The sequence below is a fragment of the Amyelois transitella genome, chromosome 10 (assembly GCF_032362555.1).
Source record: "Amyelois transitella isolate CPQ chromosome 10, ilAmyTran1.1, whole genome shotgun sequence".
Classification (NCBI taxonomy): domain Eukaryota; kingdom Metazoa; phylum Arthropoda; class Insecta; order Lepidoptera; family Pyralidae; genus Amyelois; species Amyelois transitella.
In genome coordinates this window covers 29,635-249,003 of record NC_083513.1, presented here as the reverse complement: position 1 = coordinate 249,003, position 219,369 = coordinate 29,635, and the positions used below count along the sequence as shown (strand labels likewise).

General features: G+C 38.9%; 17 protein-coding genes, 1 long non-coding RNA gene and 1 other non-coding gene across 21 annotated transcripts; 10 read left to right on the top strand and 9 right to left on the bottom strand.

Annotated features, from left to right (window-relative positions):
* Positions 1-24,929: 24,929 nt before the first annotated feature.
* Positions 24,930-49,535, top strand: LOC106134796 (pro-resilin). The gene is made up of 4 exons (XM_013334933.2): positions 24,930-24,992; positions 26,193-26,232; positions 47,026-47,095; positions 47,550-49,535. The coding sequence occupies exons 2-4, from the start codon at positions 26,212-26,214 to the stop codon at positions 48,716-48,718; spliced, it is 1,260 nt and encodes a 419-aa protein (XP_013190387.1). The 5' UTR covers positions 24,930-24,992; positions 26,193-26,211; the 3' UTR covers positions 48,719-49,535.
* Positions 49,536-52,694: 3,159 nt separating this feature from the next.
* LOC106134808 (high-affinity choline transporter 1) lies at positions 52,695-85,607 on the bottom strand. The gene is made up of 10 exons (XM_060946201.1): positions 85,522-85,607; positions 84,410-84,600; positions 80,414-80,521; positions 79,821-79,976; positions 71,588-71,886; positions 71,149-71,278; positions 70,430-70,628; positions 69,300-69,434; positions 60,080-60,352; positions 52,695-53,785 (listed from the first exon to the last, which is right to left on the bottom strand). The coding sequence occupies exons 2-10, from the start codon at positions 84,573-84,575 to the stop codon at positions 53,470-53,472; spliced, it is 1,782 nt and encodes a 593-aa protein (XP_060802184.1). The 5' UTR covers positions 84,576-84,600; positions 85,522-85,607; the 3' UTR covers positions 52,695-53,469.
* Positions 85,608-88,959: 3,352 nt separating this feature from the next.
* Positions 88,960-97,473, top strand: LOC106134809 (uncharacterized). Its single transcript, XM_013334949.1, has 14 exons — positions 88,960-89,053; positions 89,805-89,928; positions 90,573-90,719; positions 91,283-91,458; positions 91,932-92,126; positions 92,543-92,758; positions 93,478-93,658; positions 94,383-94,596; positions 94,940-95,084; positions 95,470-95,595; positions 96,003-96,151; positions 96,467-96,707; positions 97,015-97,161; positions 97,405-97,473. Exons 1-14 carry the CDS (start codon positions 89,042-89,044, stop codon positions 97,471-97,473), a joined length of 2,142 nt encoding a protein of 713 aa, XP_013190403.1. The 5' UTR covers positions 88,960-89,041.
* An 85-nt stretch (positions 97,474-97,558) lies between these two features.
* Positions 97,559-98,289, bottom strand: LOC106134790 (uncharacterized). Its single transcript, XM_013334926.2, has 2 exons — positions 98,202-98,289; positions 97,559-97,929 (listed from the first exon to the last, which is right to left on the bottom strand). The coding sequence occupies exons 1-2, from the start codon at positions 98,282-98,284 to the stop codon at positions 97,680-97,682; spliced, it is 333 nt and encodes a 110-aa protein (XP_013190380.1). The 5' UTR covers positions 98,285-98,289; the 3' UTR covers positions 97,559-97,679.
* Positions 98,290-100,112: 1,823 nt separating this feature from the next.
* Positions 100,113-105,895, bottom strand: LOC106134824 (RNA-binding protein squid). 2 transcript variants are annotated; one of them, XM_013334965.2, is made up of 8 exons: positions 105,670-105,895; positions 104,619-104,659; positions 104,161-104,435; positions 103,840-103,971; positions 103,465-103,732; positions 102,086-102,148; positions 100,995-101,105; positions 100,113-100,782 (listed from the first exon to the last, which is right to left on the bottom strand). In XM_013334965.2, exons 1-7 carry the CDS (start codon positions 105,795-105,797, stop codon positions 101,032-101,034), a joined length of 981 nt encoding a protein of 326 aa, XP_013190419.1. In that variant the 5' UTR covers positions 105,798-105,895; the 3' UTR covers positions 100,113-100,782; positions 100,995-101,031. The 2 variants fall into 2 exon arrangements, with proteins under 2 accessions (XP_013190419.1, XP_013190420.1); XM_013334966.2 differs by lacking the exon at positions 102,086-102,148 and having other exon boundaries at positions 105,670-105,893.
* LOC132902216 (small nucleolar RNA snR61/Z1/Z11) lies at positions 104,505-104,576 on the bottom strand. Its single transcript, XR_009657056.1, has one exon. It is a non-coding gene; the product is annotated as a small nucleolar RNA snR61/Z1/Z11 (small nucleolar RNA).
* A 2,727-nt stretch (positions 105,896-108,622) lies between the features above and the next one.
* On the top strand, positions 108,623-126,508 carry LOC106134791 (ras GTPase-activating protein-binding protein 2). Its single transcript, XM_060946009.1, has 11 exons — positions 108,623-108,860; positions 112,243-112,381; positions 114,892-115,033; positions 115,464-115,622; positions 116,013-116,168; positions 116,853-117,021; positions 117,489-117,575; positions 118,162-118,278; positions 118,958-119,082; positions 119,478-119,627; positions 120,073-126,508. Exons 2-11 carry the CDS (start codon positions 112,284-112,286, stop codon positions 120,214-120,216), a joined length of 1,347 nt encoding a protein of 448 aa, XP_060801992.1. The 5' UTR covers positions 108,623-108,860; positions 112,243-112,283; the 3' UTR covers positions 120,217-126,508.
* A 609-nt stretch (positions 126,509-127,117) lies between these two features.
* LOC106134801 (SPARC) lies at positions 127,118-139,862 on the top strand. The gene is made up of 9 exons (XM_013334939.2): positions 127,118-127,228; positions 136,249-136,325; positions 136,944-137,108; positions 137,244-137,328; positions 137,523-137,638; positions 138,000-138,146; positions 138,727-138,929; positions 139,151-139,298; positions 139,619-139,862. The coding sequence occupies exons 2-9, from the start codon at positions 136,266-136,268 to the stop codon at positions 139,667-139,669; spliced, it is 975 nt and encodes a 324-aa protein (XP_013190393.2). The 5' UTR covers positions 127,118-127,228; positions 136,249-136,265; the 3' UTR covers positions 139,670-139,862.
* On the top strand, positions 133,250-134,744 carry LOC132902195 (uncharacterized). The gene is made up of 2 exons (XR_009657041.1): positions 133,250-133,863; positions 134,244-134,744. It is a non-coding gene; the product is annotated as an uncharacterized LOC132902195 (long non-coding RNA).
* Positions 139,863-142,228: 2,366 nt separating the features above from the next.
* On the top strand, positions 142,229-145,252 carry LOC106134827 (histone H2A.V). The gene is made up of 5 exons (XM_013334968.2): positions 142,229-142,364; positions 142,508-142,585; positions 142,770-142,883; positions 143,260-143,459; positions 144,740-145,252. Exons 1-4 carry the CDS (start codon positions 142,362-142,364, stop codon positions 143,452-143,454), a joined length of 390 nt encoding a protein of 129 aa, XP_013190422.1. The 5' UTR covers positions 142,229-142,361; the 3' UTR covers positions 143,455-143,459; positions 144,740-145,252.
* Positions 145,253-146,451: 1,199 nt separating this feature from the next.
* On the top strand, positions 146,452-158,712 carry LOC106134814 (splicing factor 1). Of its 2 annotated transcripts, none has more exons than XM_060946140.1 (14): positions 146,452-146,829; positions 147,017-147,127; positions 148,828-148,960; positions 149,597-149,786; positions 150,041-150,187; positions 151,541-151,616; positions 152,906-153,058; positions 153,612-153,718; positions 154,231-154,397; positions 154,782-154,974; positions 155,466-155,557; positions 156,313-156,603; positions 156,688-156,754; positions 157,134-158,712. In XM_060946140.1, the coding sequence occupies exons 1-14, from the start codon at positions 146,627-146,629 to the stop codon at positions 157,229-157,231; spliced, it is 2,028 nt and encodes a 675-aa protein (XP_060802123.1). In that variant the 5' UTR covers positions 146,452-146,626; the 3' UTR covers positions 157,232-158,712. The 2 variants fall into 2 exon arrangements, with proteins under 2 accessions (XP_060802123.1, XP_013190411.2); XM_013334957.2 differs by having other exon boundaries at positions 149,582-149,786.
* LOC106134819 (MOB kinase activator-like 1) lies at positions 158,708-163,956 on the bottom strand. The gene is made up of 5 exons (XM_013334960.2): positions 163,691-163,956; positions 163,290-163,456; positions 162,026-162,253; positions 161,564-161,727; positions 158,708-160,933 (listed from the first exon to the last, which is right to left on the bottom strand). Exons 1-5 carry the CDS (start codon positions 163,702-163,704, stop codon positions 160,853-160,855), a joined length of 654 nt encoding a protein of 217 aa, XP_013190414.1. The 5' UTR covers positions 163,705-163,956; the 3' UTR covers positions 158,708-160,852.
* Positions 163,957-164,313: 357 nt separating this feature from the next.
* On the top strand, positions 164,314-165,574 carry LOC106134800 (cytochrome c oxidase subunit NDUFA4). Its single transcript, XM_013334937.2, has 3 exons — positions 164,314-164,490; positions 164,607-164,753; positions 165,430-165,574. Exons 1-3 carry the CDS (start codon positions 164,449-164,451, stop codon positions 165,484-165,486), a joined length of 246 nt encoding a protein of 81 aa, XP_013190391.1. The 5' UTR covers positions 164,314-164,448; the 3' UTR covers positions 165,487-165,574.
* Positions 165,575-165,858: 284 nt separating this feature from the next.
* On the bottom strand, positions 165,859-176,435 carry LOC106134830 (programmed cell death 6-interacting protein). The gene is made up of 13 exons (XM_060946139.1): positions 176,159-176,435; positions 175,662-175,780; positions 175,076-175,203; positions 174,642-174,795; positions 173,926-174,098; positions 173,407-173,718; positions 173,052-173,264; positions 172,490-172,729; positions 171,825-172,304; positions 171,483-171,614; positions 170,060-170,195; positions 168,321-168,448; positions 165,859-167,994 (listed from the first exon to the last, which is right to left on the bottom strand). Exons 1-13 carry the CDS (start codon positions 176,356-176,358, stop codon positions 167,920-167,922), a joined length of 2,490 nt encoding a protein of 829 aa, XP_060802122.1. The 5' UTR covers positions 176,359-176,435; the 3' UTR covers positions 165,859-167,919.
* A 3,159-nt stretch (positions 176,436-179,594) lies between these two features.
* On the top strand, positions 179,595-184,308 carry LOC106134792 (trinucleotide repeat-containing gene 18 protein). The gene is made up of 10 exons (XM_060946210.1): positions 179,595-179,614; positions 179,881-179,958; positions 180,973-181,098; positions 181,200-181,584; positions 181,700-181,898; positions 182,216-182,334; positions 183,000-183,183; positions 183,662-183,769; positions 183,869-183,924; positions 184,246-184,308. The coding sequence occupies exons 1-10, from the start codon at positions 179,595-179,597 to the stop codon at positions 184,306-184,308; spliced, it is 1,338 nt and encodes a 445-aa protein (XP_060802193.1).
* Positions 184,309-185,851: 1,543 nt separating this feature from the next.
* Positions 185,852-198,409, bottom strand: LOC106134823 (unconventional myosin-Ia). The gene is made up of 18 exons (XM_060946078.1): positions 198,275-198,409; positions 196,238-196,442; positions 195,516-195,631; positions 195,221-195,449; positions 194,735-194,798; positions 194,614-194,627; positions 194,062-194,146; positions 193,336-193,584; positions 192,871-193,067; positions 192,536-192,696; positions 192,235-192,447; positions 190,164-190,478; positions 189,877-190,096; positions 189,611-189,760; positions 189,366-189,540; positions 189,162-189,286; positions 188,876-189,019; positions 185,852-188,797 (listed from the first exon to the last, which is right to left on the bottom strand). Exons 2-18 carry the CDS (start codon positions 196,391-196,393, stop codon positions 188,303-188,305), a joined length of 3,108 nt encoding a protein of 1,035 aa, XP_060802061.1. The 5' UTR covers positions 196,394-196,442; positions 198,275-198,409; the 3' UTR covers positions 185,852-188,302.
* Positions 198,410-200,725: 2,316 nt separating this feature from the next.
* On the bottom strand, positions 200,726-203,957 carry LOC106134799 (ATP synthase mitochondrial F1 complex assembly factor 1). The gene is made up of 4 exons (XM_013334936.2): positions 203,549-203,957; positions 202,389-202,710; positions 202,083-202,178; positions 200,726-201,184 (listed from the first exon to the last, which is right to left on the bottom strand). The coding sequence occupies exons 1-4, from the start codon at positions 203,800-203,802 to the stop codon at positions 201,020-201,022; spliced, it is 837 nt and encodes a 278-aa protein (XP_013190390.2). The 5' UTR covers positions 203,803-203,957; the 3' UTR covers positions 200,726-201,019.
* A 785-nt stretch (positions 203,958-204,742) lies between these two features.
* LOC106134794 (cyclin-dependent kinase 2) lies at positions 204,743-207,435 on the top strand. The gene is made up of 3 exons (XM_013334931.2): positions 204,743-204,991; positions 206,010-206,205; positions 206,759-207,435. The coding sequence occupies exons 1-3, from the start codon at positions 204,858-204,860 to the stop codon at positions 207,356-207,358; spliced, it is 930 nt and encodes a 309-aa protein (XP_013190385.2). The 5' UTR covers positions 204,743-204,857; the 3' UTR covers positions 207,359-207,435.
* A 433-nt stretch (positions 207,436-207,868) lies between these two features.
* LOC106134831 (WD40 repeat-containing protein SMU1) lies at positions 207,869-211,202 on the bottom strand. The gene is made up of 5 exons (XM_013334973.2): positions 211,009-211,202; positions 210,572-210,638; positions 209,957-210,100; positions 209,090-209,393; positions 207,869-208,966 (listed from the first exon to the last, which is right to left on the bottom strand). Exons 1-5 carry the CDS (start codon positions 211,032-211,034, stop codon positions 207,957-207,959), a joined length of 1,551 nt encoding a protein of 516 aa, XP_013190427.2. The 5' UTR covers positions 211,035-211,202; the 3' UTR covers positions 207,869-207,956.
* Between the last annotated feature and the right edge of the window lie 8,167 nt (positions 211,203-219,369).

Genomic DNA, 219,369 nt, shown 5'->3' with positions numbered 1-219,369 from the left:
TCGTAGCAAAACAATGTAAATCACATTTCGTTAGATGTTCTACTGAAAATATTGTAGATACATAATCACGTCTTTATCCGTCACGGGGTGGCAGAGCCTGAAAAAAGGTCATGATAATCAATAATAATAAGTAATAGCTGATTGATGGAATTGAGATTCAGATGTGCCGTGTGGTTCCCGGCACCAATACAAAAAAGAATAGGACCACTCCATCTCTTTCCCATGAATGTCGGAAAAGACGACTAAGGGATAGGCTTACAAACTTGCCTTGATTCTTTTTCAGGCGATGGGCTAGCAACCTATCACTATTTGAATCTCAATTCTATCATTAAGCCAAGTAACTGAACGTGGCCATTCAGTCTTTTCAAAACTGTTGGCTCTGTCTACCCCGCAAGGGATATAGACGTGACCATATGTATGTGTATGTATGAGATTCAGATAGTGACAGTTGGATAGGCATAAGATAAGAATCTCTAAAGTTTTAATCATGTTTTTGTCCATTACTAAACAAGCATAGAAGTTCTATACTTTATAAGTAAAGCGTATGCAATCGATTCTAAGAATAGAGCTTCTAATATCCATTCGAAAAAATCACGATAGTCGCAAACGATTATACAATGTCAGAATCATGGTAGCTGTCATTTCTGAAACATGTTATATCGTCATTTATTTCAATTGATTTCTTGGCTCGTAAAGAAGAAACAATTATTCAAATGTGATGTTAATTTTGTTTTATTTGTACCGTTTTGAGTCTCCGAAGGTGGCAAAGGTTCAATATTAGGTAATAAATGTACCCGCAATTTGAAAACTTCATTCTTCATAAATTGATACGTGGATTGTGGTTGTATTAAAGCGTCGAATTGCTGATTTTTTTTACAAATCGTATAAAGTAATAATAAATGCTTTATTTTTGTGTTCAAAATAAAAACATATTTGACAAAATAAACAAAATACACGGCTTTGAATTACTTATAATAATGGTTTCATTTTTAAAGAACTATAAAGAAATACGAATTTATCCACAAATTACTTGTTACAATCTTTTACGGTAATTTCTTCTACGTACAAAATTATTCGGGCATTATTAAAACATTACAACAACCAAATTTTCATGTTTAAAAACTCAAACTTAAATACTAGTTTAAACAATAGCTCATTTAGCTATACTAAATGTTAAACACAAACCATTTCCACCGCATTCTTGCAACGGACAATCTAATTATGAGATAGAATACAATAACAGCCGCGTTGTCGAGCGATCCCGCGCTTAATTCATTATGTCGCCTTACACGAACGTAGTAGCAATAAGCTTAGTTGACAATTGTTGCTGGTAATTTTTGCACGGAGTATGGCGATGTATATTAAACCACCAAGTCCGGTAAATACATAGGTACATAAAATCACGCCTCTTTCCTGGAGGGGTAGCCAGAGACTACATCTTTCCACTTGCCACGATCTCTGCGTACTTCCTACGGTTTCGGGTACTCTTGACCTGACCCTTTGCCAGGACGTCCTTAATTTGATCAAGATACGTTCGTCTAGGCCTTCCCACTCCGACCTAATAATAATATGGGAATAATGCAATATTTTCTTTAAGACTGTATTTTTTTTAGTATTTATTTTATGCAATAAAATTATACCAACATGTTCATGTCTTTTGTTATTTTTTAACAAAATAATAAAAAAAAAAAATGGTTCTTTATTTGACCTGTATGTATGTATGTTTGTTAGCGATTATATCGCGTTTAGCTGAATCAATTTTAATGCGGTTATCAGGAAAGTGTTGTTATTACACTTAGGAGGTTTGAGAAATTGAACCGACTTCTACAAAGGAGGGTATCGATATGAGGCGGTTCTCGTTTTACAAAAAATCTTAAAAGCATCGATTAGTATTCAAAATATTTTTCTAAACTTCGCAAATAGTCGTTGATTTGGGAATCTAACCTGTGCCTTTCTGCGCCCCACGCATTTTAACCGGGCACCTTACCGATTCGAACACCGACGCTATTACACTATTCACTATCCCAACACTAAATCGTAGTAAAGAGAGCATAGCTCCTAATTTGGCGCGGTGTGTGCGCAGGCGCGGCGTGATCGATCGCCCGCCCGGCCCAGCCGACAGTGCGCGGGCTCTTTTCACACAGATGATAGCTTTTTTTGGGTCACACTTCTGAATATATTAAAGGAAAATGTGTCCTATCTATCAGCGCGTAGGCTTAAAAACGGACTATGCTGAAAACTTTAAGCTAAAATGACGTAAAAATGTATAGAAATTAACATAGGAGCGAAAGTCTCTACCTACCCCATCTGGTAAACAGGCGAGATGGTTTGTATGTATGAACCACAAGAGCGAAGAACCGGGAATGAAAAAGCTAAAGACGATAAATTCAGAAAGATTATCTCTCATCTTTGCGTGTCCCAGTTTCAAGTTCCATCGCAAAACTTGGAGGCCTAGGGGTACCTTACGACTTTACTCCCATAGATGATAACATACATATAAAAACGTCTATATCCCTTGCAGGGTAGACAGAGCCAACAGTATTGAAAATACTGATAGGCCTAATTCAGCTGTTTGCATTTACGATAGAATTGAGATTCAAATAGTGACAGGTTGCTAGCCCATCGCCTGAAAGAAGAATTGCAAGCCAATCCCTTAGTCGCCTTTTACAACATCCACGGAAAAGAAATGGAGTGGTCCTATTCTTTTTTCTATTGGTGCCGATAACCACACGGCACATTATCACATACAACCAAAAACCTCTTTGTTAATTTATAACTCTTTTGTTTGTAGCTCAGGACTCGCTGATTTATAGTCTTCAAGTAATCATCAACAAATCATTTTCCCACATGATTGCAGAATGGGCCTTCGCTGTCGAAACGGGATAATTAGATGAACCGATTTCGATCAATTCATCATAACCTCGACTGTCAGATATTATCTTTATCTGGTGCGTGTAAATTGATTGCTGATCGCCATTTTGATCATGGACGTCAAATTAATAGACTAGTGTTCGAAACAGCGTTCATTAATTGTGAGAGTTCTTCTGTTTTTTTTTCTGAAAGTAAACAAAATTTAGAAATCCTGTGTTTATCCCCGGGTTTTTTAAACTTGAAAGGAATATGGGATAGGTTCATAAACTTAGGATTCTTCTTTAAGGCGATGGGCTAGCAACCTGTCACTATTTGAATCTCAATTCTATCATTAAGCCAAACAGCTGAACGTGGCCTATCAGTCTTTTCAAAACTGTTGGTTCTGTGCACCCCGCAAGGGATATAGACGTGATAATATGTATGCACTTCAGTCTCAACATCTCATACAAGTTTTTATCTTTTATAAAAGCTTTTTGTGAAACACCTTAACGCTTATCTATTCGCTATTAGCTCTATATCAGAATTAATGTTAATCGTGGTGATTACTGCACGATTTGAATCAAATTTTAAGTGTTGAGACCTTCTGTAGTGTGTGGAGAGTGGCGCTGTGCCAAGTCTTTGGTACCTGCCGCTGCCAAAAACCTCATCGATTGACTCCGTTTACCGCTTGCACATTATAAAGGTGCCAAGAAACTATAATAAATCTCACGCCTTGCAGGATAGACAGAGGAATTCAAGTTCTATGTTTGGAAAAGAATAGATTTATTTTCAAAATTTTATACAATGTACTGTTATTATATACACTTCTTGACGTCACATAACTTAAATTTAATAGTGAGGATTGGTCCTTTACTTTTTCTATTGGTGCCGGGAACCGCAAGGCACATAATTGTAAATTGATCTTAATTAGTAAGATGTATTGCTTCATAATTCTTTAAGTAAGTATATTACATACAACTGACACGTTTTGGCAATAAAGCTATAATTAGAGTATCATTCAATGTTACCTTCAAAACATCCATTTACAATAAGATCGTAAATCATTAATTTGAGAAATAAGTTGTTTTAATCTTAATTATCTTTTGTTAAAGTGCAGTGTGGTTCCCGGCACCAATACAAAAAAGAATAGGACCACTCCATCTCTTTCCCATGGATGTCGTAAAAGGCGACTGAGGGATAGGCTTACAAACTTGGGATTCTTTTGAGGCAATGGGCGAGCAACCTATCACTATTTGAATCTCAATTCTACCATTCAGCCAAATAGCTGACGTGAAACGTGGCCATTCAGTCTTTTCAAGCATGTTGGCTCTGTCTACCCCGCAAGGGATATAGACGTATATGTATGTATCTTTAGTTAAAATGTTTCGTCAGGTATTAAGACTAAGGAGTCCACTCCCATAACTCAGGGGGGCATGAAGTGGAAGCCGCATTGATACATTATTTACATACTCTACACTTACTCACTTATACTTCACGTCATTATCCAACGACACTTGAGTGTCGTGTGGTTCCTAGCGCCAATAGAAAAAAGTATTGGAACACTCCATCTCTAAAAATGATCAGTCTATATCTTGAGGCCAAATTTATATGTCACTAGCCAATAATAGTCACTACCACTCCATAACTTTCAAATGGATGCCGTAAAAGGCGACTTAGGGATAGGCTTATAAACGTGAGATTCCTATTGTAGGCGATAAGCTAGCGACCTGTCACTATTTGAGTCTCAATTTCATCATGAAGCTATACAGCTGAACCTGGCCTATTACTCATTTCAAGACTGCTGGCTCTGTCAACCCCGCAAGGGATTTAAACGTGATAATATGTATATGTGTACTTAAGAACAAGTATAACATGTACCATATTTTTTCATCACATACCCTCTAATAAATAAATAAATAAATAAATATATACGGGACAAATTACACAGATTGAGCTAGCCTCGAAGTAAGTTCGACACTTGTGTTACGAGATACTAACTCAACGATACTATATTTTATATATAAATACTTATATAGATAAACATCCAAGACCCAGGCCAATCAGAAAAAGTTCTTTTCTCATCATGCCCTGGCCGGGATTCGAACCCGGGACCCCCGGTGTCACAGGCAAGCGTACTACCGCTGCGCCACAGAGGCCGTCTAATCTAATTTAATTAGTGTGAAAAATAACATGGAATACTCGTTCACACATCGATTACATGCAATTATGAAGCTTCCGTGGTATGTGTGTATGTCACCTTACAATATCCACTATATACGGAAGTTAATGATTTTATTTATAAAGTACCAAATTTTACGCGGGGTTTCGCTCCCGTGAGAATATTCCTAATAATAAGGTTTTGATTCTTTTGAAGGTTTTGTCTGTGTCTAGGAATCAAAAGAAATATTTTTTTCTTTAGGATATTAGTATCGCTGGAAAAACAAAACATGTTAAATTGATTTATATGAACTTATAAATAGAGCAAAAAGCCATTTTTTTTTTCAGATTGTCTATATTTATAGCAATTATGAAAGAATTCCAATTGCAGGGTTACCTCCGATGCCAAGAATAATCGGAGAAAAATAATATCTTCACCATTTAGACACTGTAAATATGTGGAACTAACAAACGTTTATTCCTATCGTGACGTCTTAATTTAACATGCACTAGTTTTCCCACTAACTCATTAAGGCGAGGTCAGTCAAGTTGAGAGCCACTGACTTGACTCTCTTGCAGAGTAAACATGACACAGAGCCAACCTTTTAAATAAATTATAGATTTATCATCTATACTTATATTATAAATCTGAAGAGTTTGTTTGTTTGAACGCGCTAATCTCAGGAACTACTGGTTCGAATTGAAAAATTCTTTTTGTGTTGTATAGACCATTTATCGAGGATGTCTTTAGGCTATATAACATCACGCTGCAACTGTAAGGAGCAAAGAAATAATGGAATATGTGAAAAAAAACGGGGAAAATTATTCATCCTTGAGGGCTTCAATGATGCCCAAAATAACTATTCCACGCGGACGAAGTCGCGGGCACAGCTAGTTGGTAAATAATTTCTTGGTTAGTGTTTTATTATGATCATTAATTACTGTCAACATTTTCTCTGTCCCATCTTTAAGTGGTCCCAGTCCTAGTTCTACTCAGCTGTTCTGCACCAGGGCTCAAGTTAGGCCATATCCAAGTGGCAAAAACGGAATCCTTTTTTTTTGTTATGTGCATGTATCACTGTCATTTTATTCGCGTACAATTTGTATTTTAAAACGTTTACATATAATCACCGGACGTCAATTTACAAATATACGTCACCCAATTCCCTCGGACTTTCGAACTAAATAAAGTCATTGATCGAATGAATTACGTAATACCTATTAAAATCTCCGTAAATTGTAGCTTTGACGCCACACATACCTCCTCTGCACCATTTTCGTGCCAAAACTAGGTTATCGGCGAATCAGCACTTTAGGTCGTTTGCCAAGAACATGGGAAGGTCAGATGACGACTTTTGACCCATGAAGACACTAATTGACCCTGCGTGACTGTGACAGTATGTCTTAATGCTGTGTTTGAGAATATGGGATAGGTTGCCTAGAATTACGAAAATTGTCATTGTGCCGTGTGGTTCCCGGCACCAATACAAAAATGAATAGGACCACTCCATCTCTTTCCCATGGATGTCGTTAAAGGCGACTAAGACTAGGCTTACAAACATGGGATTTAGGCGATGGGCTAGCAACCTGTCACTATTGAATCTCAATTCTATCGTTAAGCCAAATAGCTGAACGTGGCTATTCAGTCTTTTCAAGACTGTTGGCTCTGTCTACCCCGCAAGGGACATAGACGTGACCATATGTATGTATGTATGTCATTTACAGAAAAGTTAATAAAATTTAATATGTTTCTCAACGTTACTTACTTCATCTGGTATTTGGGAATGTACCTATGTTCCTCCAGTTCCGTTTTTCTATATTACAGAACTTAGATGGGAATCGCTTTCTGTAATTCTCCACTCCAGAGAATGGTGGACGCCAGGACCTACGCCAGGAGGATAATAATACATACATACGTATAGTCACGTCTATATCCCTTGAGGGGTAAACATAGCCAACAGTCCTGAAAAGCCACACTCAGCTGTAGATATTGAGAGTCAAATAGTGACACGTTGCCAGCCCGTCGCCTACAAGAAAAATCCCAAGTTAATAAGCCTATACCTTATTTCCTTTTACGATATCCATTCACTTCTTAAGTGCCGGAAACCACACGGCAAGCAATAATATAATTAAAAAACAAGAGAGGAAGACTTTAAATCGCAACAGTTGCAGAATACAGACATACATACGAGTAAGTCACGCCTCTTTCCCGGGGGGGTAGTCAGAGACCACATCTTTCCACTCGCCACGACACCTGCACATTTCTTTCTTAGTTGCAGGTTGCAACTAAGAATACGCAAAGCATTTTGCAATCTCATGTGTACATGTATTTATAAGACTGCAATTAAACTAATTTTAACTTTAATTTCATACCTAGAGTATAAAAACTAATTTATGCTAAATCTAGAAACACACATTATAAAAATAAATTACATTTGAAATAGTTTGTAATGATCATTGTGAATTATTTATGCTCTGTAATCCATCAAAAGTAATGTTATTCAGTATTTTATGTCTCAATAATGTGTATAACCTCCATTCACACCTCTAGCTATTGTAATAAGGAAATATTTCGTCATTTTGTTTGCAAATGTTTTAATTCAGAAATAATAATATCACGTATTTATCTCTTACGGGGTTGAAAGAGCCAAAGTCTTGCAAAGACTGAAAGGATAGATTCAAATAGTGACAGGTTGCTTGCATATCGATCAAAAAATAGTGCCAAGTGTGCATATGTACATACATATAGTCACGTCTATATCCCTTGCGGAGTAGACAGGGCCAACAGCATTGAAAGGACTGAAACGCTATGTTCAGCTGTTTGGCTTTATGATATAATTGAGATTCAAATAGTGACAGGTTGCTAGCCCATCGCCTAAAAGATGTAACCCAAGGTATGTATGTACGATTATGTATGTAATTTGAAAAAAGAAGTAGCTTACACGACCTCATTGAATGCAATCAAGAAATTGATACAACATCAATCACTCAGTCCTTCATATAACCGTAATTACAGACGAACTCACCGAGCCATTGACCTAAATAACTGAGTTTCTCTAATAGGAACCACCCACGTACAAACAAACAGAAATACATACAAATGACGGAATTACGCACTTAACGCGCGGTAAAACCTTTGCCGAAACTCATAAAATCGCGTAACGCCGGGTGCGTAAGTTATCTAGCACAAAATAAAGACGTTTACAGATGTGACGCAATGTACATACATACATACATACATAAAATCACGCCCCTTTCTCGGAGGGGTAGGCAGAGACTACCTCTTTCCTTTTGCCACGATCTCTGCATACTTCCTTCGCTTCATCCACATTCATAACTCAATGTAGCATAAGTTAATTGTCAATAGAATATACAAATAGTATTTTATTAAGGACAAAGCATCATATTTATTTTTCTCAACCGACACTATACTATATATATAGAAAGATAGTAATAACAAAAATAACGTATCCTCAACTTATGCTAAGGTGATGAAAAAAGACGACCTTGACGCATCCTCTTCCAGGCTAGCACAAGACCATTTCATGAAGAAAAAAATTTGGTGCAGGGTAGTAAGAGTATATTTAAAAAAAATGTTACCTACTAATAATAGACGTACTTACACAAATGTATTTCCTTAAGTAAACTAACATAAATATAAATACAATAAATCAAAATAACCTGTCAAATATCAGTTTAAGCAAAAGTTGAGTTGCACTATTTGAATTTGTTCGGAATGTGTTTAATTATGTGCCGTGTGGTTCCCGGCACCAATAGAAAATAGAAAAGGGTCACTTCATCTCTTTCCCATGGATAAAGGCAGCTAAGGAATAGGCTTATAAACTTGCGATTCTTCTTTTAGACTTTGGGCTAGCAAGCTGTCACTATTTGAATCTCAATTGTATTATTAAGCCAAACAGCCGAATAGGCCACGTTCGACTTTCAGTCTTTTGATTACTGTTGGCTCTGTCTTACCCGCAAGGGATATAAACGTCGTTATATGTATATATATGTTGTTAATTTTATATTTATAACGTACGTAGAGGATTTAGCTATGTATAAATATAAACTGAATCCTATTACATACATATGTATACGTATAACTAATACACTTCTATGCGTTTTCTTCTTTGTATCAGTTACGTATAATTTATGGCAAAATGATGAAATGATTGACATAAGATTTCGCTCTGTACACTCAATTTTATACATGGACGAGAGAGCCAACATATATGTAGGTACAATGGTCTTCTTTTTGTAGAAATACATACATACAGCCATAAACATAACGTTTTTATCCCTTACGGGGTAGACACAACCAAACATGGCTCTCATTAACTTATTTAATCGTCTTCAACATTTCAAAAAAATTTTGATATTTAATGAAAGTTGACGGCTAGAAGTATCAGATTATTTTCAATCTTCTTCTCTGTAGAAATTTCCAGAAAAAGTAGCTTATGCTATTCCTAAAGTTTTTTTCAATTTGTGTACCAAACTTCATCAAATTCAATTCGGAAGTTTTTAGAGTTCATTTGTTACAAACAAATACATATTTTCTCTTTATTATTAGTAGGGGTATGTGGATAACACGATTCAAAAGTCATTTAATTGTTTACTGCCTGCTCTTTATTCATTATTTATTGTTGGAGTGATATTTTGTCGCAATAACTGGTAAATGCACTGTAATTACATTATTGTTTAACATAATTGCCATAAATTGTAGTATTCACAGATAATTTATGAGTTTTCTCATGAAATAAATATTGAACAATTTAATTATGAGACCAATTTATTTTATACATTTCCTGTATTATTTACACAAAAATTTATCAATTAAAAAAATATATTTTTTTTGGATATTATATTGTATATGAGTGGCCACGTTCAGCTGTTTATCTTTGATGATGATAGAATTGAGATTCAAATAGTGACAGGTTGCTAGCCCATCGCCTAAAAGAAGAATACCAAGTTTATAAGCCCATCCCTTAGTCGCCTTTTACGACATCCTTGAGAAAGAGACGCAGTGGTCCTATTCATTTTTTCTTTGATGCCGGGAACCACACGGCACTATATGTATGTATGTATGAACCATTAACATAATTGGTCACTTTCTGGGTGCTTCTTATACTAAATTAATGTTTGTTTTAAGATAATCTGTGTTAGCGTTCACTAAATATGTATGTCAGCTACAGGCATCTCAAACAAGTGCGAGATTTCCTTTGCTCAGCGTCTGTTTGTCTGTGCGGCCGCTACTCGTAACCGTTGTTAGTTTATCTATTACAAAACACAATTACATCAACCGAAACGTAGGTGCTTTTTGTTTGTTTGTTATAACTTTATTGCACAGATATTTAAACAGTTACATGAAATATGCCGTGTGGTTCCCGGCACCATTACAAAAAAGAATAGGACCACTCCATCTCTTTCCCACGGATGTCGTAAAAGGCGACTAAGGGATAGGCTTATAAACTGGGGATTCCTCTTTTAGGCGATAGGCTAGCAACCTGTCACTTTTTGAATCTCAATTCTATCACTAAGCCAAACAGCTGAGCGTGGCCTATCAGTCTTTTCAAGACTGGTGGCTCTGTCTACCCCGCTAGGGATATAGACGTGACCATATGTATGTATGTATTTTTAAACAGTTACATGAAATAGTATATAGAAAAGAAATAAATCACTTATTATTTGATGGCAAAGATCGCGCTTAACTAACTACACTAACTACTAACATAAATATTTTCCTTTTTTTCTCTCGTGACTATTCATCATACATACATATTATCACGTCTGTATCCCTTGCGGTGTAGACAGAACCAACAGTCTGGAAAAGACTGAATTGCCACTGGTACAATGGCAGGTTGCTAACAGATCGCCTACAAGACGAATCCTAAGTCCCCTTTTACGACATCTACGAGTAAGAGATGGAGTGGTCCTATTCTACTGAAATGTCGGGAACCACAAAGCGTGCATAAAACAGTTGAAGAGGTCCCTTTTATTTTTTCACATACATATGTATATATCCTATGGGCTTGATATATATATGTCAAGCCCTTATTTCTTACTAGAGGCTGCCCGCGACTTGGTCCGCGTGGAATCATTCCCGCGGTAACTCCACGATAAAATGCCTATATGTTATTCTGGGTCTTCAGCTACCTACATACCAAATTTCATCGTAATCGGTTCAGTAGTATTTGCGTCAAAGAGTAACAAACATCCATACTGACATATTCACAAACTTTCGCATTTATAATATTAGTAGGATAGGATAGACAGAGCCAATAGAAAGTGGAGGACATTCATTTTCTTTCAGGTAATATAGGTTGGATTATATAAAAATATTGATATAATCCCATATTTATCCCATAGGCGTTCCCTTGATTACATTTACGATATGGGCAGAATGAAAAGCAAATGGCTGGAGAAAAGAAGGCATGATTATATCAATTGCATATCTATGAGTTTAATTATGTTTTTCGTAGGCTTATAAACTTCTTTTAGGCGATGGGCTAGCAACATGTCACTATTTGAATCTCAATTCCACCATGAAGCCGTACAGCTGAAAGTCACCTTTCAGTCTTTTTAAAACTTACCTCTGTTAACTCCGTAAAGGATAAAGACGTGAATAAATGTATTTATATTAAGTTTCAGTTCAAACGCGACTAATAAATGTTTTATAGCGGTAATATGCATTTAGTTTGCAAACAATTTTACTCGATCTCGCTATGACGTTATAAAAGTTAAACCGCCCAAGCTGTAACAGTAAAATTATATTCATCAGGCCTTTGACCTGTAGTTTTACGATCATATTTCATGAGAAATTGTATAAAAAATTTAATAGAACATTTCTAGGAAAATTGTTTGTAGTGCTGTCTATTTTCCTTGACGGTAAGTATCTTTTTACATTAAATACACTAATGTTAATTTAAGAAAAAAATTACTAGTGGAATTTTTTGCTTATATTATACAGTTTTGTCGTCTTTCTTAATGAATAAGTTTCGAAATGTGTTAACTAAGTTCTAAGCTAAGCTCACATAGACGCAAGGATGGCTCAGAATTGTCCAATTTGTTTTTGTCAAGTGGTGTGGAGTGGTAGAACAGGGAAGGCCTACACCAAGTAAATGATCCTCTAGACCTTATCGGTCTAGAAGAGAGAAGAAGAGGAAGTTACTTATTTGTTTATCTATAACAATGTTAAGTCCAAAAAGAAGTTCATAAAAACAAGATAAAGTTTAAAAATTGTACCTACATATTACCAGCAATTATACTAATTAGGATTCAAAGTAATTATGAGCAGCAAAATGCCATCAAAACTTAAAAATAATCAGGACACTGGCATATAAAATTTGTAAAAACCAATGTTGTTTAAAAGTTCAATACGTTAACTTATTAACGGATCTGTAAAAGAACACGCGTACAATCAACTCATAAAATTATCATTTAATGTAAGTCGTTACATTCCGCACGGACTACTTTTATATACTTTATTGATATGGCGCATATTTTTCCTATTTTTGTATAAAAAAAACAACAGGCCCTTTATGATGTCCATCAATTTAATCATCGCATATTTTTAATTACGATCATTTTTTGGTAATATGCTATACTGTAGCATAGCTGATGAACGCGCATTAAATGTTTAAAAGTAACTTAGGGATTTTTAATTATATGTATGCACTTAGACTTAAGCATATATTAATTTTCTCATCCCTCATGGCCTGAGAGAAGGGAACCTTACCTTACTTTAATTTATATTACAAAAGGCCTATATCAGCCCCATTTTATTATACATAATATATATAAAACAATACAAGTCTTCACTCTATATGTAAATATGCGTAAGTACTAAAATTGTTAATAATATAGCATGATTGTCACATGCGTATTCAGGACTTAAATGAGTAAGTTATAGACACGTGTGTTAATTTAGTTGCAAAATTCCCACTAGACACAAGTTCCGGGCTAATAGTAAATAAATGACAAACCCCTTTAAAGTTAGTGAGGTGGGTGGTTGAGGGATCGTGGGATATATCCGTAGAAATCGTAATAAAATAAGACAGTAGACATCCCATATGGTACAGTGAGCTACATAGAAAATTATACCACCTTCGTTACATTTACGATAAGAAGTATCATTTTCGATATACATAGATGTATTGTGTACATAGTGGGCCAATTTACATACTTTGTTTAGTTGTAATGATCACGTCTTTATCCCTTGAGGGGTAGACAGAACCAACAATCTTAAAAAGGCTGGTAGGACCCAAGCATGAAAGATGAGATTCAAATACCTAGTGACAGGTTTCTAGTCCATCGCCTACAAGAGAAAACTTTAAGCCTATCCCTTAGTTTTAGTAGTAATGTAAAATATATATTTTTTAAACCATGTATGAAAGCTTCGTGTATTATTTTAATTACGTATTAATTTTCAGTGCGGTGTGGTTCCCGGTAGTGCCGTGTGGTTTCCAGCATCAGTACAAAAAATAATAGGACCACTCCATCTCTTTCCTATGGATGTCGTAAAAGGCGACTAAGGGATAGACTTACAAACTTGGGATTCTTTTATTAGGCGATGGGCTTGCAACCTGTCTCTATTTGAATCTCAATTCTATCATTAAGCCAAATAGCTGAGCGTGGCCTATCAGTCTTTTCAAAACTGTTGGCTCTGTCTACCCTACAAGGGATATAGACGTGACCATATGTATGAATGTATTAATTTTCAGTCCTTTTAACGTTCATATCAAAAATGCAATGAATGTATAAAACAATATAACTATGGCAAGAAGAAATTATACTGGACCCATGAAATTTAAGAGCAATTTGTTCCTTATAAGTGAACTATAGACGAGATGACGTTGCAAGGTCAGTTAATTTTGGAACGCATTCTTAAGGTGAGTCTTCACCTATGAGGCTTTCGATTTAGAGAAACGTTCGATTTTCAAAAGTTTGTAAAACGAACTATTAAATAGGTTTAACTAGACAAACAAATACAGTCGTTTCAGTAGACGGTTACCTGTAAATATCATTACATACATACATATAATCACGTCTATATCCCTTGCGGGGTAGACAGCGCCAACAGTCCTGAAAAGACTGAAGGCCACGTTCAACTGTATAGCTTTATGATGGAATTGAGATTCAAATAGTGAAGGAGAATCCTAAGTTTATAAGCCTAGCCACTTAGTCGCCTTTTACAAGATCCATGGGAAAGAGATGGAGTGGTCATATTCTTTTTTCTATTGGTGCCGGGAACCACACGGTAAATATCATTAATATGGAATATCAAAAATTCAAATTCAAAATGTTTATTAATTATTATGGGACTTTTCACTTAATAATGAAACTTAAACGTCATAGTTTCCGTTTACTACATCCATGAGAAAGATATATAGTAGTTCTATTCTAAAGTGCCGAAATCCACACGACACATATATAACATATATAATATTAATTAATGATTTGAAAAACCTCAACTCATGATTAAGTTTAACTTTTTAGTTAAATTTCTGAAAACTAAAATTGTGATGTTCATTGTATTGTAGACACCAGTGTATCTTGACTTAACCTTAACTATTATTATCATTACATACTCAAAAATCAATAAGGCAATCGACCAGGTTATTATCGATCATTATACTGAGCTGTCAGCGCGATAATTGTCCATATTAACTCAAAAGGTGGACCAAGTAATCGATATTGAAAATTATTTTATATGAACTAGCTTTTTCAATTCTAAAGGTTTCCTGTTTCTGTGTCAAATATATTCCAAATTCGTTGTAATATTTTTGCTAATCTCTTTATAAGTGTAGTATGTATAGAATACTATATTTATTTATTTATTTATTTATTTACTAATTTATGTACACAGAATTTCTGTGTATTTTTTGTACTGAATAAAACATTTTTCATTTTTTTTTTTTTTTTCAGAAAACATCGAGACTGATAAACACAAGAAACAAAATTACAAAGGTTCTGCTTATTTCAAAAGAAATCTCTTCCAGCAGACCCGAGACAGGAGATGTGATGGAAAGGGTGACAGGCGTGTACTCCACTCACACAACTAATAATAGACATACATAAACAAATACATAAATAAAATATAATAAAATAAATATATAAATACAAAAAAAAATAAACTTACATAAAGTAAATACAATATATACCAAATTAGCAAGGCTTGGAGAGGTAATAAATTTTAATTAATTTTTTAAATTGGGACAGTGATTTAGAGTCACGTATCTCAGGAGGCAGTGAGTTCCACAATCTAACAGCATGGACAGAGAAGGAATTGGAGAAAGTGGCCGTACGATGCGTAGGGAATTTAAGCATGGTCCTACGATGAGACCTGCATGGAGTATCGACAGGACAAACAAAGGAGAAGCGGTTGCGCAGATATGAGGGGTATGCAGGATTATAGAGAGTATTGTAAAGAAGGCAAAGTATTCTCATATTTCTACGCAAACGAATGGGCAGCCAGTTTAGTTGCCTGCGAAACTCCGAGACGTGATCGTACTTCTTGAGGCCAAAAATGAATCGGATACACAAATTCTGTAGACGTTCCAGTTTATCAAGGAGTTCCTCGGTAGCATCCAAAAAGCAATATATTTTTATACATATTCATACAGTAATCTTTACTAATATTATAAAGCTAAAGAGTTTGTTTGTTTGAACGCGCTAATCTCAGAAACTACTAGTTCGAATTGAAAAATTCTTTTTGTGTTTAATAGAACATTTATCGAGGAAGGCTTAAGGCTATATAATATTACGCTGCAACTATAAGAAGCGAAGAAATAATGTAGAATGTGAAAAAAACGGGGAAAATTATTCATCCTTGAGGGCTTCAGTGATGCATAAATAACTATTCCACGCGGACGAAGGCGCGGGCCCAGCTAGTAGTATGTATGTATAGAATATTATACTTATATGCAATACATTTGATTCAATTTTTTTTACTTTAAATTGAGATTGAGTTTATTAATTGACCAAAATGATTAATTGAAATTTATTTACTTAGGTATTATACATTTAGAATGATATTTTTCATTATTTATATTTCGTATAAATCAAATTATTATAACAATGTATTCTCTCGTCCACATTTCTATTCTAAGGTTTGATAATTGTGAAGTTGACGTTTATTGATGGAAATGTTGCAGTGCAGTTTGTTACCGCTCCTTCTGCACCGACGCTTTGAAAGCGGCAGTAAACTTAGTTTTAAGTAATTTATTCGATATCAACCAATGATGTGAAACCAAAAGATATGACAATTACTGAGTGATGTAGAAATGTTCCATAATAGTTTAAAAAATATATATATTTGAATTTGGAATGAAATGCCAAATGTGTATGTACGCGTATGAGTGCTTTTATGACACGAAAGACCTGTTCAGTTCAGACCAATGCCTGAGTGTCTTGGCAAAATAAAAGTTTTCCTTCTACCACATTAGGCCCATTGAGTGCACCATGGATAGACCCTGTGTAACTTACCCCCTAATTGTGCTAAAATTTACAAAAATCCAATGATTAATCATAATCTTCCACCAAAACATTGTTTTCCGAGACAAGAGGCGGTTGAAAGCGTTGTAATTGATGCCGGTGATTAGCGGAGCTTTTGTTAAGCTTTCGCGACTGTACCTCCGGAAGAGGAAACGGTGGTTACTTTACCTTTTTTTGATTCTAAGAATTTCATAAACTCACGGGTTTCGATAGAAAATTTCATTCATTTCATTTCACATGATCACGTCTATACCCCTTGCGGGGTAGACAGAGCCGGCAGTCGGGCAGCCAGTCTTGAAAGACTGATAGGCCACGTTCAGATAATAGGATTAATGATATAATTGAGATTCAAATTGTGACAGATTGCCATTGCCATCGCCTGAAAGATGATTAATAAGCCTATCGTTTAGTCGCTTTTTACGATATCCGCGGGAAAGAGACCAAAGATTGAATTATTTTAGCGCATGGTCTAATGAATACATGGCAAATTTAATTTAACCGTGCTAATAAATATATATGTCACTGGAATATAACACAAACAGCAAGTTTATTAATTTCCTAGGAAATTTATGATATACCTAATACTTATACAAATAACTGACATAATACAAATTAGGGCCAATTCACACTTACATTCACAATTAGTTAACGACTTAAAACTTTGGAAATCCCCAAAGGAAATAGTAGTTTTATAATAAAGCCAGCGTAGCTCCTCAGTGTTCTCGTGATTGCTGGCTCTGTCTACCCCATCAAATTACACAGATTGAGTTAGCCTCGAAGTAAGTTCGAGACTTGTGTTACGAGATACTAACTCAACGATTCTATATTTCATAATAAATACTTAAATAGATAAACATCCAAAACCGAAGCCAATCAGAAAAAGTTATTTTCTCATCATGCCATGGCCGGGATTCGAACCCGGGACTTCCGGTGTCACAGACAAGCGTACCACCGCTGCGCCACATAGGCCGTCAATAAAGACGTATTAATATATATACTTACATCCGTGTGGTTCACGGCACCAATACAAAAAAGAATAGGACCACTCCATCTCTTTCCCATGGATGTCGTCAAAGTCGACTAAGGGATATGCTTACCAATTTGGGATTCTTTTTTAGGCGATGGGTTAGCAACCTGTCACTATTTGAATCTCAATTCTATCATTAAGCTAAATAGCTGAACGTGGCCAGTCGTCAGTTGCTTTCCATTATTTTCAAGACTTGGGGCTCTGTCTACCCCTCAAGGGATACAAACGTGATTATCTGAACGAATTTGTGTAGTTTGCAACAGAGGAGAATTTATAGCATCACCTTACATGCAAATGTCGTAGGAGGCAACTAGAGGATTACCAAATTTCGTCCATAAAATTATTGTAAAATCTTTGGCCATACAGTAATGGTTCCTAAAAACAGCATGTATGTCATTTCAGATGCTAACAAAGGTTGTAATATTTTGCCATCGGTACTTACATGAAGCCCACCCGAACTATAAAATTGCTCTATACATATATTTTTAAGCCATGTCCAAAAAAATAAGTTTTGCGTAGGTAATGCGTGTGTTTTAAACGACTCAACACATTTTGTTATGATTTCATTAAATCATGTAACGTTTTATATAGTTTTTTTAAATTTTCCTGAATTTTATAATTAATAAAGTAATACGAGTTAATCTCAACACACAGAATCCACATGTGACACAATTAAACATACGTTAATTACCTTTCATCACGTAATGAAACCTTTCGTAATTATAAAGTGTTTGAGATTATACAAGTAATTACATTCTCGTTAGAAAAATATTTCGAGTGGATATAATTCATATGTGTTTGCAAAAGAAAATGATATTAACATAAGCCTGAATAAACAGAAATGTGAGAATTTTATAGTTATCCTAAAACTTAAAAAAAAATGGCTTTTATACTTAATTAGATCATACATGGACCAAAAATCTGTCGTGTGGTTCCCGAGTGCCGTGTGGTTCCCTAGTGCCGTGTGGTTCCCGACACTCTTAAAAAAGAATAGGACCACTCGATCTCTTTCCCATGGATGTCATAAAAGGCGACTTAGGGATAGGCTGATAAACTTGGGAAACTTCTTTTAGGCGATGGGCTAGCAACCTGTCACTATTTGAATCTCAATTCTATCATCAAGCCCAAAAACTGAACGTGGCCTATTAGCCTCTTCAAAACTGTTGGCTCTGTCTACCCCGTAAAGGATATAGATATGGTTACCTATTCTCTTTTCTATTATTGCCGGTGTCAGACGGCACTATCTTCCAATCAAAACATATCTTTTTAACGGACGAATAAATGAAACTAAACATATTTAGATTTATTAAATCCATACTACGTTGACCATACATACATACATACATATTGTCACGTCTATATCTCTTGCGGGGTAGACAGAGTCAACAGTCTTCAAAAGACTGAATGGCCACGTTCAGCTATTTGGCTTAATGATAGAATTGAGATTCAAATAGTGACAGGTTGCTAGCCCATCGCCTAAAAAAAAGAATCCCAATTTTGTAAGCCTATCCCTTAGTCGCCTTTTACGACATCCACGGGAAAGAGATGGAGTGGTCCTATTCTTTTTTCATTGGTGCCGGGAACCACACGGCACCGTTGACTACCTATTTTAAAATACGTTGACCATCTATTTTAAAATTCATTTAAACCATTTGAATCATTAACTGTATTGTTAAACATCATTTAGTTCCTAATCGTCAAAGCCGGAAGATTGTATGATATTGTGTGTATTTGTGACCCGCTGACCTTTCCCTTTCGTCACACGTGTGGCCCTTATTGTCGTGACATAACATTTGCTAAACGAAGTGCAGTGATTATTAAATAAACTAGCTGTGCCCGCGACTTCGTCCGCGTGGAATAGTTATTTTGGGCATCATTGAAGCCCTCATGGAGGAATAACTTTTTTTTCACATTTTGTCATTATTTCTTCGCTCCTAATAGTTGCAGCGTGATGATAAATAGCCTAAAGCCTTCCTCGATAAATGGTTAATTAAACACAAAAAGAATTTTGCAATTCGAACCAGTAGTTCCTGAGATTAGCGCGTTCAAACAAACAAACAAAATCTAGAGCTTTATAATATCAGTATAGATGTGCCATAATATTTGAACACGAAATATAAACTAATGCATTAAAAATCTATTGACGGCCTCTGTGGTACAGCGGTAGTATGCTTGTCTGTGACACCGGAGGTGCCCGGGTTCGAATCCAGATCAGGGGATATTGTGAAAGGAATTTTCTAATTGGCCTGGGTGTTGGATGTTTATTATATATACATATAATAAATATATACATATTATATATACATAAAATAAACATCCAACATGTGTAAACAACAATGTATATTATAGTAGGTAAGTATTTAGTATAAAATATAGTATTGCTGAGTTAGTATCTCGTAACACAAGTTTCAATCTTTCTCCGAAGCTAACTCAATCTGTGTAATTTGTCCCGTATACATATACATATTTATTTATTTATTACTATTGTTATTTTCAGTCTTGTGTCGTCATGGAATAAAACTAATTTGTAAAGACCCCACAGAATCCGAAGAAACAATGTATTTGTACACACATATAATCACGTCTTTATCCCTTACGGGGTAGACAGAGCCAACAGTCTCACAAAATAATGAACAGCGACGTTCAGCAGCATGGCTTTAACATGGAATTGATATTCAAATAGTGACAGGTTAAATTGCTAGCCCATCGCCTAAAAGAATTATTACAAGTTAATCAGCCTTTAGTCGCTTTTACGACTTTTACTAGCTTCTACAAGGTCTTATAATTTGAACCTGGGTCACGGCTTTTGTTGTAGTTTTACAAATCCTAGATCATTTACTAAAACAATGATGATATATGACGATACTTAAAGAATTTTATCAAAGCGATTCAATATTTTCACAAATATCTGTTACAAGTTAAGAAAAGTTAAGCAAGTATTGAGATATCGTAACTTAGACTCGTGCATACTTAATGTTTATATATTTAACCTTTATTATACAATATTTCTGTATGGCACGAAAGGCGGACTTAATCTTAAGAGCATTGTCTAATAGTTAACCAATGCTCGAAGTGGGTGTAAAAATATACCTATTTGCAATATTTTTAAATACCTTAATTACATACCCGTAGTTTAAATTAACAGATCAATGGTTTTGCAAACTCAATATGATTAAATTTATCCGAGTGGGCGTTAAAGAATCTGTTTGTTATTAAAACCTTAAACAATTTACACGACCCATACATTCTATACTAGTTACGAGGCACTAATGTAAGAATAGAAGTTTCATATTTTCAAGAAGAGCGCACACTTAAAACTGAAAACTTCGAGCAGTTTAAAGTAAATAAAATATTAATTCATTCATATAATCACGTCTTTATCCCTTGCGGGGTGGACAGAGCCAGCAGTCTCGAAAGTCTGATAGGCCACGTTCAGCTGTTAGGTTTAATGAAATAAAATAATACTGCTTAATATTAATTATTTTAAGTATATCAAAACTTTATACGTACATGTTGTCACGTCTTTATCCCTTGCGGGGTAGATAGAGCCAGAAACAGTCTTAAGAAGACTGAAAAGCAACGTTCAGCTGTATAGCTTCATGTTGGAATTGAGATTAAAACAGAGTCAGTTTACCGGCCCATCGCCTACAAGAGTAATCCCAAGTTTATAAGCCTATCCCTTTATCGCCTTTTACGACATCTACGGGTTAGTAATAAAGTGGTTCTCTTCTAAAGTGCCGTAAACCACACAACACAATATGATCAAAACTAGCCAAAACTTATGTCTTATCTTATTATTACCAGAAAAAGTACAAATATTTCAATCACGAATTTAAATTCAATAAAACTGTAGGTACTTATGTACATTTTATGAATAGCATAGATTTCTATCGGATGGCGCACTCTATAATATGTATGTAATGTGATCTTCACGTTTCAAGGTCAATCACAATGATGTTTATACAGCGGCCAGTACAGAGTCACCTTGTGGCGTGGGCGGCACGAAAATTGCTCATTTAATATAATTGACCACAACCTTCATACTTAATAATAAATATGTATCTTCTACTAACTTACTATTATCATGTATAATTTTTGAAGAGAATTATGAATGTGGATGAAGCGAAGGAAGTATGCAGAGATCGTGGCAAGTGGAAAGATGTAGTCTCTGCCTACCCCTTCGGGACAGAGGCGTGATTTTATGTATGTATGTATATGTATATATGTTATTTTTCAAGGCGGGATGGAGTCAGTTATACATCTTTAAAAAAATTTAAAATATCGAAATAAATCTAACAGTACCTTTATTATTTAAATCTGGTTGTAAGATGCCGACTGCCGTGTGGTTTCAGATACTTTAGAGTAAAACCACTCATATTTATACCCACGGATGTTGTAAGAGGTAACTAAGGGATAAGCTTATAAACTTTGGATTCCTCTTGGGCTGGCAACCGGTCACTATTTGGATCACAATTACATCATTAAGCCATACAGCCATACATTATATTTGTACGCCACTTTGGCAAAATACAGAGCACCTTAATTGTATTGACATCTTTGTATTTACCTGTATTTACAAATAAATTATTTTGATTTGATTTGATTTTGATTTGACAGCTGAACGTTGCCTTTCAGTCTTTACAAGGCTGTTGGATCTGTCTATCCCGCAAAGGATATAGACATGACTATATAAATGTATGTATGTATGTATGTGCCGTGTGGTTCCCGGCACCAGTACAAAAGAGAATAGGACCACTCCATCTCTTTACCATGGATGTCGTAAAAGGCGACTAATGGATAGGCTTACAAACTTGGGATTATTTTTTAGGCGATGGGCGAGTAACCTGTCACTATTTGAATCTCAGTTCTATCATTAAGCCAAGTAGCTGAGCGTGGCCTTTCAGTCTTTTCAAGACTGTTGGCTCTGTCTAGCCCGCAAGACATGACTATATTAATGTATGTATGTAAGAAATCGCATATCATTTAGCGTGCAACAATGCGTCAAATTCGCATATTGCTACACATAATTTGCATTACCTAGTTATTAGGAAACGGATGAGATGGTGATCCAACTAATGTACGTTGTTAAGACAGTCACCTTTCTCATTTGAACCGTGACGTCTAAACAGGCCTTGTGTAAGATATATGTGGATTGTTTGTGGAAGACGTTCTGATGTTTGTTTTTTTAATACTTTTTTGAAAGAGATTTATAGCTCGATATGCTTTGGTATAGGAGCACTCTAACTCTTTCCCGTGAATTTCGTCAAAGGTGACTAAAGGATAGTTAAATAAACTTTTGAACTAAGCCAATAATCTCGAAAAGACTGAAAGGCGGTTCAGCTATTTGGCTTGATGATGGAATTGAGATTCAAATAGTGACAGGTTGCTAGCCCATCGCATAAAAGAAGAATCCAAAGTTTATAAGCCTACCCCTTAGTCGCCTTTTACGACATCCATGGGAGAGAGAGATGGAGTGGTCCTATTATTTTTTCTAAGTTAAAGTTTTACCAAAATGGATAATAGTTTATAGTTTTAATCAATTATTATCGAAGTAAATGCAAACATATGTCTGTTTATCTGTTCTTTATTATAATATTTTGCAACATCAGTCCATTGTGACGCGTTGATGTCTTTTATATCGTCGGCGCGTGCGCATCGCGTTCACCAAGTCGTACATGGAAACCAAGGGCTTACTAAATGGCACTTATCACTAAATTGGATTAAACCACAGAGCGCGGAACGTGAGAAGCCAGCTAGGCCATATTTGCTTTGTTCATAAAACAACAAGATCATTTTTTTTCAATAATCCTACTAATATTGTAAATGCGAAAGTTTGTATGTCAGGATGTCAGTATGGATGTTGGCTCTGTCTACCCCGCAAGGGATATAGACATGATTATATGTATGTTTAACTTAGTAACGAAATGTTATTAACATTTGTTCAACATATTTAGGATTTGTTCGTTAAAGAAATAAAATATACTTAACTAATATCTTTTTAATATGAGTGTCGGAGTATGCAAAACGATATAGAGAATAATTTTATATGAACATATAATTATCATCACATCTGTAAGAGCGTAGGTGTTCGAATCGGTAAGGTGCCCGGCAAAAAAGGCACAGATTGGAATCCCATCTCAGTGCGGTACCAATGAATGTTTTCGAAGTTATTTACATACTTTAGTTTGAATACTAACCGATCCTCTGGGGTGAGGGAAAACATCGTGAGGAAACCCGCACATTCAGGCAACTGGATGTGTAACCATGATCGATCCAATACAGGTTGAGTTCCCCTGCAAAGGTAGCGGAGGTCAGACGGGAGTCGCTTCGTTTAAAAACCTGACTGATCCAGGATCCATGGTCAAAAACATACCCCGGGGTCCTCTCCAGATTGGTGAAAATACACCCGGGACTAAATCCAGACGGAAGAATACAATCTCGTCTGTATCTCTTACGGGGTAGACAGAACCAACACTATAATTTTAATTTTATAATGTTGTTCAATGACTCACAATTCCATCACTAAGCCAACTAACTAAACTTGACCCAATAATATTTTCGAGACTGTGAGCTCTGTCTACCCCGTAAAATCATGTATGTATGATACATGCCAAAATTTTGCTAGGGTCAAGAGTCGTTTTATTACACACGTCCATTCTTAAAATAACATTTTGCACGTAAAAGTAATGTACGAGTAAGTTCAAGCCATGATAACGACATTGTGTTCTGAGAAGCTCTGAGATCTTATCTCGGTAAGAACAATTCTGGCAAAATAAAAGTGTCGGGGAATAACATCAGAGATGATTTTATTTTTGCACTGTTTAATAAAGTTTGGCGATACTATGACGCGAACTTTTTAATGTTTTATTTTTCTCAGGATATTTTCCCGTATTGTAAGATTCCTGATAACATATCAAAACAATATAATAACTCATATAACACAGAAAAGTTATTGGTACCTGACCGCGGCTTTATTTGAACCTGTGTCACCTTGTGTCACGTTTTTTTATTCAGGCATCTTAACCGTTACACCACTGACGCTCTTGATACACTTACGTTTTAGCAATCATAACTAGTTAACGGGACTGAATTCCTTAAAACTGAAACTCATTGTCAGCCCATAATATTTGTAACCCTATATTGCAAAGGTGCCACAAGTGATCTATGTTCCTGAATTCATAATATTAAATAATGTGCATTAATTTCAGACCTAATCACTTAAATGCTGACTTAAGCACAAAGCCCCAATTTCACAATAACCAAAAATCTATTCAAACCACAACAAAGATTTTAGAAAATACAATAAAAAATTAGAGTAAAATACGAAGATGCGCTTGATGGGCGAGAGGGGGCGTTGATATATATCACGATGCGCGCGCGCCGCGGCCAGTGCTCGCAAGAACCGCGCGCGTCGCCGATACACACTCCCGCGCACGCGCACACGCACCCTGTGGATTTACTCTCGGTGAGTAGGGAGTGAGTGACGTGTAAGGTGGAAATGAGAATGTTGGTGAATTGTGGTTGTCTTTTGATATTGGATTTGTTTGCAATTCTGGAATTGAAGGGGTTCATTCCTGGAAAAAATATTTTTTTTTTCTTTTCATGCAAGTTTTTTGGAAATTATTTTGCTAGTCGTAAAATTAAAGATAAACATTTTTTTAATATCAACTTAAGAGTTTATATAAAATACCACCCAAAATACTTAAAGTTTATCCTTAAAATTGGTCATTTATAAATTTGTTTCTGGCATTATTTGAGAAAAGTGTCGTTTACTAAATGTAAACCTTCTACTTAGTAAATAATTAATAAGAAATACAAAAAACATAAGCAAAGCAAATTATATCATAACTATGCGACTTCGTCCGCGTGGAATAGTTATTTTGGGCATCATTCAAGGATGAATAATTTTCACCGATTTTATTCACATTCTCCATTATTTCTTCGCTCTTAGTTGCAGCGTGATGTTATATATAGCCTAAAGCCTTCCTCGACAAATAGTCTATTCAACACAAAATTTTTTTTTAATTGAACCAGTATTTTAAACAAACTCTTCAGCTTTATACGAGTAATATTACCTAGTATAGATCAGGTTTCTTATCTCTTAGGGCTACGAGTATTCTCCATTTATACTGCCCTAGTTGTACAATACGTGGTATTGATAATAATGGAGTTGATTTAACATGAAATAACATACAATGCTGCAACAAACAAATAAAAAAAAACTTTTTAATTTTACAACAAAGTAATGTTTCGTGATGATAACCTCATTATTATAATAAGTCCGTGCTATAATAACACAGCATCGTGACCTGCCACCTGTAAATCCTTATCATTAGCCTAAACCACAATAACAGCATTCCCTTAATTACAGTATTATTCTCTTTATGTACTGAAATTAAAGGACATAATCTTGAAATGCCTTATAAATATAAATAAATAAATTAGCAAATATTTAAAATAATTATACAAAAAGTAAAGTAAATACCTAACATTGTGAAATCAATCATTTTTTATTACTCTTTTCCCGCGGCTATAATACATTTATATACAAAAGTAGAGAAAATTAATTATATATAGGCACAAAGAGTCGTGATTTTATGCTCATTTGTATGTAATTTCTTGTCATTTTAAGAAACAAATTAAAAATAATATTATTTGTTAACAGAAGCTGCGAGCCCGCCGCCATGACACGAGTCAACGCTTTTGTGAGTATATTTTGACAAATAATTCTTTCTTTTTAGGTATATATATTAATTTATTTATTTTTATATTTTTAAAACTAGTTTCTGAGCCCTCGGTATAAATAAAATATATACGTATAAACGAAACAAGGGAGAAAATATTCTAAATAAAACTTCGCAACTAACATTCCCTGCGGTATTCAAACTCACAACTTCTAACTTCTGCCTTTTCTAGAATTACCTGCCCATTTTCCATACATTATTTCTCTAATTACGTAGATAAGGTTATTGTCCATTAACAATATAATATTATATAGTGACAATGTTCACATTAATATTCATAAATTCTAATTTGAATATATCACATGATAATCTGATACTAAAGCCTCAATAATTTATATGATCGATTTAGTTATGCCTATAACTATTTCATTTTACAAAATGTCTTACTCTGTTCTTGAGGTTACCATTGTGACTTACGATTAAAACACATTACATCCCATGAATATTTAAATATGATTCAATAAAAAAATTTGGCCTAATTGTGGTATTTCTTTTTTGTACTTATAGGTATAGCTCTTAGCGCTTAACTGAACTCGATTCAATTTTGTTTTAACGATTCCACTATTTAAAAAAAATGCCAGAAAATATTGTATGATGATAGTGAAAAGAGTGAAATTGTTTAATCTTTTCAAAAAACGTGATGCAATATCTGCGTATCTCACTTCAAAAATAATACCTATGTATACCTACGTATGTATATGTGGCAAAATTTGAAACATGCTGAACTCGTAACTTTGAACTATCTTATTTCAAAAGCTCTTATTTTATATACATACATTAAATCACGCCTCTTTCCCGGAGGGGTAGGTAGGTATCTCTCTTATTTTAGCTTCGTTTAAGTTTTATTTTCCGACGTATTTCACGCGGCACAGCCACAAAACTCCAATTTAATCAGAGCTGGCGAAATGAAGTTTGCATAAAACTTTAATTAAGAATGTGCTCGTGTTTTCCAGCACATCTAGATTTATGAGGTCGGAGACTTCATCGAGTTTTGCGAAGAGACCGCTCACTGATTTATTTCAAGTAGTTTTTAATTAAAATGAATGAGGGAATCGTGAACGAAGATTTATATTATATTTTTATGTTTTTAAAATTTCGTCTCTCGAATGCAGACTACTTCTAAAAATATTCAATTTGAAAATGTTTACTATATTTGCTTATGTGGGATTTCCAGTAATAAGTACTTAAATGAGTCCCGAGTTTATGAGTATATTCGTAACATACAAATCTTTTCTCCTGATAATATTATGTAGTATGAATAGAGTAGTAATAAATTTTCCAGCTTCCGACGTGTGGTTGCGATTGCGCAACACCAAAACTGACGAGTGCGGTGCGCCGGCGCACTGTGCTGCTAACATTACGATCTTCGCATTTTATTGAGGTCTTAGCAGTAGAAGTCACATGTAATTTAAGATCTGGGTAGGTATTTCAAGAGAACAAGCCTGAATTACGTCTGAAAGTTTAAGTCTCTTTTATATCAATAATGTCGGTCCTGCAGTTCTTGTGTTTATTCGTGACAAACAAACATACATCAAATTACTTGGTAATTATTATTGTTATTCTTTTCTTCGTCGTACTTTTTTTAAAACAAACCATATTAGTAAATAAAATAAATGAAGGAAAAATATTAAATCTCCTTTGTCGGCTCTGCCGGAAGAAATTTCTTTTTAGAAATAAGCAGAACCTATGTACTTTTGTTTCTTATGCTTATCATTCTCGATGTTGCCTGTGTACATGAATTGGTAAATAAATAAAGAAATATCAATTTGAAATTTTTTTTTGATGATAGAATTGAGTTTCAAACAGTGACTCGTTGCTAGCACATCGCCTAAAAGAAGAATCCCAAGTTTATATGCCTACCCCTTAGTCGCCTCTTACGACATCCATTTATAAGCCTTTCTCTTAACCGCCTAGGAAAGAGATGGAGTGGTCCTATTCTTTTTTATATTCTTGTTGCAATGAAATAATTCTGTGACGACTCTTTTAACTTAACGCTATGTTATATTTTGTGTTTATACAAATTAATGTACTCGTATTTTAGTCAAACAGCCGATTATGTCAATGCGGGTCAAATCTATAACAGTACCTATGTGACAATGCCTGATGTGTTATTTGAAAGGAAAAAAGTTTTTCTGTTTTGCATAATCACGTCTTCCATCCCTTCCGGGGTAGACAGAGACAACAGATTTGAAAGGACCGAAAGACCATTTTCAACTGTATGGCTTTATAAAGCAATTGAGATTCAAATAGTGCTAGCCCATCTTTTACAAGAAGAATCCCTAGTTTATACGCCTATTTCTTAGCATTTTATATTTTAATAGAAATATACATTAAAATTTTACTCTACTTAATATAATAAATTTAATATATTAAGGAGGGCACGAGCGAAGGTTGTCTGCCGTCTCGTAGCCAGAATAGACCAGAATTTAAATTCAGCCCGACTTCACGCCAATTTGTAACGAAATTATTCAAGTCTTATTGTTATTTCCATAATAATAATTGGGTTAATGCATTTAGTAGTATTGGCTTCGACTATTGCTAGCTAATAAGCTAATGGCATACTAGATGGCAAGCGATTACAGAGGTAACAATATAGGTATTGAATTTATGATGAAGGAACGGACTCTTGGTTAGTGCCGTGTGGTTCACGGCAGTTCAAAATAGGACCTCAATCCCGTTAATGTCGGATAAGGCTAATATACTTGACTTTTAGGCAGTTGGTTAGCAACCTGTCACTATTTAAATCTCAATTCTATCATTAAGCCAAACAGCAGAACGTGGCATATCAGTATTTTCAAGACTTTTAGATCTGTCTACCCCGCAAGGCATATAGACGTGATTATATGTATGTACGTATGTCCTTTTTCAGTGGTAGAGGAATCCCTGGGGTAGGACCCGGGGTCTGAATATAATTTAACATATTGCCGGTTCGGATTTACAGTCATACAAATAATGACATCTTTACCCCTAACAGGGCAGATAGAGACAATAGTCTTGAAAAGAAAGAAAGGTTTAGCTGCTTGGCTTTATGTAGGAATTAGGTTCGGATATAAGTAATAAATTATTAATAATATGAGCTATTGATAATAACTACACGGTATATTGCGTGCATACAGAATACCCCAAATGGGAATATAATGGGAGTTTTTGATGTAGTGATAACAGACCTCGGAAGGTCATGGAATCCATACTCGGTGTAGGTCAAGATCGACGATTATAACCTTTTTTGACGGTTTTGGATAATTATATTTATTATCAAGAATTTAATGTGTTTGTAAATGAATTTGGTTTATATTAACTAATTTTGTGGTAGTTTTCAGAAAAATAAGTAGATAGGTACTATAGTATCGTATCATTGAATTAGTATCTCGTAACACAAGTCTCGAACTTACTTCGAAACTAACACAATCAGTGTAATTTGTCCCGAATAGGTATATTTATTTATTTTATTTTATCTTTGGTTGAAACTACATTGCTAATTGATAAATCTACTAAGAAATTATCTCTTAAAAATTCCAATATTTAACTTTAAGATCTTCTCTTGTCCGGCTTCGTAAGCTGCATTAATCCGTAGAACGTGATTGTGTTCCGTAAAAACGGAACGAAACAAAAAGCTTAAACCCCGGGTCAAGGTCTGAAAGCTTAAATGACATAACCTCATTAATCTAGCGAAAATTAGCACAGACACCGCTTATTAAGCTCGGCTTACGATGCTTAGGTAATACTTTTAAGAAAGCCTTCTGACCTAACGAAGATTGAATTACTTTGACGACTTTAACTAGTTATTAAAGTATTTTGTAAACCCACCTTTGAGGAGATTTTTCATAATATAAGTAATAAAGTCTCAGGGTTCCATTTAAAGTATCAAAAAATTTAAGTAATAATAAATTTAACAGCGAGTATCTATCACCTAAAAATAATGACCCAGGATTGAACACTAGACTCCGGTGTACGAGAAATCAAAAATATTTATGAAATTCTGAAAAATCTGCTGAAGTTTTTTTTTATAATAATAGATTTTAGTGCGTTTGACCTCAATCTGAAGTATAAAAATACTGATTTTAAAATTTCTATAAATTTCCTTAATTCGAGCGTAACCCTGATAAAAGTGTATCTAATTCAATAAATAATACAACAAGTAATTGTATTTTATATTAATTATAACTAAATAAAGAACTTAATGATAACAAACTAAAACGACCTGTAAAAAAAGATGATTTCAAACTAAAATTAAATTAACAAATTGTACAGTCCCTGCAAAGCATTCACACGCGGGACTGTGCCCAGAAGGCTGGCAGCATTGTCATTTTGCAATAATGAAAAATACAAATTAGTAAGTAAAAATTTTCAGATCATGAAACTTGATTCACGAAATGACAAAAGCAGTTTATATTAACCAATTAACCTGTATAATTATATATACATATAGGTGGATATAGGAGGATATACATATATATACATAAATAATTAACCTGTTATATAACTTCAATAATATAATTGCGGAATGACAATATCTTTGCCTCAAAAAACCTGAAATTATCTTAAGCAATTATTGGAGTTCGCATGCCATCAAATTCAATGGGTCGGAAGGAAGGAAATGCAGTTTCCGATGCTGGCGATAATTTCTTCCATGAAATCGACTTTATCGATCTTTTTACTTTGAACTTTCTGTCAATGCAGTCACGTAAGATTATAAATCGAATCCAAAATTTGCATAATATTGATAAGAAAAACTTTAGGAACAATAATATACTTATTTGAAATAAAAAGATAATACGGTATAATTTATACAAGTTCGAGGCCTTCTCTAAATATATCTCGATTAATATTGTTATGTCATTCTCGATCGTGATGTTTTGCATTTTAGTAGGCGATATATATGACTACTATTACCCTACCAAATTGAATATTAATACTTTTTATAATGTTTTACTTTACAACAAATATTTTTAGCCTACCTATTGAGAGCGGTTACAAATTATTTTATGACAGAAAAAATTATAACTTAGTTAAACCCAGATAAACCGAAACAATTAATTAATTTATTCCTTATCTAGTTTCTTTATTTTTTGCCGGTCGACTGAAAGAGATCCCTGCAAGGGATGAGTCCGCCATTGCAAGTGATTTGTTTCTTTTATAACTATGCACTATTTTCTTGTAACTGTGTAAATTTCTATGCAATAAAGATATTACAAACAAACAAACAATTGAAAGAAACATCCCACAAATGTCCCCCTAATATTGAAATCCTTATTTAAAATTGAAAGTTGTTTATGTCTACCTCAGGTATGATGACATCATAGGACGTTTCCATCCTGAAATTCGATAACTCTGACCTCAGGTCATTAGTGTTATTGTCTACATTCACACATATCTATTTAAGCCGCGAAACTTTGAAAGTTACTTTTGTCATCGCCAGTCAGTGCTAATTATGACGAGTGGTCTCAAGATGAGATAATCTTCGTGACGCAACGTGAGAGGGCCGGGGAAAGCGCGAAGAAGGTCAATGTCAATGAAGGTATCCGCGCAGTGCGGCGCGCCGCGTGTGCGCAGTGCGGTGCGCGTGAGTTACGTCACAAGCATCATAAGCAAAATTTATTACCTGTTAGACATCTGATTTTCACTGCGAATAACCCTTATGCAGAAGACAGGGGTAAACGATGTTTTTTGTCATTAATAAATACAGGTTATGCATACGTAATTATGCAAGTTCCTTATTATAGTAACCGGCAAGAATTTGTGACACTACTCGTAATTTCAAATTCCAAGTTAAATAATAATAGTAACTAATAATCGCAACAAGTTAATTCTTATAAATTGATCTACTAATTACTGAATTTACTTAAATTAGTTTAGTTTTAACAATAGGTAGGTAATTCGTTTTCATTTTCTGAAAAACAAAAAATGTTAAATACAAAATCATTAATTTTTTTATTTATATTTTTCTTACTGACCAGTAGGTACGTTTTTCGGCATTTAATACAAAATCACACAAGTATTATTTTATTATCATAGAGTTACTACTTCGTTTAGTCGTCTTGTCTCGTTAAGTGGTCTAAGGTTACGTCACAAGTTTAAATTAAAACCGGTTGCGCGATGCGTACGCGCATCTCGGAATGTGCAATGTTTGTGGATGTGTTCCGCATAGGTTTGTGAAGATGAAATGGGTAGCTTGCCAAGAGCTTGCCAAATAGCGTATGTCTCCGGCAAAGTTTGGTCAAATATTGCTAACACCGAAATTACGAATAAACAAACATATACATATTGCTGACACCAAAATAACGAATCAACAAAAAGGTACGCTTTGTAATTGTTTGTAAACATTACTACGCAATCATTTGGTATGTTCTCTCAATCATTCACGCTTTCTTCCCTGTCCTATTTACATTTTTGTCACTGTTCCCAAAATGGATTTTGATACAGTTTGGGAACAGTGAGTTTCTTGAGTGTCTTTCTTATGCAGTGCCAAGCGCAGGACCGCTAGTTTTATTAATATTTAATATTTTATTAATTATTGCATTTTAAGTTGTGCAAAACCTTTTCTTGTACATATATCTATTAGACATTTAAAGTTTACACGCCAGCCGTCGTCTTCTCGCAATAAACCCAGTTTTCTTAGAATTTATATTATAATGTTTTATTTAGTAGAATGATTGATCACGCGCCACATTGAGGACAACGAATTAGATTTTTTTATATATTTTTGTTTTTCCCAACATTATCACAGCGAATCGCGTGTTAAAAAATTGGGCTAATCGCAATGTGATAAAAGTGATGAAATTGAATGAAGCAAAAGAACTTTGCAGGTGTCTCGATTCAGGTGTACGGACAACCGAATAAAAATATAATTTTAAAGCTACATCTTGTATATAAAATTCTCGTATCACAATGTTTGTTTCCGTACTTCTCCGAAACGGCTTGACCGATTCTTATGAAATTTTGTGAGCATATTGATTGGGTGTGAAAATCCGCCAACATCTATTTTTCATACCCCTTAGTGATAACGGTTGCCCACCCTTAATATTTCTTTTTAACTAGAAATAACTTCAAAATTATTTATATGGCAAAACAACGTTTGCCGGGACAGCTAGTTAATAAATAATTTCTTACATTTTCTCCTTAACAAGTTCCCTGACCTTATCCTCTCTTCAACATGTTCACATGGCAACAAATTTGTATTCTCACACTTTTTATAGCACATTCATACACAATAATAACGTACTTGCTTTCGTCGATCAACGATTTCTCAGCCATTGTTGCGGAGATCTGAGCTTTTCAATTAGTTCTCTCATTGACGTGAATACAAATAGAGTACCTATGCGATTCATATTTTAAGATTATAACTATATTAATATGTATAACTATAGGATCTTTCCGAAACCACCGAGATATAGATGGTTCAGTGTACCTACTTGAGATTCTTGAGAAAATTTATTATTATTCATTTCGTAGCGAAATAACACAAATATCATATTTCCATTATTTAAAGCATAATCAACAAAAATTGATCACGAAATACAAAATTAGATCAACAGCCAAAAAGTACTTTGACTTATTAATAAAATAAAAGTAAATTATGCGGACTGAAAAACGTTGTATTCAAAAGCGTGGCGCAGAGACAGAATGACATATGTCAGTTTGACAGATAACAATCATTATAAGAAAAGTTGCGATCACAAATCCTTAACAGTTTAAACTTAATCAGATACAAGCTCTGTGACCACACAATACAACTAGAAAAATCATCCTAGTTGTGAGCCGGAACAAGGCGTAATCCAATCTCTTTGCATAAGCAATGCTGCAGTGTAGTTTGTTCCGCCGCTTCTTCTACACATGCGCTTTGGAAGTGGTTATAATTAGATTTAAGTGATGTGACATCAATAAGTGATACCTTGTTTCCAATTTTGAAGTCTATTCTATTTTATAAGAATAAACCTACCTAATAACTTGTATTGTCTATTAAGTAGGTGGTCTGTGCGTCTCTCCTTTCGCTCTCCACAGAGGCCATAACAAAGAGTATAGCACTATTGTGGCTCTGTTATGGCATACGTTATGTCACTGTGGTGGGCTAGCTGTAATGACTTATATACTTCACTAGTTGCTGCCGTGAGTCCGCTCCCGCGGGAATTATCTGTTGAATATAATAATTACTAGAGGCCGCCCGCGACTTCGTCCGCATGAAAACCCTATCAATCCCGCGGGACCTCCGGGACAAAGTAGCCTTTATGTTATTCGGGGTCTTCAGCTACTTACATGCCAAATTTCATCGTAATCGGTTCAGTAGTTTTTGCGTGAAAGACTAACAAACATCCATACTGACATCCTGACATACAAACTTTCGCATTTAAGTATAATCTTATTTTTTTTAAATATGGTGCAGTTCTAGCTGATAGGTTGATGATTACATACATACATACATACATATAGTCACGTCTATATCTTGCGGGGTAGACAGAGCCAATAGTCCCGAAAAGACTGAATGGCCACATTCAGCTGCTCTGCTTAATGATGGAATTGAGATTCAAATAGTGACAGGTTGCAAGCCTATCGCCTAAAAAAAAGGATCGCAATTTTATAAGCCTATCCCTTAGTCGCCTTTTACGACATCCATGGGAAAGAGATGGAGTGGTCCTATTCTTTTTCGTATTGGTGCCGGGAACCACACGGCACCAATACAAAACGGTTGATGATTATTTGATATTAATATATAATACAGGTATTATACGCGCATGTTACGTAGGTAACTTAATTTTATCTCGGACGTTTCGAATCATTTGACGATGATAGTATAATGCAACGCGAAGCATGCAACCTCGGCGGTTTCGGTTACTCTTGTCCTGACCTTTTGCATGAACGTCTCCGATTTGATCAAGGTACGTTCGTCTAGACCTTAGTAAGGTCTAACGTCTCTAACAGTCCCATTCACATTCCCTTTGTATTGCTTAGTCAACCTACTTTCATTCATCTTTTCGACATAACCAAACCATCTAAGCATTCCCACAATATCTTATTTCATGACAGCATTCCCTTATCACGCTGTTACTTATCCTGATTGGTTATTTTTCGCTGAAATAAATGTATGCACTTTTTCGCTAAGCATTAGAAGTCTCGCGGACTACTACTTAGGCAGTCTGACTGTCTCACAGTGACACATAAACTCGGCAATAAAAACAGCGGGCCGCATTCACACCGTCATTCGCCAGAAGTTTACATAACACGAGAGTAAGCCTCGCAGATCTGTGTGCTTTATGCTTTATCTTGCATAATAAACTATTTTACAATGACTGAGGATTTAATTTGAAGGTAATTACTTATTAGCTAAATGAGAACTGGAATACGGCATCAGATTTAAAGTAAACTGTTTGCCGTCACTTTGGTTAAAATAACGTCCCTGACTTAACTTTACTCCTTATACCTAATTGAATTTTACAGAAAGAAGTTAGTAGGGATCGTGGCAAGTGAAAAAAACAATTCCTTCAGGAAAGAGACGTGTCTTTATGTTCGTATAATAATATAATAATTAATCCAAAATAATAAATACCATCAAGAGATAAGGTGCCATTGAAAAATATATATATATATAAAAGAAATCCATAAATCTACGCAGCTGAGTGTACCAGCTGAAGACGATTACTTTTACTTTCGTCGTGAGAACGCGCACGTGATGACGTTATGTCATTCGCATTATTCAAATCGTTCAAATCTGAGTTATCGACGTCATGATGATGCTACTGGGCCGCGAGTGACGTATGCTATTGATTCATACATACATATACATATGTCTTGAAAAACTGAAAGGCCACGTTCAGCTGTTTGGCTTAGTGCTAGAATTGAGATTTAAATAGTGACAGGTTGCTAGCCCATCGCCTAAAAGAAGAATACCAAGTTAATAAGCATATCCCTTAATTGATAATTTTATCAATAAACTCAATTTATCGTGAGACTACGCTCCCGAAGGAACTTATGGCTTGCTTTTGAAGAGCAATGTGTATAATATTGCACGCTCCAAACATGTAATAAAATAGTAACTGACCGATGTTTGTACTTAAAAGATTTTGAAAAATCATCAACCGACAGAAGCCAAAAAATGTGATTTTAGAATTTCTTCTGTCTGTATGTTTGTACGTGCAAAACGCGAAAACTGTTGCTCAAATATACAAGATTATTAGATTTACTTTCAGTTTACCATTAAATAGATGTAGTATCAATAAATAATCTTTTTTGTACCAATAACTGAAATCATCTAAAAATTTAGATCTACAAAAGAAAATTAAAAAGAAATAAAATTTTATTTATTACATCCCTAGTTTTCAATTCTGATTGCTAAAGTATAGTGTTTCCAGATAAATATATACTCATCTATTTCTATTGGAAAATCAATGGGTTCTTAGCTTATTATGTGCCAAACAGACTCGAGCCCCCGACTCGCTACCCACCATCTATCTCCTGCACTACTCATCGCATTCTGGTCTGCTTTCCACGATCTTCATATGAATATGTATGTACATGCCTGCCTACGTAATTGTTTTTTCCTGTCGAGGTAACACATGAGAGATTATGCAAGTGTTGTTTATTGCACACTGTAAATTTGGTTATCTACATAAATTTAACGTAATTGTAGACCTAACCTTTTATTTGAGATGTTAAAAGCCTGATATTTTGATATTTCGCTATAGATAATTTCCTTCAAAAAATCGTGGGCACACGAGGGTCTTACTCGGATGTCCGTTACGCGTAAAATACAACAAATTAACATTGACTTCCATTATTAGTCAAATATAAACCAAATGCCACTTTTAAAGATAACTAACTCCAAACTAACTATAGTAAAAATATAACATATATAAATAAACGTAAGAAAAGGAAAGTGGGTCAAACACTAAGTACAAGGAAGAGGACGGCCCGGGGCCCAAGAGGCGTCATCTCGGCTCGGCATTTATTAAAATAACCACACTATCGCAGTATCACATGATCTAGAGGTCACTCCGTCCGTTTCCCTTTTCACAATGACCCCTATAATGACGTCATTGCGCAACTAAGAAAATGGGCGGGAAAATCAGCGCCGCCATTTTATTGGAAAGTGTCATGGCGGCCGCGCGTTTAATAAACTACTTCCTCGCGGCAATTTTCCTACACAAAGCATGTGAATGTGACGAGAAGTATTTCGAAACCCGATGTGCGAAGAATGGGTGTTAAGTTTTAATAGTTTCCGATCCAATTAACTGTACTTATATGATCGGCGCGGGAACCTTAGTTCACATAGACGGGGCACCCAAAATTATTGCAATTTGGTCTTTATGACAGCAACATAAAGAGGATAACTGGATTCCACTTATGGGATGAAGAATGAGGGTCAACATTTGCACAATTTAGTTCATTGTGGACATCGCAGCTCACACGGAGTCCGTGGGACGGCTGATTGTTAAAATGTACAGGACAATTGAAATAGTGGTTGCAAAATGTTTAACCACCTTTTTTATGTTATCATCTTTAATATCTATGGTCCTATTATTCTCACGCGAGTATGAGTAGTTCACGTCTCTATTTATACAGAGTTATTAGTACCAAACGAAAAAGCTTTTACTTATTTGCCCAGACCATCACACATTATGCCGTGTGGTTCCCGGCAAAAAAATATTGAGCAACTCCATCTCTTTCGCATGTATATCGTAAAGGGCCACTAGGGGATAAAATTATAAACTTGAGATTCTTCTTTTGGGCGATAGGCTGGCAATCTTTCCATATTTTAATCTCTATTCTATCACTAAGCCAAACACCTGAATGTGGCCAATCAGTCATTTCAAGGCCGTTGTCTCTACCTACCCCGTAAGGGATATAAACGTGATTATGACGTGAAAATCCCTGTATACATACCTACATACATTCTATGGAATTTAGATTGTGACGATCAAGTGCATAACTTCTAATCTCATCCTTCAAGACTTACTAGACATAAAATAGAATAGAATAGATATATTTTCAAAATTGGATACAAGGTATCACTTATTGACGTCACATAACTTAAATCTAATTATAACTACTACCGTTTCCAAAGCGCATGTGTAGAAGAAGCGGCGGAACAAACTGCAGCATTTTCATCGGACGTCAATTTACAAATATGTATAGATCTCTTAAATCTAAATCGTGGACGAATGCACATTGTCTACATTAAAAAACATTAATTAATGAAATAGTTGACATTATGTAACATGCCCTATTGACAGCTCCTCACCATGGCACACTGCCTACCTTCCGACGAGGAAGCTATCTCTGCGGTTAAGCGTTTTTGCAGCGGCTCGAGATGAGATGGGCTGGCAATCTGACATGTCATGTCTCTTGGCTAACGATATCTGATGTTACGTGGGTGCTATTGCATTTATAATTATTGAGTATTTTCGTTTGAGTGAAAGTAATTTGCGTGTTTTATTTGTTTAATTTAAAGGATCGCTAATTAAATGTCGACGCACCTGTATTCCATATAAGTAAATATAATACTAAGTACCTTTGTTAAGTGTAGCATAGTTTTAAAAACTTGAAATGAAATCATGTTGACTAAGCAAATATACAAGGAGAGTGTGGAGGAAAATGTCGAAGAGGGAAGGCCTAGACGAACGTATCTTAATCAAATTAAAGACGTGATTGTATGTAAGTGTGTATAATAATATCAATACCTAGTTGTTATTGAATTACTATTACTAATTACTACCGCTTGTCAGATTGTAGAATGAAAGAATGAGGTATATTCGATAGTTATTCATACATATGTAGATGTCATCACGTCTACATATATGACAGAGAGAAATAATATTGAAAAGAGTGATAGCCTACGTTCAACTGTTTGGCTTAATGATAGTATTAAGATATCACTTAGTCCTATCCCTCAGTTGCCTATTACGACATATATTAAAAAAGGACATTTAAAAAAAAGTTTGATTTTGTTATATTAGCTCTTGGCAACCAAATTGGACAGATTTTTCAAAGTCATGCCTTCGGACATACATGTATATTTCATGTTCCTATTATTTTTATTAGATTACGCTTGACAAGGGTCAGGCTTACTCCAATATTACTCCATAAATCAATTTCATGATATACACATGTACTTATAGATATATTCAGCTGGCCTTGGCCTTAAGTCTGTCTACCCCGTATGAAATAGAGACGTGATATGTACTTAAATATGGCATGTGTGGATCCAACCGACGGGGTTATATGAAGAAAACTATGAATGTGGGAAAGAGGAACGATTTATCATAACATAAAATATAATCACGTCTATATCCCTTGCGGGGTTGACAGAGTCAGCAGTCACCTAAACACTGAAAGGCCACGTTTAGCTGTTTCGTTTTATGATAGGTGTGATGTGATGTATAAAAAACCGCAGGTGATACAAATTTCTCAAAATACGAGTATATAAAAGAAAGTGAATGACTGACTGACATAAGTGAGTGTACGTGTAGATTCTTTTTGTGATCTAGAGGTGTACTAAGAGAGGATTTTCCGAAACTACCGCGGGAACAGGAATTATAATGTTTGCAATGATGCGGGCGACCTCCATTAGTACATTCATGTAATCACGTCTATATCCCTTGCGGGGTAGACAGAGCCAACAGTCTTGAAAAGACTGATAGGCCACGTTCAGCTATTTGGCTTTAAGATACAATTGAGATTCAAATAGTGACAGGTTTTGATTCTTCAGGTTAAGAATCAAAAGTTTATAAGCACATCCCTCAGTCGCCTTTTACGACATCCTTGGGAAAGATATGGAGTGGCCCTATTCTTTTTTCTATCATCACACACATCTCACACACTCCTCCATTAGTTACATAAAAATAGTAAGTACGAGTAGTATTCTGAGTCAATATAAATAGTACATTTAACGGCGAATACAATTAGTCATCCTAAAAATTGTAAACATACAATCTTAACTAGCCCCCCGACCCGACCTTCGCCGGTTTCACAAACGCCTCGCAATGGCTTATTGCGTGGCTTTGTTTAATTTTCCGTGGATGAGTCTCGGAGCGGAGTGCATAGCGTAATGCTACCTTGGGTATATTTTCGGAAAACTCCGAATGAGGCAATTCATGCATTTATTTGAAGAGAAAAACAATTTGTATTGTTGGTAATCTTGTTCGCTTATCTGTTATCTGGTTTAATTGTAAACGTCCGCTGTTGTAATATGTAATTGTTTAATGAACTTTTATTTAATATATTTTATGAAACCTACAAGTTTGCATAAAGAGAGTTACGAATGTGGATGAAGCGAAATAATTATGCATGAATCGTAGCAAAAGGAAAGATTTTCACTGAGAAAGAGGCGTGAATTTATTTATATATGTAACTAGCTGTTCCCGCGACTTCGTCCGCGTGGAATAGTTATTTTGGGCATCATTGAAGCCCTCAAGGATGAATAATTTTCCACGTTTTTTTTTTTCATATTTTCCGTTATTTCTTCGCTCCTTGATGTTCTATAGCCTAAAGTCTTCCTCGAGAAATGGTCTATTCAACACAAAAAGAATTTTTCAATTTGAACCAGTAGTTCCTGAGATTAGCGCGTTCAAACAAACAAACTCTACAGCTTTATAATATTAGTATAGATATGTGATAACAATTAAAATACTTAGAACTTTTTGTCGTAAATCTTCTACAAAATCATATAGAGTAACAAATTATATAGTACCAGATGTCAACGAGCCGGCGGTAGTTAAGGAGATACGATCAAGCGATTGCACAAACACACCGACACAATGCCGCGGCCGCGTCGGATTTGCGGCGCGTGCGAATTCTATTTACACGTCTCTTGTTGGTCTGGCTGTGACGGATTATCTTAAGAACTATATGAAATGCCGTGTGGTTCCTGGCACCAATGCAAAAAAGAATAGGACCACTCCATCTTTTTCCCATGGATGTCGTAAAAGGCGACTAAGGGATTGGCTTATAAAATTGCGATCCTTTTTTTAGGCGATGGGCTAGCAATCTGTCACTATTTGGATCTCAATTCCATCATTAAGCCAAGCAGCTGAATGTGGCCATTCAGTCTTTTCGGGACTGTTGGCTCTGTCTACCCCGTAAGGGATATAGACGTAACTATATGTAGGTATGTACTGTATGAAAGAAATGTACATAATGTAAGCTTTTATATACTGTATCTACCATCTTTGTGCTTGCAATATCCTTTGTTTTTTTCAGATCTGTAACCTTTCTTTTTTAATCCTTCTAACATTAGCTCCTAGTCGCTCTGCGTTCAAACATGCTGTGAATAGGTTCTTTCGTCGGCAGATCAATAATGGGTCGTCCTCATTAGATATTTTATGTATGTATATGTATTTATAGTGTATTTTATGTATCTTGTATGTATTTATGCATGTTTTTGTAATGTATGTATTTTACAGTATGCATGTGCACTTTATCCCACCACCAACTTCAAGTTTTTCTGTTTGGTCAGCTGGTTGACTGGTAGAGAATGCCAAACGGCATTAAGTCCGCCTTTTGTACATTTTTTTGTGCGATAAAGTTTTACATAAATAAATATTATAAATGCGAAAGTTTGTCAAGATGTGTGGCTGTAGGTACAAGTATGTATATTTGTTGAGCTGTGACGCAAATTCTACTGGTACAAAATATGCAAATATGTAAATAAGTAATATAATACAGATCTAAATGTAAGTTGACTAAGTTAAGACTGATTGAAGTTAAGACTGCTGGCTCTGTCTTCCCCTCAAGGGATATAGACGTGAAAAATCTGATATCTCTAAGTCACTGCATAGACACGAACTAATTAATAGCTATGGCTTTACTTCACCGCTTATAATTATTCATCTTTACAATACACGTTTCTTTCAAATAATTCAGGCTGTGCAAAAAATGTTTTTTATCAACGCGTGCGCATGTTTTGTAGTAAGATGAAATCTACTATTGTACAAAGATTACGCCAATTAACAAATGAGTTAACTTTATATTGTTTATCTTACAATATGCAACAATAGAGTGAAAGTAGTTTAAGTTCAACGCTTCTTAACACAATAAACATACACGTGTATTATTGTGCTCAGTGACATGATAATGGCCATAGATTAATAATTGTATAGAACAGACGCTTCTATCGCCTACCATAGAATGAAATAAACTATCTTCGCTCGCTCGGTGACCACGGATCATTGTAACGTGATTCGAAACGTCCGAGATAAAAAATTAGGTTATTTTTTTATTTATAAATAACGTATCATACGTTATTTATAAATTTAAAAAAAACCTAGAAAAACCAAGTTGACTATGAACCTACTATTTTAGTAATGCGTAGTCTTACAAAGTCGTTTATCATACGTCCCAATTATTAATTCAATTTGAAACATACCAAAAAAAAACTTATAGTATTGGTATGCTGTGCAATTGTCTCTTCAAGGTCCAAAGCCATTAAACCTGTGATTCACCAAGGTTTCTGTATCTGTGGTAAGTTCAGTGTTGCCAACTAAACAAAAATTAGCGCTTTTCTGCCTGTTTCATTTGTAAATTTTAAAGTTCATATGAATTTAAAAGCTGAATAGGCGATCAATAGCCGTTTTTATTTTAACTAAAATTACAACTGGTTTGTTATCTCAACATATGAGCTTTTCATTCGATTGCTAAAATTATCAATGTAATGTTATAATAAGTCAGTACCGCGCTTTTTTTAGAACCTGAGCAATGTGGCGCTTTTAAGTATCAATTTAGCGCTTTCTCATCAGTTACAGTTGGCAACAGCGGCAAGCTGCGGTTGCCTCACCGCGCGGAGACGCGGCAATGCGATGCAAATTTATTCCTAAACCGCCGCATCTCTTTGGTGATTACCGCATTGTACGTTCAATTACCTATTCTGAAGAATTATGTGTAGATTTGGGGTAACGACGATGTTAATTACAGATTATGTAGGTTTACTACTGTAGAATGGCTACTATGAGTATTGCTGGCTATGGGCGTTTACAGCTTCAATGATTCATGGGTATGGAATCCAAGAAAAAGTAATTGTAGACAGTTGAGAGACATACATACATATAATCATGTCTATATCCCTTGCGAGGTAGTCAGGGACAACAGTTTTGTAGGCATCTGCTAAATAAGATTTTTTTAAATAAGAAGTTCAGATAAAGCAAATAATTAAGCCGTAAAAGATAGAGAGGAGCGACTTGTCATTCCGGAACTAAAACTATAATTATACATACATCTTTTTATAAATAGACTGCAGTTTTGCAAATAACAAATGTAACAAAACAACTAGGTCGTAACATTAATTAAAATGTCTTTATTTATCCAATGCGCATGTAATACGAGTAATTAATTTAATTTATCGCTCTGTTTCTTTATAACATATGCGATTGTAGGTACAGTCGCATTAATATAAACTCCACACTTTGTCCTTATTAATGCCAGTCAGGGTCTAGGGGTCGGATTTAATTGCCCTTGACTGTACAAAGATTCTCAAAAAAGGTACAGTATGTTGTACACGGTACAAGGGGAACCACCAAATAAGTCAAGTAATTGAGAAAATCAATTTATTTTGATTCTTTTTTATATTGGTGCCGGGAACCACACGTATATAATCAAAATAAGTCAATATCGTTTATTGAGAAAAATTACTCGCAGTCCTTGACAATCTAAAAATACTTACTTAATTATACCGAAGGTGATGTAATAACATATGCTCATTATTATTTATTTAAGGAAAGTACACATTATCGGTTGCCACAAGAGCGTGCTGTAACAAATTGCTACTTGATTGCTGATAATTATGGCTATACCGCGGGGAGACGGAGGGTCTAATTACATTTACATCATTGTACAAGGAAATATAATTCGTTGCTAACTTATTAAAATACTTATGTTGATTTGTATGAGTTATCTAGTTTAGTTGCATCTTAAATATAATAGCTTAATAAAATCAGGGATTTTAAAGGTCAAATCAAGAGTAACCTCAACCTAATGGGCCTCGTCTATTGCCCGAAGGGGTAGGCAGATCCTACATCTTTAATCTTGCTCCGATCCCTATAGGTATAATAAGTACATATTCACTAATCTTTCAAACAAAACTACAGCAAGTAATTATAACTTAAATTTGTACCAATTTTGTGTGCAAATAAGTAAGTTACATTATATTTCAAAGATTGATAACATTAATTTATTAACATCAAGTAAGGAAAACAGCTTGGTTCCGGATTAGTTCATTCAAAGATCCGCGAAAGTTTACAATTTCGTATGAAACGCACGGACGGACCGGCGGACATTTTTATTAGATAATAAAATGGATGGACACGTGGTTTCTCCTTGATAGATTGATCTAGCGCATGTTGTGGGTGCTAAGCTGTTTGCGAGAGGAATGTTTAGCCTTAGGTGACTAGGTCAGGTTGCGCATACGCAGAATTTTTAATTTAATTGTAGGCTATCAGTCTTTTCAAGACTTTTAGGTATGTCTACCCCACAAGGGATATAGATGTCATTATATGTATGTATACATATATATATTCTCAAACAATATTTTGATAAGACTTTTTAGGAAAAAACATAATTAATTTGTTTAAAACAAATTTTATAATTATAGGAGCATCTACAATATAATTACCTAATTATTAATCATTATTTTTCCCTGTTTTCAGTAATAGGAACGGATTTTAAAAATCGGTTTATGTAGTCTATATGTTAAATTTTACAACCATACTACGAATAGTAAACCAAATAAAAAAAATAGAATTGCAAAAAATACTACTACTCCATTTTTGTAGTCAAAAAATGTTAAAAATACAAAATTATTCTTGGAAATTACGCAAGGCCGCCTGAAAATTTAATATTTCATTTCAAATGAAGAACAGCCAGTGATGCAAGTCATTTCTTATGTACGCCTGTTCGTTCTCATCAATATTGAGACATGTTTACGCTGTACCACCATTTCAAGTTCACTGTCTGCCCGGTTGCAACACAAAAGGGGAAATGATGATCCGACGTCGCCTTGACTCGCAGAATCCAACTTTGGGCAAGAATTGCGTCAAAGCACCTAGCACCTAGGATAATAGTGCCGAGACACTTGTTTTACGTACTCGTCTTTAACGCTACCGAAATAAGGACTGAATTCGCGCGGAAATCATTAATGACAGGTTAGAAATGCGTGCGAAGTGTACGATCATTAAGGGGCAATCGCACGCAATGTTGGGAAATTGATTCACGGAGTTGGAGATTTATATCGTTTGGCTACTGGAACTTGCAATAGACAATGCCGTTTAATATTTAAATTTACAACGCGATCTGTTTTGTCGATTATATAGTTTCTCACGTTTTTGTGTTTTTTTAATACGACGTTTTTTGTCTAAAACATAAATAGGTACTTCTATTTAATTATTCAATGTTAGAAAATAATTAATAACTTAATAATTAATATTGTATTGCAATTTCATTCGTCCTAATACTTGGACCACTAGGACTTTTCTCAAATTAATTATATTTCCAAAAAAAAATTTTACTGAGTATTATATTCTCACGACTTTTGTACAAGTTATTGATTAGTTATTAACACTGTTTATGTGGCTAATTGTTTCAATGCTTCTCTCGTGGTTGCCTGGATTTGCATAATGCGATAAGGCCGCCTTTATTACACTAGGTACCTTAACTGAAGTGTAGAATTCATTTATTGTTATAATTTTATGTGCAATAAAGGGTCTATAATCTAATCTATCTTTATCCATGCAATACATACTCCATCCATTACAAGCTTCTTGTAATCTGACCGCTAACTTTGGACTTCTCTTAATTCTTACCTCCCTGATATTACCATAATATAGACATTTATATGAAATTTAAGTAATAAGAAATCGGCTTTAGTCTTTCAGTATTCTGTTCAAGTGTAACACTCTAACAGATGTTGTGGTATAAAATTCAACTTTGTTTTCTCTTGAATAAATTGTAAGTTAAAAGAAAAGTTTTGGATCGTGTTTGTAAACTTGGCACTTACATTAAAACTTAACCATTAAAGGTCAACGCTTCATTTAGAATTAAACAAGCTTTTGTAACTAAAATGAATTGTGACTTAAGTAGTATATAATAATTAATTACTTTCACGAGAGTTTAATTAACTTTAATGGTTTTTATATCTAAAATCATACCTAAATTATCGTAACAATTAATATACATACATACATACATAAAATCACGCCTCTTTCCCGGAGGGGTAGGCAGAGACTACCTCTTTCCACTTGCCACGATCTCTGCATACTTCTTTCGCTTCGTCCACATAATATCAATGGATATTATTATTCCTTCTCCAATTAATATCACTTAAATTATTAAATATTTAGGGATTATATTTTTATTATTGGATTCTCCTCCTAAGCTATGGGCTAGAAACCTTTAACTGTCTCTGAACATCAGTTCTACAATTAACCCATCATTTCCAGTCTTGTATCTATTAGCTCTTCCTACTTCGTCAGGAATGAAGTTGTACATATGTGTGTATATCGGTAGTATGACGGCCTCTGTAGCGCAGCGGTAGTGCGCTTGTCTGTACTCGAATCCCGGCCAGGGCATGATTAGAAACGTACTTTCTCTGATAAGCTTGGGTCTTGGATGTTTATCTATGTAAGTATTTACTCTAAAAAAAAGTATCGTTGAGTTAGTATCTCGTAACACAAGTTTCGAAATTTACTTCGCGGCTAACTCAGTCTGTGTAATTCGTCCCGTATATATAATAACAATAATTTATGTGATTTCTAACGTTCCCTCTCTCTCCTGTTCCAGTTGGTCCCCGCCCTACTCCTGCTGGTCGCCGTGACTGCGTCACCGCCGAAGCGTCACTACAAACGCGACGGTAAGCATTCAAACCCAACCACTGCAGAGAGAGGCCGGAATAACAACTAATAAGGATAAAAACGCCTATATATGGCATACAAACATATGAATGGGTTTCATGCTGAGTGTTTTATCCTACTAATGTTATTAATGCGAAAGTTTGTGAGTATGTCAGGATGTCAGTATGGATGTTTGTTACTCTTTCACGTAAAAACTATTGAACCGATTACGAAGAAATTTAGTATGTAGGTAGCTGAAGATCCAGAATAACATATAGACTACTTTTTATCCCGGAGTCCCAGAGCGGGAAAGATTCGGCCTCTAGTATATAATAAGTATACAACTATATTAAATATGCCAATAAGGTAAAAATATTGCATAATTTCCATAGGTAAATAACTCTTGTTACGGAGACTTTATAATTTATTTTTCTTTTCAAGCATATACCTTACCACCCTTTTATGTATTTTCAGCGCCGCTGAGCTCATCGTATCTCCCACCATCCAGCGGAGGTGGCCGCCCCTCATCATCATACGGCCCACCAAGCCGGCCATCTTCCAGCTACGGTCCACCCAGCAGGCCCTCATCCAGCTACGGACCCCCACCTAGCAGACCTTCCAGCAGCTATGGACCACCACCCTCTTCAAGCTATGGAGCCCCGCCAAGACCATCCTCCAGCTACGGCGCACCACCAAAACCATCCAGCAGTTACGGAGCTCCCGCCAGGCCGCCAGCGACCAGCTACGGAGTACCCACTGGACCGTCCACGTCTTACGGTGCCCCAAAACCTTCGAGCAGCTACGGAGCCCCACCTAGGCCATCTAGCAGCTACGGCGCCCCACCCAAACCTTCAAGCTCATATGGTGCCCCGGCTCCATCCAGCTCTTATGGCGCTCCCGCCCCTTCAAGCTCTTATGGAGCCCCTGCTGCCCCATCTAGCTCTTATGGCGCCCCTGCCCCATCCAGCTCATATGGAGCACCTGCTCCATCTAGCTCTTACGGCGCCCCTGCTCCATCTAGCTCTTATGGAGCACCTGCCCCTTCTAGCTCCTATGGAGCCCCTGCGGCTCCGTCTAGCTCTTATGGAGCCCCAGCCCCATCCAGCTCCTACGGCGCCCCTGCTGCCCCATCAAGCTCTTACGGAGCCCCCGCACCTTCATCATCCTACGGCGCCCCATCTTCCAGTGGCAGCGGGCACGGCAGCAGCGGTTTCAGCGGCAGCGCGTTCAGCAGCAGTGGATTTAGCTCAAGTGGATTCGGAAGCAGTGCACCATCTTCAAGCTACGGTGCCCCTTCAGCTCCTTCCAGCAGTTACGGTGCCCCAGCTCCTTCAAGTTCTTATGGAGCCCCTGCTGCCCCCTCAAGCAGCTATGGAGCACCTAGCTCTGGCGGCTTCTCCTCTGGTGGCGGCCATGGATTCTCATCAAGCGGATCAGGAGGTTTCTCGTCCGGAGGGCACTCTAGTGGCGGATTCTCATCAGGCGGTTCAGGCTACTCATCTGGTGGATTCTCGTCCAGCGGATCAGGTGGCTATTCGTCTGGTGGATCTGGAGGATATTCTGGTGGCAGCAGTCACGGCTCCGGCGGTGTGCCGGCTACCATCAACCAAAGTTATGACTCCAACGGCGGATACGTATACTAGACTAAAGTCTTCGAGACTTTTAGCTTCTTAGTATTGGTGTAGTCAATTGTTTAGTTCTCAGCCCTCTTTAAAGGAGCGTCGATGATACTTCCCTGGTGGACGACACGGTTTGGGGTTTGTACGCATACTTGCCAATGACGTAAAATAAATTTGCTAAACATTTCTAGTAGGAAAATACTCATAGAAATATTTAGGGAAAATTCAGGTAAAAAAATATTATTTGTATGATGTCTTATGGCAAAATTCTATCATGCGTAGTTTATGCGCGTAGGCCTCAAACCGTGCAAAACATCAGATTTCGTTATAGATAAAAAGCGTTACTTATACTTGGAAATAATTTACCAAGTTCAAAATTTTTTAAACTGGCAATGTTTATTCTGGTTGTAGAAAACACCGTCCGCAGCACGGCGTGGTACCATTCGTTTTTCTTTTCTTTATTGGTAGCTATATGGATGATGTTGTACTGCAAGGGCGTGCTCTAATTTTATTAAATGTGATAAAATATTGTTGACATAACCATGATTTCCTTATCATATTAACCAATCAGGACATTCAATACAATCAGCCTACATGAGTTTACTACTGAACAAAACCATTCTATTTTCGGGTTGAAAAGTAAAATTTATAGAGAAATTGCGACATATTTTCCTATAAAATTTTATGTTTACTCTGCAGTGAGCACAGACTACCCTGCGCAGGCGCCACTCTCTGTCTCTCTATTTATTTAGTCACGAATCTGTCTGGATGCGGTGCTATTGCCGAAAAAAAGTATTAAATTTATTTAATTGTAAACAAACTGTACAAAATTAGTTTAAGGTCAAGCGAATAATTAAAATTTGTACATAAATGATAAATTTTGGTTTTATTTTATGCACCGTTTTAATACATAAAAATAGCCACAGTTAATGTCTTTGATAAGGAACCAATAGGTAACCAAACATGTTTGCTGCACTTCTTTCTGCGCAGATCGTAAAATCTGGTAAAAGATCTGAATGAAATAAATAGAAAATAGGTCATGGACTTTGAAACTTTTCACTACTATTGCCAAAAATCAAAACATTGATGAGCATAAAAAAGAAATCAAAGAATAAAATAATTAATATGAAAACCAATCAGAAAATAAATTCAAATAATATAATATCAAAATAAACAAATAGTAAAAATAACCATCTAAAGATTCGATTACCTCATGAGGTATCACTTAATTGAAAATAAAAGTACTAATAGGTATAGTAGAATTAATAAAAAAGGAAATATATAGGGTAAATATTTCACAAATTGGCCCTTACCTCAATCAAGTCGATGATAATCTTGACGATGACTGATGCTAAGGTATATATTTAAATTAAAATGGGAGATATAAACTTGCTGTGGGTCTCAGAACGCTAAAAGAGAAACGCATTCAACATACTATATGTTTTATTTCGTCGCAGGAGCGGCCGCTGAGTTTACAACATTACACATTTTTTTTTCACATTTTCAAAATATTCAACAAGAACTAGGAATAAGTCAATAGTAGGTTTACTACTAGCTAACAGTGTATCGAAGCCCACTTATATACCTGCCCAGACGCATGTCGAGTTATAGACCATTGTGTTCCTTATATGTTCCTGGTTAATTTTTACTTACAATATAAATTATGAAACATTTGGAAAATACATAGAAAATTGTACTTTCGAATGATCATTAAAATAGGGGTTTTAATTTTGCTTTCCCTCTTTCCCCCTCACTTTGTATTGAAAAATGGTAAGAAGTTCCTAAAGTTATTCAAAGATCTTCAAAATGTACGTAAGTAATTCTGATAAAAAGAAAATTTCAGCATGTAAAGTAGGTATATAAGAGAGCTTCGATGAAGAACAACAATGACCTATAGCTACGCTTACATTACTGATATGTTCCGTTTCTCTATTACATACTATGTTATGTATATAAGTCACACAGACATGATATGTATCGTGATTGTAGTCTTAAGGCATTAACAGACAACACGACTTGTGGCACCCAACGTGGAGCCCATAAAAAGATACCATAAAATCATTTTCAGATTCTGAAATAAAGCTGTTTTTTTTTATATTTTTGATTGGTAATAAGGTGATTAAAAAAAAGGAATTACTCGTATCTTCTTTTAATGATAGGTTCTTAATCATTTCTGATAGTAGCATTTGAATTGATATGGTAGTTAGTTAGTTCTTATTATTGTGTTTAACTGTCATCAATGCAATCAATTATCACAGTTTTACTTTAATAATTATCCATGCTTCACTTATTTGACCTTAATTGTGTCCATGTTTAAGGCCGGAGTTTAAAAACTCAAGTCGTGTTGTCTGTCAAAGTTATTATAAGGATGTGAGACGCGCAGCGCCGAAATCTACATCTTTAAATATATCACAATAAATTTAATCGCAACATATTATATAAACATTCAAAGATCGTTTTCAATAGAATATATCTTATATCCAGAGCCCAATACAATATAACATGTCGGCTGATAAAATTTCTCATAAAAGAATTTAGAAGCGATTTCCAATTACATACAATATAAAGATATACGTTTTATTTAATTTAGGTATAATATCTTATATAGAAAAGCGGCAGGATGTGATACACCAATGGGATCATGGGAAACATGGTCAGGTAGACCGACGCATTTAATTAATTAATGGTTGAACACCAATACACAATGAATAGGATAAAATACAGAGTCCATGCGAGTGCTTACGTCGTCATCAGGGTGACACTCCGGCATCAGCGACGACATGGCGATGATTAACTTTATCGCTAATGAGTGCCGCGTTAGATCTCTAGGATGCTTGTGATCTCTAGGATGCTTGTGTGTCAAACACTTAACCGTACCCTCTCTACTAACTAGTATATAATTCACATTTTGATATGTATCGATTGCATTATTACTTAGACATATACAATATAGTATGTTGTGCATATTTCGTCAAACTCTCAAACACCTATAACACAACACTTATACAATGGAGTATGGGAGCGCTTGGCCCGTTTAGGCCGACCGAATATTTCGAGTTCGGACCATTGGATTGGATTACATAATTGTATACATATAATTTTAATATATCATTCTTAAACATGTATGATTATATCTTTATAAATATAATTAAATTTAATCTTTAGTCACGAACAAGAGACGGCTGTTAAAACCAGCCCTGTATTCAAAATTCGTGAGATTTCGTAATAGAAACACATTGTCGACAATGCAGCGAAATAAAAATAACGTTTTAAACTTACTAAACTATTCTAATCACATTTATAACTCTCCTAAATACTCGACAACCAATAAGCGTTATATTCTTATAACTAAATGATAAACTAGTGAATAAAATTATTTAAAAAATGTTCAACTATATAAAAAATAATAATAAATGCGTTTAAGAAACGTTTAAAGCCGCTAACTTGTACTAGTCTACATTGTGCACGACGGTCTCTCAAGTCGACGGGTTACAAAAGTTTCACTCGTCTACAAAGCCTTAATTTCATACACGCCTTGAAAATGCAGCATTGATTATTAAAAGGACTCGTGGAGAATCTACACACAAAGTAGTCATTCATTGTCAGTAGGTAGTCATTTACTGCGGGAAATGTCTATAACGGCTGATATTTGTACCACTATGGTAAAATTGTACTAAGAGTTTTTGGTCTAGAAATGACTGTGTTTACTTTAAGATATTTTAAGTGTAGGTTATAATATGATAGCTTTCAAAGCGATATATGTCATACAACTCTATATTAATTCTTAAACCATTCGCTTGATAATCATTTACTTTCGATAACTTGGTCTCGAGTACTGTAAATTTTTATATATTAATAATATGCCGCGTGTCTTCGTCGCACGACGTATCGGTATACATGAAGCACGTAGTCAACATATCATAATGTGCTTTCGTCTACATTAATTGACTTAAATAAGGAATCTTCTTCATATAAATAATATATATAAAATCTTCTCTAACAATAACTAAGAGTCACACTTTGATATGTATGAGTTGCATTATTTAGCACGATTTAGTACGTAACTATGACTTTCTACAAAATAAATTTACATAAATTCTTTATAATATAGTATTTTAATATAATCTATTGCTTGCATCAAAATAGAGTCCGCTAACGCCCTTTAATTACACATAAAAATACAAAACTGTGTATCGGAAGATATGGCGATATGTATAAAGGTTTGAGCACAATATTCTAAGTCGAAAAATACTGAAGTTCAAACTGTCATTTCGATGTACGAAACGTCGCAGTGCCATGTTTATAAGGCGCAGTTCCAATATTCGTTTAAATCGAATTCGTATTTTACTGCCGAGTATTCATGATATAAAGAACAAAAAAAAACACAGAATGTACAGTAAAACAAAGACGTAAAATGTTTATCCATCCGACCGAATGAATAAAATAATTTGTCTCTCCGTACCACGTCTCCGTTTACCCCTGTTTATTCCTGAGGTCTTTTCTGTCAATCTGCGGGGCCAATAGCTATAAACTATCGCTGTTTCGTTTTTCATTATGACGTGAAACGGGACAGCGATAGTTTTTCGCGCGATAATAACGGCGTCGCGCGCTGGTCGCACACTTAATAAACCAACATTATTGCTTTAAAGACCTACCAAATATTTCTTTCACGATCATTTCTAATTAACTACCGCGAAGCATATAAACATGGCAGTGCTGTAAAATGTAAAATATTTATAAAATACGGGCGTTTAGCGGAGCTCGTACTCGGCTTCTCAGAAAGCTGTTTGTTTACCCCTCGGCTGGACCGGCGGGGGGGCCGAGCTGGCGCCGAAGAGGGGGGTGGGGCCGTCATTTGGGTCGTCCAGGTCGTCGTCGGGTTCCAGGGCCGGGTTGACCCTGCCGGCCTTCTCGTCCGGGCCGACGAGGGTGGACGCGGCGCCGTACAGCCGGCCCGGAACGCCGGACAGGACAGACATCTGCTCCCCTGCCTCGGAGGGCTCGTCGACCCGCCGGATGTCTTCAGGGATGTTCACGACGCAGTTGAAGTAGTCTGACTCGGGACTCAGGTAGCCGTTGTTGAATAAGAACCTGTGGAAGACATGTTTAGTCAAATCTCCTTCAAACATTATGATTGGATGTTACCGTTCGGTTGTGTTGAGTTTGATCCTGGCCAGGGGATGATGAGAAACGAAAAAGTTCGTTTCTTGCATGTTTATCTATATAAGTATTTATTATAAAATATAGTATTTTGAATTAGTTTCTCCTAAATACCATAAGTTTCGAACTTACATCGAGGCTAACTCTATCTGTGTTATTTGATAAATAAAAATAGGTAAAAAAACTTTTTAAGTTAAACGGTTTTATGTTAAACATACATTGCAATGTTTAATATAAATGTACTAAAAACCAAAAAATAATAAAATAGATACAGTCGTGGGAATTATAAACATATGCATAGACTAGACTAAAATAAAACCGTGGGGCACGTCAATTGTCTACAATCGTTGATTAAAATGTTTGTTTTGTAATGTTACACTAAAATTAGGCAGTTGTTCAACCGACAACGATGGACGTGTGATAAGTAGGGCTAGAATGTGGAAACAAGTTAGCAAGCTCGATTAAGCGAGTTTTAGGGTTTCATAATGTAGTACTTTTATCATAAGTTTTGTCGATTAAAGACAAACTACGAGCAGTGAAACGATTCCTCGCTAGCCAGCAAAATAGTAAGTAATTTGCGCACCGTCTGCGGGCCAACTGCCTAACGACGAATTAAACGATTCTTCTATCGCACATTAAGTCTATAATTTGTAGACAATTGACGTGCCCCACGGTTTTATTTTAGTCTAGTCTATGCATATGTTTATAATTCCCACGACTGTATCTATTTTATTATTTTTTGGTTTTTAGTACATTTATATTAAACATTGCAATGTATGTTTAACATAAAACCGTTTAACTTAAAAAGTTTTTTTACCTATTTTTATTTTCTAGTTTTTAGTTTTTATTTCGCATTCTGTTTAATTCACATTTTATCCCACTGCTTAGATTTTAATTTTGAATAGTAAATTGTATTCTACTTGTTGAGACCTTTCATTTGATACCCATGTTGATGGGATTGATAAAACCTAAGTTATCCGCCATTTTGTAGAGGCCGCCATCTTGGATTTCAATTTTTTATAGTATATTGTATTCTGCTTGTTGAGCCCTTTCATTTGATACCCATATTGATGGGATTAATGAAACCTAAATTATCCGCCATTTTGTAACGGCGGCCATCTTGAATTTATAATGATAATGAATAAACATAATTATATTGTCACCAAAATCCAAAGTGTATACAAAATTTCAGATTAATCGGTTGACAGGAAGAGGGTGAAATTTGAATTACTAAATTTGACCCAAGAATAAAACAAACGGGGTGAGCTAAATAAAACCGTTTAAAAATAAAATAAATATATATATATTTATATATATTACAATAAAATAAAATAAATATATATATATATATATATATATATATATTACATTAAATAAAACAGCTAAACGTGGCATTTCAGCCAGTCAAAATGGTAAGCTCTCTCTACCCCGTTAGGGTGAAAGACGTGATTATATGTATGAATTATGTACTGTACGATTTTGCCTCTGAGATTCACATTATGAAGACCAGTGTAAGATTACATAAATATCGATAAAATTTAATCAATCTAATTATCATATCGCATGGCATGTTAAGTATACAATAGTTTAATTGGCGTTTCTAATTAACTAAGTGCGTATTGCCATGGGCCAAGTTGCAATCGGACTTTGATTTTCTTGGCAAAAAAGGGGAAATACAGTCAAAACCTGATATAACGACATTGAAGGGACCGTATAGTTGCCGACGTTATATCCGATTGTCGTTATATGCAATACAGTCATATACACAAGTACAGTAGTTACATATATGTATGTTTTATCATATGTAGTTATTTATCTAGTATAAGTGTAGGTTATGAATGTAAAAGAGTCAGAAAGACATAAAAATATTTATTACGAAATAATTTGAATACAAAATGTACTTAGCCGCTAGTTACGGGTTACAAAATTACACTACATCAGTCAGTCTCAAATATTTTTTGCATTTTACGTTTCATACTCCTCAAGGTATGAGTATCATCAATATCAAACTGTTCATTAAATGCAACAAATTTCGGAATATCATCGTCGTCCTCCGCTTGTGATAGAGAGAGACCTTTGAAACCTGCATGGCGAAAGCAGTTAGCTATAGTGGTCTGTGTGACCTTTTTCCAAGCTTCCGACATCATTAGAATTGCATCCAGAACAGAGAGAGTTTTAATGCTGTTATCAATATCAATATTCTGTATCATTTTGTAACACTTGAAGTTTTCTGTATTGTGTTTTTAAACAATTGGTCTAAAATATGCAAGGTCAAATGGCCGCAAAGTGGGAGTAAGTAATAATATACAAAATATTTCTTCAATGCTTATCAATAAGGTTTAAAATAGTTTGTATTGTTTTGTTTTGAGCGGATCGGTTGGTCGTTATAGCCGATGAATATCGATAAAGTTTCGTCGTTGTAAGCGATATGTCGCTGTATCCGATGTTGTTATAAGCGGTTTGTTTACTGAATAGTTTACTAGGAATTCGGACGGGACCATACAATCTGGCTGTAATAACCGATAGGTCGTTGTAAACGATGTCGTTATAAACAGTTTTGACTGTATTTGTTTTGGAAAGAAAATGCGACAACAAACATTTTAAACATGTTAAACCCTCGAAACTTCTCAATCCGCGTCCGTAAATTACTTGAAAATATATAATACATACATACGGTCACGTCTATATCCCTTGCGGGGTAGACAGAGCCAACAGTCTTGAAAAGACTGAATGGCCACGTTCAGCTATTAAGCTTAATGATAGAATTGAGTTTCAGTTCAAATAGTGACAGGTTGCTAGCCTGCCGCCTAAAAAAAGAATCCCAAGTTTATAAGCCTATCCCTTAGTCGCCTTTTACGATATCCATGAGAAAGTGATGGAATGGTCCTATTCTTTTTTGTATGAAAATGCGACAACAAAAATTTTAAATACTATAACACTCAAAACTTTTCAATCCGCGTCCGTAAATCACTCGACAATAATTATAATTGTCAATTAAATCTGTCATCACCTTCACTTCACCATTCAGTCGGCAATCACCACTGTTACCATTTCACCTGGCGACGGACCCAATTATCTGTCTACCTTTTACCGCATACCTCCACACCATACATTGTGTTTTTAATTAAGTAAACGCTTCTTGATTGAAAGCAGTGACAACATGTGGTCATTATTTCATTTCTACATTAAAATATCTTTATTTATACCGGTTTTTATGTGAAACAAGTAACATTTTATTGAAAGTAAGTAATATGCTGCTCAAGTTCTCTTCAAGAGAAGTGCCGTGTGGTTCCCGGCACCAATAAAAAAAGAATAGGACCACTCCATCTCGTTTCCATGAAAGTTGTAAAATGCGATTACGGGATAGGCTAATAAACATGGGATTCTTCTTTTAGGCGAGGAACTAGCAACCTGTCACTAATTGTATCTCAATTCGAGGAACAATCCTAAGATTATAAGCTTATCCCTAAGTCGCCTTGTACGACATCCATAGGAAAGAGATGGAGTGGTCCTATTCTTTTTCCTATTGGTGCCGGGAACCGCACGGCACAAACAAACTATTATTAATTGATGTATTTATACATTATTTACATGAAGCATTTAGTACGACTAAATTCAAAAGTTGCCATGTGGTTCCCGGCACCTATACAAAAAGAATAGGACCACTCCATCTCTTTCCCATGGATGTCGTAAAAGGCGACAAAGGGATAGGCTTACAAACTTGGGATTCTTCTTTTAGGCGATGGACTAGCAACCTGTCACTATTCGAATCTCAATTATATCATTAAGCCAAATAGCTGAACGTGGCCATTCAGTCTTTTCAAAACTGTTGGCTCTGTCTACCCCGCAAGGGTTATAGATGTGACCATATGTATGTATGTATGTAAATTCAAAGGTAATGGCCGTGTGAAAAATAAATGGTCCTGTAACCTTCTAAAACTAGCCACAGAAGCTAACCATAGTATTTGTTTATCACAAATTGAACCTTCACTCGGAAAATCATGAACGCCATAGCAAAAAGGATAACGTCATATATTCCCGTGCCCACGTCACCCCGACATGGGTCGGCGGGGCTCCGAATAAACATGGAACTTGCATTTTGGCATCTCTATATCAGAACGAGACCTTATCTACATATAAATTTGAGTGGCAGGCGTTATTTTTGTAAATACGCTATTTCTGGATTAATCGGTATTAACGACGATCTCAAAGAAAGACTGGATAACACGCATACATATAGTAACGTCTTTATCCCTTACGGAATAAACAGAGCCAATAGTTTCGATAAGACTGAAACGTCACTTTCAGGTGTATAGCTTAACGATGGAATCGAGATTTTTAATAGACACAGGTTGCTAGCCCACTGTCTACAAGAGGAATCCCAAGGAATTATAAGCATATCCCTTAGTCGCCTTTTACGACATCCATTATGGAGTCGTTCTATTTCAAATTGCCGGGAACAACACGGCATTCTTAATAAAAACTGATTAACACATTATTATAACGAGTTTATTTGTCATGAAGTCTCTGTCACTTCAGGATAGGATTCCTCATAATCACGATCCAAGATGGGTGAGTTTTCTTTGTTAACAATAAGATTACAAATAAGTGCCATATATTTATACAATGATTAATTTACCCCTCCGTCTGACTACCTGACAAATAACTCCTGGATAGACAGATCATAGGAGAGTGATGTGATGATAGATAAGACAAGTGTGCAATGCAAGATCTCTGTTATACATATATCTTTTTGCTCGTTTGAAAGATTGGAGACATTTCTCCTAAAAATTAGCCCCTACAGGTGTAGTAACCAAGAAATTATTCTTCTTCCAAGGAAGGAGGGTTCTTCAGCAAGAGATCTAGACGTGATTATATGTATGTGTAGCGGGTGTGATGATTTGGCTCCAAGGCCAGCAAAGGATAGATCTTCGGCCAGGAATGGTCATGCTTGGAGAACCGCGGCTTATTGTATTTATGCTACAATCCGTGGAATCATTGCTTGCGCGATTTAGACTCTTCGCTGCTATTAGTTGAGCGCGTCACATTCTTCACTATGATTGGCAGATGGCGTCGTGTGATATTAGTTATGTCACCACATATGTATGTATGCTTCTTCCAAAAAATCATATTGTAAATCAGATTCCTAACTAGGTACACGCGCTGACTAAACAATAAAGTAGCTAGTTGCTATAATATGTAAAGGTATAAGAAATTTGTTCGGAGCCGGCGTAAGTTCACCCTACCTCGCCTATTACACCCGGAGGCGACTGGGGAGGAATCACTAATGTACCTGACAAATGTGCCAGAGAAAGTAACGGAAATTGCCCCTTATTTTCAAGCAAGTATCTGAAATCCTTTGTGAAAATTTTGCTACATTTCCTTTACAGTCAGGATTATATTTTAAAATTGAACCTTAGTTTAAGGATAAATTGTATGTGAGACAAAATAAACTATGTTGAATTAATGGTACTTTGGGCCACTTGGAACAAACAACCTTTGTGGCCTGTTTTTTATTAGCCAACTGTACCTATTGAATTATTACATTAATAAGAACGTCTTAACTTATCGTTATAAATAAATAAATAAATACGGGACAAATATCACAGATTGAGTTAGCCTCGAAGTAAGTTCGAAACTTGTGTTACGAGATACTCACTCAACGATACTATATTTTATAATAAATACTTATATAGATAAACATCCAAGACCCAGGTCAATCAGAAAAAGTTCTTTTCACATTATGCCCTGGCCGGGATTCGAACCCGGGACCTCCGGGGTCACAGACAAGCGTACTACCGCTGAGCCACAGAGGCCGTCAAATCGTTATATGGAAATCTCAAGAAATATTTCTTACGTCGCATCAGATGATAAGTTGCTACCGTGCAATTAGTGGCCCATAATGTTGTTAAATAAATAACTAATTTAATTCATTTTATAATTAATTGGTGAGGATACAATTATAAATGATAGTCTCACTAAATGCAAAATGATACGCTGCACTGGTTTATTTACTAAAAGCGCAATAGCTGAAGAAATCGCCTGGGAAATTTTATAATTTTGCAAATTAATTTATTTCAACTGGTTCAATAAATTTCAATGTAATAATGTAAAAAAACTTTTTCTTTATTTAGTAGTGAGTGCTAATAAATATCTAAAGCTTTGACCACACCTTCGATTATGCAAAAGCTACTAAAATTATATAATTCACGAAAAAATACTCACACGGAAAGCCAGGAGATGAAGGCCAGAGTGAACAGCGACAACACCATAGCCATGGTCCTGAAGGGGAACATCTGCGTCTCCGTCTCCGGGTCCCACCCTGGGTAGTGGATCAGCGGGGGGAGCCCCAGCAGCTTCTCCCCACCAGACAGCCGCACCACCAGGGCGACGATGTAGGCGGCGAGGGAGCCGTACGTGTTGCAGTGCCGCTTGAAGTGGACCACCATGAGGAGTTGGGGGAAGAGGATCACGTACACTAAGTCCGAGCACATCGACCTGGGGAATAAGGGTTCATGTATTCACTGAAACTAAATGATGCTACAGTGTTTATTTACGCAAGATAACGACAAGATAATCCTTTTCATTTGATGCCTTTGTCTTTAAAAATGAAGTATGATAATAAAAAATAAATTTTCTAATTATAAAGTAAATAACTAAATTTTTATTACAAAGAAAACCCAGGCTCTGGGGATGGTAGTACGCAAGGTGAGAGAGTTAACGTATTAAACAAAATGTTTAAAATACTTAATGAAAATTTTGTTTATTTAAATTTTTGTTTATTTGTTTAGACCAGTTATAACTCCCACACACAACTTAATACGGTTTCTTCTACTGCTTGGCGTTACGAGTATTCCTGATAACAAACCCAACTTCTGTGGTGAGTAGGCCGGGGCACACCTTTTTAACCATGATCCTGAAGTGGGCGATTCAGGTTTTCACACTAAGCGTCAGGTCTTAAAAAGACTGATACGCCACGTTCAGCTGTTTGGCTGAATGATAGAATTGAGATTCAAAAGTGACAGGTTGCTAGCCCATCGCCTAAAAGAAGTCGCTTTAAACGACATCCATGGAAAAGAAATGGAGTAGTCCTATTCTTTTTATTATTGGTACCGGGAACCACACGGCACTTAAAATAGAATAGAATAGATTTATTTGCAAAATTGGATACAAGGTATCACTTATTGACATCACATCGCTTAAATCTAATTATATCTACTACCGCTTCCAAAACGCATGTGTAGAAATTAATTAAATTAACTTCATCAAGTACAATTGAGAAATATCGTCTCGTTGTCGTCATATTATCTCATTCTGAAACTAGCTATTAATAACATGAAATTATACACTTACTAATGTTGTGTTTCGAAATAAATCCTTAGCGAAGGAAACGCAAGAATGAATACAAGACGGTCTCCAATCTAAACGCAGAGATAAAATTGACATCTATAAATCCTCAAGATTATTATAGTCTGAAATCGTAGATTTTAACTAACTTGCGGATTCTCGCAAAATACGCTAGGGTTGTCACCTGTTGTATAAATTGAATTTTAAACACCTATCTTAAGTTAAGTCGAGCCGTGTGGTTTCCGCCACCAACATAAAAAAGAATAGGACTGCTCCATCTTCACATTAAGTCAGTAAATAGTGTCAGGTTGCTAGCCCATCGCCTAAAAAGAATCCCAAATTTGTAAGCCTATCCCTTAGTCGCCTTTTACGACATCCATGGGAAGGAGATGGAGTGGTCCTATTCTTTTTTGTATTAGTGCCGGGATCCATACGGCGCTTTAAAAAATAATACTTTGATATTTCATTCAACAGAAATGTTTTCGTAATTTACATAATGGTAGGAAAGTTGATTCTTTGTATTTGATGACCAAACAGTCGGCATTAATAAACATGAAGTTCAACAAACAAAGGGAATAATAAATTTGAGTTTTTTCTGTTATGAATGAATATTATACTTATAATAGGTTTTCATTTCAAAGAAGATATAATTTTGGTTAGGAAATTACAAAGCGTCAGTGGTCGAATGGGTAAGGTACCCTAGGTAAGGCTTAAAATGCGTAATGCGCAGATAAACACAGGTTCGAATTCCACCTATTTCATCACATCATTCCCATACTACTGAACCGATTACGATGAAATTTGATACGTAGGTTGCTGAAGACCTAGAATAACACATAAGCTACTTTTTATACCTAAGTTCTTTCGGGATACGTTATGATAGGTTTTCCACGAAGTCGCGGGCGGCCTGTATTAAAAGAAAAATTAAAACTTAATCACAAAAAATTAAATAAACACCCCTAATTTTCAGTTACAACATCACTATGATTGCACATGCAGCGGTCACCTCTTCACTCAAGGATCCGCTTTATATTCCAACAATACTGACATAAATAAGACAAAATACACTGGATAAAATTTTCTACACAAATCGACTGATAGTTTTTGCCCCCTATAATAAGGTCTCGGGTTAAGTAAACTGGAAACGATCGCCATGTTTAATTTTGTATAAATAGCAAAAAAAAAATTGCATTTGCAATAAAGTAATAAGTCTTTTTTTGCAATAAAATATGTGTACTTGTTAACTTGCATGTAATCGTCAGTCTTTTTTTTTGTATTTAAATGTTTTTTACTTTTTTAGTTAAACTTTGAGGTTAAGGAATTGTATTGTTCTTTAAAGCAATATCGAAAATACTTCCTATATTGTTAAATGCTGCAGTGCAATTTGTAACCGCTTCTTCTGCACTGACGCTTTGACATTGGCACTTAACTTGTTTTAAGTAACTTATTGGACGTCAAGTAATGCTGTTAAACCAAAAGATATGGATTTTCCTTCATATTATGGTTGACTGGAAGAAATCCCACTCGGAATAAGTACGCCATTGTACATATTCTTCTAAATCCAATGACTGTTTTGTAAATCGTCACATTTCTTTTTATGTGCAATAAAGAGTTTACAAACAATTATTAAATTATTTTCAAGATGTCCAGTACAATGAATACAAATTTACAAATTGAATTTGGGCTTTTCACTTTTTCCTTTTCCATGAACATCAACGCGTTCAGCGCTAAAATGGTGAAACGATGGGGTCATATATGAAGTCCAGAGAACAATATATGTCAATGTATTCGGTTATAATGACCGATCGGTTACCACGACAGGATTGCGCCACGGACCACCACAACGCGATCATCTAATTCTGATAAATAGCCTCTTAATACCCTATTAGACCGTAAATGATAAACCTCGGTCAAATGCCAATTCACGATTTAGATTGGAGTATGAATTTTATGTGGTGTTAAAACTTGCGTACTATTCGTGACAGAAGGTTTTATTATTTTTATTATAAGTCTAGCTTTAATTTCGTACCGTTAAAAAAGGTGGCCTGCAGATAACTTTTTTTTTTAATTTTTTAAGAAGTATTAATAATGATAATAATTACATTTTATTCGCCCTTAAACTAAAAGAGAATCATAATAGTTCTTGAACTTTGAACTTTTGAATGTTTTTACAAGATATATAGGACATAGACAATATAGCCCTAAAGAAAAATGTTGAGGCTTAAATAGTAACTAAAACAACATACATACTTACAACATATAATCCCACCTATAGCCCTTGTGGGGTAGATAGAGCCAATAGTCTTGAAAAGACTGAAAAACCACGATCGGCTGTTTGGTTTAATGATAGAATTAAGATTCAAATAATGACAGGTTTATAGGTTAGTTATCTCATAAAAAAAAGAATTCCAAGTTTATAGCATATGCCTTAGTCGTCTTACACGACATCCATGGAAAAGAAATGGAGCGGTCATATACTTCCTCTATCGGTGCCAGGAACCACGCGCCACTAAATGAAGCAAATGTGGTGGAATATCACCTTAACCATGTAAATCGAATGCAAAGAATATAATAAGTTATTCCATAGATTCGAATTCCAAATAGCTTTCCATGCAAGCTGCAAGTCAAGGAGATCAAAAGCTCCCCTCTCCCCGCCCACACCCCCGCCCACGTATAAATGAAATAGTGCGGTTCAAAGAGGAAATAGCGAAGGAATTCATTCATTCATTCATATAATCACGTCTATATCCCTTGCGGGGTAGACAGAGCTAGCAGTCTTGAAAGACTGATAAGCCACGTTCAGCTGTTAACGATAGAATTGAAATTCAAATAGTGACAAGTTGCTAGCCCGTCGTCTAAAAGAAGAATCCCAAGTTTATAAGCCTATCCCTTAGTCGCTTTTTACGACATCCATGGGAAATAGATGGAATTGTCCTATTTGATTATATATGGGTGCCGGGAACCGGGAATTAATCGAAAAAGGAGGAATGCAGCCAATTATTGTAATACAAAGCGGGATTAGTGACTAATTGAAAGATTAAAGAAACCTCGCTTTTGTCACGTCTGGATTATAAAACTGTTAGAGGAAATCTGTTGTGCCGTGTGGTTCCCGGCACCAATAGAAAAAAGAATAGGACCACTCCATCTCTTGCCCCGTGGATGTCGTAAAAGTAGACTAATGGATAGGCTTATAAATTTTGGATTCTTCTTTTAGGCGACAGGCAACCTATCACTATTTGAATCTTAATTCTATCAATAAGCCAAACAGCTGAACGTGGCCTATCAGTTTTTTTTAATACTGTTGGCTCTGTCTACCCCGCAAGGGATACAGACGTGATTATATGTCTGTTCGATATGCGTTTTCCCAATAACCTTTACATCCCTGCTATATTCTACTAAACAAATAGTATTCCGATATACTTTGTTTGAAAAATAAAGAAAATCAAGAAAGAGCCAATATAAAATAAAATAAATAGAAAACTGTAAACAATTCAGTTGGAATTGTACGAACAACAAGCACTAAACGATAAAACGGTGTTCTTACTGCGAACCTTTTGTATATAGTGTCCATTTTACACAAAACAAGTTTTGTACATAGCTACATACATATAATCACGTCTATACCCTTTGCGGGATAGACAGAGCCAACGTCTTGAAAAGACTGAAAGGAGGCTTACAAACTTGGGATTCTTTTTTAGGCGATGGGCTAGCAAACTTTTACATACATACATATGGTCACGTCTATATCCTTTGCGGGATAGACAGAGCCAACAGTCCTGAAACGACAGATAGGCATGGTCAGCTGTTTGGCTAAATGAAGGAATTGAGATTTATATAACGACAGGTTGCTAGCCCATCGCCTAAAAGAAGAATGCCAAGTTTATAAACCAATCCCTTAGTCGCCTTTACGACGTCCATGAGAAAGAGATGGAGTAGTCCTATTCTTTTTTCTATTGGTGCCGGGAACCATACGGCACAGTTTTATTTACATTAGGGAAAATTATGTATGTCTTAACCGTGAATAATGTATAATGATGTATGAAGATGATACTAAACATAGCGCATTATCGCGTGCGTGAATTACAGAGGTACATTATATATGTAGGTAATGGTCTTAATACTGTTATTAAAGATATACATGTATAAGGAATCTATGAGCGATAATGACGTTCATTTGATTTCGCAATATTTATAACATTCCGTCTCATATCAATCAAAGTTTATTCGTTGCGTCTACCAGTGCCGTGTGGTACCCGGTAAACAATAAAAAAAGAATAGGACCACTCCTTCTCTTTCCCATGGATGTCGTAAAAGGCGACTACGGGATAGACTTATAAACTTGGGATTCTTCTTTTAGGCGACGCGACGGGCTAGCAACCTGTCATTATATGAATCATAATTAGAATTCTATCATTAGGCCAAGTAACTGAACGTCTATCAGTCTTTTCAAGACTGTTAGCTCTGTCTAACCCGCAAGGGATAAAAATAAAGACAGGTTGCTAGCTCATCGCCTAAAAAAAGAATCCCAATTATATAAGTACATCCCTTAGTCGCCTATTACAACATCCAAGGTAAAGAGATAACGTGGTGCTATTCTTTTTTATTGGTGCCGGGAACCACACGGCACATGATTATTAATTGAGTTAATAAATTCAGATTAACTTTTTATAGAAACCGCATAGCTATCCCTCGCTTTTGACTTTGTTTTCCTTGAATTCGGTTTCACTGAAAGCTATCGTTTCACGAAAAGATCGATATTAACCGAGTGCTCTTGCTGGCTAATATATTATTTACCCGTTTCTTAGTAGGTATTACCATGTTATTGCTTTTCAGTGGAAAGACATATTGTTCCTAGTACCACGTCAAGGTTAAGGAGACGAACCTTCCTTGATTCTAGGATATTAGCATGAGCAGTTCCAGGTACTTTTAAATCATTTATTGAATGAATAAATGTCTGTCATGTGGTTTCGGGCACTTTAGAATAGAACCATTTTATGGGAGAAGAAGCATTGTGTTAATTGATGGTAGGAATGCTAGAATATTAGTATAAGGGCCACCTGCAAATCTTTACTCTGGGTGAAATTTATTATGTAGTACTATTCAAAACTTAGTGCGAAATTAAAAATATTAAAATAAATGAAGGTAAGCAAAGAAAACTCCACCGCGGGTAGGACAGCTTTTGGTATTGCAAAACTGAATGTAATTTAGCAATGATATTAATCGATATTAATAAAAAGAAGAATATAACTTTAAATAGAAGTAGAAGTGCAGTGCGTGAGATTATCGCTAAGGGGTAAGTTGCGCAAAATATACTCGAGACATAAATCAACAATTTGGTTATTGATCAAGTTAGGTAATTATTATTTGACTGTTTTAGCCTTTCGTAACGCGCTTAATATTGGAATCTAATATTCCTTTTCAAAGCCTTAGACGATTACTAGCTGTAGTGAGTGTGGTTTTAAAAGGGTTCCGTATCTTAAAGAAAAGCTCTCCTGGCGCTCCAATTTAGATTAAAATTTAGATAAAGCTTTTGCTTTTGTTTATTATTATTAAACCTTGTACTTGGATCCATAATTATAATTAATCCAGGAAGCCCTGTAACAAGTTTTATACACAATTTACAGGTTACCTGGAAGAGACCGATTTTAATGGTATTAGTGATAAGGTCGCCGTTTGCTGCTATGTTTTTAGTTGCTGATTGAGAATTTTCTGTAATTTATTATGGTGGCATAAAGAGTTATTGTATTGTATTGTATGTAACTACTACTGATATAAACCAGCAAAAATAATATATTCCAAACTGCTAAGATATTCTAGTGCCTGTGACTGAGTCAACGCACAAACGAAGGTTGGTGCATCAGATTGATAGCAACACCATTCTAATTTAAACAAGCCCATTTGATGGGCGATTTGCAAGCTATGATGGACGTCGTAGCTCATTACAGCCAGGAGTTGGTTTCGCAACACACTGCGCGCGCGCACCGTTAGACCTGACGCTTGTTAGATTGAAAGTAGCGAGATGTTTTTGCCGTAAACATTACATTAGAAAGTCCATGAAGTTATCCATTACTCTCTATTTAAAAAAGACATCATAAAAATTATAATTTAGATGCTATGGAAAGCGTGAAGGAAAGTAAGAGTAGAAAAGTAATGATTAGTGAGATGGCAAATGACAGAAAAAAGTAACTTAGGTCCCGCGCTGACCCCACTGAAAGATGAGGAAACGGTAACGATAAAGAAGAAGATGCTTTGAAAAGATTTGCTTAAGGCTACTGCCTACTTGTGGGGCTCAAGTTGGAAGATCCTTCCTGAGAAAGATGTTCTCTGTCGTTAATAAATAATTTTAAAACATTCACCATATGGGGAGACCTGTCTTTGCATCAAGAGTAGGCCACACTACACCGCCACCTAACGAGTGAAAATGCCGTGTACGAAAAACCTTTTTTTGATTCACACCGCCCGCACGCCGCTCCGCTCGCTCGCTCCCTCGCTCACGCTTTGGCCTTTGCTCTTTATATTCGTGCGTACTGATACTTGTGACGTATCGTGACCGCGGCTCGTCCCGGACTGCTCTATTTGTCTTAACTGCGCACGCGCACATTATTTAGATTTAATATCTGCACGGGGTTGGGCAATGGGAAGCTATTTCTCTATAGTTGCTGCACGCATTGTGTTGAAATTACGACTAAAGATTGTACCTACTCGTATAATAATTGTTTCACAAAATACTTATGGTTACTTAATACCTACATTCAGAACATACCTATATATGGTAAAGCAATAACAAAGCTACTGCAAGGACTTTAAAAACTTATACCTATAGGTAGAGAGCCTATGGAATTGTCATCAATTAGAAACAGTTATGTTTTCGGGAAAATGAAAAAGTTATTTCCGTAGAAATTTTGCTTTCTAAAAGACTAAAATCTCAATAAATTTTCAACTAACTTAACTATCTTAATTAGGCCTTATACAGTAAAATCAACAGCTGCAAAAGTAACCAGGAATACCTTTATGACAAAACAGAGAAATGTTATCTTAGAAAAAAAATAGAACGATTCCCAAATGGAGCCAAGATATCCCGACAAGAAACATGAAATTACGGTTGAAAAAACCATTTCATAAAGTCAGTAGCGCACAAAAATACACGAATGAATTTAAATAACCGCAAAATGATGTGTGAAAGGTGAATATTTTCCATAATAACGACATTCGCGAGGAATGTGAGCCACGAGTCACGCTACTCCCGACTTGTGTATTATGAGTAACATTATTATTACAATTATTTTACTGTGCGACTTCCGGAAGAGTAGAAAAGGCTACTCTATTGACTTACGTAGGTGTTGTAAGATCCTAAATGACATGGGTATTACGTAAAATCTCTTCCCCGGGGGGAGTACAGACTGCGCGTGCCCTCTCCAAGACCCTGCATAGTTCTTAAAAGAAATGGTAGTCATAGGAATAAGGCCTAGGAATATGTAGAATTAACCATGAAAACTACAATTTCTACAATATATTCATTCATGTTTTTCCCAGTATCAAAAATTTGAAAGATAGGTTTTTAAATTTTATAGTTTATTTACGTTTAGTTTATATACGTAAACTCTTAATTTAAACAAGCAACCTGAAAAGCTTTCATTTAATCCTAAATATGGCATGATCTACCAATTTGGTGCAGCAAGTTTTGGAAGAAAGCCAAGACTTTGACAAATAACAGCAAACTTTTAACGGCAAGTTATAAAATTTAAACGAAACGAAAAAGCTAATTTCATTCATGATTTAATTTGTTTATTGTAAGAGTGTACTGCAACTAACGTCCCGGGGATATATGTACCTTGTCGACTAGATTATAAATGATTTTCTTATAGTACTATCGTAGCTCTCAGACACCTGCAATACGATGAGAACAGCATTCGTGTTATAGCACATAACATTACGTCACAACTTTCAGTTGAAAATTGTTATCAGGTGTTACGAAAAGACTTGCAATAGCTGATCACAAGAAGACAAAAGAAAGATATGAAACGGAACAATACGACGCTATTTATCACATATTCTCTCAGTTACATCTGCGAAGCTTGATAAAAGATAGTAGACTCACCAAAGGCCGTAGATGGAGGGGATGGTGAGCGCCATGACGGTGGACAGCACCCCCACCACCAGGATGGACCCGCGCATCACCCAGATGATCTCCATCTCAGACGCGTTCTGTCTGAAGATCAGCTTGTACACATTCCTGTTAGAACACACCAAAATAACTAAGATATACAGAAGTCTAACATTCAGCTGTATGGCTTTAATAATTGAGGAATTGGATTTTAATAGCGACAGATTGCTAGTAGATAGGCGACAATAAAATCCTAAGTTTATTAGTCATTATCCCTTAGTCGCAACATAAGTAACGTATATACTTAGATATTTGTTTTTCTACGCTATAAATCAATCTGAATTATTATTCTTAAAACTAATAATATTGCTCGCCGCAGAAAAGAACGAATAACCATAATAAACGTTATGAAAGTTGTAAAACTCATAATGATGAATGAGAAAATTAATAAAGAAGGAAGAATATTAAATTCATATTTAATAACCTCTGTACTTCCATCTATGAAAGGAAAATTAATAATGAAGCTCATTAATAAAGCTACTCCTTTTTCTGCCATACCATTAAAGTCTTATTTAAAGCTACCTCTTTGATAGAAAAAGGAAATGGCCATTCATTTTACTTAGCCAAACATCATTAATTGGTGTTGCTTTAAGAAAAAGGAAATGGTCTAATTAAGTCTTTACCTGACAAGCATAGAGAAAGCGCTGAGCTTACTGGAGTCAGCTAAAGACATCACGGCAGCCGACACGGCTCTATTAGAAATAACGCCTAAGAAAGTCACTAAAATTGTTATTGTTGCAAAATAAAAAGAAAATAATCTTAGTCTTTACCTGGCAAACATAGATGAAGCAATAAGCACACTTGAGTCTGCTGAAGACATAACGGCAGCCGACACGGCTCTATTAGAAATAACGCCTAAGAAAGGCACTTTAATTGTTATTGCTACAAAATAAAAAGAAATTAATCTTAGTCTTTACCTGGCAAACATAGATGAAGCAATAAGCACACTTGAGTCTGCTGAAGACATGACGGCAGCTGACACGGCTCTATTAGAAATAACGCCTAAGAAAGTCACTAAAATTGTTATTGTTGCAAAATAAAAAGAAAATAATCTTAGTCTTTACCTGGCAAACATAGATGAAGCACTAAGCACACTAGAGTCTGCTGAAGACATGACGGCAGCCGACACGGCTCCGAGACCGAAGAACGACACGATGTCTGGCGTGAGGTGCTGCAGCACCAGCGGCAGGATCATGGAAGTCTGATCGGAGGTCAGCTCCCCGTTTGGAGTCAGGGGCCCTTCGAATGCTGTCTCGTTCCAGGCTGATGGACAGAATCTAATGAGAATCTAGCAAATTCATTTGCAGACATTTTGTGAAATTATTTTGTTACAATTAAAGGTTAAGATTAGGCATTAAATAACAATGCTTTATGAAATATGTCTTATTATTTTGGTGGACCTAAGTTTAGTTAGTGCAACATTCCGAGAAATTTTACTTCCCTTGACTGCAGCAAAATTGAGCACAATCAAGAAAATCTTTACAAACAATAACTAAACTAAGATAATTGTTTTGCTATCCTGAAGATAAAATAGACAATCGTCTGAATACACTAAGATATTTGGAGTTACGAACATACAATTCATCACGATACGATAGAGACGAGAACTTAAAAGCCTCTCAATAGATAACCGTGTTGAAGAAACTTCAGAGATTACATACATATGGTCACCTCTATATCCCTTGCGGGGTAGACAGAGTAACAGTCTTGAAAAGACTGAATGGCCACGTTCAGCTATTTGGCTTAATGATAGAATTGAGAGATTACAAGTTAATAATATTACCAGTGGCTTTGGCGATGGCTCCGATGAGGACGGGCGGGATGGCCATGAATATGCAGCCGATGGCGGCCACGTACGACAGGATCTGCGCGCGACCAGCCGTCTTGCTGCTCAGCACGCGTTGGAAGTATACCTGTTCCAAATGAGAAATATTGCACAATCTTCTGGAACTGAATTATCTTGTTTTAGTCAAGTTGTAACATAACATTTACAAAGAGCAATATGGGTAGGTTGATGGCTTGTGGTCAGATTGCAAATACCTTAGTTATATAAAATAATAGAATTAATCGTTACTCACGAATTATGAGTTCCTCTGTCCGTTTTATATTTCGATAGATTCAGAATCTTTTAAAAGTCAAACTCAACTCTACGTTTAAATATTGCTTTCGGAGCTTTTGGACGTCTAAATACAATTAAACCAGTAAGATTATATCTTCCTCACCTGCCAAGGAATCCCTCCAAACACGAGCAGCAGCCCATAATCGGCGTAAAACCAATATGACCCCGGATCCACCTCGCCTATCCAGTCCACCTCCATGGAGCCCAGGGGTTTGACATGGGGGTTGGCCCAGGCGAAGGGGATGCACATCCAGAGGCCGATGAAGATGCAGAACAGCTGGATGACGTCGGTATACGCCACGGAGTACAGGCCGCCGAAGAGCGTGTAGAAGACGGCGACGCACGCGCTGAAGATGACGGATGTCCGGTGGTCCATGTCGATGATCACGGCTAGGGTCGCGCCTGCAGACAATACACTTTAGTAAGTAATGTTCATTACTTTAAATACTAACCAATTCTCTTACGGTGAGGTAAAACATCGTGAGGACAACTTCCCATTCAGGCAATACGGGTTAGGTTCCGATGCAAAGGTTGCGGAGGTCAGACGAGAGTCGATTCGAGTAACCTGACTCACCCAATCCAGGGCTGGCCCATTTTACGAATGGGACAGCGATAGTTTTTCGCGCGATAATAGCGACGTCGCGCGTGCTATACTACGGAGGTAGGAAGAAAAAGCTCTTTAAAAGAGTAGTAATACTATCCGTAACGATTACTCCCAAGATTCTAAGTGTTTTTGTTTGAAACATTAACTTCCTATTTCTGAGTAACTTTACCCGTACGTCCCGGGTAAGTTTCAGCGAACATAGCTTTTCCATTATAGTACAACTGCTATTCTACGTAGGTAAACATAATTTGCTCTTGCAAATTGGTAATCTTGTTTTATGTCTTCCCTATCGGATAATATTACCGGAGTTATAAAGTTTATACCACAAATTATCTATTAACTATAAATGTTATTATCTATACTAATCTATACTAATATTATAAAGCTGAAGAGTTTGTTTGTTTGTTTGAACGCGCTAATCGCAAGAACTATTGGTTCAAATTGAAAAAAAGGGATGGAGTGGTCCTCTTCTTTCGTGCCTGGAACCACACGGCACATTCGTTATTTTGATTTATATAAAAATTTTACATACATACTCGTATAACACTCTTATTTTGAATAGTATCGCGGCATTACATACAAACGCGGCCTCTCCTCTCCCCGAGGCTAGGCACACTAGAACAAAGAAAACTCTATATAGGCGACCTAGATCCCGGTCTAGAAGCTACCCTAGTAAATGCAACCCTCTTTTTTACCTCAGTTAATAAATATCTGTCCGTAATAGCAAATATGTCAGACCCAATGGTTGACTGTTAGATAATGCTTCCAGCATTAAGTCCGCCAATTGTGCTATACATTTGTATTCTGTGCAATGAAGTTTAAATAAATAAAATCTAAAATTGAGTAACGAATCAAGGTTTAAAATACACCCGCTTCATTTTCAGACGGCGTTGGTAATGTAACTATTGAATACGTTTGCAAAAAGCTGTGTCAATTATGATTACAATAACTTTATTATTAAAACACAGTGATTTAATTGAAATATCTTTAATACGAATTGTAGGTAGGTACGAAACATTAATTAAAAACAATTCCAATATTATATGGTGATGAATGAGTCACATTTCCAATCAGTTAGTCGCTGGAATCAGATAACTTTGTCTCGCATCGAATGGAATGGACAGACAGACTTGCAGATTGATGGATGTGATCAATATGACCTGAAATAATGGACGAATGGGGTTTCCTGTCTGATCTCAATAATTAATGATTTTCAGCATTGCATGTTACATATAAATACAAATACACAATTATCACGTTATTATACTTTACGGGGCAGACAAAGCGAAAAATTATAATACAAAACTCGAAGGCTAGGCTTATCTGAATGGAATATTGAGAGAAAATGACAGTTAGCTAGTTCATAGCCTAAAATAAGATTCTCAAGTTCAGAATATTGATTTGATACGACACATAATCTAACATTAGTGAAAATCGATTAGTTAAATAATATCCAGCCATAGATCACTGGTTAACTATTTACGGCTCGGAAATTTAAAATGAGTAACAACCGTATATACTACGAGCTAATTAGCTAATGAACTATGAAGCCTTAATGAGGACACGTATTTTATTTCTATTAAACTAAGAGTGGGTTGCACAACATAATTATAACGATAACCAGACCCTGGCAATCCGGCAAATCTCCGGTTAAACGAAATTTGTGTTGCACTATAATAATTCATAAAATGGTCATCATTATAGGTAGGTAGGTATTAGGTATTTAGTAAAGTTAATTTAGAAACTTAAAGTATAATCACAACTAAGGTATGATTCACACTACACTTGACTAAGTTTATCCACACTAATCAAGTGAGTTTGTTTGTGACATTTTCACAGTTAAACCACTGAACGGATCTGGATGATATTTTGCATACATAGAGTGTGGAGTAAGGAAGGACATAGTGTTATTGTTATTCTTGACGTTTCATCCCGGTAAAAAGTAAAAAGGTAAAAGGTATTTACTTTCCTGTATAAAAGGACTAGCTTCAATCAATATCTTTCATTCGAATACTATTTCTTCTTTGAACCCGAGAACACGAAAGAAAGACGTTTCCGAGAAATATCTTTGAAACGAAAGACTTATTGAAAAACTCATTTATAGAGCAGATGAAGTCTGAAAAGATCTTCGAATCGAGTTTCAGATCATTTGATATAAGATAAAAAACGACGCTTATTAATTAAGAACGAAACTTCGCAATTATGACGTAATAATATCTGGATTATTTGCGCTTAACACTACTAGTTCACCCAAAATGTATTCACAAAACATATTACACTTTATTGTATACTTATCATTGATAGTCCTACATAAGAAAAACAGAAACCTATAGGTCTCTAGCTACCCTTATATGTTTAATTATCCCTCTTTTTTGGCGGGGAACAATCGCATGAACTGTTTCAATACTACACTATTTACTACATAAATGATTACGAAAATAGGCAGAAACTCCATCTTTCAGTTTCGTCCATACTTCTTTCGCTTACATTCATCACGTGAATGTTTGGATTAATCCTTACTTAGTAAAACACATTACCTGAGTGAAGGTGACAGAGTTTATTTTGCTTTGAGGGGACGCGCCATAGTCTGTTAACGCCGGGATTTTATCAGCGTCCATTAAAGTAATGACAAGGTCTCAATCCCGGGCCCTTTCTATACGCAGACAAATCTTTTGGTGCGTCTGCGACTAATGAATAGGTATGCTACTTCACAGATAGGTAATAGGTACAATAAAACCGAATTTCGTCTGAGGTTTTTCTCGCCTTAGGGTACGTTCATTAGGAGACGCTTTGTACCTATATACATTTTCCTACTTATAAATACTACAGGTATTAATTGCGCACTTAAAGTTATCTTTATGTTATCTCAGGCATTTTAAATCATGTTACAATGATCATCATGATATAATGTTATATTAATAGCATTATAATTCATTTTTTACATTTTAATTAATTCTTTTATAATATCCGTTGATTTTATCAATTACACGAAAAAATTTTTTTCCACATTTCCTTCAAGTAAATCGACTCGGTGTGAACCTAGGGTGAAAAAAGCAATAGGTAGAAAAGTTACAAAATCAAAAGTAAATAATGACAAAACATTTATTTCACAGCATATTAATATTTTATTTTGAAAATGGCTCTCAAAGTAATCGTTACAGAAAATATCTTTTAAAAAATCTTCCTCCCACTTAAACGGAGGCTTTTATTGGATCGTAGGCTTGTGAAGATTAAATTTGACAGGTAGGATTTTCTAAAAGTCTGGCGTTAGAGCGAAGCCTCGGCTAAAAGCTAATATATCAATTCGTAGAGCCTCTACGAAACGCCTACGACCTGCCTACGACAAAGCTAACATATAGAGTAACAAAAGATTTGCTACGCTACGCCCACTCCTGTTGTTACTATGTAATGTCATTACTTAGGGATTTTACTTATTTCTAGTAAACTAGACATAACTATTAATTAAAGACTTCTAAAGAACATCCCACTGAAGACAAGGACTCTTATGTATCTACAGATATTTTTCTCAGGTTAGAAAGAAATCACTTCGTGTAAAAACTTAACTGATCATGGTCAAACTCCTCTCCAGTAAGGTAGGGGTATTACGAACACATCTCCGCACGGAGCTGGTAAGAATAGTAATGAGCCAGTGCGAGGCACACAACCCTCTTCCAGTGCCGTACCGCCAAATAATAAGTCTCGTCCTATTAGTGCTCGTTTACAAGCGAAATCAACGAAAAAATAACGATGTTTTCGTGCACTTCCATTTTTCCTTTTATTTCAAATAATATATATCTACCTTGTTTTTGTTTTAATAGTTTTTGTTTATTTTTAGGGTAGATAATTTGTAGCTTTATTTAGTTCAATCAGTTTATGACATGATCCTTCAATGACAATTAATGTCATTGACATCTGTCATTCTTTTTTTTTTTTTTTAAGTTCGTGAATCTTTTTAATTGTTAAATAGCATATAGAGCCCACATATATGGTAGGCTAACTCTTATTGTTTAAAATTAATGTCTGGCAAGAAAATTGTACCACTATTGTTATATTTTAGGAATTTTAATTAGTTTTATATACCTTAAATTTATTTTTATTATTTAGGATATTTTATTTATTTATTGTTACACTCTATGGCTGATGTATTCGGTAACAGTTCTGGAGATGATTATTTTTCTCTTTCCTCTTCCTCGGACAGCCTCCTCAGTGCTGACGATTTTGAGCGATCTTTAGGCGATAATTTGAACGCTACTTTTTCTTCTTTCTCCAAGAACTTTAATGTTGTACACATAAATGCACAAAGCATACCTGAACATTACTCCGACTTATTGTCGTTATTTTCTAATTCTTCCGTTCACGCAATTCTCATTTCGGAAAGCTTTCTGAAACCTTCTCTTCCTTCAACTATGTATCCCCTTCCGGGATTTAAACTATTTAGAAATGTTCGAATTTACGAAACCGTCACTAATGGTGTCACTAAAATGGTAAGATGTGGTGGAGTCGCTATTTATTTACGAGGTGATATACCATGCCAAATTTTATCTCAATCTCCTTCTGCATATGAAAACCCTGAACACCTTTTTCTAGAAATTTCCCTTTCTCATACTAAAATTCTTCTTGGTGTATATTATTGCCCTTCTCTTCATATAAATTACTTTTCCTCTTTTCAGCTTCTTTTGTCGGATTATCGTAGTCGTTTCGAACACATTATTATAATGGGGGATTTTAATACTTGTCTTATTAAAAATGATTCAAGATCAAGATCTCTTCTTTCTCTTCTTCATTCTTTAAATTTACACTGCCTTCCTCTTAGCGCTACACATTTTCCACATAATGGTCCGCCTTCTTTTCTTGATCTTATTATCACTTCTTCCCCGGATCTTGTGTCAGTTCATGGCCAATTTAATGCAGTGTGTTTTTCTGCTCATGACCTTCTTTATGCGTCTTTTAAGTTGCGTTCTCCTAAGCGTAGACACAAAGTTATTTTCCGTCGTGATTTCACGGCAATTAATGAACAGTTATTTTTAACTGATTTTAATAATGCGGACTGGAGCACTGTTTTAATGGCTCCAGACGTAGATTCAAAGGTCTCTAAATTCAACGAAATCTTATTATCACTTTTCGATAAACATGCTCCTCTTCATCCTGTTCGCATTAAACATAACCCTGCTCCTTGGCTCACACCCGAGATCAGGAAGTGCATGGCCAGAAGAGATAAAGCTAAACTAAAATTACGTCAGTGCCCATCTGCTGAGAACCATTCTGCTTATGTTTTTCTTCGTAATTTTTGCAATAAAAAATGTAGGGATGCTAAGCGCAAATATATTCATTCTAATGTGGAAAACTGTCCCCCTGGTAAATTGTGGAAGTTTTTGAAGGGTTTGGGTTTTGGAAAGCAAGGGCCTGAGGAGAGTTTTGATATGGACGTAAATGAATTAAATAGGCACTTTTGTTCTTCTTCTAAGAATTGTTCGTCATTTACGAAACAGGCAACGCTTGCTAGTCTGGCTGTTCAACCTTCTTGTGATCTCCCCTCTTTCTGTATAAATGAGATTACCATTGACGATGCAATAAAATTAATTAAGTCCATTAATTCAAGGGCAGTAGGTGATGACGCTATATCCCTTGATATGATTAAACCGATAGCGGAATTGATTGCCCCTTATATTGTAAACATCTTAAACTGTTCCATTTCGTCGGGCATCTTTCCCACTAATTGGAAACTCGCTCACATAATTCCTCTTCCTAAAAGAAATTCGCCTTCAAGTCCTTCTCATTTGCGTCCTATTTCAATTCTGTCTGTGCTGTCAAAAATCTTGGAATATCATGTCCATCAACAATTAAGTGCACACTTATCTCGCTATAATATTTTAAGTTCTTTTCAATCAGGTTTTAAATGTGGCCATAGTACTACGACAGCTCTTGTAAAAATTACGGATGACATCCGTTTTAATATTGATAATAAAAAGCTTACCGTACTTGTTCTTCTTGATTTCAAAAGTGCTTTTAATACTGTCGATTTCGATATTTTGGTTGAAATTTTACGTACTTTAAATTTTTCCTCAAATGCCCTCTGTTGGTTTTCATCTTACCTTACTGGTCGTAAACAACGTATAAAATTGAATGATTGCTTCTCAGATTGGTGTGATCTAGTAGCTGGTGTTCCGCAGGGTGGCATTCTTTCTCCGGTTCTTTTCTCAATATTCGTTGATGGTATTACTGCATCTCTTTCCTCTAATTTTCATCTTTATGCCGATGACTTACAGATCTATGCGTCTGCTAGTTTGGATGATATTAATGATGCTTTTAGTACCATTAATTCGGATTTGGAGAGGATTGCAGATTGGTCAAGCCGTTTTGGTCTTTTAGTTAATGCTGCCAAGTCACAGGCCATTGTTATTGGTAGTCCGCATTATATTTCGAAATTGGAAAATGTGATGGTTCCTAGCCTAGTTCTGAATAACAATATTATTCCTTTATCTCCCAAAGTGACTAATCTGGGTATCATCATTGACCAGACTCTCTCGTGGATTCCCTATATTAATGAAATCAGCCGTAAGATGTATGTGTCGTTACACTCACTTCGCCGAATGCAAAAATTTTTACCCGTCGTCACTAAAGTTGTGCTTGTTCAGTCGCTTCTCTTTCCTCTTCTAGATTATTCCGATGTTGCTTGTTTGAACATTACTGAGGAATTGCTTGACAAGTTAGAGCGTTTACAAAACCAGGGCATTCGCTTTGTTTTCGGTCTTCGTAAGTTCGATCATGTTTCAGAGTTTCGTCGCCAATTGAATTGGCTCCCAATTCGCCTTAGACGTAATGTTCACACACTATCTCTCTTGTTTAATGTCCTTTTTAATCCTTCTTTCCCCCACTATCTTCATGATAATTTCTCATTCCGTGAGACGGATAGTCGTTTGCGGTCTCATAACGATCCCAAATTACTTATTCCTCCTTATTCCTCTCGAACTTATGGTTTATCTTTTAGTGTACGTTCTGCTCAGCTTTGGAATGATCTTCCCCAAGATACGAGATCTGCCCCTAACCTAAGTTCTTTTAAAACACTAATCAAAAGACTGTATTCTGATGCATGTAACATTTGAGTGTACTTATATTTATGTATGTTTATATATATTTTATTTATGTATGTTTATCATTAATTAGTTTGTAATTTATTGATTATTGTAACGCATCCTCAATGCTTTTAACTGCGCTGCCTCTTTGACTTTGATTTTCCTTTTTATTTTGGTTGACTGGAAGAAATCCCGATTGGGATAAGTCCGCCATTGTACATATTCTTTTATATTTAATGACTGTTCTGATTTTGTTATATTTATTTTTATGTGCAATAAAGAGTTTACAAACAAACAAACAATAGTTACCCCTCCCACATTACCCCCAAATGATACTTCCAGTCCAGGATTTCAGCTCAGTGATACTATGTTTCATCAGCTGCTTGCCATCTATGCCCGCCGCCCATAACACTTCTCCACACAGACTCCGTAAAAACAGTAGACCTTCCATTTTCTCCACCAATTAATTCTCCAGGTCTGGCCTCAAGGCTGGCAATATCAGGTCTATTATACGTCTCCAAAATAATCCTACGTCCTACAGGAAACTACACCAGCAGCTACTTACCCAGGGCCACCAAATTGCCCGACGTCCAAAACACTTTTCCCTACAGAACTATAAGAACTTCTTGTCTAGGGGCTACTTATCATCATCTACTCACCCAGGGCCGCCAATATCCCCGCTGCCCAGAACACTTCTCCGCACAGGGCTGGTAAGAAGAGCAGGCCCCCCATGCGGCTGCCGAAGGAGTCCTGCAGAGGGTCCAGCATGGTCACGTAACCCTGTCTGCGCATGGGGTTCGCGAAGAATATACCACCTGGAAAATTACTCTTGTTAATATATTATGTGCTGGTTACCGGCGCTTATGAATAGAACCACTACATTACTTTCCCATTGATGTCGTAAAGGCTCTCTCACTTATCTTGACGGCCTCTGTGGCGCAGCAGTAGTGCGCTTGTCTGTGACACCGCAGGTCCCGGTTTCCCGGTTAGAGCATGATGAAAAAAGAACTTTTTCTGATTGGCCTGGGTCTTGGATGTTTATCTCGTAACACAAGTCTCGAACTTACTTCGAGGCTAGCTCAATCAGTGTAATTTGTCCCGTATATATCTATTTATTTATCTTTGAACATTATTACACATTCAATTGCCATTTAGTACAAGTTTTACTCCCTCATCATCAGGGTATCAATAAGCATTCAAGTCATAATGAACTTATAAGGATGTAGATAAAAGCCAATGCGACAGGACTTACCAAAGACAAGCGACAACGCGTATCCGAACGGCGCCTGGCACCAGACCAGGCCCTGGGTGTAGATGGCCTCCGCCGTGCCGTTGATGTAGCCGCCGCCCACCCATGTTGCTGCAATGAAAGCTCATGTTTAACAAAAAATAACATTCATACGTATGTAGCGGGAGCGATGATTCAGCTCGCCGCCACCAAAGGGAAGATCTTCCGCCGGGCTAGGTGTTATGCCTGGGGGACCGAGGCTCCAACGATGTTGTGTCGGAGGTTGTATATATAGCTCCAATCCGTGAAATCTTTGCTTGCGCGATTTAGGTTTTTCGCTGTTTATGACTGATAGCGTCGCGTAATTTTATTTTTTATTCTTGTGACTTGTGGCGTATAGATTTCGCCACACGTAGGTTCATATGGTCACGTCTATATCCCTTGCGAGGTAGACAGAGACAACAGTCTTGAAAAGACTGATGGGCCACTTTTAACTTTTTGGATTTAAAATAGAATTGAGATACAAATAGCTACAGGTTGCTAGCCCATCGCCTAAAAAAAGAATCCAAGTTTGTAAGCCTATGCCTATGTCGTCTTTAACGATATCCATGGGAAAGAGATGGAGTGGACCTATTCTTTTTTGTATTGGTGCCGGGAACCACACGACACAGCACTAAAAAATATAAGAACCACACGGCACGGCACAATAATATAAAGAGAAATCATTGGAAAAAAATATTAGGTAAATTATTTATACAATTACTAGCTGTAACTAAGGGGTATGAAAAATAGATGTTGGCCGATTTTCAGACTTACTCAATATGATCACAAAATTTCATGAGAATCGGTCAAGCCGTTTCGGAGGAGTACGGGAACACACATTGTGGCACGACAATTTTTTCATATAAGATTATATTTATTCGTAATGATCGCGCCTCTTTCCTCGTTTCTCTTTTCATAGACTTCATTTTTCATCATACTTGCATCATCAAAGTTCATCAAATTCTCCTTTTAACGTCGTTGGTTTAGTCTTGACCTGACCATTCACCAGAAAACCTCGATTTCAATAAAACAAGAGAATATAAGAGAGTAACAAGAAATCTCATGGTACCTACTGATGATACAAGGCTTTACAAAAACTATTACATAAAATAACAAAAACAATCAATTAATCATTTAGTCCGATAAATATTTACCTTAAAACAGGTCATTAAAATCAGTTTACCAAGGAAATGCTCATCAAATATTGACGACAGTCGCAAACAAGTCGGTTAATCGACCCAAAAAAACTCCGCCCAGTCAAATTCAAGGGTGTCCAATTAGATTGTCCTACTTTTTACGTGCAAGAACCCTCGTTTGCCGACCAGCCACACGTTACCCAGATGGCTTTATGTGAGTCACAGTGATAGATGAACTCATCAAAAATTGTGCCAACATTATGGCTTGTACCAGTGACACTACTACAAAAGTGCCACTTGACACAAACAATACAGTCACTTTCGGACCTTTTACTGTGTAGTGCTGGGCTCCCGTGTCATTCCCTCGCTTCAAAGTTCCAGATCTATCTATACTAAAATTATATTTTAATTATTTCTGTCTAACAAATGGCAGCCATGCGGGCTTTATGTTTTTTTTTTTAATTTGTGAACAATAAGGTTATGATGGAAAATCTCTGCTGAGCGTGTTCAGCGTATCACTGTGCTAGGATGTGTAAAGGCATTCACATTGTTTGGCTAAGTATTTTTTATGTATTCTATACTGATGTGATTTAGATAATATTTTTTTCTTTCTTACTAACTTATTAATGCAACCATGATTAACAAGTTAATATAGTCGTAATAATTTACGCAGTCAATATCTTCTGTTTTTTCTCTGTGTTTTTATCTCTGTGTTTTTAATAATTAATTATATATATAATAATAAAATTTTGTATTATTACAATAACATAACACAATGTTTAACATTATTTCTTGAGAATAAGTTGAAAGTTTTGAGAAGGTATAATAAAGTCCCTAACGTCTTTACCCTCATAACGAAAGGTCAACATGTTTTGTACATTTTGGGAGGTTCCCTTGTGACGACCTCTCAGAGCAGAGTGGAAGCTTAATTATTTATACCTTATTATCTTCTATGTAAAATATATAACTTAAACTGCATACATGAATGGTATTACCTGTGTAACCAACATTAAGTTGTAACGCACAACTGACACTATAGATTTTATTTAGCATTTAAGCATACAAACGCATAGTGCTAAAGACTTATTTTTTTGATATACTAAATGGAGTTTTATTTATAAATTATATCGATCACTGACGTCAATTCGAAGAGCCAACATAATTAAATTCAAAAAAACATGCTGTAATTTAAGAACTGTACGATTTCAATGGATATAAATAAGAACATTAGTTACGTCTTCAAAGTTTTCACGTCCCTTAATCATTAATTATCATTCTAACGTAAAAATAATAACATTCACACGACCACATCATTTCATTTAACTAATGTATAAACCCGTGGCAGAGTTAATGAAGTGAGGGAGGCCAGTGAGGCGGAGTGAGGGTAAGATCGCCCCGAGCCCTGCGTCAACTGTGATCTATTCATTTTGTTCAGTATAATTATGTGCGCAGAAGTTTTCACCAAATACTTATACTTTTATTTTATTAAGTACCATCAAATATAATATTACAAAATAGTTTTGATAAAAGATGTCTTATGATGGGTAGGTTAGTTATGTGATTTCTCTACTTTAGCTAAATTATTGTCAAAATCCAAAGTATGCTTTTATTGGTCTTCATTTCAATCATACATATATATAGACATATATATAATATATAATATATCATATACATTTTTAGGCGACGGGCAAGCAACCTGTCACTATTTGAATCTCAATTCTACCATTGAGCCAAACAGCTGAATGTGGCGAATCTAATGGTCTACTGGACGGGAACCACACCTCACTTAGTATAATAACTAACTAAACAATAATCAAATTTAAATATGGCTACGCCCAATTATACCCTGCTAATTATGCAACAAGCGTGCATGTTTCCATTTAAACGTTGATATAAGGTTGATATATAATGCAATGGTCAGAACAGATGGAAATAACCTTAGTCTGCGAGCGTTTGGAGGCTAGTCGTACAAAAATAACCGAAGCTGGAGCTAATCGATACGTCAAGAAGCAACCCCGGCCATTGATCAAATAAAACGCTTACACGCTAGAAAATATAACCTTTTTACGGCCAGGGCATGATGAGAAGCAAAGTTTATGTAATCCGCCTGGGTTTTGGGTGTTTATCTATATAAGTATTTATTATAAAATATATAATCGTTGAGTTAGTATCTTGTAACAGAAGTTTCGAACTTACTTCGAGGCTAACTCAATCTATGTAATTTGTCATGTATATATTTATCTCTTTATTTTAACGCGAGTGAGTAATAGTAGTCAAGCAGAAAACTGTGATTAATCATCTTTTTTTGCAATGAGTTTGTAAATTAAATCGAATCTTCAAGCTGGTTAAAAAGCATGAGGTTTAAAACCACTTAAAGCCCATGTCAAATGGTACACACCTCCTCCCAAATTTTGATATGAGCTACATGCACAACATAAATTATTTGGCGCGATTTATCCTCTAAGTCATTCCCTGGCATCTTCTATCACGGTTTTATGGTACTGTCAAATGAACACGCAGTTACCTGTCAAAGTGAAAATATGATCAAATTAATGGAGCGACCAGCCAGCATGACCTGCTACTCTTTCTTCTTACCTCTCAGATGTCTATCACAATCAGTACTCAATCGTCTCCCCTGGGTATCAATTACCGTGGGTTGTAGAAAAGTCCTCCCAGATGTAGGATCATCATACAGTTTTCAGATCATATACAATCACCATGAACACGCAGTTACCTGTCAGAAATCGAGCGTCCACTGAACATGACCTCCTCCACGGAGTCATTCCCTAGAAACTTCTTCTTTTCCCCCAGATATTGACTGTTTTTATCAACACGCTGTTACCTGTCATAGTGAAGATGCCCACAAACAGCCCGATGGAGCGTCCAGCCAGCATGACCTCCTCCTCGGAGTCATTCCCTGGCGGCTTCTTCCTCCCGGCCCAGATGCCCACGGCCAGGATCAGCACGTAGAACAGCACGATGGACACCACGCCGCCCCAGTTGATCATCTTGGTGGATACTGCGAGCAGTCTCCTGGGTAATAAAAAACATGGGTTTAGCAGAGACATCGTAATATTACAAACAAATATATGTATATAAAAAAAAATACGTGCCGTGTGTGCCCTTTGGAATAGGATCTCTCCATATCTTTCCTATGGATGTCGTAAAAGGCGATAAATGTAAAAGCTAATAAACTTGGGATTCTTCTTGTAGGCGATGCGCTAGCAACCTGACACTACTGTATCTCAATTCCATCATTAAGCCATACAGAACATCGAACGTGGCCTTTTAGTCTTATCAAAAAGGTTGACTCTGTGTACCCCGAAAGGGATCTAGACGTGCTAATACATAAGTATGAGTATGTAAATATCATATCTTCATCATCCAATCGGTAGACCGAGCCAATAGCTCGAAGCTGCAAAGCTGTTTTGTATAATTGATTTAAATGATGACAGGAAATCAGGAAGGCTCTGTCTAACCCGTAAGGGATAAAGATCGATGGCCTAAAAAAGGAATCCTAAATTTATATTAGGTATAGGCCTCGGAATCGAATTTCTAAGATTTTCAGTTTGCACGACTTGTTCATAATAAAAATAACTCTACCTATTGCACTGAAGTGTTAAGGAAATTTATTAAAATGTTCTTATAAAGATTGAAAACCCATGAAAAAATGTAGCACATTCGGTATGTATTCAAATATAATGAAATTTCGGTACAATGTGTATTTAATTAAGGCTTATTTTTCTTCTTGAATACCAATAGTGCAGTTGACAAAGAGAAAATTAAACTTTACACTGATAATGTTCTCCTCTAAAAGTTAGTAAATTGTACAATATCCTTTCAGAAAAGCATGATCGTATATGCGATTACATTTACGAATCTGATACAACACTGGCCATCTTTATTAATTTCTGTTTTAAAACAAAAGCTCTCATCAAATCATTACGGACTCACTTGTTAAAAAATTGTCAGTCTCGTGCGCCCGACGCCCGCTCCTCACCGGCACTCAAAGGATTCCCTCCATATCTCATTCACAATTCACCACTCTCCCATACAAACTAGAAGCACTTGAGTCACTGTGCACAATTAACAAATGTTATTACAAATTACAAACTAGCGAGGAGCCGCGGATTTACATGACACAGCTGTCGCCCCATCGGAGGGAGGTCTTTTGTGATGGACTATTCCTTGTCCTAAAGCTTAGTCCGCACATGAGCGCGCGTACGCTTAACCCTCGACATGAAAACGGGGTTCTTGGGCGCGTTACGTAATACCGCCTGATCTCCCGGGTTCACGTGTCCAGGTGGTACAGGTCGTGGTGGATTTTGCGGCGCAAGTGTATGTCGGATCGATTCCTTTGACGTCATTGGTGGAGCGCGCGGGCAAGGCGCATGCCCGCCCGCCTCCCGCCGCTGCCTACCAAAGGTCAGCCGAATTCGGGATGTTTCGCATACATTTCTCCTTCATTATTAGATTTTTTCATAACGACTTGTTGTGAAGCGGTTATGTATAGCACGTTGAGGATGGTGGTAGGCGGTCTCTGGCACCACGCCGACTCTCCATTGACAAATTGATTGATGAGTGGTCTTCGTAATGGCTGGCCGAACGGTCATAATGCATGCTGTTTGAAGTCAGGCATTTTAGATAATGAATTTAATAAATTGGCTATTGATTTCTACAAACTTTGAATTTGTACATGTAATGTACATTTGTCATGTTTTTCTTTAGATAATTAAGTAAAAATGGATTAGATTGCATTTAAGCTAAGAGTTGACAATCTGTTGTCTGAATTTCAAATGATCTCAACGAGCAAAACGTAGCCTCGAGTCTTGTAACAATAGGCATGACGACTTATTTTTGTTTCGGTATTTATTCATGTAGTTTCAAAACAACCAAACAGTGGTGAAATAATCGCATCAATTAACAAAAAAGCTGCCTGAGATAGAAAGTACTTAGTACATAACACATTAATCGGGCGAGTCCAAGACGCCTCTTACAAAACCTGTGTTTAAAACGCTACGCACACCTGAGTATTACCATTACCATACCATTACCATTCATATAATCACGTCTTTATCCCTTGCGGGGTAGACAGAGCTAGCTGTCTTGGAAGGCTGATAGGCCACGTTCGCTATTACCTGAGTATGCCGTTCGCGTTTATGGATGTGATATCTTTGTAAAAGGAAGTATTTCTTTATTTTTTTTAATGGCATAGGAATTATAAAATCTTAAATTTTTTTAATGGACTTTCCTATTGTAATTTGAATGAACATAAAACATTTATGGCGTCAAAATTGAAACTAAAAATTTATGAAATATCAAATATATTTCATGAATGTTTTTCAATTTGAATTAGGTTTATTCTATTACGTTATTTACGAATTTTTGAAGACCTTGTCATCATCCGTATTGTCTCTGTCCATCCCGTAAGGGATATTAAATGGGACTATCCTAATAAAACATGTCATCTCAAGATTTCATTTTACGATCGCTTATTAAAATTACCTTAACGTATTCTTAAAGTGTTCGATCGATCTAATTATAAGTCTAATTACTATCTTAGAAAATCAGTTATCATCATCAGAAAATAATTTCAATCACCAATATGGGTTCACTAGCTGTGCCCGTGACTTCGTCCGCGTGAAATAGTTATTTTGGGCATCATTGAAGCCCTCAAGGGTGAGTAATTTTCCCCGTTTTTTTTTTCACATTTTCCATTATTTCTTCGCTCCTAAAAGTTGCAGCGTGATGTTATATAGCCTAAAGCCTTCCTCGATAAATGGTCTATTCAACACAAAAAGAATTTTTCAATTCGAACGAGTAGTTCCTGAGATAAGCGCGTTCAAACAAACAAACAAACTCTTCAGCTTTATAATATTAGTATAGATTTAGCCCGAACATGCCTACCACTAACGTTAAAATCACAAAACACAGTAAAATCTTAAATTTAAAACTCCTCCTTGTTTGAAGTCGGTTAAAAATTAATTCGATTAATAAATAACATTCTTTTTATTCATAGAACTTAAATAATATGCGACCATCTCTGTAAAAATCTTACAAGAAAGTTTTGCACTCGTCGAACATAGATGGCGCTGTTTCGAGTTAAAACGCGATATGGTTTTGCTCTCGCGTTTCCATTTATAGTTCGCATCGTTTCGTTCTCGACACAAACAAACAAACTTTCGCAAACGTTTAATTTACTAGCTTTACCCGCGGTTTCGTACCGTGTATTTTTGTAAGGTCATCAACTTCGGTTGCATGGCCATATTAACTAAACCGATTAACACACAATTATCACGTCTGAGTATATCCCTTCCAGGGTAGGCCCCATTCAGCTGTTGGGCTTAATGATGTAAATGAGATTCAAATAGTGACAGGTTGCTAGCCCGTGCCCCGTCGCCTAAAAGAAGAATCCCGAGTTCCTAACCCTTAGTTGCCTTATACGACATCCATCGGAAATGTCACTATTTACATCTCAGCTCTATCATTAACCCATACAGCTGAACGTTGGCTCTGTCTACCCCGCAAGGGATATAGACGTGACTATCTGTACTTATTTAAGTAAGTATATTGTTTGTTTTTTAAAACGAAATATAACAAATTATTATTTTTTTGTTTGGAATTACCTATTTGTATTTCAGCGGGCACCGAGTCCAAAAATTGATGAAGGTAGGTTACGACTGGGTACCACGTAGGCATTGTTAATTTAATTTACAATTATTTTTAGTGTTTTTTGAAGTCTGTTTAATTTTTTTATATACAGTAAAAACTTCATAAGTACAAATTCTCGTATATCCCGAGACCCAGTGGAATACGAAAAGTTCGTGATCCACCATAATGACCTGACAGGGGACTGATCCTGAGACCTGTGGTTAAGACTCAGTACTAGCTACAATGAATCCAAAGAAGATTTTGATATTACATATGTATAATCACGACTTTATCTCTCTCTCTCTAATCTCGAAAAGGCTGAAAGGTCACGTTCAGCTGTACGTCTTCTTGATGGAATTGAGATTGAAATATTGACATGTTGCTAGCCCATCGCCTTTAAGTTATTCTTAATTTTAATAATATGAGTGCCGTGTGATTCCCGGCACCAATATAAAAAAGAAAAGGAACACTCCATCTCATTTCCCGTGGATGTCGTAAGAGGCGACTTAGGGATAGGCTAAACTTGGGATTCTTATTTTAGGCGATGGGCTAGCAACCTGTCAGTCTCTTCATGACTGTTGGCCCTGTCTACCCCGCAAGGGATATAGACGTGACTTTTTGTATGTATGTATGAGTTGTTCAAAAAGTTTTGAACAGGATTTTGAAGTCGATACCAAACTGATTTTCGTTACAATGACAACCGCAAACATGTCAGTCTCATTTTAAATCCTCTAAATTTTGCGCAATTCTGGTAGCAATTCAACGAAATTCAAGTATCTTTAGTTTCCGTTTCGACCGAAATTAACAAGTTAGCCTTAGCAAAATGCACGACACAGTAAGAAATAATTTTTAAATGTTCATTTCATTAGTTGGTGGCCAACCAACATATGATTCTACTAACATTTGCCTGTAACTCCTCTCGGTTTTGTAGTAGTTTTTAGTTTATAGTGTAGGTATTCTAAGCTCATTTTCAGGAACATTGATTTTATTTAATAGCTACCTTATTTATCCCATAATATCAAAAGAGTTGACGATAGGAAGACGGCCGGTCGTAAAAACAGAAAGAAAAAAGTAAATAAACGGAAGAAGTGTAAAAAAGGTCTCCGGGCTCCGTAGAACACGCCAAGGTCTGGATATCTAGATAAAATAGACATCTATCTAGAGTCTAGTTCCCTTAATCACGAACGATTACCAGGCATATCCCTGATCTTTTCTCTCTTTCTAGCATTTGTTTTTAACCTCATCTGAGTTGCCTACTCAACATTGATGAAGAACGTATGGTACTCTTGTGCACTTTATTATAATTACTGTGCCCGTCTGTGAGTTTAAAGAAATTCTGTCGGCCTTAAGTTACACAGATAATGTCATTTATCCCTTACGGGGTAGACAGAGCCTACTGACTCAGAATGACATTATATACATACATACATAAAATCACGCCTCTTTCCCGGAGGGGTAGGCAGAGACTTCCTCTTTCCACGATCTCTGCACCTTTCCGTCGCTTCATCCACATTCATAACTCTCTTCATGCAAGCTCGGCAGTTTCACACTATAAATAGATATAATTTAACAGTAATCTTGTCCAGATAATCCGTCTGGCGGACGTGTGGAAGACTTGCAACAAAATCCGCGCGGCGGCCTTCCGCGTGGGGCTCAACTTGTGGGACTGGTACCGGCCGCTGGACCCCGAGGGGAACTCCCTCATCTCTGGTCAGTTCTCCAACTTTCACTCTCTGAAGACGTAGCTAGGTCCAGTGCAACACTATTGCAATGTGTGACAAGGACATAATTTTTTTCAAAATATAAAAATCTCATCCCTGATCATCGTCGCGATTTCGCTTGTCTATCGGTGTTTTATAGGATCCATTTTGGAGAGTGTGCAAAGGTACTCTTTAAAGTAATAGAACCTTTGCCATTCCTCCATCGGACTACGAATTTTACCCTTTTTTCCATTGAAATACCAAATAAGTATTCAACAGTAGGATAAATGGGTATCTCTTGGATAGACAGGTATCATCTTCGTCTCCATCATCACTTACCATTGGGTGAGATGGAAGAAAAGTGACGAATCCAATTGTAGCGGGAGCGATGATTCGGCTCGACCGCCACCAAAGGAAGATCTTCCGCCAGGCTGGTGTGATGCCTGGGGAACCGCGGCTCCGACGATGTTGTGTCGGAGGTTGTATATATAGCTCCAATCCGTGAAATCTTTGCTTGCGCGATTTAGGTTTTTCGCTGTTTATTTGTCTGATAGCGTCGCGTGATTCAATTTTTTATTTTTGTGACTTGTGGCGTATGGATTTCGCCACACAATATTGAATAAAATAAAAAGTAAAGAAAATAATTTGTTTCAGAATCAAAATTCGTGTCAGTGCTAGCCGGTCCCCTGAGGGCCGTGATCGGCTTATCTGATGCTGAGGTGGCGCAGCTGGCCGACTACTTCCGAGCCCAGGATGGCCGCGTGCTGTACCACCAGCTCTGCCAACTGGTTCATGGAGAAGGTGACCCTCAGTTGTAACAGACGGCCTTACTCGGTGTTGCCACATGTTTCGATCAAATAAATGTTTATATGACTACAAAAATGAATTTCTTCTACCTCTATTGAAGGATCACAATTGGTACTCAGATTCCTACACTCTATCTCTCTCTCATCTCTGCTTGTTCCCGTTTGCACCTTCCACAGAAGTGGTACTCAGATTCCTACATCAATATCAAGAATGACGATGAATTTTATATTTTTAAAAAAATCTGTTATTCGGTATCGGATATGCGTAATGTTAATCGGCTTTGTCCTCAAACTCTACTTCCTTACTGATTTTATAAAAGCAAAATAACTGACTGTCTGTTACGCAGTATTTGGTACAGAGATTAAGTTTGAAAAGAGGAAGAACATAGGCTTTACTTTTTATTGCGAAGGAAGAAACCTATTAAGTTGTTAACGGGGCTGTAAGCTCTGTATACACCGTATAGACGTGATATACTTAAAGAAATTAAAGTAAATAAATAAATAATAAATAAATAAAACGTATCAAACTGTTTCATGGCTCATCTCCTCCGCTCTCAGATACGGGCGGTCGCGACAAGACCTCAGCCGACTGCATCCTGGAGGCGTGCCCGCCGCCGCCCGAGCCGGCCTGCCACAAGCTGGACCAGTGGCAGATGAGGAGGCTCTGCTGCCTGCTGGCCACCATCGCCGCCAGGGAACTGCCGCTCAAACCCTACTTCCAGGACTATGAGTTGGTTAGCAAAAAGATGATTCTGATTTACAACATTAGATGAATAGTTACGTGGGGACGTGAGGGCAAAAAATAGGCCTACGCGGTAAAATATACTAGCTAAAGAATTTGTTTGTTTGAACGCGCTTATCTCAGGAATTACCGGTTCGAATTGAAAAAATATTTTTGAGTTGAATAGACCATTTATCGAGGAAGGCTTTAGGCTATATAACATCACGCTGTAACTATGTATAAGGAGCAAAGAAATAATGGAATATGTGAAAAAAAACGGGGAAAATTATTCATCCTTAAGGGCTTCAATAATGCCCAAAATAACTATTATACGCAGACGAGGTCGCGGGCACAGCTAGTTAATTCATACATTTGCCTTTAATATTTCAAGTATAAAACCCTAAGTGAAAAAGAACCTTAGGTATAACTTAAATAATAAATTTTGTTAAATAAAACATTACACCTACATCCCATGCGCACCCGCAGGTTGCTAAAAACGACGGTCGGATCACCTTCGCGCACTTCGCCCGCATCCTGAACTACATCGGTATCCTGGTGTCGCCCGAGGACTTCAACCTGCTCGTGAGGAAGTTCATCAAGGACTCCTACACACTGGACTGTGTGGAGTTCCTAAAGGCTGTCGAAGCCGTGAAGAAGGAAGGCATCCGGGGCTTGGGACCGGTAAGATATTTGTACGAGTACTTGAAAATTTAAATTTAATAACTTGGATAATCTTTTCATTTCTAGAGTGATACTGTGCGTCATATAATTAATTGTCATTTGGAGAAGGGGCTTTAGAAGATAAGAATGAAAAAGTAAGTGTGACGGTAGCGGTAACACAGTCTTAATTGGCGGATGTTGAGTTCTACCTGATATGTACCTATTAATATGTATAAGGAATCCGCCTGTGACCACGATCCTGAAATGGGTTAATCAGGTTCTTACATGAAGTTAAGAAGACCCTTTTCTGACAGTCTGCTGGAGTTTGCTTTTCCGCCGATTCTTGTATACTTGCGCTTTAGAAGCGGTGGTAGATTTAATTATTCTTGTATTCTATTTTTAAAATAAACCTATTTCAATCCAAAATGTTCATTCAGGAGTACGAAAACCCAGCGGCGGTGATAGACACAAGCCTGCCAAAGCTGGTGCGTCCGGAGGTGGACGCGGGGCTGTCCACCGCGCCGCTGGGCCAGACGGACGTGTTCCACCCGGTGCTGAAGCAGCCGAAGCCGACCCGCCAGCTGGTGGAACTGATGCTGCGAGTGCAACAGTTCGTGCTGCAGAGGAGGATTAGAGTTTCAGAGTTCTTTAGGGTAGGATGTTAAATATTTTGTAGCGTCGTTTGGTTCCACCAATAGAAAAAGAATAGGACCACTCCATCTCTCTCCAATGAATGTCGTAAAAGGCGACTGAGGCGTAGGCTTATAAACTTGGGATTCTTCTTTTAGGCGATGGGCTAGCAATCTGTCTCTATTTGAATATCAATGCTATCTTGAAGCCAAATAGCTGAACGTGGCCTATCAGTCTTTTCAAGACTGTTGGCTCTGTCTACTCCGCAAGGGATATAGAGAGACGTGATTATATGTATATATGTATGTCTGTTGTGTCTTATTGAGAAAATAATATTAGACATACCAGATGTTCTTTAAGATGGGTATTATTAAATAGATGTTTAAGTAGGTACACACGGCTTAGAATTTATCTCACCTCCAAAAACCAACCAAGGCGAAGTGGCACCGATATCTTCTGAGCCCACGTACGTTGTATTTTTTCTTTGTTGATCTGTATCCAGTGCTTTGAAATTTCTCTTTCAAAGTATTTAGACACTACTTAATACATTAAGACATTACTTGAGCTACTGAGTGTTAACTTGAAAATGGGTATTTTTCTCGTTTCCAAACATTCTCATTGATGTGTGACCAGAAACGTTTAGATTGAGTTTCCGTTCACATTATTTATGTGACACATCCATTGTTGACTCCGATCTCTTATTAAAAAATATCTTTAAGAAGAATTGTATAATTTTCTTTAGGATTTCGACCCCCTAAACTGCGGCCGCATCGCACCGCAGCAGTTTCGCCGCGCCATGGATGCTATGGGACTGGGCGCCATCTTGGACCAGAATGAGATGCTCTGCATCATGAGGCACTACCTCGACCCCAACGACTCAGAGCGTGTCTGCTGGCGGACTTTCGAAGATGACTGCGATCAGGGTAAATACATTTTGCAGTAGTAAATTAAATTTATAGTGAAGCGTTATCAACACACCTTTCGCCCACATAGAAATAATCTTTTGACACATCCTAAGAACTATTTGTATCATGAAAACCAGTATCATTTATTTAAGCCACAAAGTGTCTCTGCATTCTCATGCGACATACTTTCTTTTTGATTATCGCCATATTTGACTTTCGGCATAGCAGGCGCTTTAATCTAGACATGATTGGCCACTTGGCTTAAGAGAACATTCTAGACCGTTTCTTCCCCAGCGGTTTTCGGTTCTTGGAGCAGTTTGGTTGACGCAATGCGACTGCAGCTTTCTGCTCCCTACGATGAAGTCCACCTCGAGGATTTATATGATTCTGATACTAATTCAGCTGAGGATAATAATCCTGATCTCAATGCTGAAAGAAATCGGAATAAAACCGTCCTAAACTCAAAAATTGACTCAAAAGTTAATGTAGACCTCAGTGAAAATCCAACCATTGGTGTGTATGAATGTTTTTTTTATTACATTTCAAATGAATATTATTCAAACTATAGTGTTAAATCTGTTCGAATGAATTTGGAGGTCCATATTGTTTGTCGAGTGTTCATTTCTCTCGACGTGGCTTCATGAATTCTGCTTTATCTATGTAATACCTTTGTAACAACAGAACCCTTCTGTTCAAACCACAATTTCTTCGCCTTAATATTAACTAACGTAATCTTTTCCAGTGTTCACAATAAAGGAGCTAGAGAAACACCCGGACGCTAAAGCGGGCGCTGCAGCGGCGGCGGTGGCGGAGCTGCCCCCGCTGGGGTCGGCGGAGGAGCGCGGCGGGCCCGGCGAGGCCGCGCTCGACATGGCCCAGGCCGCGCTGTTGAGAGTTCGTGCCGCTTGCATGGAAAGGGCTATTGATCTAAGGCCTGCCTTCGCTGAACACGACCCGTAAGTATGAATCAAGGAGTTCTGGTGGTGACTTTAACAATATACAGTCGGCAGATGAGGACGGCGGCCTGGCGAGGCTGTACTCGACGTGGCCCAGGTTGTTGTGTGTCCATTGTTGTGGATCCCGCCGCTTGCGAGAGAGCCATTGATCTAAGACTAGCTTTTGCTCATCATGAATGTGTCTGCCCCTGACTGTGACCTAAAAAATTCAGGCGGACGGTCTTGAAACCATGTTCCATATGGGTTAGGTGCTTCTAAAGGTTGCAGAAGCTTGTAGCCCAATTAGAATAGCATAATGATGTTATTTAAATTCAGAGATTCATTTTGCTGGTGAATATTGCAGGATGAACAACGGTCACGTGTCGCGCGCTCAAGTGCGACGCGTGCTGGCGAGGCTGGGCGTGCTGCCGACTGCGGCGCAGGTGCGGGCTCTGGAAGAGAGGTACCTGGACGACTGCGGGTTCAGCTACGTGAGACTGCTGGATGAGGTATGGATATAACTTCAAGAAAGACTCGATTTTTTTTTTGTACCTCCAAGGAATTAATTTTCTATATTGGACAGACAAGGTTCGGTTTCTCATGTACTAGGATCAGAGGCCGCCATTGGCGTATAATAGCTGGTTTCCCTCCTAGGTTTCACAGAGTAGCTACACAAAAATCGATGATGGATAACTTTCATGTCCAATTGCAAACTTTAGTTATGGTGGATAGGTGGATAAATAGCCATTGTCTATGAGGCCTTATTCTATATGGGGTTAGGATATGTGGGGGTAGGATACCATGGCATCGTTGCAAGGTCGCCCGAATCAATTTTCTCGGATATTTCTTGTATTAAGACAGGGTGAACTATATGCTTGCTGTTTTGCCTCTCAGATGGAAGAGCGTCCGGTGGAAAGCGCCACAATATCGTCTGCGCCGCCGCCGCCGCGCGCGCCGCCCGCCGGCCCTGACCCGCTGGAGACGGACATCGTGCAGATCCTCGCCAAGATCAAGGGAAAGGTACCAAACACCTCATTACTTCATTGAAAATTTTACGGTAAAGAAAATTTTAAGGTTACAGAATTTAATAAGAACTTAGGAAAACCCTACAACTTTTTGCTATAAATAACTTTATTAAGGGTCGTGTCCCAAATTGTTCGTGGCACATCCTACATGAAGTCATGGACAATTTATGCTCCGTTTGTAGAACTGCTCAAGAAAAGAGTCTGAGGCAAAACATACTTCATTATTACGTTTATGTTCTCGTGTTCTTCGAGTATCTGCCCACAGTCCCTTTCCGCATAACACGATTCAAGCCTTCGGGAGGAAGAGGTCTCACCAGAAAGATGTATTTATACTCGCCAACTTTGTCTTACACAATTACACATACACCTTGATTAATGAATCTATTGTAAAATGTGTTCCAGATGGTTCGAGAAGGATTACGCCCCCGTGACTTCTTGAAGCAGTTCGACCCTCGCAACGAGCTGGTGATCCCCCGAGCCGACTTCTACCGCGGCCTCTCCTCCGCCGGCCTGTCTCTGACGCCGCTAGAAATGGACACGCTCATGGAAGTGTTAGTAGTAAATAATTGAATTTGCAGTTTGATTTTTGAATCAAATTTGGTTTTTGATTCGTCTCCACTACACCTTGCTTAATGAAATACGAGTACCTAACAAGTACTAACAACCCAGTCAAATAGTAATCTCATTCACAAGAAGGCGGTCTTGGCAAGTGTAGACGTCATATACCCTCTATACCTACTGGGCGTAGCCTTTCCATATTTTTATTGTAAATGGAAGCATGCATAAAACATTAAGAAAACGGCGGCTGCGCTGTCACATATCAAAACTACTTCCACTTCAATGTGAATTTTTCTACGTTTTTCCAGTTTTAGCGCGCCCGGACGGCGTCGCTATATTGAATACGAGCGGTTTTCGTCCGTGGTGGGCGAAGCCCTGACCCAGGGTTCCCTGGAACGCGCGCCCCTGGTGGAGCCCGTGCCGCACGTGCCCACCCATGACTCCCCCAGGAACTTCCTCAACTTCGAAGAGAGGAGCCTCGTGTCCGGCGCGCTCGCCAAGCTGTCGAAGTTCCCGGACCAGTTGTCCAATATTTTGGAGGTGTTCAAGGTATGACGTTGAAATCTAATGAGGAGGAGGATGCTAGCTCAAACCTACGGGTCTATAACATCAGTGCTTGATTATTTACAAACTTCTAAAAATCTAAATTTAATTTTGGACCGGTTTTCTCTATTTTGCTGAAGACCACATTAGAAAGTTTCCATAACACTTCATATCGAACTTACTTTGAAACACAATCTGTATGATTAGTCCGTATATATTTGTCAAACTTTTAACTGACTTAAAAAATGAAGAGGAGAGATTTTTCTCAAAAAGCACTTGACGTCTCCTCGTTCGACTTTGTAATGTTTACCAGGACATGGACAAGGAGCGCTGCGGCACGATCCCTCGAGTTTCCGTGGAGCGCGCCCTGTGCCAGCGCGGGCTGCTGCAGCTGGTGTCGGCGCGGGAGCGGGACGTGCTGTACCGCTGCTTCGGCTACCAGCGCGGCTGCGGCGAGGAGGTCGGTGGCGCAAACACACAAAACAGCATACACATGCAACATACACACACGATAGTACTGTCTGACAAGGCGAAGCTTACCTAGATATATCAATCAAAATGCCCCTCTAGTACACTGAGTAATAAACAAAAATTTACATACTTAGTTCATTTAGGGGATCCTGGGCTAGTATTTCCGGCGAAACATTTGGATAGCGGCAACTAGGTTTTTGAATAAAAGATCTTAGTTATTACTCATTTGCAGGTGGACTACCGCTCCTTGTGCAACGCCCTGGACGTGTTGTTCGCGACCGGCAGCGCGCAGCCCTGCTGATGGTCAAACATCATCGCTTTCATGTGTTTGTCTTTTATTGGTCGTTACTATTAAAGTGTAGTCTTTTATTTACTGTTCAGATTTATATACAAAGTTCTTGGGTTTAATTTTGATCTCAGCTTTTCGAAGATAAATACAAACATGGCTTCAAATAACAACGTCATCAAAATTTACTATGAAAGAGGGTTAAACAGCAATTTTGATCGCTAGAACTCCCTAGAACCCTTGGCCGTACAGCCAGCATGGTCCGCGGTGTCGCAGACATGCTCGGTCGGACTGAAGTGAAGGTCCGCTGGGCACTGGCGGCAGACGGGGGGACGGGCCGGAGACACGCAGTAGTAGAAGAGGCGGCAGTCGTCGGGGTGCGGCACCAGCGAGTCCGGGCCCACTGGCCCGCTGCACGACACTGGCGTGATGGAACTGATCAGGCATAAAGGCGGGATATCATCGCGGCCACTGGAAATGGAAATTGCTTTATGATTTTTGGGACGATGTATTTTCGATTAGATAGGTTAGTTTTCAGCTTTTATCTCGAGTGCTGGTAGGAGTCATAAAAATCTGCGTCGACTGCTAGTTGAGCATCGGGCAACCACAGATCTAAAATTCACAGAGCGTAATCTTAGACCTTAGTGCACATTACTAGCTACAACGCCATGCAAAATCAATTAAAAAAAGTTCGATTTCAAAATATAAAATTAAGATTTTTTTCTCACAAACATAAAACTTACGAAATAACGCTTCCATCTGCAACGTAGGATAATAATTGCAGCAGTAAGTACGCAACAGAGCACAAGTATATATAACGCCCCATGTCTGGTAATGTGAAGTGATTTCCAAGATTATTTGCTTTTATAAGAGGTAGGTACCTACATAAGCAGCTATAAGGCCCTTTGCAAACAAAAGGTGGACGTATATCACACACATGGCAGCAACGGATGGACGCCGCCACACACACATCTTTTCCTCTTACAGGTAAGACATAGGCAGCGACAATGGTCACAAAACTTCAAGGCCACACTTCCTTGTTGTACCATGCAAAGAAAAATTTGAATTTGGACTAATGGAATTTAAGATTCTTCAAATTAGTACCTACCTCTTGTATCATACAAACTGAATCTCAAATACGCCATATAGTAGATAGGTCACAAGTAATTAATTAGGCAGGAAGGTACTTTTGAACGTATACCTTTTATTATGCTTAGTGTTAGGCACCGAATACTAAAACATAATAGTGATTCGTATTTAGTGGCAGTTACTAGATGACGATATACATATATAGGATGGTAGGTACCATTGTATATTGGTTTCCCTTGATCGACTTTGACGGCCTCTGTGGCGCAGCGGTAGTGCGCTTGTCTGTGACACCGGAGGTCCCGGGTTCGAATCCCAGCCAGGGCATGATGAGAAAAGAACTTTTTCTGATTGGCTTGGATCTTGAATGTTTATCTATATAAGTACCTATCACTACATAGTATAAAACAAAGTCGCTATTTTAGTCTGTATGCTTAAATCTTTAAAATTACGCAACGGATTTTGATGCGGTTTTTTGTAACAGGTAGAGTGATTCAAGAGGAAGGTTTTTATGTATAATAACATTTATAATTTTGCACCCGTGCGAAGCCGGGGCGGGTCGCTAGTTTAATATAAAATATAGTATCGTTGGGTTAATATCTCGTAACACAAGTTTCGAACTTACTTCGAGGCTAGCTCAATCTGTGTAATTTGTCCCGTATATATTTATTTATTATTACTTTTACAATCAGCTCAGGAAGAGAAGCGGCGAGACGCACTTTTTTCTTCTTCGGTTCCAACCAGACAAACCAGGAGGTGGATTAAATCGTTTTTGCTCTTATTGCTTACTTTGAAAAATATCGGTCTATCCCACACTAGTCCCATTGAGTTGTCCCGTGTGGTGGGACAAGTGATACGATTTTGTCCCAGTAGTCCCATGGGATGGGACTAGTGACACAAACGAAATCGCCTCCGTTGTCCCTCTGGGATTAGTGGGATATACAGAAATATTTTTTACTCCCAAGTACAAGTACCTAGTTTGTAAAGTGCCTAGTCTCCCATCAACCAAGCTTATCTGAAGCACTGTACACTTGAAATTACGATAACCATCGTGCACTTCGTACAAGTGCTTATAGACCTCCCTATTAATAACCTCTATGTAGGTACGAGGTACCTACTAAGAATTCCTTGGAAATGGATTAGGTAGTAGGTACTATTTTTCAAGAAATTCTAGTGAATAGATAGGTAGGGTATGTATGTGTGTACATTTTGCGATTTTTGGCTGTCTACCCCTTAGGGATAAAAACTATTGTATGTATAGTATGATGTAGGTATAGAGTTAAATCATTAGCAGGTACTACATACCTATAGATTTTCAGTCTATCCCAACTTGTCCAATCCTCCACTACAATTCCGCATCTTCTCTATTCCCAACGGATCCAACTAATTCTTCATTTATGAAATGTTTACTGGTAGAGATTAAATCCATTTGATAGTAGGTATCACATTTAAATACTACCTATGTTACATATTGTAAAGTTTTGAATCAAGTAGTGGGTACCTAGTTAGTTATAGTTTGCAGTTTGTGAGGGACTGACAAAACAAAGCGGCGAGTGACAACACATACAAAAACTCGAATATTTATTTACATATTTTATTGCGACATACAATTTGTATATCATCAGCAGTTTGTTCATGTCTGACAACTTAATTCTAGAGTTCAATTTCATCCCTACTCATGGAAGAAACACTTACTTCGTACAAAATACATGATTCAGATTTGTTTGTTAATTATCCAAATAATACAAAACTACAACATTTTGCTTGAGATCCAGAACACTATTGGCGCCAGTCGCTGCCGGCGGTCGCGATCATGGTCCACTCGCTCGCCACTCGCACGCAGTCACTCGCACGCAGCCACTTGCACACAGTCACTCGCACACCAAACACTCGGCGCTCACTCGCCGCGCCGCGCCACGCCACGCCACGCCACACCGACCAGCGATTATCCCCGTACGCGGGTTTAAGCTCTGAATTACTAAAATATTATCTGTTAAGGTCGAATTGTATCTAGTCAATATTTGCAATAATACTCGAATGATTCTATTTATGCATTCTATATTATAATAAATTTAGGAAGCAGAACCCGAGCGCGGCCCCCTCCGTCGACAATATTTTTATCCTTAAAACATTTTCTTAAACAGATTAATTCCTTAAATTAATATTGTGGAATGGAATGACGTGCCCCCGGCGCGGCGAACGAGAGGCGACGGGGCCACTCATGACCGATGACTTAACCTGAAAGCAAAGAATGGCATGGTTATTTTAACTATTATTATAATCTTTAGTCTAGAGGCAAACTTCAGTTTTAGGAAATGATAAAAACTAGACAGGGCTGGTGCTTTTCTTTCTATAGAATGTGTTTCGTCAATTATAACATTGACAAGATAATTCTTTGAAGGGAACAATTTCGTAAAATAAGTCAAGACATGTGAGCATGTGTGACGTACCTTACTATTGGACTGAGATGACTATCGGACAGGTACGTTAGTAGGGCTGGTGCCTCTGGTTGGCGCGGCCGCCGCCGCCGCCGCCGCGCTGCTTGCCGCCCTGGTAGCCCGCTGTAACACCACGACCTTGTAGCGCTTTCATACTACACATACCAAATACACGAGGCGCGGAGAAATATACTACAAAAGGGACGCCTAACATGTGATATAAAGTTTTTGCCTCAGCAGCAGGTCAACTTCCGAGTATTGTACGAGTTGAACTAGGCTCAACGATTAAATTGAAAGTAGAATACTGCATCTGAAAATGTATGTGAACTTCCTAGTTTTTCATGAAAAGTTTGGTGAGGTCTTCACTGAACAGACTGCTGCATGCTTTCATGTGCAAAGAAGCTTCTCCACGCCTTGTGAATTATACTAAATCTACCACGTGTCACAAGGGGCGTTAAACACTACTATTACTAATGATATTGTTAGGAAATCAAGTGAACCGTTTAAATGAAAGCGAGCAGGGTGAGATTGTTATCAGCCTCTATTTATGATGATTATAATAACTTTATCAGTGAAACTCGAGTATAATTGCTTGATGTAGATGCTAAACATGCTTCACTAATATTACAATGACTGGTGCATTCGTAACTATTACCGCATTGACGAAATTCAGTACTTCATTTCTAATTCAAAAATAGACTTTACTTCCAAATTGTACTAGTTTATGAATGCACCTGTAAATCTAATGAAACGCATACTCGACCACGCTTGCCAGTGTATTCGTAATATGGATAATTTTGTCTTTAATTATGACACATCTTAGGTGCGCACTAGAGCCAAATGTGTTAGAACAACTACGTAAGCGGGGTACGATAACATGGACAAACAGTCATACATCACACCGAAATAATGCCGAAGTCAATTCGAACGTGTTGGCGGAAGAAAATATTACATTAAAGTAAAATACATAAAATAAAACCAACCAGACAATTTTTTCAAAATCGAAAGTCTAAAAAGTTAGCAGTTTGAAGGCCGGTTGGGTAAATATTTTCGCTCAAAACGTTCGATAACACATCGGCACTTCGTGAGTGAGGCGGCAGTACCTTTCCCGCGTGGAGTGGTGCGCGCGCCGTACCCGCCTTCGTACCCTCCGTACCCGCCGTAGTCTGCCCCAAACAACACACATTAGTCCGCTGCTAGACAGACTACACCGCGAGGCTCTGTCGCCAGAGGTCTTTCTCTTACGCACTTACTAACATCTCGACCCGCCGTGCGACTGTCCCCTATACTTATGCAAGACTATGAGTCAGAATGAGGCGGATAATAAGTAACTTGAAATAAAATGCGCAAATTGGACCGTTGTATCATGCTGCTGTCGTAATTATGAAACTATATTTACTTCAAATATACGACATGGACAGTCTTAATTTTTTGAATATTGAAAAGTTGCTATTTGCAAAGTTATGAATTTTATAGATACCAGGAAGTTTAAATCTTCCGTCTCTTACGACAAATAATAGTTATCTAGAGATAATATTGCAACCAGAGTAAGATATAAGATGAAATTGTCAGTTAGTGTAAAAAAGATTTAAAATCTTAAGTCTGCACCCATGAGTATGAGAACCTCTCATTATTGATGGAGTAGCGATAGCCAGCGAGAATCATGCAGTGGTTAGTAGTGTCTGGACCCACAAGAGAAGTGAAGCATGGAGTGAAGTAGGGAAGGAAAGGACTTGGGTTATATGGAAACACATTGAGAATTTTTGTAACAGTGCTTTATTCAAAAGCTTTCATCATAGTATCTTTATCACTTTCACAATGTCTCTCCATATTTACCCCATTTCCCAGATGTAGCAGTATGCGAGTGTTGGTGGTAAAATAAAAATACCATAAAAAAAGAACTCGAAACCACAATGCTACATATGTCAAAAGTGGTATTACAAATAAACACTTAAAAACATAAGGCAGGTAACATATGTACAGAATATAGTACCCGGTGAAACAATGACAGAGATAGCTGAATGAGACCGGACTAATTGGCGGGTTAGTGACGAGCAATGCTGCGTCGCGGATTACTACTTAGCGGATATTAGATAGGTCGGTTATATTCAGATATACATTGTCGCCCCCACATTTTTCACTACACATTATCTCGATAGAATATTATATATTTAGAAAAATAAATATTTTCTACACACTAAGTCAATATCTTAAGCTTCGCGTGATGTCGATCTCTTCGAATATAATGTAAGATATACAATATAATAAGGTAAATAGGCATCTCGAGGACGGAACGTCAGCCCCGCTCGCTACACTACGCGCGGCGCGGGGCGCGCGTCCCGGTACGGACGCACGGACGCGCGCCCCGCGCTCTCCTTAACCTACAATTACATCCTAGGGATCAGGTAACATCAGTCGAGGTAATGTGTGGGTGAGCAGGCCGCCGCGGCCCCGAGCTACTAGTTCTGCTTGCCGCGTTTACCGTAATTGGGATAGCTGGCGTAATCGTATCCGCCATAGCCCCCGTAGCCGTCGTAACCGTAGCCCCCGTATCCGTAGCCGTCATAGCCGCCGCCGTAGCCGCCCTGGCCGTAGCCGTAGCCCCCGTAGCCCTGGCTGCCCCAGGCGCCCTGGCCGCCGTAGCCGCCGCGGCCTCCCCGGCCCCCGCGCCCGCCGCGACCCCCGCGCCCTCCGCGCCCGCCCATGCCCCCGGGCCCGTCCGGCTTCGGCGTGGCCCGCTTCACGTCCACCTGGAATCACATATGACATATTCAATACATACTGTAAGATATTATAGCGTACAGTGCTTTTAGCTATAGATACAAATGCAAATAGAATATCTGCACATGATACGCACCTCTTTACCGGCTATTGTCTGCTTGGGAGTTTTGAGAAGTTCATTCACCACCTGCTCTGACTCAAATGTGATGAAGCAGAAGCCTTTTCTTTGATTCTTTGTTTTGTCGAACGGCATTTCAACTTCAACAATCTGGTGAAAAAAAATAGGAAGTTTAAAACTTTGAAAAATATTATTCTAATAGTTCAGGATCAATAAAATTGCATCAGTGGCCCGGTTTCTTCTTCAAAGTTAATCAAGAAAAAATTATCTCACCAATTCCGGATTTGTCATCATATCATACATATATCCAAAAAATTTATAATAGTATACAATACTCACTGTTCCAAAGTTACTGAAGAAGTTCTTTATTTCATCATCTGAGATTTCACTACTCAGACCTCCAACAAATATCTTTCCATGCCTCGCTTTGGCCTTTTTGGGGTCAACTTTCTTATTGTTGATTGTGTGTTCTCCTGCTGCCATCACTTTGTCAATGGAGTCCGGTGCTTTGAATACAATGAAGGCGAATCCTCTGGATCTGCCTGTGTTGGGATCAGTCTTGACATTGACACTCTCGATGTCTCCATATGTGATGAAATGGTCACGGAGTTCCTCTGGAGAAACAAAAACAAAATTGTTGAATCTGCATTGATAATAATAGAAAAATCATTTTATATCACTAAGTCTCAGATATGTGGGTATAAGTTTTCTTCAATATCAATTCAGAAGCAGAACTGAAATAGTCATCATGAAATAACTTATAAGAATTAGGGGAAATATAAATAGTGACAACTTACTATCTGTGGTCTCCCAGCTCAGGCCACCCACAAAGAGCTTTCTGTGAATACAACAGTAACCAGCATTAAAAAGTGACCAAAAACAAAGTATTCTAGTCTCAAAGTTAAACTGACTTAAAAATTACTTTAACATTAACACTATGCAGTACTTGTTTAGTACTTTACAGCTACTTTTTTGTTTAAAAACAAACTCCAAGCACTGCAGCAAAACAAATTGACAACCTGTAAGTTACAAAAGTTACAACTGGAAATTTAAAATTATGGAATAGGACAACCAAAAATGAACATGTTACAGTTTACAGTAAATCGCAAGATTTGAAATTGGCAAGTGTAAACAGGGCCCAAAATTAAGTGGCCGAGGCAATCTAGTCAGTTTGGTCGTTGTTTACTTTAGTGTGAGCCCAGCGGATATATACCATGGCGTCCTCCGGCGGCTGCAGCGGCGGCGGCGCAGGCTCACACCTGCAGAGAGACACAGCGTTAGTAGCGCCCCAAACTGACCCCGCGCCTGTCTCTAGCGCTACCACCGATTTAAAATCTTGCAAATGCCTATGTACATTACCGATAGCAGTATTACGGCCTCAGAGCCGCTCACTGACCGTAACGAAACAACCACAAGTAAACTATGAAAAATAATCGATAAACGGGCCTGAACCGGTGCCGGGTGCCAGAGACGCGCGAATATGACGCCATTTTACTGTCATGCGGCTCGTAGACTTTCTATATTTAGCAAAAAGAATGACCTGAAATTTACTCGAAGCTATAACTATGAAGACTATAATAAAGTTTGTACCGCGAAGAAGACGCTGCAATACTAAAAGGGCACAATTTTGAAAAGATGTCGATGATCGAGACGGATTTAAAAGCCGATAATGATAATGCCGGACCGCCGCCATTATGGCGGGCAAAGATTAACTGTGAAAAAACTTGCAAAGGAGCTAGAAGTTAACATTCATGTTACTTAATTACACAAATCGCCGAAATACTATAGAGAAGCATTTATGATATATCAATTTAAGAACGAAATTGAAAGAATCAAAACCAACTGTACCTATCGTCATCGCGTCCCGGAGCGTCCGCACTGTTATTATCCTGTTGTGAATCTCCTCCACCATTCTCAGCATTTCCATTTAGTTGATTTTCGGTCACGTCTTGGGCAAAATTATCGTTATTGGCCATGATGACTTAAGTTTTAGGCTAAATTAATTTATAAACTAAAAACTAAGGTCTACGTGCGACCTTCAACTCCGAATGCCAAATGAAGAAGGAGGAAAGGAAATGCGTGATGAGTCGGCGCGAAATATTTTAGTAGGTTGGCAACTGCCAAAGAGACGCGTTGTTTTTGCAAACAAAACTATCCCCACTACATTTCAAACCAATCACAGCGTACTATTCGCCCCAGGTCAATGGCACGAAAAAGCAAGAAATGAGAGAGCATGATTATTTCGAATGAGATAAAAAGAGAAAAAGCATGCCCAAAATAATCAATAAACTTATACCAACCTAAAGAAATGAATACCGCCATTTTTCATCAGGAAGCTTACGTTCAGAAACAAGGCACAGATCATTTTTTTTTGTAAATAAAAGCTTAAACAATGAATTTATTGCAAAGGTGAAGAGGGATATATTTATTTAGCTAGCAACAAAAATTTAAGCCTCAATAGGTAATAATAAGTTAAGAAAAAAACTTTTCATGTAGAAAACTACCACGGCCATGAAAAAAACAAGTTTCTTTCACTGTAACTCTGTTACTGTAGGGCTAAGCTGTAAGAGTTTCGTTACTGTAGGGCTTAGTTGGAGGAACCGTTGAATTACAAACTTTTTGCATTATAAATACATATAATTATAGTACCTAATATTGTTATAACATAGTACCTACAAATTTTAAAAGATAAAGACGTCATTATATTTGTGTATGTTCGTTAGGATGTGTGTGTAAGTTTCTTACGCAAAAATTCTTACCAGACTTCAATGAAACTTTTCAGAAATATAGCTGCACATTAGATAAGAATAACATAAGTTAAAATGTCAAGAGATGTCAAGCAGACGAAGTTGCAATCAACAGTTAGTATTATAAATGCGATATGTGTGTGACTTACGTGTACTAGTTACTCTTTTCTTTTGTATTGAATCAGTTTAAAAACCAAGTTTCGACATAAAATTCAATGAATCCCAAGTGAAAGGTTTATTCAATTTTAAAAAGTCTACTCCGATGATAGCACGAAATCAGTTATACGATAAGTACTTTCAATTTCAAGCGGGCGATGTCGATGAAGAAAATGATGCCAACCTCACCAACGACTGACACCAAGAGTTTCACTTCGTCCGTATTTTATCACTACGTTTCGTCTAACATGCCTCTTCCATGCCTCTATAGCCTATCATACGTATGAACTTAACTGACGAAATGAATTAATTAATTTTGACTTATTGTAAGTCCTCGATCGCATACACCTATGTAGTATTTAAGTTTAAGTTCATAAGTGATTTTCTATGTACCTCATGATTCTATGAATTTAGTAGACATATGCATATGTGGATTAATATTTTCGAATCTGTAGTAACCGCACCTCTCGCACTTAATTGGTAACTTAAACTATTATTTCACTACTCGATATTCAGACGTCGAGCCCGGTCTTGCAGTCGAAATTCACAGTCTAACTGTCTAACTGTTATTACATTTTTCGTTTTAATACTACGACAGTCTTAATATCGAATGACGTATGAATGATTAAGTGATCGTTTAAACGCAATAATTTAGTTAACATTATTAAACTATTTCTTCCGTTCATTTATTAAGTAGTACCTGGGTGACCGAGCGGGACATGGACATCAGAAAAACCATAAATAAATAAATAATAAATTTATACGGGACAAATTATCTCTTGGTATTTTTAATATCTTTGGAGCCTTGTGGATCCCGGCATCAATTGAAAAAGAATAGGACCACTTCATCATGGAAGCCGTAAAAGGCCGACTAAAGAAAAGGCTTATAAACTTCGGATTCTTCTTAAAGGCGATTGGCTACCTGTGAGGCAATCTGTTACTATTTAAGTCTCAATCCTATCATTAAGCCAAACATCTGAACGTGGCTTATAAGTGATTTCAAGACTGTTGGTTCTGTCTACGCCGTAAGGGATATAGACGTGTTTATACGTATGTATGTACTTACAAATTACACCGATTAATTTAGCCTAGAAGTAAATTATAAACTTGTTTTATGAGATACCTACTAACTCAAAGATCGGTACTATATTTTATAATAAATACTTATTTTGGTAAACAACCAAAAAATAAGTATCAGTTGCAGGGAATCGAATCTGGGTCCTCCGACATCAAAATCGATTGCTCTTAACACTATATCACCAGTAAGCTCTCGCTTGCGACAAAATTTATATCTATTTATTTAGTGACAAAATTATCCTACCCTAGGACCTATCACACATGATTTCGAGCAAGCGAGTACAATAAAAATTCCCATTCTTGCGAAGTGACGGGAAAGCTAGTTATAAATAATTAAGAAGTCAATAATTCCTTTGCTGATTTGGTCACGCTTTATGGCCTTATTTTCAGCCATGTTTGAATTGTGGTACATAATAAATTTTTTGTGAGGTGGATTGCATTTTGACTAGTGTTTACTGCGCGTGAATTTGTTCTCAACCACGGTACATTATCCTTTGATGGACCAGCCTAGCCCGATTTCTTTCACACAAAACTCTTGTATCCAGCTTAACCAACATGCCTGATTCATACAAAACATTATCTACTAATCATTAAAGTCAAAGTATCTTGATATCATAAAGAAATAGATCATGTACAGTACCGTTTTAAAGCTTGTTTTGACACTCCGGGAAAAAGGCGTGATTTTATGTATGTATAATATGTATGAATGTTTGACACATTTTATTTATGACATTTTGTAACATATTTTTTGTCATAGGTAAAATTAGATAAAATTTGAAACGTAGTGAATTATCCCATCACTCGCACTAAAAATTAAATCTAATCAAAGAATCAAAATGTGACTCATACACAAGTTTTCGTTTCGTTCGTTCGTTCGTAATTGTGACATTTATTTGCAAATGGCATGGCAACATAGAAATAAGAAAATTAAAAAAAGTTTGACACCCGAACGGTGAGGTAGGCTCTTTTCTGTTTTCAACCGTATTTATTGTGAAAATTACACGATTTTCTTGATAATTTGTAGAAGATACGCTACTTTGATGCCTAAATTTTACTGAGGTAAGTGAAAAATAATATATATCATTACATCTGTTTGAAAATGTATTATTATGGCTGTCGGCAGACATATATTTTAAAGGTTAATCCCCTTATTTTTTGATTTATGGATAGACTTTACCATTAGTTCGATGAAAATCATATAAAATTACGTTTTAGACATCATATTTATGAAACAGTTTCATCTTTCCGTATTTAGTATGAAAGTACTCGAATGCTGTATGATTTTCGTCGCCATGCGTGCTTTGACAAGACTCGGCAGAACATATTTTCTTCCCAAGTTACAATTAAGTTACGGCGTGGTATTAAACTTGACAATTCTCTGAATTCATAAAGAATGTTCTGAACAGTAAAATATTGAAGGTAACGTCGCTCACTGTTTACCTGTTTGTTTGTAATGCTGATAATAATCACCAGGTGTCAGCCACTAAATGAAATACAACACGGCAATAGGTCTTGTAATCTAGATGTAATATTTAATATCATTGTCGATATATGTCTGTTAATAAATTAAAACATTTCAAAACCATACTTTACAACCATACATTACCTACAAAATTTCAGCAGACTTAAGAAATTATTAACTTCCTACAACATGGTTGTTTTTTGTATTAATGAAGTATTTCATAAATAAATCACTAATGAATTATTAGTTCTAGTAAAGCATTATAAACAATAAATATCCTCTCCTAACAATCTTGGGTCTGGTCCAGCTGAGATCAGACAATAGTTGCTTTGTCTAAAAATTGGTATGTTCGTCAAATTCCTTAGGTTAGGTAATGGACATTTGACTCTGAAGCACACGACTAACAATGCAAATTAGATGATGAGTCAGCCTGAACCTTTACATTCCAGAAACTTACCTTCTACTGTCTTTGTTCTGAATTTAGATGGAAATGGAAAGCCTTTTTATCGAAATATAACAGTTGAAAGTACATCTGAGATGATAGAGCCAGCCATTTTAAGCAACATTATTTTAATTATCAATTTATTACCATAGAAAAAGAAAAAGGCTCCTCTGGGAAAAACTCGTGATTTTAAGTGTGTACAGAAAAAGAAAACAGAAATGACGAACTTCAGAGGCTGTTGCTTTGTTATTCTTTTACAAATTCAAATATTTTATTTATTATTATGGGATGGAGTGTTCCATATCACTTAATAATTGTTTTTTGGTTTCACAACATTGGTTGACATCAAATAAATTACTTCAACTAAATTTACTGCTGCTTCCAGTGTCAGTGCAGAAGAAGCGGTAACTAACATGACATGTTTTGTTTTCTCAGTTTAATGATGAATTCAACATTTTAGTACATACCTACTTACTTTTCTCAATAATGATGTGAATGATTTTCTATACACATACCCACCTATGAAAATAATGCATCCCTTCCCCTATGTGGTACATAGTAATGAAATAATGTACACCGCTCACACAAATGGTTCATTATTTCACTAATTTGTCTTGCCTGATGCACAATCACTTGCATTATTTTGACTTTGTTTAGTACCAAATATTTCCTTTACAAAATGTACATATTTAAAACTACCAGCTGTTAAATTATCTTTTGCCTCAAATCTGGCAGTCTACAATTTGAGTAATCCCCACACTCAAATTAATTCAATAGTCTCTTTATCTCTGCTGAAGATCTAACTACCATTGTTGATAAAAAGAACATTGGCACTTCCTCTTTTCTTACTTAGGCAACTCATAATCAGCCTTTACCCACATAAACCTTAGTCTTCATTGGTAATAGTAACAGATTCTATAAAGGAAGCCTCCGTGTTTTGTGATTTTAATCTAGTAATTAAGATGTGTCTCCATTTTAATATCACAGGACTCTACACAGCGGATTTTTGAGAGGATTGTGTGGTAATATAAATCCAACATGTAGAAGCCATTTGGAGAAGTTGATGTTATATTGTTTTCCTGCCAATACCTGCTCTCGACCATATCAATGGCTGATTTTTGCCACATTGAAAAGATTGGGAATATACTACGTATTTTTTATTTTCATTCTATTTCAAAGTATTCTCCCTGCCAAACGACGCATTTTTGCATTAGATCTAACCAATTGTTATAATTCCAATCTGAAGTGGACAGTCAAAACAGCCAATTTGTATGCGTCTTCTGGGCCTTGTAACCGTTGACCATGTAACATATTCTTGATTCTTGGGAATGTAAAATAATCTTTGGGGCTGTACGGGGGATGGTCCATCAACTCCACGTTTTCCTAATTTAAAAACGCGCTCGTTTTGCCAGCGGTATGTGAGCTCTCATTATGGTGGTGAAGGATTATGCGTCGGTTCGGATTATTTTTACTTAGTTTTTTTATGACTTCCGGCAAACAAACTATTGTGCACCAACACCAATTTGCAGTAACCGTTCTTTGTTCTTGTAAAGGAATCGTACCCACGTGTCCAGTTTTGAAGAAGCGACCATTTTTTTTTAATACGCTTTACGAGCAAACATCTTTTGTCGGCTTGACCACTTTCGAAGACCCAAACAGCCTGGCGTTTCCGTTCTGGCTTATATAAATAAATCCTTGATTCATCATCAGAGACGATGTGGTACGCTGCATTTGATATGAACGTCTTCACTTGAAACGAAACTCAGAATACCAACGATAAATAGTCGTTTTACTAAGTGCTTCAAGTTCATAAAAAAAAAGAGCTTAGCAAGTCATTGTTCTTCAAAGTAACCTTGACGAAAGTTGTGAAAAATTATCACACGAAAATTTCCCGCGTAAGCTCCATTTTCCTCACCAACATAATTAAGATCAAATGAATATAACTCCTTTGTTTTTTTACAATTTTAAATTTCAATAATGGAATTGTGTTTAAAATCTAATTTATTCCTGGGTGTTCCATTCCCGATTTTATCAGTGTGGCCCTCGTACAATTAACTAACTATAACAATTTATCCAAGTTTGCCAGTCAATCAGTTAAATGATTTTTTATAAATCTTTGTTTCATAATTCATCTTAAATCATTAAAAACATAATTTTGAAAGCTTTTTAATAATTGTTGATAGATAAGACGATATGATCATTAGTTAAGCTGTTATTACTTAATAGTAAGACATTACCTCTATAGTACAACAAGAGAATTTGCATATTCAGTGCGACAGTTAGAGGTGACACGTTGAGTTTAAATATTAGGTAGCTTAACTCACGTAAATACAAAGTTAAGAAAGCAGGTAGGTGCTTTATTGTTGAAAACACAATAGGTAGTAAATTCTTGGCATTTTGAGCCTTAAATGGTCAACAATTTCGCTAAGATAAAGTTGCGGAAATTCGTCAGTCATTTGCCTCCACTAGTTCATCTTGTCAACATAATGTTGAACAGTGAGAACAAACAAGTTTAAATTTAATTTTTACCATTGTAGGTATAGCGGAGGGCAGTATCGGCGCACGTTGAACAACAGCAATGGTAATGGAGGCGTCGCCGTCTCCGCAGAGCGTCGGACGCGAGTTCGTCCGGCAGTACTACACGCTGCTGAACAAAGCGCCTGCCCATCTGCACAGGTATGACGCATTTCGTCTTGACATTCGACCACGTGGTTCTTCTTTTGCCATTTTTATTTTGCATTGTTTTCCCGCCGCAAACTTATGGCCGATTTGTTTTCTGCCTCTGAGCCGTGATACTGTTGATCATGTAACATATCTTTGATTCTTGGGAATGTAAAATAATAAATAATGTGCCGTGTGGTTCCCGGCACCAATACAAAAAAGAATAGGACCACTCCATCTCTTTCCCATGGATGTCGTAAAAGGCGACTAAGGGATAGGCTTACAAACTTGGGATTCTTTTTTTAGGCGATGGGCTAGCAACCTGTCACTATTTGAATCTCAATTCTATCATTAAGCCAAATAGCTGAACATGGCCATTCAGTCTTTTCAAGACTCTGTCTACCCCGCAAGGGATTTGGACGTGACCGTGTGATATGTGTATGTGTGTATATAAAATAATCATTGGAGCTCAGTTCAGGGCTGTACGGTGTATGGTCTCCATCAACTCCGCGTTTTCCTGATTTAAAAACGCGATGGTTTTGCCAGCGGTATGTGTACCTACTCGCATTATCGTGGTGAAGGGTAATGCGAAGGTTCAGATTAATATTTTTACTAAGATCTTTTATGACTAACCGTCAAACAAACTATTGTGTTCCAATCTGCAGTTACCGTTCTTTGTTCCTGTAAAGGAATCACAGCCGCGTGTCCAGTTTTTAATACAAAAAAAATAGGTAAAAAAACTTTTTAAGTTAAACGGTTTTATGTTAAACATACATTGCAATGTTTAATATAAATGTACTAAAAACCAAAAAATAATAAAATAGATACAGTCGTGGGAATTATAAACATATGCATAGACTAGACTAAAATAAAACCGTGGGGCACGTCAATTGTCTACAAATTATAGACTTAATGTGCGATAGAAGAATCGTTTAATTCGTCGTTAGGCAGTTGGCCCGCAGACGGTGCGCAAATTACTTACTATTTTGCTGGCTAGCGAGGAATCGTTTCACTGCTCGTAGTTTGTCTTTAATCGACAAAACTTATGATAAAAGTACTACTCGCTCAACATTATGAAACCCTAAAACTCGCTTAATCGAGCTTGCTAACTTGTTTCCACATTCTAGCCCTACTTATCACACGTCCATCGTTGTCGGTTGAACAACTGCCTAATTTTAGTGTAACATTACAAAACAAACATTTTAATCAACGATTGTAGACAATTGACGTGCCCCACGGTTTTATTTTAGTCTAGTCTATGCATATGTTTATAATTCCCACGACTGTATCTATTTTATTATTTTTTGGTTTTTAGTACATTTATATTAAACATTGCAATGTATGTTTAACATAAAACCGTTTAACTTAAAAAGTTTTTTTACCTATTTTTATTTTCTAGTTTTTAGTTTTTATTTCGCATTCTGTTTAATTCACATTTTATCCCACTGCTTAGATTTTAATTTTGAATAGTAAATTGTATTCTACTTGTTGAGACCTTTCATTTGATACCCATGTTGATGGGATTGATAAAACCTAAGTTATCCGCCATTTTGTAGAGGCCGCCATCTTGGATTTCAATTTTTTATAGTATATTGTATTCTGCTTGTTGAGCCCTTTCATTTGATACCCATATTGATGGGATTAATGAAACCTAAATTATCCGCAATTTTGTAACGGCGGCCATCTTGAATTTATAATGATAATGAATAAACATAATTATATTGTCACCAAAATCCAAAGTGTATACAAAATTTCAGATTAATCGGTTGACAGGAAGAGGGTGAAATTTGAATTACTAAATTTGACCCAAGAATAAAACAAACGGGGTGAGCTAAATAAAACCGTTTAAAAAGCGACCTTTTTTTTCATACGCTACGCGAGCGAACAACTTTTTTCAGCTTGACCACACCTTCGAAGACCAAAACAGTCGATTGGTGTTTCCTTTCCGGCTCATATGAATAAAGCCATGATTCATCATCAGAGACGATGTTGTACACTGCATTTGAGCTCCATTCTATGAACCATCGTAGAGTTGTAGGCCGACACCAACTAACACCAGCCGACTTTTATTCCGATGTAGCACCCAGCGGGAAACTAACTTTTTGACACCCAGTTCTTCGTGTAAAATAGTTGAATGGCCGCCATACTAATGCTGATAGAAGCGCGATTTAGTTGTTTGTCACATGTCTTTCTTCCATTATTAGTTTGCGAGCAGCATCGACATTGTTTTGTGTTACTGCTGTTTTTGGCAGACCAGTCCAGTAGAAGGAAAAGAATGTTCCCGAGTAAGCTCTATTTTCCCCACCGACAAATGAAATTATTATTTTTCACTTTTATTTTAATTTCAAAAATTTATTGTGTTTCGAATATATTTACATTTCGTACACCAAAGACAGATTTTAGTCTTATTTATTCCTGATATTTTCAGTGTGGCCCTCTTATTTAACGTCATAAATTCGACACGCGAAGTTAGCGAACAAGAGGCAATATAATATCCAAGTTTAACCCCACGCTGTTGTGAGCAGGTTCTACAACAACTACTCGTCGTTCGTGCACGGCGGGCTGGACGCGCCCAACCGCGAGACGCTGCCCGTGGTCGGCCAGAAGCAGATCCACAACCGCATCCAGCAGCTGAACTTCCGCGACTGCCATGCTAAGATCAGCCAGGTCGGTATGACTTAGGATTTTTTAAGGGGAAAGATGTTTTCGGGTTATAAAAATATGCAGTGACCGTTTAACGACGCTGTGGGTTTTGAGATTACTATTTGAATCTCACTTTTATCATTAATCCAAACAGTTGAACGTGGCCTATCAGTCTTGTCTGTTGGCTCTGTCTAGCCCGCAATGCGTATAGACGTTATTATTTGTATGTATGTATTAATGTATCTGTTATTCTATTAATGTATACCAGCCCCCATAACATGGCACACGCGAAGCCGTTTTCATCGCACGAAAAACTATCGCTGTTTCGGTTTTTATTATAACGTTAAACGGGACAGCTATATTTTTTCACGGCGTCGCGCGTGCTACGCTACCGGTGCAAGTAACTCTTTATTGGTTGCAAATAAGTAGTATTATATTCGGAATGTGGTGTCAGGTGGACGCGCAGGCGACGCTGGGCAACGGCGTGGTGGTGCAGGTGACGGGCGAGCTCAGCAACGGCGGCGCGCCCATGCGCAGGTTCACGCAGACCTTCGTGCTGGCCGCGCAGACGCCCAAGAAGTACTACGTGCACAATGATATCTTCCGTTACCAGGTATTCTAATCTTCTTTTTTTTTAAATTCAGTAGTGGGTAAGGCATTTGTCTGCAATCTCACCTGATGGTATGTGACGATGAAGATGAAGTTACATGCTATATTTTACTTTTGAATACTTTATTTTACTTTTGAATTTTCACGAACAGTACTTATTTGGGAATATAGACGCAGACAGTTTATTCCACACCTCAAATTAATAAGGTGCTATTGGCGTTTAGGTTAACTTTTTGGTATTTCAAAGACAAAAGGGTAAAATTTCCGTCTGCATAGATAACCCGTGAAGAGTTAACAAACAAAGCAACCAAAATGAAACATTCATAATATTATTTGGGATTCATTGAGATCACATACGAAAGTTGTATATTTTAATTGTGGACGATTGTCGCAGGACATAGTGTTCTCCGACGAGGAGGGCTCGGGGTCGGGGCGCTCGGAGGGCGAGGAGGAGGAGGGCGCGGCGAGCTGCTTCCCGCCGCCGCTGCCCGCCTTCCCGCCGCACGGCTTCCCCGCGCCGCCCGCGCCGCCTGCGCAGCCCGCGCAGCTGGTCAGTAAAATGCACTTATCGCGACTTATGTCTTACACTAGACATGTCATCATTTCACCCGTAGGACATCTATTGCTGAATATATAACAGTTCTCCCCCAATGACTTCCAACTCGCTCTATTGGAGATGACCTGCATCCACATCCATCGATTCACCGTGGACTTCACCAGATCATCGGTCCATCTCGCGGGAGCCCGTCCTACTGGTATGAGGTCTCAAAAGACATGTCAGACATTTTGGTATCGGCCATCAACCCTTCGTGAGATGAGGCCTGCCCATTCAGTTTGCTGACATAGCTTAGCTCATAGTCATGAAATTTATCAAAGGCTTAATTTAGGTGGGTGGCTAAGTAATGGAATTCAGAATCAGATTGTGGCATGTTGCTAGCTGCTAGCCCGTCGCTTAAAAGAATCTTTAAGTTGAACAGTCCAACAACCAATTATTTTAATTTTTTTAAACATTTTTAAGACACTTTTATTTGGGTACTTATTTTAATATAAGTACATATTGTTATTTTGTAATAAATTTAAAGAAGTAAAGTATAACTAATAGAATTGGCTCTAGCTCGCCAACAATTGGAATAATAAAAGTATATGATCACATTATTTGGTTTGTTTATTTTGAACAAGCACTCATCAGATCTACGGAATAAATACCTAAGATTAACAATATCTTTCTCCCCAGCCGGCGACATCCCCGGTGCCAGCGGCGACCCCGGCCCCCGCGGCCGCTGCCCCGGCGGCGCCCCCCGCGGCCCCCGCCGCCGCCGCGCCCGCCGCAGCCCCGGCCGCCCCCGCGCCGCACCTCAACGGACATCCGCATGACGATAACCGGCCGCGGGCCAACACGCAGGGTGAGTCGGCAGTCTCTTCACACTTATGACGTCATACGACGCTAGCCAATAGCAGCGAACGCACAGCCAAAGATTAAGCCAATAGCAGTGGAGATACAGGCAGAGAGTCAGCTAACAGCAGCGAGAATTCGAGCAAGGAATCAGCGAATTGAATGTCGCGCGAACAAAATTTTTGGGGATTTATATTTAATTTTTTCACAAATTACGCAAATACAGAATAAACTCAAGGCTTTTCATTTCTAGAGAGAAAATGAAGCATAAAAATAATTGGTTTTTCCAATACTTTAGATTAGAACTACCCCATCTTTTTTTTCATGGATGTCGTAAGTTTCATACAGTATAGCTTTTACCAAGTAGTAACTTTAACGTAGCCTTTCAGTCTGACTGTTGGCTCTGTCTACCCCGCAAGGGGTACAGACGTGACTATACGTATGCATGCAATAATGTGAACGATTTGTGTGTTGCAGCGAGCAGCATATCGCAGGTGTCCAGCGAGCGCGAGGTAGAGCCCGAGCCGGAGCCCGCGCCGCAGCCCGAGACTCCGCCGCCCGCTGGTAACTACATTAACTTTACACTAATCACAATATCGATGTGAAGAGATTAGTTATAGTATTGAAATAGGTATACAATACCTATGTATGTAAGTATTATTGTGTCTGAAATGATTTATTACGATACATAGGTTTGCTACTATGACGACACAATTGGTCCCACTTTAGGCAATATGCATGTTCTGTGGTTCCTGGCACTAGTATAAAAAAGAATAGGACTACTCCATTTCTTTTCCATGGATGTTACTATTTGAACCAAAATTTTACCACAGCTGAACGCGGTTCTATCAGCCTTTTTAAGACTGTTGGCTCTGTCTACCCTGCAAAAGTTTATTAAAAAAACTGAAATTTTTACATTTAAACTACTATGTATCTTTTAAGTAAGTGCATAATATGTATTGATTTAATTGTAAAGATAGATAGGGAGCTTTTATTGGCCTTGTTTTTTGCCTATTATTAAATTGTTAAACTGAATGTTTACGCTGTTGGTTATTCAATAAAATAAAATAAAAATGAAATACTAAGTCAAGACATGTGGGGGTATATCCGACATGGAACCAACAAATAACAGTATGGTTTGTGCCCGCAGCCCCGGCGGCGCCCGAGCCGAAGACGTACGCCAACCTGCTGAAGTCGGGCGCCGCGCCGCCCGCGCGACCGGACGCACCGCCGCCTGCGCGCGCGCCGCCCCGCCCGCACTACCACGGTGAGCACACAGCTTCGTCCCCACGCGCCCGCCCGCAGCGCGGACACCGACAGGGACACTGTGGCGTTTTAGTAAAACAATTTTAGATGCGTGATGCGTGAGAGACACGATTTAGATGCGTGAATCTGCAGGGTTCCTTGTTTTCCTTAACCTTATCAGCATCTTAGCTTTTATCCGCAATTTCGTCAATTCACGATTAGCATTTAGCACCAACCATAAAAGTGTTTGCTAATCTCACGGAACTATATTTTTTTTACCAGGATGAAAAGTGTGGTGCCCTGTGGTTCCCGGCACCAATACAAAAAAAGAATAGAACCACTCCATTTCTTTCCCATGGATGTCGTAAAAGGCGACTAAGGGATAGGTTCACAAACTTGGGATTATTTTTTAAGCGGCAGGCTAGCAACCTGTCACTATTCGAATCTCAATTCTATCATTAAACCAAATAGCTGAATGTGGCCATTCTTTTCCAGACTGTTGGCTCTGTCTACCCCGCAAGGGATATAGACGTGATCATATGTATGCATGTATGAAAAGTACTCTATGTCGTTCTGCAGCCCATTAATTATGCATATGCTAAATTTAAAGAAGATTGGTTCAGAAGGTGACACGTGAAGATATGACAAACGAACAAAGTTACCTACGCATGTAACAAGCTCACATCACCCTCCCGTTACAGCGGAGACCGCGGCCCCGCAGGCGGTGAGCGGCGCAGGCGCAGGCGGAGCGCCGGGCGCGGGCGCGCGCCGCTACTCCGACTCGCAGCAGCTGTTCCTGGGCAACCTGCCGCACTCCGCCACAGAGGTAATTACTCATTATTTAATGACCCTTCATAACATAAGTAAAATAATCTGTGTAATTTGTCCCATATATACATATGGGGCAAATTACACAGATTCAGTTAAATAGTGATAATTATGTTGTAGGTGTGGATAAGACAGACGTAAAATTTATGATTGTATTTGAAATAGTTGGAGAAATATTTTATAGATTTTTTTAAATTATTACCTAGAATTCTTTGCCGTGGCAGTTATTATATATAGTAAATGAGTTATTTCATTATTTAGTAGAAATTAAGCTTGCACGAAAAAACTTATGAATGTGGAAGAAGCGAAGGAAAGTGATTGTGGCAAGTGGAAAGAGATCGTAGAGGTTCAGAATAAGCAATAACCCGTGGGCGGCGGCCATTGATTGCGCAGGAGGAGCTGCGCGCGGTGTTCTCGCGCTTCGGCGCGGTGGCGGAGCTGCGCGTGCACAGCAAGGCGGCGGCGGGCGCGCCGCGGCACCCCAACTACGGGTTCATCACCTACGAGAGCGCCGCCGCCGCGCGCGACTGCCTCAACGCCGCGGTGCGTGCTGCCCACTCTCTCTCTCTCACACACACACACACCCGCCTTTACGGAAACACTACTTAATTGTGAAATTTTATCTTTATATAGCAAGCTTGAAAATAAAACCAAGTTTGTTTACATAAATTTCGTTAAAATAATATAAATAAATATTTTACAAAAAATATTTATTTCATGCGTACTTTAATAATTACAAAAATACTTACATAAATAATTACACACCACATTCCTTTGACGTACTGACCGTGGGATTTTTACAATTTTTGTCTTAGCACTGCTGCATGTTTACATTTGACAAGATCAAATGCAATTGAATGAAAAGGCAACCCAGTATCGTCGAGTGGGCATTCATTTGGTGTGGATACTTGTCATGGATTGTGTACAATGTGGAGTTGTGAAATACGCAAGCGACATGTATATAATAATCTGTTGGTTCCCCCCACAGCCGCTGTACTTCCCGGCGGACAACCCGGAGGGCGTGAAGCTGAACGTGGAGGAGAAGAAGACGCGCGGGCGCGAACGCGAGCGCGAGCGGCGCCGCCCGCCCTCCTCGCAGCGGCCCTTCGCGCGCGGCGCCTACCGCCGCTAGGGCCGGCACTTCTCGCAGCTGTATCGGAATCCTCCACGCTCCAATCGATTCCCGTCACACGGTACATCTTACTCTGTATAAACTCGTCTTTGCGCGCGCGTTTCTTATATGTAATGACCAACTGAAGTCAAAAGTTTGTGAGCTCTCGTCCAGGTGTTGTTTCAAACTCTCTGTAATTGCAAATTGATTTTCAATTGTTAATTTAAGATATTTCCATTAAACAACCTTTTTTTAGTAATAATGTCGCATCACGTATCATTTTGTTGAACGCGCGTGGTTAACGGGCGCTCATTGTGCACACAGTTTCCACACAACATTTTGAAAGTATGATGAGCGCTCGTCAAAACGAGTGCCCCTACCTTACTTCCGCATCTGCGCAGAACTTCGCATAATAATGTAACGCGTAAAAATAGTCCGCGTGAGATCAGTGGTCTTTTTCATGCTTTTGTTGCATTTCTCTGTAAAAAGTATCGTCTTTAACTTTGCGAATGTAATCCGTGAAATATACAACTAACATGGAAACGATCTCTCAGAACCAGAACGAGAATGTCTGTGGGATCGAGCGAGTTGCGATACGTAATGTTCTAATTTCAGACGTTGAAACTAAATAGCACTACGTAGTAAGTACGAAGGCAAAATTTGTTTATTTACCTCCTAAAAAAGTTGTATCAAATTTATTTACTTTTTTACCTATGCTTAGAATTCTTCTTAAATAATTGCAACTACTCAAAAAATTGACAATTTTTGTTGCGATTCGCTCGCCTTCATAAGGCATTCGTCCGGATTTCATCGTGAGGTCAGTGTAATTGTATAAAAAGCGGGTCCGTCCACAGTATACTCTATTCAAGGCGTGTATCCCTTTAAAACTCTAAAAAGTATTAATAGTTTCGTTTTCTTCTTAGAAATTGCAACATCTGTGGAATGTGGTGACGGACCCGCGACTCCGGGCTAACGCTTCGCTTACCTTTCGTTTAAGTAGTTAGATAGTAAATTAATAATTATTATTTGTCGCCCACTCGACTATCGGAAGCGGTCAGCAGTTGGTCGTAGAGGGTTTTCTCACGAACGTTGAAAATGCATATTATCATAACTCTCTTTCTGTCTTTTTGGCCTCAGAGTAGGAGTGAGAGGCAAGATAAGCAATGTCTTCTTGACGTTTGTGAATAACCCCGCTACAACCGGTGAAAGGTTGCTCTAAATACTGTGGTGGTTAGATCGGGAATTTATTCAAATTATGAAATCCATCCGCCATGTTTGATTAGTTAAAGGGAACGTAAAATGGCGGATTGATCGGTACCACTCGGTTACAAAACTAATGTAATTTACTTGATATTTACCTTTGAAAATGATTATACGGCATGACGTCTGCTATTAAACTCACGAGGTTGTAAAATTCAAATATTGAGAAGAAAGGGTATTAAATATCTAATTGAAAATTTGGCAAATGCATCATCAAACATCCAGCATATTAAAATAAAGTCTAATTGTTATGTCGTGCCAATAGACCTACAAAATCATACTTAGCAATGCCAACATACAACGAATACTATATATAATAGTAATTAGTGGTTTGGATAGACAATAAATGTTCCCGCGCATTAACCCCCAGTGAACAAATTTGATGAATTACTCTGAACAAGCGAAACATGTCACATTTCACCGGTTTTGAGTGAATCACCAGATTTGGAAGCAACCAAGCAAGCTGTCGGCCGCAACCGTCTGATATTGTGTGTACGGTCTGCTCACAAAAGTTCATCCACATATTTTGATAACTTTTTACATATATTGTGAATAAAGTTTTGTAGCAGACTGTACGTGTAGGGCGGTGTAAGGTTACGCCGGTAGTGTAGTCGCTAGGTCGCCGGCCGCGCCCCGCACTCTCTTCAATGTTTTCAAAAAGAAATAATTTTCTTAACCTTACATTATAATTTACAGTGCCCCAGTTGAAAAGTATATCATTCGTGTCGTAGAGACGTTCAAAAGTGGTATTCTTTTCTATGCGTCGCATTGTACGTCCGTCGATGTGTTCGCCGTCGCCTTTGAATCATTTCTTCCATATCCGTTTTCTTGAAATAAGCGTGGCGATAACACAAAAATCAAGATTGATCGGTGTGTTCAGTACTAAATGTATCCAAGAGGAAATAAACTTGAATGTTTCTCGCGAGATGTCGCTAGTGAGAGACGCGGCCGCCGCCGATGTAGGTTCGTCAGTTTTTAAGTTCGTTATTTTTACCAATATACAATGTCGGAATTTATACTTAGGATAAGTCTCGCCGTGAGCTCTAAAACTGATGCTCCGACTTCTAAAAGACGGCTATAGTCAGAGCCTCGTGTTTGGCAGGCGAAAAGTCATTGCCAACAGGGATTTTTTGTGGTTGTTGTGGAACCACATACTATCTGGAAGTTCTCTTTTACAAAATTCATCTTATTATTTTTCGAGCCCCTCTGTATATTTTTTATAACACCAATAAGAAATATAAACTATCTCTTTCTAATTGTCCTAATCAGAAAGAGATGGAACATCTCCAAACATGGTCATTCAGATCTTTATGTTTTAAGAGTTTGGTCTCCAGATTGTATGTTCTTTCGTGGTGGCTGCCAAAAGCAACATCGTTGTAAATCAGTTATCACAAGTGTGTTGTGTTTCAGAGATCACGGCAGACCCCGTAGTTGTATTTGTATCGCCAAATCAGTATCGTTTGGTCAGACAACGTATGAACTTATTCGATGTATATAAACTAGTACCGAGCCCCGACCTCCGGCGCGCTTCTGAAATATAAACTGTAGATTACTTTCCAGATATTTCCAGAATATAACGTATTTTGTATTTATAAATGTAATGTAACGTATGGTTCGCAATAATGTTGATGCGGTTTGCATTTATTTAGACTGTTTATCTGTGGCGAAGTCAGGACTCACGCTAAATCACAAAATTCAGAAGGGAAATATTTAAAATGGTAATATTATTTGAACATTATGTCGTGTCAAAGCAAACAACGTAGTGTTCCCATCGGTACGGAGTATCAAGTTACTTAACTGAACTTTCTCTGCACTTGACCTCTGTAACATTTCCATCTGCAATTTTTCTTAACAGTGGTCAAAAGTCTCAGATCAGGTCTTGATACAAATATAAAGCGTGCGTCCAGGCTCCGCCATTAAGTATTCTGTGACATTGGTTCACAAGCGTTTCACTTTTTATCTAGTTTGTCCAAGGAATTTCGGAACCGCCGAATCGATTTATTATCTTTCTACGTAGACCATAATGTCTCACGGTTAATGGAATACTCTATATTGTAGGAGAAAGATTCGTCTTGCCGGTTTTGAGTGAAACGGGTTTGATAGACGTGTATGTTGACGCTTGAGGAACCAATTCCACAGAGCACTCCAGGATCGGGCTACATGTTTATGGGATCTCTGTGAAAACTCGTGGTTTGTTGCAAAATTTCCCGGTCCCACGTTTGTCCAAAAAGATTCCATAAAACATGAAGCCCGCCCTTTGAAGGATTCGCCACACTCCGGCAACGCCATGTCCACGTACAGTCAAGTACAAAAGTCTATATAATTTTCATAGGAAATGTTCCTAAAGTTATATGAAGACTTCTTTACTTGATGGTGTAGTGGAGTAATATTAATTTGACAGCCGGCGCGCGGCGATAGCTAGTTTCCCATCGTAGTTGTGCTAGGAAAGTGATCGCTTGCTTTAAACTCAAGAATTTAATTTTATGCCTCAACTATATATCTGATTTTTTATGAATAACAATCGCTGAATAATAAACATACAATTATAATTTTCTAAATATGGCCACGTTCCTAGCACAGCTCGAGCGGGAAGCGAGCCAAACGTCTGCCGATGACTCGACGTCAACGACAAATTGGCAGTGACTTTTATATGTATTAGTTTTCCTCGGTATGTTTATACTATCCTTTTTTTCTAACTAGACACATTTATTTACATAAGGATATTTTTAATTCAAAGTTTGAATAATGTATAACGGTGAAAACATACGGTGGGGTATTGTGCGATTACGTCCTATAATGTTAGCTTGATGAAGGATGGAGGAAGCGGACTTACCTATTCATCGCTACATATTTACGCTAATTGGTTTGGTAGGGTAGTTAGAATTCTTTTATAATAATCTTTCTACTCCGCTGAGTCAATTAGACTAGTTTATGTGGCGATGTCAATACGGTGATGGTCTGCGGGGTTGAGACGGGACTGCACCGCGTGTTTTCAACCAGTTTGTGGAAATTTTCGTGTACTTATTTATTGTAAATAACAGTTTGGAATCGAGATTTACTGTGAGGCGATCGTGGGCGCGGGTGGACTGCCACAGTACTCTACTGAGATTGGAAACCAATGTGTGAAGGTTCTATTATCTATCGCATTTTAACACACTTATAAATATTTTGAAATGGTGGTCCTAAATTTACCCCTCAGAATTAATAACAATATACTAAAATAATCCAATTCCCGCAGAACAAATACAGACATTTATTCCATAATATAAATAGATTGACAAAATGACATCGTCAGGAAGCGATTGAAGGTCCTCCGGTCGAGTCTGAAGCTGTTCTCCGACAGTCGTTTGGCCTACGAACGATTTGAGTACATAATTTTGCATCATCAGGAGATTGTGCTACAGAATTTTTCTTCTTTGAACGATTTGTCGCCAGAAAAGCAGAATGGAAAAAATGGAGTCCATTATAAAAAAAAAGATGAATAGTCCTCTCGGCTGAATGAATGAAGACGAAATGATATCGAATCGTTCGTAGGTCACACGGCCGCCATAGAACAGTTCCTCACTCCATTTGTCTCCCTGCAGTGCAGGATCCTTGTTTTAAAACATTTTTTAAAATAAACGTTTGTATGGATGTAAAGTTCCGATGAAATTCGCGAAGTATCAGTAAACATAGTAGAGTATCGGTTGGTTCGGCCGGCCCTCGAACCCACGACCGCCGCAGACCGCCACTGCCTGTCTCCGACTACAGCGACACTGCCAACGCCACGGCGGCGGGACGTCCAATAATTTAGTTTTCTAATGTAATAACCTTTTATGAGGTGGTAGGTATATTGCCAACAAATGTTTTAACTTAGCGTCGTAATTTTGTATTAAGTAAGTACAATTGCTGCAACTGTACCCTTGAAGTTTGTTCCGTAATCAGCCTCCCAGCTAGCATAGTTACTGAAAGAGCCCCTTGCTCTTATTCATACAAGACAGTTAAAGTATGCCGAATGTTAGTAGATTTTTTTGTTGGAGTCTGATCCTGCTGCCTTATAAAAGTTTAAAATTTTCGGAGATTGTATTGTAGAGTGAGTCGTGATTCTAATATAATATATAATAATGTATTTCTTAAGGAACTAATTTTTTTTACTCAGAAAAACAGATTTTGTCCAAAATTTAAATTATTTCTTTCGTATATTATCCATATTTTCCACACTTAGATCGCTCCACTCTCATTATAATCTACCGTGCTCACTAAGGTGTAACTGTAAAACTAAACTAACCCAATGTTTTCCAAGTTAACTAACATTTAATATGTATCTAGATTCAGCACTGACTTACATGTAAGCATGTATATTCATTGTAAAATGGCGACGTCCCGCGACGCCGGCAAGAAGGTTGCCCGCACGCTGCTTACACCGCGTTACTACGGCGCTAGTGTGTCGGCCAAGTCGGGGGGGGGCAGGCCCGCTCCGTACTTGCGATCCACACCAACTCCATGAGCCCAAGGAATAAAAGGGATGATAGACGAACGCTTATTATTTCTATCAACAAAGACAACGAGCGCTTTCCTCATAAGTTTTCGGCACATTCTTAATTATCTACTCAGTTAACGAATCGTGATTGTAACAAGCGTGCCTGTTGCAGATTTGAAATGTAACAGTATGTAATGTGTCCACATTATTTAGTCCCGTCGCACGCATTTTATTCAGTTGTGACAACATCAATGTGGACTGGTCCGAAACTTTTAATTTTAATTTAAACCTCTTGCTATATACATATAATTTGATGCGCACATAATTTACAAAATTAAACCACTAAAGGCATCGTTATTCATCCCTCCAGTTTGGAACTTGTGTTAATTATGTTTTTTTATTGAGAATTTATATGAACATTTAATTTACAAGAAGAATAATGAATTGTGTACAATGGGTGATGGAGTTGGTGCGTTGTCCTGGTAAATTTGAAGTGCAGTGCCGTGCGGCGCCGCGCGGTGTCGGGCGGCGTCGTCGCTCGCGGTCGGCCGCCGCGCGGCGCTCTCTCTAATAGAGATGTACTTTTTGTAACAAGCCGTGTGTTTTATTTATCTCTCTATACAACCTTATGGACTCATCATCATAATATAAAGCTGTACAAATATCGACCAATCAAACTATGCGAATACAGCACGGCTTTTGTGAGAACGCACCCTTATGAATGACCCGTAAGTTGTTCTTGTATCTATTGGTCCATTTCTTTTTCATTCAGAATGTAACAATGAGACTGTTCACAAAGAACACGTTTTGTTCAAAGATCCCAGGGCCCAGGACTATTATTGGGAAATACGAATAGTCTATTTGCTCGTTATTGTAGGGCGGAACAACTTTAGTAAGTGTTCGTCTAATCTAATACCTCGGAAGAAAGCCATAAAATAAATAACATGCAGGAAGTTGACTTGATCCAAATCCTGCTTACAAGATGTCATGAATCTCCACTCAGCTTCATATGTCGGTCCTGTCGTTTAAGATATTTTCCCAAATAACTGAAAAAATACATCAACTTTATTGAAAAACATTGAAAAAATATTTAAATGAGATTAAAAACCAAAGAATTTTAAATTTATCTTCCTGTTAAATTCATTGCAATAGTAGCCGTGCAAAAATTCCGCTGATATTGAAATCATGCGGCCGGTATCCCGGTGACCGCATGTAGTGTACAGGCGGAGTCGGGACGCGAGGCAGTGGCCGCTTCAGTCCGCTGCGCGCTCCCCCACATACGGACGCGGACGCGCACTTATCATTACTGTTTTGGTAAGTTTTACTCATTAATTCTTAAAAAAATATTTATCTGAATTTAAGTATTTAAAGTTTCGCATAAATAAATCATCTGATATTTCTTTATGGCGGTTCATATATTATCTGAAATTAGGTATAAAGTTTTTTTTCTTGAAAGATCCGCGTCGCTATGAAAGGGTTAGTGCATGCTCTAAATGTATGGAATTCTGGATGATAGGAACAGGTTTTGCGAAGTTGACGCGATTGGAACGAGCTTTGAGATTTTAGTCCATTTCTGCAAGCATATATTAAGTTATCTACACTACAGATATGTATGTCTGAACTGTAGTGATGTTGCAAAAGTTGATCCCGCATAGATGGTACATACAATCCCATATTATTATTTTTTTAATTATGTAAATAAAATTGGACTTAGTATTTGTAAGCAGTAAAAATGATTTGAAGCTACTCATAACTTTGCTGAATGGGCGGCTCCTGTTTCACTCCATGTGCATTGTGCAGTCTGTAATATACTGGCCCATAAATATAGGTACAGTTATTTATAATTTTTTTCATGGTCTTACATAATAGGCTATTTGACTGTATTAAAAATATACATTTCTTTTATGTCATCAGTCTTAATATTATTTTTTTGGAGCGATTTGTAATAACGCGAGATAAAAATATTGCATTATTTAAACAAAATCCGTCTCAGAAAATTAGGTTTTTATATGCAGCTGTCACGTGACTAAAAACGAACGTGATTGGCTATTTCTATTATGACGTCAATTATCCATAAACAGACTGTGGATCGTACCGTTCCTTAGTGTTCGCTATTATTTTTCAAGATTTTATAAGTGTTTGATCGCTCAGGATTACTCAGATAACATAGGTATTTAATAATGGAAACCAATTCCGCGAAAGCTGACAGTCGAAACCTACAAAAAGTGGACGCAATAATGATTGGAAGAAGAAATCTGGATTGTCTTCTTCAAAGACAATCCAGATTTCTATGCTGAGGAATGTGAAAACATCAATGTAAGTATATCTTGGTAACCACTGATCTTAGATCATGATCTGAAACCACTTCTTGCGAATATTCAAATCCATCGGCATAGAAAAAAACAGTTTCGTAGGAGATTTTATTGTTGTATTAGTGCATTGAGGCACTGCACAACATTTATAGGAACTCATTTTAATAATTTTCACACATATGACGTGGCACAAGTTAAATAAAACAAGAGAAAATCAAAACTTTTCGAAACACCAACAAGCTTTGTATGATATTTACACGAAATTTACGTCACTGCATGCCATGGCCGCCATATTGCTAAAAGTCGCGTTTTGGCGGCCTATTTGAATATTTCATATTCTTTTTCGATTTTTTAATAAAATAGCTGTAATAAAGGCAGAAAAGTATTTTTGTAGGGCTCCTTAGAAACAAATAAATACCCTAAGATAGTTTTTAGAACTTTGTCAAATAGCCTATTAAATTTTTTGAATAAATAAAAGGTTATAATAGGCTATTTGACTGTATTAAAAATATACATTTCTTTTATGTCATCAGTCTTAATATTATTTTTTTGGAGCGATTTGTAATAACGCGAGATAAAAATATTGCATTATTTAAACAAAATCCGTCTCAGAAAATTAGGTTTTTATATGCAGCTGTCACGTGACTAAAAACGAACGTGATTGGCTATTTCTATTATGACGTCAATTATCCATAAACAGACTCGTACCGTTCCTTAGTGTTCGCTATTATTTTTCAAGATTTTATAAGTGTTTGATCGCTCAGGATTACTCAGATAATATACCTAGGTATTTAATAATGGAAACCAATTCCGCGAAAGCTGACAGTCGAAACCTACCAAAAGTGGACGCAATAATGGTTGGAAGAAAAAATCTGGATTGTCTTCTTCAAAGACAATCCAGATTTCTATGCTGCCGAACTGAGGAATGTGAAAACATCAATGTAAGTATATCTTGGTAACCACTGATCTTAGATCATGATCTGAAACCACATCTTGCGAATATTCAAATCCATCGGCATAGAAAAAAACAGTTTCGTAGGAGATTTTATTGTTGTATTAGTGCATTGAGGCACTGCACAACATTTATAGGAACTCATTTTAATAATTGTCACACATATGACGTGGCACAAGTTAAATGAAACAAGAGAAAATCAAAACTTTTCGAAACACCAACAAGCTTTGTATGATATTTACACGAAATTTACGTCACTGCATGCCATGGCCGCCATATTGCTAAAAGTCGCGTTTTGGCGGCATATTTGAATATTTCATTTTCTTTTTCGATTTTTTAATAAAATAGCTGTAATAAAGGCAGAAAAGTATTTTTGTTGGGCTCCTTATAAACAAATAAATACCCTAAGATAGTTTTTAGAACTTTGTCAAATAGCCTATGGAAACAGCAAAAAATATACATACATATGGTCACGTCTATATCCCTTGCGGGGTAGACAGAGCCAACAGTCTTGAAAAGACTGAATGGCCACGTTCAGCGGCCTAATGATAGAATTGATATTCAAATAGTGACAGGTTGCTAGCCCATCGCCTAAAAAGAATCCCAAGTTTGTAAGCCTATCCCTTAGTCGCCTTTTACGACATACATGGGAAAGAGATGGAATGGTCCTATTCTTTTTTGTATTGGTGCCGGAAACCACAGGGCAAAAAAATATTGTTTATAATAATATGTGACTTCAGCAAAATTCTTTACTTACCTTTTTTTATTATACTTACATAATTTTATAGTCTACCAGGTATAAATTATGTTCATTTTACCAAAGAAACAATCTACGGTGACCTTACCTTTTACACCTCACACCTAACAAAAAATTCATTGCTTGTTGTGTAATCCCGTCTGCGAACCCGAATTAACTCTAGGTTTGTCCCAACTACCCGTAGTTTATTTTTCATGTACTCCTACACCCCGCTATATAATACACAAATGTTTGCTCGTCTTTATTTGTTGTCTGTTTACAACATGAGTGACATCACTGTTATTAACCACCATCTGGTAGAAATGTTGATGTAATAAACATCCTCATTGTATGTATGTAGCGAACAAGATGAACCTAACATTATTTATTTTTAATCGAACAGGAATATACTTTTTGGACAGAAAGAAGACTAGTTGTTCTGTGAATGTGTAATTGTGATCACTTTTGGATTCCTTACTTCATCATTCTGTATTGTTGCATTCTGAACTATTTGCTTCAAGTTTTAAACTTCCTTTCAAGCGGAATGAAATGTTATAAAAAGATGTATTTGGATGGAATAATTGTTAATAAAATTGATTATCAAGCTTCTCCCACATCATTAGAAGATACTTAATTTTATGAACCGGGACCATATCCTAACCTCTTAAATATGGACGCTTTTTATATAAGACCTAATAGCGACCACAAGTCAGCAAAGATAATAATTTACCTAGTTATCATCTCACGTCCCAGTAACCGAATTAAAATTATTTCGCTTGTTTTTTTTTATTTATAAAAATAATCGTTGCGAATATGTGGCTGGTTGTTTTATCTGCGTAGGTCACGCTATCAGCGGATACGATAGCTGCTTCCGTCCCGCGGGATCCAATCAGGAGTTGCGGGAATTCGGCCCACATTGCGACATGCCATCCTTGAAATTCAGAAATAAAGGACCAATGAGAATTGAAATCCATAATGTTATCTTCCCTTGAAAATTTTAACAACTTGGGTCCCTGTCATGGGACAGGGACCCAAGTTGTTAAAATTTTCTTAATCTTGACTTTATAGGCTTCTACTAAAAAATATGTAAAAATTAAATAATTTGTTTAATTTAAAATATTCTTGAGTGCCTATTTTGTTATAGTGTGAGGGTCCTAATCCTAGGCTATCGTCCCTACAACTTGATGGACCCAAATTGCTCATTAGGCTTTTCTATATAAACTGTATATAAAAATCAACAGGAACTAAACCTGAGAAGTCGAATTGAATCGAGTCAAATTGAAGACTGAATCAATTTGACAAAATGTTTGGCTTGCTTTGGTTGACTATATGTATACTTCCGTATTAGTATTAAAATTGATATCGTTTGTAGTTTTCGTATTGTTGACTTTGGCCGTCATGAATTAAACTACCTATCACATAGCATCTACATAATTACTCAAGCTTGAATTTTGTTCCAGTCAAGTCTTAACTCTTATTCTATTACTGAAAAATTGTGGCTAATTAATTTTCGAAGATAATTTATGATCTCTGGAAATCCGATTTAGAGCACGCTTCCTCGCATATATTTCAGTGTTAGTCGTAAAATTAGTCGTATGACGGTATGTCGGTATGAGCAGTCAGCGACACAGATTCAGTTGGGCTACCGAAGGCCGGGGGGTTATCACTATTCTGATACCGTTGTCACAATACAACTCGTCTTCATAAAGAATAACACTACTAGGTACATAGGAGGTGACGTTGCTTGCTATCTTAGAGTATATTTTACTGCTTGCGATAGGAATAAGTAATTAGGTAAGTACTTATGCAGAAGTAACATTAGAGAAAGAAATGAACAAATTAGAAAAGGATCTAGAGAGTATATAATAAAACAGTATATAATGAAACCAAACTGTTGATCATCAATCACCCTCAAAATAAACGAACCGCGCTGCCATGTGAATAAAAAAATAGCATTTGTTCGTCACAATGTTTCCGCGAAAACTTTTCGTGTAGTGTAGAACATGTCTGAATTTGACAATAGCGCACCGCAATATTGTCAGCGTGTAAACAAACAAGCAAGCCATCTCTTTGTCAGGGGTCGTGTTATAACACCCGCGATGCTCGCTCTGTTTTCAGCACAATAAAAACACGTTTTTAGGTCACCTAAATTTTTCAGTTACCTAAAATAATAGTGCCTATAAATGAAATACAGATGTTAGTGTTTTCAGGCTTAGTACTCATAGCAGGGCTTTACACTGAGCTCCTTATTTATAGTCCAGCAGGTCTTCTAAACAAAGCACGCCTTTTTTTATTTATGTCATTGAACGAGTAGATAAGTAGGTATGTGAGAACTTACAGTATCACTATTATCCGATCCGATGACCTTTGATGAGTTCAGTACAAATATAACTTTTGCTCCATTTATAATAATTCATCACTACCTACCTATATAAAACTTTGTATAATTATTTCATATAGTCATTAAGGTAATATTTCGTATTCAACATAATACGAGTTAAATACATCAAGGTTCATAGGTATTTGCGTTATGAAGTTCAGTACCACTTATTTTTTAAGAAGACAATAAAATAACAAAAGAGACTTTTGCAAATGATTTGACAGACAGAACAACTAGTGAGAAGTGAAATTGATAGCATTCAATTTTATCCAATGCGTCCCGCAATTATGAGTCCCGCACTTGTGCACCGATGATGGCATTGCGTGCATGCGCGTGAACTTGCTCGATTGATCGGCGAGGTGTCACTATTTGGGTCAATAGAAACAAATGCAGCAACTCCTTGTCTCAATCCAGACTCATCAGCCGGCTGACGACACTCGGCAACTATTTAAGCAAATAGGTCGATTACTACTTATTGTTGGCACTGATTGACTCCTGACTCTGGCTTGTTTTTGTTTTGAAATTAACGACAGCTTGTTCCTGTAGTCAAAGGCTAATTCATACCCATTGTCCCTTCGTGTAAAGTAATAAGAGAAGTTATTTTCGCATTGGTTGAGTAGTTATCAACTCTGTATGCAGAAATCCTGAAATCACCCAAACGAAAACGTACTCTCTTTGTAAATATATTTTATTCTACTGTTAGAGGTATTTTGTTTTTCTGTAGTTTATTTTGTGCTTGATTATAACTTGCGACGCCTGTTATTTAAACCACAGGATCATAATTATAGGAATCCAGGCATGTTGGAGATCTCATATCAGCACCGAGTAAGCAGAATCCAGTGATGAGGTCACTGCGCATGGCTATCGCATTACATTGACCACGATACTATTGCAAAATGCATTATTACCTACATTCATGACTCATCATTTCCATGATTGAAATTACAAGTACATGGGTAAGGCCGTAAATTTTGCCACTATTTGAAAAAAAAATATGTCCCACATTTTGACTGCATATATAAAAGACTAATGCTAGTAATTTGTTACTAAGGTACTCATAATATATTTTGTAGCTCTTATCTCTACATAATTTAATTTCAAAAGTTCAAACACTTCAATACTTTAACTTCTAGAGTGTGTTCAACTTGGCCAGTCCTCCAAATTTTGCAAAAATCGCGTTGTCTTTTTTATCATCCAAATACTAGAGAACTACAAAACTCGTAGTATATTTATTGAATGTCAAGTTTACAAGAACTTAACCTACAGAACGCAAAACTAAGCAGCCAATTAATAATATGAGATTATTTAAAATAAGTAGATTTAATTTTTTTATCGCAATTTAAATGTTTGTCCCCGTATTTTTGCTTATATGTTACAATTTTGTATGTTACCACAATTTCACCTCTAATTAAGGTAAAACATTTTGGTAATATTTTGTATCGATACTGGCAACACTTAAGTGTCCATGGACAAAAAGAAAAAAAAAAAACCATTTTGTTTACTGTGGTGGGTTTGACAAAAAGTGAGTGCAGGTGTGTGTCGTCATTCGGGATTTATTCGATTTCAAAGGTAAAGAATTGGTTTATTACTCCTATTTTCATGTGAAAGTATTATTTAGTGAATAAGTTATGCAGGAGCCGTGTTTTGTTTTAAATTTAGCTCGAATGATCGAGTTATGGTAAATTATAACCAAAAAAATCTTGCTTCTGCGTTACTTCTAGGTTACTGCTATGTTATCGGTAACATTGATTGTATGTTACGTAACGTTTAAGTGTTGTAAGGATTCGTACATAGACTCGTGCAATAGGCTACGACTCATTTAATTTCATATATTAAATAAGTATTTCCTGTAGTTAATGGCTTAGGAAAACAAAATATTATTATTATTTTAATCATTAAAAGTGCAAGATGAATTTTGAAATCCAATTTATAAAATGTGTTTTTTATAGAAGGAAGCGAGCAGAACGATGAAGAACTTGGCAGCACGGTTAGAGAGAATAATGAAAATGAAGGGAATTATTTAAGTTTCAACATAAAAGATTCGTTATGGTTAGATAATTTGAATGAAAAACGTGGAAGTATTATATTGGATTTGTTGAGATCATAGAATTTAAAAATGACGAAACATATTACAAAATAATTTTTTTTTTAAATGTTAAGATTTCAAATAATTCTGTAAAATTCTTAGTGCAAAGAAAGTTAGATCTTGATTCTGTGACCACAATTTCTATAGTAAAAAAGATAAATTTGATTCAGTTAGAGACAGATTCAAAAGAATATTATCTGCAAAATGATGAAGATACTGTATTTTTTATTTAAATATTTTAAATCATTTGTTAGTTGACATAAGTAAAAGTGGTTACCTAGTTCCTTTTTTGTGATTTTATTGATTAATTAGTACACATTGTGTTTTAAGTACCTATTTAATGAATAGACATTTTAGAAGATTTCATTGTTTTTTATTTGCTTCTTCTTTTTCTTAGTCGTATTCCTCATGGCTGAGAAGTCGTGATCATTATATGGATTTCAATGAAACACACACAACGACTTTCTTGGCAATATTAATAGAGTGGTTTGCCATTGCCTTCTCCATTTCACACACTATCTGATAAATAATCGACTAATGTGACTTCCTCACGATGTTTTCCTTCACCGGAAGCAAGTGGTGGTCATGAAAAGTACTAAACGTAAGTCAGATTAGCATACAAACTCATGTGGCTCGAGTAGGATTCGAACCCGGGACATTTCGATCACCAGGCGGACGTCTTAACCACTAGACCACCACCGCTTCATTTCATTTATATGCTTAGTTCTTACATAAGGTTAATAGATACCCTGGCCCGTACGCCCGTACATACATTTTGTTTTGGAACATTGCATTAACTTCGTTTGTGTTTCTCAGAATACATTTGCTTCTCCAATTCCTATGGAATTGTGCTTGCCATTACAATCGTACGTTAGTATAATTTTCAGTACTTTACGAAAATATTATGAAATTTGAAAAAAAAAAGAGGCAGTACTTCTGAACTCGACCTTACACTCTTTACTCGTTACTTTCGTGTTACTTATACGTTACCATAACATAGATGTATCTATGTTACTCTATGTTACTAAGTGGCAAAATCTACGGCCTTACCCACATACTGTAAAACTTTATTACTGACATTGGTACGGTAATCACGTGTTTATCTCAGGGGTAGACTAGGTAGGTATACATGTTAGCCAACAGTTTCTAAAGGCTGAACGTGGCCTACGTTCAGCTGATTAAGATTAAAAATTTATTACATACCTATTTTATTATAAAAAAATCTCGCCTGTTTTGGCAAAAGGATAGGCAGATACCACATCTTTCTGCTGACTACGATCCCTGCCTGCTTATTTAGGTACTTACTACTTTAATTTCCCCAAAAGTTTATTAATTTTTCCTAAATAGGTAAGTATATCAAACTTTAAATAAACTGTTGTGAAAGAACGGGTGTATAACGGATTTGGTTAAATGTGGTACTACATTACCTACCATCAAAATTATAAGTAGGCTAACACCTTGGTGTTGTTGCGCGGTTTTATGAGCCGCCTGAAATAGCGTGGTTTGGTCCCGGTCCACATCCTCGAAACTCGGTTTACGAGCCCGGGTCAGCAACACAACAACCATCAATTACGTGTAGTTCAGTGAATCAATGCATCAATAGAATTTTACTTAAACAAGTTTCAAAGAAAAATAATATTTAAAAAAATCCGGTGTGTCATTTTGGTTAAGTTTACGTAGAACTTGATTAAAAAAAATTTTGAAAACAATAACCAAACCAATAAAGAATATTTTTTTTTAAATTTTTCCTCGTCGAAGGCCCAAAAGCCCACGTATTTTTGCGTTTTGTTTTTGAACAATTCCGAAACTAAAAAGGAGGAATGTCTCTGTTTCTTTTTTTTAGATTTTCAAATGTTATTTTTTTATAGTTTCCCGTGAAGCCAAGATGAAAGGGCTACTGATGCTGGCGATAGCGCTTGCTATGCTCTGTGCCACCGATGCCGAGGTAAACCAACCGATATTTTCTTGCTTGTTTTTCAATATACAAAAAAATATACCTATGTTACGTAACGGAAATAGTGAATGATATCTCTTTTCATATTATACATGCGAAGTAATTCTTTCTGTCTGTCTGACTGTCTCACCAAACCTAAACCGATTGACTCTGAGGAAAAACATAGACTACTGTTTATTGCCAAAAAACAACCACGCGGGCGTAATCGCGGGCAAAGGGTAAGTTTATTGTTAGTATTTGCATGTCATTTAAGAAAGGGACTTATATTTTGCCTAAATATCATGCCAAATAGATTTTAAATAGAATAGAATAGATTTATTTTCAAAATTGGATACAAGGTATCACTTATTGACGTTACATCTCTTAAATCTAAGTAATTATAACTACTACCGTTTCCAAAGCGCATGTGTAGAAGAAGCGGCGGAACAAACTACACTGCAGCATTTTCATCGGACGTCAATATACAAATATAGATCTCTTAAATCTAAATCATGGACGAATGCACATTGTCTACATTAAAAAATATGAATGAATGTAGAACTAGTTATTTCAATACGAAATACCGTTCGAAATCTGAATACTCAGTATTCTGTGAATGTTGTTAATTAGCGTCACCGGCGTCGCCACCGTCGCCTGCGCACCACCACGACGCTAGCGCCGCCTATTAATGCGGAAGAGGAAAATGAATCGCAGGCCTCCGTCAGCGCTGAAGATGAAGAGGCGGAGCGTATAGAACTGGGCATGGCTGAGCGGATGGACGAGAAGAAATTCCAGGTAACATTGCACTGCCTAATATACCAGAAATAGATGAATGTCCATATGTTCCATATGCCTGGTCATTTCCATTGTGAATAAGATATATTATCATGAGTAGTTAACCGCCATTCGTACATGCGAGGTGTGTTACAGGAGTACGAGAAGGAGCGAGTGACAGCTCTCCTTAACGAGATATCCCGGGACCGCGGAGTCGTCTACAATGAAGCGTACCTCGGAGGTGAGTGGAACAAAATACAGATCTTTGTTGAATATCCTTGGTGTTCAGAGCAGTACCTACCTACAGTTTTTTTTAGCTTCGTCTATGTCGCAGTGACAATCGTCTTTCTCACTTAATCCGAGTACGGCCCTGATTTGTGAAGAAAGATATTTATTGATCTAGTGACAGTTAAATTAATGACGCGTCTTTCATAGATCCTTGCCTGAAGGTGCACTGCAGCGCGGGCCGCGTGTGCGAGATCGACGAGCACGGGGACGCCGTCTGTAACTGCATTAAGGAATGTCCTCACGAGACAGAGTCGCGGCGCAAGGTGAGTCATGGTCATGTCCTTCCTGGGGAGTTGCCGGACGTTCTCTAAGACATTTTGAAGGGGGCCGAGATTTTCATAAGAGTAGAATAGGATATGTCATATCTTCCATTTCAAAAGGAGGGGGGTCCCCGCAAGGGATCGAACAAGCTGGCAGCCGCCCAAATTTCGCCAAATCTTTCATCAAAATCTTCAAAATGGTGCCTTATGGTAACACTTCTAGATGGTGCCTAGCAAAACACGAGCTTTGTCATCCGTTGCCACCATGAAAATCGCGTTTTTCTTTAAAAACAATATCTTAATCATAATCTGATTGATATCATCAAAAAAGTCTAGACTATTTATTTGACCCATTTTCTATCAGGTGTGCACCAACAACAACGAGACATGGCCGTCTGACTGCGAGGTGTACCGCCAGCGCTGCCTGTGTCTCGAGGGCTCGCCGCAGTGCCGCGGGCCGGAGTACCACCACGTGCAGATCGACTACTACGGCCAGTGTCGGGAGATGCCGGTCAGTATCTTACATGTTCTTGAAGCTATTTATTAAATGTTTTTAAGATTCATTATATTAGGACTAGCCGTAAACAAAGTCCAGAAGAATGCGAATTAAAGTTACTACTATTTATACTTGAGCATCGATGGAACGTGTGAATATTTGAAGATTTAAGTTGAAATTTTCTCATATGAACCCTCTGCTTTATCTCTTCTACATTCTCTTATGAAGATGAAATATGGTTATCCTTACACGTTAAATAGCTTGGGTGTACTAGCACTTGTATCAGGTGCAGCAATGTCACAGGTTAGCTTAACTGAGCCCTTAATGCACTTAATGCTTTCCAATTCGCGGCGCTGACCATTGTTTCAAGCTGATGGAGCCCTTTTTGCTAGAACCCTACTTGAAAGAGTCTCAAACTCAAAGTTCCGTTGTAAATGCCCATCAGGCATCATGTTATTAAGACGACTACATCAGCTAATTGAGACTTTAATAATGCGTCGTGTAGGCCATTCACATTGCATTGATTCTTCTCAAAAAAAATATATTTCACGAATGAGGTCTGTAATGAATCTGAATGTAAACAATTTTGAGTCAGGCGTGCAGTGAGAGCGAGATGTCAGACTTCCCGCGGCGCATGCGTGACTGGCTGTTCAACATCATGCGCGACCTGGCCGAGCGCTCCGAGCTGACCGCGCACTACCTCATGATGGAGAGAGAGGCGGAAACCAACCTCACGAGAAGGTGGACCAACGCCGCCGTCTGGAAGTGGTGTGATCTGGACGCGCACGACAACGACCGGTGAGTGTCTGGGAGAAGGATTGCGTACTGAGAGAACGCTATCTCATGATGGAGCAAGAAGAGACAAACCTCACGACGTGGATCAACGCCGACTGGAAACGTGTCATCCGAACGCAGATGATAATGACCTATGAGAATTTATTTGCAAAATGTAAAAATTCATTGGACAAAAGAAATATGATTTGTAAAAATATCGACATAATATTATCATTTACTTACAGCTACGTATCCCGCCACGAGCTGTTCCCCATCCGGGCTCCGCTGATGGCCCTGGAGCATTGCATCGCACCGTTCCTAGACCGCTGTGACGAGGACCACGACCACCGCATCACGCTGCAGGAATGGGGCAAGTGTCTGCAGCTCGACGAGGTAATGTCTCCTTACCTTCCTTAAACCTATCTATACTTCCATAACCATACATTACATATAAACTAACTAGCTATATTGCCACAAATATTATGCTCGCCGATAGATAGCGTTATTATACTTCATTAATTGTAGTTTATGTTAAAAGCCGCTCAGGTAACAGCTTCGAGTAGTAATTATAACACAAACATGCGGTCCACCTTATGATTATAAGTTGTACTCGTAGGCAGGTTTCCTCTTACTTTAGTGTTAAAATTAATTTCGTTATGAATTTATAATATCATTATAAAATATTGTCTACTAATCAATTGGTTTTGATACAGTACGAGTTAGAAGACCGGTGCGACGAGTTCGTGGACGAACCTACTTCGTAAACTGCCTTACGCTGCCCAGTCACTGAACCAGCCACACTGCCACCTAGCAGGGAACAAACAAACTTCAGCTTATTGTTGCGCACTGCGATACAAAAGAAAAGAGTTAATGAAATACTTGTAAATAGCAGCACTGTGATTTCGCTACCAAATAATATTTGTTAACTGAAAGAATTTTTAATAATAAACTAGTGTACATAAATAATTGGTTTTTGATTTCAGTACCACATCCTGTCCATGACTAATATTTTATTTAAAATGTGTCGAAACGTATGAGCCAAAGATTTGTAGCTACTTAAACCATGTTATCTCTCATGGGATCTCATCAGTCGAAGGGCATGGTTTGCTGTTTGTCTGGTGATGGAACCGCAATTCAAACAGACTGCTAGCCATTCCATAAGCCTAGCCCATCGCCTAAAGGCCTATAATCCCTGTGTTCAAAAATGACTTTAACAATCTACACTAGAAGAGAAGCAGCTGGTAAACACTGCCCTTTCTTCGCTACTAGACCAGCAGGTCAGCTCAGTTCTTGAGCCTACGCTCGGATAATGAAGGGATACGGGTAGAGTTCCACCAATTTTCGCCAATCATCTGAACAGGAATATAACAGACTGGAAGTACTTACCTACATAAGAGTAAAAAATCGTCAAAACTACCTTTGCCATGTGGTTCACACGGTGTTTTGGAATGAGACTACCCCATTTCATTCTTGCGGGTATTACAAAGCACTTTCACCTGGTGTAACAACTATGATCCAAGCTGGTTTAGGTTCCTCAACATGATCATGAATGTCATGTGAGAGATCTCTCTCATCGTGTAATTTAATTAGGTACCTGAGTCAGCCATCTCCAGCATCTGGTATGGCAATCGTGAACCGAATGACTAACCTGATAAACATCAGCAGGTCTTTAATTAACGAACGTTGACAAGTCATATGTCTAATTTTCTCTAATGAGAGTGAAAATGACCTGCCTTATCAATAGATCCTGTACTTATCAACATCCGTAAATTACCCACCAGAAATGGTTAGGGTCTTTCAATATCTTCCAATGGTTGGCGGAGGAGGCGAAATACTGCATTCAAAGTGAATGGTTAATTTTAGGCGTTATTACTGAGACAGTTTATTTTCATCAAAACTTTACCAAATCTTTAAATAATAATACCTAAATTCGTTATTTACTCACATCAATTTCTTGTTAACCAATTTCGCTCCGCTTATAACATACCTATTTAATCTCCAAATGAATAGAGCTGTTGGACAGAGTGGATTTTTTGCAGCTAAAATATTTAAAATGAATATTAAACAAAATGGCTATAGGTATTTATAATGGATTTGGGTAGTAATGTAGACAGTGTATATTTCTCTATCTACGGAAACTTTTAAACAAAAACTGTCAAAAATTAGGGTAAATTCTATTCAACATAGGTACAATCACGTCAATCCTTTGCGATGTAAGACATGATTAGACAGAGCCCACTGTCTTGAAATGACTAAAAGGCTACGTTCAGTTGTTTGGATTAGTGATAGAATTGAGATCCTTATAGTAACAGGTTGCTAGCCCATGCCGTGTGGTTCCCGGCACCATTAGAAAAAGAATAGGACCACTCCATCTCTTTCCCACGGATATCGTAAAAGGCGACTAAGGGATAGGCTTATAAACTTGGGATTCTTCTTTTAGGCGATGGGCTAGCAACCTGTCACTATTTGAATCTCAATTCTATCACTAAGCCAAACGTGAGCTGAGCGTGGCCTATCAGTCTTTTCAAGACTGGTGGCTCTGTCTACCCCGCTAGGGATATAGACGTGATCATATGTATGTTGCTAGCCCATCGCCTAAAAAAGAATGCCAAGTTTAAAAACTTATCTCTTAGTCGCCTTTTACCACATGCGATAGAGAGAGAGTGGTCCCATTTATTTCTCCATTGGTGCAGGGAACCACACGGCACTTATTCACCACCATATTCGGCACCATACCTTTTAAATTTTTTTAAAGAAAAAGTTGAGAAACCGCGAGTTCTATTCAGAAAGATTGTCTCACCTGAAAAACCCTGACGTGCTTGGTGCGTATATGCCTGTTCAAATTGTTGGTGTTGCAACACCGATATGGAGAGAACAGTGCAGATCAAGCATCGGTACAATAAGTGGCTCAATATCTCGAAGTATTTCCACACCCAGCTGCGTTTTCTGTTCTCCGCTGAATATTATATCATGTAATGTATTACATTAGATTAAATTAATATATAACTGGTTCTCTTTGTTCCCCGATAAATTAAAACTAAGGGGTTTTCAAGGCAAGAGTGTCCTATTCATTTCTCCATTGGTGCCGGGAACCACACGACTCAATTTATAATAAATTCAATTCAACAAAGAGTCATTTAGGATTTTAAAAAAATTAGGACTTTCACGGTATCGTAGATTTACGCAATGTAGTAGTATGAACAAAACGCACAAAAGTGCAATTCAAATCCGCGTGGCTTGAGGGCACCACTGTGCGAACCGCCATTTCTGATGTTTCTGATTGGTCCAATCTGGCTTGTTTATTTTTATGGTATTTCCGCTCACGTGCGGTTGGCTAACCTGCAAAGCGTTATACGACAGCGGAACTGCCATCTTGTTTCGTTGACGATAGCTTGGCGCCTTTCCTGTATTCGTTTGCTTTCCTTAGTGAAGTGATTGTGAGTTACACGTTTCAAAATGGTGAGTTTTGCAAGATTTTGTGGAAAATCGTTTGTGAAGTGTATATCTGATGATGAAATTGGATGCCCCGTGTTGTGATTACCTTACTGGCGAAGTTTCAACGTTGTACGATAAAAATTAATAGGATTTTTCGTGATTTTTAGGCTGGTGGTAAAGCAGGTAAAGATTCTGGCAAAGCCAAGGCGAAAGCAGTCTCCAGATCGGCGAGAGCAGGTCTTCAGGTACTTTGATATGGTTTCTTTATTTATTTAACGATTTATCGAACTATTTTTGCCAAATTATCATGGCCATAACTATATTTCACAAAATTAAATAATACGCATGACCTTTATTATGGCGGCGGCCAACTTTCGTCAGATAAATAATCAATAACGTTTTAATATTTTTCCTGGAATTGTATTTTAGTTCCCCGTTGGAAGAATCCACAGACATCTCAAAAACAGAACAACGAGTCATGGTCGAGTTGGAGCTACAGCGGCAGTTTATTCAGCAGCTATTCTGGAATATCTTACCGCCGAGGTAAGTTGCGACGCCCGTCAATATGGCGGCTACCGCTATAGCACAGTATAATTACCTTATTACAATTTTTATGAATTTATTTTGTTGTTCCGTGAACTGTTAGCCATTATTTTGTCCGTAGTAATTTATTCTTATAATATTTTGATTCAGATCAATCTTTCCCTTGGGGAAAAGGAATTTCTACAAATGGCGGGAAAAACAAGTTGCAAAAAGAATTTATTTACCAATTTTCTCTAGGTTTCATTTGTTTATTGTTGAGTTTGTTTACTAACCGTTCTCTAGCAGCTTTCCGCTTAGTTTATTGTTTATTTAAAAATACAAAGAATACCTATTAATATACTTACATACTTCTCCATTTAAATAATTATGCTTACAGGTTTTAGAGTTGGCGGGAAACGCATCCAAAGATCTGAAAGTGAAGCGTATTACACCTCGACACTTGCAGCTCGCCATCAGAGGAGATGAGGAGTTGGATAGCTTGATCAAAGCTACCATAGCTGGTGGTGGTGTCATTCCGCACATACATAAATCTCTTATTGGCAAGAAGGGTGGTCCGGGAGCACCAGTCTAATTTAAGTAAGAATATTGCTTTATTATCTTAAATCATGCCAAAGATGTTTTTAATGTTACATAGGTAGATTTCTAGATGTTTTATATAAGTAAGGAGTATCTTAAGTGGGAGGACCAAGTGCTAATACTAACATCATTATATTATTCCCTTAACATGGGTTGATAATAATTAGTGCCCAGCTTCAAAGTTTACTGTAGATGGATAGTGTGATAGTGATAAATGTAAGGAATATGGTTATGGAGCGTTGCATACCCTTATGAGCAGATGGAGCGTTGCATACCCTTATGAGCAGTGAGAAATTGTCCAAAAAAGGTGGGTTGGTTTCCAACACTTATGTATGGGAGTGAAAGTTGGTTCTGGCAGCAAAGCACAAAAGCAGAATAAACACTGGAAATGAAAGCGCTTAGTAATATGATTAGTGTAAAATTGATAGGAAATGTTGTCATGTGAAGATATAGTGACAGGAATAGAAATAAGAATGCTTAGATGGTTTGTTCATGTCGAGAGGATGGAGCATTACCTTGATCAAATCTGAGACATTCTAGCAAAAGGTGATGGCAAGAGTAGGTACTCGAAACTGACGAGCTTGCATGAAGAGAGTTATGAATGTGGATGAAGCGAAAGAAATATGTAGGGAATTTGGCAAGTAGACTGATGTGGCCTCTGCCAGGAAAGAGGCATGATTTACGTATCTTGAACCAAAATTATACACTAGTGACTCAGTGCAGAAGATTCTTTCTAAAAAAAATTGTTACTGCTTTTACCTTGGAAGCATCGACATCTAAGGTCAACTTATATTCCTGGAGGTACTTTACTAGAAATCCTTCTACCATTAAAATCATTAGGTGAACAAAAGTAAATTAATACTGTTTCAATTAATTAATTTTCTAGAAAGAAACTTTATAAATAAAGAATAATATGAAGAAGAATATTTTATACTAGCTGGGCCCGTGACTTCGTCCGCGTGGAATAGTTATTGGGTATAGAGTTGGGCATCATTAAAGCCCTCAAGGATGAATAATTTGCCCCAATTTTTTTTTCACATATTCCATTATTTCTTTGCTCCTTAAAGTTGCAGCTCCATAAATGGTCTATTCAACCCAAAAATAATTTTTCAATTCAAACCAGTAGTTCCTGAGGTTAGCGCATTCAAACAAACAAACTCTTCAGGTTTTTAATATTACTATAGATTTACCCATATGGATCAAATTAACAGTAAAAAAAGAAAGAAGATATTTCTTGCAGATCATTGGCACACTCTAATAGAGGTTTTCTTTGTTCACAGGTTTCTTCTATAAGATTTTCATTGCATTTGACTCCGGGCGCGCCGTCAGCATTCTAAGTTCATCACCTAATTGTAAACATAGATTTCTAATAAAGATAGTGGTTGGTGGCATACAGTGGAGTGACTTCAAGAGAACAGTTTGTCCGGACTTGTAGCTATAAGTGTTAGGATAATTAGCATTAAGCAGATAAAAATAAATATGATTGGACTAGAATTAAGTTTGAATTCCTTGGTTTGTTAATAGGACACAATTTTCTGCTGACAAATGTACAATTTATTTTGTGAACTGTAAAATTGTTTTGCTGCCAGCTTCTGACACACGTGAGGCTGGTGCAATATAATTTACTCTGTAATAATATACTTGTGTTACAATTTTTTTGTAAGCTTAAAGCATTTTGTATTGACATTTTGTACTAGCCAATGTTGTTCTAAATTGTAATTTGGTATGATTGAACTGTTACAAATTATAAGAAATGTATTTTGAACTTTAAAATATAACAAACGAAAGCTCAACTCTTGTTTTGGTATATTTTATTTATCGTACTTCCCAGATTCATATTTACGTACTTCTGTTGTTCCTGTCGATACAATTGAATAAGTTTCTGATCAATTCCGGATTCTTGACTGCCATTGGTTCACAGCTGACCTGGTGGTGCATAATACAAACATTTTGGTCCCTTGCGGGATAGACAGTTCACAATGAAAGGCCATATTCAGCTGTCGGTTCCTACCTTCCTTAAAAGTTTGCATCCATCCCCCACCACCATAGGTATAATAAAACAAATAGTTATTCAAAATAGGTATATATTCATTATTAAGGGACATTTGAAACATCACTTAACAATTGTCATATCTTTTGTTTTCACACTATTAGTCGACGTCAAATAATTATTTCAAACTAAGTTTACTGCCGTTTCCAAAGCAGTGCAGATGCAGAAAGAGCAGTATCAAAGTGCGCTAGCATTTTCTTCAATAACGTCAAATTTACAATAGTAATCCAAACATATGTAAACGAGAGTATAAATCACGTCTCTTTCCCGGAGGTGTAGGCAGAGACCACATCTTTACACTTGCTACGATCCCTGCATACTTCTTTTGCTTCAAGCACATTCATAACTCTTCATGCAAGCTCGTCAGTTTCGGGGACTCTTAATCAGACCTTTTGCTAGAACATCTCTAATTTGATCAAGGTACGTTCGTCTAGGTAGTAGTTCCCACACCAACAGTCCCATTCACACTTCCTTTGTATATTTGCTTAGTCCACCTGCTTTCATTCATCCTCTCGACATGACCAAACCATCTAAGCATTCCCTTTTCTATTCCTATCACCACATTCCCTTATCACCCTGTTCCTTATCCTGTCACTCAATTTTACACCTACCGTACTCCTAAGCGCTTTCATTTCCACTTTCGTGCTTTTATTCTACTTTCATGCTTTTTCTGCCACACCCAATTTTCACTACCATACATTAGTGTTGGAACCAACACGCCTCTATACATCGCCAAGTGAGTCTTTTTGGACAACTTCCCGACTGTATAAAGGCATGCAATGCTTCATTCATCATGTTCCCGGCGTTCACTCAACATTCACGGTGTTTTAAATTTATCCTCTGGCATGTAGCCATATCCATATGCATGAATTTCTGTGCACAAAGATGACGGCTATGAACATCCTTGTTATATTTTATGTCAATGTCAAACTCTGTAAAACCTAAAAAATCCCATTTGTGATGCGTGGATTGGTTGGGGATTGGATGAAAGAAACTGTGCATATTTTTCATTTTTGCGCAATATTATCATCAATCCATTAGGAGAATTGAGGAGTTTTATTTGCTTTTAATAAATTCGCATTCATAGTGCTATTGAAAGTTTATTCAAAGTTGCGGCATGAGTTCACGCCGCCGCGACCGAAGTAGATCGCGCGATCGCCACAAGGATCGGGATCGCGAGAAGACCCGTGATCGGGACCGCGACCGCGACCGCGACAAGGAACGTGACCGCGATAGGGACAGGGACCGCTCCGACCGCGAGCGTGATCGTGATCGTGAGCGTGACCGGGACAGGGACAGAGAGCGGCACAGATCTAAAAGGTTCATTTTTAGCTGATGCATTATTGTTTATTTCCCTGTTTCAGAATTCTTTTTAAATTAGCTCGCAGCCTTGCTGCTGCGCTTGTTTTTATGGGGCAGAAGTCATAGTTTAATGCCAAAAACAGTTACATCTTAATGGGTCACACACAGCATTTATTATATTGCAACTAAAACTTTCTCCTTATAGGGATAAAGATCGCGAACGAAGCCGCAGCAGAGATCGACACAAGGAAAAGCGTCGCAGTCGAAGTCGCTCTCGTTCGAGGAGCCGTAGTCGTGGCAGGAAGTCCAAAGATAGGTGAGCACTGAGCATGCACTCATTACAAGATAAATAGTTCTTGATAAGTAAGTTATTGATATGGTTACAAAATTTATATGGCAGTAGCTGCACCTGTAACTAGGAATTTATTTTCACAATCTGAATCCTTGGCGGTGTCTTAACACAGTTTCGATATACTGGGGATTAATCTTTACATTTGATGTGATGACCTTTATAGTTTTACTAGCTGACCCGCGCAACTTCGTTTGCGTGTATCCCGCTACTTATTACACACACATTATGACACTAACTCCCATATTATTCGCATGTGCCTCAGTAAAAAAATATCTAAATATGTACTTAGAAACAAAAGAAAGATACCTATTCTATTAAGTTCTTTTTCTGAACTTATCTTACCTTAAATTACGATTTTTTTTTTAATTATTTCCCTAATATTAAATTGACCTAACTTTAAATTTTAACCAAAATCTTAATAGAAAATATCAATCCATAAATTACGGTTTTATATTTTAAAAAACTAATCTTACTAATAAGTGCGATTTAATACTAACCTTAGAATACAATACCTACTATTATCATACAATTATTGTTGTCGCGCTGAAAAGCACGTTTTATTTTTCTCAAAGAGCTGCGATAAATAAACGCGTCGCTTCCAATTTCAAAGTGCTAATGGGGAGCCGCTGTTTTTTTTTTTTTTTTGACTATCAGAACATAGTTTGCCTGAGGGGCATTCACTATTACAGCGGGACGTTTTTAGGCGAGGGCTTGACGCTCCTCCTAACAGCCTTCCAGGGGAGCCGCTGCCGCCGACGCGCTATTTATAGGGACGCTGCCCCCGCCGCCGCGGCCGGCCCGTACCGTGCCGCAATACTAATATCGTGATATCTCCTAAACTATATGTCTAAATAACACACTGTAAACTGCAAAAATAATCTAAATTAAATGCTCGTGATGATGAACTTACTTATTTTGATAAGGATATATGTATTATTGGTTATATCACCAGTTAAACATCACCCAACAAATTAAATGTTTTTTTAATACAGAAAAGTAGTTTTTGTGACTTAAATAAAAAAGCTGGATATATGTCATCGCGGACTTTTTTGTAGAACTAATAAAGACCAATGTTTTTGCTATACATTGTTCTTACTTGTATCCAACGGCATAAGCGGCGCACGCACAAATGCAATCTTCAATTAGATTTTTTTTCTGACTTCTTGGACATAAATCGCTATAACTCAGCTAATATAGTTTCAATGTATTTCAATTATATATAAAAACCTGTCGGAGAAAATACTCTTTCTATTAGTGAAAACCGCATCAAAATCCGTTGCGTAGTTTTAAAGTTTTATGCATACGAAGGGACTACAGACAAAATGGGCGACTTTGTTTTATACTATGTAGTGATCTCTTTTTCTTCACCCAAACATGTTACCCTTTATATTGACTGACAGCAGAGCCCAGGGTCAGCTACTTCTATTCTATTCTAGGCAATTTTATGAGGTTACTTATCTACTTGTCTAACCTCCGTTACCTAAAGGGAAACCATAACCAACCCAGGAATAGGAATTGTTGCCCATCATATACAATGCCTTATACTTTTTACAGTCTGCTTGGGAAGAGTAATTAATCTATGTATTCCCCAGACCAGCATGGCAGACGTCTTAACTTCTGTATTAAAAAAAATTATATGTTTATTCATCAATGATACTCCACAGAGATGGCACCATTGCTCTCCTGGATCAGATGGTGGGAACCACAACGAAGGCCACGGCGCGGGCGGTGGCCAATACTCCCACCATCAATCCCGCCACTCAGGCGGCCATCTTAGCAGCTGCAGCCGTTGCTCAGGTAATTATATCACACACATGTGTATTATTATTATCAATTTTAGTACCATTTATTGAATACTTGGTATCCTGATAAAGAAAACTCAATAACAGCGGATAGTAAATCAAACTTTCAGCCTGATTTGTTGTAAGTTACCACTCAATTAGTCAGTCATGTGGTGTTAATGTTATTTATAGTCAAGGAGGAGGATAGTGTTGTAATCTGTGTTGTTTTATATTTTGTGTGACCATTATTTCAGCATAATGAGCGAGAACGACAGGTAAATTTAATTATAAGTAAAATTGTTGTTAAACTTTGTCATTTATTCAAACATAATTTATTTTACCTAACATGTTTTAAAATTTTCTTATATTTTGTTTTAGAAATATGTTAGTTTTATGGTGAGAAGTTTTATGTTTTATATTTTTCTTAGTTAAAAGTTGATTTATCTACTTATTTGATATGTTTTTTATTTCATTATTTTTTTAAGCAAAGATTTGTCAAAAAGCATCAGGGCTTGCTATTACCTACTTTTATTTTTTGTCAATTTAGTTATTAATTTAATTATTATCCTTTATTTTGTGTCCATTTTGTTTACGTTGTGCGTGTGCGCGTTTCTTTTCGGTGTGGGCGCGGTAACAGTCGTTTGTGGCGCAGCGCCGCATCGCCGCGCCCGTGCAGCCGGCGGCGGCCGCGGCGGCCGCGCTGTCCGCCGCCACCGCCATCCCGCCGCCCACCTCCGTGCAGCAGAAGCTGGAGCTGCTGCAGGCCAGGACCGAGTCCCGCTACCGGGACAAGCCCGCGCATCACGACTACCATCCCGATGACGACAAGGAGGACGGACAGGGTGAATGCAACATTGTGCTTACTGTTTCATATCAAAATTATCTATATTTTTTTCTTCACAATTTAATCATTCACATGTTTCGTAATTTGTTTTTAATACTTATATCACACAAATATTTTTATATCCGATGCCACTATGATTAATTCGATAACATTTACTGACATTCTTAATTTCCTATAAATTGTAAGATTTGCTAGAAAAGTGTATAAAGTGGCGTTAAAAACTTTCGTGTTGTTTCGTCCACTCACGCGCAGGCCCGCCCGGCGAGACGGCGGCGGAGCGGCGCGCGCGGCGCCGGCGCACGCGCTGGGTGGGCTCCGAGCACGACAAGACCTTCATCCCCGGCCTGCCCACCGTGCTGCCCTCCTCGCTCACCCGCGAACAGGAGGAGCAATACCTACGTGAGTACTCACCTCGACCAGTCTCCGGTCACCGTGGAACACCTAGGTTACACCGCTTTGGTGTTCCACGGCTCGGAAACACTCTATTCTAGTTCTATGCTAGGACTGTCTGCTACGTTGAGTTTGAGGGTCATTAGTGGTGCAGATATAATGTTGAGTGTGCTTAGGTTTCAAGGTTTTATCTCTAGTCTGTAAAATATCGTTTGTTTTACTCCAAGAATATAGTTTCTTAATACCTTATTATGCAGTAGTAAAAAATCTGATGTTTTAAGTCCCAGTTACCGTTTACAAATCTAAAGGTTCTAAAGAGAACAAGCACACTCAAATGACTTTCATACCTTCCTACAGATATTGTACAAATTATAAAAGATGAGATTCTATGAAGACTGTACTAACACTATCTGTAACGCTCATGACCCGCGCATCATATGGGCAGCTCCAGTAGTTAAACTTAAGAAAGTATATACATTAGACAAATAGTTCATGATATCATATTCTAAAGAACACAAATTTTAATGACTTTTAATCTTACTTTCTTGAACTTTGACTCATTATTGTAATTACTGTTTTTGTGGATGATACTATATTCCAATGTTATTGTCTAATATTGGAATGCATAGTATCATTCTGATGTTGAAATAAGCTAACCTAGGATAATAAATTTAATCGTGTTTATTTGTTGACATGCTATGCTATACACAAAAATTTTGCAGATTTTATCTCTGAGAAAGAAGTATTTAAAGTCTCTATTTCTCTTTAATCTTGTCAGGAATAATAAAAAGAGCATACTGTTGTAATTACTGTGTCTCGCTTATACACTCTTATTACTTAGGTGTGCTACTGAAATTATATACACCTAACTTTATTCAGGTTCCTACATTGGGAGGTTAATTATCTTCATAAATTGTTTTATTCCAGGATATTTACATGTAACATAACATAAACTTACATTTTCAGGAGTGTAAAGTTAATGTAAAGTAGGCGTGTGTATGTTGCGATGCCCACTGGCGCAGCCATTAACACGAGAAGGTTGCTTCAGGAATCGGTCTATTCAAAATTGTCAATGTTATATTCAATTCTATTGACAGGATACATAATTAATTCGTGATTTAAGACAAGCTTTTATTGAAATGTAATGACTTTACATGTTGAAAACAATTGGATGATAAATAGTAAATCTTGTCTCGTTCATTATCATAATTTACCTAAGTCTATATGGTACACGGCATCACATTGAGCCTCTATAACGTAGGAAAGCAGAGCTAGGTAAGTGCGTAGCGTAGGGTAGGTCGGAGAAGCGGCAGCATTCTAATGATGGCGTGTGGCCGCGGCGGCTAATGCGTTCCCTTGCAGTGCAGCTGCAGATCGAGGAGGTGAGCCGCAAGCTGCGCTCCGGGGACCTCGGCATCCCGCACAACGTGGAGGAGAGGTACACCCCCCCACCACCACCCCCGCCCCCCCACGCGCCGGGCCGCGGCCAGTGCTCGCCGCGCCGCCGCCCGCCGCCACATGAGTATCGCTACAACGATTTCATTCCTACTCTATTACTCCCTAGCTATATCGACGATCGAGCCGGTGGACTGAGATCACTTTGATTTATTATTTTAATGACTTAATTTTATTGATCCCTTTGTGTTCGATTAATATAACAAAAGTATTTGAAAGAAACGAGCAGTTTAAAACTTCGATTTTGTCAAAAATGTTCTCAGTTACATAACTTGAAGTCAGTTTTAATTTTGTCATATTTAGAATGTCTGATTGATTTTTTGATTAAATTAATTGAAATGAATTCAAAATTGACCAAAAAATACACAATCCATCACTTTGCAAAGCAAAATGGTCACAAAATTCAAATGCCACGTTTAGTTGGAAGGCTTAATGATAAAATTGAGATTCAGAAATGTTGACAGATTGCTAGTTTTTTTTTGCCATTGCCTAACAGCAGGCTCTCAAGTCTACAGACCTCATACGATGCAAGGCGCGATGTCTAACGAGCCGTTTCCCTGTTCGCAGGTAGCAATCGCTGCAATGTTAATCAATTAATCTCTAATAACAATCTTTTCAGCGACGGCCATTAATCAATTGTTTTCAGGGCTAACGATATTAAAATTTCAGGTCATTAATTAATATTTTTTCCCTGAACGTTAGGGGTAGGAGTAGTGAGTGATTCAGTAAATTTTGACCAGTTTCAGTGTTATTTCTGAGTATGAATGATAGTTATGTTTGCACAGTGTCATGATAAGACGCCGAGAATAAAGAACTTGAACCCAGTACATAACTCATTATTGTGTTTCCTAACTAGATAAAATTACAAATGCTCAAAGCACGGAAAAAGAGATAAGGTGTAATTTTAACTTTTCGTTCAGAGATGACACTGTAACTGCTAGCCATTTTTTTACACTGAGACAGCAATTTGTATGCGCAGGCGCAATGGGTATTGCCAATGTAACGATAAAGAAAGTTACTTTATTATAATAATTTTGGATATTGGCAAACTCGCGCTTAAGTGTACATGTTGCTTGTTCTGAACACGTGCGCCCCGCGCTCCTCGCTCGTCAGTGCGATACAGAACATTGTCCATCAGTTCAATAAATCACATAAAGTTGTCCAAGTTCCGCATGGTTGACAGTCATTGTTAAGTTTATCTGACACGACTATTGGAGACAGTTGTTCTGTATCGCTCACGGTGCGCGCCGGCTAACAGTGCACCGCCCGCAGGTCGCCGTCGCCCGAGCCCATCTACTCCACGGACGGCAAGCGGCTGAACACGCGCGAGTACCGCACGCGCCGCAAGCTGGAGGAGGAGCGCCACCGCCTGGTGCAGCGCATGCAGCAGATCAACCCCGACTTCAAGCCGCCGCCTGATTACAAGTCAGTACAGCCTGCCTCGGGCTTGCACGGGGGGATGGGGAAAACCGGCCATTTTGGAAGTTAAACTTGAGAACTAGGGCTGCTAGTGAGAATACGCAAAGATGGGAGATCAAAATACAATAATAGATACTTTTACATCTTATTAATTCTGTCGAAAGCAATTGAGTTATTCAATCAAAATTAGTAAAAAAGGAAACTGGAAGTTATATGTTACAAATAGTCTAAATTTGCTTTGATTTTTCGTATATTGGCAAAAATTTTATCAACTCGTTATTTAAAGACTCCATATCAGATTAATAATTATAATATCTACGTAGGCGCTCTGCAAGGCTCCATACTTGGTTCTGTCAAATTTATGGCACTATATTTCTATCATCTTTGCGTATTCACATTTGTATCAACTGCATTTAATCAGCACACCTGTAATCTAAATTACCACGACTACCATTCCACGTTTTTCATTGACTTTCAAATCTTTGGGGATGTTTCTATCCAGACTGGATCATTTGTGTATGTTTACAAAATGTGCACAATAAGTTTGTTTGTCCGCCAGGCCTCCGATCATCCGCGTGCACGACAAGGTGATGATCCCGCAGGAGGAGCACCCCGACATCAACTTCGTGGGGCTCCTCATCGGCCCGCGCGGGAACACCCTCAAAGGTCAGTATTTATCTTATAAGCTTTTAAAAAAGATCCGTAGCTGTGGCCGGGTACTCCTTTTTTCGCGATAGTTATACAGTGTATAGTATTTTCGACTAGATCACCAAAGCCTTCGGGTTTATGTGTGTCAGTGGGTAACTGAAGATTGTGAAATACACTATATACCTAAATGATTGTGATGGATTCAGAAGTCACAAAAAAAGAAATATAACAAGTTACAAAACAATTATTGGATTTAGAAGAATATTACAATGGCGGGCTTATCCCAATTGGGATTTCTTCCAGTCAACCAAAATACAACAGTATTAGAGGGTTTTTGCATAATTAAAATGACAGGAAGATTTGCGAATATATCACCAATTTAAAAGACTTTGGTGATCCTTATAGGCTATTTCCGTAGACAAATACTGGTTCAAAATCAAAAAGCCCTATATATAATTGCCATGATGTAAATGTGAGAACGTAAAAGTTTAGCTGTGCATTCAGCTATTTTAATTTGTGGTGTTATACAGCCATGGAGAAGGAGACGGGGGCGAAGATCATAATCCGGGGCAAAGGCTCCGTGAAGGAGGGCAAGGTGGGCCGCAAGGACGGGCAGCCGCTGCCCGGCGAGGACGAGCCGCTGCACGCCTACATCACCGCCACCAGCGCCGACTGCGTCAAGAAGGCCGTCGAGAAGGTACAATTAATATGGGACTAATTACAATATGTGTTAGGTTAACCTGCAAAAGTTGCGGATATTAGATAGGAGTCACTCAAAGCCATATCCCGGGTTCCTCTTCAGAGTGGCGAGGAGGAAGAAGAATACTAATATCTTTAATTTTAATTTCTAACTTGTCGTCATCCTTTCGTCCCTGTCACATTCTTATTTCTCTGTAGAGGAACCTTTTGAACAAGATTCTGGATTGGGTAAATCAGATTTTTACACGAACACGGGAATCTTCCCTCTCACCTCTGCTACCTTTACAGAGAAACCCAACCCGTATCAAATAATTTGTAACTCGCAATAAAGATATCGTAAGAAAGGTCCGCCGCCGGCCCACTAACGCACAGCCGCCCGCAGATCAAGGAGGTGATCCGGCAGGGCGTGGAGGTGCCGGAGGGGCAGAACGACCTGCGCCGCATGCAGCTGCGCGAGCTGGCGCAGCTCAACGGCACGCTGCGCGAGCACGACGCCGCGCGCTGCGCCAACTGCTCCGCCTGCGACCACAAGACCTGGCTGTGCCCCGACAAGCCCAACGTCACCTCCAGCATCGGTCAGCTCCCCTCTACCGCTGTCTCGCGCTTTGTTGTCATGTTGTACTCATGAACGCAGCTATGGCTTTGAAAAGCAAGGACATAATCGGTATCGGCGCCAGGGCAATGTATGGTGACTGTGGAAGACTTACTGACAAGTATTACACAGAACAGCTATTCAAGTTAGAGAGTTATTTCTAGCATTCCCTGGCGTCAGAGATTGGTGATTGAGTTAGTTAATAGCGCGTCCACTAATAATTTTTAAAACTCATTTTTGTTCTTGTAGGGAATTTGGTATTTCTGATCGAATTTCAATCAACTACTGTGGTGTTCTTTCACTCAAATATTAGTCACAATTTTATTCTCGAAACCAATAACGCAATGAATTCAGTATCAAAAGGTGTCATCTTAACAAAATGAGATGCATATAAATTTGGCTCATGGAAAAAGTCTTGGTTATTAAAACTTGTTAAGAAATTAGATTTTAACCGTAAGCCTGTCGCGCCCGCAGTGTGCAGCGCGTGCGGCGGCGCGGGCCACATCGCGCGCGACTGCCGCGCCAAGCGGCCCGGCCAGGCCGCGCTCGCCTCCCCGCACAACAAGGTGGGCTCTGCGCTCTTCTACTACGTTATTATGATTACGTCACTCTTGCACTACATAATAATGATTGACTAGGAGAAAACCTTTGTATTTTTGTAGCGGATAAACTCAAAAACAAATGAACCGATTTCGAAAATTCTTTCACCATTAGAAAGTTACATTATCTGAAAGGCATACATATTAATTAGATTTCAGACAGATTAATCAATAATTTCCGAAAACCTGTTCTTGCTGGTCACACAGATAATATGTGCATACAATTTATTACAAAACAAATAGGGGTTTTTAAAAGATCTATAAAAAGTATGCAATACCATACCATATATCTAACTTTTATAATTAATTAAATAGGTATATGGTTTAATTTTATACGTAATAAAATAGTGTAAATTAAAAGGTGCATTATGAGCATTATTACTACACAAGCATATTAATGGTTACGATTTACATCATTAAGATAATTGTACGGAGATAAATTTTGACATAATACTGTTGACCGCGCCTACAGCGTTCGCGCAGGTCTCCGAATGGAGTTAAATATGCGAACAGTGCGTGTCCAAATCCTACTCGGCTTTGTACCTACCAATGACTCTCTTCTGAGTTATACATTAATATTAATATAACAGGTGCTCTATAGGCGATTTTTAAAAGAGGAAACTTTAATATATAATTTTCTCTTGTACTATAATTGAAATTTTATGTCTGTCAAAAATGAGGGTTGATGCAGTTGGTACATACACATACCCTACTGTCCCCAGGCTAAGATCGACGAAGAGTACATGTCTCTAATGGCGGAGCTCGGCGAGGCGCCCCCGCCGAGCGGCGCGCCCGCGCTGGCCGTGAGCGCGGCGCGGCGCTTCCCGCCCGCCGGCCACACGGCGCACACGGCGCACGCGGCACACGCGGCGCCGCGCGCGCTCATGGCGCCGCCCGCGCCGTGGCTGCCCGCGCAGCCGCCGCCGCCGGGCGCGCCGCCGCCGCCGCCGCCGCACCTGCCGCCGCACCCGCCGCCCGGACACGTGCTCCATCCGCCGCCGCCGCACTACCAGGTGAACAATCCTTACCGTTATGTTACCCCAACTGGTAAGCTGTCGTTGTTGAACTATAATTAACATTCACGTTTCTCTCTACAGAACGACGGGAAAATGGGTCCCCCTCCGGGAGTGCCGGGGCCGCCGCACATGCCGCCACCGCCTCCAGGTATCATATTTTTTATATGACAATAGTGTTCAATTAGGCAAGTTATTAAAAACATGAAATATTATTATCCAAACTTCTAAGAAAATAATAAGTTCAACCTCTTAGTGTACTGCGTAGGTAGGTATGCGTTAGGTACTGACCAGTTACAAAATGTTTTTTCTTTGTATCAAAGAATGTTCTTGAAAAAAATTCAATTGTTAATATTACCTTAAAGTTCAATGAGTGTACATATATTGTAAGATCATAATTATTATTTCGTTATGTTGTTAAAAGTCAGTGCAATTTTCTTCAATTGTTTCTAAATTTGAAAGATATTTGATTATCGGTTTGAACGCTTCGACGAACGGTGTGTGAGGTAGTAACGTGTTCCGTGCCGCAGGCGGCTGGCGCGGGTTCGGCGCGCCGCCGTGGGCCGCGCCGCCGCCCGCCTTCCTGGCGCCGCCGCCGCCGCCGCCGCCCGTCTCCGGCGGCGGGTAGCCGCACTGCCACCTCTACTACTTTTCTGTGTTTTCATATAAATTCAAAATATTATATCCAACTCTACACATTATCTTTTATTGTATTAACATTGCACTTCTTTTTCAATTTGTAACACGAAATATACATTTTTTGTGTTAAGACATCCCCTACCGATTTGAAGTAATGGCTTTGTCCTTGGTTAAAATTATGATGTAGACTATCGCATATTGTAAGGTACCTTTGTTCTATATGTACCTTGTCCAACTATTTATTTTAATTCCGACAGCTGCCGCTGCAGTCCCGTTTATGTAAATTTAAAATTATTTTGTGAAAATCAACTTTTGATTGTAAAATCACACTTATTTACCAACATGTTACTTATTAAATGCTTATATAGGTCTCAAGGTTTTTTTTAATTGGTGTTAATAATTTGTGATCAGTAATTAGATACCTACACAAAACGGAACGTAACTTCTTCCTTGTGCTTGACAAATCTTATCACCACGTTATTACTGTTGATTAAATGAAAGATGTTGAATGCGGATCGAAGAGACTAAACGAAAATATAAGTATAAATGAAGAGAGAGTGCAACAAGTGAATGTATTTGTGTGTTTAGGCTGTATGTTCAGTTCACAAAGAAGAGTGGCTGCTGGGTCTCACATTCCCTTACGAGGAGCAGAAGGGTATCACGAATGCCCGACTGGCCGTTCATAGTGGAGCCTACACTTATGTATGGGCGTTGATTAAGACAGAAACAAAATGGAAGTACCTAAAGTGAACGCAGTTGATTTAAGAAGTAAATTTATCGATGGGAGCAAATTGTGTGGAGTGAAAGAGGATGTAGTGACCAAAATTAAAAAGGGTATGTTGAGATGGTTTGTACATGTCGAGAAGTGGATGAGGACAGATCAACGAAAGAAATTATAAGGCAAAGCTGACTGTAAACGCGGGGCAGGGCCGGCATCGCCGAACTTTTAAGGACCTTATTTCGAATGTCTTGAAAAAGGGAGATGTTAGGAGCACCCGCAATCGTCGGATATGCATAAAAAGAGTAGTGAGTGTGGAGGAAGCGAGAGGTTTGTAAAAATCGTAGCAAGAGAAAATCCAGTCTCTGCCTACCCCAATGGAAGACAGACGTGATGGTATGTATGTATGTAAAAACTCATGCGAAGTGTAAAGTTATACCTATATATACTTATGCAACAAACATTGATGATTTGGACAGATTATTTATTATATTTATATTTTTAAATATAAATAAAATATTTTTCAAATATAGCAATTTTAGCATCAAAAATTTGTTGGACAAGGTATAGATAATAATTATATAGTTTTTCATAGGAGGTTCATGCTTTTTTATGTACCTAGGTACTCATTTTTCACAATAATGACTAGGCTTATTAACCATTCCAATTCAGAGCCATCTTATAGTCGCAAGACTGAATGTACAAGTCAAACTTCTTTACCTCACACAAAAGCAATAAAAGATTATACAATTTATTATTCGTTTTTATTAATATAAAATCCTCTCGTCACCTCATTCGTTAGACACAAGGCCAGTCTTTCCATTTGACATGTCAAAATAATCTCTAATATGTAAAAAGGCCTTCATAATACAGGAGATTGCTTTTTACAATGCTAAACGCGCTATTCCGTACTACTTTGTTTGGTGATTCGATCTATAAGCTGAAGAGGTAACGCGTCCACTTAAGCAATAGTTTGAAAACAACAGACACCGCCTACAAAGTGTAAAAGCCGCTACCGAAGTTGAACTAGACGATGGACTTTAATCCCAAAATAGAGATCGAAATTTTGTGAAGATGTCATCCCATCTGGCTGCCATAGGACAGGCATTGACAGGAACCTATTGAGGCGCTTCACCAGCTACAAAGTCATTGAGGCGCTTTATCAGCTACAGTCATTACACAAACATGTTCCAGTTAAATTTCCTAATTAAATGCGCGAATATATTTTACAAACGCTTACTTTACTACGTAGTGCATTACAAAAATTCGAATACAATTATTTCACAAAATAATAATTAATTATAAATAAAGAAAAGTACAATTGTTCTAAACAAACCTTAACTATAAATACATTTTGGTTCGAGATGTTTCGGAGTGGTGTTTGTTATTCAAATTTAATTCAATACAATATTTCATTTTTATTTCCAATGTTTTATCATGAATATTTGTATTAATTTAGATTTTATTCTTTCCCACAAATCACTCCTTCGAAATTATTCTATCACACATTTGAGATCGAAACTAAGGGAACTCGGACCAAAATGTTATTTGCAAGAATAAATTAATATTATCAAAATAGCACTTCATAAGATTCGGTTGGCGGGCTTCCTACGAGCTAGCAATGTCATACCAATATTTTTTATAATTTCAACTTAATTTTAAATTTACGTAGGCCACGCCGAATAAGTTATATTATGTTACAATCGACACTATCGTATTTATTTATTTTTTTGGAAAAATAAATACACGCCCTATATAAAATGCGTATCTGCCATTTGGTAATAAAATGCAAAAATCTTATCGATAGTACCTAATGTACGTTCTATGAGTAAATCAGCAATGTACAATACTCTGTTAGAAATATAGTCGATCCAATGATATATCGCATCTGTGTTTATTATCATAGGAAGGCAGTCATCTCCACTCCCCGCGGCGCACGCGCTGACGGGCGACGTGTCGGTATCACTCTCAAGAGATCTTTTGGTAATTGCATTTGACAAGAATGCTTACAGCAGAATTTTGTGTATATTAAATATAGCAATTCTGGTTATTATTTACAAAAAAGTGTTTAATATTAGAGGAACATTTAGTCAAAGACACTAAACTAGCAAATGTAAATAACGTCTGTTCTTTGATTTGTATAGAAGGTCCATAATGTTCTACCGTATTACCTTCTTTGGTTTGCACGGCCTATATGTTATTATATATTGTGCGTCATGTCGCCCGTCTTCTTATTTAAGTCACTTAATAAATATGGAAATAGTAAATACAAATGTATATCTTATACAAATACCTCTGGTTACTGTCCTAATGGAGAAACCAAATGGTTTTGCATCACAGAGGACAGTTACATGAAGCAATGACAGAATGTGATCTATAATCACTGGTCTAACTTACTCTTCACATTTCATTTGGAAGCTGTCTGATCTTCCAATCCATTTATCGATACCTTCTCATGACAGATCATTTTTAGTATTTATTTAACTTATACACGGTGGCTTTTAAAACACTGTCCAAATTTTATAATAACTTTAGTACATTGGGACTAATTTCCAATAGAAATTTAAAGTTCTAGCTTTCCATATAAAGTGCCACCAGCTGATCTTTGAAACCTGCGTACACACTGCGGCCAACTGTTGGCACTCACTCGTTGGTTCTGGAATGTACGCTATGGTCATCACCAAACCTATTTGTTGGCAGCTAGTTTATATATGATAGCAAAATATATGTTTATTTATTTAAGATTCATCAAATTTATGGAGAAAACTTGCTCAGAGTGAGTGTTGTTTAAGAAAGCCACCCTGTATGAGTAAAGTTTGCCGCTGTTAGTGGAGTTAAGTTGGAACACAAAATGACACAAAAAGTTGTTAAGGCAGTGTGTCGGTGTGAACATCATCGCGCCTCCTTGGCCGTGAGCTTCTCGATGAGCTCGTGCAGCGGCGCCAGCTCGCGCCGCTCGATCAGGCTGAACTCCTGCGCAGAATATAATCTATGATGTCACATGACGTTACAGAGGCGAGTGGCAGATAGTTTTTCTGAGTGTTAAATAATGTGTTTCGAACGTGCGTGCGTGCAGCAGACAGGCGGGCGCGGGGCTCCCGACAGGGCGAGGAGCCCGAGCGCGACCCTGGGGTCACGTCCCCAGTACGGCTCCAGTGCAGTACCTAGCGATCGCACGCAACGGTCATATTCTCATTTATGTAATAATTCCTATGAAGTCAAAAAATATAGTCTGCATCAGAGGTTTTATTTTACTTAGTCAAGACATCTAGGGGTACAACGACGAGTATGACATTGAACCATAATGTAACACTCAGATATTACAGATCAAAACATACTACATCTTACTGGGAGGTCTACACATATAGTCACGACTATATCTATATCCTTTGCGGGGTAGACAGAGCCAAAAGTATCAATATGTTTCAGTCGTACCACACTCAGCTTCTTCTGTTGTTTAAATAGCAAATCAGTAGTTTAAGACTGTGTAGAATGAAAGAAGTAAAGGTAAGGTCACGACTGTGTATCCCCCCGGGAAAGATATGTGATTTATGTATGTGTGTAATTTATGTATGTAGTACTAGTACTAGTTTGATGGCAGACCTGGACGAAGAAGATGAAGTGCTTGAAGGAGGTGTTGAGGTGGGCCTCCTCGCCGAGCTGAACCACCTGCGGGAAGTGCTGGTGGTAGATGTGCGCGTACACGCGGAACAGGCGCTTCAGGATCGTCTTCGCCATGGACAGGAAGTTTTTGGGGAATGGTACACCTGCAATCATTATGTTTTAATGTCATTCATTGATTACATCTACAATGTCTACAAAAGAGAATCTACATATTTTGTTGTAAATAGAACTCTTAGATCAATTTTCATTCCTTATGGAGTGTGGTCATGATCAGATCCAGGGCAGGTTTTTCTCCGGGTGGATGACCATAAATTTTTTTTCAAAAAAAGTTACTGCAGAAATACTTATATCAACTTAGGGCACAAAATATGTCTATAGATACAGAGAATCACTTATACATTAACATGACAGGTTAAACTGGTAAATTGCCAAAGCACTTGCCTATTTTAGAGGGGAAGAGCGTCTCATCGTCAAGTTGATCTTGCGCCCAGGTCATTAAGTAGTCAATGTACTTGGGCGCAGAGCACTTGATTGGCTTCTTTACAGTGTGGCCGTCTGCCCAGTGGTACTCGTATTTGGGCCCCGCAGACATCACCGCACAGGACTCCTCCGTGCAGAACTCAGTGATTGTGCCATACAGCATGTTGATCTGATTAAAGAAGTCCACCGCTGTTGATAAAGCAATGTTTTATAGTTTACATTTAAAGAATAAGCAGTATGGAAATGGCTGACAACACATTGGCTATGAATAAAATACAATATAAATATGTCTTATTCCTTAAATCAAATATACTTAGTGTGCAACAGAGGTAAAGGTTGTGACATGTGTGATCATCACTGAGAGCAGTCCTAATGGATGTTCTGTAACTTATTAAATAATTGCTGTTGCCTATGGCTTCAGTCACACACACAGTTGTTCATTGCAAATCTGGTGGGAACAGTGTTTTTCTGGGAAATCAGCCATTTTCTGTAGTCCTTAAGCCATCAATATTTATTTGTCTAATGACTTTTGCCTCTAACCCTAAAGGGTAACAGTGTGATGTGTTACCAAAAATACAACTAAGGACTTAAGGATTGATAACACTTTGTATGATTATTGAAAATCAGACTTCTGTATGTTATGTTCACATTTTGTATTGTTTCAATATACTATGATGAGTCACAGGAAGCTAGTGTAGATAACAGCGGTCCAGCGCTACACTTGTAATATCATGCAGACCCACTATTGTTCTAACTTTCTTGTCATGCATTCAATGGAAATTGCTTTTGAATAAATAATATCATGTATGATAGGTATTCATTAACATGGTCAGATTCTTAATGCCTAAGGCCACATACAGCTGTCTCTTTATGATGGAGTTGAGATTCAAATAGTGTCAGGTTGCTAGGCCATTGCCTATAAGAGGAGCCCCAAGTTTTTAAGTCTATCACTTAGTTGCCTTCTACTAATATAGTGACCATTATTGGTACCACTTATAATAAAATTTAGTCAATGACATCAACACAGGTGCTGAAGCCAACTAAAGTTCTTACAACTAGTTCCTAGTCTAAGTAGGTGAAGTATGGTTGTTGTAAGCTGACTGCAGCAATTTTGTAATCAATAGTATGCTAATAAGAATATGCCATATGCCTGTAAGAATCTATGTTTTTGTCAGTTCACCAAGTTGTGAATGGAATGAGACATAAAAGAATTATGTCCACTCACTGTTGACGGCCACCCACTCGTTGAGGTCCTCCCCCTCCGGCAGCATCACGGCCAGCCGCAGGTTGCCGGAGCCCAGCGTAGCGGCCGCATGCCGCATCAGGTCATACTGATGTGTGCCTTCCGGAATGTTCTTTTTGGGTTTAAAGGTCTTGTTCGACCGGCTTCCACTGCAAAGTAAATACAGATTTAGCCTCACCGAATTGTGAAGATAACAATTCTGCAAGGAGCATAGCACGATTAATTCAACACATTGTGCCTGACAGGGACTTTTATATGCACATATTAAAACAGAAACCATACTTAATATTGACTTATTCAGGAGTAAACAAGACGTCAGCTAAATACGAAGCGTATACAGATAAAAATAGCATTCTAGATCAACCTTCTAAAACTTAACTTACAAAAGGAAACTCATTTTGATAAAAATGATGTACACGGAACTATGATGTATCCTTTATCTTCTTTGATTTTTTATTCCAAGTCAGATAAATATATTTAATTGAATAACAAAATCAAATCATTTATTTATGCACTTCCTTCTTCTGATTCAGATTCATGAGCACAGTTGCAGTTGCAAATTACCAACCAATTCCAATCCAAGCTGTCACCCATCTGTCACCACACCTGTACTTTTAAAAAAACTTTAATCGAAGGCGGCTTCATACACAGTCATTAGATAATAAGGGAATATCATATTCCACAGAGCCAACAGTCTTCAAAAGACTGAAAGGTCACGTTAAAACCCATTGCTTAAAAGCTTATGCAAAGATGGCGACAAGTGGATAGATGTAGTCTCTGCCTACCCCTCCGGGAAAAAGACGTAATTGTATGTATGTAATAAGCAGTATCGCAGTATCGTGACAATATGACAGAATTTTTCGAAAATCACGAAATCCTCGATTCTCAGTCAGTTTTATCTCACTGCTGCGATGAGGAAGAAAGCGAAGAATCTAGTGGAAAAATGCAGGAAAGGATACGTGTCTTGCAAGACTTTATCTTGAAATATGGCAACATTGGACGTATGACAGTGACATCACGAACACGACATTGGCAATTCTAAAAATTGCAGCAGAAAAGAAAGATCTTCCCGTTCCTGCAGTTTTGTATTGATCTTCTACTAAATATTTGTTCGTGACATTTCTAAAAGAACAACAGAAAAATGCAAGGTTTGAGCCTTCAAAGCTTGAAGAAGCACAAAGCTGTGAGTAGTTGTTCATTGAGCATATCAACTTTCAATATTTTCTTTTTGCACTTCTTACATAATTAACCTCTAATCTATCTAACAACATCGCAGTAACGAATATCATTTTTGTTTAGTTGATCCCGCTATACGTATGCACGGCCCTGGGTTGCGGCGGAGCGGTGTTCTACCTTTTGCGGCTGGCTACACGCTCGCCCGACGTCTCCTGGAGCAAGAGGAACAACCCCGAGCCCTGGGAAGAGTACAGGACAAAGCAGTACAAGGTAAGACTTCTAATTATAATAATTTTATTACAGACAACTCAAACCTTGGTTAGGGTATACAAAAGGGTGTGCCCTTTTTGGGACACTTTCAGTTAGTTTCCTAAATTTTGCCATAGGTATATATTTATTTAGCTATATAATACTTATGGGATTTATTTTAAAGATTGGACACAAGGTATCACTTAATGATAACAACATTACTTAAGTCTAATTATATCTACTACTGCTTCCAAAGTGCATGTGTAGAAGAAGTGGCGGAACAAACTATACTGCAGTATTTGCACTGGATGTCAATTTTTAAATATAGATCTCATAAATGTAAATCATGGATGAATGCATGTTGTCTACATAAGAAAAATGTGATCCAAGTATTTTTATGGTTTACATACAGAAAAATTGTTTATTACCAATTAAACAATATACAAAGAACACGAAATTACAAGTATAAATTGAAATGTACCAAACAGTTGCATAGCAAATGACACAAGTGTGAGCTAAAATGGTGGTCTTCCGCTAATGTTATATTACTTTCAAAAGAAGTCGTCTTTTAAGTTGTTTTAGATTTAGATTAGGCTTTGACATTATTATGTGTATGTATGTAAAAGAAGTAGGTACAAAACTGAGCATAGTTCATTGATATGGATACACTGATAACAAAATTTATTTTGGTCCACAGTTCTACTCGCCCAACAGGGATTACAGTAAGGAGGGGTCTCCGGCTCCCAAATACTAAAATTGGATCAGTTGAATCAATAGCACCGATTGCTTTACATTATTGCTAGAAGTTTATCATTTAATAAATAGAATATGTGATATCCAAATGGTCTTTTATTTTTTTTTTATCAATTTGTTTGTAGACTAAATAAGTTTGACTGGTATTAGTCCCAGCTGCACATGTTTGTAAGTAGGTACTGCTCTCTGTTATGATTCTGTTGATGAATGGTTCAAACAGTGTGACCAGTGACAACAATGGTACAAAGTCCTGTTTCTTGAATGCCCAAAGATGAAAATCATTATGTTGTTCAACTGAAAACTACTACCGAAGAGCAGGTGATATTTAAAATAATTGAAAGGTTTTATAAAAGTCAAAATTAAAACAAGTGTCTCATAAAAAACATAATTTATTCTAGATTAGTAGATTTCATAAGAAACTAAAAAATAGTCAAATAAAAATATAATAAAATTGACTATTATGCTGACGTGAGAAATATAAAATGCATCTCATAACATATTTTTATGCCACCATCGCTCCGAAGGCAAACGATCACAGTCCTGCTCCCTCCCCCGCGCGCGCCGCTTTGGTAGAGTCGGCGTCGCGCCGCGTTGTACAACGTGACAACGATTTATTGTATAATAATCTTGGTTAGTTAGTACCTTTGAGCCTTATATTACAAACGCATCAACATTCATTATAATCCAAACATTAACAGATTATGCACTTTTCTTAACCTAAAATATATTTTATGTTGCTATAACAACATTACAAAGTTATTTTTATTACGCATTTCATTTTATTATACTCGGTATTACTTCTTCTTTTTGTAAATTTGTATAATCGAAGTCTCGCTTTAACTTGGTATCCAAAAAAATTGTTGGTTTTCATCTCGACAGAGCTTAAAATGTAAACGTAAAAAGCAGAGAACCTCTCTGAACTGTGCCTACTGCACTAAGTGTTTATTGGATAACATTGCTAACTCTCTCCTTCAACTTTGCGTGTTAACTATTTCTTATAAATGTAGGGATGGTTTTTATACTAGTTTCAAGAATAATCTGGACAATTATCCAAACAATAAGATGTGACCAGCTTCTTATGTGATAAAAAATATAAAGTTTAATAACAAAATCAACTTAATAATAGGCTATTTGACTGTATTAAAAATATACATTTCTTTTATGTCATCAGTCTTAATATTAATTTTTTGGAGCGATTTGTAATAACGCGAGATAAAAATATTGCATTATTTAAACAAAATATGTCTCAGAAAATTAGGTTTTTATATGCAGCTGTCACGTGACTAAAAACGAAAGTGATTGGCTATTTCTCTTATGACGTCAATTATCCATAAACAGACTGTCGATCGTACCGTTCCTTAGTGTTCGCTATTATTTTTCAAGATTTTATAAGTGTTTGATCGCTCAGGATTACTCAGATAACATAGGTATTTAATAATGGAAACCAATTCCGCGAAAGCTGAGTCAAAACCTACCAAAAGTGGACGCAATAATGGTTGGAAGAAGAAATCTGGATTGTCTTCTTCAAAGACAATCCAGATTTCTATGCTGCCGAACTGAGGAATGTGAAAACATCAATGTAAGTATATCTTGGTAACCACTGATCTTAGATCATGATCTGAAACCACTTCTTGCGAATATTCAAATCCATCGGCATAGAAAAAAACACTTTCGTAGGAGTTTTTATTGTTGTATTAGTGCATTGAGGCACTGCACAACATTTATAGGAACTCATTTTAATAATTTTCACACATACTCGTATGACGTGGCACAAGTTAAATAAAACAAGAGAAAATCAAAACTTTTCGAAACACCAACAAGCTTTGTATGATATTTACACGAAATTTACGTCACAGCATGCCATGGCCGCCATATTGCTAAAAGTCGCGTTTTGGCGGCATATTTGAATATTTCATTTTCTTTTTCGATTTTTTAATAAAATAGCTGTAATAAAGGCAGAAAAGTATTTTTGTAGGGCTCCTTATAAACAAATAAATACCCTGAGATAGTTTTAGAACTTTGTCAAATAGCCTATTAATGTGATCAACATTTGAAAGTATTCTAAAGCGAGATTGGAAATTATATTACGCTACCCGATATGTTAAAAAAAATCTCATTTTCAATAATGAATAAAATTTTTGAATAGCATTTAAAAAGTTACTCTTAATTTTTGAGTGGTTTTTAATAGCCAACCTGTATATCCATTTCATATATGTGTCGCTAACAGAAGTTTGTAAACAAAAGTGAAACTGAAATTTCTATGGCCCAGGTTATTCTGAAACTTTGACTGATGTTTAAAACCCATCGTGTATATGTTTTATACTGGACGCTATAATTCGAAGTCCGTTGACAAAGGTTACAAACATTGATAGCAGTGTTCGGTTTACATGTAGCACCCAACAGAAGTAACTTGAGGCGCCCCATCGGTGTTCAGCTACTGCTGCGGGTAGGGGTTGTAGCCGGGCTGCGGCGGCGGGTACTGCCCGGGCTGCGGCGGGTACTGGTAGGCCTGGTGCAACATGAAAACATTACTCTTTATAGCACCACAATAAATACAGCAATACGTTAATAATCACGCAAAAGTTTAAAAAGTATTAAAAAATATAACAAAAGGCGACCTTATTACTCTCTTTGGCTTTGTATATTTCTGGTTAAGCGGGGTGACCTATCTTTAAAGCCTGACTAGGAATATATCAGACCTGTCAATGAGGACGTTACTTCTGGGTTTCATAATTAAGTAATAGTGAGGCGAGGATTTATAAATCGACTTGTTTCGGTAAGAAGTGGGGATACAAATATCGCAATCTGGGGAGGCGTGGTGCACGGGAAGCGTACCTGGTAGGGCTGCGCGGGCGGCAGGCGCGCGTGGTGCGGGTAGGGCAGCGTGGCGTACGGGTTGTACAGCGCCGGCATGGGCGGCGCGTAGTACGGCAGCCCCGCCGCGCCGTACGGCAGCGGCATGCCTGCGGACCGCGTTACTGCACATTGGTACTCGCCACTAGTGGGAGGTGGCACGGCGCGCGATAAACTTTAGATGTTTCATTATGACGTGAAACAAAAAGAATAGTGGGCGCGCGTTCCATGCTAGCGCCGCCGGACAATATAAAATCTATATAAATAAATACTATACAAATCGCCCAAGTAAACTATACCATCATCATACAGTGTGTTTATTAAATATACGTTTCTACCTGTTTATTGAAATCGACCAAAAAATTGTTTACAAATATTACGAAATTCCACGCAATTCTTTGGTATTTTATAACGACAGTGCAGGTTACTGCGTTATACATACCACGTTGCATGTCCACTCCTAATAAGAAGAAGAACGTTTCTTGTATGGGAGCACTCCTTTAATAATTACTTTGTTATTTGATATTTTGAAAAGTAATATGCAAGTAAATATCTATACTAATATTATAAAGCTGAAGAGTTTGTTTTGTTTGTTTGTTTGTTTGTTTGTTTAAACGCGCTAATCTCAGAAACTACTGAACCGATTTGAATAATTCTTTCACTGTTAGATAGTCTATTTATCGAGGAAGGCTATAGGCTACATTTTATCCCGGATTTCCTACGGGAAACGTCAACAATGCAGGTGAAAGTTGAATGAGTCGGTCATCTGCGAGCTTTCCACGCGAACGCTGCGCAAACCAACAAAGATATAGTAAAACAATGTACTAAAGATGTGAAGTACTCATTTTTTGCCACAAAAAAGTCCGCGAGAGCATATATCTATCTCTAAAGGTGTACTAACAATAACCACTTTTATGTTCATTTTTTAAGATTATTTTTTCATTATAAACATAAGTTATTTTAAACCAATTTTCTTTAATTCAGTATTAATCCTTATCCAAATAAATATGTTTATTACTTTCGGCTTTTCATGTAGACTAAAATTGCCATTTACAGTATATAAATCAGACGAATAGGTTTTGAGATATAGTCGTTATAAGCAATTTGAAGCGAAACATTTAATACGGCGAACCAGCGTTCTTTCTAATACGCGTTACCGCCTGAGTCTGCCCGATTATGAGTATTTAATTGTAAACACAACTGTCTTTGATATCACTTAATTTCAATGAAAATCTTAGAAGATATTACTATTTTAAAGTAAAGTAAAGTATCAGCCTGTAAGATCCCACTACTGGGCACTATACGGTCTCCGTTCCGTCGGGGGTAATGATGTGGGCCAAGTCGTCGCCAAGTCGCATAACAATTAGCAGCTATAATTGATAAAGCCGAGGAGGATGTTTGCAAAAATAAATATGATGCCCAAAATAACTATTCCACGCGGACGAAGTCGCGGGCACAGCTAGTTCTGTGATAATTTTAAGCAGCTAGGCTATGAAATATAAACTTTTATTGTATGGGGATCTCCAGTAATATATATTTTTTTATTATACCTAAGTATTTTTTGTTACAGCGGCAGCAGAATAATTAAAAAAAAACTGCTTTCTAGCTATGACTGTTTATAAGATACAGCGTAGTGAGACAGACGCAGTCAGCGGAGGCTTAGTAATAAAGTCCCGTTTTTACTATTTAGGTACGGAACCGTAAAAAACCGGTTAGCTTACCTTGTGGTTGCTGCGGGTAAGGTAAAGCTGCGGCGGGGGTGGAGCTAGCGCTGGGGCCCGCGGCGGGGGCGGAGCTAGCGGGGGGCGCGGCGGGGGGCGCCGGCCGCGGCGGGGGAGAGCGCCGCTGCACAACCGGCTAACATACAAAATTAATTTAACATACATACATAAAATCACGCCTTTTTCCCCGGACGGGTAGGCAGAGACTACAACTTTTCATTTGCCCTGCATACCTCTTTCGCTTCATCCACATTCATTACTCTCTTCATACAAGCTCGGCAGTTTGCAAGGACGTCTTTAATTTGATCAAGATACGTTCGTCTAGACCTTTTCTTCGCCTTGTATATCTGCTTAGCAACCTGCTTTCATTCATCCTCTCCACATAACCAAACCATCTTAACATACCCTTTTCTATTCCTGTAACAACATCTTCTTTCACATCATAATATTCCCTTATCACGTTGTTTCTTATTGGTCATTGAATTTCACACCGACCATACTCCTTAACGCTCTCATTTCCACCACATTAATTAATTTAAAATTGTTTAAAATTAATTTAATTTAAAGCGTTCAAAATTCTGGGTGCACTCAGTGCGCTGAAGTTGAATACTTGATTAGAGATGATTTCTTGGTTACATAAATAAAACTGGCCGTAAACTGTTTCAAATGACATCAGAAAAACAAGAATTTTGTTTTGATAGTCAATGCTCAGAGATAGTATTTTTTTTTTTAACAAATAACAAGTATTCCATATAGTTGGGAGTTGAACCTTGAACACCAGCGTCATGAAACACGCGAACCACTGGAATAATACAATTATCGCTTCCTAACAACCATCTTATATGGGAATGTTTCGGAGTAAAAATATGGAAAAACCGAATTTTTAAGGCAAAAGTGCATAGATAATAATGGATCTTATATTCGACTCTTTGCTCTTCCTTGGTATACCAAACGCCAATTTCATATGTAAGGACCTAATCAATACATATAATAAAACTGTAACTGAACTTTGTCTGTACATTAAAGATATTTAAGAAAAAAAAATATAAGGGGTCTTTTTAGGGTCAATAGAAGCCAAAACAATTTTTTTTAGAATTTTTGTCTGCCTGTCTGTCTGTCCGTCTGTCTGTCTGTATGTTTGTACGCGCATCACGCAAAACCTACCGAACGGATCAGAACGAAACGGCACAGATATAGTTAGTAACCTGGATTAGAATATAGGCTACTTTTTATCCTGAAATTCTATCCCAAGGGGATGAAATAGGGAGTGCAAGTTTGTATGAAACTTCGTCATTTTTGAATCGATATAAAAAGCTATAAATAATTAATTATTATATTTATTACTAGAAATTTCTTTAAAATTATTTGTATGGCAAAACAACGTTTGCCGGGGCAGCTAGTATTATTAAACGTGGTCGTTCACCTCGTCGGCGGGCTGCGGCGCGGCGGGCGCGGGGCGGGACGCCTCCTGCGTCAGGTCCTTCAGCAGCTCCTCCTTCTCCGTCTTGCGCGCGAAGCAGAAATCCGACACCTTGTTTTGGAACGCTAGCAGCAGCTGGGAACATTCAATAACTTTTAAAGTTAAGCTTACTCGAAGGAAACTAGACGGTGACGTGGGCTATACACCTCAAATGATACCCCGCAACTGCCAGCACACACGCTGCTACAAAGGTCATCTTCGACGCCTGCTCATTAGCTCTTTTCTCTCACCATATCGTTATAAGAAGAACCTGTCTGAAGGTGGATGTAGCAATGTGAAGCTGACCTGCGTGAGGTCGTTGTAGAACTTGCTGCCCTCCTGCAGGTTGCTGGTGAGGTCCTGGTAGGCGTCGCTGGCGGCCGCCAGCTTGCCCAGCACGTCGTCGCGGCCGCTGGCGCCGCCGCGGCTGGCCATGAGCTCGGCGTGCGCCGCCTGCAGCTCGGCCAGCAGCGCCTCCTGCGCCGCCAGGCTGGCCGCCACCTGTCTCTGCAGCGGCTGCAGCGCGGCGCCCAGCGCGGCGGCCGACAGCGCGGGCTCGTCCAGCGCGCCGTCGGCGGCCAGCGCGGCCAGGAAGGCGGCCTTGAGGTCCAGCGTCACGTCCTTGAGCGCGGCCTCCAGCGCGTCGCGCTCCGCCTTGAGGCGCTCCACGCCGCGCATGAGCTCGCGCAGCCTCGAGGCCGCGCCGCACTCGCCCGTGGCGTTCTGCGGCGCCGCCGGCACGCCCGCCGACAGCTCGCCCTCGCTGCCGCTCAGCAGCAGGATGTTCTGACAAATACAGCATTGTCATCAATGTCCTGCATATTTTTTATTCAGAAAATACTTCTAAATGTTGAACAGACTTATGTTGCACATAATTTATCAACCCAAAACGTTAAAGTCGACCCACCTACACTACACTTATCTTAAACTGCTTATCGGCACAAGACCGCAAGACCGAATACGAATGATACCTCCTTGTGCTGCGCAAACTTCTGCTGCACGATGTTGTCGGCGCGCACGGCGTTGTCGATGATCTGGCGGTACTTGTCGGCGTTGGCGCGGAAGGCGGCCGTGAGCTGCGCGGACGGCGTGCGCGCCCAGCGAGCGCCGAACTGCAGCCGCAAGGCCGCGTCCGCGTCCGCCTCCTCGCGCAGCAGCCGCTCCGTCTCCTCCAGCAGCTCCTTGTTGCGCTGCAGCAGCTCGGGCAGCTCCTGGGAGAACGACACTTCTTATCCCGAATGCTGTGAGGCTGTCTATAGGCGATTCGACATAAATCATGGATAATCACGATGGAGGGGGTCCGTTAAAATATCGATAGTGTTTAACTTCGTCGCGTATCACCGAGGGGGAAAATTGTGTTGAAAATGCTAGAAACACCTAGTGATTACATTGACAGGTCTTAAGAGCGATGACAATATTTATACATATTCTTTATTGAAAGTGAGTTAAGTATAGGTAAGTAACAGCATGCGATGGCGATGTTGTCCGTCTGTAGCTCAGATCCAGGCCTCCCGAATGCTGTACGTACACTACCTGCATGAGTCTCTGCAGCGCGGGCAGGCCGCCCTTGTCCCTGACGGCGGCGGCCTTGTCGCGGATGGAGGCGGGCAGGCCGTGGCTCTGCTCCACGCAGGCCGGCAGCGACAGCGACGCCAGGATGCTGTTCAGCAGCTGCGTCGCGTCGCGCAGCTTCGCGATCTCCGCGTTCACCAGCTCCGAGCGCCGGCCCGCTGATGTTTGTAGCGCCTGAATTACGATGACAAATACACACTATAATTACAAAATTCACGTGTCGTCATCTATGGTTTCTGGCAAAGAAGAATAATCACTAAAAGCAAATAATTAAAAACTTTATTTTATTTAATGAAAATAAAGATAACAAACAAACCTGATGAACCACGGCCGGCACCAATCCCGCAAACAGGTCCTTCCCCGCGGCCCAGCGCTCGGGCGGCGGCAGCGGCTTGGCCACGGCGGCGCGCTGCACGGGCTCCAGCGCCGCCGCGTCGGGCACGCGCTCGTGGTAGATGAAGTCGTTGTCGCGGCGCGCGGCCGCCAGCTGCCGCGCCGCGCGCGCCGCCGCGTCCGCCGCCGCGCCCGCGCCCGCGCCCCCCGCGCCGCCCGCCTTCAGCGCCTCCGCCGCCAGCTGCAGGCGCGCGATCTCCTCGCCCACCGCCTTGTTCTGACGGCATACGGCCGCCTGCCCAATGCAATCCAATGTAAATATCAAAACCCATATGGTCGTCCTCCCCTTGGAAGGAAAGTAAAAAAAAAAAAAACGACGCGTTATGAGAAAGCAAACGAAAGAGAAGTATCCCATGATTCGTCGAAAATAACCGTAACGTTGAAAGAGCAAAAGATGATGGCGAAGTAAAGCCTCCGTGGAGCCACACAGCTCAGTCCCCACCTGGTGGTAGTGAGCGAGCCCCCGCATGAGCGCCTGCTTGGCGGCGACCGCGGGCAGCCACCCCCGCTCCCACAGCCCCCGCAGCTGCTCGCGCTGCATGGCCCGCAGCGCCTCAGTGTACAGCTCCTCCGCCTGAGCGCACACCTTGGCAACCATGCTGTCCTTCATCTCGTCTAGAGGAACAATTTTTAACTGCTACAATCACATCAAGAGTATAAAAAATAACAACATTCATACATATAATCACGTCTATATCCCTTGCGGCATAGTAAGAGCCAAGTCTTAAAAATACTGATAGGCCACAATCAGCTGTTTGGCCTTTACTGATAGAACAAGAAGTGACAAGTTGCAAGCCTATCGCCTAAAAGAAGAATCCCAAGTTTATAAGCCTATCCTTTAGTAGACTTTCACGACATCCATGGGAATGGGATGGAGTGGTCCTACTCTAAAATGCCGAGAACCATTCCTATTTTGGTTTTGCAATTATTATGGAATTAAAGGCCGCCTGCGAAGGGGTTTTTACCATAGTATACATCTCACATTGTAAACTTATACAATCAGAAAATATTCTTTGGCCAATAATTGTTACTTGTCTTATGATTCCCAATAGTCACTCACACACAATAACGAAGGAGTTTTATATAATTGATATATTAATTATACTCCTGCAAAACAACTATATTTTATTTAAATCTGTAGACAGTGGTGTGGCAAACCTCTGATGCACTTGTAAGCTATGACCTCCTGCGCCTGCGCAAGCATGAGCGCGGCCAGCGCGCCCAGCGTGTCGGGGCTGAGGTCCGGCGTGGTCTCCTGGTGCACCGCCAGCAGGATGTTCGCCTTGAGGTAGTTGAAGATGCCTGCAGCTTGCTGAAATCAAGCAGGAACTATTTGCTGACAAAACACAAAACCCTGCCTGTTCTAAGGTGTACAGGGTACACCATGATTCAAGCTGGAATTAGGTTCTTCTCCACCTTACCACCAAAATTACAAACCTTTCTTATCAGCTCAGCGCATGGTTGTAGACAACTTCTTTAAAAAGAGAAACAAAAGCAACCAGAGAAAAGATGATACCTATTTAATTCCTCATAATAAGATAAATACTTTTTAAAGAATAACTTTTGGATCAATAGTAATTATGATTTGTCACCTGGAGATGCTTGGCAGCCAGTTTTAATGAGTCCTCGGTGTCGAGCGGCTGCTGCGCCGCCAGTGCGCTCTGCTGCGCCGCGATGTTGAACAGGATGCACATGCGCTCGTACGCCAGCGACGACACCGCTGGAGCATATCACTTTTTATTTGCAAAAGATAAATAAGCAAGCAGTGTTTGAGCTTTAGTGGTCAAATGGTAAGGTGGTCATATGAGAAAGTTTTATGCACAGAGTGGTACAAATATGTGCCACCATGTTCTAACTAAACAATCCTTTCCGAGTTTCTAACTGATGCTCTCACAGTAAGGGAGAGTTTTAGAAATAGACTGATGGATCAGAGCATTGTATTTATGATAGGCATAGGCACACTTACAGGAACAGCTAACAAATAGGAAACAATGACACATTAACATGATGAAGTGGGATGGATTGCTACAAGTTGTAGTTTAAGATTAATCATAAATAATAGTTAAACATTATTGGTTTACAAAATGTGAATCAAAATATTGTAATAAAATGTATTGTGAGTATTGTACTATTTAACAATAAAAATAATGAGGCAGATTTTTGTGAACGGATACTTACTCAGACTCATCCGACCACCAAAAATGGAGCCCTTGTCAAATGCATCCTTCCATTTGAATGGAATCTGTACTTCTTGTGGCGGCAGCTTGCTTTCCAGCGACGCCAGCTGGTCATAGTAGCTGCAACCAACCAACAAGTATTCCTATTACGCCACTGAAATCAGTTACCTGACTCTGATATACTTACCAAATGTTATAGACATATTAATGCTGTGTGTTAAGAAAAGCAGTCAGCATAACTGTGTACCTACCTAATAATCTAAGCTGATTAGATTAGTGCAATTTACAGACATAGATGTATAGTGTAAGCACAGCCCACACTGAGGAGGGTTTCAGTAAATACTTAGTACAAAATCCTTTAATCTTAACGTTTGTTAAACTAGATGTAGTTTGATGACATCACTATTTTATTTGTTTTGATTGTGAGGCCTTGAAGAGCACGATTAGAGTATTTTCGTTCATATAATACATAATTATTCAGTCTCAATGATGAGTCACCTGTACAGGATCTCCAGCGAAGACTTCTCAAACACCTTCCAAATAGCGTTGGTTCTCAAGCGACTCAACTCTGTCAGAGCCTCCGAGTAATCCTCATGGCTCTCGCCGGTGTTGTAAGTCGATTGTATAAGGTTTTTCAGAGGCTTTACTATATCTACGTCCGAAGACTTTTTTAAAGGAACAAACAATAACTCGGCCATTTCTACGAATGACAAACAAAATAAAGTTTTTAGCACAGAGAAGATTGCCTGCCTGACAATATGATGACAGATATTTGTTTTGCATTGGAATTGGGGAGTGTCAACGTCATTGTCAATAATGCAGGTACGACGAGCAAAGAAATTTGGTTCGTATGGTCTTAAACGTTCTTGCTTTATATTATTCTGTTGTGATTTCATTTTCTCTTCAAAGCAAGGAAGATAGAACAAAATATTAACTTGGTAGAAATTTAACTACGAACATAAAACACTCCGTAGTTCACAGGTGGCAAGGGGGGGTTTTCGTCGATACAATAAACGTTTTCTTTTTGGTCAATGTAAAAAACGATAAACGGTAGCCGCTTAAAATGTTCACAAAATATTTACTTGTGTACCGTTCAAATTAAATAACAATAAATTATTAAAAGGCTCTAATAACAAACGTATTTTTAATCATTTTCTCATCAGTGAATATAAAAAAATAATATTTAAGGAACAAATGTATGTAGGTATGTCTAAGATCTGTTGCAGCTACAATTGATGTTGCTATAGCTTTGTTACACAGTGTAAAAAATATTATACGTACCTACCTGGACTAGAGTTTTGCCAGTCTTCGCTCCTGTGAATGAGAATCACTTTAATGCTGAGCTTCCACCACAAAGGCATTATATTAATACCTTCTTAATATTACGTACCTACTTCATCCCGAGTTATAAGTAGAAGATGAAGCAATCATTTTGATTGACAATAAAAATTTCTATTTCAATTGTTTCCGAGTTATGGTGCAGTCGAGCGGATTTGATTTTTAGGCAATTTTATCATAATATGTAATATAAAAAAAATACGAAAATATTTTTCAAATTAACAGTGACTATAGAACAAAAATGGTAATAAGCACGAAACCTCCTAGGATAACATTGTTAAGAAAAACCGGTAGTAAAATGTAAGAAATGAATTACTAAGTACTTAACTACCTTCTATATATTTGTCCGCGACTTTGCTGTAACAGTTCGCTGAAAATCTTTCACAACTTTTTTAACGCTTTTTCCTTGTTTCGCAATAAATTGTTCTTTCTCAAGGTCAACTGTATATCTGTACCAAATTTCATCAAAATCGGTTCAGCGATTTAGGCGTGAGGGCGAAACACTAGACAGTTACTTTTCGCATTAAAGTATTAGTAGGCATTGGTTGTCTCATTTCTCATTAGATTAAATTGTGTATAACTATGCTTGTAGAAGGCATATCTAAATCACAACTTATACTATGTAACAGAGAGGTATATACGGCCGCGGCTCCTCCCGCGTAAACCAATCATCCTACATAAATAAGAATTCCGGGAGGTCAATATTAAGGCACCACTAGATCACTTACGGAACCTACCATTATACTAGTACCTATTTATGTCAAATCTTAAACCTCTAGACACGGTAACGGTTTTGGCTGTGTGTTGATTGTCAGGTAGTGTCCTCAGAATCCGACAGAAAATGTAATACTAACAGAACTGGAGTGAGCAATTGCAAGACTTATGTCTGACTTATATCATTTACTCATAAATAAAGAAGATACCATAGCTAAGCGTCATCTCTGGGGAAGAGGCCAAAATCCCACTAACGGAGTGGGATATTCAGGTACATATTGACGGCCTCTGTGGTTCAGCGGTAGTACGCTTGTCTGTGACACCGGAGGTCCCGGGTTCGAATCCCGGTCAAGGCATGATGAGAAAAGAACTTTTTCTGATTGTCCTGGGTCTTGGATGTTTATCTATATAAGTATTTATTATAAAATATAGTATCGTTGAGTTGGTATCTCGTAACACAAGTTTCGAACTTACTTCGAGGCTAACTCAATCAGTGTAATTTGTCCCGTATATATTTATTTATTTATTTATACAGGATAACTCACGTCTATATTCGTGGTGACCTTATCGACAGCCGAGCCTTACCATTTACCTATAGGTACTTATGCAAAGTTGTTGGCCTAGACTAGAAAAAACTCGCTTTAACTTTTATTGTCCCTTACGTTATCCATGACAAGGAATGGTCATATCCTAGTGCAGGGGATTCAATAATCTATATGGGAACCAATAAGCATCTATACCCCGGAAAGAATTCAATTATGCTTCCATTCTACCACCTAACGAGTACAAACAATGCCTTAGACAACAATTTGTTTTAGAAACTTATCAATGAATTACCTTCTTCGCTTTGAATCGGAAAACTTGAGTTACAGCATGTTGAAGTTTTAGTACGCAGTTAGGTGATGTCCAATAGAACAGCGGGCTGAGAGCCTGCGCCCTGCGGACCGCTGTCGGGAGGTGGAGCACCCGGCCGGCGACACTCGTGCCAGCGTCGCCTCCGCGTCGACGGCACGCGGCCTAAACCTTCGCACCGCACGCGACTATCTGTTGCTTACCGATCGATACGCATATCTACGAAGTGTGCTTTTGTTTTGATTGCTATTGCTACTCGGACATCGTTTTCTCAGAGTACTCATCGAACAAAACATTGTTCAAAGGTAGGCAAGTGTATTCTGTTTGTGGCCATAGAGTGGGCAAGGGTTTTGAACGTACCTACTTACATGGTATCTTAATTGCCCAGACAGGGAAACAAACGGAATTGCGATTCTTTATTTTGGTACATTTTTGGTTTGTATCCACGTTTGTATCACATAAATTATCTGTTATGACATGTAATAAGAAAGGTGTTGTTCCTGAAGTCGCTTTATTTTAGTATCATCCAGTGTAATTTTAGTCGTACGTCGTAGTTGATGGTAGTAGTTTACGTGCCAAGGCCTTCCCGAGCATTACTTATTGGTCGATATTGTTCTCGCCACGCCGCCGCCGTGCCGCCGCGCTCAATAACTACTACCTTGTTACTTCCTACGCAATGAGAATGGGAGTTTAACGTTAATACAATGTTTGATGAGAGAAATTTGAAGCTTACAAAACCTTAGCACGTTTGTTAGCTTAATATTTCGCGAATGAATATTGTTTGTTTTCATCCCGGCAATAATCAATAAAGTATTTTCATTTTAAATAAGTTAACAAATATTTTTTAAAAGCTTTCATTGCTGGGTAGGTATGTGTTGTGTTCCATTCCATGTACTTACTTACGACGCCATGCATTAAAGCGGGTCTTTCAAGAGCGATCGCATAATTTATTTTGTTGCTTCTAAAACATTCAGTTCCAACTGCATTGGATATAGCTCCGTTAAAAGAGCTAGCCATCATAAGTGTTGACATGAAAAAAGGTGACCATAGGTCTGGCGAAACTTTGTTCAGCAAAAATATTTATATGAGCCAATGGTAAGGAAAGGACTTAGGTTTTGCTCTCAGGATTAATCCGCGAGATGTATCGCGACTCCGCTTCTTGTAAATGCTGACTAATCTAATTCAAGGATAATGATCAAAGATCAACTCGGGCCTCAACTCAGGGAATATAATTAGGTCTAACGGCGGGAGGATAGAGATTTGTTATAAGAACAATAACAAGTTGTAAATGAATTGTTTGTGCTATTTGAACACAGAAATGGGAGCAGCGGCGGCAGCCCTCAGTCCGATCTCATCGTGGTGAAGACTGCTCTTGATCGCTTCACAGAGGAAGGGTAAAACTTAAGTCTTATTTAATCATATAAATATAAATTTATATCATACAAAAAATATGTCCCGATCGCAGCAATAACCCGTTGTTTTTTTTCATTGATTGTGTGCTGTCATCAATAACAGACTGGAGGTGGCCTGGAACGTGAAATTGTTTCATACCATCTAAGGCAATTGTTGTCCCTTGTGATATCGAGTATGTTAGGGCCGATAATCGTTCCTTGGTGAAACATTTTTAATTCTTTCTTTTTTTTTTGTTATCGAAGGAGAAATCCTTTTTACGGCGAACCCCCCGGGTCTTCAACCCGGAAGAGTGTGGGACTCCTGGCAGCTAATGTACCTACCACCCTACCCACTAAAACCCTTCCGCGCGCCCTTCTTGCCATTTTAAGGGCATCATGGGATCGCAGGCATTTCACCACGATGCCCTCCGGCTGACCGGCGTGTCTGTGCCGAGAATCTTGTTGTAATGGGCAACCAGAAAGTTGCTGACCGCTCTTTCCATCCCAGGGTTGGGGAGTGACACTAGTGAGGCAGTAGGCGTGGATAAAGTGCAGGCCTTCTGCGGACAGTTTCGCTTTGTCTGTCTGTTTCTCGGCAGATTTACTCATTTACCATAAGTAGTAGAAAGCTGTAATTTGGTAGGGTAGGTGGGTAATTTCTTTTTTCTCCACTAACCCACTCTACACCCACACAAAAAATTTCAAACATTTGATTGAAAATTCATTGATAGTTAGTAGTTACGTAATTCAAGTACTGAAATATAAATTTACGAATCAAACGTCAAGTAAAAAAAACATAAAATTGTAGCAAGTTTAACAATAAAATACTTAATTAATATCAGCGTGTTTTCGTTTGCGACATACTTTCTATCATTACCGTCCCATAAAGGCTCGTTTTAAGGTTTTTAGTGAGAGTAAATGCAAAGTGGGCATTCGCATCTACTGTACTCTTCATTCCGTATGGCCCGATACGCACTTAACCGTTTTTTTTATAATGCAGCTTATTTATATTGATAGAGGACCGGAAGAGGATGCTGACGACGTAATCGATTTGGGTGCTCCTCGGCTGCTGCGGCGGGCTCAACCTAGCCGGTCCCCCACCACGCAGCGCCGGCTGCGATCCTACACTCCTAATCCTAGGCTGTACGTGTAATTATTTAGTATCAAAACTCAATGTTATCTGTAAAGAAACCAGTCCAGTACCTCTCATCTCAATATATTTTCTGTTTGATGTTGTCTCGCAGATATCCCGGCCCTCCTAAGCCTGAGCCGAAGAACAATAAGCGAGCTGAGGGTCGAAGCAGGCGCAACCGTAAGCGAGTTTACAAGCGGCCCGTGCCGAACGCGCGGCTGTACCGGCCGGCGCCGCCGCGGCCGCGTCCTCCGCCGCTGTCCCCGTGGCGCGGAGCCTGGCCTCCGCCGGCGCCCACGCAGCCCGCGCTCGCCACCGCCTCCCTCGCCGCGCTGCAGCTCACGCAGGGCCGCCCCGAGCCCCGCGCGCCCCCCTCCCGCCGGCTCGTCGTCACGCTCCCCGCGCACCGTAAAGCCATGGACACCGCTCCCCGGCATCCTGACGAAGGCTCCGATGGCAACGATACGGTGACCGCACCTAGCGAATTCCTTGCAGAGGTACCATTTCAGAAAGTCGCTCATGTTATGAAATTTATTACTCGGTTTTAAACCGATCATTGGAGGATTGTTATTTTTCATACTCTTCTGTACCTACATATATGTGACTTTGCAGTTCCTGTCGGCTATAATGCAGCGTCAGTACGCGGAGGCGCTGAAGTACTGCCGCCTCATCCTGCAGTACGAGCCGCACAACGCGACGGCCCGCGGCTTCTACTCTCTGCTGCAGCATAAGGTGTCCGCGCCGCCCGCCGCCGCGCCCTCCACGCCGCCCACGCCTCCCACCCCGCCCACTCCGCCGGGACGCTCAGGTGGTCAGGTTTAAATCCTTATACCTTATAATGAATGACAAAACAATTATTTAATTATAGGTACACACACACTCCTACGAGAGCCTTCTTACTAGTTCCGCCCAGGATAAGCTCGTAAACCTAGAAATATATCCATAGGCATATCCAAAGACTGAAGCGGAGTGTACACAGGAATAGAGTAACGATGTCCAACTCTTACCGCACCGGCATAAATTTTTGTAACCAAAGGGCATATCCGAAGCAACTTGTTATTTGTTTTTTGTGATATTAAAAGGCAGATTTATGGCAGTAAAGACAAACGAAACGACTGCGTTTTCCAGATGCGGCGTTCGTCCGGTTGGGCGGCAGCTCGAGCGCGGACAGCAGCCCGCGGCGGCCGCTCGCCGCGCCGCGCCGCCTGCGCCGCCGCGCGGTAGACACGCCGCTCAGCTCTTCGCACGTATGTACGCATGTTCACTCTCTGTTGTACTAGTTCCAGGCCTGCATCAATTACTTCTTCCTTGCACTTTTCCATTCAAAGGGGGCTTTCCTTTTCGATATATGTACATTCGGGGCTCAAATTCAAATTCAAAATTTTTATTCATTATTATAGGATACTTTATATCGCTTAATAATTGTCGTATGGTTTAACAACATTGGTTGACGTCAAATAAATTACTTAAAAACTAAGTTTACTGCCGCTTCCAAGGCGTCAGTGCAGAAGAAGCGGTAACAAACTGCACTGCAGCATTTTCTTCAACAACGTCAACTTCACAATATTAAATTATACTTAGAATAGAATGTGGACGGGAGAATACATTGTTCAGATTTATATATTAATGAGATGAGATTTAATATTGAAAAAAGAAATATATATATATATATATATTATGGATTGCTCTCCAGTCTGATCATAATGGACCTGCCTCTCTTCGTCTCTGGCAGTAGCTCCGACAACTGCTCTCACATGATGTTTAGTGAGCTTTTCTGCTATCGGTGCTCCCCTCAAGATACTACGAATGTATTCCGTGTGGAGTGTGCCGCTCCAGCAGTAACACACTTTTCTCGCTACGGCACACCTGACCATTTTTAATAAAAATGTTTTTACTCCGTTATGTTGATCAGGACATGCGGCAGGAAGCGGACTCGTCGGCGTCGAGCTCGGCGGCGGGGGCGGCGGCGCGTGGCGGGACAGGCTCGCGCTCCGCCTCTGCCTCGGACTCCGACGACTCGTGCGCCTCGCAGTCCTCGCTCGAGCTCGACTCCTCGCCTAGCCTGTCGCTGTCCCGTCGCACTGACCATACCGATAGTATGATACCTACATATCATAATCCATATAGTGACGGTAGACTTATGGTTAGGTTATTGAATTTGATAATTGTGCCTGTTCCACGGTGCGCACGTCACTTTGAATGATATTCAATTCAATTTATTTATTGCATCCTTAATGTACAGTATACAGGTCATATAGATAGTTCCATGTACTTACCTGATTTTACACAGAAGTGACTTCTCCTACTTGTTCTTTACCGGGTTTCGGGAAATCAAATTAAACGTGGACTGTAATAAATTGATGGTATATTAAATAACGAAATCCGTGAGAATATTGTAATCAGAGGGACACGACTGTCGCCTCAAGTCCGGGCGCCCGCCCCCTAGACCCGCACCGCTCTCGTCGTACGCGCAGCGCACCTACTCCGTGCTCGTAGCCAAGGGTCGGTCGGCCGCTTTACATAGATTGCATAGATAATAGTGCAGCTCCGTAATTGACTTGGTTGTTGCACCAGGCGCGGGCTGGGAGAGCACGGGCACGCCGGCCAGCAGCGGCAGCGGCGGCGCCGGCGACCACGCGCCCGACGACAACGGCAACGCGCCGCCCACGCCGGAACCCAGAGGCATGTACAAACAATATTACAATTGTATTTCCTTTTGAATCTTTGTTTTTCCAGCACTTTCACACGCGAAACTTATTATGTTACATTTTTCGATTGCAGTGAGTCTGCAAGCCGATGACATGCAGAACGATAATGACCACACCTCGCCACTTAAGGTAAAAACTGCTCCTTAATCTACTTACTACCAGGTTCATCTTAAAGATAGACATTCTAAGGGTGATATTTACAGCCATTTAAGGAGTGAATCATGTTGGGTATCTCCCTGAAGGTCGCATTAGGAATATCGAAATCAAGGGCTATCAAACGAAAAAGGAGACAGACATCACAGGACTGTACTGTTCTGGGTGAGGAGCCTTGATTAAAAAGATGGAAAAGGTCCGACACAAGAACTAGTCAACAGACTGATATCTTTGATGAGACAATTTCTCTGACGTATTGAAATTTATAACTGTAAACTTACGTGAACTCAATTACAGAGTGTGTCTTCATCGGAGACGCTGCGTCGCCTGCGCGCGCAGTTCGCCTGCTCCATCAAGTGAGCGCCGCCGCCAGAATCCCGCGGCTTGTTGGTCTTCTGTTCCTGTTCTTTGTAACCATGTGTACACTGTATACTTATATTGTGCGATTCCGTACATACATATCCGTGTTACCCTCCTGTTTGTTTTTATTTTTTGCTAGTTTTAATTTTCCATTCAAAAATACCTGTAGAAACTAATAATTTGTGATCCTCATCTTTACCCAAACTTTTGTTAGCTTGGAATTTTCTTACAAGAATCACTTGTCTGCAACATGAAGCGCATCTGACGGTTCCAACTCTTAAGGTTCCCGATTTTTATATTTTTTAACAGTATTAAAATTTCGCGGATAGTGCAGCGGTATATTAAAAGTGTGGTGTGAAGCTGCTATTTATGTAAATATATTTTGTATAAAATTATAAAAATCTATTAAAACATATCCAGCGTTATTTGTTACACTATATCTAATGTTAACGTCGCTGTTCCGACATGTATAGTGTTTGTATACTTATATACTCAAATATTTTTACAGTTTAGTGGAATAATAAATGTGTAAATTCTAGGTCCAATATGTAGACTTTAGTTGTTGCAATTTTGTCTTTGGTGTATGTTGTGTAAAATTGTGAATCTTATTTCTCATAGAGATAATATTGATTGGCGAGATATGCCACAAACAATGAAAGGTAATTTTAAGCATTTTCCCCCTGTATGCCTTACCCATATCTATGTTCATAAAGGTATTTGTCAACGTTACAGGTACAAAAATATAACTATTTCTTATTAGGTAGGTATTAACCCCTGATAGGATTTCTTACATGAAAATTATGCTTTGACGGATACATGTGGCTTCAGTATAGCTGTGTCCCTGAATTCCGGCGAAGAATATTCGTTAATTGGTTGACAATGACGACGGACACACTGCACCCACTCTTGCACTATTTTATACGGACCAAGTATGGGCCTAATTTTCATATTGTGTGTAGTTATAGAATAGCTTGAATCTGAAGAGAGACAGGAGCAGAGCGTAACGAGAAGACTGACCGAGGTTGAGTATTCTATGGTACTAATTATTGATGTAGTTACTATCAGTTCTCCGCAGTTTGTCATTGATAATCATACCTAAGGGCCACCTATATCTCTAAGCAGGGCACGCATTCATCCTGCAATCACAATCCACGATAGAGATGTTTTGTTGTTGCGCTAATAGGAACCTTCTGTCAAATTCATTTACTAAGTCCTTCATTTTTTAATAGTTATACTATAGGCTACTTAAAATCTCATCTACCCATATTTTTTTTTCACATATTTTAATTTAGAAAAAATAAAATTTAATGTGTTAAACGTTTTTTATTAACGTCCCTATGAAGTCCCTGGTAAATGTAGGTAAAACTAGGTACCTACTAGGTAAAAGTAGGTACAGTGGGGTCTAGTCTCTCGCCTTGATTGGTTGGGCTGTGCCGGAATGATGATTATCTATCTATCATCTTTCAAGCACAGCCTTCGATAAAGTATTTTATGCTAGATCGAAGGGTACCGTGTAAGAAGAAGAAGCAGGTATTTTTTTGACATTTTATTATAAACAATAAAACATTTCCATACTTTATCATTGAAAACATAACATTATGCACGCAACGTCTCGATTAAATAACAAATGAAAAATTCGCATGGTATAGCGGTCGCCGCACTCCCCGCGCTGCGCGCACTGCCGCTGTCTACTATTTGTATCGACACGCAATATTCTAATATACACATATGCATCATTGAACATATTCGGGTCCGAAGTACTATTTTGTGTCCATGTCTTTCAATATCATTTCCCAAAAACATTCCCGAGTAGCCGGAAAAATAATTAGACCAAAGTTACATGTCTCCTTGTTTCTTCTACTAAAATTGACACAATAAATATTACATTTTAACTGTAAAAAATATTAGAATGCTTTTTTCGAAACTAACTGATGGGAGTGGCTGGCAGCGGGGCGCGGGGAGCGGGCGGCACATAACAAACAGTGAGTGTAACAACAATAGACCATCTGTTACAGCTACGGTCGCTCACTAACTCACATGTACAGTGCATGCTTCACACTTACGATTCTCCAGACGAAATACTCGCGTTAATCCTAGAATCCTTATTCACTAGGCTAGCCGACGTGTACCGCCACGTGCACACGTAGCGGCCGAGTGTTACACCCTAAGTGCGCCACGGCCGCCCGCAGCTACCGCGGCGCACTGCTACTTTGGCACCTTGTTACTTCATAATATTTGTTTATAACTGTTATTGATAAACGTCATCGTCAACTGGTCGTTGTGGTTCAGCAGAGGGCGCCCGGAGCCGTGTGTACTGTCTACAGGACGCTCACTCAACACAAGGGAGTACAACGTAATATGGAAGAACAGTATTTTCGATGAAAGGCACTTCTTCTTTTGTTTTCGTGTGTGCTAGTGACCAACACCGGTTACAAAGGCACTAACAAGCGAGGGAATGCGAGCCGTCCTGGGGACGCGCCGGCGCCCTGCTGCTGCCGGGACAGGGTGCGATTGTATCATACACACTGTTGAACACCTAGCGGAAACGAGATGGTTTTCAATGGGCCAATGCTGATAAATATGCAATACTTCTCACGGTAGAAGTCGATTGTAATTATATAATTGTTTATTCTCTTTAGATAAAGATAAATAACGAAAATGACTTGGTCAGATGTAGCTTAGGTTTAGGCCCGGTCCAGTAAGACTCTTGTCCGCTAGGTCCCTAACGTATGCTTCAAACAGTCGCATTTTCAAATAACAATTGATATTCAGTGCCTACCTAATATCTAGTGAACTACGAATATCTAGTAACTATTTATTTGTCTAAAATATAAGTGCCTATTTAACTCTTCAATTTAGATTCGGTAAATTGACTAATGATCATAACAGTAGGTATCTCTTTGTTTGTCAATGGTAATTGCTTTTTAGTTCATTAATGGAGCAAAAGTTAGAGGCTTGTTCAAACAGGCAATCTTTTTTGCAAACCTTGTATGGGTATAGCATGCTTCACTAGTTTCTTATTTGGTGGCTAGGTGAAAAATTGTGCAGATGTCACAATAAATCATTTTTTTTTGTATTAGTGAAATATCATGAATGTCTTGGGCCTGTGAACTAAAAATACTTTATACCGGTAGTGATATTCTGGGCAATAGACAAAATAAGGAAAATAATGCGGGACCCTGTCTATTTCCCCATTTTTAATTCTTACTTAATGAAGTCTACGAAATATCGTAATTTTACTGAATCTACGTTGAAAACTTCGATAAGGCTAATAAAGCTGAAGACGAAATGAACACTTAAGTAAAGTTGACCAATATTTTTTTTGCGCTCGCCCGACGCGCTCGTCACTGGGTTGAACACCAACAGGCATAGATGTAGCTACACCGCTAATGCGATTGTATGTTCGAAAACCCAAGCGTGTGAACATTCTGCTTACTAGAAATCTATAATTTCGACCAACTTTGGTAAAACGACGATCGCATCAGGTACCGAAAGAGACAGGAAAAGCATTCAATAACATTTTGCCACGTAATAATCACAGACACAAAGGGTTTTGCAAAATATGATACCAGCCTTTGATATCTCAAGGCAACCTAGAAATGAGAGTGAGCGAATTAAGTTTTGAAAGTGAGACGATATCAGCATCATGCGAACGAGGGAGATGCCTCATAAATTTAAAACCGCCGCTGCCATCACGAGACGGCTGTCAGGTATCATAAGGGTCTATCCGACCTCTAGGGACCATTTGGTTCTGAATCGTGGGGGTTACGCTGTGCTCGCGTTAGTTTTAGATACGCACGAGTACGCGTCACGAGCTATGCACGAGTAGAATGCAAAATTCGTAGTACTTCGCAGTCATAGATTTAAAATTGGCCCTATGAATTATACGTGATTAACTAGTTTTGTAAAAGTGCGCACTCGCACAGTATCGTTAAGTAAATACGCTGTTGCGCACGCATCGTTGATATCCTAGCTATCATAAGACGGGAACACATCAGAGCAGCACGTCGAGCCGCGAGCCGCGCCGCAGCAGGCGCGCGGGCGCGGCGTCCTCGCCCAGCGCGTGGAAGGCCACCGTGACGGTCTGCTGGCCGAAGTCGGCCTCGAACTCCGCCGCCACGTGCACCAGCGGCGGCGCGCCCACCGCGTTCTGCACCACGAGGAATAGCTTCGTGGCCAGCTCCAGCACGTGGCACGTGCGCACCACGACGTCGCCGCGCCGCCGCCACGCGCCCTCGCCGCCGAACAGGCAGCCGGGCGCGTCGTGCGCGTCGTGCGCGTCGGGCGCGTCGGGCGCGTCGGGCGCGCGGGCGGGCGCGCGCACGTGCACCACGAGCAGGTCGTCGGCCAGCGGCGACAGCGACAGCCGCCACACGCAGTGCGCCGGCACGCGCCGCTTCACGCGCAGCGAGCGCGCCTCCAGCAGCAGCAGCGCGCCCGTCGTCACCACCACCAGGCAGCGCGCCACGCGGCCCGACGAGCGCGCCACCTGCGCGGACCACGAGCTGTAGCGAGCGTCATACCTCTCCGTACCGTGCACGGGGTCTGGTGGTAGACAGACGCTCACCTTGCCGGCCACGTCCGCGAACACGACGTACTTGTCGGCGGGCGAGGCGCCCGCGCCGCGCCGCCACGTGGCCGACGCCCGCAGCCGCACGTAGTCCCCCACGAACGGGTGCGCCACGCTGCGCGCGTACGTCACCTTGCGCTCCTGTGTACACACGCCACATCAGTCACGCTCTACTCGTACTCCTGTATATACTTAATAAACGAATCTATTTTTTTTTGATCATGTCATAAGTCGAGTCCCGAACAAGCTCGCGTAGCCGTGTGCACAGCAAGTGTGAGCTGACCTTGAAGAGCGCGCTGGCGGTCACCTTCTCGCGCATGCGGTTGCGCGCGGTCTGGTCGAACTCGGCGCGGTACAGCCGGCAGCGCCAGCGGTGGTGCAGGCGCCGCAGCAGAAGATCTGTACGACCTGGGGATCACACGACATTAGTTCATCGTAACTGTTCAAGGACGAGCAGAGAGCAAGTGGGCAGAGAAGCGACGCGTACCCAGCAGCGCGGGGTAGGGGCAGGGCGGCCACGCGTCGCACACGGGCGAGCGGTGCCGCGCGGGCAGGCGGCGCCACAGCCCCGCCAGGTAGCGGCGCCGCGCGCTGCTGCTCCAGGCGCGCCACGCCACGCGCGCCGCCCCCGCGCGCCGCGCCGCCGGCCGCCCGCGCCGCGCCTGCAACACGCGCTCCGTTACTGTCCGCGCCGCTCGCCGCGCCCGCCGCCCCGCCCGCCCCCGCACTCACCCGGTGGCGGCGCCAGGCGCGCGCGATCACGGCCTGCGCGCGGCGCTCGCGCTCGGCGCGCCGCCGCCGCCGGTGCGCGCGCCACGCTCGCTGCACCGCGCTCACCAGCGCCGACACGCGCGCTGATCTTAAGCACTCCAGTTCCCACACCTGAAAACACCACTCACTGGTGACTTGTGGGTACCATTTCGACCTTCAGACATCAGATCTAAATAAGCGAACTGCAAATTATCTACGAGTTATAATGTAGTCCGACGTCGACTTACCGTGCGCGGACTCCTGATGAACACCTTCGTACGTCCGTACGCGAACTCTGCGCTGGGGATAGGCAGCGATCGAAGTATCGCCCGCGCGGCGCGCATCGCATCCTCGTCCTCCCTGGCCGGCGCCCCCCCCGGCTTCAGGATGCCGTAGTGGGTCACGACGGCCCGCGCGGTCATCGACTCGCACCACCCAGCGCGACGGAGTAGCGCCATGTCCATTATCCTACACAATCACAATAAATACAGTGCTTTTTGGATATCAGTTAGAGTAGACCGTGGATCATACGTACCCCTGCGTGCGGATCTGGTGCCGGACGAGCGCCGCGTCGAAGCGGTGCGGCCGCAGCAGCGCGTCGGCGCGCAGGCAGCGCACCAGGCGCGGCGCGGGCGGCAGGCGGCGCAGCAGCGCGGCCAGCAGCGCGCGCTGGCGGCAGGCGAGCGCGGCGGCGCGGCGCGGCGAGGCGGGCGCGGCGCCGAACAGCGCGGCCAGCAGCGGCTCGCGCGCGCCCCGCAAGGCCGCCGCCGCGCGCGCCGGCACGCGGTCGCGGTTGTGCGCGCACATGCCGCGCGCCGAGTACGTCACCGCGCCGCCGAAGTGGACTATCCTGATGTGGCCGATTAAGTAACAATACGTAAGGGTTTATGGTATAGATATAGATATTTTATCGTATACTGCGGTCACTGCATGTATACTACGGTAAAATGTGAGAAGTGGGGTACCCTCGCTGAGAATGTACTACGTGCATCAATATTATTTACTGGCACGTCACGTGGGTTACTTTGTTGCTACCGCAATAAAGATCATCAAGGACATGGCCATCAGCAACTACATTCTCACCACTAGTATATTAAAGCAGTTGATCAACATGCCTGAGATACAGTTTATTCCTACTCTACTCGTATCTATAAAAAACATTTTACATTTTGTTTCCTACTTTCTCTTAAATTATTCCTAAAAAAAATGCCAAGTTTCCATCCGTACACCATACCAAATGCTCGCTCCGCCAGCCATGCACTGGGCTGGGCTCCAAGTTGACGACCAAGCAGTACTAACTTAGCTGGCGTTTCCCTGGTACAACGCACGGAATTCCTATAATTGAATAAATATCCTAAAAGATGTTCCTGAATTCCACACAGACTTAAATTTTCTTTAACACTTTACAGGACAGTACGGTTATAGCAGTGTGCTAAAAACTTAGAAGGTTGACAGCCCGGGCACCGCAGTCGTTTTAAAAGATAGCGTAAAGAGCGCTACGGTGGGCACCGTGCTACGTTCATACTATCATTGTAAAGAACAAGATTTACTGTCTATCTACAAGTTATTCAAACATTGTTACTGTCAAATCTAAGAACTAAAATACATACATATTTACATCGTGTAGAACCACAAAAAAGTAGTTGATATAGTGACACCACGGCAATAGCCGTTTAGTTCGCCTAGAACATTCTTTGAAACATCAAGTCAGTGTCGCAAAAATTTGTGACAGAAAACGTAAGTATTTTACTCATTCTTATAAGATTCATATGTACATATGTTGTTATAAAATATAGTATCGATACTAATGCCATTACACAAATCTCGAACTTACTTTGGGGCTAGCTCAATTTGTGTGATTTGCTCAAGTTCACTTTTTGTCATAGATGAATAAAGACGAAGAGAATAATCAAAAAACTGTTGGAGGATGTGTCGACCCCGGAAGATACCGACGATGATAGTTTATTTAATACATTAGAAAATACTGAAACAGACCCTTTTGAGGCTAACTAACCGTCTTGTTGGTTTAAGTTTCTATTTATAATAACAGTCCAGTTGTATCCGTACAGCGGGTATGCCCGTAGCTACAGACGTATATTGATATTTTAGTAGTCATTTTAATAAGTACTGCTATAGACGTGGTGATTTTTTGTATGAAAAACCGGAGTGTCACCCTGTGTAATTTGAGTTCAGTATTCTGTCCTGTAAAGGGTTAAGTGTGCATTTCAACATGTTTTAACATATTCTGACGGCTTGTCCGTTACTAGGACTAGGTAAACGGGTAAATAGGTGACGTCATACTTACTTGATACCATTTGCTGAGCAAAATGACCTAAATTCAAGAGAATTCGTCTGGAATACCAAAAGTAGCAAATAATCCTTGTAGCTTAGAAATAAAATGTTACAGGAATTGCACGATTCCCACTTAGGTATAACTATGAGTAAAACCAACGCTCGTAGTGGAATGTGGTAGGATCTGTCAAAACATTTTTTTTAGTTCATATGGTATTAAAATTAGTAATAAAATTTTCACAATTTTGTCTAAATTGAAAGTTTTCGCGAGGTGTGAGGTGTGCGTTCGCGGCGAACGACCAGCAGATACTAACTGGAAGTGATCGGGCGGCAACACCTGCAGCCGCGGGTGCCGCCGGCGCTGCAGCCGCTGCAGCAGCGCGGCGTCGCCGCCGGCCCGCAGCGACGCGTCGCGCAGCGCCGCCAGCACCGAGTCCGGCCCGTCCAGCAGCTCCTCCAGCGCGTGCTCGCAGTACGCCAGCGGCGCCCACGGCAGGCCCTCGCGCACGTACTCTTCCTGCTCGTGCCTGCCAACATCCGCACGCACCAAATAAAGGCCCACAGACATGTGGCTGACCGCAGCACAGGTATAGAGGCAGAGAGGGTCGCACTGACTTGAGCGTGGCGAGGGTGACGGCGGCCTGCAGGCGCTCGGCCGCGTAGTTGATGAGCAGCCGCTCCAGCCCGTTGCGCGCCAGCGACTCCAGCCCGTACACGTCCAGGATGCCCAGCGAGCAGCGCCGCGCCGCCGCCTCCGCCGCGATCGACACGTTCACCTGCGGCCGAATATTTGAATCTCGCTACTGCAACCTACTCCAGTCTGAATCGTTACGTTATCTGCCACGCTTTGGGGCCCCGAGCGCTCTGCGAAATCAGTTAACCTGCGGTCACTGCATTTACAGTTTGTCATCTTACACGAATGTATTATATTGACCATAAGGTTGACGAACCTCGTTGACGAGCCAAGTGAAGAGCCTGGCGTAGACGGCCTGCAGCAGGCGGTCGCGCAGCGCGGCGGCCCAATCAGCGGCCGGAGCCGTGTCCTCCTCTCCGTCCTCCTCCTCCCCCTCCGCCGCCGCCTCGCCCACCAGCGCGCTAGCTAACGCCTCCGAGCACACGCCGACTAGCGAACACGCTTCCGTTAGCTCTGTGGATTTGATATGAAGAGTAAATCAACGAACGAAGTCTTGAAACTTTTCCCCGCCGGTCTACTGGCGTAACGCACGCAAAGAAGACACAATGTTTAATCTTTTAAAAATTTTCGTCATATAAATGTAGGGGTCTAATTTGTCGACAAATAAAGATGAAGAGTCGAAAACGAATGTAGTAGATTCGTCGGTAGGCCGAACGTCGGAGAACATTTTCGGCCTAAAGGCTCCATGTTGGCACGTTGTACTCGTATATAATGTGGTTACCGTAGCGGTTCTGCAGCCTGGCGCCGATGCTGCCGTCGATGTTGTGCTGCGGCGCGAACTCCACGTTGCCCAGCTTGAGCAGGAAGGCCAGCACGCGCAGCACGCCGCCGCACGCGCCGCCGCCGAAGCCCAGCGCGGCCAGCGCCGCCTTGGTGTGCGCGAAGTGCTCGCGGTCGGCGGGCGGCCGCCCCTCCGCCGCGCCGCGCAGGATGCGGTAGTGCTCCCACGACCGCTGCAGCTTCAGCCGCTCTGCTCGTGCATCACTTTATATGACTCCCGGTGGCACTATACGACTACAGCTAACTTGTAATCGGTTTCAAAGATATATAACTTGTTATATAGTTAATGTTGTCTAACTTGACCGTTGACTTATACCCACTGACGTATCAGGAATGTTCAACGGCCAGTCATACCTATAACATTAACTATTATTATATAGAACCTTACGGTTGGCACGACTTTGTCTAGATTTCATTACTTTTCATAATTAGATAAAAAGAAATAGTATTCATAGTAACTATATTATTTTTTACATAATAGGTGTTTGCATTGAAATTATTACTTTTACACTTATTCATCCTTTTTTGTAATGAAGAAAATGTGCATTATTACACGATTTAGATTTAAGATCTGTAATTGTGAATGGCTACATGAAAATGTTGCAGTGTAGTTGGTTCCGCGTGTGCTTGTTGTTGTCGATAATGAATGATGTGCCAGTGTACTCACTGAGCAGCAGCACGTCGGCGCCGGCCAGCAGCTGGTACAGCACGTGGAAGTTGCGCTCGCCCGCCGCCGGCCCGCACACGCGCTCCTGCCACCACACAACTCATCACCATCACCATCACCATCACCACGACAAACCAGCGACGGGCTGGAACCGTACTTACCCACATATACCGGCTTTTATAGGATACTTACTAATGTTAAGGAAGCTTCTATGCATTATAGAATGGGATCCACATTCAGCTGTTTAAGCTTAATGATAGAATTAAGATTCAAATAGTGGCAGGTCCCATCGCCCTAAAATAGAATCCCAAGTTCATAAGCCTATCCCTTAGTCGCTTTTTACGAAATCCTTGGGAAAGAGATGGGGTGGTCCTATTCGTTTAGGTGCCGGGAACCACACGGCACCAATCTTTTCAAGACTGTTGGCTCTGTCTATCCCGCAAGGGGTATTGACTTGACTGTATGTATGTATGTATAGATATCGGGGATCTGAAACACGAGGAGAGAGACTTAGCGATCGAACAGTGCGATGGATGTTTGACGCTTCCTTACCTTTTCCAAAAGGTCTACCCGTCCATTGGAAGCAGCGTGCAAGTTAACAAATCATTGTCTTGATCAGTGTCACAACATTTACGTCTGGTTGAGTGCCACGAACATGAACGGAGATACTCACAGTGGGTGATGTGCCCGCCCACGGGCTCGCCCTTGAAGTCGAACTCCACGTCTAGGAGCTTGCCCTGGATATCAAATCAAATTAATTATTTTCTAAATTCGATACAAGGTACCTAATGACGCCAAACTTCATTTAACTATTAAAATCACTAAAAGTAAATAACTGCGATTTTTTAAGGTTTGTTTTTCGTATCGAGCCAAGAAATATTTTGTGTTTAGTTAAGAAATATTAAAAATGGGTTTCAGGAGAATTTAAAAAAAAACTTTTTTATTACATTGTTTAGGCTTTTTATTTACGCAAAAGAACGTATACTTCTGGTTGTGTTCATAAAAGTGCGGTGAGAAAATCTTTAAATGGTTTGATCGTTTCTCGTTTTTTTTTGCTTTGATAGCTAACCTCCAGACAGATTTTGACAATTTTTTTAATGAAAAATGAGTTAATTATTATAAGTGAAACATAGAGAAGTATCAGAAGAAGGTGTCTCACGAATCTGCTGGCGTTGTGGTTGCGCGCCGTGGCGGCGTTGCCGAAGGCCTCGAGCAGCGTGCCGGCGGCGGGCAGCACGGCGGCGGCGCGCCCGCCCGCCAGCACGCAGCACTGCAGGCACACGCGCGCCGCCTCCGTCTTGCCGGCGCCCGACTCGCCCGTCACCACCAGCGCCTCGCCCGCGCCGCGCGCCGCCACCGCGCGGTACGCGCTCGCCGCCACCGCGTACCTGCGGAGCCTCACGTCGGTCACTGCGCACTGGCACAAGGGATCAAGGGGCTGCCCACGGACTCACAGGTGCGGCGGCAGCTGGTGCGGCGGGCGCGCGAGGTAGGCGCGCGCGAGCTCGGCGGAGTACAGCGGCAGCGGCCGGCACGGGTTCACCGACACCAGCGCGTTGCCCACGTACGTCTGCAAATAACAATCTCATTGAGGAGACAAAATCAAATGTTTATTGGTCTCTATTTACTTTGTCCGGTCTACAGTGTACCTCAATGAGTTTAGTTTTTCTTAGCGCCAGTGCGCTATACAATTTGAAACAGTAGGTACAATATGAATGCTGTTGGGCAACGCAATTTTAAAATAATATGAAACGACGCGACGAGCAGGTTTATATCGAATGAACAATTATGAAAAATTGTCGTATTATATTACGACATAAATATTACGATGTATTTAATTAATAAAATGATATGTAAACAATAAGACATAACTTAAATATCAATATTTCTATCGTTTAAAAACTCCTCCAGTGTATAATAGTATTTATCGGTCAACAATAATAGCTATAAGTTTTTTGAATTTGAGATTACCAATTTATTATTCATTCATCATTTCCTGCACACAGTGAAGTCGGCATAGCCTGACAATTGTCAAATAGCAAGACTTGGCCATAACACGCAAGTGAATCAGGAAAAGTGTCTGAAATCGAGAATTTGCGCATTTACAAAAAGTAATGGAAACGGACTACTTTCAGAATAACCTTCTCGATGTAGCCGTGCGGCCCAACACACTCACATAAATGATGTCCCGCTTGTAGCGCACGTGCAAGTTGTGCAGGAAGGTGTCCTCCGTGAGCGGCGACAGCAGCACGGCGTCCGCCTGCCCCGCGCCCCCCGCGCCCGCGCCCGCCGGCCCCGCGCCCGCGCCCGCGCCGCCCTCGCTGTCGCCCATCTCCGTCACCGCGCCGACGCACTCAACACACACATTCTCGTATCCATGCCTACAATAAATACAAAATACTGAGCACATAACAATTAGAGTTAGTAGAGTAACTGATGCTTACGCGATAAAGAAAAATGTTGCTGAGCATAAAAATGCATCTATATCATATCTAACAACTATGCAAGTCGTTGGGTACCTACATGGATTTGTGATGAGAATATACGAAGGTCAGTGTCAGGTCAGTGAACTGATAGAAAATGTATTGTTAATGTGGATGATTCATTAATCTCATGATTAACCTGACCTCCGGACAGATAAGTATAACTAAGACTAGCTTTTGCTAAAACGAAAAAGTTAAATAATTTCAAACATAAACGCATACCTACTTACAAATACCACGCCTATATCCCTTACGGGGTAGACAAAACCATCCAAATAAGTACATAAATAAAGATATTTATTTCATCGGAATTACATGTTCAATTCGTCGCTGCTCTACTAGAACCGCACTGCGAGGCTCGGACGCAAAGGGGACTAACACCACGAGGATGATGATGACTACTGACAATTTACGACATATAATTGCTACTTCCCTACTTATCTCTGTCTGTTATGTCTATCTTCTACGGATTTTGATGTAATTTGGTACAGACTTAGAGTTGAACCTGAAGAAAAACATATTATTTTATTACGAAAAGAGAACACGTGGACGAAGTCGCGGGCAAAAGCTACTCTTATAAATAAGACTTTACACCTTGTTTAATATTAAACTACAAATTGGTTTTCCTCATTTATTTCAAGTTTCAACCCATATAAATAAATGAGGAAAAATGATAATTGGCACTTGTGACAAGGAAAAAAACTGCATTAATGCATTGATTTTCACAAAATTTGGTTAAGACAAACATGAACTTGAGTACATATTGAAAAGTTCTTAAAAATAGGCACTTTATTGTTCGGTGGCGTCATGTTTCTTTATTGTTGTTAAATCACTGTTCTTGAATTAAAAGGACTCATTGACATTAAATTACACAACTCTGAGGATATTTAGGTTAATAAAATATTCTTAGAGAAAAAAGAAACATATCTTATTACAAATGTTAATTTAAATGTTATTTTTTTTACTAATACCATTTAGAACGTCAGTAGCATATTTGATTTGTGCATCATATCTACATCTATGTACTAACAAATATGCCAAATTAACTATATTCATAATTAAATTGTATTTTAGGTTTTATTCGGCACATTGTTGTTCATAGACAATCCTGTGAGAACATACATTCCTTTTTTTGGGATGAAAGAAATCCTTATAATGTCCTTCTTAGTTCCCTAGTTTGTAACCTCTTCATGCTTTATCCACTCAACTATTCATTCATTTTTTCAATATTTTCAATGTACAGAATTGACCCTTCTACAGATTTATTATATGTATAGATATATTCGGCACAAATATACATAAGACCTTAAGTACCAACATCAGCTTTTTTTAAATTCCCACAGTACCTATGTAATCAAATTTAATCAGGTATAGGTAATATTTTATTATTTCGTGAAAAATCTTCCATTGATTTCTTTTTATTAATAATCTACATATACTATACTGTTTTCTATAGATTATTAGTAGTACGAATCAAAATACTTTTTTATATCAATATTTTTTATTTCGTTTATTACCTACTGAACCTCTGATAAAAATGAACTAGATACAACAATACTATATAAACTAAAATGGCACTTTCAATAGTAAGCTTTTAGAGAGCAATACATTTTACTGTGCAGGTAAATAAATATTTATTATCGAAACACAAAAATAAAATCACTGCATTGCTAACTCTGAAATTATTATTGACTACAACCCGAATGGGAATAAAAATTAAGCAAGCTTACCTGTAGTGTCGTTTTATTTATAAACAAATCAACAATTTTCTCGTCAGTATTTGTAAGATTCAGATTTATTTATTAGAATTGGCAAAAACAGCACCGACCTCATAACTTCACCAGTTTGTTCCTATTTAATTTCGATAAAATTGACATTTTGACAACATAAATATTTGACAATGACAACAAATTAGATTGACAAGTGGTATGTATAATTCATTTTAACGTTACGACTTTGATAGATGTGGGTAATAAGTAGGCTTCTATGGCCGCTAGGACCTTTAAAATTTAAAAATAATTTCATAGCTGCTTGTGGCTAAAGGCTAGGCTAGGGCGGTAATTTTTAAAAAGAAAATACGTACCGTGTTAAGCAGTCATCACACTTTGTAAACAAACTAAAATCCACATAATTTAAAAGGTATTATGTAATTATTCATAGTAAGGTGCAATGATTAATTGAATAATAATAATGGAAACGTTGATTAATAATGTTAAACGTAAGAAACGAAAAACGCGTAAATGTCTTGATGAAATAAGAAGAAGAGCATATACTTTCTCCTGTAATAAAGAATCAAAAGAGAACATTTTTGTTAGATCTTCTTCAAGAAAGAAAATCTATCCAAACTTGAATAAGAATTGCATAACAATTCAAAGACTTACTCTATTACCCAAAGCTATTAAATCTGAAACTATAACAAGGTCCATATTGCAAGAAAATAATTTCTTGAATGAAAAATACCTTGGAAAAAATATATTGGGAAACAATGCAGTGCAAAATACTGGCGGAGTTCCAAAAGTAATCGAAACCAATACTGTTCCCATCTTTGCAAAAAACGATAACAATCGTGAAATGAAAAGCAGTAGTAATAATGTAGAAATTGATTCCCAAAGAAAATATGAAAATTACAAAGGTAATGGAAGTTCACACAGCAGTAATATTTTATTTAGTCCTATAAATAACTGTGAAAAAAATCATAATAATCAAACCTCAAGTTCATCAAATAATTCTCTCTCGAGTTCACGTGACAGCCTAACTTATCAACTATATGAAGATTTTATTCATAAAATTCCTATATATATGAAACATAATGCACCTAAAATATTGTCTGAAGATGTTTTTTTAGACTGTAAAGCTTATTTACAAAATTTGTATAGTACTGAAGACAGTCCACAAGAAAGTACTCTCTACATTTCTGACAATGCCCTTGATTCATCGCCAGGACAAATTCTCCAAAATCCTAAAGATTACCTAAAGCGACAGTTAATGCGTGGACAAGTGGGCAGTAAAGAAAGTGATTCGTGCTCAGACTCGAATCTTTCAGTAAAACAATCCCCGTTTTTACCTCAGCCTACAGTTATCAGACCAGTGAATTCTTTTATACACATCACACCGGAATATAATTTTTATCCACATAAGTTGAATGAATAATACTTATAATAAAAAAAAGCTTTTATGGTCTCGTTTTGACAAAACCCATTACACTATGCCTGCGATATTTGTATTTGTACTAGTAAATCATAAGTTGCTGGTCCCAGCGCATCGGCTAGCTAAGGTAGGGAACTCATTTCTGATTAATTTTATTATTCTTGAAATGCCTGATAGAAAATACAAAGAGTACATTAAAAAGAGCTTTATAAGAAAGCCTATTACAGCACGGAAGATTATTTAAATGAGTAGCTGTTTTCCGCGGATTCGCTCTCAGACATTGTTGTTTACAGCAAATCCTATTTAAACAGTATTTTTCGAGGGTTAAAGGCATAAGATTCTTATGTTCTTATTACTCCTAAAGACTTGAGGAGTGATTAGGATAAACTTTGCCTGCGCGTATTCGTACCCTTAATGACTCGTTATTCCGCTGTTATTGGAATTTTGGAATTTCTAAGAAACAAACATGCCAAATAAACGATATTTATAATGAAATAGCATTTCCCGCGGTTTTGCTCGGCAAAGAGTCGTTCATAGACAATCCGGCAGGAACATAATGTACCTACATTCCTTTTTTACGGGTGCAAGATACCCTTTTAATGTCCTTCTTAGTTCTTCTGTTTGTTTGTTATCTCTTGATGCTTTATTTACTCGACCAATATTAAATCAGGTAGCCAAATTGACATAATATTGATACTTACTGAAATACTTAGTTAATTTTATAATTAAGTATTTACTATTTTTTATGCAGACAATGTGCATTAGTCCACGATTTAAGAGATCTCTATTTGTTAATTGAAGTCCGGTAAAAATGGTGCAGTAGTTTGTTTCGCCGCTTCTTCTACACATACGCTTTGGAAGCGGTAGCTATGTATATGGTTCGATTAAAGTTATGTTGACGTCAATAAGTCATACCTTGTATCCAATTCTGAAAATAAATCTATTCTATTCAAAGTAAAGGTTCCAGATATGTTAGGATTAAGATATATGCTTTGGGATAATTAGGTTCAGTTTATTTTAAAATAATAATATAGTTAATCTTTATAACATTTATTAATACATAAATTATGATAATATTTATAACGATTCTAAATGCTGCAACGTTATACATATAAAATAACAATGTACCTACCTATACAGAAATAAAACACAGCTTTCCAAAAAAAAAAAGGAAGTTCTGATAATAACGTTAATATGTTTTTCATTAGTACAACCCCAACGTTTGACATGTTTCCATGAATCTGACCTCAGTCGCTTATAAGATAAAGAAAACAAAACAAGAATAATTCTAAGGTTCAAGACACTGGCCAGGAATTAAACCAAAACTATTATAGCCCAATGGTTTCCAGTTGTGAAATTAGGTCCATATGTTTGAACGTGTCTGGGCTCCTGGTGAATGTCTGCAACAGTTTCAGTTTCCGCTTGTCCCGGCCCTCATAATACATTTGGAACTGGTTGGCCAAACATAAAGCTTCTTGACCAGTCAATACATTCTGCAATAAAGTTACTTTGTCTGAATTAAATATTCACACTGATGTTTTTGATTTGATATATCATTATTTTATCATAAAAAAAACAAAACAGGTAAAAAAAGTATAGCTATATCACAGAATCATATCATATTGTTCATACACTAGATAAATTTAGAGGGTGCCTGGTTAAAATTCGTGATGCGCAGAAGGGCATAGGTTCAAATCCCACCACGGCCATGTACCAATAACTATTTTCAAAGTTATGTACATTAGTTTTAATACTAACCGATGACCATCTTCATGATGTTTTCCTTCATCGTAAGTGAAGGAAAACATCATGAAGAAACCTGCACATTCAGACAACTGAATGTGTAACCATGGATCCAATATGGGTTTTGTTTTCCTGCTAAGGTTGCGGAGGTTCACCCAATCCAGGATCCATGGTCAAAGGCATACCCCAAGCTCCTCTCCAGATAGGAGAGGATTCAACCGGGACTAAAGCCAGGAGGAAGAAGACACTAGATAAATAAGTTCCACCTCATATATCAAAGTAAGTGAAAATATCATCAGGAAGATTATTAATTCAGGCAACTGACTGAGACATGTCCAATCTAGTTAAATTCCCTTGTTGTTGTGTTACTGTTACATGTTAACAGTAATTACAAGTATCTTAAATTTATATTCAAACTTAATTTATTTATTACATACACATCAGCCAGATTACAAAATTGCATTATTGTCCTTAGGAAATGTAAATATAGTGAGCAATTAAAATGTCCTAGTGTACATAGCATGATCATGTAAAATGAGTCATTAACAGAATAAAAAGACTCTTGTCAAAACCAGATATTACATCTTTATACTTTAGGGGTAGACAGATCAACAAGCTCAAAAAGACTGGGAGGCTTTAGATTCTTACCTTGTCATATTCACCTCTCATTAGCACAATTCCTTTATGGACCAGTTCTGTGTAGTGCACCATGGTCAAACATTCTGGAGCATTCTCTTTGTGGACCTGCAACATCCGATATACCACTATATTCTATATACACAATAGCTATTTTTTCTTCAAGCCACTGAAGTCTCCTGAGGTATGCATGCTGCATCTACCTTGAGAGAGTGTTTTCTTGTGAATTCATCAGCGCAGGGAATCATTTACTTTCTTTGGCATTCAACATCTAATTCAGTAGGGTAATCAATTTTGTGAGAAACAAGGTCTTCTCACCTGGTAAGCCAGTAAAGGTGTAAAGTGCACAGTGTGACCTTGGTTCTGGCACATGATGAACTCATAGCCCTCCGAGCGCGGCAATGGGAACAAAAATGTAGGGTACTCTGTCATGTGCTGCTGCAGGGTCAAGTATACACTGTGTGGAATTGTTGCTGATATCACATCTTTATGTTTGTGGTACTCTTCCCAAATAGTTTTTATCTCAGAAGTTTCCTTTTCAGCCACCAACTCTGTTTTAAATATGTCACTGAGCCTTTTGTGGTCGGGTGATGAGGTGCTCTGAAGTGGCTCCTTGGGGTTCAGCACTGATGAGAATTGTCTGAAAACAACCAACTGAATTAATTATCAGTTGGAAAATTTATTGTACACAAATAAAAGTTGATTTCTTGTATTTCTTTTTATTTAATTTAAATTTGTAATATTTTTTTAACACTAAAATTTTTTTTTATTAATAAGAATAACAACCACAGGTTTTATATTGAATAATTATAATTGTTTAAAAAATAAAGTCCAAAGAAATGTTTTGGCGCTGTTGTTATCTTCACATCATAGTATAATTGTAGTCTATTTTGAACTCTGTTCCAGAACTTCAATTTAATACCTCTTCAGAACAGTTGTTCCTGTTTTTAGAATAATTTATTAGCCTTTGTGTAGACCTAATAGCTACCTTTCTATGAAATAAGTTTTATTTCAATCCATCAAGTAAGTTCTAGAGATTAATATGTATAAACAAACAGACAATTTTCTAATCCTTAGTCTACTACACTGTTTCTTTATGCACGTTATATTATCACATTGATATCCCTTGCGGGCAGCCAGAGCCAACAGTTTTGAAAAGACTGAACACACTGCCCATTAAGCTGTTCAGCTTAGGTGAAATTGAGATTCAAACAGTGACAGGTTGCTATCCCATCACCTACATGAAAAATCCCAACTTAATCAGCCCTTCACCGACGAGTGACCTTTCCCTAGACGACTAAATCGCCTTATTTTGTTTTTATGAAAATATATTGAATATACCTACATAAACTTTTTTAGTACTTTTATTTTATTGATATAATTATATAATTCTTGAAGGTTAATACAAGCAAGACATTCCCATTATGTATCCTGTAAGCCGGGCCTGGTACCAAGTAATATTATAATCCAGTTACTACCTTGTATCAACAGCAGCAAACTTTTTCTTCACTTCTTCTTTCTTAGCCTTCTGCTGTTGCTCTATCCGTTGCATAAATTCCTCAGGAGATGTCTTTTGCAGGGCCGAAATTCTATCTGCATATTTCTCAAAATACGGATTTTTTTGCAAATCTTCCATTACCTTTTCCATGTTAGACATAGTTATTGAAAAATTACGAAATACAGGCCGACTATATTGACAACACCGTGACAATTTCGTAAGACTTATGGCCATAACAGATTATTATAGTAAAACAATAAATGGGTGTTTACTATAAGTTATCTCCAAGGTAAATTATGTAATTTTATAAACTTAATCAATCACCAAATTTCCAAATCAAAAATAAATCCCACAGATATTAATTTCTAATGTCATAAATCCTTATTGTATTTGACCGTTATGACACACATGTATCAGGACCCTTTTTTTTTTCTTTATTGTGGCAATCAAGAGGAGATCTATTTGCTTGCTTAACGTAACTGTTTATTGCACTGCTGCAATATGGGATCCTTTTGTGTGAAACATTGTTTATCCCTCATGGGGTAGACAGAGTCAAAATACCACGTTCAGATATATGGCATAATGATGAAACAGAGATTTAAATAGTGACAGGTTAACTACTAGTGTATCGCCTTAATAAAGAATTTCATGTCTTTAGCCTATTTCTTCCACCTTATGGAAAAGAAAGAGTGAAAATTATTACTTATTATTATTTACCACGCTTCTTTCCCGAAGGCGCATTCCTAAGAAAAGGAGGAGGTTGGAGGTTCGATTAAAATCGAATAAGATTACATTTGTGTTTTTGGTTTGAATGACTAAAAATATATTTTTTGCATTTACTGTAACAGGTAGTATGATAACACCTTTGGGGAGACTATTACTATCTAAAAGGGGTACGCAGAGCCTTTTTCTTAAGTGTATACTGTATACTTTACTTTCTTTTACTACTTTCGTCGAATATGCGTGAAAAGAGTAATGAGTGTAGAGGAAACGGAACTTACAGACCTCGAAGGGATCCTAACAAGTGGAATTCTATAGTCTCTGCCTACCCCAATGGGAAACAGGCGTGATGGTATGTAAGTATGTTTATAATTATACATTCTAAAGTGCGTTCCCCCTTTTCTTAAAAATAATTATCTGTCAATGTCACCAATCAATCTAGCAATGTCAGGCTCCGAGTGCGAGTCTACTAACTTGACGTGACGGTAAAGTTAAGTAAAATTTGTGCTGTGGCTTTGGTGATATCTACTTTAGAATTTATAATGTAAAAGTAATTGAAGTTTTCACTCATGGATATTTTTAATTCCATGGAAAATTTTTCTAAAGTAGAGAAAATTGGAGAAGGTACTTATGGCGTCGTATATAAAGCTAAGGACCGATTAACGGGGCAAGAAATCGCTCTCAAAAAGATAAAATTAGAAAAGTAAGTTTTGGCGCGAAATGTGACGTTTTATTATGTAGTCGTTTTGTGCCAAGTTACAATTGATTTATTTCTCCCTTTACGGATATTTATTCAATTTTTCGTCTTTCCAACTATGTATGGTCAATCTTATCATCTGTAGAAAAAAGTAAATTTATCGAGGATCCAAAGATTAATTTGGACATGTCGGGAGGCGGAAGGAATTCATAACACAGAGCAGACTGTAAAATATGCATGAAAAGAGTAATGAGCGTGGAGGAAACGGGAGGTCTCTGCCTACCCCAATGGGTAAGAGGCGTGACGGTATGTGTGTATTTAAAAAATAAATAATATTGCACTAGTAACAGAGATTGAGCAGTAAATAAAAGTCTTGGACTTGTGTTTATTTTGATCTTTCTGGGAATCACTGGCGGAATCTTGTGAGGCAGAAGTAGGGAGGGGTAGGCATACTACATCTTTCCACTGGCTATGATCCACACATACTTATCCATCATCCACATTCATAAATTTCTTCATGAAAGTGTGTGTATTGTTGCAGTAAATGGAAGGATAACTTGTGAATTTTAATACATACAGACATACATAAAATCACGCCTCTTTCCCGGAGGGGTAGGCAGAGACTACCTCTTTCCACTTGCTACAATCTCTGCATACTTCCTTCGCTTCATCCACATTCATAACTCTCTTCATACAAGCTCGGCGGTTAATAGCAGTTAAAATTGGTTTATTAGCAGTTAGGTGAAAATTCTACTATTGCTATATTGAGGTAAAATAACATGAGGAACCTTGCACATTTTTATATTGTGATATAAATGCAGTGATATACACCAATCATCTTTAAGCTGCTAGTGTATTATTAAATATGTAAATAAAATTAAAATAAAAAATATATGGGTGGAAAAGTACAATATACCATTGCAGTTGTGGTGGTTAGGTGGGAATCACAACATGTAAACAAGCAATTAGTGACAGGAGATTTTGTATCATGACATAGTTATTGTAATATTTGTTTTGAACACAGTGAGCCGGAGGGTGTGCCGTCGACGGCGTTGCGTGAGATTTCGGTTCTCCGTTCTCTGCAGCATCCCGCCGTCGTGCAGCTGCTAGATGTGCTGCTTACGGGCAACAAGCTATTCCTAGTTTTTGAATTCTTGCACATGGATCTCAAAAGGCTTATGGACTTGGCCAAAGGACCTCTGCCCATGGACTTAGTTAAGGTTTGTTTTTATTTATATGAAGGACTAGCTGATTATAAAGAAGGAAACAAAGTCTTCTTATGATCATGTAAACTGACTATTATAGGAATAAAATACCTATATGTATAATATTGTAAAAGTGCTGTATGCTTCCCGGCACCATTACAAAAAAGAATAGGACCACTCTATCTCTTTCCCACGAATGTCGTAAAAGGTGACTAAGGGATAGGCTTATAAACTTGGGATTCCTCTTTTAGGCGATGGGCTAGCAAGCTGTCACTATTTGAATCTCAATTCTATCTCTTAGCCAAACAGCTGAGCGTGGCCTATCAGTCTTTTCAAGAATGTTGGCTCTGTCTACACCGCTAGGGATATAGACGTGATCATATGTATGTAATATTGTAAAAAAAGGTATATGGTTTTAATCTATGATAATAAACTGAAAGCTATCAGAATATTAATGGAAATTCTAATGGGCGCAAAGTTTGCACATAAGATAATCAGGAATAAAACAATGAAGAGAGTTAAATTTTTTTTGTATATTTTTGTGAGGAAATGATGTGTGTTTCCACAGAGCTATTTGCGCCAGCTGTTGGAAGGCATCGCGTACTGCCACGGGCGGCGCGTGCTGCACCGCGACCTCAAGCCGCAGAACCTGCTGGTGGACCCGGAGGGCCGCATCAAGCTGGCGGACTTCGGGCTCGCGCGCGCCTTCGCCATCCCCGTGCGCGCCTACACGCACGAGGTGGTCACGCTGTGGTACCGCGCGCCCGAGATCCTGCTCGGGGCCAAGTTCTACTCCACCGCCGTGGACGTGTGGAGCGTCGCGTGCATCTACTGCGAGATGGCGAGCGGGCGCACGCTGTTCCCGGGCGACAGCGAGATCGACCAGCTGTTCCGCGTGTTCCGCGCGCTGGGCACGCCCGGCGGCGCGCTGTGGCCGGCGGCGCGCCGCCTGCCCGACTTCCGCGCCGCGTTCCCGCGCTGGCCGGCGCGCGCGGCGCGGCTGCTGCTGCCGGCGGCGGCGCGGGCGGACGCGCGCGCGGCGCCGCTGTTCGAGGCCATGCTGCGCTACGAGCCGGCCGAGCGCGTGTCGGCGCGCGCGGCGCTGGCGCAGGGCTACGTGGCGGCCGCGCCGCGCGTGCGCCCCGACCTGCTCGCCGCGCGGCTCTGACTCGCCGCTCGCCTGCACCCCGATCTCTGTATATATCCGCTTACGATACTAATAAATATATGCCAAATAAATTTTTATTACAAAGTTTGTTTGTTTTCTTCATTGAATTCTATACACCTCACGATTTCAGAAAACTGTAGTACTTACGAGCTTCGTTGTGGCCCTTGCAGGGTAGACAGAGTCAAGAGTCTTGAAAAGACTGATAAGCCACGTTCAGCTGTTTGGCTTAATGATAGAACGATGCTAATACCTAATAATTCTAATATAATAACAGACAAAAACAGCGAAAAAGTATAAATCTCACAAGCAAAGATTTCACGGATTGGAGCAATATATACAACCCTCGACACAAAATTGGCGTAGCCGCGGTTCCCCAGGTATAAATAACATCTAGCCTGGCGGAAAATCTTCCCTTTGCTGACGGTCGAGCCAATCAGCGCCCCCGCTTCAGGGTCATAGTGTGTTAGAGCTTTATTTATCGCGGCCTATGACTTCAGGTTATGTGATAGAAATAACATGTCATCAGGCTTACATAATTTATTTTACAATAGAATTCTAGGTCTTAAAAATAGTAACAAGATAGCCACAAGCAGTCACATCAGGGTTTCCAAAGTTTGAGCAGCCCGTCCTCGCCGTAGGTGGCCAGCAGGTTCTGGTGCGGGTGGTGCGCCAGCCCGATGACGGCCTTGTCGTGCACCGTGAGCGTGCGCTCCAGCTTGCCGCTGTGGGCGCAGAAGGCGTACAGCACCAGGTCCTCGCCCGCGCAGTACACCAGGCGGCCGCGCGCCGACAGCGCCGCCGCCACCAGCGCGCCGCCCTCCTGCTCGCGCCGCCCCGACGAGAACGAGCGCACGATCTGCCCCGCCATGTTCATGATCGCCACCGTGTTGGTGCGGTTGCACACCACGAAGTGGTCGGGGTTCTTGGGCGTGAGCAGCAGCGAGTTGACGGCGGGCTCGGCGCCGCCGCCGCCGCCGCCCAGCGGCTTCAGCGTGGCCGAGCACTCGCCCGAGCGCACCGCCCACAGCTTCACGCTGCCGTCGGACGAGCCGCTGAGCACGCCGTGCCCGTCCGGCGTGAACACGGCCTCGTTCACGAACGACGTGTGGCCGCGGAACTCCTTCAGGATCTTGCCGGACTTGAGGCCGTGGATGCGCACGGTGCGGTCGAACGAGGCGGACAGGATCTGCGAGTTGTCTCGCGAGAACTGCAGGCTGGTGACGCCCTTGGCGTGCGCACGGTCGAGGCGCCGCAGCACTTGGCCGCTGGACACCTTCCACACCTTAATCTTGCCGTCGTTGGCGCCAGCAGCGAGCGTGTCGGAGTCGCGGCCGAAGGCGAGGCTGAGCACGGCCTCCTCCATGCTCATGAACTCCTCGTGCGCCTGGTAGCGTAGGTCCTTGCGGATCTTGCCGGTGGTGAAGTTCCACACCTCGACCAGACCGTCCACCGACCCCGTCACCAGGTACTGCCCGTCCGGGGAGAAGCGCGCGCACTCCACGTGCGACTTCTGCCCGAACTTGATGATCTTGGAGAGCTGTGTGGGGCACTGGTCGTCCTCTTCGTCTCGGATGGCGGCTTTACCTCGGAACAAATCGATTGTTGTACCTGCGGATATATATCACACTTTACAAAAAAGAAAATTATCTCATTTGTTTCATGTGTAAACAGCTGCGCTAATCTGATTATGATGAGTTTTATTTTGGAAATAAAGTTAAATAATAACAGTACCCGGGGGCAGCAGGCCCTGGTGTTGCTGCCACTTGAGCGCCTGCCCGAGCAGCGCCAGCAGCCGCGAGCTGGGCACCACCGACACCTCGCCGGCCAGCGCGGCCGCGATCGCCGCGCGGCGCCGCTCCTTGCCGCCGCCGCCGCCGTACGCCTCGCGCGGGTCGAAGTACGAGCGCGCCAGCAGCGACTCCAGGTGCAGGTAGCGGTCCGTCTCGTGCTGCTTCATCAGCAGGCACGGGTGCGTCTGCCGCAGCAGCGAGCGCGCCGCGCCCAGCTCGCGCAGCTCGATCAGCTCCAGCACCACCTGCCATCACATTGCAAACACTCACTACACTCTTACAAAGAGAAGCTGCTGCATTGCCGTCAATACAATGCTAAAGTCTATATTTTTTCCCTTTGCTGATCTTGCAACCAGTCTGATGACTATAAGCAGATTTGTTGTATAATGCTGTTATAGCTTAATTTTAATGATGCATCAACATGTATTATTTGTGACTTCCTTTTGTTTTATGATCACCAATCAGAAATTATATTAATAATTGTTGTATAATGCTGTTATAGCTTAATTTTAATGATGCATCAACATGTATTATTTGTGACTTCCTTTTGTTTTATGATCACCAATCAGAAATTATATTAATAATTGTTGTATAATGCTGTTATAGCTTAATTTTAATGATGCATCAACATGTATTATTTGTGACTTCCTTTTGTTTTATGATCACCAATCAGAAATTATATTAATAATTGTTGTATAATGCTGTTATAGCTTAATTTTAATGATGCATCAACATGTATTATTTGTGACTTCCTTTTGTTTTATGACCACCAATCAGAAATTATATTAATAATTGGTTCCAACTGCACCTGCTCATACAAATCCATGAGTTTTCTCTCAGGCAGCTTGAGTGAGGCGGTGGCCTTCAGCACTGTGTCCCAGTGGCCGTTGTTGATGTCTGCACAGAACCCGTCCACACTGTCCACTGTGTTCAGTGATACCCCTGTTTCTTCCTGACAGAAACCACAATTGATTATTATTTGGTTCAATATAAACAAAAAGTTTGCACTTTGCTGAGTTTTGTTATACTCTCTAAATAAACATAACTATTGAGAACAATTTTTTTTCCTGGAGAGATATTGTGATGACTAAAAGGTTAACAAAGCACACAAGTACTTTATATTATCCACAATGAAATAGACCAAATTCAGATTAGGTATCTAAACATACATATATCTATACATCGAAATCATTAAACAATGTTTAGTAAACAATATGTCTATTGTAAATTTTTTTTTATATGTATTGATTTGGTAGGTAGGTATATTAATTAATGATAATGGTTAGAAAGACTTAAAAAATATTTGAGTTTGTATTTGTATAAGTTATACATATACATAGTTAGGTTGGGTAATCATTAATTTGAGATATACAAAGATATGCTTTAGTTTATTGTAAATTTTTTAGAAGTCCATGAAACCTACCTGAAGTGTTTGTAATGTTTTTGTCAAATTGGACTCTTTCAGGTACTGCTGAATGAGCCTTATCACACTGAAACAAAATTGTAACTTAGGTACTTAAATTAATTTGAATGGGTAGTAGAGTCTTTGCGTTAATAAAGAAATTATATTATTTCTAAAATTACTACCACAATCAGTGAAAAGTGCTGTTGCTTCTCGACATAATAGACAAAAAATATCCAAGTCTGGTGTGGTTCCCTACAAGGGTTGCGGAGGTTAAATGGAAGCCGCTACGTGAAAAACCTAGTTTAACAATCAAAACGTAAGTATAAGGGAACCTGTGGTTACTTCCCAGACAGGTCAGGACGCAACAGGGACACTATGAGGACGATGATGTTTGTACGGATGGGTGATAAAATTTTAATCAAGATGATATGGACAAAGTAATTAGTTACACTTACTCTGCAGATTCTATTTCGATAGACATGGTTCCGTTTTGACTAAATCTTATTTATTTCTACTGATTCTAATCATAAAATTTTAAGTAAAGTATTTTAAGTATTGTTTACATTTACAATTTGTGATTTTTACAAACAATATGAACACGCGAGGATTTGACACTGACACTTGACAGTGACGAAACCAGCCTGGCACATTTCCAAAGAAATTGTAGGTAGGTACTAAACACGCAATTCATGAAAAGAAGCCTGGCTACACACTGCTCTACGACAATTAACAATAGGAATGTGAAAAAATAATCGATTATGGAAATAATCGATTTTAATACGTGATTTTTTTAAATAGATTAATAATCGATTTTTATAATCATGCAATTTTAATACGTGATTTTTTTAAATAGATTAATAATCGATTTTTATAATCATGCAATAAATGCACTCCGACATTACGATTCTTATTCGGGAAAATAGTTGCAGTGGTTTCCCCTTGCCTTCTGCACCAGTCTTTTGGGGTTATTTAATCCCGCAGGCTCCTGCAGCCTCTTCCAACCATTGGTTGGATGTGTGGTTATACCGCCACTGCTCGGTCGCCATTGCCTCGTCCGTTGTCTAGCAGGGAGCACCGCGGTCTTCCGAGAAAAACCGCCGCGGATGAAAAGTATTTTGTCCGCGCGAGCAGGTGAGGTTGACTGTTGGGGCCGGAAAGATGTTAATTCCGTTCTCCCCCTTACTCCTCGATATAATAAAATCAATTATTTTCTTAAGAAAAATCTATTATTTATTAATCGATTTTTCATACTAAAGAAATAAATCGATTAGATAAAAATCGATTTTTTATCATCAATGTCACATCCCTAACAACAACACAACTGTTTAGTTTTAGCTTTACTTTATATTTTAATAAAAAAAAAAAGTAATCAAGATATAGATATTGAGAATATGCCGCCATATTTTTGGCCATGTTTTTAATATTTAGCTCAAAATAAATATGGCTACTAAGTCAAAAATTCCGGATTCAAAGTTCACAAAATTATCACAAATAATGATTTGAGAGACTACACGGTGCTAATAGACACAACACGTATTCCTTACTGAGAAAGAGTCCCCAGTTCTCACAATTTATGTAAGTTAATAAGCTGATGATTAATCTTAATTCATTGATCAAAAAACTGAAATATTATTTATCCTAGTCACAAAACTTAATTCATTGATCTAAAAACTTAACACTTAAGGACTCGCTACTGGGTCCAGTGGACCAAGTCTTTTGTATTTTGTTGATTTACTTAAAAATTACGACATTTCCGACGTTGCCGTTTTTAGTACCTTTCGGCCATAGCATAAAGCGGTAGATTACGATCTAAGTTGTCAGTTAGCGTGCTGCCCGTGAGTGCTACGGACGTAAAAGGTGCGTATGGGTCCGCTGGACCCGGTAGCGATTAAATACGTAAGTGTTTTTTCTCTTATTCGTAGTACCTTCATATGATCTCACCCGAAGAGATTTTATTCAAACGTTGCTATTTCTTTGATTAAACCACACCTACATATAAGAATTTCTATTATTAATATTCCGCAACATATCAAAACCCGTATTCGAAATATAATTCTGGAATTTGAACCAACTGCAGCATCCAACGCATCCCTACCAACGAGTGGACGAAAAGTTCGTTGTGGTCCATGTAACTGAAAGAGAGATAGGAAAACCAAGGTTTTTGTGTAAAATGTAATACACCAGTTTATGGAGAACACATGAAACAGATTTGTGCAAATTGTTATGGCTTAGTTTGATGTATTTGAAAAATTTTAATCTAAAATTTGTTGATTTTTAAAGTTGATTTTGCTTGTCCCTATGAAAATTGATCTCTTAAATATATTTTTTCTTAGAAGATACATTATAGTAGTATATTAAAGTAAAGAAGATTTTGTTTCAAATATATCGTTACAGAATTTATTAATATTTGTCTAAGTTCAGTCATAAAACTATGCCAAAATTACTTATATTTTTGTACTGACAACTTGATTAAGTAAAAACAGAAATTTTTTCTTTTTTATTAAATATTTGTTTTCTTTTTGGACTTAATTAACGATATTAAAAGAAACCATTTCCTTTCATTAAGCAATTTATAAAAAAAAATGTTTTTTGTCTGGGTCCGCTGGACCCGGTTGCGGGTGTTTATGTTGCTTTTTGAAGCGCGGGTCCCTAAGTGTTAACATAAAAGTTACTTTCAACAAACATAAAATTAAGGCTTTTAAAGTGAATAATTTAATTTATTAACAAACATAGATCAAGAACATACATACTTACATAAATAAACCGAAAATAAAAAGTAAAATATAAATTTACTTGCCGAGTACTGTATGTATGGACTATAAGTTATAAATTAAAAGAAACATAAACAATAAAATTATTTAAGAAAAATAAACAACATATAATTTTTTTTTTTGGGAAAGATCAGTCAAAACCCATTTACATGAACGGACTCAGAAATATAAGTTTATCAAGCCCAAACACAAAATACTTGCTGTAGACCGTTGAGGAGTTCCCTCGACTGCCTTTCCCTGCATCATCAGATCAACACCAGACCTTCATGAATAAAAGGGGTTTGATATTCTTTATTGTTACTTAAGGAACACACAAGTAAACTTTTTCGAGAGTTTCCCTCAATTTCTTCAGGATTCCATCATCAGATCCTCTCTGGTTCCTTACCGGGACCACCCTTAGAATACACCTCTTCCTTTATTTGAAGTCGGTTAAAAATAAGAGGAACAGCATCCTAGGCTTCGCTCGTTGAATGGTAAGCATTTCACGATAACTGACGTAAGGAGTTTACGAACATTCTAAACTAGATGGCACTGCAATCAAAGTAACACGCGGTGTGATTTCACGTTCAATACAATCTAAAGAAACTGAATTGCCCGGGTGGGCGGGTTAGGTTAACGACGGGTTAGGTTAACGACGGGTTAGGTTAACGACGGGTTAGGTTAACGACGGGTTAGGTTAACGACGGGTTAGGTTAACGACGGGTTAGGTTAACGACGGGTTAGGTTAACGACGGGTTAGGTTAACGACGGGTTAGGTTAACGACGGGTTAGGTTAACGACGGGTTAGGTTAACGACGGGTTAGGTTAACGACGGGTTAGGTTAACGACGGGTTAGGTTAACGACGGGTTAGGTTAACGACGGGTTAGGTTAACGACGGGTTAGGTTAACGACGGGTTAGGTTAACGACGGGTTAGGTTAACGACGGGTTAGGTTAACGACGGGTTAGGTTAACGACGGGTTAGGTTAACGACGGGTTAGGTTAACGACGGGTTAGGTTAACGACGGGTTAGGTTAACGACGGGTTAGGTTAACGACGGGTTAGGTTAACGACGGGTTAGGTTAACGACGGGTTAGGTTAACGACGGGTTAGGTTAACGACGGGTTAGGTTAACGACGGGTTAGGTTAACGACGGGTTAGGTTAACGACGGGTTAGGTTAACGACGGGTTAGGTTAACGACGGGTTAGGTTAACGACGGGTTAGGTTAACGACGGGTTAGGTTAACGACGGGTTAGGTTAACGACGGGTTAGGTTAACGACGGGTTAGGTTAACGACGGGTTAGGTTAACGACGGGTTAGGTTAACGACGGGTTAGGTTAACGACGGGTTAGGTTAACGACGGGTTAGGTTAACGACGGGTTAGGTTAACGACGGGTTAGGTTAACGACGGGTTAGGTTAACGACGGGTTAGGTTAACGACGGGTTAGGTTAACGACGGGTTAGGTTAACGACGGGTTAGGTTAACGACGGGTTAGGTTAACGACGGGTTAGGTTAACGACGGGTTAGGTTAACGACGGGTTAGGTTAACGACGGGTTAGGTTAACGACGGGTTAGGTTAACGACGGGTTAGGTTAACGACGGGTTAGGTTAACGACGGGTTAGGTTAACGACGGGTTAGGTTAACGACGGGTTAGGTTAACGACGGGTTAGGTTAACGACGGGTTAGGTTAACGACGGGTTAGGTTAACGACGGGTTAGGTTAACGACGGGTTAGGTTAACGACGGGTTAGGTTAACGACGGGTTAGGTTAACGACGGGTTAGGTTAACGACGGGTTAGGTTAACGACGGGTTAGGTTAACGACGGGTTAGGTTAACGACGGGTTAGGTTAACGACGGGTTAGGTTAACGACGGGTTAGGTTAACGACGGGTTAGGTTAACGACGGGTTAGGTTAACGACGGGTTAGGTTAACGACGGGTTAGGTTAACGACGGGTTAGGTTAACGACGGGTTAGGTTAACGACGGGTTAGGTTAACGACGGGTTAGGTTAACGACGGGTTAGGTTAACGACGGGTTAGGTTAACGACGGGTTAGGTTAACGACGGGTTAGGTTAACGACGGGTTAGGTTAACGACGGGTTAGGTTAACGACGGGTTAGGTTAACGACGGGTTAGGTTAACGACGGGTTAGGTTAACGACGGGTTAGGTTAACGACGGGTTAGGTTAACGACGGGTTAGGTTAACGACGGGTTAGGTTAACGACGGGTTAGGTTAACGACGGGTTAGGTTAACGACGGGTTAGGTTAACGACGGGTTAGGTTAACGACGGGTTAGGTTAACGACGGGTTAGGTTAACGACGGGTTAGGTTAACGACGGGTTAGGTTAACGACGGGTTAGGTTAACGACGGGTTAGGTTAACGACGGGTTAGGTTAACGACGGGTTAGGTTAACGACGGGTTAGGTTAACGACGGGTTAGGTTAACGACGGGTTAGGTTAACGACGGGTTAGGTTAACGACGGGTTAGGTTAACGACGGGTTAGGTTAACGACGGGTTAGGTTAACGACGGGTTAGGTTAACGACGGGTTAGGTTAACGACGGGTTAGGTTAACGACGGGTTAGGTTAACGACGGGTTAGGTTAACGACGGGTTAGGTTAACGACGGGTTAGGTTAACGACGGGTTAGGTTAACGACGGGTTAGGTTAACGACGGGTTAGGTTAACGACGGGTTAGGTTAACGACGGGTTAGGTTAACGACGGGTTAGGTTAACGACGGGTTAGGTTAACGACGGGTTAGGTTAACGACGGGTTAGGTTAACGACGGGTTAGGTTAACGACGGGTTAGGTTAACGACGGGTTAGGTTAACGACGGGTTAGGTTAACGACGGGTTAGGTTAACGACGGGTTAGGTTAACGACGGGTTAGGTTAACGACGGGTTAGGTTAACGACGGGTTAGGTTAACGACGGGTTAGGTTAACGACGGGTTAGGTTAACGACGGGTTAGGTTAACGACGGGTTAGGTTAACGACGGGTTAGGTTAACGACGGGTTAGGTTAACGACGGGTTAGGTTAACGACGGGTTAGGTTAACGACGGGTTAGGTTAACGACGGGTTAGGTTAACGACGGGTTAGGTTAACGACGGGTTAGGTTAACGACGGGTTAGGTTAACGACGGGTTAGGTTAACGACGGGTTAGGTTAACGACGGGTTAGGTTAACGACGGGTTAGGTTAACGACGGGTTAGGTTAACGACGGGTTAGGTTAACGACGGGTTAGGTTAACGACGGGTTAGGTTAACGACGGGTTAGGTTAACGACGGGTTAGGTTAACGACGGGTTAGGTTAACGACGGGTTAGGTTAACGACGGGTTAGGTTAACGACGGGTTAGGTTAACGACGGGTTAGGTTAACGACGGGTTAGGTTAACGACGGGTTAGGTTAACGACGGGTTAGGTTAACGACGGGTTAGGTTAACGACGGGTTAGGTTAACGACGGGTTAGGTTAACGACGGGTTAGGTTAACGACGGGTTAGGTTAACGACGGGTTAGGTTAACGACGGGTTAGGTTAACGACGGGTTAGGTTAACGACGGGTTAGGTTAACGACGGGTTAGGTTAACGACGGGTTAGGTTAACGACGGGTTAGGTTAACGACGGGTTAGGTTAACGACGGGTTAGGTTAACGACGGGTTAGGTTAACGACGGGTTAGGTTAACGACGGGTTAGGTTAACGACGGGTTAGGTTAACGACGGGTTAGGTTAACGACGGGTTAGGTTAACGACGGGTTAGGTTAACGACGGGTTAGGTTAACGACGGGTTAGGTTAACGACGGGTTAGGTTAACGACGGGTTAGGTTAACGACGGGTTAGGTTAACGACGGGTTAGGTTAACGACGGGTTAGGTTAACGACGGGTTAGGTTAACGACGGGTTAGGTTAACGACGGGTTAGGTTAACGACGGGTTAGGTTAACGACGGGTTAGGTTAACGACGGGTTAGGTTAACGACGGGTTAGGTTAACGACGGGTTAGGTTAACGACGGGTTAGGTTAACGACGGGTTAGGTTAACGACGGGTTAGGTTAACGACGGGTTAGGTTAACGACGGGTTAGGTTAACGACGGGTTAGGTTAACGACGGGTTAGGTTAACGACGGGTTAGGTTAACGACGGGTTAGGTTAACGACGGGTTAGGTTAACGACGGGTTAGGTTAACGACGGGTTAGGTTAACGACGGGTTAGGTTAACGACGGGTTAGGTTAACGACGGGTTAGGTTAACGACGGGTTAGGTTAACGACGGGTTAGGTTAACGACGGGTTAGGTTAACGACGGGTTAGGTTAACGACGGGTTAGGTTAACGACGGGTTAGGTTAACGACGGGTTAGGTTAACGACGGGTTAGGTTAACGACGGGTTAGGTTAACGACGGGTTAGGTTAACGACGGGTTAGGTTAACGACGGGTTAGGTTAACGACGGGTTAGGTTAACGACGGGTTAGGTTAACGACGGGTTAGGTTAACGACGGGTTAGGTTAACGACGGGTTAGGTTAACGACGGGTTAGGTTAACGACGGGTTAGGTTAACGACGGGTTAGGTTAACGACGGGTTAGGTTAACGACGGGTTAGGTTAACGACGGGTTAGGTTAACGACGGGTTAGGTTAACGACGGGTTAGGTTAACGACGGGTTAGGTTAACGACGGGTTAGGTTAACGACGGGTTAGGTTAACGACGGGTTAGGTTAACGACGGGTTAGGTTAACGACGGGTTAGGTTAACGACGGGTTAGGTTAACGACGGGTTAGGTTAACGACGGGTTAGGTTAACGACGGGTTAGGTTAACGACGGGTTAGGTTAACGACGGGTTAGGTTAACGACGGGTTAGGTTAACGACGGGTTAGGTTAACGACGGGTTAGGTTAACGACGGGTTAGGTTAACGACGGGTTAGGTTAACGACGGGTTAGGTTAACGACGGGTTAGGTTAACGACGGGTTAGGTTAACGACGGGTTAGGTTAACGACGGGTTAGGTTAACGACGGGTTAGGTTAACGACGGGTTAGGTTAACGACGGGTTAGGTTAACGACGGGTTAGGTTAACGACGGGTTAGGTTAACGACGGGTTAGGTTAACGACGGGTTAGGTTAACGACGGGTTAGGTTAACGACGGGTTAGGTTAACGACGGGTTAGGTTAACGACGGGTTAGGTTAACGACGGGTTAGGTTAACGACGGGTTAGGTTAACGACGGGTTAGGTTAACGACGGGTTAGGTTAACGACGGGTTAGGTTAACGACGGGTTAGGTTAACGACGGGTTAGGTTAACGACGGGTTAGGTTAACGACGGGTTAGGTTAACGACGGGTTAGGTTAACGACGGGTTAGGTTAACGACGGGTTAGGTTAACGACGGGTTAGGTTAACGACGGGTTAGGTTAACGACGGGTTAGGTTAACGACGGGTTAGGTTAACGACGGGTTAGGTTAACGACGGGTTAGGTTAACGACGGGTTAGGTTAACGACGGGTTAGGTTAACGACGGGTTAGGTTAACGACGGGTTAGGTTAACGACGGGTTAGGTTAACGACGGGTTAGGTTAACGACGGGTTAGGTTAACGACGGGTTAGGTTAACGACGGGTTAGGTTAACGACGGGTTAGGTTAACGACGGGTTAGGTTAACGACGGGTTAGGTTAACGACGGGTTAGGTTAACGACGGGTTAGGTTAACGACGGGTTAGGTTAACGACGGGTTAGGTTAACGACGGGTTAGGTTAACGACGGGTTAGGTTAACGACGGGTTAGGTTAACGACGGGTTAGGTTAACGACGGGTTAGGTTAACGACGGGTTAGGTTAACGACGGGTTAGGTTAACGACGGGTTAGGTTAACGACGGGTTAGGTTAACGACGGGTTAGGTTAACGACGGGTTAGGTTAACGACGGGTTAGGTTAACGACGGGTTAGGTTAACGACGGGTTAGGTTAACGACGGGTTAGGTTAACGACGGGTTAGGTTAACGACGGGTTAGGTTAACGACGGGTTAGGTTAACGACGGGTTAGGTTAACGACGGGTTAGGTTAACGACGGGTTAGGTTAACGACGGGTTAGGTTAACGACG

What these genes read in the sequence shown, in the direction of transcription:
- LOC106134824 (XM_013334965.2), bottom strand. Translation starts at nt 105,797, where the DNA reads ATGGCCAATAACGATAATTTTGCCCAAGACGTGACCGAAAATCAACTA. An exon ending in CCGGGACGCGATGACGATAG is followed by an intron (nt 104,660 to 105,669) that starts GTACAGTTGGTT and finishes TTGTATTCACAG; the next exon opens with AAAGCTCTTTGTGGGTGGCC. An exon ending in AGACAATAGCCGGTAAAGAG is followed by an intron (nt 103,733 to 103,839) that starts GTGCGTATCATG and finishes ATGTGATTCCAG; the next exon opens with GTGGACGTGAAGCGGGCCAC.
- LOC106134819 (XM_013334960.2), bottom strand. An exon ending in GCTCTTCCCCTCTAAAATAG is followed by an intron (nt 161,728 to 162,025) that starts GCAAGTGCTTTG and finishes TAATGATTGCAG; the next exon opens with GTGTACCATTCCCCAAAAAC. An exon ending in ACTTCATCTTCTTCGTCCAG is followed by an intron (nt 160,934 to 161,563) that starts GTCTGCCATCAA and finishes TATTCTGCGCAG; the next exon opens with GAGTTCAGCCTGATCGAGCG.
- LOC106134796 (XM_013334933.2), top strand. Translation starts at nt 26,212, where the DNA reads ATGACACGAGTCAACGCTTTT. An exon ending in TGACACGAGTCAACGCTTTT is followed by an intron (nt 26,233 to 47,025) that starts GTGAGTATATTT and finishes CTCCTGTTCCAG; the next exon opens with TTGGTCCCCGCCCTACTCCT. An exon ending in GCGTCACTACAAACGCGACG is followed by an intron (nt 47,096 to 47,549) that starts GTAAGCATTCAA and finishes ATGTATTTTCAG; the next exon opens with CGCCGCTGAGCTCATCGTAT.
- LOC106134809 (XM_013334949.1), top strand. An exon ending in GAGTTTCAGAGTTCTTTAGG is followed by an intron (nt 92,759 to 93,477) that starts GTAGGATGTTAA and finishes AATTTTCTTTAG; the next exon opens with GATTTCGACCCCCTAAACTG. An exon ending in AGCGCGGCTGCGGCGAGGAG is followed by an intron (nt 97,162 to 97,404) that starts GTCGGTGGCGCA and finishes ACTCATTTGCAG; the next exon opens with GTGGACTACCGCTCCTTGTG.
- LOC106134791 (XM_060946009.1), top strand. Translation starts at nt 112,284, where the DNA reads ATGGTAATGGAGGCGTCGCCGTCTCCGCAGAGCGTCGGACGCGAGTTC. An exon ending in ATGATATCTTCCGTTACCAG is followed by an intron (nt 115,623 to 116,012) that starts GTATTCTAATCT and finishes CGATTGTCGCAG; the next exon opens with GACATAGTGTTCTCCGACGA. An exon ending in CGAGACTCCGCCGCCCGCTG is followed by an intron (nt 117,576 to 118,161) that starts GTAACTACATTA and finishes TTGTGCCCGCAG; the next exon opens with CCCCGGCGGCGCCCGAGCCG.
- LOC106134823 (XM_060946078.1), bottom strand. Translation starts at nt 196,393, where the DNA reads ATGGGCGACAGCGAGGGCGGCGCGGGCGCGGGCGCGGGGCCGGCGGGC. An exon ending in TTGCCGCCCGATCACTTCCA is followed by an intron (nt 190,479 to 192,234) that starts GTTAGTATCTGC and finishes CGGCCACATCAG; the next exon opens with GATAGTCCACTTCGGCGGCG. An exon ending in GCGCCTGGCGCCGCCACCGG is followed by an intron (nt 189,541 to 189,610) that starts GTGAGTGCGGGG and finishes CGCGTGTTGCAG; the next exon opens with GCGCGGCGCGGGCGGCCGGC.
- LOC106134827 (XM_013334968.2), top strand. An exon ending in CGGCGAGAGCAGGTCTTCAG is followed by an intron (nt 142,586 to 142,769) that starts GTACTTTGATAT and finishes ATTGTATTTTAG; the next exon opens with TTCCCCGTTGGAAGAATCCA. An exon ending in TGGAATATCTTACCGCCGAG is followed by an intron (nt 142,884 to 143,259) that starts GTAAGTTGCGAC and finishes TTATGCTTACAG; the next exon opens with GTTTTAGAGTTGGCGGGAAA.
- LOC106134808 (XM_060946201.1), bottom strand. Translation starts at nt 84,575, where the DNA reads ATGATCAACTGGGGCGGCGTGGTGTCCATCGTGCTGTTCTACGTGCTG. An exon ending in AGCCATCGCCAAAGCCACTG is followed by an intron (nt 70,629 to 71,148) that starts GTAATATTATTA and finishes TCTGTCCATCAG; the next exon opens with CCTGGAACGAGACAGCATTC. An exon ending in GCTTCATCTATGTTTGCCAG is followed by an intron (nt 69,435 to 70,429) that starts GTAAAGACTAAG and finishes GTGTTCTAACAG; the next exon opens with GAATGTGTACAAGCTGATCT.
- LOC106134799 (XM_013334936.2), bottom strand. Translation starts at nt 203,802, where the DNA reads ATGGCCATAAGTCTTACGAAATTGTCACGGTGTTGTCAATATAGTCGG. An exon ending in TTTGCTGCTGTTGATACAAG is followed by an intron (nt 202,711 to 203,548) that starts GTAGTAACTGGA and finishes GGTTGTTTTCAG; the next exon opens with ACAATTCTCATCAGTGCTGA. An exon ending in TGAGAGGTGAATATGACAAG is followed by an intron (nt 201,185 to 202,082) that starts GTAAGAATCTAA and finishes ACTTTATTGCAG; the next exon opens with AATGTATTGACTGGTCAAGA.
- LOC106134792 (XM_060946210.1), top strand. Translation starts at nt 179,595, where the DNA reads ATGAAAAAAGGTGACCATAG. An exon ending in GCCCACGCCGGAACCCAGAG is followed by an intron (nt 183,770 to 183,868) that starts GCATGTACAAAC and finishes TTTCGATTGCAG; the next exon opens with TGAGTCTGCAAGCCGATGAC. An exon ending in ACCACACCTCGCCACTTAAG is followed by an intron (nt 183,925 to 184,245) that starts GTAAAAACTGCT and finishes ACTCAATTACAG; the next exon opens with AGTGTGTCTTCATCGGAGAC.
- LOC106134790 (XM_013334926.2), bottom strand. Translation starts at nt 98,284, where the DNA reads ATGGGGCGTTATATATACTTGTGCTCTGTTGCGTACTTACTGCTGCAA. An exon ending in GCAGATGGAAGCGTTATTTC is followed by an intron (nt 97,930 to 98,201) that starts GTAAGTTTTATG and finishes TTCCATTTCCAG; the next exon opens with TGGCCGCGATGATATCCCGC.
- LOC106134814 (XM_013334957.2), top strand. Translation starts at nt 146,627, where the DNA reads ATGAGTTCACGCCGCCGCGACCGAAGTAGATCGCGCGATCGCCACAAG. An exon ending in CAGCTGCAGCCGTTGCTCAG is followed by an intron (nt 148,961 to 149,581) that starts GTAATTATATCA and finishes GCGCGGTAACAG; the next exon opens with TCGTTTGTGGCGCAGCGCCG. An exon ending in AAGCCGCCGCCTGATTACAA is followed by an intron (nt 153,059 to 153,611) that starts GTCAGTACAGCC and finishes TTTGTCCGCCAG; the next exon opens with GCCTCCGATCATCCGCGTGC.
- LOC106134831 (XM_013334973.2), bottom strand. Translation starts at nt 211,034, where the DNA reads ATGTCTATCGAAATAGAATCTGCAGA. An exon ending in AAACATTACAAACACTTCAG is followed by an intron (nt 210,101 to 210,571) that starts GTAGGTTTCATG and finishes GGTTTCTGTCAG; the next exon opens with GAAGAAACAGGGGTATCACT. An exon ending in CCAGGGCCTGCTGCCCCCGG is followed by an intron (nt 208,967 to 209,089) that starts GTACTGTTATTA and finishes ATATATCCGCAG; the next exon opens with GTACAACAATCGATTTGTTC.
- LOC106134800 (XM_013334937.2), top strand. Translation starts at nt 164,449, where the DNA reads ATGCAAGGTTTGAGCCTTCAAAGCTTGAAGAAGCACAAAGCT. An exon ending in GCTTGAAGAAGCACAAAGCT is followed by an intron (nt 164,491 to 164,606) that starts GTGAGTAGTTGT and finishes ATTTTTGTTTAG; the next exon opens with TTGATCCCGCTATACGTATG. An exon ending in ACAGGACAAAGCAGTACAAG is followed by an intron (nt 164,754 to 165,429) that starts GTAAGACTTCTA and finishes TTTGGTCCACAG; the next exon opens with TTCTACTCGCCCAACAGGGA.
- LOC106134830 (XM_060946139.1), bottom strand. Translation starts at nt 176,358, where the DNA reads ATGGCCGAGTTATTGTTTGTTCCTTTAAAAAAGTCTTCGGACGTAGAT. An exon ending in TGGTGGTCGGATGAGTCTGA is followed by an intron (nt 175,204 to 175,661) that starts GTAAGTATCCGT and finishes GATATGCTCCAG; the next exon opens with CGGTGTCGTCGCTGGCGTAC. An exon ending in CGCCCGCGCAGCCCTACCAG is followed by an intron (nt 167,995 to 168,320) that starts GTACGCTTCCCG and finishes ATGTTGCACCAG; the next exon opens with GCCTACCAGTACCCGCCGCA.
- LOC106134794 (XM_013334931.2), top strand. Translation starts at nt 204,858, where the DNA reads ATGGATATTTTTAATTCCATGGAAAATTTTTCTAAAGTAGAGAAAATT. An exon ending in AAAAAGATAAAATTAGAAAA is followed by an intron (nt 204,992 to 206,009) that starts GTAAGTTTTGGC and finishes TTTTGAACACAG; the next exon opens with TGAGCCGGAGGGTGTGCCGT. An exon ending in TGCCCATGGACTTAGTTAAG is followed by an intron (nt 206,206 to 206,758) that starts GTTTGTTTTTAT and finishes GTGTTTCCACAG; the next exon opens with AGCTATTTGCGCCAGCTGTT.
- LOC106134801 (XM_013334939.2), top strand. Translation starts at nt 136,266, where the DNA reads ATGAAAGGGCTACTGATGCTGGCGATAGCGCTTGCTATGCTCTGTGCC. An exon ending in TCTGTGCCACCGATGCCGAG is followed by an intron (nt 136,326 to 136,943) that starts GTAAACCAACCG and finishes GTTGTTAATTAG; the next exon opens with CGTCACCGGCGTCGCCACCG. An exon ending in CAATGAAGCGTACCTCGGAG is followed by an intron (nt 137,329 to 137,522) that starts GTGAGTGGAACA and finishes CGTCTTTCATAG; the next exon opens with ATCCTTGCCTGAAGGTGCAC.